Source organism: Sarcophilus harrisii, chromosome X (genome assembly GCF_902635505.1).
Source record: "Sarcophilus harrisii chromosome X, mSarHar1.11, whole genome shotgun sequence".
In the NCBI taxonomy this organism is placed as follows: Eukaryota; Metazoa; Chordata; class Mammalia; order Dasyuromorphia; family Dasyuridae; genus Sarcophilus; species Sarcophilus harrisii.
The window spans coordinates 59,506,419-59,794,776 of record NC_045432.1 but is presented as its reverse complement, the minus strand read 5'-3'; the positions used below and the strand labels follow the sequence as shown (position 1 = coordinate 59,794,776).

General features: G+C 40.6%; 4 protein-coding genes across 5 annotated transcripts; 2 read left to right on the top strand and 2 right to left on the bottom strand.

Annotated features, from left to right (window-relative positions):
* Positions 1-107,645: 107,645 nt before the first annotated feature.
* On the top strand, positions 107,646-211,540 carry RPS6KA6 (ribosomal protein S6 kinase A6). The gene is made up of 22 exons (XM_031944913.1): positions 107,646-107,704; positions 129,121-129,177; positions 147,974-148,093; positions 157,800-157,881; positions 159,276-159,356; positions 160,492-160,571; positions 162,930-163,036; positions 163,342-163,379; positions 166,259-166,401; positions 168,874-168,944; positions 169,240-169,328; positions 173,281-173,345; positions 175,270-175,372; positions 175,803-175,927; positions 176,456-176,581; positions 177,160-177,249; positions 177,844-178,002; positions 181,917-182,078; positions 184,897-184,973; positions 187,582-187,699; positions 196,746-196,886; positions 205,184-211,540. The coding sequence occupies exons 2-22, from the start codon at positions 129,136-129,138 to the stop codon at positions 205,307-205,309; spliced, it is 2,145 nt and encodes a 714-aa protein (XP_031800773.1). The 5' UTR covers positions 107,646-107,704; positions 129,121-129,135; the 3' UTR covers positions 205,310-211,540.
* Positions 211,541-213,602: 2,062 nt separating this feature from the next.
* Positions 213,603-235,931, top strand: LOC116420330. Its single transcript, XM_031944914.1, has 2 exons — positions 213,603-213,727; positions 235,051-235,931. The coding sequence occupies exons 1-2, from the start codon at positions 213,618-213,620 to the stop codon at positions 235,721-235,723; spliced, it is 783 nt and encodes a 260-aa protein (XP_031800774.1). The 5' UTR covers positions 213,603-213,617; the 3' UTR covers positions 235,724-235,931.
* A 7,934-nt stretch (positions 235,932-243,865) lies between these two features.
* CYLC1 (cylicin 1) lies at positions 243,866-258,853 on the bottom strand. The gene is made up of 5 exons (XM_031944675.1): positions 258,787-258,853; positions 252,600-252,640; positions 248,345-248,463; positions 244,910-245,992; positions 243,866-244,009 (listed from the first exon to the last, which is right to left on the bottom strand). Exons 1-5 carry the CDS (start codon positions 258,801-258,803, stop codon positions 243,977-243,979), a joined length of 1,293 nt encoding a protein of 430 aa, XP_031800535.1. The 5' UTR covers positions 258,804-258,853; the 3' UTR covers positions 243,866-243,976.
* A 3,570-nt stretch (positions 258,854-262,423) lies between these two features.
* On the bottom strand, positions 262,424-265,653 carry LOC116420314 (histone H3.v1-like). 2 transcript variants are annotated; one of them, XM_031944763.1, is made up of 4 exons: positions 265,405-265,653; positions 263,471-263,751; positions 262,752-262,876; positions 262,424-262,633 (listed from the first exon to the last, which is right to left on the bottom strand). In XM_031944763.1, exons 1-4 carry the CDS (start codon positions 265,524-265,526, stop codon positions 262,613-262,615), a joined length of 549 nt encoding a protein of 182 aa, XP_031800623.1. In that variant the 5' UTR covers positions 265,527-265,653; the 3' UTR covers positions 262,424-262,612. The 2 variants fall into 2 exon arrangements, with proteins under 2 accessions (XP_031800623.1, XP_031800622.1); XM_031944762.1 differs by lacking the exon at positions 265,405-265,653 and adding an exon at positions 264,384-264,679.
* Between the last annotated feature and the right edge of the window lie 22,705 nt (positions 265,654-288,358).

The window sequence follows — 288,358 nt, the reverse complement described above, 5'->3', positions numbered from 1 at the left end:
AATCATATTGTGATCATTACATAAACTGTTTTCTACAATATTATTATTGTTATATAAATTGTTCTCCTGGTTCTTCTTGGTTTTAGTCCTTAGCCTATTAGTATTGTTACATAACCTGTTTTCCTGTTTCTTCTCATTTTTAGTCCTTATATTATTGCTATTGTTACATAAATTGTTCTCCTCTTTCATCTCATTTTTTAGTCCTTATAATATTGTTATTATTACATAAATTGTTCTCCTCTTTCATCTCATTTTTTAGTCCTTATAATATTGTTATTATTACATAAATTGTTCTCCTCTTTCATCTCATTTTTTAGTCCTTATAATATTGTTATTATTACATAAATTGTTTTCCTGTTTCATCTCATTCTTTTCTTATCATATTATTGTTCCATAAATTGTTCTTCAGGTTCATCTCCTTTTTAGTCCTTATCATATTATTATTACATAAACTGTTTTCTATAATATTGTTATTGTTTTTATTATTATTATTTTATTACAGCTTTTTATTTACAAGACATATGCATGAGTAATTTTTCAACAATGATCCTTGCAAAACCTTGTGTTCTAATTTTTCCCTTCCTTCCCCTCCCTCCTTCCCCTAAATGGTAGGTAGTCCATGTTAAATATGTTAAAGTATATGTTAAATCCAATATATGTATATAATATTGTTATTGTTACATAAACTGTTTTCTTGTTTCTTCTCATTTTTAGTCCTTATAATATTATTATTTAGTCCTTATAATATTATTATTGTTACATAAATCATTCTCTTGTTTCATCTCAGTTTTTAATCTTTATGACATTGTTATTGTTACTAAATTGTTCTCCTGTCCTTGTTCATCTCATTTTTAAGTCCTCATATTGTTATTGTTACATAAATTGTTCTCCTGTTTCATCTCAGTTTTGAGTCCTTATCATATTATTGTTACATAAATTGTTCTCTCCAGGTTCATCTCCTTTTTAGTCCTTATCATGTTATTGTTACATAAATTGTTTTCTTGTTTCTTCTCATTTTTAATCCTTATAATATCATTGCTACATAAATCATTCTCCTGTTTCATCTGTTTTTAATCTTTATAATATTGTTATTGTTACATGCATTGTTCTCCAGGTTCATCTCCTTTTTAGTCCTTATCATGTTATTATTGTTACATAAGCTGTTTTCCTGTTTCTTCTCATTTTTAGTCTTTGTAATATTATTATTACATAAATTGTTCTCCTGTTTCATCTCATTTTTTTCATTCTTATCATATTGTTATTGTTATGTAAATTATTCTCCAGGTTCATCTCATTTTTCATCCTTATCCTATTGTTATTGTTACATAAACTGTTTTCTGTTTTTTCTCAATTTTAGTCTTTATAATATTATTATTGCATAAATTGTTCTCCTGTTTCATCTCATTTTTTTCATTTCTATCATATTGTTATTGTTATGTAAATTATTCTCCAGGTTCATCTCATTTTTCATCCTTATCCTATTGTTATCGTTATATAAACTGTTTTCCCGGTTCTTCTCATTTTTAGTCATTATTGTATTGTTATTGTTATAGAAATTGTTCTCCAGGTTTGTCTTGTTTTTAGTTCTTATCATACTGTTAACTGTTATATAAATTGTTCTCCCAGTTCTTCTCACTTCATTCTGCATCGGTTCACAAAAGATTTCCCAGGTTTTCCCGAAACTATCCCTTTCTTCACTTCTTATAGCACCGTCCCATTCCATTACATTCAGAAATACCTGTTTCTTTTGAATAAGACCTATCTATCCTGAGTAATGGATTTTTTCCCACTAACTATCAGTGATAACTATGAGGTTGAATGTTCCTCTTTGCATTTGACCCTCTAGTTCCTGTAGTTTGTTGCCTAAACTTTGGGCATTGCCTAAACATCTGGTGTGAACATTTGAGGTCACAGGCTTTATTATGATTCTTTTCTAAGATTTAATCTCCTGGGAATTTCTGGGTGAATGAAGAGCTAGTCCGATTTTAACTTCTTTTGTGACTACTTTATAGTACCTAGTTGGGGGATATCCACAGACATCCTCTCCTTGTTCATTCTATTTAGTTTCATAAGATTTATGAGATACTACGCTAACACATTCCTACCAGCCTTTGTCAGGCATACTCAATCTCTCGATTGGTATCTGTCGCCCCTCAGTTTAAGCTGTGGCCCAGAAATCCAAATCGCCTTCTCAGATACCACCTTTTTGTTCACTTCCCAAATTAATTTGTCTTTTTTACATCCCTTTCCTTCGATAGACAACTAAGGGAACCCAACCTGTGCCCCTTTGGTCTTCACGATTGTTGGTCATACTTTCTAGATTCCTTCTGGCCGTGTCATTTGTGTCCAGATGAATGGCCAGAAGTGGGGAGTTGTTGTCCGTTTTGCTAAGTCTTGGGGGAAGAGGAGGCTTCTGTTATATCTTGGATGTATGCCATCTTGGAAGAACAACCTTATTGTTATTAAGTAAACAAATAGCTTCCTCAGTCTAACCCCTGAGGAAGGAACCACTCACTATTTTCTCTCTTCCCTTCTTGTTTGTCCTTCACTAAATGACCTCTTCCCTCATAGCTTCTGTGCCTCCACTGTATTAGTTGTCTTCTTTCTCCTCAGAGCATCCAGCTCTCTTCTCTAAAGGAAGAATCTCTCACCTGTTTGGGAGTCATAATCGCACAGTTCTCCTTTTCCTTTCCTCTCAGTCTTTCATTCTCCCCCATCCTGATAAGAGTCAAGTCTCCTCTCCCTCCACCTCAGCTCTCCCCACCCCGGAAACTTTGTCCCTGCTCTTCTTTCATTCTCCCCCATTCTGATAAGAGTCAAGTCTCCCCTCTTTCCACCTCAGCTCTCCCCCCACCCAACCTTTGTCCTTGTTCCCTTTAGGGCCACTTTCTTCTTCCTTAAAATCTGGAGGGTAGAGAGGTATGTCTGCTAATCCCTTCATCTTGTCTTCCAGGAGGAGATCAGTCTCCACTTAGAACACAGATAACGATCACTTGGCTGTGGCAGAAATGTAAACATCACAGGGCAAGTCAGGCCCAGTTTCCCCAATTCTCCCCAATGTTTGATATTTTTCAGTCTGTTTCTTTTTTTTTAACTAGTGGGTGTTTATGTCTCCACACAAATTATTTTGCTAAAACTTTTACATGCAATTAGCACCTCTTAATAACTTGACAACTCCATTCAAATTCCTTTCCTTTGTCTCAAAACAGCCAGGGCCACCAACACGAGCACTTCAGCCTTTCACAGGTCTGCCCCACCCACCAATTCACTCCATCAATTTTCTTTTGCCTTTAATGGGTCCACTTACCCTTTCTTACTTTGCTTGTTTTGTGTTGCCAACTACCTTTCTCTTCTCCTTCTTAAGTCTGTCCCTTCAGGTTCTATTTCCTAGTCTTCCCTGAACCTCTTCAGATCTTTAAAGCCTTCTTAAGAGTCCTTGATCCTATTTCTTTCAACCAGGAAGTAGCATCTGAGTCAGTATCTGGGCCTAGAAATTTTCCTTAAGTTTTCCTCAATTTCTTCCCAATGTTGCCAAGTCTCTCCTCCCTCCCTTCAATCTCTGACGGGCTTCACTAGTCTCAAATTCTTGGTCATTTTCCCAATTTCTTTCTCCAACTTCGCTCTTGTCTGGTTCCTTCTCCCACCACATTCTTTTATGGAAGTTGGAAGAAATCTTTCTGAGTTTAAGGATTCGCACACAACAAATGCTAGAGATGGATTTGGCCCTAGGTCCCCTGACATGAAATTCAACCCTTATCATTTAGAATGTTTTGCTTTTCTGATAAGAAAGATAGGGACTAGACCTGGGATTTCATTCATATACAAAATTTCTGGAGCACCCGAACATTTTCTTTGCAACTTCTAGTCCTAGAGATTTGCTTGGGGCACTGAAACCTTAAGGGGACTTGCCTAGGGTCACACAGCCATTTTGTGTGGAGCTTGAACCCAGGTCTTCCTGGCTCTAGACTTGGCTTTCCATCCACTATGCTTCACTGATTCTATTTCCCTAGTAATATCCTGTTGCTTGTGTTACCTTTCTTGTTTTCTAAATAGGAAAGCTTAGAAAGTCACCAAGAGAGGGGACCTGACTGCCTTTTAAACGATAGATAAAAGTTCTGTCCCCAAGCTTTCCATCTAGAAGTCTTCTGGAACTCCCTTGTTCATCATTTCAGGTTGCTTTCCCCTTGGGTCAACTTAGAAACCTGGACTAGGTGGTGGGCCCCATGGCAGGCCGGAGCTGCGTGGGAGAGTGTAGATCTGCCGCTTTTCCAGTGGGAGCGTCCGTCCCCTTGCTGTAAATGAGAGGACGGCCGGGAGGATTTCTGAGACCCCTTTCTGGCCTACCATCCTGTTTCTTCCCTCTTTTCTAATAAGGAAAAAAAAAGGGAGCCTCTTGAATTCGGGTCAACGGGTACGACTCCAGAGATGTATATCTGCGTCATGTTTCCATGACAGTGCCTCTGCATCAGTTGTGGAAAGCAAAGAAGGAGGGGTACGGGAACAACATTTGTCTGCTGCCCACTGATTTCTCCCTGCTTCCCCTGTCCCCCACCCCCACCCCACTCTATTCTCTTGGGACTGTGGGCTGCCTCCAGGTGGCAATAGTGAGGCTCGAACGGCAAAGCCGGCCCTGCCGATGATAACTCAGAGCCCTCTCCACATGCTCTGCCATCCCCTTGTACCCTAGCCCTTTGGGAAAAGTGCTCGTGGGACTGGACTTGCCACCCAGGAAGGGCATCAGGACCCTGCGAAGAGCAGAGTGAGAAGAAGCACTGGTTGATAAATCAGAAATATAGGTTCCTAGCTCTGTGGTCCCAAGCCAGTTACCTCCCCTCTCAGCCACCTATTTCCCCCCTATGAAATAGAAAAAAAATTAATATTTCACCTACCTTCTCCTTGGGGTTGCAGGAGAAAAGAAGTTTGTAAACCTGGAAGTACCATGAAGACAGGAACTCCTGATAAAGAGTGCCTCACCTGAGGTCCTGAAGCAGTCAAAGGCCAAGTTATGCTAAGCAACTAGGTTAGTCATTCTACCGCCATAGACAGCATCCCTTAATTCAATCCAGAAAGCTCATATTCCAGATTAATGAAAACATTTCTCTACGAGGTACTTCTAAGAATATGTTCATTGAATCCCAGACTTAAAAGTTGGAACCCTCTCGTTTCACAGATGAGGAAACTGAGGCATAGAGTTTAGTGACTTGCCCAGAAGCCTCTATCTAGTAGGTGGGGAAATTTTGAACCCAGTTTTTCCTAACTCCTGAGTCATCTCTTATCTACTCTAGAGACAGGGATGTTGTTTCTGCATAAAGCTAAAATAACCAATCAACTCCGGGGAGGAGATGCCCTATTCCTCCGAACCAAACCCCAAATTGTGTTTTTGGCAAAATGACTCAGTGGTACAGTGTGTTCAGGCAGAGTAGCCTTGAATCTCAGCTACCTTTACAAAGGGAGCGATTGGCTGGCTTCTATTTCTAGAAAATACGGCTTTCCAAGATGTGTGCACTGAGGCTGGGACAGATCAGAGGGCTGGGCTGGAGTGGGGGCTGGGGGTAATGCTATCTCCCAGCTGACACTTCTTTCGTTCCCTTCTCGACATTCACTACAAGGGGGCAGCACAGGAATGCACATGCCTTCCCATCCCTGCTCAGGAAGAGCCAAGCACCCGTCATATATTCTAAGGCCTTTTCTGGGCTCCCACATCATGGTGTAACACTCAGGCTCACTAGTGAGATGGGCAGGGTAGGAAAATCTGTCTAGCTGCTGTTACAGGGTGGCTTGCCACCCAACCTTTACCAGAGGCCTGACGTTCTGAAAACAAATTCAGATGTTGCCGTTTTCTCTGAAAAGGAGTTTGAGTTAGAGGTGAGATGAAAGGCTTCTGGGAAGGTCAAGGCAAAGGAAGCTCCTTGAGTGCCAACTCCAGATGCCGCCATTTTGGTTAATGATCTGAAAAGACAAAGGGGAAAAACCGACTAACTACTAATACGGGGCTAGGGCCTCTCATTGCTAGACCTGGTTGTCTCCATCTTGAGAGGTTTCCTGTTGAACTGTTGTAACGGTAGCATTCCATCTGGGCTTAGTCTCCCAACCCCTGCCCTCCCATTATATAGCTTTTATCTTGGACCGCTTAAACACCCAATTGACCATTGCCCAGACTATGCCACGGAACTGGATGGGTAGTCCGTAAAGTTCATCCATAAGAACCTATCTTTTGGGCAGGAGTTGCAGAGAATCAATTAGTTGAACACAAAATTGAAGCGAATAGGAGGAAAATAGCAGGCTGGATTTTATCGGGGAAATCACAAAGCATTTTCAGTGCTTCCAGGCTGCCCTCTGACCCTAAAATTCATCTCTTTAGTAGCAGCAGTCTCCTGGTACCGCTATATTGTTGTGAGTAATGGACTACAATGATCTCTGGAGAATCCAAATTGCAGGTGACTCAAAGGACAAGGGCAAGACGTATGGCAGGTGATGGCAGAAAGCGGCGCATTACCAATGAGGCTTTGTAAGCAACCAAAGAATCTATAAAGGGAGAAGGAGGTAAGCTATTCATAGAGCAAATGAGAAGAAGCACAGCCGGGCAGTTCAGTTGCTCCAGTGGCACTCGGGGAAGGCAATGACCTAAAAGGAGACCCCTGACATGTTAGGGAAAACTTCATATGCTAGTTTAGGAAAGCATATGAATAAGTCATCTAAAATAAAAGTGCACGATGGGGTTGACATCTCTATTGATGGAAGGGGCGCTTGCATTGATGAATTCATTTGTCTGTTGTCAATGATGTCACTGGGCTTGGTGATCCCCTCCATTTGGACAGCCTAATCTATATCATCCAAGGGCTCGTCATCTACTTTGTAAACCTTTCTAAGACGAGTTTCTTCTGGGCCTCCTATTGGCTTTCTGGGGCAGGGGTCTTTGGCAACTCCATCCAAAAGCATTAGAGGGGGACAGGATATGAAATCCACATCAACTCTCCTGAGTAACGCCAACCAAGGGGGAGCCCTGGCAAGTTGTACCGATTTAGAACACTTTGGGAATGGGTCCTGTTCAAGGACCAGCCTGGCCAAGTGCAGAAAGGTTCGTCCTGAGATGGCTGATCACCAGATAACAAAGGTGACTTCCGCTGTAGCAACTGAGACACAAAGGGGTCAATATCTGCATCAGGAGAGGGAATCCCCACATCAATCAAACAAGAAATTCATAGTTTTTAGATTCGGAAGGGACTACAGTGCTCATCTAGTCCAACTTGTAACTAAAAGGAATTGCGATCAGATTCTTTCCAAAAAACCCAAGGGGGGGAACCCACTACCTCTCCTGGAAGCTCCTCCCACTTCTGGACAGCGCCAATCATTATTTCTAGCATAAATTTGCATCTTGGCAATTTCTTTCTGTTTGTTCTAGTTATAGCCTGTGGAGCCAAGCAGAAAAAAATTTAATCCATCTTCCCTGTGATGAGCCTTAAATGTTCTTTAAAACAGTTCTCATCTCCCTCCCCCCTTGAATTTTGCATTCTCCAAACTAAACAACCCCAATTCATTCAACAAAACCTCTCATGGCATGAATTTAAGGCCCCGCTCCCCTTTTGGCTCCCCTCCTGGGGATACTCTCTCAATTACCAATGTCCTTTGTCAAATATGGTGTCCACAAGTAAACATGATGCTCCAGATGAGGTCTGATCAGGGCAAGGGAGAGAGGGCAGATCACCTTGCTAGTCCTTGAAAGCCCGCTCCTTTAAAGTTTTTGAGTCTTGAAATATGAGCTCTGTGGACATTCAGTAGAGGCTGAGACTCATAACTAAGTGGAATTTGGGGGTTCCTAGTGGCTGTCAGGAATTTCTTTAATCCCTGGTCCTCCTCCCACCAACCTCACCTCCCATTTCTCTACACATCAGCCACCATCCATCAGGCGTCACCACCAGGAAGACGCTTTTCTCCAGTGAATTCTGGAGATTTACCTATTTGCCTAGATCTCTCCACACCACTTGCTGTGTCTGTACCTTGGGTGGTGTTCACCTACTAGAGCCCTAAGGATATGCGACAGTACTCTCATAAAAATACAGCTCTGCCTAAGAGTGGTTACTCATAAGCCCATAGTTATTGATTAACAGCTCGGCCGAAATGGAAGTGGGAAAAGTCTGGAGCCGGAGGAGGAAAGGGAACTGATGGAGAAGGCAAGAGACCATCAAAGGTCAGCTTCGCTGACTTCACCATTTTGCCAGATCTGGTCCTGATGCTCATCAGTGGCTCTCTTCATATTCTTAACTATCCTGCTGTGAAAAATAACAAACCACATTCACTTTTTGAATCAATGGCACAGGTTTCCCAAACCCTAACCCAGAGTGGAATTCACATTGGAAAACTTTATATTTGGCTGATTTAAATGGGGAGGAAGTGTGATATAGTAGCTAGAGTCAACCGTGAAGTCTGGAGCTTGCATTCAAGTCCCCACAACATCTGAAATTGGCTCTCTTCAGAAGAATCACAGAATATCAATGTTCAGAACAAATCTTTAAGATTATCCTCACCAGTTGGGTCAAACTTAAATTGGAGGGGAGGAGAGAGCCCACGGACCCCTAATCTATCCATAAGGACCCCTGTGGACTGAATATTGATTTCATTTTAAAATATAATATGATCTATGATTTATTGCATTTTTATTTATTTTGTTAAATGTTTCCCAATTACATTTTAATCTGATTAAGCTAAATTCACAAATGTAATTGGCCACATGCTGCCCGCGATCAAGTTTGACTCCTTTCATCTACAGCAGAGATTCATAAAAATCCATGAACTTAAAAAATTTCTTTGATAGCTGTATTTCTATGTACTCGGTTTCCTTGATAGTTTATTTTACTTTAGGCATTTGATAATATTATTCTGAAAAGGGGTCCGGAGCTTTTACCAGATGGCCACAAAGGTTAAGGGCATAGGAAAAAAAAAAAGCCCTCATCTATACCAACCCCTTCGTTTATCAGATGAGGCAGATGAGGCACAGAGGGATTAGCAGGCTTGCCCAACCCGGAGCCAGGACCGGGATCATGTCCACATAAGGACCCACACAGTCCTGGCTTCTTATTACAGTCTCATATGTGGAATTCTTAAATCTCCTTCATGGTCACACTGGAAACATCCGAGCTGGTTTGGGGTTTGCCGTTGGGTTTGGGAGGTTTGGTTGTTTTGTGTTTTCTTTTCTTTTTTTTTTTTGACTGGCAAGTACAAACCCTTGAACTCCACCGTCCTGTCTCTTGCTTTAAGTTTCAGTGTAGGACTCCTGAGGCAAATCTGAGAAAGTGCCCCTCCTCTGCTGCCCTCTGTGTGCACTGTGGACAGAAGAGCTCCCCAATCAACTTGGACCTCTCCTTTCTTGGACCCCCTGCAACGCACACAGCCCCTCGGTGGGTATTTCTGCCCATGCCGTCACCCAAAGCGTATACCTGCCATTCAGGTTCCCAAAATGCACAGCTGTGCCTTGAAGCCAAAATAGCTCATCTGTCTTTGGAATTCCCTACCTCATAAGGTCTCCGAGCCTGGGGTTTTGACCTTCAGGGAACTGTGTAAGACACGTATTTTTAGCCCAGCTTTTGCTCGAGCATTGTGGGGGCAGAGCCCATTGGCTGGAAGGCCTCTCCTCTTGGCTTCTTCACCACCCAAATGCTTTAGTGTCTACAGCACCAATTCCTGACTTTGGGGGAGCTCAGACACTCGATCATGTCTAGGACACTCATTCCCCACCCCACCCCCCTGTCTGCCTCCTGTTCTCTCCTAAAAAGGCTGTCTGCTATATACTGTATGTTCTATTTTCAATTCGAGAGAATTAAAATTCACTTGGGGGCTGGGGAGGTCAGGAAGGGTGGGGAATTTCGAGATTGTCCCGGAGATCATTTGCCACCCCAGGGTGGGGAAGCTCCACGCCAGAGGAGCATGTCCATCTCAGCAACTGGCAAGGAAGAAGTAAATGACTGCCATGAGGGTAAACTGGAGGGATGTGCCTCCCACTTTCTGGTTTGCCACCCTTGCTACTCTTTTATAAACAATCTGGGCGACAGAAAATAGTGGCGGAGGGTACAGCGGCAAGAGCCCGGGACTTGGGAGGACTCGAGTCATAGTCCGAGCCATTGAGATTTCAGCTCCGCCACTTAGTTCCCCGGGCGACCTTAAGTAAATCGCTTCTTGCCTGGACCTCGGTTTCCTTGTTTGTTAAAGCGAGAGGGCTATCCTCCATGCTTTCCGAGGCTCCTTTTAGCTCTGGATCTGTAATTCTCTGATCCTTTCCTTAAGATTCCCTCGGAATGTTGAAGACTTCCCCCTTGGCCCAGAGTGGCTGACGGAGTCTATGGAGCAGCTACATGAGATAAAGATGAAAAGGCCCCTGCCCTGGGCTTGTTCTGACAGTACAAGGCTCTGACAGTCTCCAGCCACTGTGGCAGCTCATTAGCTGCATCCAAAGCCAGCACATATACCGATTGATGCCATGCTCTAGCAGGGTGCTCTCTGCAATCCTAGGGGAGGTGGGTCTGGGGGCCAGGGGAGGGGAGGGATAGGAGAATGCAGGAGAAACTCAAATCAGCCATTCTTTTTAGGAGAGGGAATGTCAAGCTGAACCCCTGACTTCATCCTTCTGCATAGCTACTGCTGAGAGCAATACCCGGACTGCTGGGTCCAGGTTAGAAAGTGGCACCTAGAGAGCATGTACAGTATAGCCCAGTAAAAAGGGAGTCGGGGTTCGGTGGCTTCAATGGACCTAGCCTGAAATCCTTCACAACCAGCACAACCTGCGGGAAGTCCTTCCTGATTCTGGGTTTCCTTTTCTTCCTTTGTCCAACTAAAAGGTCGAACTGGTGTCTCTCAGCTCGAAATCCTACAATTCCACCCACTTTGCTGTTATCCACACGATTCTCTCTCATCCAAAGCTACTCCTTTTACCGTGGTGCCCGAGTAGATAAACTTGGAATCAGGAAGAATGGGAAAAGGATGGAGAAAGACTGGGTTCGAGTCCCACCTGAGATATTTTTGAGCCATCTGACCCAGGCAAGTCAGTCCATCAAGATTTGTTCAGCACTTACTAGGTGCCAAACATATACTGGAAGCGGGTGGCTTGGTGGATAGAATGCTGGACCTGGAGTTGGGAAGTTCCGATCCAACCTCAGACATTTACTAGCTGTGTGATCCTGGGCATGTCGTTTAAGCTCTGTCTGCCCTAATCCACCGGAAAGAGAAATGGCAAACCACTTAGCATCTTTGCCAAGAAAATCCTCTAACACGGTCGCAAAGAGTCAGACGCAAGTGAACAGTGACAAGGTACCAAGCACTGCGCTGAGCCCTGGAGATGCAAAGAAAGGCAACAGACAATCCCTGCGGGCTCTTGAGGAGTTCACGGCCTAATGGTAGAGTCACAGACAACTCTGTACAAAAAAATTATATTTGGAATAAAGGGGAGAAAATCAGCAGAGGGAAGGCACTGGGATTAAGAGATGGGAAAAGACTTCCTGTAGAAGCTAAGATTTTAGCAGCCCCAGCACCTCCCGCATGCGCTTGTTATGAGACAACCTATCTGAAGTGCTTTGGAACTCTTAGACGACAAGATGAATGCTAGTAATGGGACATATTGTCAAAAAAGAAATATATTAGAATTCATGTGCTACCTCTCTGTCTTTGAGAAGCTACCTTTATAGGTCAGTATGTTGAATGGGTACAGCCCTCTCTGGGCTGCTGTGAAAAGTGCTAAGGTTCCCTATCCAAAGATATCTTCTCCACCCCCATCTGCCAGGAGTGCTAAAATTCCCATGTTATTTACTTTACTTCTTTGGGAAAACCACTGATGGCCCCAGTTCCCATCCGATCTCAGAAACATTTATTAAATATTTGCTTGTGAGGTCTGCAACCTCGGTGTCATCTGTGACTCCTCACTCCCACTCACTGAACAGAGCTGATCAGTTGCCAGATTTTCTCCACAATATCTCTCCTTTAAGTTCTCTTGTTTCCCCTCACGTGACCATCTTCCTAGGTCAGTGTAGGCCTCCTAATTGGTTTTCCGGTCTCAAGTTCTCCCCACTCTGATCCATCCTCCACAATGATTTTCCTAAGGCTAAGATCTGACCACATCAGTCCCCTACTTGGTGAACTCTACCGTCTTCCTATTCCTTAAAGGATCAGCTACTTCTAGCTCTTCACAATCTGGCCTTTGTCACCTTCCCAACCATCTTTCTTATTCTGCCCCTCCAATTACTTTTCCTCGTGCAAATTGCTCCATTTGCCTCTTCTGTCTTTGCCCATGTTCCCCATGCCTGAAATGCTTTTCTCCTCACCTCTGCCTCCTGGAATCCCTCATTTCCTCCCACATTCAGCTCCATGGCTACCTGATCCACAATACCTTCCATGTTTCTCTTCCTCTCCTTCCCCCACCCTAGATGCTAGTATCCTCCCCCCACAAGATCCATTTTATCATATATTCTGTATATGCTCACATATGTTCATGTTGCTTCCTCCCTTAGTAGTATGTAAACTTCTTGAGGACAAGGACTTTTGTGTTTGCTTCCTGGGCTCTTGGTGTAGTGGCTGGTACGTAGTAGGTGCTTGATGATTACTTGTTGATTGGTTGATTGCTATTGCAAGACACTTTCCTAGGCATTTGGGACATAAAAGTGGCAAAGCCTCAGCTGACTACATTCTATGGTTCAAATGCAAGTGTTACTCCGAGAAGAAGGAAACACAGCAGGCCACAATCCAATTTATTTATCCCAGTTAGCTCCCTGAGAAGGAACCAAGGGGATTGAGAACACAGCATGAGGAAGTTTGGATGGAGGGTGGTAGGAAGGAAAGCCCCAAGTCTGGAGAGTGAGAGGCATTCCTTTAAGTCTTTTAACATTTTGTGAATCCCATTGTTGAGGACAGTGCTCTGCATGCAGGTGGTAATTAATATTTGCTGAATGAATGAGTGGAAGCCTCTTCTGCCTCATTTGACTTCCCTCCTCCTCGTTCTGTTCTCCCTCGATCTCTCTCTACATTTCTTATTTGCCTCCTTTCTGGGCTTACTTTCCTGTACTGCTATCTTTTATGCTCCTTTCGTGCCCATTAACCTCGGCCACTAACTACTTTCTCTCAACATCTATCATTTATCATTTCATTGTCTTTTGGGTCACCTGCAATTCTGATTCTTTAGAAATTGTGATAGTATGGAGCTCGAGTGCCAAGCAAAGGAGTGCGTTTTACCTGGGGAATAGTAGGGAGCCATGGATAGTTTTTGAGCAAACAAGTGACACGACCAGAAGTATGCCTGAGCAAGCTCAGTCTGTACTAATTCAATTGGTTGCCATTCAATTTATTGACTACCCCCTGATTGAAGCTGGGTGGTGCTGGGAATACCAGTAACAACATTCAGTGTTCCCACCCCAAGAGCTTACATTCTGTGAGAAGGAGAAGAGCTGGGTAAGTGAGTGAAGGTGACAAGAACACTTAGGAAGCTGCTGCAGCAGTCTAAGTAACTGATAATCAAGGTCCGATCTAGAGTGCTAGCTGAGAAGAGTGAGGAGGGGGTGGATGAGAGAGATGACACAGGGAGAGAACTGAGTAGGCTTGGGAACCAATTGAGTATGAGAGCTGACGGAGGGGATAGGGTCAATGGTAAGGCCAAGGCAGGAGCCCAACTTGATGGTGAGGTCACAGACAAGAGGAAACAAGAGGGAGAGGCAAGTTTACAGTATTTAGCAGACATCTGGGGGGGGGGGCGGTGAAAAAGTGCAGAATCAATCAGTAAACATTAAGTGCTTGCCATGTGCCAATCACTTAACAGTGGACTCATTTAGCACTCGGTTTTCACCTTAGATCAGGCTGGTCCAGATAAGTTTGGGAGAATGTGTGTACTGCCCCAAGTCACAGAAATTCTCCCAAAATGTCCTTCGAAAGGGGAAAGGGTCCGTGTTGTCTTCCTCCTTCACAGCTCACCAAGCAGACAAACATTTGTGTCCTCTTCCTGAAAGCCCTCCAGCAAGGTCTCACTCCCCAAGTGGTCTCGTGGTCTCCCTGTAGGGTGTGGTTGCTCCAGACATTTGTCTTTATGCCTTTGGTGTTGTTGTTTGTGACCGGGTTGGTTACTTGGGATCAAATTTAAGCAGATTCCTCCGGGGCGGTGGGCATGACAGAAACTATTCCTGCCACGATGTGAATGCTGAGATTTACAGGCAAGCTACTTAGAATTCCTTATGGGGCTTGGGGTCTTATTTTAACTCAGCAGGTATGGGAAGCAATGAGGTAAGAAGATCTCTCAGTACCCGCTCCCCCCGCTCCCTCTACTCCCCCCCCTCACTTCTTTTCTCCCCTTGGCCTGCCAGAGCCGTATTCACAGACTTTCCCTGGTCTCATAAGACAACTGTAAGGATTCAAGTAATTTATTTCCTAACAAACAACTATCTCTTCGGTCCCCACTGTGTGCCAGAAACAATGCGAGGTGCCGGCTCTACCACAACGAAAATCAAACCATTTTGGTGCTCAAGGAATTTATATGCTCCCAGAAACAACATCAACATAGATAAGTTGATGCAAAATATATACTTCAGAAATCCAAAGCGATTTCAGGGATGGACCCTCTAGATGAGGGAATCCGGAAACCTCTCCTGTAGGAACCAGAAAGAAGGCTTAGCATTATTACTTAGAGCTGGGCATTAGAAGAGTATATAGAGTAATCTGGGCATTAGGGCCAGCCTCTGCAAAAGCTCGGAGGTGGGAGATGGAGAATCACATACATGGAACAGCAAAATAGCCCCGTCTGGCTGGAGTGCGCAGTGTGAGAGGAGGAGGAGGAATGTGAAAGCGGTCTGGGAAGATAGGTCGAAAGCAGATTGTGACTGATGCGTTGGGGATGACAGAAGAGAGCAGGGCAGTTCCACAATCTCACCTCAACAAAGAGGGAGGCCGACAGATCCTAAGCATAGGCTGTGGCAGCCAAGGGGTTCAGTCAAGAGATGGCCCCAAGCTAGAGCTGAAGGGACAGACTTTTTCAATGCCTTCCCCCCCACACACACACACTCCTGCCTGGTGATGTTATACTTCCAGATATTTTCCCTTAAGCAAATGTGTTTTTAGAATTCATAAGTCATATCTTAAAAAAGGGAATCACATGGTTCTGGAGGAGGGGGGTGTGTAGGATGCAGTGGGGAGATTTTTACCTGAAAAGATACAAATGACAGGATAATTTGTCTCTTCTGTTGATTGTTTTGTTTCAGCCGAAAGAATGATTCATGGGCCAATTACAGCCAGAAGAAATGAAGGCAGATGAGTGTGCTTTTATGAGAATAAGCCTTAAGCCCCCCACACTGTGGGCTACTTGCTGGCTCCCTGCCTCCTGTCCGGCTCACTGCATGCTGGGACCCTCTGCTGCTGATAAGCAATGTAAAATGTCAGCATTGAAGGCCAGGGCACGAAATGGAGAAGGTGTGTGTGGCGGGGGTGGGTGGGTATTTTTGTGTGTCTCTGTGTATGCTCATCTGCGTATTTGTGTGTGTGTTTGTGTGTTCATATATATATGAGATTGTGGTTGTGTATGTGTGTTTGTAGGTATTTGTGTTTCTATATACCAGACTGGATGTGTTTGTGTCTGTCTGTGTATTTGGATGTGACTATGTGTGCCTGTGTGTACTTCTGTCTGTGTATCTGTATGAATTTGTGTGTGTGTGTGTGTGTGTGTGTGTGTGTGTAGAACTGAAATAGCTAGGGCCTTAGCATGACTAAGTTGGTAGGGCCGTGGAAGCCCAGGAGACACAAAAATGATACCAACTGCCACTGAGAGAAGACGAGGGTGAGCAGAAAGCTTTCTTATATATCTTGAGCTTCCCAAGCCAGTAAAGTCAAATGTGAACTGATTTCATCAGTATGGAAACTCCCCGGACAGGAATCTCAACTCCCTTCCCTAAGACAAAACAGCAACTCATCTATAACTTCAAGTCTTAGGGAGTTGCCCGGGGGGGATGACAGGTCAAATGACTTGGACAGCTAGTGTGTTTTGGGAGAAGAAACTGAACAACGGTTTTCCATACTCCAAGGTTGGCCCTCCACCCACTGTGCCACACTTCCTTTCTACTTCTACTTAGGTGAAAAAAAGCCTATTACTGATAGTGTTGAGCATTCTGAAACCCAGGCCCTGTCTGGAAAAACTCATTTTCAACTCATTCATGCATTTCATAAAGTTACTGAGTTTTTACAATGTACCATTTTTCCCCATGAGCCTTCTGCTATAGCTGACCAGGTATGCCAGTGGAACCCAAGGTTGGGCTCTGTAAATCCCACTGAGCTAGATGAGCCTCGAGTACAGTCCCAGTGTCTCTGTGTGAAATGGTCTAGCCCACCCAAGCTTAGGGAGCCCATGACCAGAGTTATTCTGGGAGGTTTTTCATGCTTTTTTGGCCACAGCAACACAGGCAAGTGGCTCCAGAGGTGCAGAGGAGGAGAGATCTTCAGCAGCATCAGGAGTGTCAGATTCCAGCAAAACCATTATCGTCTGAAAGAAAGTAGCGGGGCCGTGAGCGTGGCGCTGGCTACCAACACGGAGGGAGTCAGTCTCCCAGATGACACATGGTCTCTTCTCTGGCAGAATTCTCCATCTACTGCTGGAGAGCAGAGCAGTTCACAAGTAAATAGAATGCAAATTCAAATCCAGACTTCCTGGGGATTCAAGCTTGTTGTATATGCATGAGACTATTCTCATAGGTAGAAAGAAGGACTACTTAAACCTACATTTCTGTATTAGAGATGCAAGTACAAAGTGCTATGGGATCAGATAAAGGAGGCTTCACTGTCACAGACCTGGCCAGACAAAATGGCAGGAAGTTTCTCTTCCCTAGGCTGCCAACCACTCATCTCTCTACTTTCTCAGTCATCCCCCTCCACACACATACACACACGCACACACACACACACACACACACACACACACACACCTCAGCACACCATACTAAGCCAATAACGAGCCTTAATGAGTGTTTGTTGGTGGCCTAGGATCCCCAGCAGATGTACCTTCCTACCAACCCTTTTTCCAAGGGGCATTCTATTGGCCTTCTACAGATACAGGATGCTGAGACAAGTTTTTTATGTGTAAGTGTTGGTTAAAGGAACAGTCTTCCCCAACCAGGCAGCAAATCACGGTAATTTGAGTTTGGTTTGGTAAGAAAAACCAGTGCGTGGACAGCTCTTTAATATTATAACGCACTCCACATGCAATGTATGTGTAGTCAGCATGGCAGTGTAAGCTCCTGAAAGATGGAGTCTATTTTTCTTTTATTTTTGTATTTCCAGAACCCAGTCCAGTGACCGGGACATAATCAGCAGTTGTTGTTCATCCTTCATTTTCTTTTCTTTTCTTTTTTTTTTTATTTAATAGCCTTTTATTTACAGGATTTATACATGGGTAACTTTACAGCATTAACAATTGCCAAACCTCTTGTTCCAATTTTTCACCTCTTACCCCCCCCACCCCCTCCCCTAGATGGCAGGATGACCAGTAGATGTTAAATATATTAAAATATAACTTAGATACACAATAAGTATACATGACCAAAACATTATTTTGCTGTACAAAAAGAATCAGACTCTGAATTATTGTACAATTAGCTTGTGAAGGAAATCAAAAATGCATGTGTGCATAAATATAGGGATTGGGGATTTAATGTAATTCATCCTTCATTTTCAAAGAGAACCAATGACATCACAGGGTGATGTTTAGACTTGTTCTTAAATTGAGGCAGAGTTGTTTGGTTTTCAGCCTCGTTCTCTCTTCCAGTCACCGAAGTCCAGGAGCAGGCCAAAAGTTAGGATGATCGGCATTGGCCCAGAATGCAGTGAAACTTGATGTCTTTGATGTCACACCGAACTCCGAGTACTTTTGCTCACCTTTGTGGCCGTCAGAACAAATGGTTATCTGCCCATTCTACTGAGGAAGTCCTCAACTGGTTAGGGTAGATGTCCCCTAATTCAATGATGAATTTAAGGCCTGTCGGTTACCCTCGACCCAATTGAGTCTGTCTGCTGACGTGGTGTTCCCGGGCTGTGAATACAACAGCTGCTTGGAGCCACAGATGAGAGTTGAGTGAAGGTATATACAACCTGAAAACAGCTCGGTGGAGCCCTCACACTGAAGGTGCTGGTCTTCCTCGAATGCCCCCCACACCAAGAGGCAGTTAGTGAATGTTCGTTCCATTTTCTTAAATTAACTTGTAACAACAGAAATGCCAACTGAATAGTAGTGAGCAGAGATATAGGCGATAAGGCGTAGTTCATGGTGGCAAACCCCTGTGGTGCTAGTGAGAATGCATGAAAACCAATAATATGGGGATGAGTAGCACTGAAATTCCTGGGGAATCGATTTTTCCTTCCTGGCTTGGAGAGGTACCGTAGGTCCCCTCCCCCAGCCAACCTTCACTGTGGAAGGACAGGGGAAAGAAGCCCTCCCAGAACACTTCCTTCTGACTGGTGGCAGCCTATCCTCCAATCAATCAACCGCAGAAGCCCAGAATGAGAAAAGACCTCAAAGGTCATCGTGTCCATCCTTGATGTGTGTATGATTACCCTCTACAACCTCCCCCAATAAGCAATCACCTAGGCTCTGGTAATAACTTCCAGAGATGGAAAGCTCCTCTTCTCAAACTACTCCCATTGCCCTATTTTAGGAGAGCCCCCAAATCTCCCTCCCTTCAATTTCTTCCCATTGTTTTAGTCCTGGCCTCTGAGGCAACTCCAGTCTTCTCTTTCCCAAGATGAATCCTGGGTTCCTACAGCTGATCTCCGTATGGCATCTTGTTCACCACCTTGGTTTTCCATCTTGTTCACCACCTTGGTTTTCCTCCTCTGGATCCACACCATTTCATTCACATCGAGCTACATGTGAGCAATTCTCTTTATTTGAATGGCATTCACTTGAGAGCAGACTTCAGCAAGGACTCATCCAAAGGACCTCGGTGAGACCCCAAAGGCCCTTAGAATGAGGCCACCACATAGCATAGAGCTTGGGGAACAGCACGATGGAGAGGTTCCCATAGAGATTTGGCCTGTTGATCGTCCAGTGGCATTACTATAGACCTAATTCCCCTATCCTTTGTCTCATTTTGGAAAATGCAGGAAAGAGTTTTTGTTTTTAAGCTCTCTTGGGAAGTTGGCACAGAGTAGGTGGCTGATTTTTCCAAGATCCCATTTCTTGTCCATTCCCCAGACCCGCTTACCTTTATCATGGCACTGTAGAGGTCCTGGGCAAACCCTCTTCAGTGGGGCAGAAGGGCAAGAGTCCAGAGATATTCCAGGCAGCAGATGGCATTCTTATCAATTTGAAGAGTTGAGTGGAAATCATATTCAGAAGTACTAAATGCTGGTTCTATTTCCAGCACTCATGACCTGTAACACTTTGTTTGAATCCCTTGTCTCCATCCCCCAACCCTTGGCCTCCCTTTTCCTTCTCTATAAAGTAAAGGGGCTGGAAAGGCCAGTTTCAAAGGTCACTTTAGGGTCTAACATTCTATATAGTCTACCTATCCTACCAACTGGTCTTTGCTCAAGTTAGCTCTTTCTCGTGATCATTTCAATATTTTTCCACCTCCACCCTAATCATCTCCCATCATAAATATGATCTAGCTTTGGAAGCAGACATTGAAATGTGTCTCCATGAAGTCCCCTGTCAGCCACAGCTAATGGGGGGCACTGGGCTGTCATTCTCATTTGGAGTTAGAAAATAGGAGTGGTTTTGATTTTTGTGAATCTGTCTGGCTTTGTGTCGGCAGGACACGCAGAGCTTTTTGGAAAGAGTGAGTAGACAGGCTTCCAGAGAGCCAGATTCTCTTCCTGCCTGGGCCATAAACTGGCAGAGTCGTGCATCCGATAACACGGTCGTCAAGCTGGAAGGTACTGTAAAAAGTCCAAAAGGGCCCGGTTAACCCGGGAAACCCTTCTATGTCTACGCTGAAAAGAGAGATGTCCTTTCTTGGCTTGAATACTTCCAGTGACGCAGGGCTCCCGATTTTGTCAGGTAGTCCATTCCACTGTCGGAGTCCTAGCCTATCAGAACCTTCTTCCTTATAATGAGTCAAGCTGGACTTCTCATACCCACTGGTCCTAGTTTTGCCTTCTGGATCAGTCTAGAACAAAATCACTCCCTATTCTATGTAAGTCCTTCAAGCATTTGAAGATAGCAAATATGCCTTCCTTAAACTTTTCTCTTTTCCAGGGAAGATACCCTCAATTTCTTCAACTGTTCTTCAGATGAATGGCTCCCAGCTCTCTTCCCATCCCCTATTATTCAGGGACCTTGAAGGTTGAGCAACTTAGTGAGTTTTAGCACAACCTACCAATACCTAACCCCCTCTATCTCTTGGGATATCTGGGTAGCTATAAGCTGTTCAACCTTTGGTATCGCTTTCCTGGAGAAAGGAAGACATATTGAAAGTAAGAAGAACTGTGGCCTGGGACTCAAAGCCTGAGCTCTGCCCCTGACCAGCTGGGTTGTCTTTGCACAAATCATTACATGTGTCTGGCCTCAGCTTCCTCATCTGGAATATGAAAGGGTAAGACCAGGTGATCTTTAAGGTTTTTCCATTTCCCAGTCACTATGGCCAGATTTGTACTTTCAGCATAATTTAGGGAATTGACCCTGACCCCTGCCCTTTGGAACGGACCACACTTACATCACCAAAACCAGAAAGATGTGAAAGGTGAGTTGGACGTAGCTCTGTGGAAGATGGAAGAAGCTCCAGCCACCTTTGTGGATGGTAAGTTGTACAACTTACTATATACTATATACATCTCAGAGCCATACTACCAGAGATGAATGGGTTCTTCCCCTGTCCAGACCAGCCTCGTGTGCTCCAGGATGGGGGGGAGAGGGGCGGAGTAGGCTACAAGAAAGGACAGATCTCATTTCTTTCTGAACCCAGGGACACCTTCAGCTGGGACCAGCTATAAAATGCTTCTCAGGGCCAGGAAGTATTGTCATATGTGTCTTTATATTCCTAGGGTTCACCACAGTTTCTGGTACATAGTAGATATTTAGTAAGTATTTATTGAAATGATTTCACTCTATTTGCCTAGAGATAAAGAAAAGAGTGGAGGTCCTTCATTCATCCAACCAACATTTCTTAAGTATTTACCATGGGCAGCACTGTACTAGGCACTGAAGGGAGATCCAAAATGTAGTTACTGAAGACAGCGCCTATTTCCCTACCACTTTCTGTGCACTCCCTCACCTCCCACTTGTTAATGCCTTCCTCTTTCAGCTTGCTATCCTCTGTCTCCATATAACTTCCATATACCTAGTTGTTTACAAGTGGTCTCCATTAGAAGGGGAACTCACCAGGGGCAGGAACTGTTTTTGCCTTTCTCTGGATCCCCAGAGCTTAGCATAATGCCTGGGCATGCAGGAAGTACTTAATAAATGCTCCTTGATGGACTGAGAATTGATCACAAGTCTGAAAGCAATGAGTGCAATTCAATTCAACTTCATTCCTTGACTAAGCCTGTATTTTATTAGCTGTGTGAATCTGGGTAAGTGACAATTTCTTTGAGCCTCAGTTCCCTTGTCCGAGTATGATAATCACTGTAGGATGTCACGGTCCTCCAACAAAAGGATTCCACCGCAACATTTGCAAGCCTTAAAGGACCTTCGTGGTGCCAGGTGAGGAGGTTACAGTAACAAGAAAATCAAACGGTCCCTGTCCTTGAGGAGCTGACATTCTTGTCCTCGTTTCACAGAAAAGGAAAAGACATGGTGCCTGCCCTTGACTTGGACACTCGAATCCTTGGGAATACAAGATAGGAGGAGAGGGTGACAAATCGGTACATTTATGTGAGGCCTGAAGGAAAACAAGGAAGGTTTCCTGGAGGAGGTGGCACTTTAAAGTCAGGATTCGACAGACAAAGAGTGGGCAGGAAGTCATTTTCGGCTAGGCCCAGGGAACAGTGCAGCATGGCGGAGTGCGGAGGGTCCTCCAGATGGAGTCAGAGAATCTGGCTCACAATCCCAGCTCTGCTACCTCCCTACCAGCTGTGGGCAAGATCCGGGCAAGAAGTTACTTCGCCTGTCTAGGCCTCAGTTTACTTCTCTGTAAAAGTGGAGTGGGGATGAGAAAAATAGTCTGCCGGCTCTCCATTTATGATCCCATCATGTCACGTAAACATCTGGGGATCACGTGGCCGGTGATTTCATCCAGACCATTCAGTGTCACTGCCTGGGCAGCGGCTCTGACCTCTCCAGACTTTAGAAGGGAGCGGACGGAGCCAGCCTCTCCCCCCCAGCCACTCTCTCGGCCCCGCGCCACCCTCTCGGCTGCCATGCTCTCTAGACCATTTCTTGCCCCGCGCTGTAAATTGGACCTTTAAAAATAGTCTAGACATTACTAATGACCGTCAATTGACTTTAATTATTACATGGCAGTGTCAAGAGAGGTTTCTGAAAGTACAATCAATTTCAGGCCCCTACGCCATCCTGGTTAGTGGAATAAATGGAAGGAAGAGTGCCGTTCTCATCAGGGCAGAAACCTATTACAAGTTCCTTCTCAAAGTGGGCAACTCTCCCTCGTCCGTCTTGCCACAAAATGGCATCTCCTAATGTATTATTTATGCACGCTCCCTGGAAATGGGACGCTGTTGGTTAATAGAATTTCCCCCCCTCCAATGTAGGTTCAAATGGAAGCAGGAGCTGTGTTCTCCATTTCCTCTGCGAGTGGCTCCATGTAAAGTTCCGTAATTGACAACGCATTTCTCCCTTCACATGAGAAAACCATTTTCAAAAACTGATGAATTCAAAGGAAAATTAATTTGAAAGACTGCTGGATGAAAACTCTCAAGGGGATAAAACAATCCCGTAAATTGATCTCGCCCTAATACTATTTTTTTGAGGTCTCATCTCTATCAGCAATCGACAATTTCTCTAGCGCTAGGAATTCACACCGTCCAACAGCGACAGTAAATGGTACGTGGGTCATGACAGTCATTCATAATCTAAGCAGATGTTTTGGTTGGGATTATAGGAATGTTTTTACATTGACTTCCCTAGCTATTTCACTAAGGAAAAACTTATGAGGTCTCAATGGAAAAAAATCACTTGACTGTCTATTTAAAATACAAAACATTCGGCAGAGGAAACAGAATGTTTGGAGGGCAGATTTTCATGGGAGCTTGAGGATGCTTCTGAAAGATCTCACTGATTGAGCAAATGGTTTTACTTTCAAGACAGTGAGCCTCCCAATTGTTCCATGGAGCACTGGGCGATGCTTCTCGGTACTGCGTGACATCCATTTACTAAGAGTCCTAGATTGAGGGAGAATCAGAGGGAGGGGAAGATTTATTCGAGATCAGATGGGTAGGCAGCAACAGAGCTAGAATTTGAAACCAGCTCTTTTGACTTCAAATTCAGAGTTCTCTTTGTACCGAAAGAACAACTATCTACCGGTAGTCATTCGGCAAATAATGTGCTATTACTGATCCCTTTTTTTACAGATGGGGAAACCGAGGCTCAGGGAATATCTGGTGACCTGTTCAGGGTCATACATCTGTGTGTCTGATGTGTCTGTGGCAGGCTTCCCACCTCCAAGGCTCTATGTATCGCACCGCAATGCCTTTCTATCCATTGTGGAAAGCCCTACCAAGTAGAAGAGCAACTATCAACAGAATAAAGCCAGCTGTGGTCAAAGAGGTATGGGTGGCCATGGCATGGAGAAGATGCTTCTGGGAATTCTTTTTCTCAAGCATCACATCCCCACGACCCCCAGGTCATACCACCTGCTTTACTGCCATCATCCTCACTGCCTCGTCATGGGAGACTTGGCCTCTACCTGTGGAATGGGCTTTTGCTTTCTCTTGCGCGGATCCGGGCCTTCACCTTCCACCACTCTGCTCAGAACCCACTTTCCAGCACCCTTTAGAATTAGATGGTAAGCTTCTGGAGGCAGCGGCACTTGCTCGTCTGTATTTCGATCCCCAAAACTTAGCTCATCTTAAACATGTAATAAATGATCTCTCTGAGTCTCTAATAATACTTTATGTCCAAGGAAGGACCCTAATAGTAGCATTTCGGTTGCAATGGCAGGCTGAGGTGGGGGTGGGGTGGAGGGAAGGGGATTTTTCAGGAGTGCCCTTCCTATAGCATCCATTTCTTCCCCTCATCCACCATCCTCGCTTAGATACAGCCCCATATTTCTACCACCGCTTAATTAAGATCCTTGGCCTTTAGTGCTGGAACATAATTTAAAGATCATTTCTTACCCTGGGGAGTCCACAGATTTCAGAAGGTCTGTCTGCAATTCCCACTCCGGTGGGAAAACAATGAACTCTATTTTCACTAACCTCTTCTGACTAAAATTTAGCATTTCCTTCAATTATTTACCAACATGTTGTTAAAAGAAAGAGGTCCCCGGGCTAAAGCAGGGCTTCAGAACACAAAAAGGTGAAGAATTCTTGATCTAGGCCATGGAAACTAGCCTTGGAAACTGAGGCCGTGACAGATGAAGGACCTTGCCCGGGGCCTGTAAATCAAAGGCAGCACAGGGACCCCGATCTCCCACCTCCCCTGTGGGGCTCGCGGTCCTGGCTCATACTGTAAGGTACTTTGAAGGACATCTCTTCCCCCAACCCCACCCCCCCCTCCTCATTCCTTTCCCCACCCCCACCTCATGCCCTGGCAGGGACACAGAAGGTTAGACAGTCTATACTTATTCGTCCCGCTGGCCGGGTGGAACATTCTCTTTGGGTGCCAATAAATGTGAAGGCATCATTTTCCAGCTGAGTAACTTGAGGAGCAGGGCTGGTTTTAGTGCACATTACAAGTTATAGATATATATAGTTTGGAGCAAGTGAGAGAGAGGATACCTTCCTCATGATATCTCCTCCATATCCATATAATGTTCTGAGTATGTCTTGGAGCCCATTAATGGCTCCCGTGATTCATCAGGACACCCGAAATTTGCGAACCTTTATTTTCCCAGTCTGTCTGCCCAGGGAGAGACGTTATTGCTCATCAGTCCAATTCTCAGAGAAAAAGCAGCAACCTGGGGAGACTCTCTGGGCCCCCATCATCGTCATTCAGGTCTCCACCTGGGTAGCTAACTCTGCCCGTAACGCACTCCATCCTCAAGCTCCCCAGCAAACACCACACAATTAGAATGGGGCCTGGCCTGCAGGCCAAGGGGCCGGCCAATTTTCAGCAAAAGCTACAGCGGTCTAATGCTTTACATATATCGTCTCACTGGAAAATGTCTCCGTATTTTCCCATCAGCCCGCTGGGAAGCGGCTATTATGCTAGAGGCTCACTGTGTAGCTCTTGCATTAGAAGGTAAAGAGGGCTGGGTTACAAGGCACAGACCCACCTTGAAATCTCAGCTCTGCCATGTCCCCTCTGTGGCATTCTTTGTTTTTCTGGGCATCTCCATTTTCTTCTGCTCTCTTAAATGAAGGGATTGGGTGAGATGCTCCCCTCTAGCTCTAAATGGAGGATCCTTCCTGTGTCGTTAAGTCACTGGCCTTAGTTTTCTCCTCTCTAAAAATGATTTGAGGTGTGTGTGTGTGTGGGGGGGAAAGATGGCTGGCTTCTCAGGCCCTTCCAGCTGGGAGCTTGTCTTTCAGAATGGCTTTGAATCCAGTATTTAGCTTATTAGAGCCACTGAAACTTCCTAGGATCTCAAAGAGAAGACAATCTGGAGCCAGAAGAGCCGAGTTTGAAACTTCATTCTCTCATACGCTATCAGGGGAACCCCGGGCAGTTCATTTCCCTTCTCCCAGATCATCTCAAAGATCCCTTCCAGATCGAAATCTACATCTTCATAACTGTATGGAGTGTTAAGAGGAAAGAGCACTGGGCAGGAAGAGCCAAGTTCCCATCCTTCCTCAGACACCAGCTGTGTTGTACCTGGAGCAAGTCACTTAATCTGTTGGCCTCAGTTTCCTCAAATGGAAAATAGGAATGAGAATAGCACCTATCTCCCGGGACTATTGCTAGGATCAAATGATCATATCTGGGAAGAGATTAACCAAGTACTTGGAACATAGTAGGTGCTTAAGTAAATGCTTATTTCTTCCCTTCCTCCTTCCCTCTCTCCCTCCCTCCCTTCTTTTCTTCCTTCCCTTGCTCCCTCCTTCCCTTACTCCTTCCTTCCTTCCTTCCTTCCTTCCTTCCTTCCTTCCTTCTTTCCTTTCTTCCTTCCCTCTCTCCCTTCTTCCCTTCTTTTCTTTCTTCCCTCCCTCCCTCCTTCCTTCCCTTTTTCCTTCCTTTCTTCTTCCCTCCCTCCCTCCTTTCCAAGACCCTTCAAAACCCCTTTCCCTTATCCTCAGAAGGCACCTGGCATACTGGCAAGACAGCACTGGTTTTGGAGTCAGAAAACCAGTGTTCAAATCCTGATTACATGTATGACCTTAGGGAAGTCAATTCCTTTCTCTGGGCTTCAGTAAAATGAGCGGATTAGAGTCACTGGGCTCTCACTTCCCTTTCAGCTCTGCTGGTCTGTGAATTGCATTTACCTGGCTTCTTTCTCTTCTCTGGCTTTGTTCAGTCTCTGTGACTCTATTCAATATTCTACGTGGGCTTGGATGGGGCTTATTTTTCCCTGCATCCTCTTCTTTCCTTTTTTGACTAGTTCCTTAGCCTGACTCATCTGTCATTTTCGAGCTTCTTTCCCACAGGTTTCCCCCTCCCTCCCCCTTCTGGCTCCCTTTCCATTCCTTCTTCATTCATTACCGGCCCTGGCCTATCCAAGCATAGAGCCGTCCTTGGTGGCAGAGCTGTGTGAAGTCGGAGGGGCAGGGGAGAGAGCTGGGGAAGGAGGGGATCCTCCTGGCAAGTGGAAAAATTCCACCCCCTGCTCCAAGACAAAGCCACAGGCCTGAATTCCCTCAACTCCGAGCAGTATGGCCACGATGAGAGAAACCAAGGGGCCCTGAGCCTCTGATTTCCAGGATCCTCTGGCCCAGAAGAATGGGGTTGCTCGGAAAGCCTCTACAAATCCAATTCAATCATGAGAACACAAAATAAGCAAGATCTGGATTCGAATTCCGGTGTTTACATTTTACATATATGACCTTGGGTAAGTGCTTTAACCTCTCCGGGCCTTGGTTTCCCCATCTGTAAAAATGAGAAAATACGATCAAATGGGTCTCTATGGTCTCTTTCAGCTCCAAATCTATGCTTCCATGATTTATGTTTTTACATGCAGTTCATTTTCTGGTCAGTTGACCTATCGGAGCCTCAGTTTATTCATCGGTGGTGTGGGAACAAGGGTATTTCCTGTAGGTATCCACCTCCCTCAGTGGGTTGCCACGAGGCTCAAATGAGACGTGGTACTTGAGGCATCATGGAATCATGGGCTTCGAGACCTTTGTCTCATTCACTCCCTTTTGATTTGTCAACGTGGGGTTGGAAGCGGTGGGGCCGAGCACACGTGGCCCATGTGTCCTGAGATTGCCGAGCTGAAAGCATGAGCAGCCCGGTTCTCCCCAGACTGAACTCCCTTTAGTATCTGAGCAGGTGAAAAAGTGCCATACTCCCAAGTAGATCACAGCAAAATCACCCACATCAAGCCAGAAGGGGCTTTGAAGGCCATCCAGTCTAGCTCCTTGTTTTAGAGATGAGGAAAATGAGTTAAATTCACTTGCCCCAAATCCCGGCAAGCGGAAGAAATGGGATTTGAAGCCAGGAACTCAGCTGTCAAATTCAATGCCTTTTCAGTCATGCCCCGTTACACGGAGAAGTAAAACAACATCTACGTGGAACTTTTGTCAAAGGCCTCCTTGAAGGTAATGAAACAATTAAGAGGGTAACCTGTGTGTGCGCGTACCCTCCAACACGAGAGGATCCACGATGGAGGCTCGTCTCATCTGGCCCAGCCCCCTGCCATATTGTTTGCTGTTATTTGCTCCTGCTTAAATGGATCAGGCCATCTGCTCTCAGTCATCTAGAAATACACAATGTCAGAGCTGGGAAGGGCTAATAGGACAGACTTTCCAAGCCAAGAGGAGCACTGGTAGAACACGAAAGGGGACTGCTGATTTGTTTAATCCACCCGTCCTCCTCATTTGGCAGAGCACAGGTTAAAGCCTGGGATGGCCATCCATTCTTTCAACTATGGCAAAAACGATCAAAATAGCCACTCCCCTGTAGGCAGGGCTTCATATACTTTAATTGATCTGAGCCCCACGACAACCCTCTGAAGAAGTTTTTGGTTTCCTTATTTTTTTTTAAAAAGAAGCTTAGTGACTTGTCCAACATCATACAGCTCATAAAATGTCAGATCGGGGATTGGAACTCAGGCCTTCTAACCTGAATGCTTTGGTTCCTGCTCTGAAGAGGAAATTTCTATGTGCCACATCCAGAGCCGCATGTGTTTTTCTGCTACTCGAGGCCCACCTCAAGGGGATGTGGTCTTCAAATACTGCATCGAGGGTCCCGTCCTTGACAAATCCACGTTCGCCCCTAAAGTCTTGTCATGGTTGGCTGACACAGAACCAGCACAAGGGGCACTGAGGAAGCAGGAGTAGGATTGTCAAAAGAACAAGTGTATACAGGCGAAAGATCTGGGTTCAAGTTGTAGCCGCGTTACTTCCCCAGCTGGGCGACTCTGGCCAAATCATTCCCTCTCTATGGTTCCCCTCCTCTCAGGAACTGAAGCAGCCGGGTGGCTTGGTGGATGGCGTTCTAAGCCTCAAGTTGGAAAGACCTGACTGAGTTCACATCCAGTCTCCAATTCGTACTAGCTGCATGACCTTGGGTAAGTCACTTAAGCCTGTTTTCCTCAGTTTCCTCAAATGTAAAATAAGAATAACAACAGCATCTACTTGCAGGGTTTTTAAATCCAGTCTCTACCATTCATCATCTGGTCAGTTGACCTATCAGAGCCTCAGTTTACTCATTGGTGGTATGGGACCAAGGCCTTCAGAAAGTCAGAGTCCCTCCAAGTGCCCCCCGGGTCCCACTGTGCAGGGTGAGGATGGTATGTGAATTCAAAGACGAAGGCCGTTTTAACTGCTAGAAAATCTCTTTCTTTTGAGTATCTGACACGTCAGTAAACTCCCAGGCACTTTTCCCCTCGAGTTTAAGCAAACTTTGTAATGATGGAATAGCTTCAATAAAGACACAACTGGAGAGGATGAAGCTGGGAATAATTATTGACATTTAATAAGAGTGTTAAGCAATGAAGAACAATTAGCCACTTTCTCTGGTTAAAAATTGAACACTGTTTCATTGAACAAATTGTACCGGGTCATGGCTCTCCAGCTAAATGCTACACGGCAGCACTCACTTGGAAAAGATTAAATTGGGAAGCAGAAATAGAGGCCGGTGGCAGGAGAATGGACATTTTACCACCCGGCCCTCCCCCCACCCTCATTTCTCTGCTCCACAGCACTAGGGAAGTTCTAGCTCCATTTTCTGAGTGCTTAAAATGTGCCCCTTGTCCTAGGGCCCTATGGGTGAAACAAGAGAAAGTGCACATGGATGGGGCCTGACACTCAGCAAAGCTCTTTCACCACCATCTGCACAAATAAGTTCGTGCGGGGCAGATAGGGCTTCTTTTGTTTTACCAATTTTACAGATGAAGAAACTAAGGCTCCGGGAGATCACGACATTATAGGAGGCAGTGTTAGAAAGAGGCTTCAAGAGGTGGTCTGACCCTTCCCCTCAAGAGCTGAGGAAACAGAGAGAGGAGTTGATTTGTCCCAGACCACATAGCTAAGATGTAGGGGAAGCAAGGTGTCAACATGAGCAAGACATCAAAGGTTTCTGTGACTTGGTTTCCCCATCTGTAAAATGGGGATAACCATAATAGCACTACCTCCTTCTCAGGGCTGGAATAAAGCTCACCCAAGTTGATGAAGTGGAAACCTCAGCATTGTGAGGGATTTGAGCAATAACCCACCAAGAAAGCCTAAGCTATGCTCACTCTCTGTTGTTTAGGCTGGCCCCCCAGTTCCCAGACCCCAAACGATTCGCCTTCTTTGTGCTCGAGCTGATGGCATCACATTTAACTTCCTTCCATCCCTCGGCCGAGTAAGGCCAAATGCTTTCGGGGGCCACACCGGGCCGACCTACGTTTGATAATATATGATACATCCTGAACGGCATTTTCTAATTGCTTACCGGGTAGAGAGTTGAGTCCTGAATCCTGGGAGAAAAATCCAATTTAGGATGAGAAAGCTTCCCTTTCCTCATTGATGTGAGAGTCCAGGGGGGAATATGAGGACCCACCGTGGACAGCTCAGATGCCCGGTATTCCATGAGAAGTAGCAATGGATGAGGCTGTAGGGGACTGGAGAGAACCAGCCCCACTAAATGGCATCCAAATCCCTCCAAAGGCCCGGGCACACGGAGGACGCTCGGTAACTACGTGTTGATAGATTGACGGGCCGAAAAGGAGCGAGGCCTTCTTTGCAGAGCCTAGAAGTGAGGCCCAGGCTGGGGATGTGCCACGAGGAAGCCGGGGTTGTACCCTAGCCACTACTGGGAAGCCCTCGCATCGGCACCAGCCAAGAATGCTCATTCTTAGTGTCGGGCAGAGGCTGCCATCAACTTTTGATCTCCAGGGAACACAATGGCAAGGGAAACGAAACCAAATGTGGGAAGCCTGGCAGGTCTGCCAACTGTCAGACTGTCAGAGGAGATGGAGTGCCACCGTGGCATCAAGCTTCAGGGCAGGCTGTCAAGTCTAAAACACGAGGATGGGGCTGCCTCTGTTGCAGGGAGACAGGGCCCACCTCGTGCAAAATGAAGCCCCGTCAACCTATTTGGCATCCGCTAGGTGCCGGGCGACGTCCCGGGCCCCGTGGCGATACTCAGTCTGGACGGGACCCAGGCCCTACCCCCGAGGATCTTAAAGCCTCGAGAAGGACAACAAGTTCACAAACCGCAGAGAAAAGCAAGGACCGCTCGAAGAGAAGTACCAAAGGGGATGGGAAATTAGAGAGGGGACATCCGGAAAAGTTTCACAGAGGAGGTGCCATTTAATCTGGGTCTTGAAGGGTGGTCAAAGATAGGAAAAGGAAACTTTTTGAGGGGGTCATAGGGGAAGAAGTAAAGGCAGGGGTATATCAGAGAGAGAACTGAAGATCTATTCCGTTCTAATGTAAGCTCATTGAGGGGAGGGTCTATTTCATTTTTTTATCTTTTAATCCTCAGGACCCAGCAGAGGGTCTGGGCCTGACATGCAGTAGGCACAATTGAGTCAATATTTGGTGACTGGCTGAGCATCTGTTAATGCCGTTTGGGTATGTAAAGGCGAGCCCCGGAAAATAAGGTGAAAAAGGAACGAGTGTGGGCTAAGAGCCGGAAGGGGCTGTCGGAGGCCCTCATCAGATGGAAAAGGCCTCTGAGGCGAGGAGAATGGAAGGGACCTGCTCAGGACCCCGTAGCCAGCAAGTGCTAAAGTTTCAAGGTCACTGGTGACCCTGGAGAGACCAGCTGCAGTCAGGTGTTTTGGACTGAAGCCAGATCCCAAGGATTTGGGGGAGAATGAGCAGCAAGGAACTGGAATCAGCAAGTTGGATGTTGCTTTTGTTGTTTTGTGAGGTTTGGCCCCAAAGGAGAGAAAAACAACATTGGCAGTAGCTAGGGGAGGTTACGGGACCCAGCGAAGGGGTCCTCAGGATATGGAAGAACTGAGCAATCGGGGCCTGGGGCTGGGGGATAGAGGGTGTGTAGGAGGACAGGCAAGGGAAGGAAACGAAGGGGAGAAGAACAGAGACAGAAAGAGAGACAAGAAAGACAAAGAGCCCGGAGAGAGGGGAGGGGAGAGGCAAAAATGAGAGAGAGAGCGAGGGAGAGAGACAGAGAGGAGAAGAGAGGGGAGGGGAGGGGAGGAAAGTGAGAGGGCAAGAAGACCAGAAACAGACAAGAGAAAGAATCCGATTCTTGGAACATGTCCTAAAAGGAGCCAGGAAGGCAGAGTCAGAGAGCCAGGTGTCAAGGCAAGCATTACTAAGTAAGAGGACCATTTCACTCTCTGGGCCGAGAGAAGTAGGTGAGTCGAGAAGAAAAGAGTTCCATTTTGCTGGGAGGAAAGTTGAGGTTGTACATGTTGAATCTCCAAAGGGCTCACAAAGATTCCAGATGGGACTGAAAACCACAAAAAGCAACAACAGCAACGCCGTCGCCTAGGGAGGACACGTTGAGGGCTTTGGCCAATAGGCTTCCTTGAGCTGCGTTACCTCTTCATCATACGTGTTAAGTCTTAGCCCTCTTTCCCCTGGACTTGTGGGAGATTACATCACAGACCTTTAGGGGAATGTTTTGTGATACCTTTTCGATATTCACCTTAGTAGCTAAAAAACTAACTGAGATCAACTAACAACCAAGGTGCGAAACACACAGGTGGAGGCACGTGAGCTAGCACTGGAAAGGACTCCTCCAAACCCTCTGGGATACCTCTCAAATGCCCAAAGAAGATATAGTAACCATGTTCCAGGGACCCTGTCTGACAGTGGGCATGGGGGTTGGGATAGTAGCTAGAGATAATGAGCGATACTTATTTGGGAACACAGAGTTTCCCTCCCCTAACCTACCTCAGTAGAACCATAGTTCTCGTTCTAGTAGGCCTCGAGACAAGGCCCTATTTCATTTTTGTCTTTGTACTTCCAGCAAATAGCTGGATAGCCATCATACTGTAAGTCCTCCAAAAATGCTTTTTTAATTGAAATGAATTCATTCTTTATATAACTGAAAGCACGTTTTTATGATATTAACACACCAGTAACCATTCATGGGTTAAATAGAATGAAGTCCATCTACCACAATTTCTCACACACACACACACACACACACACACACACACACACAGAGCTACACTGGCTTCTATGTAGGGTTATCCCTGCCTGGACTCCTCTCTCCCTCAGTGCACTTTCAGAGGCTGTGAAACTTTGGTCTAAGGTCCCCTCCACCCCTACCCCTTTCTTCTTAGCTTTCCTTGCTGGCCTCTCCCCTCCCTGTGGAAACAGCAGCTCTCGGTGTCCCCTTGCCCATGTAACCCAAAGCCGTTCTCCTGCTGCTCACTCTTCCTGCTCTTCAGAGTCACTAAAAAAAGAAATGGCATGTCCCACTGCACACGTGATGAAATGGGAAGGATTGCCGTCTGTTCTCAGCTCTCTCATTTCCTCTCACTTCAGCTGGCTCTGGGGGTTCTCGTTATCTTCACTACTTCAGAAAACCCTTCTGTCTGCCCACCCCCCACACACTCAGCCTAAAAAGTGCCACAAATTGTAGGGCTTCAAAGCATTACTATTCCACGTCTCAGACTCATAGTGGTTCACAACTAGCAGGGACCTCAAAAGTCACTGGGAACCAACCCTTCCTTTTCCACAGGGGGCGGAGGGGGGGGGGGAACTGAGAGTCCGGGAAGGGAAGACAACATTCCATCTCCTGTGCCCATGCCTTTGCACCAGCTGTCCCTCATGCCTGGAATATTCCCCTTCCCTACCTCCATCTCTCGCAATCTCTAGCATCTCTTTAAGACTCAGCTCAAGTTCCACCTCTTAGAAGAGGCCTTTCCTAATTCCCCCTAGCAGTCGGGGCTCCCCCTAAGCCCCTCAAACTACACAGTATTTCTTTTTTATCTATTCTGCATTCACTCATCTGCCTCCCCCCAGTAGAATATAGGCTCCTTGAAGGTTATTGGGTCCAAATGACGGAGCCAAGCTCCAAAGCTTTATCATTTTACCACATTCACTTTCAGTCATTCTGTGGTCCTTTCCGCTCGGGTTATTGTTGCGTTTACGTTGTCCGACGTAGCCATCGTAGAGATTGTTTCTTGCCACTGCTTACTTGACTGCATCAACTTTTAAAGTCTTTCCAGGCTTTTCTGTAGTCATTTCTTCTACAATCCCTTCACGATGGGCATGGCCTTTGTTTCCAGTGCTTTACTACCACACAAAGCGCCTCTAGAAAGACTTGGATGTATATGGAGTCTTTCTCAGTGACCACCCTGGCATATAGGACCAGTGTGGAATGTGGAACGCTGAAAAGGTGTGCTAGAATCAAGGCCAGCACAGTGCTTATAGTTAAGCACCTACTCAGTGTGAGATAATGGTTCTCTAAACATATCCTCAATGTGATGGTGATGTCACGGGCAGTTGGCACAGGCTCAGTGTGCTGTAGTGACGTGATCGGACTGAGGTATTTAAGGGAATTTCAGACACGGACACAGAGAAGAGTCGGAACTCCATCCTTGACCATCCTCGTGGTGGCTCTCCTGCCTTCATCACTTCTCCTCCTAAGGACCGAGGCCCATCCTGAAACCCTTCAGAGAGCGAGCCCAGACATTCCAGACCAGCAGGAAAACCTCGGGGTTAAAGGGTTGGGATCTTTTAATGGCTTTATTTTCATAATTCCCAATTGCTTTTCAGAATGATTATCCAGTTCATAGCTCCAACAAGTCTTTCTCTAGGCCCCCTAACGCTGACTACTCCGAGCTTCTTTTGTTGTCTTTGCCAACTAGCCACGTGTGAGGCAGGACCCAAGGACTCTTCTGATCTGTGGATCTCATATTATTTGTGACCTGAAGCCTTCTTGCATACGGTTGTTAATAATTACCAGCGGCCTCTTGGTATACAAATCGCCCCTTGCTACGACACTATCTCGAGGGACAATCGGGAACAGTCTGATCACATTCTTCTCAGGGGGTATCTTCAACCACGAAGTCCCTTCTCAACGATTAGCATTGCTTTATATTCCTTGCTTTATATTCATCACAAGTGATCCATGGGCCCCAGATATCAAAAGAAAAGCCCTGTTCTCTTAACTCTAACCTTTCTCTTAAGATATCCCCTTCTTGTTGCTCCCTCCTGCTTATTTTCTTATTTTTTTTTCTGAGGCCATTGGGGTTAAGTGACTTGCCCGGGGTCACCCAGCTCGGAAGGGTTAAGTGTTTGAGGCCAGATCTGAACTCAGGTCCTCCTGACTTCAGGGCTGGTGCTCTATCCACTGCCCCACCTAGCTGCCCCACCTAGCTGCCCCGCTCCCTCCCATTTATCTACCTCCACAGTACCCCCCAAATCCCACCCCAGATCTGGCTGTTGTTTCTATTACACTTTCTGGAATCCCTGCTTCATAATGAACATGTTTCTTTGTATCTGAAAGCCACCTGGCTTCTGCCAACTTCTGGCTCTCCCCGATGGTGGTTCCCTCCTGGTGACTCCACTTCATTATGTAACCTCTCCTCCTTTGAAGTTCATACTGTTTGAAATGGGCATTTATTTCAGAACCCGGTGGCTATCATCTATTGACCCCTGTGTCATTTGCCATTCTTCCCTCAGTGACTTCAGTATCTGGCTCACGATCTTTCTCCCTCATCTGCAGCTTTCACAGTAGGGGACTTCAGCCTTCATATGGATGGTTCCTCAAACACTCTGCCCAGTTTCTCAATCTCCTCAATCAGGGTCACTGTATTCCTCCATTCTACCTCAGGCTGCAGTTGATCTTGCCATGGGGTCCACTTCCTTATCCATTAATTCCCCAGTTCCTCTGATTGATTACTCTATTTCATCCTTCTACCTTTTTCTTCTCTTTATGGCCCCTAACCCTGTTCTTCATCCTCACTATTCTCTCCTTTCCCCCATTCCTCCTTTCTTCCCTGGGCCATCACCAGCCGCAGTAGAGACGCTCTCCTTCCTTCCCTAACTTAACCCCTCATTGAACCAATTTCCCTGTAGATAATCCTTTATTCTTGGCTGCCTTGCTCCTTTCTCCTCTCACCAGTCATGTTTTGTGGATCTCCAACCCTATTTTACTCCCACCATCTACCTTCTTTACTCCCATTCAAATTGTGCCACAGGAAGACGCAAAACCATGCTGCCTGGGTCCACTAAAATTTAGGCTGTGTGATGTCAACGGAGGGGCAGCTCGGGGGTGTGGTGGATGGAATGCTGGGCCTGGAGTTAGGAATACTCCTCTTCCTGAGTTCAGATCTGTCCTCAGCCACTTGCTAGCTGGGTGACCCTGGGCGAATCCCTTCACCCTGTCTGCCTCAGTTTTCTCCTCTATAAAATGAGCTGGAGAAGGATATGGCCAACCGCTCTGGGATCTTTGCCACATCAGCCCCAAATGGGCTCACTCTGAAATCTCAATTGAACCTTCATGGCAGCGTGTCAAGCATTCTCTTCTTTCTAATTGATTTGCTATCACACTACAGGGTAGCTCTTCCCAGCCTTCTAATCTCCCTTCAAGCTGATCACAATATCCCCTCCCCCAGTCTCTCAGCTAAAAACCCCACCTTAGACTTCAATGTAAATGAGTTCATTGAGTCTCTTTGCAGAGAGCCTCCTCCTTCTTCCCTCCTCTTTATCTCACATCATGTGGCTATCTCCCCCCATTATCTCCTTCACTCTGGTCTCTGATATAGAAGTGGCCCTTTTCTTTACAAGGCTAATTCCTCTTGATCCTATCATTTCCTGACTTCTCCCACAGACTGCCCCCAGTACCATCCCCATTCTCTCATCTTAAATCTCTTCCAAACTCCAGGCTCCTTCCTTACGGCCTGCAAAAATGCCCCCGTTTTCCCCTTCCTTAAAAGGACCCTTCCCCTGATTCTGGTATCCCTACTAGCTTTAGTCCCGTATCTTCCCTCCCTTCCTAGCTAAGCTCCTTGAGAAAGCTGTCTCTGCTCTCCACTTCCTCTCCTTTCACTTTATTCTCACCTGTCAGAAAATCCGGACCGCTGGACTCACCGCCCCACCAACACATGGTCTCCAAATCCCCCACTCGATTTCCCAAGGCCATTGGATCCTCCTCCTTTTTGACCTCTCTGGCACCTGTGACGATGTTGATTATCTCTTCTGGTTCTTCTCTTGTCTGTCCTTTGCTGGTCCTTCATTCGTGGCATGTTCTGTAGCCATGAAAGAAACCTCAACATTCTCTCCTAGGACCTCTCTCTAACACCTCAAGTAAGGATCTCATTAGCTCCCATGAATTTAATTATGAGCCGTATGCAAATGATTCCCAGGTCTGTATATCCAGGCCTAATTTCTCTCCTGACCTCCAGTCCCACATCGTTGTTCAGCTGTGTCTGACTTTGTTACTCCATGTGGAGTTTCCTTGGCAAAGGCAAACCCAAGTTAAGTGGCTTGCCCAGGGTCACACAGCTAGTGAGCATTTGGGATGGGATTTGTACTCAGGTCTCCCTAACTTCTGGCCCAGGGCTCTATCCACTGATCTACCTAGCTACCATTTTTTCCCCTGAGGCAATTGGGGTTAAGTGACTTGCCCAGGGTCACACAGCCAGTAAGTGTTAAATGTCTGAGGCCAGATTTGAACTTATGTCCTCCTGACTTCAGGGCTGGTGCTCTACTCACTGTGCCACCCAGCTGCCCTACTTAGCTACCTCGTTCAGTTTACCAACTACAGAAAATCTCATCAATTTGAGAAGTTTTGATGTAGACTATTGCTTCTCTTTCCTTACTCCAGTCCAATCTCTATTCCAGTGCCAAAGTGATTTTTCTAAAAGGCTGATCTGACCACATCCTTCTCCTCCCTTATTCAACGAGCTCCAGTGGCTCTAGGGTTCTAGGGTCAATTATACACTCCTCTGTTTGACATTCCCATACACTCTACCCTTTGGTGGTGCCGGCCTGTTCACTGTTGCTCACATAGGAGGACACTGGGACCCCCATCTTAGTATTTTTACAATAGCTTACCCCGATTCCTCTGCCCCTCACTTCTGCCTCTTAGCTTCCCTAGCTTCCTTGAAAAGTCAGTTCAAATTCTGCCTTCTGTGGGAAAGCGTTTCCATCCCACTCCCAGCCCACGATGGTGCCTTCAGCTCCAAGATCACCTTCCATTTGGACCATACCATTTTGTGCGTGCGTGTTTACATGATGTCTCTTACATTAAAGCGTAAGCTCCTTGAGGCCTGGGACTTTTTTTTGTCTTGCACTGTATCTCCAAAGCTCAGCACAGAGCTTGACACATAGTAAATGCTCGTTTCCCAACTCACTGACTAAAGCGGTGCGCATCCTTCTTGGCACGATGTCTGGCACATAGAAAGCACCATATAAATGCTTATTCTCTTTCCCTCCCCTTCCCATAGTGACTGCTCTACAGGTGAACTCTTCCTCCAGTCACGGCCTCCCCAGCACTGGGGTCCATAGGGGTCTTGCTCACAGAGCCAATATTTTAAAAAGGTGATTCAGGGTGTCTTTTGTATTGCCCACTTTGGGGACATTTTGTGGGGCTTGGCCCAAGGATCAGAATCGTTGGCAACAGCTCCGGTTTAGTCAGAAAGCCTGGATTTGAAAGCTGGCTGTGTGATCTTACCAAATCTCTGCACTCCCTTGGGACTCGGTTTCCTTCTCTATAAAAGAAAGCAAGAGTCCTATGATCCTATGTACTCACCCACGATCATATGGCTAGAAAGTGACAAGAGCTAAGATTTGGATCCAGATCTTCAAAGGATGTGAGTTCAAGTCCTTCCTCTGCCATGGATGATCCATATGGTCTTGAGCAAATTCCCTCCCCTTTCTGGACCTCAGTTTCCTCACCTGTAAGATGGAGGTATTGGACGCAGAGGGCACAGGCTCCGAGGGCACCTCCGGCTCCAGTTCCCCGAGCCTCCCCTGGCACTGATCGTAGCTCTTTGTTGTTTTTCAATTTCACCTCCAGAAGTGAATGCCCATCTCCAGGGCCTGGTTGCTACCCCTGAGTCATCCTCACTGCATTTCATTCTCCCTGCAGTGATGCAGCAGTAAACAGGAGTTCTAACTCCCTTTGGGAATGATGCAGGCGAGGCTCTGTGAATACAGCCAGCCCTTCCAGGCAGAAGCAGCCAAAGGGCCCCTTGGAAACAGAAAGGGACCTTGGGGAAGCCAGAGCAGCACACATCCGCCAAGGGCTGGGCCCTAGCAAAGGTCAGCATGACGGTCTTTCCCTGGTAAGCAGACGGAGTGTGTGTCCGTACTGGCTGTTGGTCAGGCTGGCACTAGGGTACAGCATATCCGGGCACCTGCCCCAGGCCCTGGACTTTGATGGGGAGGGGGGGGAGGGATGACTACTGAATGACCAAGGGTTAGATAGAGATGTGAGGAGGCAAGAGGCAACCAATAGGAGTGAGGGGGGGGAACTTCTCCAACTGGAACTCCAAGAAAGCCAAGGCTCATCTCAGTCCTTACATCCCCCACCATCAGCAGGGTAAAGCAGGGGAGGAGGCAACTCTGCCCTTCCCTTTCTCCATACCCTGCCACATGTGGATTCTCGTCCCCTTTTGGGCTGTCCATGCTGAAATCCGATTTCACAGAAGAAACACGTTGGGATATGAGGCACAAGGAGCCCATGTCCCTCTCAGGATTCTGGGTGTCTTTTGTGCCCAAGTACAAACCTCCCTCCCGCCTGCCAGCTTTGTAATGTCTCTTTGAAACTATAGGATTCAGAGCTTGAAAAGGTTTTACATTCCCGTCCGATGCCCTCAGTTTACAAAGGATGACGTGGAAAAGAGGAAATGATGTCAAATCTAAACCTGGGCTGCTGACCAAATTCAGTGTTTTTTGGTATTATTATTATCACTAGTATTTGCCAAGGTACACTCTATTTCTCAGCTGTCACCTGCCACCTCTACTGGAAGGAAGGAGATAAAGACCCCAAGTGGTTCTCCAAAGCCTAGATTACTTGATGTGCTAAATCTGACTTGGGATGACTTTCAGTGTAGCTCACATTCCCATCACTGCCCTTGATTCTCCTTCTTTCCCAGATTTCTCTGAAATCCGGCAATGAGAACCAGGTCTTTTCTCACTCTACTCCCCGGCCCGAAGACCTAAAGGAATGAGCCAGCTTCTCCCGGTAATCTAATCCTGGTTGTCTGGGGCCCCTGGGTGATTAAAGTGACTTTGTTTAAGTGACCGAGATCCCAAGTAGTCAATTACTATTCAGGTAAATCACTGAATGATAGACTAGTAAATGAGTAAGAGAAGAGTTCAAAGGTTCCTCCAATGCAACCAGAGTGTAAGTGGAGTTCTTGAAGACTTTGATTTACCAGGAGCTTTGGGTGCTGAGGTTACTTTTTACTAATGGAAGTCAAGTGAATCTGGTATTTAATGAATGCAAACCACTCTCCTAAATCGGTCCCCATTATTAGCAAGAGACTTTACGGTTTGGGCCATAAATCGGAGTGGTTTGTAGCTGACAATTGCTTGGTGTGAGACTATATTAAACAAGTCATTTTGTTTCTCAGAGTTCTACTTTCCTCCTCTGGAAAATGGGAGTAAAACTGTCTTTGGTTGTTGTAGGGAAAGCGGTTCATGAATTATTCATGCGATGGGGCATGGAAAATATTAGTGGGGCCGCAACACCTCAAGGAGGGACAAGCCAGGAAGCCTTGGGTTCGAGGTTCACCTCAGATGATGACACGCCCCCTGGTTGCCCAACTCTGGCCACGTCATTTAAACCCTCCATGCAACTAACTCTCTGAGACTGTGGGTTGTAGAATAGTTGCCAATCTTGATTAGTGGAGAGAGTCTTCATACCCAAAGTTCCTTAAGTGGATGAAATTACAGGTCTAAATAAAAAATATATATTGTATGTACAGATATACACACAAACATGAGTTAATATCATTAACTCTAGGAAAACATTGCTATGTTCATAGCCTAATAAAATCATTAAGGTGTAGCAGATATAATGTTCGGTTTTGAATCATAAGACCCGGGTTCAAATGACCGTTCTGTCCAAGTGACCTTGCCTCTGAAATGTCTTCCGCTTCTGAATCTCTGCTACAGGGAGCCAGTTGCAACCCTTGCAGAACCTCTCAGGGTCACTCCAAGTTCTGGGCTAAGGCCTCATGGTGTGACTGGCTCCACCCACTCCTAAATTCCCATTGTGTAGAGCACACCAGATTAGGTCTTGGGGGAAATCCAAAGTCCTCCTGGAGTTTACGCAACCAAGTAGGGGGATGAAACGCCAACACAGATAACTCCGATCCACAATGGCACATGACATCCATTGCAGAGAGCTGTCCGGGGAGTGGAGGGGGGGGGAGGGGGCTTGGGCTGGGGGTGGAGGGCTCTCTTGAAGGCATGGGATTTCATTTGGGCCTTATAATAGGGAATGGCCTGAGCGAAGACACAGAGATGTGAAGATTCGGGATGTGGTTTATGGGGTGGGGGTTAGGGGTTGGGGTGGAAAGCTACTCAGTTGCCTTAAACACAGGGTACTCAGAGGTGAGCAACAGGAGATCTGACCAGAAGATTATGACAGATGCAGATTTGGAAGTCCCTGAATGCCAGGTAAAGGAGGTAGAAGCTGAAGGAAGGTTTTCTCTTTCTAAATTGATCTTTAGAGAATCTTCCCATCATTCAGAGAAGAGCTCTAGAACTTTGCTGAGAACAGACACCCATTCAGGTTCCAACCTGGGCCCAAAGAGCTACAACTTCCGGGGAGTCAGAGCCACGAGCCAGCTCTGTCATTGGAAACTCCCAGCAGAGACACAGGGTGCTGGCCTCGGGGGCAGCCTTGACCTTCTTTCTCTCTGAGAGAGATGGTAATATTTGGGGAACTCTCGCTCTGGGGCCTATCACGTGACTTGAAGAGACGCTTCAATGTTGGCTAGACCTAGTGGGAATCTCACCAATACTAGCTGTGTGACCCTGGGAAAAACTCTACCTTTCTCACCCTCAGTTTCCTCATATGTAGAATGGGATCGAATCAGAGGGTCCTTAGAAGACAGAATGAGATCCCGAACACAAGGCACTTTACTGACCTTGAGGTATTATCGGCTAAAATTATTCTTCCTGAAGGGACTGAGTCCATGTGGGGGTACTCCCGCCCCTCAGGCCTCACTGTCTCGCCCAGTGGCACAGTCGAGGTTCCCTGCCCACCCTGATGCGGCACCGGAGGAAGACTGCACTGGAGTGCTACTGAAATGCAGGTTAGTCGGATGACAGGAGGGCCCCGGGAGGAGCATGGAGACGCCTCCCCTTCCAGTCTCTCCCTGCCTCCTGGCTTCCCACGCATCATTACCCAGGGTCAGCTAGAGATCGGCTACAGGGAAGCCGACCCTGTTAACCTTGTTATGTCATTTAAAAAGGGCAACTTTCGGCTTGAAGATGGCGGGTACTCCCCCCCCTCCCCAATACCACCATTTGCCTATTACTCAGAAGCCTCGGGCTTCCTGGAATTTCTCTTAAGACTTCTAAATCTCTGAGCAATAATTTTCAAAGCCCACAATCTGTTTCCCAGACACAGGCTGCACCTTTTGCTTCAACCAGGCAGCTCAGAAATGTGTGCTATTGGGCACCAGGGAAATCAGGGGAGAGAGGGCGGCCGGGGCAGAGCCGAGCCGGCTTCACTCTGGGAAACACAACTCAAAGCATCTTTGGACAGTGGGTCGGGCCTGCCACTGCCCGCGTGAAGTACGGCCCGTTGTGCTCAGCCCTGGAGAGAGGGGGGTGGGAGGTGGGAGGAAGGAAGGTTCTAGAATTCAGTCCCCGTTGCTGGGCTACCAATGGGGCGCCAGCAGCTCCTCGGATGGAGATTTCACCTGCAAGATAGGCTTTGAATTCGGGAAAGAAGCAATCCCGGAAGGACACACTGGGTTTAGCTAGCCAGATCAGCAGAAGTCTGGCCTGTTTCTCCCCACTCTCTCAATTGCCTCACTTGCCCTCTCTCTCCCCCTCTCCATTTTCTCCCTGAATCCTTCTTCTTCCATCTACATCTTCCCCCTCATCTTCCCTTATTCTCTCCTCTTCTTCTTTCATCTCTTTTTTTATGGAGTTCCAGATGGAGAACTACAAGTGACCCTTAGAGGTCATTCATCCCATCTTCCTCACCTGACAGAGGAGGAACGGAGGCCTAGACAGAGGAAATAATTCACCGAAGGTCTCCCGGACACTTAGAGCCAAAGCTGGGATTGAAAGCCAGCTCCCTTGCCTCCGAATCCTGTGCTGATTCCAATAACCGCCCTGCCTACATCCTCTCCCTCTCTCTCCTCTCCCTTTTCCCCTTCCGCCTCTTTTTTTTCTCTTTCACCATCTATCATCCTTTTGCTCTCCCACTCCCCTCTCTTCTTTCTCCTCCATCCTTTCATTTCCTCTCCTTTCTCCTTCTTCCCCCTCCCATCCCTCTCCACCTCCATCCATGTCTCTCTCTCCCGTCTCTGCCCCAGCCTCTTTCCTTTCTTTCTCCCTCTCCCCTTCCTCCCCCGCCATGCCTCTCCGTCTGGCCGGGAGGCAGAACATTTCCATTCCGGTCCCCATGTCCCCCCGAGTACCAGGGTGACTGTTCCCAAGCCCATCAGTTTGCTGTGGTCCTAGGGCCAAGCGGAGTTGACCCCCGGATATCTCCCCGAGATGAGAAGACAGCACCAATGCATCCGGCGAGCCTCCGGGTTCTTTCCAGAAAGGAGCTAGATGGATTCAGAGAATGGTACTGGTAGTACGATGACAGCTACATTCCCGTGTAATTATGGGAGCCCTGCAGAAACGGTCCGTTTCTCTCCATCTCTATGCAGAGGATGGGCTGAATGAATAGCTAGTAATACCCATGTTCCCATTTACATTACAAGCACATGGTGAATTCTGCCAAATACTTTATATAAAAATAATTTTCTCCTTCTGCCCCCTTTTCCAAGCTCCAAGCTGCAATCACCCACATAAGCCTCCCTTAAATTCATAATTCTGCCAAATATCAATTACAACTGTTTGCTTCTCTTTCCACTCACCGCCCCTCCCCCGCCCAATTACACCACTTCCCCTGGGGTCCCTTGGGAGAAAAAAAAGGCAATTCACTTCCATACAGTTCTCTATATCAAAACCACGGTCTCCCGATACATTCCCCCCCCCCCCCCCCCCCCGGTTTCATTTTAAGCCCCGATTGGCTAACATATCTGCTGTGGAAATCGTTCGTTTTTTTTTTTTTTTTTTTTTTTTTTTTTTTTTTTACTGGGCTTCCTTCAGACCCTCTGGCTTCTTCCTGATGTTTTGATCAGATTGTTTTAGCACTAAAGAAAGCAGGGGCTTCCTGGGAAGTCGGCCCCGGGTGGCCACCGAGGCCAAGCCGCCCGCCTCAGACCCATCAGGTCTGCGTGCCGAGGGCCTGCTGACATCATCATTGATTGCTCTGCTTCTCCCCCACCGAAGCAATCTGTTAAATCAGTGTGCCATTGATTTTTGCAACTTGAAGCTAGCTACAAAGATACAATTGGTTTCTAAGCTACGGCATCAATCAGATATTTAAAAATCGTCAGCAAGCCTGGGTGTAATGCCTACGTGTGTGTGATTAGATCATAGGATGCTCTCTCCATCTACGTACATTCTCTGACACAGAGACTGTGTGCGAAATGAAAAATGAGCTGGGGGGACGGGAGAGGGGGAGAAGGGAGAGGGGGAGAAAGGAGGAAGGAGAGAAACAGCCGGCCACTTGCTGTGGGCCATCCGGCCGCTTCCTTGACCGTCCCCTCTCCAAGACACCTTGGGCCTCTGGACGGGGCTGAGACTTTTGGTCACTTTCGACCAGTAGAGATCCAAAAGTATCTTCTCGATCCGCTCCAAACGCAAGCGATTGAGTTTTGCCTCTCATCCAGTTCCATCTGCCCGGCGCTGGCTGGCCGAGGGGGGGACTTCTCTGGAGCTTAGGGGGTTCTATTCAGCTATCTGACTCCCTGGCTTCCTGCTCCAGCTTGGTATATACCAAGTTGCCGGAGCTTTTACACTATTGATCTGCTGAGCTTCTTCTGGGTTCATTTTAGAGACATGTGAACAGATCTCTCCCCACTCCGTGCCTGTCAAAAGAGCCCCTATCTTGGGGAATACAAAGGGCTCCACTCTGCCAAGGAGAATGATAGGCTTAAAACTGGCCTTAACTGAGACCAGAGAAGATACAGAAGAGGGAGAACCAGGGACTTGGGTGGGACTGTCTTCTCTTCAGGGTAACAGTACAAAGAAGGGGATGGGGCTTATTCACAAGATGGCCAAAATGAAGATTGGAAGGCGAGTACATTTAGCTCATTCCAAAATTCTTAGGAGACATTCTGAGGAAAACAAAGACAGGAACAAAGATGTTTTACATTTATGTGTTCGTCTGTCTGTATACATATAAAATATACACACATATACATATATGTGTGCATATAAAATATACATGTGTGTATACATATAAAATATACCTACCTACATACACATATATCTCAAAATATCAATATCAATAGTAGCTTTCTCTGTGCTAATAAAAGACTGGAATTGTCATGGATGCCATTACTAAAGAAATGGCTAAAAACCTCCTCAAAACTACAGTATATGAATGGGATGGAATTCTATCGTGCCACGAAAAATCATGAAGGCGAGGCATTCCGAGAAGCCTGGGATGATTTGTATGAACTGGTACAGAACCGAGAGAACGATATACAGCAATATAAATGACGAGAAAGTCAAACTCTATGTTAATGGAAAACCAAGGCTAGTCCTAGAGAACAGGTAATAAAGCACAGAGAGGGGGGACCACTCGGGCGGGATGTTGTAGACATTGTCACATGTGGTTACTCTATTGGGTGATTTTGTTTCTTTTCTTTATTAAAATGAAGGATTCAATCTGGGAAGGATTCTTTTTTTTTTTTTCAGAAATGACTCTAAAGACAAAAAGCATCAATAAAAAGATTTACATATATATATAAAGATAATCTTATGAAGAAATACTAAATGGATAGGGAAAAGCCTTGATTTTAGAGTCAGAGGTCTGAGTTCAGATTTCAACTCTGCCTGATGGATGAGCTTGAGCAAATTTTTTCTAGTTTCTGAACCTCAGTTTTCTCCTTTGTAAACTGAAGGCATCAGATGAGATGACCTCTAAATTCCCTTCCTCATCTAAATCTATGACAGCTTGGGGTTCCACAACACTGCAAGAGCCTTAACAACAATTCTGTGCATTTTCTTCATGATAGGAGCCCAAATCCAGGGAATCCATGGAAGCAGCTGCAATTCATGGAGCCACTTTCCTCCTAAGTTCTCATCTGCCCCCTCCTGCCTTATATATGAGAGAGCAGGAACCGCCTTACTTTGCTATTGGTATCTCCAGCACTCAGCCCAGTTCCCCATCCAGAGAATGCACTTAATAAATGTCTTTCTGGTCATTATCCCACAGAGCTTAGCACCTAATTCAGAAGGACAAATAGTTAAAATAGAAACCTGTGAGATGGCTTTGTGGGGTGAGCTCCTCCCCCGTGTATTAAAGTTCCTGTCTTTTCCCAACTCCCCTATGCCATCCCTTTCATGTTGCTTGCTCCATCTGCAACTGTGGGTGCTTCTGTGGGTTCAAGAATGCCTAGTTATGGCTCTGATAATCTTCCCCGTTCTCCAACTAGATTTTGGAACCGCACTTGAATTCACCCCTGTCCACAGCCGAATGTGAGAAGACAATGGAGAACCTGGGCCTCAAAGAATGCATCAGTGTATACAATGGATCAGGATGGATAAAGATGCTGATTTTTGTTTGTTTTTCAAAATGCAGGTGAGCCTGGAAGCAATACTTTAAAACAACATGGTGCCTGTTGCTTAACAACACACAGTGACCTGTTGTTGGGCTAGACGGCTCCTGGTGAGAGGTCAAGCAGAACCTTTGATGTGAATTGTCACTAAGACATGATAGATCCCCAAACCCACCAGATGTCTAATTGACACTAATGAAAACACTCCAGTTGTTGAGGTGATAACTGATTCTCCCTTTAGCTCTTCTTCCAGGCCTACATAAGTCACTGTATAGTTTTTTGTTAGGTTTTTATAGATGGTCTACAGCTTCTAAAGAACTGAGCGCGAGTATCATTCACAGGGCGACGGAAAGATGCATGGTGGGGCACAGGAAGGTTACAACACAAGACAAATAAGCAGAGTAAAGGATGATATAAAAAATACAGGAGTGAAAAAGAAGACAGATGGGTCATATTGCCGGGGCAGGGCAGTGGACAGGTCTCGTGTTCTATCGGTACCCTGGGGATATTTGGAGAACTTGAGAAAGATTGAGTCATTTGGCCAGGTTTTGCTATACTGTTCTTATCACTCTCTTCCAAAAGTTCTTGTAATGGTTATATCTAGAAATGGTTTTAAATTTCTCTTATCAGCTCATGTTTGAGGGTCTGTTGCTTGGTGACTGAATGAATGAAATCTATCTTACAACTCGGCGCTACACATTTCTCTTTTCCCTGATAATTTTTAGAGTCAGTAAGATGATAAACATTAAGTGCCTATTATGTGTCGGGCACTGTGCTAAGTACTAGGATACAAAAAAAGGGCAAAATTGAATCCCTCCCCTCAAGGAGCTCCAGATTAGAGAGAGAGAGAGAGAGGCAATTTTGCATAGTGGATAAACAGTTGCTTCAGAGCTGGATTCAAGTCCTGTCTCTGACATGAGCTGACTACAGGACCCTGGGCAAGCCTTTTATTTCTCTAGGTGAAACCCTGAGAATATAATTTCAAAATAGTTGCCGATTTTCACTAGTGGGGACGATTTCCTTACAAGGAAATCTTTCCAAGACCGAATTTTCTATCCTCTTTTAAGAGGATATCCTCTTAAAAGATACTTTGTTGTTTGTTGTTGAATTGTGCCTGACTCTGTCACCTCATTTGAGGTTTTCTTGGCAGAGATACTGGAATAATTAGCTGAAATGTCCTTCTCCGGCTCATTTGACAGATAAGGAAACTGAGGCAAGCAGAGTGAAATGACTTGCCCCGGGTCACACAACTAGTAAGTGTCTGAGGCCAGATTTGAACTCAGGAAGATAATCTTCCAGACTCCAAGCCTGGCACTACTCCACTTAGCTGCCCCAGAGGATACCTAAATGGGCATTAAGTTCAACAGTACAGTTGAGTCTACCATAATGGAAAAATTTGTGGCTAATAAAAGGTTCAAATGGACAGATTTTTCTCTCACTGCTAATAGATTTCACTAAAAAGTGGTCCATAGGCAGAAGTCACAGGGATATTTAGTTGCAATCTGTTTCTCGGTGAAAAATTAAGTATCCTTAAACATGGTTTTTGATTAAATTAAGCATTTGATGGGCTGTGTGCTTTTCATTCACAATCACTGGGTTTTTTTCTGTTACTCAACCACACAATGTGCTAGAGCAGAAAAGAATCTTAATTATCTTCTCTATTCCAAACTCCTCCATTTACAGATGAGAAAACTGAGGCCCATAGGAAGAAGGAACAAGTGTAGAACTCAGGTCTTCTGAAAGCAAGCTCAGTGCTTTCCTCCTCCCCCAAACTCCCTTTCTTCCCCACACCACATTCCCTCCCCATTCTCTTGGTTCTTTATTTCATGGAATAGTCCCATCTCCGGAGATTTCTTTAGCTATTAGACCCCTCTTCCTTCTGTGACCATTTATTTGAGGGCATTCACAGGTGTAGCTAGGGACTCTTTTTTTTTTTTTTTTCTGAAATGGCCAAACACTAAGCAGCCCCGACTTGTTTGTTTCAACTACTTATCTGAACTGGATTGTGGAGACTACATTGCTAATACATTCCCTGCCTAGCCTCTCATTTTCTAGTTGAGTGACTTCATACGAGTAGTATAATTACATTCCTGTTCATTCTTATTGTCCATTTCACACGCCTTTGGCGATACACTTGTATCTGCCAAAACACTGTGAACAGAAATATTACAACTGTCTCGGGGGCTCCTGAAATGTCTTATGTCTGCTTAGCGGTAAGCAGATCCCTTTCCGCCATGGGCCACAATGTGAAACTGACCTCTGGTGAAAATAATTGTTCTCATGTGTTGGTTTACCTCCTTGTCTCATTGAGGTTCGCGCACATACATGTTTACTGGAAAGAGCTTCCATCATATCAGTGGGTCTATCAGTGCCCTGGTAGCAGGCCGTGATCAAGTTACTGCCTCGGACAAGGTTTTCCAATGTTCTGAAAAGGAGCTGTTTTGGTTGGTGAGCAGATGCAACTGAGAACGGGATGAAAGCCCCGTGCCACTTCCCACCCCTGACTCTCAGGGCTTGGAGTTCCAGTAGGTAAGGCTTAAAGATCGAACAACAGGGTCTAACTATCCAGGGATAATAGGATATTCAATTGGAATTTAAGAACGTTAATCAATGATGAAGGCTGTAATGCTTCCGACTGGATCTGTGGTCATGTCAGTGTGGATCCTCCCTCCAGTGATGCAGATTGTGAACCATTCCAACTCACCCATTCCATTCCACTCTCGTCCATGCCCTTCTGCACTGGGGACCTTCTTTTAGATGTCTTGGTATTACACGAACACCGGTAGAAGAGTCAGGCTATCGGTCATTTTTTGCTCCCTCTGTATGACCACTCCATCTTCCTTTCCGCTCTTACCTTTCACCAATGACATCTTTTGCTTCTCACATCTAATCCCTCATATTGATCGTTCCTCAGTCATTCAACAAAGAGTGATTAATATACACAGAAACAAGGGGAAGTGTGTGTGTGGGGGGGGAAGGGGTATGGACTATGAAATAGAGCCCAGTAACTCTGGGTTCTTTCCCAGCTGTTGGTCTCCCAAGGAATTCTGATTGATGATGCGGGGTAAAGTGTGGATTATGTCTCTAAAATAGAAGACTAATGCAGTATCTCCAAACGTGTTTGTCACTCTGTCCCTGACAAAAGGCTCATCCAAATCCCATCCTGAAATTTCAAAGAATAAATGCAATGTAGAAGATTGCCCCTGCTCTCTCCTTTTAAACAACAAAAATGACAGTGAACGTTTATGTTCACTTTAAAGCTTACAGATGAATTCTCATTTCAACCAGACGGGCTTTGTCTAGCTTTAGCGTGCCAGCAAAAGGGGTCCAGAGGAACCCAAGAGCATAAAATGACAGATAACAAAATGGAGTAAACTGATGGGAGGATTTCGAGAACAGCAAAGCAATAATAAAAAAAAAAAGAAGGGATGGTTGCATAAAGTAGAAAGATAAATAACAAAAGATTTTCCAAGAACATAAGGAAGCAGAAAGGAGCAGTGGAGAAAGAAAATGAAAACGGTCACCTCTTAGGAAAATCACAGTTTCTTTGCCTTGATGTCCACAGAGGATAGATAGGAGAAGGAACCACACCCAAGCGATAGACGCCTCCTCCAAAGAGATGGATTTTCCTAAAAGACTGAAGGGGCCATCATGTCATTCCCTAGAGACTAAAAAAAAAAAAAAAAGATAATGAAGTGTCAAGATAATGAGTCATCAGAACTCAAGGATTAGAGACCTGTTAGAAATGGGTGTGATTGAAAAGAAGCAGTGAAAGAAGGGAGGAAGAGAGAAGGAGGAGGAAGAATAGGACAATGGGGTCGATGCTTCCCCTCTCCTCCACACTGTGACTGGGTGATGGAATCTTCACTGGACAAAAATGAAGAAAGAGGGAGAGAGCAGGACAAGAAGACTTCAGTAAGGTGAGGAGTGCAAAGATCACTAGCCCTATCTGATAGACACAAAAGGCTGCTAGTGTGATGAGTCATCCAGAGTTACAAGGCTAGTCAATGGCAGAGCCAGGGTCAAAGTCACGGGCTGTAGCCTCCATGGCCAGTATGCTCTCCATTCCATCCCGTGTACCATGTCTCCCTCTCATGTCCCCCGTTGGCTCATCTCCCGGTGTCGGCCTAGTTCAGCTGCCTCTGAGGTAGTCAGAAAATAGGAAGTCACGAGGGTGTTCCATTTACCTCTTATACTATTTCCAAAGCATGTAATCTCTGACTTACCTCCCAACTCTCTGAGCTTAATGGCCATTTAGAAATAATTTGGGAAGGACCTTTTGACAATCAGGAGATCGGCAGCAGGCATCTGGAGAGCACATGGCAGTAAGAGAGAGGCATTGGGATATAGTAGACTTGGTATCAAAAAACTCCAGGCCAGTGGTGTCAAAGTCAAATAGAAATGGGAGAGGGACATGCTAAACCATATATCGGGATCCCCGTGGACACAGATGGATTCAGAAAACCATATGTTAGCATTGCCTATGTCTTACAGAATTTGACAGAGATCTATTTGGATTTTATTAACTATTTCCCGGTTACATTTTAATCAGGTTCTAGCTTTTCTCAGAGTGTTACAGGCTGCCTGTTTCATCCCTCTATTCCAGGTAACTCTTGGACAACTACAAATTACCAGCAAGTTCCCAATCTGCATCTGTGGTCTGAGTTACTGCATTCCCTATACTGATGAACTGGGAATCTGTACACCTTTCCCAGATCCCACTCCAAGTGTAAGCAGCTAGATCTTTTAAAATCCTGTCATTATGTCCTAGGGGCGATTTTATACCACAACAAGGCAGAGAAGGCCCAGAGTTCTTTGCTGAAATAACCTATTCTGCTCTTCATGTCATCCACACCCCTTTTAGCTAGGCCAGAAACATCTGGTTTTAGAATAGCCCCTCAGCCTTCAGGGAGACCCTGGAAGGCAGTTTGCTAGCATTCTTCTCATTTTATAGATGAGGAAACTGAGGCTCAGAGAGGATAAGAGATTTCCCGGAGATCTGACACCGGATTTGAAACCAGGGTGTTCCTGACTTGATTTAGGCCAGGAGCTTTATCCAGTGAGCCTCTGGACAAACGCTCCTTATAAAATCCAGTCCTACAGCCAGCCTGGATCCGGGTCTTCACCACGTGACCGTCCCTAGCCCTCATTCCCCATCCCCGCAGGAACAGAGGGATCTCATTGCTTGCCTCAGAAGAGAGGCTGGGGATTGCAGGTTTGTCAACGCACCCAGTTTATTGAGATGAAAGGCCGCAGCTAGACAGACATTCTGTGTCTTGTAAAGTATTTGTCGTATCAAGGTCTGAATCCAATTCTAATTTTGACCGCAAATCTCCAAGATTTCCCCAGCTGGGGGACCCTTTCTCCAAGTGAGCGAGTGCCGTTCACCTTCATGGCCGCGTTCCGCCACGGGAATGCTGAATAGGTTATTAATTTTAAAAGACATTTGGACTTAAATCAGTTCGAGGCCCAGTGAGTGATTCCGCATAGCTTGAGTTAGTATATACCATTCAGAGCAGAAAACCATTACTCATGGGCTCATTAGCATTTCCATTCTTCCTGAGGCTATACATCATAGTTTGTGCTGGATGTTCCCAGTCCCTCCCCATCTCAATTGAAAGCACCAGCTCTGGCCTAGAGTTGGAAGAAGCTTCTCATTGAACTCTAAGGAGGGAGCTGAACACTGCCGAGGGGGACACTCTCGCTAATCACCCTGTCGTTGGCACCCTGCCTCTAGAGGGCTATGGACCCACTATCACATCCGGGACACTGGAAGGGACCCGGCCAGGCCCATAATTAGAAGCAAGAGGCTGGGAAGGCCTCCCGTATGATGGGGCTATGACTCAGAGAAAACTGGCGGGGTAGGCCAGCAGAGAAAAAGAATGATTCTTTCAACTCAGACAATGCGTTATGTGAATGAAAGTGGAGGTGTAGAGGAGAGAGGGAGGAGAGAACCCAAGAGATGTCAGCAGAGATGGAGAGCTAGGAGTGATTCATGGACAGTCTGCAAAGCAGATGCAGTTTGAAAGTAAGTAGGGGAATTTGACTATGTGCCCCTTGAACTCTTTTTTTTTTTTTTTTTTTTTTTTTGCAGAGAGGTACTTGGAATATTCAATGTTCTGGAACATTCTGTCTTTAAAAAAAAAAAAAACCCAGCAACAACAAAATCCTGTTTGGAGCATCTGCCAGGTTTTTCCAATTTACAGCCATACTCCAATTCGTGGGATAGAAAATTTAGAGCTGGGGTTCAGCTAATTTGGCCCTCTTGCTGTAGAGAATGAAGAAGCTGGGGCCCAGCTCAGTGAGAGAGACATTCTCCTGAAAGGTTTGGTAATAGGACAGTCCACTATGGTCAGGCGTGAAGAAAGAGAAGTGTCAGAGGAAAAGGAAAGTCCAGCCCCTAGAGAATATGATCTGGGCTCCCATGGCACAGCCTAAGATGACTCTGAGCTTCCAATTCTAGGAGGGGATTTTGGGGAGAAGGTGGCAAACAGGGCTACAGTGACGGTATAGGGGAAAGCAGACCCTGGAGAGGGTCCCGGCCATGACAATGGCTCCATGGGAGTAGGGCCAACAAAGAATTAAGCGTGCAGGCCATCTCCTTTTTGATGATGGCCTCCCGGGGGGCTGATCTGGAGAGAGGCAATATGGAGTAATGCATAGTGTTAGATTCAGAATCAGAAAGAACTGGGTTCAAATACTGGTTCTGCCACTTAGTCAGCTAGGGTCCATTCCAAAAGTGGTCATTAATTAGCTCTGTGATCTTAGTCAAAATCACTTTCTTTTTACTCTTTAGGCACTTGTTGCAGTTTTCCTTTCTTCCTCTTTCCCTTCCTCTTTCTTTCTTCCTTCCTCCTTCTCTTCTTCCCTTTATCTCTGTTTCATCCTTCTTTTCTTTCTTTTTTCCTCTTTCTTTCTCTCTTCCTCTCTTTCTTCATCTCTTCATTTCTTTCTCTCTTTCTTTCTTCTTTCCCTTTCCTTTCCTCTGTCTACATAGGGTCCTATCACTGCTCTGACTAAAGGGATGTATATTTTGATCACTGAAATCTCCAAAGATGTCTTGGGGTTTAAAGGTTAGAGTTCTTTCTTAAGAACCATGCTTTAAACCCAAATCACTCAGAGTCCCAATGACTGGCCAATAGGTCCCAGATCAGACCCCATCTGGTCATGGTTCGGGCCCAGATTCACTCAGAGTGAATATAAATAGCAAGTATTTATGCTTTGGTTAGAAACCCTGAGGATCACCCCTTCCCAGATTGATTTTTATTTTTCACTAGGTAAAAGAGGCCATTCTCTGCCTCCTTCTTTACTTAACTTTAATCACTGATTGGGTGTTGCCTTAGCCAAACTGAGACCTGTTAAAGGTACACAGAGAAAAAATCGGGGGTAGGTCTCCGAGGGAAGGCACGATGACGAATGAAGATGGAGATGATGGGATTTTACTAATTAGCTATGTGACACTTGACAAGTCACTTCCCAACTTCCTTTCAGTCCCAACTAAAATCCTATCTCCTATAGAAAGCCTTCCCCAACCACTCTTAATTCCAGTGTCTTCTCTCTGTTAATTGTCACCTATTTGTTCCCTAGAGAGCTTGCTTTATATACATTTGTCTGTGTGTCCTTCTGCCTCTTTTTGTCTCCCTGAGCTTAGAACTCTGCCTGGCGCATAGTGGAGGCTTCATTAAAATTTATTGAATTGAATTGAAATGCACTTACCTTCTCTGAGCCTCAGTTTCTTCATATGTAATATGAGGGCATTGGAATAAATGGCCCGTAAGGTCCCTTCCAGTTCGACATTTATGAATGTCCAGGCTCAGTAGGAAAACCTCCCTTCTACCATTCATGTTATTAGAGGCAGACAGTCATGAATGCTTAAAGTAACGAGTCATGAATCAAACCCATCCTTTCAGATATAAGAAAACTGAGGTTCAGAGAGGGTCATCCAGCTTAGTCACTGGCAGAGCCAAGACTTGAAACCCAACCTGTCAGGGGCCCATGATTTGGGGGATGTGGAATCCAGCTCCTTCTCCCAGACAGATTGCACCCCCTTTATTTCTTGCAATCTTAGAATGGCAGGTAGGTTGAGTGAGTTGCCCACGGTGACTTGGGGATTTGCTCCCCAACTTGTAACAGCAAGTCAATGGTCCCTCTTCTCTGGAAAACAAAAGGAAGGCTTTAAGTGGTGTTTTCAATGTCCGGTAGGGTTTGGTTTTTGTGTTTGTTTTGTTTTTTAATATTTTTAAGAGGAAGAGAAAGCTTTCCATTGGAGACTTGGGAAGTTCTCTAGTGGGTGGGGCCTCATCCACAGCCAGCACTTTCCAAGGCCATCCCTCCAACAGGCCTCTCTGAGCCCCAGAGTGCAGCTGGATGATTCAATTAGCCGGGTGGGGAATGCATCTGGAGAAGGCCCTGCTGCCTGCAGAGATCCAGTTAAGTGTCTCCATTTGTCTTGAGCAGCGGGGACACCGGCAAACTTGTCACTGCCAGTAGTGGGGAGCAGGGAGGGGCACTGGAAGCCCAGTGTCCATTTGTCCCAAAGTGCTAGTCAGCGACTTCCTTTTACCGGTTTCCTTAACCTTCAGTTTATCCAAGAGAATCCAGGGCCTAGGGAGGCCTCGGAGGATACCTGCATAATTAATCACCTGGCCCTTTCTGTCCAAGCACTTAAGCACTTGCCAGTCAGGGAGAATCACATTATAGGAGAAGGGAGGGGAAGGAAAGAGGCAGCAGCCCCAAGGGGGCTGCAGATGAGCTGGAGTGCTCTGGGAGGAGTTGGAGGAAGGGGTTCTGAGGTAAGGTGGGGATGAGAGCAGGAGGTACTGAGCCTGGACTTTCAGGAGACTGCCCAGGAACGAAAGTCCCTCTCTCAATGTGAGTGGCACCTTCTCTCTGACTATGGCCTCAGCAAGTTCCCTGTGGTACCGGGGCCACAGGAGGCCAAAAAGGCCAAAAGGAAACACGGGCCGGAGAAGAAGAGAGGACTTCCTCTGGCTGTCGGCCAGCCTTGGGCATCAGTGGATAGATATGGTGTGAGGAGTACCGGGAAAGGTCCCTGAGGGGAAACATTGTCCCCACCAGGCCTCGGACTCCCACCTCATTCAATTCTTGAAGTTAAATCGTTGAAGACCCTTACTGGCATGATCATAATTGTGGACATTTACAGACTCGGAGACCTCACAAACCCTTGCTTGCCTCTGGTCACCCAGCTAGTGCACGATCGAGCTGGGATTTGAACCCAATTCTTCCTGACTGAGGTCAGAAACTCTATCCAGTGCCAGACTACATCTTCCAGTGCACATGTGTTACCAGGGAGAGGTAACATTGATATATTTGAGTTGTTGAGCTCACGTTGCTAAAAATAACTTTACAAGTATAAAGGACTCAGCAGAAATACTATCGTCTGACCCTCCCGACCGTTGTCCGAGATTGAGATGGGCCAAGCAGGCAGAATGATCCCCACTTTGCAGATGACAGTACTGAGGCTCAGAGAGAGGACCCACTCGTCCAAGGACACAGAGACAAATTAGTACATAGCCAACATGGGTTCCAAGTCTAGTAGGTCTTCTACTGGGTCACACTCTTTTATGTTAAGCTGTTATCTTCTGTTAACATCTTCTTATTGGTTACTTTCACAGACTGGCTTCAGGTTCTTAGCAAGGCCCAGAGATAATGGCATCAGTTTGGATTCTGAAAGAGAAAAGAAAGGAGGGAAGGAAGTTATAGCCCCAGGAGAGGTGGCCAGAAAGAGGCACTGTATTCCATGACAATTCCATGGGATACTCCAGACAGTTGGAGATAACGTAACTACATGGACAGCTGGGAAAATGGGTATGCCCAATAAGGGGGCCCAGTAGGCATCTGTGTCTGCTCACTTAACTTCCTGACAAAACAGGGGGTATCAGAGCACCAAAGCAGGGGCTGAGATAGTATAGGACACCGTCTTAATTCTCTGGTGCTTGATTCCCCAGAACGGTGCCTGCCGCATAGTAGGCACTTAATATGGGTTTGCCGAATAACTGATTTAATGATGGGCCATAGCTGGTAGGTACAATGTAGGCTCAGTCTACTATGGGCAAGTTGATAGCCCCATGATATCTGCAGGTGATTCCACCCTTAGGCCCTGAAGGTCACTTTCAGGGTAAATAATGGGGAAGCTTAGGCTGCTGACTGAGACTACCCCCCTCCACACACACACACACATTACCCAGTCATTCTAGAAAAGCTGAGCATAGCGTTAGAAAACTCCCTTCCTTCATCTCCTGAGTTTCAGTCCTCACTGGGCCTAACAGGTATGTCCTTGGGAGCGACGTGGCTAGTGGGTGACTATATAAGGAAAGTTTGATGGTGCCCAACCCCGAGCATCTTCAAGAACTAAACTACGTTGCTACCTTTGCTCATAGCTCCCGCAATTCTTTCTAGCTCCTCCGTTCAAAGAGCTACTGCTTTTGACCAGTGGCAACCTGGGCGTTCCCCCTGGATGTCTGCTAGAGATGTTTGCTTCCTAACATCTGCCCCTCAGCCAGTCCAGTGAACTCCTCCGTCTCCTGCTGTCTTTAGGCAGCAGAAGGGAGCCATGGAAGGGAAGACAACAGGCTGCTCACCTCTTCCTCCCGGCATCTGGCACTCTCCTTTCAGATGGGCTGGGTTAGGCCCCGCGGGAGACGTAGCCTGTGGCCTTGGCTGAAAAAAGCATCCTGCGGGTGGGTGCCATGCCAGTGAACTGCCCCGTTTCTTTGTGCAGTCTTGGGATTTCTTTTACAAGTTATCTTGTGATGGGCTAAGTTAGAGGGCGAAGAGAATTGACTTGAAATGCCTTTGTTTCCATGGTGTAGGTGGCAGTGGAAGTTGGAAGAAATCCGTCCGAGGCCGGCTGAGTGATTCAGCAGGAAGCCAGCAGCCTGCCGAAATCCTTTATTAGTAATCTGTAAAATGGTGCCTTTGCATGGCATCTGGCTGTGAAGAGGAGTGGAGTTGATAAGGAGCTGGAAATCGTATACCATGAGTAATTCATTACTGGGCTTTAGTCCCCTGCACTCCAAGGCACACCGCCATTTGGATGCCGGGAATTAAGCGCAAACAGGCGGCCTTGCTGCTGCCCTGGACTCAGGATTGGCCCGAGAGGGCAAAGACACCCTCCCTGGCTTGGTGAAACTATGGCTTTTTCAGCATTTAAGCTTTGGGGCTTTTCAAAAAAGTATCATTGTGATTATGATTATGATTATGATTAAAAAGTCAAAGGGCTTCCTTTCTTTGGGGAAATTAACTCACTGTATGGTAGAAGACTAGGGAGGATGGAGAAGATCCAGAAAAGAATGATCCAAACAATCAAAGCCCAGGAACTGAAGGGATGGCAAAAAAAAAAAAAAAAAAAAAAAAAAAAAAAGAAAGAAAAAAAAGAAAGGTCAAAGTCATGAGACTTGTAAGACTTAGAGAACAGGAGGCCCGAGGGGAAGGCAGCATTCAATGCTACCTTCCAGGAAGTGGTGGGGAGGAAGAGGAGCAGGAAGAGCCTTGGGAGTGTCAAAGTACTGGCAATGGGTGAGTACATAAGGAAGGTCTGGGGGCCTCCTGCCCCGGACATCTTCAAGAACTCAACTAGCATTTATTAAGCACCAATTGCATGCGAGACATCAAGCTGAGCGGCTCAGGCAGTTGTCTGGTTGAAGACAGGGTCTGGAGTATCCCGGGGGGAATCTCTGCAGTTTGGGAGGTTAACAGTCAAAGGAGATACTTCAAAGTTTTAAGCAAATGTCCAAGAAGTCAGGCCTCGAAGGCAGTGAGAAGCAGGTGTGCACTCAGGAAACAGATGTTTCCATTTTCCCCCCAAAGGGCCCCTATGTTTGGCCACATCTTTCCTAGCTTTGTTTTTGCCCTGCTCACCTCTTGCCCTCAGCCCCACTTCCCCCTCCCAACTTCCCCTGCACCCGGGCCAGGCTCAGGAGCTGTTGAGATCCATTCAAGGTCTGGGGGAAGGGATGGGGGAGGGGAGAACCAGATGTTCTTTGGCAAGAACCTTCTGGAAGCCTTAGCCCTTGGCCCCTGCCTTAATGAGAAGCAACCAGTGCCGGGGTGGCTCCTTCTTCCTGGCAGCAGGTGGCCCAGAATCCCTCACACACATCCCCAAGCACATACTTCTCGCCGCCGGTTGGTCCATGCCAGGGCCATGGCTTCTCCCCGAGAACATTCATTTCTGCACCGATTAGATGGTCACATCTGCTAGACTTTGGTCCAAATGGCTTCCGAAAACGCTCAGCTCCTTCCATGGGAATCGGCACTGGGACCCGAGGCTCCCAATCCATGAAGTAGGGAGCACGGCATTGTTATGCCCATCTTACAGATATAGAAACTGAGGCTCGGAGGTTAAATGGCTTCCCCAGGGACACATAGGTGTCTGAGGAGAGATTTGAGCTGGAACTCGCCATAACTAAGTCCAGTTTTTTGACCACTATGGCACACTGCTTGTTCTTCCTACGTGGCACAGTATTTGCCTTACAGTCAGAAAGGCCCGAGTTCAAATTCTGTCTGAGATGCCTACTGGCAGTGTGATTTTCAGCAAGTCACTTATCTGAACCTTCGTTTGCTCATCTGGAAAACAGAGATAATACTACTTACTTTACAGGGTTGTTTTGAGTGCCGAAAGGGCCAATGCATGTAAAGAATTTTGCAGATCTTAAAGCACTAAATAATAGCTGGCTATTATTCTGAAGGTTCATAAAACACTCTCCATACATTCTCATCGGAATCTCGTGACAGCCCAGTGAAGTAAACGGCAAGGGATGGCATTGAGCTGAGTGCAGTGGGAAGCATTGGGTTCGGATCCCAGTTTGGCTTCTTGAAGCTTGTTTCTTCACTCATGAAATAAAGTAATGGACGAGATCAGGGCAGAGAAAGTCCGAGCCGAGGGCAGCCCGGAGCTCTGGAAGTCATTCGGTCTGTCTCTGCCAAGGCACCGCAGGTGACGACAACCTCCCACCGCTTGAGTTTTTAAGTTGATAATTTTGTATGGCCCACGAATGATTTTATAAACATGCCAATGGCTCTTGGCAGAAAAAAGGTTCCCCACTCCTGGACTAGATGAACTCTGAAGTCCCTTCTTCTTCTAAATAAATCTAAGAATTCCCATTTTATAAACCAGTAAACTGAGGTATCTACAGGTTGAATGACTTTCTCAAAATCGCATAGCTAGGGAGTAGCAGAATTTGAACACTGTCCCGGTTCAGTAATGTCCCACTCTTCCTCACCCCATGGACCATATCACGTCAATACTTTCTCGCCAAAGACATCGGAGAGGTCGGCCATTCCCTTCTCCAGTGGATTAAGGCCAACAGAAGTTATGTGGTTTGCCTAGGGCCTCGTGTTCAGTAAGTGTCGGAGGCTTAAATTCAGGCCTTCCTGACTCCAGGCCCAGAGCTCTATCGACGGCGTCACTTAGTTTCCTACAATTTCAACCTAAAGCCTCTCCTTAGTACGAGCCCAGCACTCTTTCAACTCCAGTGCCCTGCCTCTCCCTGCCCCCTGCTTCACAGAATAAGCTTGTGGGGCAGGTCGTGGGGACACCAGGCCTTCCCCACACTCTCTGAACTCAGAATCAGCTTTGAAGGTGCAGACTTAGACACCTAGCTCTTCTCACTCGCTTCCTCCCCAGCATTTAACACCTGCTCCCCACTCACTCAACCAAGAGTCATCATTCATTCTCTTTCTATAGCCCCCACTCCATTTCCTTTCCCAAGGCTCTCTCATGATCTTTTATAAATCCATTGAGGGAGCTTGCGCCCCTGGGCCCATGCTACTCACCAGTGTCGAGACAAGAGCTTGCTGGTCCGTTACAGTCTCAGGTGATGATGCTTCTTGAAAGTATCTCTCTAGCCCTCACAGAGAGCTTTCTTCACAACAAGCTAGTGAGGCATGTAGTAGAAGTATTTGTCCCCATTTGACAAATTAGGAAACTGAGGTTTGTAGAATATTTGTGACTTTCCCTAGGTTGTCCAGGTAAATAATGGTCCAGCTGGGATACAGACCCAGGTCTCTGGCCTATTCTGTGGTGCTCAGCTTTCCTTTATCATCCAGGTTCCTAGTAAACCACCCTGCCCCTAACTTTGATGAACTCTTTCAGAAATACTATCTCCTTTTTCCTAAAAGAAGCCATGTATTTCTCACAATAGTAAAGTTACTCCCTGGCCAAAAAGTGGTCAAGGGATTGAAAAGCAGCTCCTTTGGGTATCAGGTTTATGCAATTTCACCCCATGTGTGGCAACTGCTCTTCTGTAAGGCTTTCATCAATCAGACAATAAGGCTTTTGTGAGAACCTACTGTGAACCCATCCCATCCCTGCACTGAGGGCTGTGGGAGATCCTGATGTATGCAGCAAGGAGATTGTTGACGAGTTGAAGATTTAGACACGTGCTCGTGAAACAAGATCACGTCAAATTAGTTTAATCAGAGTGCTAGAGACACTAGCATTAGTGTTCATTATTCCAGGAACTTGAGCAGGAAAAGGAAGCAAAGAAAGCCAGGAGCAGCCAGACTCCCCATGATTTTTTTTTTACAAGTGCTTTCCCATTTTGACCCTCGGGAACCAACCCCTCCCTCCCAGCCTGTGAAGAGGAAGGCATGGCAGGTATCACTCCCTCCATTTTTCCAAGCGACGATCTGGAACAGAGAGGAAGGGAAGGGACTTTGGTACCCAAGGTCGCACAGCTGGTAGGATAAGGGCAAGGACTCAAACCTTGCCTTTCCGTGCCAGGCCAAGGCCTCCAAGAACTAAGTCACGGTTGTTGGAGTAGTATTATGTGCATGCCCTGGTTGGGAGAAATGCTAGGTCTTCACCATCCATCAAGCTGTCAGCCAATATATGTAGCCAATAAAAAACCCGGAGTCCATTGTGCATTGTACTCAGATATTAATGGGCCAGCCATGTCCTCTCACACCTGATAATTATGTTTAATCATTATCATTTACCGGATAGTGTATTTTTTTAATTTAATTTTTAAAATCTAATCTCAAGAGTTCGTGTGGCAATGTAAACGATTAGATTACAAACAGATGGACGAAACGGGGAGAGTTTGATTCCAGTCATATTTAGTGGTTACTTCTGACAGATTTAAGCCTTTTACCCTGGGATTCATTGGCCGATTCTTCAATCCCCAATCCAGGGATGCCAAAAATTCCCAGCAACATGGAAAACCGTTATCTATTTACAGGCATGTCAGCTCTATGGATCTCTTCTGGGGCTGTTTACAGACCTCACTTTGTGGATTCTTAAGAGTTGAGACTCAAGAAGGAGGGTAGAGGGAAGGAGAAATGACCCTATTATCAACCTAGTGTTCCCCACTAAACTAACTTTGGGTCACTGAGGCAGCGAAGCAACTAGACAGTGTATTGTGGGTGTGGAACCAGGAAACTCTGAGTTCAAATCCGATCCCTGATACATCCTAGCTGTGTGAACCTGAGCCAGTCACTCCATTCTGTTTGCCTCAATTTCCTCATCTGTAAAATGATCTGGAGAAGGAAATGGCAAACCACTGTAGTATCTCTGTCAAGAAAACTCCCAGTGGGGTCATGAAGAGTCAAACACTACTGAAAAGACAATTGAACGACAACGATCTTTCTTTGGCACGGGGCCCTTCGAACCCTTGAAGATGATCATCATGTTCTTATCGAGTCTTCTGTTCTCCAGCCTAAACATCACACTGCCATCAACTAGTCCTCATATGGCATTCAATTATGGCCCTCCACTCTCTCAGCTGCCCCCCTGCCCCAGATGCTCTCCAGCTTACCAACATCCCTCCTGAAATGAGGCACCCAGGAATTAACACAATAGTCCGACTACGGTCTGACCGGAGTACAGTACAAGGGGACAATCACTTCCCTAGTTCTGGACCCTCTTTTAATGTCATATATCTTAACTCTCACTTTCTCGGATGGCACATCTTACTGTTGCGGGTCACTAACCCCCTCCCTCGCCCCCAGATCTTTTGTCAGTGAATTATTGTTGAACCCTGTTTCTCACATCTTGGACTTACAAATTTGACTTTCTGAAGGTCAGTCTGGGACTTTAGCCCTGTTGTTTTGTATTTTTTTCAACATTCAGCCTAATGGTCTTAATCATGGCCTTTTTGGATTCTGACCTTGAGTGCGTTAATGATCCTTCCTAGCTTTGCGTCATCTTATTTAATAGCTTAAAATTAGGAATTGGTGACACTGGAACGCAGATCTCTCCTGATAACAAACCCAGCATTCTTTCCACTATACTATATATCCCCTCTCCTCGCCTCCTCAATACAGAATAAGCTTGTGGGGCAAGCCCTGGAAGCCATGCCTTTTCTCTTGCTACACTTCACTAACCCTTTTGGGTCACCCTATAGAATTCTTTTATGTTTTGCACTTTACAAATACTGAGCCTCATAACAACCTTATTATTGTCCCATCCAGGAAAAGAAGATAAAACCAATTCTTCACTTTGACTGCTGGCTGGGTCACGTGGCGCAAAATGGGAACAGCCAAAAGGTTCCCGATTGTCCTTTATCAATATTTGGATGAGAAACGCCAACCTGGCCATAGTTTTACCAAACACTCACTTCAAAGATGGCCGTTCCTGTTTCCTAATGTTGGAAAGACTTTCTTCCTACCCAGGTTTCCCCAAACTCATATTACACAGCCAGCCTACTATTTCACCTCCTAAAATCCTTGATACTTCAATATAACCAATTTGAACTTCTCCCACAATTTCACATGATAATATGAATTTCTAATGACTTAACATGCTACTGAATGTTAAGGGCACATGCCTTAGCTGAGATTCAAGGTAATTTCTTATAGTGCTATCTGTGGCATCTAACTTCTGCAGAATCAGGGACAGTCGAATCTATTGACAGAAAGAACATGGCCGATTGGCTCGGGGCCCAGGAGGTCTGGCCTAAGGTGGAGGGCGTTTTTTTGGTGCCAGGAATTGCTCAGGAAGAGAAAGACTGGAGATGGGCATGCCAGGAAGATGAGTAAGAATCAGAAAGGGAACATCCTAGGAGAAAAGAGAAGGAAAACATATTATCTCCCTCCTTGTATCTGGGGGGAAAGCGTCTCCTGTACTTGGGAAGGAGTAGGACATCCTTTGTTCTTCCTCCTGCAATCTCTTTGCGGATGAGGTCACTCCTACACCAAAGGTGGGCCGAAGTGACCCTGACAACTTTTTTCTTCACTCTGGGAGACAATGGTACAAAGGTCTGCTCCTGCACCTTGCAGAGGTTTGGGGTTAAACTAGGAATGCTGGGGACTCACCCACCACCAGTCGGACCTTCTTTTCGATCTGAATAATAGAGAAAACCCAGAGTTGTTCCTGCTTTTAGACACAAGGTATTCCTAGAGATTTCATCTTTTTAAAATAATTATTGATGCATTTTATTTTGACACAACAGATGCTATCCAACAAATAACCAAAGGCTCCTTAGAAAGTACATTCTCCTTCCTTCCCCCAACAGTTAGTTGATTATGGGTTAACCCCAAAGGAAGACTATTTCTTTTAATGAAGACAGTATGACATTAACAAAGGGCAGCTAGGTAGCACAGTGAATAGAGTGCTGGGCATGGAGCCAGGAAGACCTGAGTTCAAATCCAACCTCAGACACTTCCTAGCCCTGTGTGACCCTGTGGGCAAGTTACTTCAAAACTGTGTGCCTCAGTTTCCTCATCTGAAAATGAGCCGGGGAAGGAAATGGCAAACCACTCTGGTATCTTTGTCAAGAAAACCCCAAATGGGGTCACAGAGAGCTGGATGCACCTTACAAAACACTGAATGGCAACAACAGAGACCTTGTAAAAAACCTAAGTTTTGGTGCTTGTTCCTGGTTGATTTTATTTCCATGTTGGAGTCATTTTTTTCGAGTTTTGCCTTCCCTACTCTGCATCGTGCTGTATAAAGCTCCCCATGTTTCTCTGAATTCTTCATGTTTGTTATTCCTTCTGGCTCAGTACTGTTCCATTACATACATACAACACCAAATGTTCATTCCCTCCCCAATTGTTGGGCATAGACTTGGGTTGTGATATTTGTTGTAAAAAATAAAACTGCTATATGTTTTCCCCCATACAGATTTTCCTACTGTCAACCTTCTTGGGGAGAGTCACAAGCAGGGAATCAATCTCTGAGTCAGTAGGAATTGAGTAATTCTCTTTTATAACTACAAAATGTTTTCTAGAACAGTTGGACTAGTTCAGCGTTCAAGATATAGCAAATTAGTGCTAATGCCTGTCTTCTACCAGCCGCTCCAACAAATGTGATCCTCCCCGCCCCCATCTTTTATTAACTTCACTAACTTGATTAGTGTGAAGTGATACCTCCAGTATTTTGTTGATGTAGACCTTCCTGATTTTTAGTGGCTTTGAACAATTTTTCAGGTGGCTATTGGTAATGTGCATTTATTCTTTCAAAAATATTTATATTACTTGATCATTTGTGTGTTGGAATATGATTCTTCATTTTGTAGATCTGTGTCAATTCCCTATAGATTTGGGAGCTCAGACCTTTATCAACTTAATACAGAAAATGTTTCCCAGATCACGTCTTTTCTTCTGATTCTGGATGCCCTGGTTTTATTCACAACAAAAGCTTTTAATTTTTAGAGTGTGTATTTGTTGATTTTAGAAAGCATATTTTCTCTTTTATGATCTTCTCTATCCCCTGTCTGGTTATTAATTTTTCCCCTATCCATAATTGTGAAAGGTTTAATCTCCCATTCTACTCCAATGTTTTTCATGGTGCTGTATTTACATTTATATAGTTTATTCATTTCAAAGTACTGTGGTACAAGGTATTTAGAGTTTATCTAAATCTATTTTTTATACTCTTCCACTCGTCTCAGATCCTTACTGGCTATATGAACTTGGGCAAGTCAAAACATCTGTCTCTCTCTCAAGTTTCCTCAACTGTAAAATGCAAAATATAAAATAATAGCTCTTTTTTCCCAGAATTGTGAGAATTAAAAGAAATAATATTTGTAAAGCACTTAAACACAGTACATTGCCCACAGTAGGCACTTTACAAAGGTTCATTTCTGTCCTTCCTTCCTTCCACCAGACTTTCTAATTTAGCTAGCAGTTCTTTTGGAATAAAGAGTTCCTTCCAAATTAATTGACATTCTTGAGTTAAAAAACAAAACAAACAAATCTAGAGTGCCATAGTATTTTTTTAGATATTGCCTATTTCACAAATATAGTTTTCCATCCTCTCCCCCCCTCCACCATGTCATTTTTGTCAATTTGTAGCGTCATTTGAGATCTGATAAGCTCTAAGCTCCACACCTTCCAATTTTTACCGTTATACTCCTTCATAAATCCTGCTTCATCTTTTATTCCTCCAAATGAATGATGTCATTATTTTCTCTAATTCTATAAAGTGTCCTTTGGTAATTTGGTTATAACAGCTGTAAATCAATGGAATAACTGAGGCAGTATTTTCAGAATGATTTTGGCATTGCCCATCATAACCATTGAATATCTCTCTGATTTAGGTCTTTTTTTTCTGTTAAAATTGTTTTGTGAGGTTGTTGGTTGTTAGAGACTTTCCTTCTGAGAATTGCCATGTACGCCATGTCAGCTGGTAGGGTAGACCCAGGAGATAGAAGGGGGCTCGGCCTCTGAGGCAGGAGATTGTGTCTTACAGGTGTTAGATCTTTTCTTAGGACCGCAGCACTGACTCCAGGTGTCTCCCTTCTGTGGATCCACCTACGCAGTGCTGAGGGGGCTAGACACAGGGTAATTCCAGAAGAGAGTAAATATAAATGGCCAGTTTTGCCATAGGCGGAAGAAGAAGAAGGAGGTGCTGAGAGATTCAGAGATGCTGAGACATACATACACTTGCTCTTGCTTCCGGCTAACCCCTGCTGAGATTACCAATAAAGAAAGGCTGTTTGGCCCTTTAACATCGGTGTCCTCTCCATGTCTGTCGGGGAAGATTGGTATGTATGGCTCTGGCAATCGGTAGCCTCGGAGTGGGAGAGGTTACAGTTGGTTTCAGCCATTTAATGCATTCTGTTGTTGTCTTAAATGGAATTTCTCTTTCTATCTCTTTCTTCTGGAGTTTGTTAGAAATAAAGGCTAACGACTTGGAGGTTTATTGTTTATGTTGATATTTCACTGAAGCTATAAATTATTTTGATTAATTTTCAGTGATCCTCTAGGGTTCCCTAAATAAACCGTCAGATATTGCCTAAAAATGGAAAAAATTTCCTCCTCTTTGCTCCTGCTTATTTCCTCAATTTCATATTTTTGTTGCAATAATTAGCAGTTTTCTAGAAAATATTTAATATCCAATAAAAGTGCAGCTAGTGAGCATTGTTACTTCACCACTCAACTTATTGAGAAAATTGTCAGTATTGATTTCTCCTTATAATTATTGCTAATTCCTGGTTTTAAATAAATATATTTGTTCTCATTAAATAAAGGCTTTTTACGTCTTTGCCTCTTAGTATTTAGTGAATTCTCTTGTTAATAGACTTTACTGCATGTGTTGGGATAATTTTATGATTATTTTTGTTATTAATGACATTTATTATGGTTTTTGTTGTTATGATTTTGCATTGTATCTGCATTCTTATTTGACTATAGTGTGATTGTCTCTTTGCTAACAATATCGAATTCAGTATTTTGGTATAAATATTTATTAGTGACAACCATCCGTATATCTTACTCCCATTTTTCTCTCTCCTGAGTTTGAGAGTGGGGACCATTTAGTTTCATAAAAGACCTTTGGCAAGGTACTATCTTTCTCTGTTATTCTGTTGCAACATGAAGTGATTTGTCCTTTCGATGTTTGATGGAATTTATTTGTAAATCCACCTAGACCAGGAGTCTTTTCTTTGGTCTTCATTTATGGTTTGGTTTGTTTTTTTTCCTTCTTTCTGAAGTACCATTGTTTAGATTCTTTATTTCCTGTTTTGTTAGTTTGGATGTTTTATTTTAAGAATATTCATATGTTTAATTAAAGTTTGGGTTCTTTTTTTGTGTGAACATATATATAGTAGTTTTGGATAATTTCATTTTTTCCATATACTTCGTGTGTGTGTGTTTGCAGGGGTGTGGGGGAGGGGAAGGCAGAGGCCTGTAATTTCATTAGTATGGAGAACTCCCTGATGAGATAATTACTTCTACCAATGCAGATTAGTACCTTCCCAGCAATTTATAGTCTTAGAGAGCTGCCTGGGTCAGTGAGAGGTTAAGAGACTTACACAGGGTCATAAACCGGTCTGTGTAAGAGGAAAAACTTGAACCCAAGTTTTCTGGACTCCAAGGTCAATTCTAGATCTACTACAGCTGTCTTTCTCCTGGAAGTTGCTAATTACACCTTTTCATTTTTTATTTTAACAATTTAGCTATTTTTCTTTCTGTGTTTTATCTCCTAGGTCAATAGTCTTTGTGCAATTTTTTAATGTCTTCTCTGATTTTCTAAACGTCCACTTTTGTGCTTGTTTTGGTTTTTAGTCTCTTGTTTTCTAGGTATTTTTTAGCTACATGAATAAGTTACTGGTTGTCATTTTCTCCCTTTTGTTAATATGGGTATTCGTATACATAAATTTTCCTTGAGGACTGTCTTAGGTTTTGTCCCTCACGATTTGGTATATTGTTTCAATGCTATTATTTTCTCAAATGCAATTTTTATTATTTCTATAATGTGTTCCTTGACCGACTCATTATTCAGGATAACTCTGAATGGGATTGATTGGATAAAGTATTGTCACATGATCCCTGTTTCTAGAACTGGGACCTTGGGGAGGTCATTTGATCTCTGGAGGGATGAACTTTGAACTTGGAGATACAGGAAGTTGCAGGAAGTGACATGACCTGTGGGAGGCAGCCAGCACTAGTGATCATTGGTCAAGGATGGTTACGTCTTCTTAGTCTATCCAATGGGAAGGCTCAAGTCTTTTGCTTTTAAACCCTGGACAAGTAGGAAGCTGGTCAGGTTCCAGGAGCACATGGTGGGAGTGGGATGGCTCCCAGGTGTGTCTGGGCCTCTCCCTGCAGGGATTAAATAAATACTTTCTCTTTGTACCTGATGATGTCTCTGATTAATTAATTGGAAAGGGGGTCTTGCACCCGACCTGTCCCACGCAACATTATTTGGTCTCTCTGTGTCCTATGTTCATATTTCCTTTATTCATTTCAATTTTTATTGCTTTAGTTTCAACTCTATCCTATTATAGACTATGACATACATGATGTACTTCTGGCTTTTACATGTATTTGAGATCTTTATGCTATAGCACATGATCAATTTTTTGTGAAGTGCCACGCAATGCAGAAAAACACATATTAATCCTTAAATTTCCCATTCTCTGACTGCCAAAGATCTCTCATATCCAGGGTTTTTTTTTGTTTTTTTTTTTTAACATTCAGTTGAGATCTTTAACTTCTTTCCTGTTTATGTTTCTATATTTGTCCAAATCTAAAAGAGGCAAATTGAAGTCACCAACAATTAGAGTCTGAGACTTCTTATAATCATTTAGTTTTCCTTTAAGTACTTAAATGCTATGCCATCCAGCACATAATGTTTAATCTTGATATTGATTTATTATCTATAATGTCTTTAAGTATAATGCAACTTCCCTGTTGATCTCTCTTGACCAAATCTATTTTTATCCTGCCTTTTATGAGATCTGCTTTTTTGGATTCAGCTGAAGCATAATATATTTTAGTACAACTACTCATTTTAACCCTCTGTAAATTTTTACTCGTTATTTTCCCCTACAAACATAGCTCCCTCCCCTTCGAACTCCCCTATCTCTGTCAAGGGCACTTTCTAGTATTCCAGGTTACAGTTTACACATTATTCTTAACTTCTTGCTCTCCCTTATTCCACAAATCCAATCAATTGCCAAGTCAATTCATTTGTAGCTACATAACATCGCCCCTTCTCGCCACTCATACAGCCAAGACCTCAATTTGCCTTTTCTACTGCTTGCCTGGACTACCACAATAGCCTCATAATTGATCTCCCTGCTCCAAGTCTCTCTCTACTCCAATTCATCCTCCATGCAACTGCCGAAGTGATTGTCCTTAAGTCCAAGTCCAGTCATGCTATTTCCCTACTTCATGTATTCCGGTGGCTCCGTATCGCCTCCAGGACCAGACAAACTCTAGCATTTAAAACCATTCACAATGCAGCTACAACCTACCTTTTCCAGACTCATTATACATTCCCCCACTTCCTGTACTCTACAGACCAGCTAAATTTTAGCTTTTTTTTTTTTTTTTTTTTTTTTTTTTTTTTTTTTTTTTTTTTTTTTTTTTTTTTTTTTTTTTTTTTTTTTTTAGCTTTTGTGGTTCCTTGACTCCATCCTCCATCTTCCCTCTGCCTTTGCATTGGCCACCATCGTATCTGAAAGGCTCTCCTTCCTCACCTTTATCTCTTAGAAATCCCTATTTCCTTCAAGACTCAGCTCAAGCACAACCTTTTACATGAAACCTTTCCTGACTAATGTCCTCCCTTTCTCTTTCCCTAAACTCCCTGGTATTGATTTTATATTATTTTTACACTTATTTATATGTGTGTATATATGTATATCATCTACCTGAATAGAGCAGAAGTTTCTTAAGTGCAGGAATCATTTTTGTATTTTGCTTTTTGATCTGATTTCCTTTCTGACTGTGATGGAGGGATCAGCACTGGGTAGTCTACACGTGCCATTGGTATCCACACAAAATGCTAAAATCTAGGAGAAGCTTCTTAGCACATTAGGTGGACCCTCGTGGCAGATTCATGGGAGAATGTGGACAAGAATCGCAGAGGATAGACGTGGGTGGGTTGTGAGCTGCGTCGCTGGAGGGAGATCCTACCCTTATTGATAATGGCAGAGATGCTTAGAAACATGAAAGCATGAATCTTTATGTTGAAATTATCTTTTTTGCATATAGCAAAATTGTTGAGTCTTGCTTTCTGACTCATTCTTTGACCCTTCTAACACATTATGAGCAAGTTCCTCCTATTCCCATTCCCATTAATGAGGATGAAGTTTGTGTTTCTATCAAATCTTCCTTTCCCCCTACCCCGTTAGCCCCGAGTCACATGTTATACCCTGATCTCCACCATAACCTACCCACTTACTTTTTTTCTTATCATCTCTGTGTTTTACTTTTAAGTATTGGGTTGGTTTTTCTTGTGGCAAATCCCTCCCTGAACCTCTGCTGCAGATACTCTTCCTCTTTCTCTCTACTTACTTGTGACCCCATATAGGATTTTCTTGGCAAAGATACCAGAGTAGTTTGCCATTTCCTTCTCCGGTGGATTGAGGCAAAGGCTAAATGACTTGCCCAAGACTCCATAGCTGGAAGTGTCTTAGGCCACATTTGAACTCCGGTCTTCCTGACTCCAGGTCCAATGCTCTATCCACTGTGCCACGTAGGCAATATTAAATGCGCAAAGTGGTGAAAAGTAGAGGAGCAGCCTAATTGTTCCCCAACTAAGCTACATGTGGCACCCTAGCAATGGTGCTAGAAATCTTTGCTTGTGGTTTTATTCAAGGCCAGTCTTGGGGAAGCCTGACTGGGGGAAAAATAGAATGGAGTTACCAGTTTTGACAAGCTTGACATATGGCACTGTCCTGGCCCGATTTTGGATCCTGGCTCTCTTCACTCTTACTTCTGTGACTATGGAAAAGTCACTTAACTCCTCAGCCTCAGTTTTCTTTTCTGTAAAATGAGACGATTTTATTTGATGAGAAAAATGTATTTAATATATTTGATGACTCGAAGGTCTATTGTGTGGGCAGCTAGGTGGCGCTGTAGTGGATAGAGTGCTGGGCCTAGAGTCGGGAAGACTCTTGTTTCCTGAATTCAAGTCTGGCCTCTGACAAGTCCCAGCTGTGTGACCCTGACCAAGTCCCTTCATCCTGTTTACCTCAGTTTCCTCCTCTGTAAAGAGCTGGAGAAGGAAATGGCAAACCGCTCCAGTAAAACCCCGAATGAGGTGACCATTCCAGTTCTAAATCTGTAATCCTACTAGTCCGGACTCCTGAATTCTAATCTTAGTTCTGCCACTCACTGCAAGCGTGACCTCGGGCAGAAGATCCTCTCTGAGTGTCAGTTTGCTCAGTTGTCAAATCAGGTCAAGGTCATCTACAAGATTCTTTCCAGTTCTAAAAGTCTACGATAGTCACAAGTTGAAATAGGTAAAAATAAATCGGATTCTGTTTATCCAAGACAAGTCCATTTAGGGAAGAAAATCAAACTGTACACATAAATAAAAGAGGAATGGTTATGTGAAAGCATAGCTGAAAAATATCTTGGGGTCATAGAGGGCCACAAGTTGAACATGCCAATAATGGAATGCTGCATGGGCAAAATAGTGAACATGATCCTAGCATTTATTAATAGCACCAAGGGACCTAGAGATAATCCTCTTTACTATACTAAGCATTGATTAGGCCTCCTTCAGAGTACTGTTTTGAATAAAATATCCAGTTTTTGCATCTATGGCTTAAGGAAGAAGATAAAGATAATCGAAAGGAAGAGCAGAGAAAAATAGCCCAAATTATTCATTTGAAAGTCATTGTGTCTATGAAAGAAGGCTCGGAGACTTGGGAACATTTATTCTGGAGTGTTTGCTTACCAACAGGCTTCAAATAGTTGAAGAGATATCATATTAGGTGGGCGTAGGGGGAGTGGGGGCAGGGTGGCCAGCTGTTCACCGAAGTCAAATGGAGAGAAAATAAATGGGCTTTAATTACAGCAGGAGAAAAGAGAGAGAAACTTCCCAACTCTCTGAGATGCTGAGGTACTCAAATATGCTATGAGTAAAGATGTTATTTTCTTCCCTAGAGTTCTCTAAGAATAGGGCAGACAAATATCTCTAGGAAATAATTTCAGTGTCGGTGGGCCAACATGGCAGGCGTGCTGGAAAGAGCACGGGCCGGGGAGTCGGAAGGTTGCAGTGGGAGTCCTGCTTCTGCCACTTACTAGATGTGTGACTTCAGGAAATCTCTGAGGCTCAGTTTCTCCTCTCTGTCAAAAGAAAAGGTTTTACTTGCACTCTGCTTCCCAGGGCTGTTGTGGGGCTTTGTGGCAATGGGAGTGGCAGTATGTGAGGCACTCCTCTGGAGCTCCCTGGCAGCTCTGGGCTTCTGGGAAAGCAACTGCTTTATCCTCGAGGTATTCAAAGTTTGAAAGCTAGGATTTTGCTACAAATCATCAATTTTGCTTCCAATTATAATTTTGATAGTGTTCGCCCTCTGGGGGTGCACATTCCACAATCGGTTTTGAAGACTTTGTTAAGATTTCCCAGATGTCTTCTAGGTTTGCAAATATTTGACACCTATGTTTTTCAAGTTTTCATCGAGCTTCCACATTTGTCATTTGTTTACCCAACCCTTCTAGACATATTTCCAGTCAAGGAAAATGGAGTGTTTGTGCGAGTATTCTCTAGCCAATTGTCCAATATGGTTAGTCTTATTTGGTTTAGCTTCTGCTCTTTGCTGCCTCGTGAACGATGCAGATGTTTCTGATAATTGACTAAAATTAAGAGTAGTCTGGAAAACTGTCAGAAACAGCCAGTTCTTCTTGATCAACAGGAACTTATTTCAAGTGATTAAATTGGGGGGGGGGAGAGGAAAAATTTGTGGGAGCTCTTACAAGTGGGCAGCAGAGGGTGATGGCAGGCACACTGGGCTGGGAGTTAGGAGATGTGGTTTCTGTCATTGACTTGGTCAATGTGACTTTGTAACTGTCTGTGTGACTTGAGCCAAGTTTTTTTTTTACCCTGCTGGACCTTGGTTTGCTACTCAGTTAAATAAGAGAGATTAGTGAGATGATCACAATGTACTACAGATACAAAGAAGAAATGTTCAATTTTTGTTGGGCTTTTGTTCTCTCTGCAAAGGAAAATGACCTTCGAGATTAGAAAATAACAAATATGGGGACAAGGAGTTGCTATTCAAGATTGGAAAAGGAGCTGTCCTTGATAAGGTCACCAGGCCCCACTGAAGTGGATCCCAGGGTTCTCACAGAACAAGCAGATGGAATTGCTGAGACATTACTAATGATATCTGAAATATTATAGAGAATGGCAAAGGCAGTACAAAAGAGGGAGAAATTGTATCCTGGTATTTTTTAAGATGAGAGTTTGCAAATGGCAGGTCAGCTTGACTTCGATTCCTTGCAAATTTGTAAAATGTATTCTTACGAGGATGGTTTAGGATTTGACTTGAGCAACTTTGTTATCCCTTTTGCCTGAAAATCTATGCACTGAGAAAGGCACAAAGAGCCAGTCTGGCTTCACGCACAAGTAAGCTCTTTGGCAGAATAAAAGGATAGTCATAAAGTAATAGAAGTCCCACTGGAAATTCAAATACATAAATTCAGTGTGGCCCTAGTCAGTATGGTTTCGTGACTTCCTTCATTAGCATGTAAAGCAACATATGAGTAGGAAAAGATCTGTTTGGGTCAATCCAGGGATGTCCACGACAGGACAAGGGGGCGAGGGGTTCTAAGGCAGAGGACGACATAACTGGTTAATGGAAGAGTCTAGATTATCAAGAGAGGCATTCATATATATGGGTTGGTCTAAATGTCCTCTAGAATGCCTTCCTACTCCGAGATTCTAAAATTCTGTGATAAAATAGAGGCATGGGGGGAATGACTTTTTCTTTCACTGTTGTTATTCTGCCACATCCAACTCTTTGTGACCACGTGGGCCATAGCATACCAATGCTGTCCATCGGGTTTGCCATTTCCTTCTTCGGAGGATTAAGGCCAATAGACCTTATCGTGACTGACCTAGGCTGACTCAGCTAATAAGTGTCTGAGGCCACATTTGAATTTGGATCTTCCCGAGTCCAGGCCCAACATTCTATCCACTGAGCCATCTAGCTGCATATAAAAAAGCACACTAAGGCAATGTCTTTAAACATCCAAATAACTGGCAATTTTAGTCAGTTCTGGGGGTGAAAAGTTGATCAAAATTGTGTTGTATGTTTTGCCACATGGACCAGCTGATTGACTGAATGCTTAAGTCAGGAAAAAAATGGAGAACTGAAACAATTATCCAGAGGGAGGAAGAAGGAAGAGAAGAAGAGGGAAAGGAAGGGAAGGAGGATCTATTTTGGCCTCAATTATCATACCTAGATGCGTCAAACAAAAATGTTTTAAGGCCTCGTTTATCCGGAAAACGGTACAGTACGTTACAATTGAGAAAGTACTGGAATGTGCTGTAAATCGTCTCCTGTTATGAAAAGCACTGGTCAAAGGTAAACAGGGACGTGAGATTGTCCTTCTGAGGTCAAACTTGAGACGGAGCAGAAAAAAATAGAGATTCTGGTCATGACCTTGAAAGCTGCTGGTGGTATTGTCCCATTATCTAGCAACATGGAGAAAGGAGGCATGAAGCTTAAAAGGTGGCAAATCAACTCCTATGGAGCATAGTAAAAAGCAATTTTAAAAGATGATGGTTGAATGATTAGAGGATATTTTCTGCACTACCAAAGTGTGCATTACTCCCACAGTCATTATTTGAAACTACAAGTAGAAATGAGGCAACAAAAGTGTCTTTATTGCTCAACAATGTTATAGAGCAATAGAAAGTGTATCATAATTAATTTATCTACATTAATTAGCAATGTCAGGGAAGCAAATTGACTAAGAGAATGTGGCAGCAGAATAATACTGTAGATTTAATGAATCTAGAGTTCTTAAACCAAGGCTGCTGATAGATCTAAAGTAGCTGATTAGAAGGTAGTTTTTTGACGCTGTTTGATCTCTTCTTGAAGGGCAATTCAGTCAATGATAGTCAATGGAATTATTGGGCAGTTAGCCTCGAACGGGGCTTCCCCTCCTCTCAGCCAGCATCAAAATTATAAAATAGAGTGAATGGCTCTGGGTTTAACTATAAAATTAACAATATCTAGCTATATTATATATATAATATATATATATATATATAATATATACACGTACATATGTCATTAGTATATGTTAATGCTAATTATTATATATAATATATAGATAAATCTTATATGATGACTATATAAAAAATTAACTATAAAATTAAGGAATAGGTCTGAATGTTTTCTAAGGTCCCTTCTAGCTCTACTATTCAATCTGAGCCAGTCTGAAGCTGTGTTTCTACAAAAGTAAGCATGTTTGGAGACAAACTGAGTAGTTCACACTCTGATATTCCAATGGCTCTGTGACCTCAGCAGTGTGGCACTACCTCCAAAGGTATAGAGCCAAAGCCAGGCCCCGCCTCTCTTTTCCTGGGCCACTCTAGTCCATTTCTGCCCAGAATTCCTTCACATAAGCTTCACCCACCGCACTGGGGCCTTTCACCAGATCTCTCACTAACGCTGTTATTCTCCATCCTTCGTCCTTGCTCTATCTGGCTTACCTTGTTTCCCAGTCACTCATATTGGTGATGACATTCTTTAAATTTTTCCTTCTCTTAGGCAATTCTTAATTAATAATGGATTACGACCCACTCCCAACCACTGTGCACTTTCATATTGCCCTTTGAGTGGCGGCCTAGCTGCAATCCTTCAGACTAGGACATCCCATCAGTCTAAGCCATACAAAATCACTAGAAAAATTTGGATACGACTTAGGATTTCATTGGCATAGAGAACTCACAGTAAGGATATGCCCTTTACTAACACAGATTGATAACAAATTCGGACATAAAATCTTAGAGTGTTTATAAATGGGGTCCTTTGTTTTAGATAGAAGCTTATAGTCATTAAAAGCACCCTAAGACTTTCAGACAATCCAGCCTGATCTTATTTAGTTCTGGGAAGTAACTATTTCCTGTATGTAAGACAATTTATTGTGCCTTCCCAAGACATATGTACTCGTGAACCAGTTCTATCGGTTATCTATCCAGCTGGATAATGTGGACAATATGCATTATTCATTCACTTGCTTTTCCTATGTGGATAGTCAGACTACTGTCACAGATTTCCAGAGTAGGATCCAAATGGAAGAGAGATGCCTATAGATGACGAGTTCTTCCTGTTTGCATATCATATTGTGCTGGATGCGTAGGTCCTGGAATATTGTAGAGATCCATAATCGCTCAAATGAATTTAACCTTGATGATCTTTGTGGGGAAAAAATCAAGTCCATAAAGAATTCTTATTGTTTAGATTATGATATACAAGTGAAAAATCAGCCCATAGAGCAGTTTTTAGCATACAACTCTATCTATTTAGAATATCTAGGATAGACTGTTCTATTGTTCATTACAGATAGACAGTAAATGGGTTTCAGAACTGAAACGAAGGAAGAAAAACGCCTAGATAGTATTTGGTAAATTGCAAAGTGCTTTTAAGGACTTCTACTCTAAGCTTTGTGTGTGTGTGTGTGTGTGTGTGTGTGTGTGTGTGTACGGTTCTCTTTTTTTAATTAAAGCTTTTTATTTTCAAAACATATGAATGGATAATTTTTCAACATTGACCTTTGCATAGCCTTGTGTTCCAAATTTCCCCCACCTTCCCCCCACTCCCTCCCCTCGATGGCAAGCAAGTGAATATGTTATAATATTAAAATATATGTTAAATCCAATATATATAAACATATTTATATAATTATCTTGCTGCATAAGAAAAATCAGATCAAAAAGAAAAGAAAATGAGTAAGAAAACAAAATGCGAGCAAACAATAACAGAGTGAGAATGCTATGTTGTGATGCACACTCGGTTCCCACGGTCCCTTCTCTGGGTGTAGATGGCTCTCTTCATCATGAGATCATTAGAACTGACATCGGCCATCTCATTGTTGGAAAGCTATCCTAAGCTTCTTCAAAGAAAGGCCTATCTTTTTCACAACATTCTTCAGCTATGCTAAATGATTATTGTTCATGGAATATGTAGTGCCTGAAGAAGTTGTCCACTAGAAAATCAAGAGATTTTTTGGTGAGGATAAATGGGCTGCAGCATATTTCCATTCTATATTTCTAATCCAAAGAAGTACTGCGTACCCTAAAGGTATGAAATTCATTAAAGTCATCACAAGAGAAGTTGGGCCAGTCTCTTACTGAGAACGAGAGAGAATAGGTATCCCATGTCTTTCATTGGTGCCCACATAATATCAAGAGATCTGGAGGAATGCTTATAGAACAATGGGTAGAGATCTCCCCCTTCCTCCATGGAGGATTTAGAAACCATAGGAAAGAATAACAGAAAATGAGAAAGCAAAAATAGATTCCCTCCTGTACCACTGGAAAGAATATGCCCATTAATCAGATTGACCAAAGAATTATACTATACACACTGATGAAGTGTTCCCTAAGTATTCTTTTTCCAGGCTAAAGATTCATAGTCCCTTCAATAATTCTCATATAACATGGGTTTTAAATCCCTTCACTATCCTACTCACCATCCTTTGTAATGTTTCTGTTTGTCTATGTCTTTCATAAAATGTGAATGCACTAATCCAGATATGGTCTGATCTTCTGTTTCAATGTTCCAGACTATATTAGAAATAGTTTTATAGTTTCTCAAAACGTTTGCTTTGTTACTACCAACCAACTCAGCTTTGCAAATATGAAAGAAAAAAATGATCCACCTACCCATCTCTCTGCCTATCACCCTAGTGGGTGGCAGATGGAAGTAGTGTAGGTGTGAAGGGAAAATTTAGAGTCAGAGACCTAGGAATTCGAGATGGCTAAGGAACAAGATGTACTGAGTTGGAGCTGTATAGCTTCTGAAGGGAAGCAAAGACTTCAGAGAAGGAGATGCTCTGAAAAGAGAAAGGTGCCTTTGACCAAAAAGAATCCTAGAACATAGGTCTGTAAACTAAGTCTGCAGCATCGACTCGGGCAATGAAGCAATAATGGCCAGTAATCTATCCCAGGATCGAAGCCAAGAGTTCTACTTGAGTAGAGGACAGGACCAAGTTATGGACTGAGAAGCAATGTGGTCAGAAAGGTCCTAAAGGCTATCAGGAAAATTTCCATGGTCACAAGACTGAGCAATCAGGATAGGGTCACAGAAATTGGGTACCTGGATTTTAATAAAGTCTTTTCCAATTTTCTTGTGGCCAAAATGGAGCAAACCCTAATACCATGGGGAGACTCAGAATTGGTTGAATGACAACATGCAAAGAATAGTGATTTGATAAATACATTTCATCTAGGAGGGAGGCAATTCGATCCAATTTAATTCAACAGACATTTATTAAATGTTTCCTACGTGCAAGGCCAACTTCAAAAATACATATATATATGTATATATTTTTCTGATATGTATATACACACACACTCATATACACACACAAACATACCTACATATATATACATACATACATATATGTGAAGGTGTAGTAAAGTACACACACATGTATATACATACATATACATATATATGTGTTTGTATAATACAAATGTGGGTTCTAAAATATGAACAAGTTTAGAGGCTATGTAATAGTTCATGTGAAAAAAGACCCGAGTCTTTTAATGGACTGCAAGTTCAATCTAAGTCAGCAGTGTGTCACTTAAGCCCAAAAAGCTGAAGGGATATGAAGCTGCACTAAGATAGGCCTAGTGCTCAGAGGAGGAGGAGGAAGTAGTTATTTTTCTGTCCTCTGCCCTGATCACATCACACATGGAGGATTGTATTCAATTCTGGGCACCACATTTTAGGAAGGATTTTGACACACTGGAAAACTATGGAGAGAAGGATGTTCAGGATGTGTAGTAGGCTTCAAATTATATCCCACAAAGATCAGTTGAAGTAACTGGGACTATTTCCTGGAAGAGAGAAGATTTACAGGGGACTTGCTAATTGTCTTCAAATATTTGTCTTCAAAGAGTTATTTGGAACATGGATTTGATTTGTTCCTCTTAGCCCAAAGGAAACTTTAGGATTAGTAGATAGAAGCTTCAGATGTGAGCTCTGTAACCTTGTACAGGCTGTTCTAACCGTTTCAGCTGCACCAAAGGAAATGGACTGCCTTGGGACATAATGGGTTCCACTCACAAAAGGACTTCTAGTTTAGACTGGGTATCCATTTGATATGTCTCTTATAGAAGGGATGACTGATTAGAAATAGGTTGAGCTAGATGGCCTCTGAACTCTCTTCTGGCTTTAGGATTCAATGAAACAATGCTATTCTATTCCCTGCCTCTTCTTGACTGAAATCTTTTCATTGAGGTCAATCTAGGAAGTAGATAAAAAGTTTTTAAGGACTTCAGCCTGCCACTGGGATAGGTATATAGCAGGAAAGAAAGAGCCTTGGTTGGAGGAATCACAATAAAGAAGCTTAATGCCTGGATAGCTCTCTGTTCCAACTCTTGCCCTTATCCTCAGGATCTTCAGCATACATAGTAATATTCTGTCAAATACCCTACCCTTCATATTCCTCAATCCACTCAACTCCTATGACCATAACTGAGTGAATGCTCATGAGCTGGGAAATGGCTGAATAAGGTATGGCATATAAAGGGAATGGAATATTGTTCTATAAATAATGATGAGCAGGCTGATTTCAAAAGAGCCTAGAAAGACTTACATGTACTCATGTAGAGTGAAGTGAATGGAACCAAGCGAATAGTGTACACGGCAACAACAAGATTATGGGATGATCATCTCTGTAACAGATTTGGCACTTTTCAACAGTGCGGTGATTTGAGACAATTCCAATAAACTTGGGATGGAAAATGCCAATCACATTCAGAAAGAGAACTGTGGTGTGGAGACTTTGTGGATCGAAGCATAGTATTTTCACCTTTCTGTCTGGTTTTTCTTTCTCATGTTTTTTTTTCCCCATTTGGTCTAATTTTTCTTGCACTGCACGAAAAATATGGAAATATGTTTAAAAGAATTGCACATATTTAACCTTGTTGTCTTGGAGAGGAAGGAGATGAGGGAGATAGGAAGAAAAAATTGGAACACAAAGTCTTACAAAAATGAATGTTGAAAACTACGTATTTGGAAAAATAAAATACTATGGAGAAAAAAATAAAACCTCTTCTCACCTCAAATTTCTTACCATGCCTCCTTTAATCTCTCAATGGAAGACTTTCACCAAAATAATTGAGGCCATTCTTCAAGAGCTTCTTCTTCTCCTCAACTTCCATTCCTCTAACATCATCCCCTGTTCTCTCTTCTTGCCCCTTTGCAGTCAAATGAAGGGGTAGACTTACCCCTTAGGAAGACCCACTCCCTTATATGTATCCTTCATCTCACACTCTGCTATCTTTTCCAACAGACTGCCCCAACTGTCATTTCCACACTCTCTGATCTCTAATCTCTCCCTATCACTCTTTCCCTGATGCCTGCAAACATGCCCATGTCTCCCCCATCCCCGTAAAACTCACGATTTTATCATCCTCACTATCAACCTATACCTTCTCTTCTCATTCTCGGCTAAACTCTTTTAAAAAGTCATTCACACTATGTTCTTCCATTTCATTTTCTTTTAATCCCTCTCCTTTTTGGGTTATGAACTCATTGTCAAAAGGAAACTTGCTCCAAAATTACCAAAGATCTGATTATCCATCTGGCCATTTGGTGTTTTATTGGCAGAGATACAAGAGTGGTTTGCCATTTTCCTTCTCCAGCTCATTTTCCAAGTGAAGAAACTAGGGCAAACAAGATTGCCTTATTGACTTGCCCAGGGTCACACAGCTAGTAAGTGTCTGAGGCCAGACTTGAACTCAGGAAGATGACGTCTTCCTGCCTCCAGATCCAGCACACTATCTACTGCATCACCTTTTCCTACTGCTCTCTCGTGGTTCTTCTATCTATGTGACAGCTTCTTCTTAGTCTCCTTTGTGAGATCTTTTTCCATGATATGCTCATCAATTATGGGCATCTCTCAAAGGTCTCTCTTGGGTTCTCTTTTATTTTTTGGTACATTCTCATTTGGTGATCTTATCAACTTCCAAGGATTCAATGATCAATTCTATGCCAATGACTCTCATATTTCTATGTCTAGTCCCATTCTTTCCTGTTTTTTTTAACACTATGTAAACAATAGCTAATAATAGCAAGCATTTTTAAATTTTTATTTTCAATTCCAAATTTTCTCCCTTCCTCTACCATTCTCCCATCCATTGAGGAGGGAAGAAATGTGATATCCATTATACATTTGAAGTCATATAAAACATTTTTACATTAGGAGCTCTAGTCTTATGTCACCAACTGTCTACTGGACATTTTGAAAAGGATGACCCATAAACACCTTAAACTCGCCACCTCAAACTGAATTCATTATCTCTTTCTCCAAACTCACTCCTATTGTGAACTTTTTATCACTTTGAAAGTACCACTAGTCATCCAAGTTCTCAATCATAATATTATCCTTGACTTCTCACTTTCTGTCATTTCACATATCCAATTATTGCCAAATCTTCTAGTATCCACCTTCACATCCCTCATTTCCACCTCTTTCTCCCCATTCACACAGCTAACACTCTAATTCACTCCCTCATCACTACTTACTGAGATTAATTAAATAGCCTCTAAATGTTGGCTCTGCCTCAATTCTCTCTCCACTCTAGTCCATCCTTGATCCAAGCATCAAAATGATTTTCTAAAGTGTAGATTTGACCATGTGACCTACCTACTCGATAAGTTCCCCTCGCTTCCTTTTACCACCAGAATCAATTTTAAAGTCTTCTATTTGGAAGTTAAAGCTCTTCACATTCTTGTCCCTTCTTAGTCTTCTTGTCCATACTTTATTCCTCTTTGTCTACTCTATAGTGTGGCTACACCGACCCACTTGCCATCCCCCTTACAGGGTGTTCCAGCTTCCATATCTGTGAGTTTTTCACTGACTTTCCCCAATATGTAGAATGCTCTCTCTTTTTGCTTTTGTGTCTTAGAATTTCTAACTTCCTTCAAGACAGCTTAAATTCTCCTTCTACAGAAGACCTTTCATGGTCCCTCTAGCTACTAGTATCTTCCTTCCTAAAGTTATCTTCCATCTACCCTATCTGTCTCTTGTATGCACCAAGTTATTTACATATGTCTCTTTCAATAAAATGTAAGCTACTTGAGGGCAGGGATTACGGCACTTTTTCTTTGTTTCCTCCTACCTAGTACCTTCCTTCAAGAGCTAGCTCAGTGTTTGGGAGGCTCTGAAGGAAAATGTGGGAGAGGAGAGAGGTATTACACTGACTACCAAACTGAGACTCTACAGAGCCGTTGTGCTGACTTCATTGTATGCCTGTGAAACCTGGACAGTCAGCAACGCCATGTCGGAACACTGAATCGCTTCCATCTGAATCGTCTTAGGAAGATTCTGAAGATTCCCTGGCAGAATGAGGTAGACACTGAGCTCCTCTCTTGAGCTAAACTACCATGTATTCCAACTCTACTGCAGAAAGCACAAATCTGTTGTTTGAATGCCAAATGTACACTTGTCAAAAAGATTATTTTATTTTATGGAGAACTCGCATATGGCAAGCATTCACAGGTGGTCAGTAAAAGTGATGCAAGGACATCTCCAAGCTCTCAAGAACTTTAGAACTGATTATATGACATGGGAGACACCGGGACAGTGTCCACACCCAGCATGGTGTGTGTGCCCTCATCAAAGAACGTGCTGTGCTCTGTGAGCAAAACAGAATTGAATTAGCTCGGAAGAAATGCGAGATGTGCGAAGTTAGACCCACAACCCACCCTCCCATGTTCATAGGGACCATTTCTGTTTGACCAGTGGTAGAGCATTCTGAGCTTGTATTGATGTGACATACAGTCAGACATACTGTAACACAATTCTGAAAACAATCCACTCTTCCTTCCTAAGGTTATCTTCCCTCTATATTTTATATGTACTAAGTTATTTATATTAAAATGTTGAGGGCAGGGATTATTTTACTTTGTTTCCCCCCAGTGCCTGGCACACAGCAAATGCTTAATAAATGTTTATTTGTTAATTGATAATATGTTTTAGTTCTCTAAACAGAGGCTTTCCTCATCTTGATTTTCTGCACAATGCCTGTTCCATTGCTTCTACTCAATTCTTCTTACTTATTAATCTGTGATTTCATTGGTGTGGGTACTCTTTGATAAAGATTGTAATCTATCTATACATTAGGAGAAGGTCTTGAAGAGTTACTATAGTCAGAAAAATTCAACACCCCACCACCAACCTGGTAAGTCTTTTTTTTTTTAATTATAGCTTTTTATTTACAAGATATATGCATGGGTAATTTTTCAGCATTGACAAATGTAAAACCTTTTGTTACAATTTTTCCCCTTCTTTCCCCTACCCCTTCCCCCAGATGGCAGGTTGATCAATACATGTTAAATATGTTAAAGTATAAGGTAAAGACAATATATGTATACATGTCCATACAGTTATTTTGTTGCACAAGAAGAATCAGACTTTGAAATAGTGTACAATTAACCCGTAAAGGAAATCAAAAATGCAGGCGGGCAAAAATAGAGGGATTGGGGATTCTATGTAGTGGTTCATAGTCATCTCCCAGAGTTCTTTCCCTGGGTGTATGTAGCTGGTTCAGTTCATTACTGCTCTATTGGAACTGATTTGGTTCATCTTGTTGTTGAAGAGGTTCCACGTCCATCAGAATTGATCATCATATAGTCTTGTTGTTGAAGTATATAATGATCTCCTGGTCCTGCTCATTTCACTCAGCATCAGTTCCTGTAAGTCTCTCTAGGCCTTTCTGAAATCATCTTGTTGGTCATTTCTTACAGAACAATAATACTCCATAACATTCATATACCACAGTTTATTCAGCCATTCTCCAGTTGATGGGCATCCATTCAGTTTCCAGTTTCTGGCCACTACAAACAGGACTGCCACAAACATTTTGGCACAAATAGGTCCCTTTCCTTTCTTTAAGATCTCTTTGGGATATAAGCCCAGTAGTAGCACTGCTGGATCAAAGGGTATGCACAGTTTGATAACTTTTTGAGCATAGTTCCAAATTGCTCTCCAGAATGGTTGGATGTGTTCACAGCTCCACCAACAAGGCATCAGTGTCCCAGTTTTCCCGCATCCTCTCCAACATTCATCATTATTTTTCCCTGTCATCCTAGCCAGTCTGACAGGTGTGTAGTGGTATCTCAGAGTTGTCTTAATTTGCATTTCTCTGATTAATAATGACTTGGACCATCTTTTCATATGGCTAGAAATAGTTTCAATTTCTTCATCTGAAAATTGTCTGTTCATATCCTTTGATCATTTATCAATTGGAGAATGGCTTGATTTCTTATAAATTAGAGTCAATTCTCTATCAATATGCATTCTTTATAAAACTCTTTGACATAGAGATCAAGGAATTAAATCCTATCTAACCTATAGACATATGAAAAATAAGAAGTTGGTATAGTACAAATAGCCTTTGTTAGAGTCAAGTTGGCAGCATCAAAGAATCATAGACTCTCCGAGTTGGAAAGAAATTCGGAGACCATCCAGTCCAACCCAGATCCAGAATCCCCGATAAGACCTGACAATTAATTACTACTTTTCCTATGAAGGGGAAGGTTTCCAGGGAAGCCCATTCTACTTTGGGATAGTACAGATTATTTGTAAATTATTCATTATATAGAACCTAAATCAAGCTCTCTGCAATTTTTACCCATCACTCATAATCCTACCTTTTGGGACAAAGGAGAATAAGTCCCAAGGCAATCCTTTAAATATCGAAGACAACAAACATGTTTCCCTTGAATGAAGGAGTAAATTACTGAAAAACCATTTATTAAGCAGTTACTATATGCCTAGCACTGCTCTAACACCTAGGGATACAAATAGAAAAAACTCAACAGAGTTCCTATTCTTAAGAAACCTATGCTCTAATTTGGGGATATATAATACATTAAAAAAAATCAAACTGCAGGGCCAATAGAAAGGCCCAGAAGGCTTAAGGGTGGAGTAGTGGGATGGATGGTAAGGTCCAGAGATCTTTAGGTTACATAAATAAGTCATGAAATGGTCAGGGGATTGCAGGGTATATAGACGGCCAGGACAGAAGAACCTTAGAAGGCAGTAGTAGGACAAATCCTGGTAGGCAAGTGATAAGTTCATTCCTGGTGGTCCTCAACCTCATCAGAAGGAATGGGATTGGTAATTACTACCTCCTCTAAGTCCTGAGAGTGTAATGTTGCGATTAGCTTTCTGGAGGTCTTGGGACCAGCCTTCATTTCAGCAGAGTAATAGCCAGGGATAAAGGGATAAAGTCCAAATTCTTTATTGTCTCCTCCACAGTCTGTCTCCTTGCCTGGGGCCCGGGCTAACTTTCTGGAGGCCCTTCAGACGGGCCTTGGTCTCAATAGAGAAGTGAAGGAAGACAGGCCAGCCACCACGGGAGTGGGAGGTGGAGTGAATGTCTCTCGGTCAGTCCTCGTTGGCTCTTATATACTCTATTATAATTACGTCATAGTAGGTGTGAATCTTGTACAACTATATTAAGTACTAGGTACATGTGCTGAATGAGAGAACTATTAATCCCCAGGCTAAACTAGATGACCATTGTCTTATCAATTCCACTGACTTAGCACCTTTGTCAAGTATGCTTCTCCAGAGTTCTGGCCCTCTACATGCGAGCAGGCTAAATCTCCCCATTTTGGCAGGTGCTCTAGTATCCTCTCCATCCTGACCAACCGTTTTTTGGTATGTACTGCAGCCTATCTTTCTTAAACTTAGAACCTAGGACTAAACACAGTACTCCAGATGTAGTCTGAATCAGGTATAATATGTGTTAAAGCCCATTGGATTTAGAGTCAGAATGTTTACAGGATACGAATCCTAGCCCTGCTACTTATTAGCTGTGTGAGCTTGAACAAGACACTTCAACTTATTGGACCTCAGTTTCTTTATCTGTAAAAGCAAGGACTTGGGCTGATATCGAAGGTCTCTTCTAGCTCTTTATCTTATTAAGCTAGAGCTCTGAATTTTGCTTATTTAACAGATAGAAACTGAAGCACAGAGATAAAGGCATCACATAGCTAATAAGAAGTAGGACTAGAATCCAATCTTCTCGAGAACTGTCATCTCTCTCTTTCTGTACATTGTCTCTCAATGAAGCCTAAGGTTATGATAGCTTTTGGGGCACTTAATAAATGAATTGAATTGAATTGGCTGCCATCTCTAATAATGATTCCTGATTCACATTGAGCTTGGAGTTCACTAAAACTCTCATATCTTTCTCAGACAAACTATTCTCAAGCCATGCCTCCTCCATCTTGTCCATGTGAAATTGATGTTTTTGAACCAAAGTGCCAAACTTAACATTTATCCCCATTATATAATGTGTCAAAAAGCAGCATGGTATAGTAGTTAGAGGGCCAGTCTCGAAGCCAGAAAGATCTGAGTTCAAGTCCTGTCTCTGGCACATACTAGTTATGACAAATCATCTAACCCTTTAGTTCTGTTCCCTCCTCGTCACCCCCATCCCCAGGCATGTCTTTCAAACCCTAAGTTGTGGCAGAGTCGCTTGTCTGTGATCTGCATCAGTTTCCACAGTAGAAGTTTCCCATACTGATGGAATCCTAAATCTAGACTTCCCTCTGCATCTTGTCCCCCAAATCATCCTATTGATTCAGCGACACAGTTCTAGCCTCTTCACGACGATTTGGCTCTCATCATCCGATATTTGGAAACCCCTCCAAATTTTGAGACACGTGCAAATTCAGTAAACACACTTTTTTTTAATGCTAGAGAAAATTAAAATATATCGATCCTTTTGTTAAGTGTGGATTCTAGCATGTGGTCAGTTACCTGGGTGTGGCTCATTCATGCAGCAGAATTGTATAGTTAAGAAGCAAAAGGGAATGAAATTGAACTGTGGCAAATCCAACCATGTTTTATAGTCATAAAGACACAGTCTGAAATGCATTATCTGCTGGGTGTTTTATATGAGCAATCTGGCATAAACATTTATAGCGCCTTTTTTCCTATGATGAAATCTCTAATCTCTGGGTGTCTGGAGTCTTTAAATTGCGAATCTAGTTCCAAATTCACCTTTTACATGTTCTATGCTAGGAAATGGGCATTTACCCTGAGCAAGTAACAATTTATACTAGGAGGGTACCAAATATCGCCCGTTCCATTTAACTACCTGCGTAACTGAATGGAGTATGGGAATGACAGGGGAGAACTGCAAGGGGAAGGAATAAGTGGACTGCTTTAAAAAATTGCCAGCTGGCTCTAATGACTTAACGTTCACTCCTAATAGCATTTTTCCTTGCCAGAATAAATTCAGTGTCCATCAACAAAAGCAAAGGCATTGCAAATGCCTGCATTTGCATAGTATTGTGATAATGACTTTGAATATATCATCTGGTATATCAACTCTTCTTCAGATTGATGGCATTTTCCATTTTAATTGCTGATTACATGCTATTTTTTAAAAATCCCTGTACAGGATTGCTACTGTTCTGTAGTCTCCTTCAGGGACGAGTTTTACCTCTCGATAGCAAAACAATACTTCATTAATACTTAAATACCTGCGATCTCATCAATATAGGTACTCCCTCTTCTGCTGGTGCAGATTACAATCCACTCGTGCCTTTTTATCCTGTGTAGTTTCTGTTCATGTTCTCCCAGTAGATTAGGGGTCCTTCTCCACATCTGGTTACATCTCTTAGGTGCCAATGGAATACTCAGGTTGTAAATTTGTCACTAAAAAGCTGTTAGCTAAACAATAACAGTATAAAACCAACCAGATTGACATTTTACCCCATTGCACGTCATTATCGAGCATATTCCATATTTGGTTCTTGATCAGTGAGACAAATCCTCGTTCACATGATCAATTCTACAGCATCTCTGAACTAGAAGGAATCTCTGAGATCTGTTAGTTTGACCCTGTACCTTTGATAAGATTTTGGCCAATTTATAATAGTCCTCAGAATTAACTTAATGCACAGAGGAGCGATACAGTGAAGTGAGTGCATTTGCTGTATTCTTCCTATATCACAATTTCTTTTCCCCACATACAATACCTAGGAATACTTTACAGAGTGCTGAGACTCAGTGGAGTGTTATTTGAAAAACATTGGACTAGATGATTTCACGGGCCTGATTTGCCACGATTTCTGTCAGCAGAAGTGGGACTAAATTGTTCAGAGCATGGAAGCCCCTCAGGGAACACGGGCGAGAAGGACAGAATCAGAGTTTAAGTGGTAGACATACCCATACCTATGCTTTCTCATAGTGTGGTAGAAGGTCCCTTTATTTCACAATCAAAGCAGTGCTAGTTGGTGGCAGCTATTTTCTGCTTGAGTGTGGTGTAAGTCTGGGAAGAGAGAGCCAAGGGAATACAGAAATGGATGGAGGTTGCGCCTCTTCAATCCGTTCCCAGGAGGAACTGTTGCTAGCTAGCACTGTCTTGGACTTGAGGGGGAAATTGCATCGACTAGTTCAAATAAATTTTGCATTACATTCTTTTAACCAGGATGCTCTGTTTTTTAAATGAATTTTATTTTTAGTTCTAGGGGAGAATGATTCAGGAAGGGAAAAAAAATTAGAGCTCCAGACAAGGAGTTCTTCCAATGATTGAAAAAGAAGACCTGCCAGACCATGTAGCAGGGATGATACACAGTTCATTTCTATAATGGTTATAAAGTCAAGTTGATTAAATATTTTCCAACAGCTTCATTTCTATCTGGGAAAACAACATCATTTTATTTACCTTGATGAATACTTCTAAACCGGGATCTACGGACAAATAAGACACATTGTACTTAATGGATTGAGTTTTATTTTATGCATCAGGCATAGAAATCTAAATGCAGATTATAATAAAGAAGGATAAAAGTAAACTTAAAAAAACCGCAAACATTCAATACCCTCTTGAATAGGGATTAGCAAAGCCAGGTAGCCATATCTGGTTATAATAATGGTTTGAATATTGGTTTGAATCAGTTTGAAACCAATAGCGACAATATTTCTTTCTAAGACCTATGTGAAATAAATTAGTCTGAACTCACACCTTGGGGGATGAAAAGCTGTATCAAAATCACCCACCATTCCAGTGAGTACTAATAAATATCAATTTCCTTTTGGGTTTAATCAAAAAGCAAGAATCTGATAAGTTGAGTGACATCTTTTTAATATATTTAGTCATTTGATAAGAACCACTTAAACAGAAGAGCTTGTAAATCTTCAGAATGCCAAGAAGAAAAAAGCGCTTCTTGTAGATGAATGAAATGAGCCTACTGCCCAATGGTAGATGAGTTTGGTTCACAGGACCTTACGTGGGCATGAGACTTGGAGCGGCGATATAGCACAGAGGATCCTGAGACAGGTCTCAGCAGCAGGAAGACCTAGATTCGAATCAAAACATTGCCCCCCTAAACACACAGACTGAGTGGTTTTCTAGGCCTGGCTAAGTAACTTAATCTTGTAGTGACTCCAGGCAACTCTGTGTTATATAGAGGCTGCCCATCTGTAGTCAACGTAGAGCGTTTCCACACTGACGAAATCATCCACAAAGAGGTTCTGACCTATCTGCTCACTGATGGTAGAATTTTAAATGGTACTAGATAGCTGTTCTGGTTAACCAGATTCTGTCAGTAAATACAAAAATGCTGACAAATGCATCAATTCTTTGAGGTTATTCTTGGCATAGAGAAATGATTTATTAAGTGACACATTAGTCACTGATGTTGAAGGGGGTTTAGGTAGGGATGGCTTTAAGCATCTCCTCTTTTGACAAACAGTTACTAATGATCTTTTCACCTCTTATGGAAGTTTAGCTTCCATAAATCTACATATCAGGGCAGGAGGTGAATCTCTTTTTAAGGTTGCATAGCCCTGTCTTGTTGAAGAAGTGTAGTTCTTTATCATGAGCTATGTGTGTTGAATAGAGAAGATTATGTATTGAAGCAGCCTACTATAGCATTTCTTTAGTGTGAAAAAATAGAATAGTGGCCAAGGAAACTAGAGGGGCCAGCTTTGATTTGTTCGACACCTTTTTACTTAATGCTTTATTTTAAAAACCCCTCTTTCGTGATGTTAAGGAAATATTCCTTTAACCTCTTCTAGAAACTGAGCTCATCACCTTCTTCACATGAACCTGTTCCTCATTCCTCTTGTCTTTCCTGCATGTTCTCAGCAATGCTTTTCTTTCAGTCTCTCAGGATCAAGGTCCCCTTTATACTCATAGTACTTTGTCTCTCTACTGTTCTTATTCATTGTTGTTCTTGTTTGTTGTTTGTTCTTAAAGACAATCGTGACTTCGGTGATGCAAGTGAATCGGATTAGTGAGGGGGGGCTGGGCAAGGTCACCTGCCTGGCTTTCTCCTCCAGAGCCATCTGGGTCCAGTGGCCAGGTATAGATCAGGACGACTGGAGATGGTCCTGGATGCAGGGGAAGACCTAGACCTTTTTAAGCTGAGGTCTTCAGCAGGTCTCAGTTTGACTGAGGTAACACCTAATCAGTGATTAAGACTGGGTAGCAATGGAGACAAAGAATTTCCTCTTTCACTTAGTCCAAAGAAATCTAAATAACCTTCCCAATATATCTGGGGGATTAAAGGCGAAATTTCTTTCTTTAGGACCATGCTTTAAACTAAAACCAATCTGATTCTAATTGGCCACCAAGAGGTCCTGGGTCAAGCCCCATTTTGGTCATTGTTGGGGTCCTGATCGACTCAGATTGAATGTAAATAGAAACAAGCTAGTTAAGAAGCTATAGAGTCCAAGCCTCCTCATCTTTCTAATGAGGAAATTGAGGCATTTGGGCTTTGCCCAGAAACCCTGAGCATTTTCCCCTTCCAGACTGCTCTTATTCACTTAATATATAGTTGCTACAGTTGTTTGTATGCATGTCATCCCCGACTGTAAGCTTCTTGAGGGCTCACACTGTATCTTTTTTTCCCTTCTCCCTCCAGTATGCAGTCCAGTGTCTTATACAGAGCAAGAAGTCAAAGAAAGTTCCACAGCTCATTGAAGGAATCAATACTGAAATCGAGGGACTTAACATGTAATATATTATTTGAAATAATTTTCCTTCCATTTTCTTAAGTGTGCTAAGGTGTCCCATGGTTTTAGTTTTAGTATTTAGTTGTAAGGAGTGTGGTAATCAGAAAACAGATGGTTACTAATTTTTGATGGATTTTAAGTAAAGGGGGTGTATGGTAATTGTGGATAATTTAACTCCTATTAATTTAACTCCTATTTTGTGTCTGTCCCAGTGGATATAAACAATGCAATGATAAGTCATTTTAAACTTCTCCTCCACTAATTTACCACTTACCTTACATGGAGGAGGTATAATTAAGATTAAGTAATGGAAGAATTAGCAATGACATGCAGCCAGCTGGTGGGAGGGAAAAGGGGGGCACTGAACAAACTAGAATTTTAACTGTTCTTTCACCTCTAAAAAAGTTTAAAAGCATTTCCTTTCTTCCTGAAGTAACAGCTAATATTTACACTTCACGAGGGTGAAGCACTTTGACATCCACAATCTCATTTGCTCTTACAACTCCATGAAGTAGGGAGGATGAGGAAACTGAGGATCAGAAAAAGTAAGAGACTTGTTGAAGGTCACACAGCTAGTAACTGAGAACAGGGAATTCCCCTGAGGAATTCAGATTCCAAGAGCTGGTACTCTTTCTATATGCCATAATGCTTCTCTGAATCTATGGCATATTAGCATAAATTCAGGGCAACTGCATGAAGAGATCAGAGGATCATCGATTGCTTTCAAGCTGGAAACGAGCTAGCCTAGAAGCTGTAGAGTACAATCTCCCTCATCTTTCTAATGAGGAAATTGAGGCACACATGGAGTTAAGTGACTTTGTGACTAGGGTCACACAGTGAGTAATTGCCTAAGTCAGAATTTGAACTCGGATCTCTTTGACTCCAAGGCCAGTGCTTCATCCTCTCCATTCAGCATGCTTCCTTGATAGACCCAGCCTACAGTATTATTGCATTGCAAGCACCTAGAGGGGGAAGACTGTCTCGTTTATCATTTTTCTCTTCCCCATCACCGAATACAATTTCTTGACATACTGGCTAGTAATAAATGTTTGTTGACTTACTGGCGAATGGATATACAGTTATAAGGGGAAAACACCACACTACAAACAATGTGTGTTGGCTAATAAAAAAAATTAAACATCTGCATTCATACTTACATATATACTATTTAGTTCTAAGTATGAAGGACTATGTATTAAAGAAATTTAATTTTTCAAACACAAATCTAATGTGCATCCACATATATATGCACAAAGAACAGAAGAGCAGAGCAATACAACTTAAAATTTACCTTCTAACACATTTCAACAAAAACTCCATGAAGAACAAATTTTATTTTCCATTCCTTTTGTAGAAAAATGAAATTATAACTTCCCCCCAATGTTCTCCAGATATCTCTCTATTTTAATAAAAATGCCAAGGAAAAGAATAATAATAATTCATTTTTATATAGCACCTTAAGGTTTGCAAAATATTTTATATGTACTATTTTATTGGAGTGCCAGGTTAATATTGCAATTATTCCCATTTTACAGATGAAAAAAAAACTGAAGCTCAGAAAGATTGTTAGTTAATCAACTAATAATAAGCACTTATTAATACTTGCTATATGCCAGGTATTGGGCTAAACGCTGGGAATACAGATACAGGCAAAGAGAAGGACAGTTCCAGCCCTCAAGGAACATAAAGAAAGATAACAATAGAAGGGACACTGCAGAACCGGGAAGAGGGAGGTACCCACTTGGTGGGGTATGGAGGTTAGATCCAGAGAAGGAGGGGTAGCTGGTCCAGACCATTGCCAAAATGGAGTTTCAGGAAGAACTTACCCATGGGAGAAGGGACCCAGGAGCAGTCGGGAAGCAGCTGAGACATGGTAGTATGGTTTGAAGAATGACTTAAGTGACTTGCCCAAGGTGATAAAAGGTGACTGAAATTTCCGGTACTTGAACTCAGGCCTTCCTGACTTCAAGTTCATAGAAGACTGTGTACGTAAAATTCCCAAATACAAGTGTATTAAATTTTCGAAAACATCTAACTTACTCTTTGTAGTGAGGGAGGAACAGTCTCTAGGATATAGCAAATTGGGGCAGGTGCTCTGAGCCTTATGCTTTGCAGGACCCTGTGTTGCTGCAGAGACCAGGAAGCCAGAGTTACACAGTGACTCAGGATAGCAGTAGGTGGGAGGAGGAGAAGGAAATGGTGCCACCAGCCAGTATTCAAAAATGGCTGGGAAGTTCTTATACAACCAGCACTTAAATGATTCTACCTGTCACCAAGGCAACTGGGGTGGGGGGAAGAACTTGCAATAGCATCCTTCTCTCTGTTTCTTCCTCATCCCTCCAGCTGCATGTTGTAGTTCTGGGATATTTCTGCATCTTTGGCCAATCCTTCTGGCAATACTTCTCTTGATTGTTTTTCCTAACATTCACACTCTTGGTTCCATTGAGCAAAGTTCCCTTTGGTGTTCCTTCGCACAAGATTTTGATCTGTATAAAAAAGGTTAAGTAGGAGAGAAATCAAGAGTGTGATTTCTTATGGGGTCCTATACCTTACTATGGCATTCAAGGCCTGTGAAAGATGCTTGAATTCGAATGTTTAGTACAAAAGACTCTGTGTTAAGGTACAACATTTATGCTTATAATCAGATTATTTTTCTCAATCCAATGGCACTGTGCTAGATTCGGTTGTAATAAACATAGATTTAAGAAAAGATTACACATTTGGCTTAAGTTCCATTCTTCAAAGTGATTAAAATTCATTAGAAAGGAAATTGTGTTGCTGGACTTCTGATTCACAGTATACTGCAATGTGACTTTAATTAAATTTCCATTCAAATCTACCAGATCATACTCAGGGCAGTAACTAGCAGAGAAGTGAGACGGTTGCTTTGACACTTCTGAAAGACTTTTCTCCGGTTACATGGGATATGTTTTCTAAAATAATTCAAATGAATTATGAGATTCTTTCATAGAAAATTCATTTTAAAAGCTGTCTAAATCATACTTTAGGTCAATTCAGTGAAATGTTTCGGAAGGTCCCTTCTAGCTCTAAATTTTTGATCTTCTGATCCTTTGAGCTAAATGCATTCTGAATGCCTATTACTTAAGGTTTAGAGTTTTAAATTGAATGTTAAAAAGAATAATAATCAAAATAATTCTTAAACCTCTTCAGGATAGAAGAACCATTTTTGATAGTTGCTGATTTATTAGTCTTACTTTTTTTTTCTAGTTTGTCAGGTCTTCTGTCTTGACGCCTGGACCACAAAAGATAGGGATCTGTGAAGACAAATCATTTAATAATCAGGAAGTTGTCTTTCCCCACTCCTTTCTTCCCTTCACATTCTGCCTCCCCCTCCCCTGCCAAATACAGAGTCCCAAGTTAGACAAGAAGGTGCCTGCTAGTATTCCCTTTGGTTAAATAGCTGATACAGGAATACCAGAAAAGATTGGTTGATATAGGTATAGAAGACAAGACAAGATACACCTGGAGTCTTGTGCTCACTTCTAGGCACCATGTTTTAGAAAGGACAAAGACAAGCTGGAGAACATCAAGAGAAAGATGATCAGAATGGTGAGGGGGCCTTAATATTCTACCATAAGAGGATTAGCTGACGAAACTGAACATCATTTTTAGTCTGGAGGAAAGAAAACTTGTTTGGGGGCGGAGGAGGAATAAAAGCCATAGTCAATTATTTGAAGGTCCGTCATATGGAAGAGGGATTGACTTTGTTCTGTTTGCCTCCATAGGCCACAAGGAAGAATGAAGATGGTGAAAGTTGCAGAGAGGCAGATTTAGCTCTGATGGAAGGGAAAACTTCCTCATAATGGGGAGGGAGTGGGTACCTACTCACTGGAGGTCTTGAAGAGGCTGGATGACCCCTTATTCATGATGTTGTATATAGATATGGGCTAGATTAATGAGGACTCTAGCCAGAATCTTGTTGGCAAAGACTGAGGATCTTGTGATTTTGTCACAGACCAATCTTTTTCCTTTTCCTTTATACAGATGAACAGTAGATGCATCCTTGATCCCCTGGGGGAATAACCTCCTCTTGACATATAATTGAGAAGATTTCAGTCAACTTTAGTGGGCCCCCTGCCTTGGAGATCTCTGCTGCCTCTGATGGGATCGGCACCAGGTGCTTTGCCACATGGGAGGAGCCTAAAGGTATAAAAACCCTCTTCTTCAGTCAGAATTTCAGCTAGAGAGGGATTGACTTCAACCTGAGGAAGATAGTCATTGGTTTCAGGATTGGTTGATGATGATCCGTTGAACACTATGGAAGCGTTTGGCTCATCTCTTTAGCTCGTTTCCTTTTCACTGATCCTTGTAGCTCCATCAGCACTGAGTAGTTGAGATGCAACAAAAGTCTTTGACCCATGAAAAGCCTTCAGGGCATGGTAGAAACATTTTAGATAGTTACTATCAGCATAAAACTGAATCTCATCTGCCTAACATTGCCATCTTGCCTACTGAGCCAAGAATACGGCATCTCTTTAAAAGTAAAGCCTGTGCTTTACTTTTCATGGAATTAAATTCTGCCTTCTTAGAGACAGATAAACTATTCTGCTGGTAAACCCTGTGGAGGTCTCGTTTTTTTTTTTTTTTTTTTTTTTTTTTTTTTGAGCAGCTTCTGAATTTCCCCATTATTTCCACCAAGTCAATCCTGATGTTTGTAAGAGCTCTGGCCCATTTGAGCAAATGCCGTACTGTACATCAAGTCTCTGAAAGCTGACCACATAGCCTGACCACATGAACAAAAATGTATGTTTACTTAAAAGACTATTTTTTTGGGATCTTGCACGAGTAAGCACCCACATAGAGGTCAGAGGAGGAGGCACTCTCAAGGTCTCTCTGAAGAACTTCAGTACTGATTGTGAGACATAAGAGACTCTGGTAAATATCCAACATGGCATGCCCATCTCAAAAAAGACATTATACTCCATGAACAAAAAAATCACAGCAGCACAAAAGAAACATGAGATGAGCAAATCTAGAGTCATTTCTATGCCAAATGTTCAAATGAACTATTTGTGCCTGACCTGTGCTAAAGCCTTCGGAACTCTTATGAGTAGAAAAGACAAACAACAAGGTTAGACTAAATGGTCTATGATGATCCTTCTAACACTATGATTTCTTATTTTCTACAAAAATCAGAAACTCTTGGGGAAGGATGGGGACTTATGGTTGATACTCCATTGTTCACTAAGTAATTCTTCCAAGGGATGACTACAACTAAGTTAGACTTTCAGCTCTTAGGTTTAAAAGGCCTCAATAGGGTCTCAAAACTCTCTGAAGGAGCTATCCAGGGTACTTAGAGAGCTTCATCCTAAAGTTCTATCTGACCAATCTTCGGTGTCAGACTTACTATCTCTGCTTGTCTTCAACAATGATTTCCTTATTTTGATTATCCAAATACCAACTGCCTTCCTGTTCTTTGTCTGTTCTTTGGTCTCCCTGACCTGATGATAATCAAAAAAAAAATAATTAAGTGTCCACTATATACAATTTAGCCAGTCAATAAGCATTTACATGTCTACTGTGTGCAAGACAGTGTGTTAAGGCCGGGCAATACAAAGATAGATAAATGAGAGTACTTCCCCCCCACCATTTTCTGACAGTCATTTTTTTCCCCTAGAAACTCACAGGAGAAGACGACACAGAAACACAAAAGTACAAACAAGATCTAGACAAGATAAATTTGATATAATCAACAGATGGAAGGCATTAAAGAGGAACCAGGAAAGGCTTCTCATAGAAGAGAGAATTTTAGCTGAGACTTGAAGGGAGCCAAAGAAGCTAGGAAGATAGAAGGATAACAGTATAGACATGGGGAATTGTCTGAAAAAATTTCCAGAGTCTGGAGATGGAGTATGTTACTAAAAAAAAAAAAAAAAAAAAAAACAGGAAGGGCCCCCCCCCCCCATGTCACTGGATCACAGAGTACAGGTGCAGGGTAGGGTGGGGAAGGGGGGAGAAATCGGGTATAAGACTAGAAATGTAGGAAGAGACTAGGTCATGAAGGTCTTTAAATGACAAACAGAAGGTTTTATATATTCTTGTAGGTGATAAGGGACACTGGAATCTATTGACTTGAGATGTTCAAGGAGGACTAACACCTCTGACATAAGGGATTGCTGAGCCCCTCTCAAGTATGCTCATACTCCTTTCCTATCCATCTGCCACACGACTTTCACCAGTGGCTCAAAGAAACTGTAGCTTGTTCAGTGGCCACAACCCAGTAAAACCGACTCGGCAGACAGGCTAAACCAGGTTAGGGTAACTGACAGGCCTCAAATCTGTGGGTGAGGTAGGGGGATGTCTACTCCAAGCACATCAAGACTTCTCCCAGTAGAACGGGTAGGTGAAATAATTTGTTTCAAAGATCATGAAGCCCAATGGATCACTTAAAGCTTGGTCAGACGTCAAAGACACCAAAGTCCTCCACTGCATTCTGGGTCATCACCAGTGGTCCTAACTTTTGTCTTGCCACTGGACTTGGATGACTTAGGAAGGGAGAATGAAGCTGATGACTGTACAACTCAGCCTCACTTACATCCCATTCATGAGCAAGAGCCATGATGTCATTGGTCTTCTTTGAAAATAAATAATGAACAACAATTGAATTCGAGGGGGGGGTGTGTGACATGATCACATCTGCATTAGATGAAGATTAATTTCACAGCTGAGTGGAGGATGGTTTAGAACTGGGAGACACTCAAGCCAGGGAGAACAACTATTGGGCTACTGCAATAGTCAAGGAGTGGTGTGATGAGGCTGTACCAGGATGATGGCAATGTAAGAAGAAGGGGGCAAGAATAAGAGATATTATAAAGATAAAATCAATGGGACTTGGAAATGGATCATATAAGAAGAATGAAACAGAACAAAGAGTCAAGGATGACACCTGGGTTGTGAAACTGGTGAACTGGGAAGGTGGTATCCTCAACAATAACAGGGAACTTAGGAAGAGGGGAGAGTTGGATAGGTAGAGTAGAGATAGGTGCTGACAAGTCAAGGGTAAAGATGAGAGAGCCTCTACCCTCAGTTTCAATTCATTAGAAAAGCCACAACAAAGCAGAATAAAAACTATTCCTTAATAGATAGATGCCCAAATGATACGAACAGGCAGTTTTCAAAGTAAGAAATCCAAGCTATCAACAGTCATCTCAAAAAAGGTTCCAAATCACTGGAGAAATGCAAATTAAAACAACTCTGAGATTCTCTCTCATAGCAATTATACTGGCAAAAATGACGAAAATGGAAAATGACAATTGTTGTGAGAAAACCAGAACACAGGCTTTGTTGATCAAGCTGTGAATTTATCCTATAATTTTAGAAACAAATTTAGAACTATACCTTTCAAATCACCAAATTGTACATGGCCTTTGACTCAGTAATACTGTTAAGCTTATACCCTTAAAGAGATCAAAGAGAAAGGCATCTATATGTACAATAATATTTATAGCAGCTCTGTTTATTATAGCAAAGAACTGGAACCCCAGAGAGTGGCATTCCATTGGGAAATGGCTGGACAAATTATGGTATATGAATATAATGGTGTACTGATATGCTGTAAGAAATGAAGGGGGAAGGGAATAAGCATTTATATAGCACTTATATGCCAGGTACTGTGCTAAGCACTTTACAAATATTATTTCATTTGATCTTCACAGCTACCTAGTGAGATAGATGCCGTTATTATCTCCATTTTACAACTAAAAAACTGAGGCAAACAAAGGTCAAGTTTCTTGCTCAAAGTTCACATAGCTAATTAACTGAGGCTAAATTTGAACTCGGGTCTTCTGGACTCCAGGCTGCTAAATGCCATGTAAATGATGAAAAGAAAAAATTGGGAAGACTTGTATGAACTGATTCAGACTGGGAGCAGAATTCAGAGAACGATTTTATACAATAACAGTATTGTGAAGAAAAACAATTTTGAATGACTTCATTATTGTGTTCAAGACAATGACCAACCATGATTCCAGGGGAACGAGGATGAGTCATGGCACCCACTTCCTGAAAAAGAAGTGGAAAGACTTAAGGAACAGGATGAAACGTTCATTTTTGGACACATTAAATGAAGGAGTTTAATTTGCTTGATTATGCACAAATGCTACAAGGGTTTTCTTTTTCTTTTCTTTTTCTTTTTGTGGGGGAGGCAGTCAGGAAGATGAGGGAACTAGCAGTAGGGTTGCCAAAAAAGGAAAAGAAAAAAAGGTCACTGAAACATTTTTACACAGAGGAGGTCCAAAAGGAAATACAAATAAGCAGGACAGCTTTGAAAGTTACAAGTATAATTTATTATATATTTTAAAGGAAAAGAAAGCTATACAGAATATTTGTGGCTTCATATACAACCTTCCTTTGCTCTTCTACTTTGTATATGAAATTATTCACTTTATTTAATTTCCATTAAGTCCAGAATAAACAAAATAAAAAGATGAACTTTTGCAGTGAATTTTTAATTAAAATATTAAACACCCACTGTGTACCAGGCATTATACTTTCTATAAGGAGTTATACAAAATGTGGACAATTGTTAAGAATGTACACGGTACTTAAGGTTTGCCAAGTGTTTTATTATATATATCATTTTATGAGACCCATATAACAGTCCAGTGTGCTAGGTACTACAGGTATTGTTATCTCCATTTTACAGAAGAGAAAACTGAGGCAGAGATTGTGACTTGTCTGGAGTCACATAGCTAGTGTCAGATATAGGATTTGAATCAAAATCTCTCCTGACTCCAAGTCTGACTTCCTTTTTACCATATCACCCTCATGGAGCTTTTAAGGGATAAGACATATATATGAATAATTATAATATACCATATCACCTAACAAGTCTATTAGAAAAAGAGAAAGTAAAAATTTAATTGAGGCCTGAGTGAAAAGGTGAGAGTAAGGAAAGTTTTTATGGAAGAATTGGCATTTAGGGTGGGCTTCAGAGGAGGGTTAAGAATCCCACAGATGAAGAGGGAGAAGGAAGACCTTTAAGCACAGGTCAGAAGATGAGCAAAGGCACTAATATGGGAAATATGTTTGAAGGGCTGAGAATTATCCGGTAGTTCAGTTTGCTTGAAGTGCAGAACATATGGGAAGGAGTAATACGAGAGAAGGCTAGAAAGGTAGATTGGTGCCATTTTGTAGAAAGCCTTAAATAACAATCTGAGCTTTATTCAAAAGATAAAACAATGTCATTGAAACTTTTTGAGCACAGGAGTCAACCTGTTGGAAGGACAGATTTGAGGGAAGTGAGATTGGGGTCTGGAAAATCTATTAGAAGACTGTTATAATCTCCTACTTGGATACTAAAGGGCTCCACTAACATAGTGGTGAGAAAAGAGGAATCAGAGGAATGATATTATAGAGATAGATTCAGCAGGACTTGATTTTCTTCTCATATCTAATAACAGACTTGGTATGAAAAGTGAGGGAGAAAGAAGAGTCAAAGATAAGTAACCTCAAAGTAAAGAACATGGGAGAGTGGGTGAATGGTGGCGCTATTGACAGAAATAACAATCTTGAGGAAGAACAGATTTAGGCAGAAAGAAAAGCTGTTTGTGGTGTGATGAATTTGAGTTACTGGTGGCACACCCAGGTGAAGGTTTTCATAGTTTCATAGATGGAGATGGCAGGCTAGTAGTCACCTAGTGCGACCCTCATCTTTTACAAAATAGGAAACTGAAGCCAGCACAGTTAAGTGACTTGCTTAAAGTTCCAGCCATTCCCTAGACCAGAGTCACCATCATTCCCCACCTCTACTCATGATATAATGTGCCTGTGGTTCACAGTCAAACCTAACAAGAGAGAAAGATGTTTTGACCTAAAGGTCTGAATGAAATCTTTATAAAAGTATAGGTTTACTTTTCCCAAAAAACATATTGTAACTCAAAGAATTCTCGAAACCAAACTGTTCTCTTCTTGTATGTGAGCAACTATTTCCCTTACAACTCTAATACATTTAAATTTTCTCAGCCCCTTCTCCTCAGGGATAGTACAAAGGGAAGCCCTATTCATACCATGGCCAATTTGGGATAGGTGTAACGTGGTTTAATGAGGCCTTGTTATATAAGGGGCTGTTTGAAATCTAGCTCAATGTTAATAAGGCTGTGGTTTTAAGTGTGTCATTGTCTGGCTCACCTTTGCACGGGAAAACAAAACCTAAACTGTTCTAAACCATAAATAGAGCTCATAACTTCAACTAAAAATGCTTGGGCCAATCAAAAGAGGCAGCTAGTGAGCAAGTGTGGACAGCTTGATGCCATCTAGAGCCAATACAGATCAATACAGTGTGATTGCTATCTATCTGTGTGATCTTCTGCAAGTGATTTCATTGGTCTTCAGTTTACTCATCTGCAAAAAGAAGGGTTTGGATGATCTTGATGGTCTTTTTCAGGTCCAACAGTCTGAGTTTATGAGTTCTACCAGCATATACATCTTTGTAGTAACATATTCAAATGACAGTACAGAATTAGACAAACTACTAGACACATGAACAAATACTTTATTATTTTAGTTGCCAAATCATAGCTCAGTATTTCTGATAACTGCATTTTTCAGCATCCTTGGAATTTACTGCCTTTTTAGTTACTTGATTACTGTATCATTTTGGCAAGTCTAACAATAAGACCGATTGCATTTTGTTAGTTTTTCAAGAAAGTGACATTATTACAAAAGAAAGACCTTGACCAGATTTCAGGAGCTACTTGAGCATCAAAAATTGTCTATTTTTGTTAATGTTAATATTTGGTTAAATATATTAATATATTTTGCTCACATCAAATTTTGTAACAAGGCTCATAATTAAGTGGATTTAGTTATTATGGTGGTTACCCTATATGGTCAATGTTAATAAAATCCCCTAGACCAAACATTAAGAATAAATCATAGCTCTAACTTGAAAGGAAGCTCAGGGGTAATCTAGTTCCACTCCCCTCATTTTATAGATGAAACCAAAGGCTTATAGAGAAGTTAAATGCCTGGTCAAGGTCACATGGGCAGCATGTGACAGAGTGAGTATATCCCACTATATATATTACATACTTGGGCTAAGGTCCATATAGGGGAAATGGCTAGTAGAAAATTAATTAGGGCCACATTACCTTATTCTACTGGCAAATAAAAGCATCGCCTTATCTCAATTGGCAAGAAATCCTGGTTGTAATGATACGACTCAGGATTGAATCAAATGAGATAATCATTGTAAAGTACTTAGCATAGTGCCTGGAACATAATAAGTGCAATATAAATGGTTGCTATTAAGTATGTGTGAGTTGAGTCACTTCTGTATAGCACTTTGTGGTTATAAATCACTTCACATGTATCACAACCATATCAATGGGTAGTATGAGTTTTACAGGTTATGGAACCAAGGCTCACAAGTCACACAACTCATAAGCAGCCAAGCTAAGAACTGAAACCAGACCGAAAAGAATTTAATCCTGATATAAAAGAATCATAGAATCTCAGAGTTGGAAGGGACCTCAGAAATCATCCATTCCCACCTCTTTGAAAGCATGAATCTCCCCCATAAAAATCCTTAGAAAATAATCATCTGGGTTCGCTGGTAAAACCTCTAGTATTTCGGGGGGAAGAAGAGGGAAATACCACTTGGAAACATTTCTAATTATTAGTTAGCTTTCCCATACAAGTGAAGCAAACTGCCTTATGTAAGCCCTTCAGATATTTAAAAATCACTTATATTCCCTTAAGTTTTCTCCTGGCTGAATAAAAACAGAGCATCCTACTCAGAAGAGACTTCCGAGATCAACTCATCATACCCATTTCTGAATAAGAATCTCTTCTACAAGTTACAAGTGTTCATTCAATCTTTGCTTCAAAACCTCAGTGTGGTGGAGCTCACTATGTCCCATAGAAATCGATCTAATTTTTATATAACTCAAATTGGGAGGAAGTTTTCCCCTAAACTGGCCTCTGAAGTGGCCATTCACTGCTCCAGGCTCTGCCCTCTGGGCCCAAGCGGAACAAGGCTCAGATTTTATCTAAATCATGGCCTTTCAGATACTTGAAGACTACTACCACAATCCTTCTAAATGTTGCTATTTCCCTCAATTAAATCTAAGACATGGTTTTCACTCCCCTTAGCACCCTAGTTCATCTCTTTAGGGCATGCCCCTGTTTGTCAATTTCCCTTCTGAAAGGTGGTGCCCAGAACGAAACACAGTATTCGGCATGTAGTCCAAGAAGGGAGAACATTGAGACTATTACCTCCCTTGTCTGGACACTACTTCTATTAATATAAGGTTTTCTGACTCCGAGTCCAGTGTCTTTCCATTACACTATGCTTGGTATTACTTAAGCTAATAAATCACTATCCTTCACAATAGAACCTTAACAAGACCGTAAGTAATGAATTTGCTATTACCATCTCTGTTTCTGGACATTAGCCCAAACTTGGTGATGTAATCAAAATAGTTCCAAAATAACAGCTTCTGTATAGTGCATTTATGTGTGTAGTTGAAGCACCATTTTAAAATGAGTTAGGTTAAAAACCCTTGGCAAGTATTTACAATGGATATATGCTCAAGCTAGGTGGCTCTTTCTGTAATATTTCTGGTTATACATTTTTCTCTGTGCTCATCAGCATCAGAAATCAGAACCACAGTGTAGGAACTGTATGTGATATCTGATCTGCTGATCAAAGTTCCAGCTTATTTATATTCAGCAATCTTTTACTGAGACCAAAGTGGGTTGTGTATTTCCAATAAGGTTTTGTTAAATTAGATAGCTGCCTGCTTCACCCTTAACCAAAGCTGGCTGATGTGTGTTATTTGCTATGGTAGGGAAAAGAGTTCAAAAAGTGTGGAGCATTAATGTAACCCATCCTAACTACTGGAAAAACTCCAACTCCATGAGTTAGTTTCTCCTCCTCCTCCTCCTCCTCCTCCTTATTCTTTACCACTACTACCACCACCATCATCATCCTATACAAAGGACAACAACTCATTTATATCCTAAGGTTAATGTACCTCAGCCCTTGAATTGCCCATATTCTACAGGGATTTACACAACTTGATGCTACATAGCATCATTGACTTCGAGCTGGAATACACTATATAGCCCAACCCCTTCGTTTTAAATAGAAGAAAATTGAGCCCTAGAGAAGTAAAGTGACTCATTTAAAGTCACACAGGTAGTTAAATGGAAGAGCTTAGATTCAAACTTGGCTGCTCTGCTTCTAAAGCCAGTTCTCTTCCCACTGTATCACACTGCTGCACTGAAGTTACTTTGCTGTCCCAGAGTCTGCTATATGTTACGTAGATTAGCTCAGGCAGAACTCTTTCCCAAACCTAGGGGAAAAAAACCAGATTGCTATCTGTCCCTGCAGAGTGGCATAAGCAGAACAAGGAGAAAAATGTATACAATGACAACATTCTTGTAAAGACAAACAACAGTGAAAGACTTTAAAACTCTCTTCAATGCAATGACCAGCCACGATCCCAAAGGACTCATGATGAAACACGATACCTACCTCCTGACAGAGAGGAATTCAGTATGCAGACTGAGACTTTTTTTGGACAAGGCCAATGGGGGAATTTGTTTTGCTGGACCATACATACTTATAACAGTGGTTTTATTTATCTTTCTCAATGGGGAGGAAGGTTAGAGGGAGAGGTGGTTTTTTTTATTTTAAAAAATAAAATAAAACCTTAAAAAAGGGAGCTGCCTATATTGCCTTTACTCTATGAAGGATCTGAATAACTTGAAAACCAGTTATCATGAATAAGAAGCTTTGGGCTAACATGAATGGAATAAGAATTTATTAAGCACTTATGTGCCAGGCACTGTGTTAAGTAAGCACTTTACAACTATCGTCTCTTAATACTTTGAAGATACTTCTCATTCTCCCCAGCAATAGCTGTCCCAGACCTGAGATTCAAACAAAACAACTTAGAGATGCCCTGCCTCCCCCGGGGACTTTGGACCTATCGCCAATAAAATGACTTTGGCACAGATATATGGTACATATATCTATCTGATGAACTCTTTTAAGGCAAACCCTACTCTTAGGCATTGTTTTATCCCGAACGAAGCTTAGCAATATGCCTTGCAAATAGAATAACACTCTCTAAATGTGTCAGTGAGTAAATAACTAAGTCGGTTTTAAAAGCATGAGGTATAAGCATATAATAAATACATCTGGAACGGAATCACTATTCTTTTAATTACACAGAATGTAAAAAAATTAACTTTTCAAAATGCAAGTCGGGATTCTCAACATAAAAGTAGCACGCCCTCACACACAAGCACCTTTTTCACGGTGCACGCCTGAGTTTTCTAGATGCAGTTCTACCATTTACTGTGGTTTTCTTTCCAACGAACTTTACCTCTGGTAGGAAATTACATCAGTTAAGCTCACTTCATTCACGGGACTGTGGTGGAGCCGACTGAGTGTATCTATGCTTTCCCCTGGCATCACTGATGGGACTCCTTATTTTCCAATTCATCGCCACACACGCTCCGTTTCTTTTCATTTGCCCGCTACTTGAGATAAGACAACGAAAAGGATACAGGGAGGAATTTAGCCACGATGGCGGGAACCAGGTTAAAGTTTTAGGGGGAAAAAAAGACTTTTAGTTAAGTGTGTTCGCCAAAACCTGTCCAAGGTACTGAGCGTCTGTTTTAAATATGCAGAATTTCAAGGAGAACTTGCCTGCTCTAAGCTCAGAGGTGTTTGAAAAGTGGAGTAGAGGGGAGAGAACTGAAGTTACGAGACCACTACCGATTAAAATCTTCCAACAGAAGAGCTTCTGTTGTAGACCGTTAGCCCACTCCGGGCACAAAAAGCAATCAGCGAAGTTGTTTCTGTGGGTAGAAATGATCTGATGCAATCGTGTGCGTGCGTGTGCGTGTGTGTGTTTGGGGAGCGATAGTGAAGGGCAGCCTCTGGCAGTACACGGAACGGGACTTTTTTCACGGAGGAAGAGAAATGAGCCGGGACTTTATGGGGAAGGGCGCTCTCCTCGTGCCTGCAGGCACATGGCTGATGGGGAGAATGAACGTCCAAGTCCGTACCTTTTGGTAGATCTGTCAGAAAGTCAGAGGCTGAGTGTTAGTGAGTTCAACGCTAAGTTGCTTTGGAGGGTCCGCCAAAGGGAATATTCCGCCGCCCTCTCACGGGCCCACACTGGGCCTCTCTCCCTCTCCTCCGCGAAAGGGCTACTCCTGCTACCCTTTCGGGAATCCTCCCTCTGGCTACTCTACTCTGAAGTCCCGAGAGGGCCTGCTGAGCATGTGTGAACGGTGCCGCGCATGCTCGGTGCGTAGAACAGGTTTACTGAAGCGGTTAGCCGCGGCTTCTAGTACAAGTGGCTTCCTCCGCCTTCTCGGCCCGTCCCCAGCCCCCTCCCCTTTCCCTCCCCTCCCCTCCCCTTTCCCTTCCCTCCCCTCCCTTTTCCTCCCTTCCCCTCCCCTTCCCTCTCCTCTTCTCCTTCTCCTACCCTCTTCTCCCCACTTTTTTCCTCTTCTCCCCTCTCTTCTCCTCCCTTCCCTTCCCTTTCCTCTCCTCTCCTCTCTTCCCCTGCCCTCCCCTCCCCTCCCCTCCCCATTCCTCCCTCAGCATCCTCCTCCTCCCATAGCTTCACCCCAGGCTGGGGAATCTCCGTTGACGTCCGGGTGACGCCGCTGTGCTGCCGCCGTAGGGGGTTCCAGGCGCCGGCCGCACAGGTAACGCTGCCGCCGCCGCCGCCGCCGCCGCCGCCGCCGCCATATTGGCTGAGCCGCGAGCGGGGGAGGGCGCGAGGGAGGGGGTTGGGACTCCGACTCGCGGGGGGGGGGGGGGGGGGGGGGGGGGGGGTGTGTGAGTCGCGGCTGAGCAGCAGTCGCAGTAGCGGCGGGAGCGGGCACCGCGCGGCAGCAGCCTCAGCCTCAGCCCCACTTAGCGGTGGTGGCAGCGGCGGCGGCAGCAGCACTTCCACCCCCGTGCGCCCCCTCTATGGGAAGCGGCAGCGGGCGGTAGAGGGCAGCCCTTGCTCCGCGCGCGTGAGGTAGCCCGGCGGGTCCGCGCGCCCGCGGAGCGGAGCGGAGCAGAGCGCGGGGAGGAGGGAGCGCGGGAGGAGGGAGCGCGAGCTCGGGGAGGAGGGAGAGAGCGAGCGAGCGAGCCGGTTGCTGGGCTCGCGGCGGCGGCGGCGGCAGCGACAGCAGCGACGACGGGATGTGTGGCCGCGACGGCGGCCGCCGGCTCCTCCTCGGCGGCTGGTGAAGGGGCGATGCTGCCGTTTGCTCCGCTGGAGGATCCCTGGCACCACAAAATGGAGGTGTGCGGCGGCGGCGGAGCAGGAGGAGGCGGCGGCGGCGGAGCAGGAGGAGGAGGAGGAGGCGGCGGTGGCGGTGGCAGTGGTGGCGGCGGCGGCGGTGGCGGTGGAAGCGGCGGTGGCGGTGGCAGCGGCGGTGGCGGTGGAAGCAGCGACGAGGTGAGTGAAGAACCCGGGCCGGCGCGAGCCGCCCGCTCTCTTTCCCCTGTCCGGTGGGGAGTGGGATCCCAAGGCGAGCCCACTCGTGGCCCCGGGTCCCTTCCCCCTCTTTAGAAGGCGCCCCGGGGCGGAGGTAGGGGAACCGGGGCGCGGGACGGCTGGAGATTGGAGCCCGAGAGCGCCGGGCTGGCGCGCGGATCCTGCTGCTCACGCTGCTGCTGCTGCTCGCTTTAACTTTGCCCCCCCCCGCCCCTTCTCCCCCGACTCCCCGGGAGTGGGGAGACCCGGGCCCCGAGCTCGGGCACTTTGGGGGAGCAGCGGCCGGGGAGCCGCAGCAGCCGCGGCAGACAGCGGCGTAGAAAATGGACCAGCAAGCCGGCTCAGGCGAGGAGCCCCGGGCGCTTAGGGACGCGCGCGCCTCTCCAACTTCCTTACCGAGCTCTGAGCTCTGCCCGGCGCGGGGCTGCTAAGAGCTCGGGGCAGTGGCGCCCCGGGGCGCGCGGCGCAGCCGAGCCGCCGAGCCCTCCTGCTTTCCCTTTCTCCACCCTCCCCGGAGCGTTGCTCTGCCGAGCCGGCCGATGCGCCCGGTCCTTCTCCTCCGTACTCGATCCCCCAAAGTCAGTCTCGGATTTTGCCAAAGTACTTTTCAGAAAATAGAGGCGGCTTTCCAGCCAGCTCTTCTATGTCGCTGACTACCCGAGACGGAAAGCTGGGGTGCTCTCGCTGTGCCTGGGCTCACTAGACGATGATGGGCAAGGAGCGGGTGATGGATGTGGTGTGCAAAGAAATGTGTGTGTCTCGGAAGGTGGGAGATGCCTCTGCTCTCTCATCTTACTTTCCTAATTGCTATTTTTTCGTGTGAACGAACAGCAGAGGCCACCTCGTTACTCCTTAAAAAGTCACTTCCCACCGAGGTGCCTTCCAAAAGGGGATTTTGAGGTTCCGTGGAGCCCGGGTGCCCGGCAACCACCTTTACTTTAAAGAACTAGTTCCGTTTTCCCCCCCAAAAAAAACCAAATCGGCCAACCCCGAATGCCTGACTAGAGTACGTTCGTTCCTTTTTCCTTTTATTCCAGTTGAACTGGAGGTCAGACGATGTTTGCCACGTTCATTTTTAATGAACGTCTGTATATTAGAAATGAAGACAGAGGTAGAGGAAAGTTGGCGCTTCACTGTTCCTGGGAAATATTTTGCTAGATGGCGTTTCTTCGTAGTGTAGGCAGTTCAGAAATAATCATTTTATCTTTTACATCTGAAAACGTGGTAGAGGTTAATTTGTTCCCGGGGTAATGCTCTGCTTTCTATTCAAAGTTTTTCGCTCTCAGCGATGACTAAAGGGTTTATAGTAGCAGCTTTTTTATGTAAAAGAAATTTATACAGAGAATTTAACGTTTAAAGATATTTTGAGAATATGTCAAAGTGAGAACCTTTAAAATACCAAGTAGGTTTAAAACTGATCATTTTAATGACAACATTTGTCTTTTGGTTGTTGTGATTTAGCACTTAATCATGGTCTTGTTGCCTCAGTGTTTTGAACACACATTCAAATAGAAATTGTTAAACCACTCAACTATAACGTTAAAAAGCCAATAATGGGAAGATGAATTTTTGTTTAAAATAATATATTGTTGGCCAGATTTTACACGGAAGTCAGTCTAATCAGCTAAGTGAAAAACAAATGGATAGGTAGTTTGTGTTTTGATGTGATTGTCTCTTAGAGTTTTTTTTTTTAATTACAAAAAGATGGATTTCCTGCTTCTTTATTTTGTTCTACTTATTTATAATTTATGTCCTATTGTGCTGTTTTTGGTATAGGAAGTTTGTTTCTTTCAAATAATTCTCTAACGAATGAGTGTTGGGATTTTTTTTTTTTTAAAACTCTGGATCATGTATCAAAAAAAATTTTTTTTTTTTTTACTGACTTTAGAGAAAATATAAGGATCCCTTTACTTTTTAAACCCCAGGAAATAGAACTGAAATACATGTGATGAATCCTGGAAAGAATATAGTGGGACTAGATTTACATTTTTTTATAGCCTTTGTCAGTTCTTTGTGATTCTGTGGTTTGAGTACATGCAGTTCCCCAAATCCTAACAGGTTGCTTTCCAGAAGCTTAATTGTAAGTTTATTGAAATTTGAAAAGGATTTTTAGCATCGAAACTGTTATGGTAGGGAGATAAGTTTCCATATTATTTCCTAGTTAGCTTATTACGCTTCAAGGAGATAATCTTTGTAAATCCAGTGAGCTATTTTAAAGTATTTAGCATAGAGCCTATCACACAGTAGGAACTTGATAAATGTTTGTTTCCTTCCTTTCATCCAGTGAGCTTCCCTTCTATTGCTTGTAAAATTCTAGAAACGTTATCAAAAGAAAAACAATGATCAAAATACTAGCATGTTTTCATCCATAACCAGTCATACCAGATTTCCTTAATTTCCCCTTAGGATAGAGTAACTACCAGAGTGATAGATTTAGGGAATATTGTGGAGAGATTAGGTATACTTACATTTCAGGAAAGCAGTTGACAGTCATCGAAATTCTGGAAGACAAGTTAGAGATGGGGTGGGATGCAATTACATAAATTCACAATTGTTTGACCATCCTCCAAAAATAGTGTCCATTGGGAGTAAGTCTCTGGTGGAATACCCCAGGGATCTACCCTTTGGCTTTTTGCTGGTTTACACTTGTTGGGGTTCCCCCCCGCCCCCCCCACTGATGGTCTGATGAATGAATGCATTCAGCAAATTGATCTCAACATTCATTAATATCGCCTACTATGTGCCACACTTGACCACTGCTACATGTTATACCCATAGGCAGCATGAGAGGATCTGCCTGGATGCAGCAAGCCGCTTGGCCTTAAATGTTTCCTATTACAACACTGCTCTATTCCTTAGTCATTTCAGCAGTAATGGAAGCAGTGCAAAGGTGGGAGAAAAACGAAATGAGTTTTCTTGGAAAAAAATCTCCAAAGGAGACAGTGGTTACACTAACTATGGTTTCGGTGTCAAGTCCTGATAATATGCTATTCTGACAATAGACACTTCTTAATTGGAGGCCGGCTGAAAGAATTCATGAATCAATAGCTTGCAGAAAACAAAAAGTGAAAAAAGCAACATCTTCTTTAAAGAAGAATGAACGTGAAACAACAAAGCCACCTTAGCAAGACAAATAAAAGTAGCTTCGAGCAAGTCTAGAAGATGAACTCAGGAGCATAGAATAAAGAATCAGAGAATTATACAAATTAATTGCCATTCTCTGAATAATTGCATTGCACAAATATATGCCTTAAAGTGGTGTGATGGTAAAAATTTTAGGTTTTATAGTATGATAGAAACAATATGGAGTAAGGGAAGAAGGCAGGTGTTTTTTTCCTTCCCCTTTTCTCATAGCTGATAGCTTTTCCTCAATTCCTTCAACCAGTCATTAAATGGCATAGGCTCCAGTCCCCTCACTGTCTTATTCACTCATTTTGCACCCACTTAAAATTGGTGCTCCAGTTTAGCAGAATCCTTTCTAAATCATGGTGTTGTTCAGAACTTACATATCTAGAGTTCCCAGATAAAGTTTTCACCATGGTACATATTTCAATACATATCACTTTCCACCCTCCCCAATATAACATTTGATGAAATGTGAAATCCATTGCTCAAATAGATTGATACAGTAAGACCGTTTGTGAAAAATAGATAATCCATATGCAAGTGGGTGTATCCTTCACTAGTGACAGGTATATCTTAAGATGCAAGTTGTAGCAGGCCTTTCTTGGGAAGTTCTTTGCAGCCCTTGAGAACCATTCAAGTCATTAGTACTAACTTGAGCTAAGCAGAATAAACCTACCCCTGCCTAGTAGGAAATAGTTTAGCTGCCTTTCTCAAGTCATTAAACTAAATTTCTGAATGTCTAAAGGTTCCACAAGGACTTTCTCATGGTATATTATGTTGATCTACTTAGATCAGCTCAAAAGTAACTTGGCATTTGCATTACTAAGATCTCCCTTAAAGTTTGCTGACATTTGCTTCATTTTCTGTGACTTTAAATCTTAGAGATTTAAGACTAGAAGGAACTCTAGAGGCCTTCTAATAAAATACAACCCTTTACAATCTATTTTAATTAATTCATCAAGTAATTTGAGGCCCTACTAGGTGAAGAAAAAAAAGTTACTGTGGCAACTAGTAATAGGTCCATATGACTTTTGCATGGGCACCTTCCTAACATACACAAATAACATAATGAAATGCCCAGAAGCAATTATCTTTTCATCTGTCACTCTGTGCCTGTCACAAACATAAAGCAAATGTCTGATGAACGGAAGAATTTTATATCATTATGCTACGTAGATCAATAAATTTAAATTGACAAGAAAATTTCTCCTTTTCTCTTCTCTGTGGTAGTAAGACTATATAGTATAGTGGATAGTAGGTTGTCGTTCAAGAAAGACCTGAGATCAAGCCATGCCTGATGTACAATAGCTTATAACCTGGGCACATTACTTAATACCTCCTGGCCCAGGCAAACACTCTGAGACTGGTTTCCACATCAGGAGTTCCCCCATGCCGAACACCACTTTCTTACCTTTCCCTTTATTTTTCTAATTCAATGATCTTAGGTTCATTGATTATTTGCATTCTTTTATCTTTCCTCTCAGCAGCTTATTTGTCTCTTATTCAGATAGCTATTTTGTAAGAAGAGCAGTGATGTGCATAGCAATTCAGTTTGACTTTAAGTCAATCTGGATCAAACCATTGATCATGGGGGTCAGAGCTAATTGATGATCGGGCATATGTAGTCCTTGTATTTATCTCTTTTTTTTAAGTGACTAAAAACCACTTTCATAATCATCCTTGTATTTAGGCTTGCAAGTGCTGGGGACCTAGGATTGTTTCCTACCTGTCAGAATGAGGAGCAATCACATTCTGGGAGTTGAATTTCTGGGTCATCAAGTCTAACTCTCCAAGTTGCTAGTACTATTTCTCAATTCAGTAGATTTAGGCTCTACTACCTCCTAATTGCTGAGGTGTGAACAGGGAGTATGCCAGGGAACATAATGTTCATTCTCCAAACTGCTTTGTTGTAGCAACTGCATAGAATTTGGTATTTCGATCTTTTCTCGTCCTTTTCTAGGTATAGCATAATGTCAGTGTTGAGTACCTAGACAGTAAGATGAGTAACAGCTGCCTCTCCCCAGCTTATGTGACCACTTGTCTGTCAACTGTGTATATCCTGTATATCAGTGCCCCCTCAGGAGCATGGAGGAAGTTAGCTTTGAGAGGGCTGACTTCATGTGGGCGTCTGGAGAGTTGCATGAGACTGCTTTGGAAGCCACGATATGACCATTTTCTTGAAACAATAGCATATCCAAAGGGGCAGTGGGATGTTTGAAACGGGGTGGATCTTGGTGAGAATATTTGAATCGGGTTCAGTTGCTTAACTTGAGGCTGATTACTTTGGCTGACTTGAAAGAAAATGGTTTTATTCTCAGTGTTACAGTTTAGTGAATTCTAAAATTAGAAAGTCTTTGTGATCATAAAGCTTGATTTCTTTACTTTCCTGATAGACTTAGTATATGGTCCGTGTGCTCAGAAACACTGAAGGTGATTCAGAGATTTTTTCCCTTCCCAAATATCCCTGCCTCCTACCCCCACCTCTTACCAGTCACTTATTTTTAGGACTCAAACCTTCTAAGATCTCAATGTAGGCATCCTCCTACCCATGGGGAGGTGTTTTTGCATATCTCTGCCAATAAGGGTGCTGGTGCTTCCTCATTGGTTTTCCCCAGTAGGAAAGATAAAGTGCTCTTCTTCCAGTGCCTTCATTCATGAAGATCTTAGAGACACTGAGATAAGAGGTAAGTAGGACAATGCTCTTCCTGTTTTGGGGTGTTTGTGAATATGTGCTGTGTATCGCAATGTCCTATGCATACTGTGTGGCTTACAACCATATATTCATAGAGTATCTATTTTTAGATTGCTCTTCTGTTGCTGAGGCAACTCAGTATACTTTCTTGTGCATATTTTTAATTTATACTTGTATTAATTACCAAAAAAAGTGGACTCTCTTCTTACAGTAGACAATTGTCTAAGCATGCTTTTGAAAAGTTAAGACTTGGTACTTCTCTGGTGCAGAATTAGGCATCAGAGGGGGTTAGGGGGAGAGCTTTGTGGGGCAGAGAACCTTTTAAGGAAGGAAAAGAGGAAACATAAAATTCAGGGAGAGATGTATTTTGATGAATATGCCCTTGTGAATACAGGGAACTCTTAGGTATGAGGACCTTTTGGTTTTTTGGGTTTTTTTTTAATTCCTATATGCCTGGGATTAAAACTGCAAAATATTATTGGAAAATTCACCCTTACGTGAAATTTTATTTTATGAAAGACTTTCAGATTTTAGTTCCCAATACCCTGGATAGGCAAATTACCTATCTAATAAAGTCATAAATTTAATAGAATTGATTCTCAAATTTTGCAGTGATGGAGAGGTAGCAGAAGCATAGGTTACCAAGAATGTCTAACTCCAAAGATCAACGTGTTTTATAACTTGAGTGTGTTTTGTGCAGTTTAGTTCATTCTCCTTCCCTGCCAAAAAGCCAAATGATCATAACCTCCCAATTGCCCTAGACTTGGAAACACCGATCTAAAGAGAGAACTTTTTTTTCCCTCAGCCCTCTTTGGAACAGGATAAGTATTACATGTTTGGAGTTAAAAAGGCTCCTCCGCTGTGGAGAGTCTAGGCTACTTACTGGTTAACTATAAACTGAAAGCCTGAGGCAAAAAGGAAGCCCCTGAACAAGTCATTTGAAAAAAAAATTAATGTACGTACTGTTGAATTTAAAAGCAAGATTTGTCCAATAAGTCAACAAATCATACACTTCAGTTGAAACAAGGTGAAGGAAAGTCTAATTAAGTTAATTTCCCCAAGAACTTTTCAAAGACCAAAAACAAATTGTTTGCTCTGAGAATGTAGAAGAAATTGATATAATAGCCACTACAAGAAAATATGTTTTAAGACTTTTTCATTGGGTTTGTAAAGATAAGTGTGTATGTGTTGTGTACATGCACACATAGTTTAGAAAATATTCTTTTAAAATTCCTTCCCCAAATGAAGCAGGTGTCACTGTCTTAAAAGTAATTTGTTTAGCCTTCCCAGAATAGTATGACAGATTGAAGTTAAATCAGGATTTTAGATTGTTAATGGTGTAGCAACAAGTTTTGATCCTTGAGAGAGTTGTTTTAGTTATATACAGTAAAACCATGATTAACTAGAACCTTCAGTTCCTTCCCTTCACCTAACATGCCCGTTGTAGAAAACATTTTCCTCCATCGCTTTCTGGATTCTCCTTTGCCCTTATGTTGTTTTATGCTTAGCTGTGCCAATGCCATATCTCTAACCCCTCCCCCTCCTTGAAGGCAGTTACTGTCATGTTTTATATTTATATCCCCAATGCCTAGCACAGTCTTTCACATAATAGACATTTTATAAATTGTTAGCTTGAAAAATGACAAAATAAACTGAAACTACTTATAACCCATGTGTTAGACTCAATGTAGATTTTGCCCAATGCTGCATACTTTCCGTAGTCTTATTTAACAAATTGTATTTATTATGTATTGGAAGATGATAAAGTAATTGCAGTATCCAGAATCCTCCTCCAAAATAGACATGTCCAGGATTCACTACTTGTGAATTAGGAAAGTAGATTATTAGGCTTAAGGAAGTTTAAGTTAAATTTTACTGTATCTAGTCTTCCTTAGTTGTTCTTCATCACATGGCTTTATGCCCATCCAAGCAAGCAAAGATGGTTTTATGAGAAGCTAAAATGATAAAATTAGTTGGTTGTTGGGAAATGTAAAATTATAGGAAGTTTTGTCCCCACACTATTAAATCAGGGATATTTGTTTTGGCTTGCTCAGAGCTTCTTTTTCAGAGCTTAATTAATAAGGATGCATATAAACTCCCATGTGCTAATAAGCTCATATGGAATATACTTTTTGATTTAGTTCTCAGTAGTTATTTAGACTGGAAAAATACCGAGTTAGTCGAGTCTGATATATTACAATTGGAAAGTTATTTATTTAAGATCAGTAGGTTTTTTTAAGAACTTCAACTTTTTACACAAAATTATTTTTTTTAAACAACAATATGACAATTAAAAACAATAATGAAAATGAAGATAGCTAACATTTATAGAACTTATTGTGTGCCAGACTCTGTGTTACGCACTTTACACTTATTTCATTTTATCCTCACAACAATCATGGGAAGTAGGTGTTATTATCACCCCCATTTTACAGATGAGGAAACTGAGACAGACAATGGTTATGTGACTTGCCCAGGGTCTCACAGCTAGTAAGTGTCTTGAAGCTGGTTTTGAATTCAGGGTTTCCTAACTCTAGGCCTGGCACTCTGTCTACTTCAATACTCCATATATTTAAATATAACTTACCATATGTCTTTCCTGGAACAGAGGGGGTCCAGAACTGTGACTTCATAGATTTGGGGAGTTCATGTTTTGGAAACTCAATTTGGCAACTTGTTGGTAATTGATGGTCTTATGGAGTTCTCTGAGGCACTGGTTAGAGTGACTTCTCTGGGGTCATTCAACTGTTAGCTGTCTGGTCAGGACTTAAGCCCACCTTTCCTTGGTTTCTTAGCCCACCTTCTTTTCTTCTAGGCCATGTTCCCTTTCACATGAGTCAGAGAAATGTATATATTTTTACTTGATAAAGTTTAGGGTACGTGGGAATTTTTCAATAATTTCTTATGAAAGGTTTGTGATAAAGAATGGTTTTCTTCTATTGTTCTGGTCTGTTGACCCTGATTATGTTTTCTTCTTATCTTTTTACACTCCCCCCCTTTCTGGACTAGTTCTCTCCCACATTCTCCCATATTATCTGTTTATCTGTTCTCTCCTCTACCCCCACCTCTTCCCATGACCTTCCCACTAAGAATTTTGCACATACTCTTTGTTTAGCTAATATTATGAAATAGGGTATGTAAATTTCCTGTAGTACTCCTCTATCAGAAAACCACAAATTAGAAACCATATTTGTGCATTTTCTCTTTTTAAATATTTTCTCTTTTTTTTTTTCAAGTTTTCCTCTTTTCAGTTTCAAGAAAATAAAGATTCCACACACACCCAATATGATTTTCCCTTGATGATTGCCATTAGCAGCAGTAACAGCCCAAGCCAGTGCTATAATATCTAAATATAGGTGACATCCATAAAATGGAATCACTTTGAAAAGGAAAGAAGTATGTGCTGTACAAGAGCACTCATCACTGGTCATTATATAAAACTGTGTGTGTGTGTGTTTATACGTGTATGTACATTCACAACCATATATACATACATATCTATACACACATATATACAGATTTAAGGGAAAAACTTGTGAGCTCTATTCAGAACAATATATAGTAATAGTAAATTTGAAGTAACCCCTGTGCTTTTCTGAGACTAAACCAGTATAGCAATTGAATGTATAGTATAGCTAGATGAATACTTGATAATTTATTTTTCCTGGTTCTTTTGAAATGACAATTTTCAAAAATCTTACAGGAGACTGATGCACGTGAGTGTGACACACACAATATTCTTTGTTCTATCATCTATTGGCTCTACTTTGGAAATGCTTTTGAGTTCTTTAGGAATTTTCTTCTCTTGAAAGTTTATTTTCATATGATTTCAACATCAGTTTGACAACAGCGCGTTACTTTATTTTCCACCTTAAAAGTTTATTTTTGAAATAAGGGTTATTCTCCATTTTGGACTCCGTCTGGAATCTTGTGTTCACTTCTTGGCACCATGTTTTAAAAAGGTCAGTGACAAGTTGGAGAATATCAAGAGAAAAGTGACTAGGATGGATCAAAGAATAATTGAAATTTATTAAATGTATTTTGTTGGATTTTTTAATGTGTTTTGTATGTATGTATTTGTTGTCTTTTTTTCTCAAAAGTATTTTATTTTTCCAAATACATCTATAGATAGTTTTCAACATTCATTTTTATAAAACTTTGTGTTCCAAATTTTTCTCCCTCACTTCCCTCCTTCTCCAGGACTGCAAGCAATCTGATATAGGTTAAATATGTGCTATCCTTTTAAACATATTCCCATATTCCTCATATTGTGCAAGAAAAATTAGACCAAAAGGAAAAAAAAAAACACGAGAAGGGCAAAAACAAAGGTAAAAATACTGTGTTTCGATCCACATTCAGTTTCCATAAGTTCTCTAAATATGATAGACATTTTCCATCCCAAGCCTATTGGAATTGTCTTGAATCACCTCATTGTTGAAAACAAGTCCATCACAGTTAATCATCATATGATCTTGTTAATTGTTCCTTGCCACTACAAACAGCTGCTAGAAACATTTTTGCATATGTGGGTCCCTTTCCCTCCTTTATGATCTCTTTGGGTTATAGACCCAGCAGAGATACTGCTGGATCAAAGGGTATGCACAGTACAGTAGCTCTTTGGGCATAGTTCCAAATTACTTTCCAGAATGGTTGGATCATTTCATAACTCCACCAACAATGTTTTAGTGTCCCAGTTTTCCTACATTCCCTCCAACATTTTTCATTATATTTTCCTGTCATCCTAGCCAATCCAAGAGGTGTAAGATGGTACTTCAGATTTGTCTTAATTTGCATTTCTCTACTCAACAGTGATTTAGAACATTTTTTTATTTGACTTGCAATGGCTTTAAATAAAATGTACTTTGGAAGTGACTGAATTTATATGATTATGTTCTGAATATTGTTTTGACATTCAAAAACAATCTATGAGAAATGAACTGTTTACATTATACAGTCTTTGTTGTTTGAAATGATCATTTGTGCAGAGTATTTTGAAATTTTTCCATAAATGGAATTTTATGTGTTTCAGTTATTACCTTACTACTTAAATGGATTCATGAGTTTTTCAAAATACATATTTCCTCCATTAGTATAGATCACAAGTTACCTGTGTCTTTTCTTTGGGTTATTCTTGCCTATTCCCTTGCATAAATTCTCCATTGAGAATCCACCTCATGTTGCTGGAGACATTCCCCTAGGTCTTTTAATATTTTGTGGATACCTGTGCTACACTTCTGCTGTCCATCTCATATCCTTCATTCTCATTATGTGACTGACCCATCTTCTTTTCTAATTATGCATATTATAATTATTCTATTCTACTTCTTAAGATAATTATTGCTTTTTTTTTATAATAGCTTTTTATTTTTCAAAATACATGCAAAGACAGTTTTCAATATTCACCCCTGCAAAACCTTGTGTGATATACTTTCTTCCCTCTCTCCCCCCTCCTTCCCCCCTCCCCTAGACAGCAAGTAATGCAATATAGGTGGAACATGTGCTATTCTTCTAAACCTATTTCCACATTTATCGTGCTGCACAAGAAAAATCAGAAGATCATTATTGGTAATGTGCTTCAGCTTGCATATATACCTATTATGGATCATTCTATCGGTCTCAAGTCATCCACAATTTTTAATGCTTTGGAAATTATAATGCCCTATGATTCAGAGCCATATGGCATCATCACAAGGTTGGCCACTAGGTAATGAATTCTTCAGCTATGATGACCCACAAAATGGTTTAACACTGGGGAGAATGAAACATAGTGGGGAAGTAACCACAAAATACTCAGTAAAGACAGTTTTGGAATAAATGGGTTCACCACTAATCACACATCTTTAGCTGAGGTGATGGGTAACCTTGGCAGTGTCAGAGGGAACTTTTTATGGTTGTGGGATATAACTTTGCCAGGTTTTCACAGAAAAATATTTGAGGAGAAGTCAGGTAAATAAATGTGGTAGCCGAATAGTGGGCCTATATATCATCTAGCTATTCCCAGGTCATTTTGGATATTAAAACACTTGTGAAGTATTTTGGAATAATAGAAAGAGTACTGGTCTTGAAAGTCAGAAACTCTGGATTGTGTGGTGTTATTTTTTTGGGGGGGAAGGGGCATTGCTTTTACTGGTTTTGTGGTCCTGGGCAAATCACTTAGCCTCAGTTTCCTCATCTTTTTAATGAGAATAAACCTACTTAGAACATCCACCATACAGATTGTTTTTAATAATCAGGTGTGAAATGTATATTAATTACTTTGTGTACTTTGTATAAATGTAGGCTGTTATCTTGTTGAGATATTTAAATTACTATTTGTTACCTTTTAATGCAGATTAAAATTTCATGGATAAATGTTACAAATTTATTATCCATCCAGGGTAACTTGGGTTTCAATCAGTAGATCTGATCACTGAAACCTATATGCTCAATGCAAAATAATGATGATGATGATAATAATAAGAATAACTAACATTTATGTAGTGCCTACTGTAGCAGGCACTCTGCTAAGTGCTTTTTTACAAATAGTATCTCATTTGATGCTCACAATAATCCTGGGAGGTAGGTGCTCCTCAGCCCCATTTTGCATTTTGAGGAGACTAAAGCTGACAGAGGTTATTTAATAGGCCTTGCGCAGATGTTGATTTTTCACAATATTTCTTGGTTTGTATTTGTCTTTTTATTCTTAATAGATATTCTTAATTTTTGGTTAGACTATCATTTCCCCCCCGAGGTTCTGTTTCATTTTCCTCCTAGCCCTTATATTACATTTGTGTATAAAATGCAAATTCTAATTAAATAGTATTTCAGAAGTGTGTTTTAAAATACTACTTAAGTCTAAGAAATAACACATTGTTTTTGTCCACTTTATTTTTGGTTGAAGCAGTGATCTCATCTGTGTAGGGAATGCTGGGTGTAGAAACTCCCTCTACTGATAAAAATATGTAATTTACAATCTTAGAGAGTTGCCAGGAACACTGACAGTGAAATGATTTGTCCTTGATGACTTGGCTCTTGTGTGCCAAAAGGGAACTTAAACAACCAAGTCTTTCTAACTTCAAGGCCTGGCTCTCTCTCTTCTATGTCAGTTGCAACATAAGGGTTAAATTATCAGAAATATTGCCATAGAGCACAATACACTGAAGAATAGAGGCTAATGGGTGAATTAATCAATATTTTGGATGTATTTATGATAATTTCTTGATAAATAATTAATTTCACTAAGAATTATTGTTGATATGGATAACTTCATTAAATATGCTGATGTAATAATGCTGTCAGAAGTGAAGACATAGCTACTGACATCAGAATATGTGCCTTATTTCACAGTCTGCTTTGTGTCCAATTTTCAGGAAACTCAGGGTAGTTTTCAGCTATGTAATAATGAGCCAAACTAGCCCATGTAGGAACCATGAATATATGTGTGTGTGTGTGTGTGTGTGTGTATATGATCGCATGCAATTTAAAATATTGTGAGGCATGACTAGAAAGTAATGGAATTGATGTTCTTATTTGCCTTATAGAAAGTAGTCTCATTACTTTATAGTCACATTGTATATATGACTTTGAAATGATGTTATATTGATTGCATTAAGCCCCGAGACGTTGCAGAGCCTCCTCAAAGAGATCTGCAATCATTCAAAGGTGGTTGATTAGCTTATTGGTCCACAGAGGAAAGGCAAAAACAATGAAGGCTGTCAGTTGCCCAGATTTCCGCATGACTCTCTAGGGCTTTTCTAACAATGTATATATTTGGGACAAATGATACAGATGGTCAATGAGCTGGGCCCATGGTTGAAAAGGAGTGTAAATTGACTTGCCTTCAGGAAACTGCAGGGTACCTGTACTGACACTAAGCTTCTTATAAGAGTAGATGCCTGTTTTTTTCAGTACATTTTACTAGTGTTGTAACACCTTGCCTCCAAAGAACTAAAAATGAGCGTCACACAGAGGGCAGTGGAAGGGGACATTGTAACTACAAGGAGGTACCATCTAAATCTGCAAAGTTGTTATAAAGAAATTATAGGTTAGGAAAAGAAGATGGGCTAGTCACTTAATGAGAAGAAGGGGTTTATCATTACTCTTGTTAACATTGAGAAAAAGTGAAGGTCATCAGCACTTTGGGTAGGCCTTTTGTGGTAAATTTCTGGGAGCACATGGACAAAAGTCACACAGGATGATCAGGCATGGATGTTCTGTGATCTTCATTGTTTGAGGGAACTTTCAAATTGATCACAGATACATTTGAGTAGTTGAGAGGGTTATTTTTATTAAGGCTGTAGTTGAATGATATAGGCATTTATGAACAAGTAAAAGTTGGATTATTTGGTGTCTTCAAAAAACATTGACTGTTAGCACTCAGAACTTGTTCTGCTTCTGAGATCTCAGGTTTTCCATCTTCACTATGTCCTATATTTTCAAATACTGATTAGGCATCTATATCTAGATTTTTCTGTGCTCAATGTGGTCAAGACTTAATTCACTATTTGGCTTCCCTCAAAACTTTCTCTTTTGTTCAGCACACATTTATTTATTAAACATCTCTGTACTTATTCTGATTTTCCTATTTCTGTTAAAGCCTTCTAGTCACCCACCTGTGAATCAAATACTTTTTTAAAGTCTACAACACTTTTTACTTTTTACTTTTTGTCTTTTAACTACTCATGGAATGAAAAAGATGTACTCTCCCCTTTAATATCATTTGGAAGAAGCTCCTTATTCTCTTTGGATATCCTCAGCAAAGGATGCCTTGGATACATGTGTGGATCATTTTCTTCAAAATATTGTGTAAGTGGGAAAGTAGGCCTTAGAGCTCATAGTTATATTTTTCCTTCCTTTTTAAAAATATCATCAAGTCCAAGATTTTTTTTCCATGCCTTGACTTTCTCCCTCTTTGAGGTACCTTGAATGCATCTTTCTTCTTTGTCCTCAAATTAGCACCTCCAAATAAGTACCTTTTGGATAACTTTACTCAAGGACAGCTGGTTTTCACATCTTTGCTTGCTTGAGTGCCATTTATACTTCCTTAGTAAACATAACTGAGGCACCGAGAGTCGATTCTCCAAGGAACTCCATTGACTTTTAGAGTGAAAAAAGTTGGTTCTAGAAACTTTGCACGTCTTACCTTTTATCTGTCTATTCCCTTTATTCCCAGTTCATTTTAAGTGTCCGTTCATTCTCCTCTCTGCACCCACTCGCTCCCCTCCTGATAAATTTCCTTAGTTGAGTCTCTTACCATGTTTTCCTTAAACTGGATCATACAGTCATAGAGCTAGAGTTCTTAGGAGCCTTAGAAGTCACCTAGTCCAAACCCTTCCTTTTATGGATGAGGAACCTGGTCTGGAGAAAATATGTGTATTTTATCCCAGGATTAGGATAAACCTGTGAAAGCCAAGGAAACTCTCTATACCAGTCTAAGTTGGGCTCTTCTCTCCAACTTTAGTTTTAGAAATGGGGCCTTTGAACTGTCCACATTCCTCTGGGAAGCATTTTGACTTCGAAAAACCACACATGAAGCTTATCCATTTTCCATTGTGTTTTTTGCATATCTTAAAAATATTTCCCATTGCATTTGAATCTGGTTCATCAGGGTCCTGAGTATAACACTCCTCTGGTCTAGATTACTGAGGATTTGTCCAGGCTCACAAAGCCAAGTTGTGTTCGAGATCTGAACTGAGGTTCTTCCGAACTTCAAAGCCTTTTCTCCATTCACTATACCACCCTCCCTATACCTATAATGCATGTTGTACATAATGATCATATTATTTTGGGTATGTTTAACTGTTATCGTTCTTGTTTGTATTGTGTTTACATTACCCATGTCATCTGTGACACATTACTGGGAATTTTCTCGTCACAATATATGACTACTTTTATCTTTACTTAATGGCAATGTTTCAGGAAACCAACAATCCGTTGGCTAAGCTTTATTCTTCTCAGTTTGAGCCCATTTGTTGTGGGGGTGTCTCAACTTGCTTTTTCTTGGCATCTGCTTCTTGAAGAACATTCCACCTAACTCGCCTGTTCTTTCCTCTTATATAAACCATGCTAGAGGATTCATGACCGATCAATCCATTATTCTATATAGAGTCATAGGACCATGGATTGAGAGATGAAACCTCATAGATCACAAAGAACAGACCTCTTATTTTTCAGATGAGGAAACTAAGATCCAGAAAGCTCAAATAGGGTGATTGAGATCCTACATCAGTAGTAATAAGTGGTTGAGATGAGACTACCAACGAAGTCCTTTCGTTCCAAATCCAACACTCTTTCCACTCTATTGTAAGAACAGGAACAGTTTCCAGCCCTGAGAAAGTAATAGTACGATTAAATGATAGTCCTTTTGTGCTCTGCTTTGTTTGGTCTATATCTGGTGACTCATGTTTAGCTCTGGATGTCACAGTCTAGAAAGTGTAGGTGTAGAATGTCCAAAGGAAGTTAGCCAGAATGGTGAACCTTGACTCCAAATCACATCACAATTGATTGAAGGAATCTGGGATAGTGGAGAAAAGAGAAGACTCGGAGTCATAATAATTGTCTTCAAGTATTTGAAGGACTGTCATATGGAGGAGGCATTACATTTTGTTTTGTCTGGCCTTAGGCAGCAGAAACAGAAATGACAGGTTACAAAGAGGTAAATTTGGGCCTGGTGATAGGTTAAAAAGAATCTCCACTATAACATATGTAGTACCTACCAAGTCCTTGTTAGGTACTACATATGTTATAGTGGAGATTCTTTTTTGCACATGGGTTGTTGGTCTGGATGGTCATTGAGATCCCTTTCCACTCTGAAATTCTGTGACTCCTTCCTCTCCTTTATCTCCATAAACTCGCTAATTCTATACTGTACTCTGTGTCACATCTTCATTCATTCCCTTCATTTCATTCTTAGAATCACTGCCCTAGTTCAGGCCCTCATTATTTCTTGCCTCCACTGTTGCATAGCTTTCTAATTGGTATTCTTGACTCTAATCTTTCTTCACTCCAATTTGTCCTACATATCTACTGTCAGCATCAATCCCTCAATGACCATGCCATTCTCTTGCTTAAAAAAGAGCAAGTAGCTCCCCATTGTCTAAAGGATAAAATCATTCCTCAATTTGACCCCAATCTACTTTTGCATGCTTATTTCCTATTATTCTTCTATTTGTAATCCGTGCTCTAACTAAACTGGACTATTTCTGGTTTATTAAATGCAACCTACCTTTTTTATGTCCATCTGTTTATTCTTCCCTCCATCAACATATGTTGAAATTTTGCCTTTGTCATCCTAAGCCTAGTTCAAATATCATATTTTCAAAGAAGCCTTTCCTGATATCTTATTCTTTCTTGTCTTCATTCTTTTCCCTTCCATCCCTAAATGCGAAGAGCTCTCTCTTCTGATTCCTGTTACTACTTGGTATGCCACCTTTCTTTTTTTCCTATAATAATAGCTTTTTTATTTTTCAAAATACATGAAAAGATAGTCTTAACATTCACCTTGTAAAAACCTTGTGTTCCAAATTTTTCTCTCTCCTTTCCCCCACCTCCTTCCCTAGACAGCAGGTAATCCAATATAGGTTAAACATATGCAATTCTTCTGAATATATTTCTACATTTATTGTACTATGCAAGAAAAATCAGATCAAAAGGGGGGGGGGGACGGGAAATGAGAAAGGAAAAAAAATAAGCAAACAAACAACAGCAGCAGCAACAACAAAAAGGTGAAAATGCTATGGTGTGCTCCACACTCAGTCCCCACAGCCCTCTCTCTGGGTGCAGATGGGCTCTCTTCATCACAAGCCTATTGGAATTAACCTGTATCACCTCATTGTTGAAAAGAGCCAAATCCTTCACAGTTGATCATCACATAATTTTGTTGTTGAAGTATACAGTGTTCTCTTGATTCTGATTACTTCACTTAGCATCAATTCATTTCTCTCCAGACTTTTCTGAAATCATTGTGCCGATCATTTCTTATAGAACAAAAATATTCCATTACCTTCATATACCATAACTTAGTCTGCCATTCCCCAACTGATGGGCATCCACTCAGTTTCCAGTTCCTTGCCACAACAAAAAGGGCCAGTACATATATTTTTGCACATTTTTTGCACTTCTCTTTTTATGATCTCTTTGGGATACAGATCCAGTCGAGACACTGATGGATCAAAGGGTATGCACAGTTGGACAGCCCTTTAGGCATAATTTCAAATTGCTTTCCAGAATTGTTGGATCAGTTCACAACTCCACCAACAATTATACCACCTTTCTTAAGGCAGTCATCACTTACAAATAATTATCATGTTATATAAAATGTGTTTTCTTCTTTACTAGATGATAAGTTCCCTGAAAAGCAGAGGCTGTTATTCATTTATATATTTTCATTTATACCTTGAACAGTATCTTATGTATAGTGGCCTATTAATCAATATTATGTGAATGAAAGTATGGTTTAAGTGTTTTTGATTATATATACATAATGTGGGTAATCATGCCCCTACTATGTGCCAAGTACTGTGATAGATACTAGAAATACAGAAAGTCCCTTCCCACAAGGAGTTTGTATTCTATTAAAATTTTTTGTTGTTTAGACATTTTTTAAATCACGTCTGAATCTTTGTGACCTTCTTTGTAGTTTTCTTGGCAAAGATACTCGAGTGGTTTGCCAGTTCTTTCTGCGGCTCATTTTACAGATGAGGAAACTGAGGCAAACAGGGTAAAGTTACTTGATCAGGATCACACAGCTAATGAGTGCCTGAGTCCAGATTTGAACACAGGAAGATGAATCTTTCTGACTCAAAGCCTGGCACTCTATCTACTATACCACCCAGCTTCCCTCTATCCCTCCAAATATAATTATGTATTAAATAAATACAACGTTATTTACAATGGATGGGGGCAAACAGCCGCAACTAGGAGGATCAAGAAAGGGCTTATGTTAAAGATGGACCTTGAGTTGATATTTGAAAGGAATGAGGTATTCTTAGAGGGAGAGATGGAGGGAGGATGTTATGGTCATATGTAAAACACAGTAGGAAGGCCCTTTATTTTGAACCATAGAATTTGTGAAGGGGATCATGTAGGTCAGTATTCTATTGGTAATAATACATGTATAACCTGTAGAGGAATTCATTTGGCCAGAATATTTAATAAGAACATGCCATTTAATGATAACTTCCCTTGTAGTGAAAAAAGAAAGCCTCATTTTCACATAGTGACACAGTAGTAGCCTGAAAACTATTCAATTTCTTTCTACTTTCCAGCTGAATAATTTCCTTCTTTCCACTCAATTCTAGCATTTCCTAAAATAAGACAATGGAAAGTCCTAGATTGGGCTGAGTTGCCCTGACATGTTCATGTTCTCTCTTGCTCTTCCCTCCTTGTCTTAGTTTAGAAACTATGTTATCCCCTGCCTCATTCTGTCTCTTTAACATTGTTCATACTATTATAATTCAGTCTGGGTCTTCTTTGCCAATTCACATATCTTCACTTCCTACAAAAAACAAAAACAAAAACAAAAACCCTTTCCTCTACAGCTCAGGAGTTTTGTGGTCAATTGTATTTATTTATGTTTTGCTATGTAGGGTTAATGTGTGATGGGGAGAAGGTAAAGGAGGGTTCCATCACCTAGATTTAAACTCTCCATCAATAGATGTTATCTTCTCCCTTTACAAAAATCTCCATCTCCCCCATATCCAGTGTAGTGTTCTCTACAGTTTTTACAGTTTTTAGTGTTGTACATGGTCCTAGAATCTAGTGACCACCCCAAATCTCTGATTCATTTTGCTCCTGTTTTTTAGAACTGCAGCTTCATTTTGAGTACAAGTCAGCACTGGGTTTGAAGAACAGGACAGTAGGAGTTCTGTCAACAACAACAAAAAAGAAAGCACTATTTATTGCACCTCCTAGTGGGTAGTGAAGAGAGTTGATGACATCATACAATTTCAGTTATCTGGACCTTCTATTACAGTTTTCACAGAAATCAAAATTTCAGAATTGGAAGAGACCTCACTTGACTATCTTAGTCTAAGCCGTGTCTAAAAAAAGAATTTCATTGTACAGCAAAGCTGACAAGATCAAGTTGTGGAGTAATTCCCCTTTCTGCTAAGATTTGTGGATAAAATTGGAACTTGTCACCTTCCTTTGTATCCCTCCTAGTCAGGTATAATGTGTTAACTGTTTATAGACCCTTTAGAAATGCTTACTGAAGTAACTATTCCGGGAATCTTCCTACTAATGATGGTGTTTTTCCTTCATTTACATGTGTTTTGTATTAGCTTCTGTAGGGTGGGTAAAGAACTTTGAAGTGAATACAATATTAGTTTGTGTATCTTTAGGTTGCCTTTTTACTAAAACTTGAAATCTTTTTTTTCGGAAAAGCTTATTTGAAATTATATTTTGGGGGCCAAAACATTTCTTCTTCCATTTGGAAGGTGGGATAAGGAAGAATTGGGGCAGTATCTTGGGTAGTATTTTATCGTTTGACTGAAGAAAGTATATAAAAATGCATAGAGGTAGCAGTGTTGTGAGAATTGTTTTTAAATTTTTGCTCTAATTAATATAGTGAATTGAATACATTATCTGCTTTGACTTTGGTTTCCCATAGTATTCTAAAAGGAGGTATGCTAGTTAAAAAACTGGAAGTCTCTAGTCCCCTTGTATTGTGGGAGTTCCTATAGCACAAATCACACTTCAAATTTGGTTTCATTTTTAAATTAACAGCTAGAATAAAATATTTAACAGTAAGTAATTAAATCTTTCTTGGTATATATTGGACCTTGGATCCTTTAGAACAAAGATGTTTAGTAAATATAGAAAGTAATTTTTTTCTAAAAAATAGCCAAATAACTCCCCTTTCGGTCAGAGCCACTATGACTTCTCATTTTTCAGAGTTTATCCTACTGATATCGTTTTCTTTTGTTTTTCAAATATAAAGATCTTTGTGTCTATTAAGCCTTAGGTAAAGTGTTGTTCACCTAAACAATTATTTCTATTTCCCATGCTTTTTTTTTTTTTAACATTTTTATAACATTTATATTTTATAACATTTTTAATGTTATAAATTGAGTATAGTGAAAAGGGAGGAATCCAGACTAGTTTAAGTGTATACAACTTTCTAACCTAATTTCTCTTGAATCCACTTTGGAATAGGTACCTTCTGTGGTAAATTTTCCATTTTCACTTTCTAATCAGGTATTTGACTATTGGCACTCTTGAATAGAACTCAGCAAGTAATTAGTTGTTTGAAAAAACTACATCTTGCTCTAATTCTTACAACATAGGTCATATATTTCTATATGCTTATTAAATATTGTTGGCTTTTATAGGAAAGATCTACGCAGTATGATTTAAAATGAATTAGAATGCCATTGAAATCAGTTCTCCTGTAAAACTTCTCAGCATCTTTGATTAGTGTTGCTTTCATAAATTTTTTATGCTCCATGGTCTTTTGTTGGTGCTTTAATAGGTATTAATCTCATTAAGTTGTAAAATTTAATGCCTCAGAGAATTATTATCTTTGTGTTTTATTTTTAAATTAATACTGCAAAACTTCAATTTTTAAAAATATGTTTTTCAGCTGAATGGTCTTAAAATGGTTGAACCAATGGAAGAAGGGGAACCATATTCCTACCATGTAAGTATTCTTCATGACTCAAGTTTTTTCTTATCTCAAAAGCTTTTGCACAGATTTTTTTTAAAGTTGGGAATTAATATAGGCCCAATATTAGTCTGCTTAGGTTCTCTTATGTCAGAGTGTCTTGTGGCTTTCTGTTCAAGTGTAGAAACAAAACTATGTACCATAAATACTTTGATATTTGACTGAAAGTAAGGCTCTGCTGATGTGGGCATTCCTGCCAGTGGTGCATCCCATCTTGTCCTCCTGGTTCATTTTGGAGATAGAGGAGTTCATTTTGAGCCATGGCTCTGTTACTTCCTGGCTCTCTGATCTCAGGCAAGTTAGCTTGACTCTGTGAGACCCCACTTCATCAGTAAAACAAGAGGGTTAGACCAGCTGGCTTCTAAAGTCCTTGTCCGTTCTGGAGTTGTCATGCTATGATCTCGATCATATCCTCCTCCTAGAAATTCTCCTCAGAAGATCTAGCCAGAATGTGTTAGGTCTTTCACTAAGTTTTAATATTTCACGAATGGAGGACTTTAAAAAGTTTTTTAAAATCCAGTCCCAGCCTCTCAGACTGAAGGTTGTATTCTAGAACTGTTACTGTGAAAGCAAAATGCTTATTCTGTGGTAAAACTGAATTGTAGTAATAGTTTAGACATTAAAATCTTTTAGATTCTAATCCAGTATTATCCTGAGATCTAGTTTTTAAAAGAGTAGTATTTTAATTTTGACTTCATATTGCTATTGTTAAGTTCCATAACTTCTGTCTTTTCTCACCTAACTTGCTTTTTTTTTTGTTGTTGTTGTTGTTGTTGTTTTAAATCAACATTAATCTAAGTAGAGAACTGTATTTCTTGTCTTATATCTTGTCTGGGTGATATAAGGTTGTGTGTATGTCTGTCTCTTTGCATCTATGTTTACTAGAGAGAGCAGTACCTCCATTGGTAATTGATGTTCCATTATCTGTGTTTCTTTGGAACAACAACTGGTCATTCCTAGAATTGAATAGATTGAGAAATACAAATAAATGCTGGTACTTAATTTGTCTTTTTTTCTAGAATCTCATTATTAGAAGAACCCTCATAGGCTATCCAATCCAACCTTATACCCGATGAAAAATGTTCTCTTAACACATTTCGTATTCTGCTTTTGCTGGAAGATCTATAGTGAGGGAGTATATACCACATATCTGGTACTAGAGCACTGATGTATCTATGGACCCCCAGTGGCTTTTTGCTAAGACTTTCTTCTTCTCTTGTCCTTCTCTTAGACAAAAGGTAGAGAGCATTATGAAGTTACCTAAGCTGGGAGGTCTATGTGTTAAGTCTATACAGATTCTTTCTTTCAAGACTTAGTTGTAAATATGATTCTGTATTTAAGTTCCATAGCACAGTCCTAATGTGGTAAGAGTCTGCATGCAGAATATTAGCTTAAATGAGATTATATATTTAGAATACTTAGCAAACTTCAGAACACTGTATAATTGTCAGTGATCATTCCTGTGAAGTTTTCGTTTCTGTATGTGACATATTCATAAGATTATAGATTATAGATTTAGAATTGGAATGAACATTGGAATGAATCTAGTATAATACCCACATGTTATATAGATGAGGAAACAGGGGTCCAGAGAAGAGGGACTTGCTTAGATAGTAAGATGAAGCCCAGGGTTTCTGACTCCAGATCTCCTAACCATTCCTTCTGTTGTACCAGACTCTTTCCCTAAGTTGTCTCTCTTCAGATGCTTTTAGTTATCGTTCAGAAAGAAGGACTAGAGAAGTACCTCTGTTTTCTAGATTAAATGAGGACAAAATCAACCTTGATGCTAGAATTCTTATTTTTCTTTTTCATGGAGTCAGTTTGCAAATATGTTTCTCTGATGGAGCCAGTAGAGAGATTCATATTAGGTTGTTGCCAAGGCTTCAATATTTATTCATGGCATGAAGGTAAAACTGGATTCTTGAAAAATGTTCCAGCAGAGTGTATTGTGTGGATCCTACCACGCTTAAAAAATTCAAAGCATGGACTATATTATCTGTCATCTGAAGAGCAACTACCTCATTTGGGCAAGGCTTATCACTAGAAGATTGGTCACCAAGTCAATTCTTTGCTTTGTCCATAACAAGTCATGAAGACCATCTACTCAGTTCAGTGGTTCTGATCTATTAATGACAAAAATACCTAATGCAATTCGATCATGGGTCCTTAAAATCCTAAAGTAAATAACCAAAACTATTCTTTGAAATAAACATTTGTAAAAATTTGCCAACTGACAATCTTGTGACAGTTCACTCAGTTCTAGTAAAATAAAAGTAAAAACATTGACATTTTAGCTTTGTATAGTTTGTGCTTTTACAAATAACATATTTATAACTATTCTTACCCTTGCTTTGATTTCATTAAGTGTGAGTAAAATGAAAACTAAGGTTGTCTAAGATGTATTACATAACGTGAGCTAATAAGAATATTAATTTGCTTCATTATTTATCTGCTTCTGGGAAGCATGAAGAAATAAACAGGGCAAACTCGAAGATTGTCTTAGTTATCCTTAGTAAAGTATAATGTGCTAGTAAGCAAATGGAATGTTACTGATGTTTATAATCTATAAGGGTGGAGGATAGTTTATGTATTTGGAACTTAGATTTCAACAAAGAGATTGGGTAAACAAAAACTGTAATGAACCACATTATGGTAATAACTCATACTATGCCACCCTAGCCCAAACCCTTATTACCTTTCCCCTGGAGTATTGTAAGAGCTTCCCAACTGGATTGACTGCTTCTTCTCCTCAGTCCATCCTTTACATGACTGCCAAAGTAATTTTAATTAACATATCGGACCACATCACTCTTTTGTTCCTATTTTCCTCACTCCTGTTTCTTTGCATGTGGTGTTTCCTGGTCCTTGAATGGTCCACTAACATACCTGCCCATCTTTTTCCTTTGGGTCCAGCTTGGGTGCCATCACTTCAATAAAACTGCTACATGTACTTGATTGCGTCCTTCTTGAATCTGTCATCCCACTCCTACTTTCTGTGTGTTTATAACATGATTTATTCATGTCTGTGTCTTATCTATTCTACTGGAATATAAACTCTTTCAGGGAAAATACGATGTCTTTTTTCAGTTGCACAGTACAGTGAATATAACAGGCAATTACTAAATGTTGGGTTGATTTAAATTCTGATGTACATTGAGAGATGCTCTGAACCTTAACAAAATCATAGAAATGACATCGTGCCAAAGCTCAAAGACATATTTTAGTAGTCAACTCACTCAGCCTCTACTTCCATAGATTTAGAAACTGAAGTCCAAAGAGGTGAAGGTACTTATTCCAAGTCATACCAGGAAATCAACGATAGAAGATCCCTAGCTGGATGTCTAAGAAGTTGTAATTTTCTCTTGTCAGCAGGGAACATGAGAGAGGAGTGTGTGGTCATTTAACCTTTCAATTTGAGGTCTCAGTTTAAAATATTAATTTGCTTTATCAAAATTCTAAACTAATAGGATAGCCTAATAAACATGATTTTTCACCTTTTTATTTAATAATTTCCACTGTACATTTATTCTATTCTGTGGTGATGCTGCTGATTGCTATGTGAAATCCTAATGATAATAATCCACTGCTATGTCACGTAAGGCTTTGAACAATATTCCATACTGTTCTGGGAATGTGAACTTTGGTACTTCTGCAATCTAATACTGCTTTGTAGTCTTTTCAGCCTTGTGATTGATTATTTTAGTTAAATTGTTCACTCCACCTTCAGTTGTTAATTTTCTAGATTAACATGGTTGCTTAGAAAAGATGTTTTAACACTTTGTTCTCTTTCTGAGCACATGGATAATTAGGTTGAAATGTAGCATAAAGTTATCTTGATATCTCTAAATTAGGGCTTTGGACCATTTTTTGTGTGCCATAGATCCCTTTGGAAGTCTTGTAAAGAGTGTGGATGCTCCTTTTGAAAATAATGATTTCAAATGCGCAAACTAAAATACAGAGCATTAAAAAGAAACCAATGCTATTGGAATACTGTTATCAAAACATTTTTTTTTAAAAAGTTCACAGACTTCAGGTTAAGAATGCCTGTGTTATACATACCACTGACAAATACTCAAACATGTCTTCCCATTTTGGTAAGTGATGAGTTAAAAGTCATTGCTAATTATCTAAAAGCTGCTTTATCATAAAGAAATGCCATATTTCACATCATTCACCTTTTGCTTCTCCCATTTAATGATTGAATAGTAGCATAAATGTTAGGGGAGAAAATGCCATATTGCTTTTCTATCATAGTTGATGAAATAGGGATACCATCTAATAACAAATGAGATGTTTTGGTAGTTAATTCTACTCAGCTGCTATTTGATATGCTGCTTTTGTGGGAATAGTAGCTGACATGAGTAGATTTTTTTTTAATTTAGTTGCCAGGATAAGCATGTTAGTTGTCTTTCATTGATAATACCTAATGATCTGGTGATTTATGTGGCTTTTATGTTATTTGTCAAAGGCTTTATGCCTTAACGGAAGACTGTTTTCAAAATGCCAAAATCATAATAATTTCTGAAGAAGATCGAGTTATCAATTAAATTGTTGTGTTCCATTCATACCAGGTGAGTGTTATATTTGTTTCTGAATCAATTTCCCAAGTGTGAGCCTGTGAAGCTAACTGCAAAGTTTTACCATCAAAGGTCCTTACTTTATAAAACCTACCCCTGCATACCAAATATACACTTGTGCATACTGTAAGCAGGAGTGGGATGACAGATTCAAGAAGGAAGCAATCAGGTGCATGTAGCAAAGTTTTATTGAGGAGATAGAGTTCAAGCTGGACCCAAAGGAAAAAGATGGGCAGGTATGTAAGTGGACCATACAAACATATACTCGTGCATACGTGTGCATCCTGGTCCTTGCAGGACCTCTGATTCCTTACCCCTTGAGCCATAGAGAATTGAACACTAATGCTCTGGAGAGCAGAGCAGCCAAAGATAGATATTCTCTGCAGGTCTGCAGCACAGTTCGTGCTGACAAACAATGTTCTACATAGATTTATAGCTTTAATAATTATAAACTTAGATTTCTCTCCAGAAATTTGAATGCTAAATGGAATCCAGAACTGTATGTTTCTAAAAAGGCAAATCTACCTGAATTCAACAATGAGGGATGTAGTGAAATGAGCAACTTACCTTGAGAATGTGAAAGGCTAAGTTCAGGTCTTCCCTTTGCCATATAGTGGCTTTAGGGGATTCTGGGCAAGTTGCTTCTCAGCCCAAGGCCTCAGAGAGCTCCTTCACATTCAGAGTTGCAGATGTGCATCAGTGAGGACTGGGAACTCCCTAGGCTAAAATTTTAGGTCCAGGTACTTTAGGCACTTTAAAGAAGCTTAAAATGTGGGGCCCTTGTTAAAGATCATGCTTTTATCCTCTAAGAAACAACTTTTTCACTATGCCATTTTCAGTGTGGTCAGTTATTGACTATATGCCAGACACTGTGGCCTCCCTTTTTGATCGGCTCATTCTTCCTGGAACCTCAGATTTAAGGAAGGAGGGCCAGGGCAAAGATGCCCATCCGCAGGCTGTACTGCTGACTCATCTTTCCAGGACTTTTCCGTACGATGCCATAGAAAGTTTTTCACCTTGGAGGTCTGCTCTGAGTCTGTACTCCTTACTTTGGAAGTACTCTCTGCTCTTGAGGTCTTATCTTCTGATTGACTAGTGCCTCTCAGGACTCCCATTTTAAGGAGTCCCAGGCCCAGGCCAAAAATGTCTCCTTCCCTTTCCAGATACACTATTGTCTCACTCACCTCCATGGGACTTACTCTGCCATGTTGTGGGCCAGGTATCTCCTCAGCAACTCCCACCTTCAAGCCATGCTTCCCACCATCTTTTTAGTTCCTTTTTATATCTTGCCTTCTTTCATAGAATTTAAACACCTTCAAGGCAGGAACTGTCTTTCTGCTCCCTTTGTACTCCCAGTACTTAGCAGAGTGCTTGGCACATAGCAAACGGTAAATAAATGCTTGTTGACCGATTTATTGCTAGTTTTGTTTAAAATGCTACATGGTGTAATTGAATGTTTGGAACTTCAATTCCTTTGCTATTCTTATTTCCTTGCTCTTATTTGGATTTTTGATAAGCCCACCTTCTCTATGCCTTTTTTGGCACTAGACCTGTGCTTTTAACTGAACTGTAGTGTTGCCTGAAGGCACCGAGAGATTCAGTAACTTGACTAGGGTCACACAGCCAGTATGTGTCAGAGGCTTCTGCTAGTAAAATGGGCTTACATCTCTTATTCCATATGTCGTATCTTTGATGTTGAAAGTGTAGGGACAGCAAAACGTGACGAATCCCTTCTGAAGGACCCTTTGTTGCTTTCGAGTGGGAGGGCTTGTTACCCCCTGTGCATTTTTTTGTGATGATTTCACTCTGCTGAGCAGTAACTATATTGTTCTGCTTCTTTTTCTCCTTTCCTGATCTGTTAGTCTCTCATATCTAGTGTTTTAGTCTATTTACTTTATATTTTTCTGTTTCCTGCTTAAAATACCACTTATATTCCTTAGCTTAGGACAGATACTATGCTAGTACTAGTTTATGGAGTTTGAAATTTGTATATTCTAACCTCAAAGATCTTTATTTCTTAATTGAGTGTAGAAAATTTTCTTGTTCCTGAATAAGCTTGTCCTGAAGTTTGTAAATCTTCAGGGAGGGGACTGGGGAGAGGAGGTAACAAATTGACTATGATAGAGGAGCTAAATATAACCTCAGTGTATTCCTTGAAAGCAGTTTGGGTTACCGCTTGACCATTGTATTTCTTTGGTACCTAATGCCATAGTGCATATCAGAGCATGAAATTATATGGTTGTTTTAGGATGTATTTGGTATCTTGGTTTAAAAGAAATAAACTGAACTGAAAAAGAACAATGAAATATATTGAGTTTTATGAGTCAGTACCACACGTCATACCACAAATACTGCTTTCGGACACATACTTGGCTAACTTGACCAAATGAAATTTCTTGTAGTTTTAGTATGAATTATGTTCATTACTTTAAAAATTTACTGTTTTCAAATTTAGTAATACATTGTTTTCACATTAAGATAAATTGCATTAGGCCTTTATTTGCATTACTGCAAGTACACCAAAATATTCAGTTTATAAGCAGTTTTATTCTATATTATGAAAACAAGTGTGTATATTATAACATAAAATAGTTATTGAAAGATTAATAATTGTAAGTTCTGGTTTCTTCCTACTTTTATTTTAGTCAAACTGTCTCTATCCAATATTCCATGGCATCATTATTAGACATTTGATCAAAAAATGGTCTCTTGCTTATTTCATGCAACATCCTGAATGTTTCTGTATAGTCAGTCTTATTGCCAAAAATGAAGGACTAAATATCATAGTAGATGGACTCATAATTTCATTTTTTTTCTGAAGTGAATTGGGATCAAAAATATTAGGCACATTTAACTTACTAAAAATTATAGGACTATCCATTGATATATGAAATTGAATACAATAGGACATTGGACTAGGCGTCACTTTCTGCCTGGGCCATTATCTATGTGTGTAACATTGGACAATTAAAGGCACTAAGTTTTTACTAAGGACATTGGGGCTGGGAGTACAGATAGAAAATCCCTACTCTCAAGGTGGCTATACTCTAAATAGCAAGACAGAGAAGTATCTAAGTGCATGCAGAATAAATAGAAAGAACATATAAGATACTTTGGGAGGGAAGGAACTTATTATTGTTGAGGAATCAGGAAAGGCTTTATATAGTGGTCCTTGAACTGCAACTTGAAGGAAAATAGGGAGAAGGAGTGATGCATTCCAGGCTTGAACAATAGACAGTGCAAACATATAGAGCTGGCCTATCATGTCCCAAGAACAGACAGAAGGCTGGTTGGACTATATCGCAGAATGGAAGTAATATCTAAATTATTTCTAAGATATTCAAAGATATTCCTAAGAATCTGAAAAATCTGTAACACCATATCTTTGGGTAACATCTACCAACCAAATTAGGTTGGCAAAATGACTGGGAGCCAGGTTGTGAAGGACTTTTTGGTAAATGGAAGAGTTTATGTTTTATTTTAGAGGTAGTAGGGAGTCACTAAAGTTGATTGAGTAGAATAAGTAACATAGTCAGATCTACACTTACGAAAAATCACGATGGCATCTGAGTGGAGGATGGACTGGTGATGGAAGACTAGAGATGGAGAGAACACTTAAGAGGCTGTTCCAAGTCATTTGCCTCTTATGAGATTTAGTGTCTGCATATGTACAGTGATAGTTGAGTAGCAGAAAGCCCCATCCTTCCCTGCCTCCTCAAAAAAAAAAGACAAATTCCTCTCACTGCCTAAAAAGTTCACTGGATTGAATCCTGAGGGGGGAAATCCAGAAAAAGTCATAGTGAATAACTTTTTCCAGTCAAGAGCTGCATGAGGAGATAAAGAAGTCTGCAGACACTAGAGAGAGGGTCAGGCCAAGGGCTCATTGTCCCAACAGCATGCTAGAGGCAAAGGAGAGAGGCTATGGACCAGAGCCAGAGCCAGAGAAGGCCTCAGAGCCATACTGTGCACTGGAATTGGGACACATGTCAGTGAACAGATCTGTCACCCACTACCCGGTTTTAGGTCTTAGTTCCAAGGCAGATTGAGAAGAGGACACACCTGCAGTGATGTTGCACTGATGCAGTGGTAAGAAGGCCTTGGGGAGAGAGTCCAGAGGTCAGCAGTTTAGCTGTCATGAGCAGAATGGGGGTCTCAGTATCAGCATCTAGTTTGGTCTGCAGAGAGCTTACGGTTCTGTCTCTCTGAACCAGCAGAGCTTCCCAGGTAGCTGATAGAGGTTGAGTTTTAGTAGCATTCTACTATTGCTCAGACCACAGAGGAGGCAAGCAAAGTCTGTTCTGGATCAGAAAATATAGAAAGCTTGCAGGGTCTGTGTGAATGATGAGGTCCTGAAAAGTTGATTCTCACATTTTTGCATACTGAATAATATTTTCTAGGTAGCTGCTAGATTAATTAGATGTCTTCATCTAGAAATTCAGTTGGAATTATCAGTTTCAGGCATATAGCTAACTTCCACCAAGTTTTCTTGGGTCAGAACTTTTTGGGAGGTGGTGTGGAGCTGGCAGTGTTGGAGAAAGTTGTCTTGTGATAGTGATGCAGGTAGTTTTATTACCTTTGAGATGCCATCATGTAGAAAGTGAATATAGTATCTGTTACCCTGAGATACCCTAAGAACCTGAAAAATCTCTAACACCCTATCTTTGGGTAACATCTACCAAATCCATTAAATGTGGAAGTTTTCAGCATATTATATGGATATATGCCTGCAAAGCACAGTCTAGCAGACTTGACCCTGCTGAAATGACTCTGGGTACAGTCCCAACAAACAGACTAGTTTTTGAGGACCAGCTTAGCTAAGTACAGAGAAGCTCTTACCAGTAGGCTGACTGCTTGGTGATGAATTTTTGATGGCGACCCATGAGCGAAAAATACAAAATGGCCCTGTTTTCTGTTTAGCCCCCTTCCATTTCTGTAATACCAGGTGCAGGTCAGTAGAATAGGAGTAATGTGTCTTAAGAATCATACTATTTTAAACTATATATAAAGATTTATTGAGCTCTTAGTACTCTAAATATGAGCTACTTATCCAGTGACTGAATAGATATATTAGTGGAGAAACAAAATCATATCAGTATTGCCATTCTCTCTGAAATCCAAAGACTAGATAAAGGAAGTTAGAACTAAATAGAACAGTTGTTCAGAGGGCCTCTTTAGAGAGGGAAATAAAAGTTAATGGAGTTGGTTTTATCTTGTCCAAAGGCATTAAGAAACTTGGTTGTATTGCAGTGCTCTTGGTTGCATTTTTGCAAATGCTTATCATGAAAGAGATTGGAACTTTTGTGCCAGCGTACATTACAGAGAATAAAGAAGTTAGGGAAATTCTACACAGGACTTGGGAAGATCCTCTAAATTAAATCAACATGTACTTTAACGCTTGGTGATTTCAGTGCAAAGGTGGGCTTAGAGAAAAATGGCAAAAATGTGTTAGAAAACATGGGTCAGGAGAAAGTAATGAGAGACACAAAAGATGGCTAGAATATCCAGATGCTTCCTGCCTATGCATGAGTACTTTTCTTCAAGAGGAGACTGCAGGTGTTCGATATGGTGAACACCAAATAGATCCCAAATGAAAGTGTATATATCTAACATATCTAACAAAATAACTGATTACTGATGTGGAAATAAATAGGAGGAAAGTAGGTTAGAGTGCATTTGGGAAATTGTGTTCTTAATGACTCCAAGCTTCTCCTTGAAAGGGAAGTTCATCTTTTTAACATTAATAATCTTCTAGTGATATTTTTTGGCTGAAAGTCATAGACTATTATAAGTCTTCAAAGAATTAAGACTGAATCACCTAAAGGGCAATGGAAAAGCACACAGTGGTTGTGAGGAGGCTGTGCCCTGTTAGGAGAAGAACATGAGAGATGATTTATGTTTGGAAAAGGTTGTGAGCCAGTCACATAGCCAGAACAAGAGATCATGGAAAACCCATATGTTTCATTGGTATCCATGTCCTATTATGTGATATATAGGAAAGTCCTAAGCTTATTGACCCTTTCTTCCCCACCCCCAATCAATACTATACATGTATAAACCAAACAACATGGGATGTAAATTCATAAAAGAAAAGTAAATTAAATTACAGAAACTTTAATGCTCTCTAAGAATTGGAATCTAGCGGAAAGATAAAAAAGAATTTTATATATATATATATATATATATATATATATATATATATATGTACATATTATATATCTTTGTATATGTATATACATGCACACACATACATACAAACAAACTGACCTACCAAAACATACCCATATTTAGAGAACATAAAATAAAGAGAATTTAACTCGTTTTTGTATTTTCTTAAACATTTTCCATTTCCGTTTTAATCTCATTCGGGATGTTCTTTGGATGTTTTATGGCTCTAAGCTTGGCACCTCTGATGAGATGATTACTTATAAAGAAAGGATTCCTCTCTACCCTAAATAATATCCCCATCCCATAGACTTTTTGAATATTATTATGAAAGACTTCAACAGCCATATTGCAGTTTTGCCACTTAGTTAACTGATATTTTGGCAGCTTTTTAGTTGGAAATAATTTTTTGAATATTTTCATTTATATATATATGTACACACACACACACACACACACACACATATATATATATATATACACATACACACACATACTTATGGAGATTGAGGTACAAAGCCCCTTTTAAAATGTGTCCTTTTTCTGTTATTTGCATTTTGGACCATAAATTTCTTGAGAGCAGACACTGTTTTTCATTTCAGGTTCTTGGCAGAATGCTTTGCACATATTAGCTGCTTAATAAAGGTCGTCAAGTTCATCTAACCTATCCCTTATTTATAAATGTGAAAAAGAACTTCCTTGGAATATTTTCATTTATTGATACTATACCACTTTTGGGTTTGGGTGCATTATTATGTCAATAGGATGAAATGGTAAAAATGGCAATTTTTCTGTAGGTTATTTTTTAAAACAACTGTCATGTTAGAAATGAATTCTGTGAAATTTAGAATTTAAAAAATTTCTTCTAGTGAGAAACTTGTATCGTAATGCAGTATGGTACACTGAAAAGAGAACTGGACTTCGAACACTTTCTAGATTCAAATATACAATTACTATTCCTCACATATGGGGCTGTAAGCAATTAACTGCATTAAAATTTCTGGTTTTCAACTTCTCTGAAGTGAGGGGTTTTGACTAAATGACTAGAGATCTCCCTTTATCCTTAGAGAACCTGTTATTCTGTTGTGAATCACAGGTTAAGAGACAACATTTTCTAGTCCTAAATGGGCATTTATTTTTATGTCTCTAAGTTATATTATCTCCATTATTATGCTTCAAGTCTTTTTAGTGCCTGTATACTGTGTATGTACATGTATATATAAATCATGGTAGCTAATTTAAGAGAAAACTTACCTTGAACTCAAGGACATGTTACTGATTGATTTTAGCTTTATGAATTCCGAATTTTGTTAGTATGTCTAATATACCTATTCCCTTTTTTGTCCGCTATTAACAAAGAACTTGTTTTAAAATAAAAATTTGTGGATTTTTTTATATTACCCAATTTTTCTCCAATATCCTCCCTCTTTCTCCTCTAGAAAATTATTCCATATAACAAAGAATATTTATTTTAAAGAAAAAGAAGAGAAAAAATTTGCAAAACTGATCAGTAATTTGAAAAGGTATGAAAATATATGCATTGTTTCAAACCAGTAGGCTTCCCATCTTTACAAAGGAAGTTCATGGGAATTTATTCTCATGTCTATTTGGGGCCACACTTACTGTTTGTATTTTTGCAACATATACTTTTGATTTATGTGTGTGTGTTTTCTATTTACATTGTTTTAATTGTTATGAATGCTATTTTCTTGGCTCTGGCTACTTCACTATACATTTAGTCATGTAAACCATTCTATGTTTCTCTGTATTTATAATATTCATAATTTTTATGACAGTAATAGTCTTATATTCTCATACCACAGTTTGTATAGCCATTCCCCAATTGATGAGAATCTACTTTGTTTCCAATTCTTTGCTATCACAAAAAGTGATGTTATAAATTTTTTGGTGTATATTTTCTTCATAACAATGATCGTTTTAGGGTAAAAGCTTACTAATGAAATTTGAACCAAAGTATATGGACAGCTTATTCACTTTATTTGCATAATTTCATTTTGCTTTCCAAACTTGTATGGATTCACAGCCTTACCAGCAATGGATTAATGTGTCTGTCTTGCCACAACTCTACTAACATTGACTCTTTCCATCTTTTTATCAACCTTACTTGTTTATGTGTAAGGTGACACCTTAGAATTTTTTTTATTTGCATTTCTCTTATTAGTAATTTGGAGCATTCTTTCATATGGTTATTAATAATGTGAAATTTTTTTGAGACCCATTTGCTCATATCCTTTGATTATTTATTAGAGAATGGCTTTTGGTTTTATATGTACATACACACACACACACACGCACACACACACAGATATCTTGGATACCAAGTCCTTAACAGAAATTTGATAGAAAGATTTTCTTCTTTTGCATTTGATTGCTTCCCTTCTTATCTTAGGCACATTAATTTTTCCCCCAATAGTATTTTGTTTTTCCAAACAAATGTACAGATAGTTTTCAACATTCTTTTCTGTTTTTGTGTTCCAATTTTTCTCTCCCTCCCTTCCCCAGTTGCCCCCTTCCCAAGACAGCAAGTAATCTGATATAGGATAGAGATGGACAATCTTTTTAAACATATTTCTATATTTGTCGTGTTGTATAAGAAAAATCAGACCAGAAAGGAAAAAAAACACAAGAAAATAAAAAGAAACAAACAGAAAAAGGTGAAAATATTATGCTTCGATCCACATTGAGTCTCCATAGTTCTCTCTCTGGGTATAAATGGCATTTTCTATCCCAAAGTCATTAGAATTGTCTTGTATCACTGTATTGATGAAAAGAGCTAAGTCACAAAATCTTGCTGTTATTGTGCATAATGTTCTCCCGGTTCAGTGCACTAAATTTGTAAGAACTTATTTTTAAATTTTAAATTCAGAAAACATTTATTAAATATATCCTGTGTACAGAGTACTGTGCTAGACATTTGGTGGGGAACACTATTTACCCTGAGGGAACTTATATTCTACTGAAGGAAAGCAACACATACACAAATAGGTGACAAAAACGATATACAAAGTAATTTTGTTGTCAGGGAAAGGTACTCACTTAACAGTTGGGGGAAATAAGGGATGTTTATTCCTTTTGAGTAGGAAGCCTTTGAGCATAGTCTTGATTATAAAAGATGGAGACAAAATGAGGAGAGAGAAAATTCTAGGCATGGGAGACAGCCTGGGCATAGACAGAGAAGTGTAAATTCCATTTACAGGGAACAAGTAGACCAATTTGGTAGAAAAATAAAGTGTACGAGGAGGAGTGATGTGAAGTTAGCTTGGAAAGAGGTTTGTATAATGTTGTGCAAAGCTTTGAATATCAGTCTAAGTTGGAAAAAGATGTACAAAAATTCACCGAAAACAAGAACTGCTTAAAAAGTAGAATTGGCCAAATGAAAGACGAGGTGGAAAAGCTCACTGAAGAAAATAATTACTTAAAAATTAAAAGTGGAAGAGAATTATATGGTTCTGCACACATATATTATATCTAGGACAGGGGTCCTCAAACTTTTTAAATAGAGGGCCAGTTCACTGTCCCTCAGACTGTTGGAGGGCCGGACTATAGTAAAAACAAAAAGTTTGTTTTGTGGGCCTTTAGAAACTTCATAGCCCTGGAGAGGGGGATAATCATCCCTCAGCTGCCGCATCTGGCCTGCAGGCCATAGTTTGAGGACCCCTGAATATACTGTAACATATTTAACATGTATAAGACTGCCTGCCATCTAGGGGAGGGGGTGGAGGGAGGAACAGAAGTGAGTGCAAAGGATAATGTTGTAAAAAAATTACCCATGCATATGTTCTGTCAATAAAAAGTTATTTAAAAAAGAAAATTTGAACTTAAAAAACCCTTAATAAAAACTATAATCACAGTTATCAATACATCAAAAAAAATTAGAGTTGGGCAAGTGGAAGCTAATGACTCCATGAAACATCAAGAACAAATAAAATCAAAAGGATGAAAAAATAGAAGAAAAGCTGAAATATCTCATTGGAAAAATAGCTGACATGGAAAATAGATCATAAAGGGATAATTTAAGAATTATTGAACTTTTTAAAAACAAGACTAAATATAATCTTTGAAGAAATTAAGAAAAATTGATATTCTAGAATCTGGGAGTAAAATAGAAATCAAAAGAATCTTACCAATCACTTCCTGAAAGAGATCCCCCAATGACAACTCTTAGGAATATTACAGTCAAATTCTAAAGCTCCTGGGTCAGGAAGAAAATATTTCAAGGAGCCCGAAAGAAACAATTCAAGTATAGTAGAGCCATAGTCAGGATAATACAAGGTTTAGCATCTTCTACATTAAAGGACCATAGAGCTTGGAATATGATATTCTAGAGAGCAAAGGAACTAGAATTACAAACAATCAAAGCTTCAGGGGGAAAATGGGTATTGTGACAAAGGATTTTCAGACATTTTCTATGAAAAGACCAGAGCTGAATAAAAAATTTGACTTTCAAATAGAAGATTCAAGAGGAGCATAAAAAAGATAAAGAAAAAAATGCAGTCATAAAGGACTCTGTAATGTTTACATTCCTACCTGGGAAGATGATACTTGTAAGAGTTTTATCATTATTAAGGCACTTAGGAGTGTACATAGACAGAGGACATAACTCAGATTACTATGATTTGATAGTATATATAAAAACAAAAGTAAGGGACTAGAAAGAGGAATGCACTGGGAGAAAGGGGAAGGGAGATGTAGAATGGAATACATTATCTCACATGAAAGAGGTGTGAAAGTGCCTTTACATTAGAGGGGAAAGTGAGGGAAGTGGGGGGGGGGTTGCTTCAATATTACTTTCATTGGAATTGGCTTAAAGAGGGAATTATATATACATTCAATAGGATATAGATATCTATCTTACCCTACAGTAAAGTAGGAGGGGAAAGGGATAAGAGAAAGGGGGAAATAAAAGGGAGGACAGATTTGGAGAGAAAGTATAGACAAAACACTTTTGAAGATGGACAGGGTGAAAGGAGAAAGAATAGGATTAATGAGGGGAGAATAGAATGGAAAGAAATAAACAGTAATTATAACAGTGGGAGGAAAATTACAGCAAGTTTCTCTGATAAAGAACTCATTTCTTAAACATAAGATATTTGAGTCTTTTTTTTTTTTAACATGTAAGTCATTCCCCAATTTATAAATGATCAAAAGATATAAACAGGTAGTTTTCAGAAAAAGTAACTAAACCTATCTGCAATCTTATTTTTTAAAAATGCTCCAAATTACTGTTGATTAAAGAAATGTAAATTAAAATACCTCTGAGGTACCATCCTACACATATCAGATTGGCTCATATGACAGAAAAGGAAAATGACAAATGTTGGAAGGGATGTGGGAAAATTAAGACACTAATGCACTGTTGGGGAAGTTGTAAAGTGATCCAACTATTTTGGAGGGTAATTTGGAACTATGCCCAAAAGGCTATAAAACACTGCATACCTTTTGACCCAGAAATAACACTGCTGGGTCTGTATCCCCCAAAGGAAAAAAAAGGGAGGGGAACCTCTTTATGTGGTGGCAAAGAATTATAAATTGAGGGGATGCCTATCGACTGAGGAATGGCTGAATAAGTTCATAGTATATGAATGTAATAGAATATTTTTTGGTAAAGAAATGATAAGCAGAATGCCCTCAGAAAAACCTGGAAAGACTTATGTGAGTGGTTACAAAATGAAATGAGCAGAACCAAGAGAACATTGTATATATGAATGGCAATATTGTATGAGGATCTACTTAGCTATTCTAGCAGTGTTGTGATACAAGACAATTCTGAAGAACTTATGAAAAATGCTATCTACCTTCAGAGAAAGAACTGATCGGGTCTGAATGTAGATCAAAGCATTTTTTTTATTCTATTTTTCTTGGGGTGTTTTTTGAGGAATCTGTTTTCTTTCATAACATGGGTAATATGGAAATAATGTTTTGCATGCCTGCACATGTATAACATATCGAATTTCTTGCATTTTCTTTGAGGGGGTAGGGAGGGAAAGAATTTAGAACTCAAAATTTTAAAAAATGAATGTTAAAATTGTTTTTATATGTAATTGGGAAAAAATAATATATAAAAAAGACTGAAGTTCCTCATCTGGATGATGGGAAGGACAGTCTATTTTCCATATATAGAATTTCTTTCTAGAAACTGGGTATGTAAACTCTTTGCCTTTTTACTTTCTGTCTATTTATAATAATAGGATCATGGATTTATATTAAGTAACTAGACCATAGCCCTACAGATAGTAAATTTTAGGGCCAGTTAATCTAAACTTTTCCAGACACGTTTTAGGAAGTCCTAGAAGAGTTGGTTGGGCTTCAAAGTTCAAGCTGTGATATTTTACTCTGCGCTCTATTTTTACATGGAAAATCTCTGACCAAATTCTTATTGGTCCTTATAATATTGTATGAACCAAATAACTTTCTTTAACCAAATTTAGTATATAAGAACAGAGAATCAGAATATTGTAGTGTTGAATATGGAAGGGACAGTTAAAATTCTTTTCAGTATCTTTTTATGTATTTCTCTATACCATGCATTCTATAGTTCAGTTATAGTAGCCTGTTATTTTTCATATACAATATTCCTTGGAGAGCCATCTGCTATACCTTGACCCAGCTAAAAGGAACTGGAATATTTATCTACTCAATTTCATGAGAGATAAAGGTCTTAACTTGGAACTAGATGGTCATATACAGATTTTTGTTCCTCATGTCTGTGGTGTCAAACTTAAATAAAGGAGGGCAGTACTGAATTTTGTGAAACACATTTTTACTTAGAAAATCACATATTAACAGTATCTATATCCTGTTGTATTATTTATTTTGTTCAATATTTCCCAATTATCGTAACGTGTTTGGGCCACGTTGGGGAGTGGCGTGGGCCACAGGCAACAAGTTTGACATCTCTCCTCTATTCCATTGTTTTTCCTTCTCTCACCAGTTGAGTCGATTGTTTTAGGTTTATGTTTTGTTTTGTTTAAGTTTGAGGTTTACGATATGCATCAGTTCTCCTAATATGCAGCTATTTCCATTCTCTAAGTATAGTTACAGGCTCACTTCCTTTTAGTATTTTAGATAGTTTTCGACATTCATTTTTGTAAGATTTTTGAGTTCCAATTTTTTTCCCTCCTATCTTTCCCAGAGAGCAAGCAATCCAATACGGGCTAGATATGTACAATCATATTAAACATATTTCCATATTAGTTATGTTGTGAAAGAAGAATCAGAACAAAAGGAAAAAACCACAGAAAAGAAAAAAAACAAATTTAAAAAATGAAAATAATATGCTTCAATCTGCATTCAGTCTCCATAGTGGATAGGATTTTCCATCATAAGTCTTTTGGAATTGTCTTGGATTACTATGCTGCTAAGAAAAACTAAGTCTGGCATAGTTGATCATCACATAATGTTGTTACTGTGTATACAATATTTTCCTGGTTTTGCTCACTTCACTCAGCATCAGTTCATGTAAGTCTTCCCAAGCTTTTTTGAAATCTTCCTGTGCATCATTTCTTATAGAACAGTAGTATTCCATTACATTCATACACCACAACTTATTCAGCTATTCCCCAACTAATGGGTATGCCCTCAATTTCCAATTCTTTGCCACTTCAAAAAGAGTACAGGCTCATTTCTAACCTAGTCAACATCACACTTCTTATAAACTCTATGGGAAGACTCAATTGCTGCTTCTGTATGCCATATCAATAAAAAGACATACTGAAACATGAATCCATGCTGCACTTGCGTGAGACCATTCAGTAGGAAAAGATGTGAGGCATGAAGGAGGGAGTCTAGGGGGACAACATAGATCGGGATCATATCTGTACATCGGGCAATTATGTTTGGCTCCTGAATCTTGTTATATTTTGATTCCTATGATCTCATGGAAATTTGGACAAATTAGTAATAGGACAGAAATGAACTTGATATTTGTGTGGAGGATGGGGCGTAATCTTTCTCATCATGTAGGAAACTAATTAGAGTATTCTAATTGAAGTTGTCTTTTAAATTTCCTTTAGCAGGATGAAGAAAATATTAAAGAAATTCCTATTACCCATCATGTAAAAGAAGGATGTGAGAAGGCAGATCCTGCTCAGTTTGAGTTACTCAAAGTTCTTGGTCAGGGATCATTTGGAAAGGTAAGGACATCATTGTGTCGTTCATTTGTACTTTAGACATTTAAGCAAAGTCTATATATTTATGCAGAGAATACAGAGGAACAGCCTACTTCCAAGTTTCATAAAAGACACACCTATAAGGACAACACTGTAATTTTTCCTCTTCTTTCTTTTCTTATATCTTCACTTACTTTTTATACTTATTTGTATTAATCTATGTATGATCTCTTACCATCTTTGCTAATTTCTCTTTCTAACATACAAAACATTCTGTGTGCTTCTGGTTTAGGTCATTTAATTTTTTAATGGTCCTTTGTGTCTCTCCCTATACTTATTAACGTGCATTCTTTGTTCTGTTTCTTTTGTTCCCTTAATTATATCACAGAAGTTAACCCACAAATAATTTGTTGATTTTTCCCATTCCACAAATAAATATCAAATTCCACTCTGAGCCAATCACACCACTAGGGGATACAGAGACAAATATTTAAAAAACTTTGCCTTCAAGTGTCTGTGTTCTATACGGAGAAAACCTTTTGAATATGAATAAGAAAATGCCATATATACAGAAATCAGTTTTATTTGGTTTGGGGGCACAATGGAAATAGGGTGGAAGAGATCTGAATAGGTGTCCTCTAGGTGGCAGCAATTCCCCCGAGCCCTGGAGGAAGCTATGATTTTGTCAAGTTAGAGCTAAGATAGACCGTTTAGACTTGAGGACAGCCTGTACAAAGTCACAGAGGTGGGAGATGGAATATGACATATGAAAAATAGCAGTCAGGCCAGTTTGTCTAGATTGTATGGCCTGGAAATATAGGCTGGAGCCAGATTGTGAAAGGCAGAAATGATTCACATATTATTTGCTAATCAGAATGTATGAAGAACACTGTCAAAGGTGCTAGGTAATAAACTAAATGAATTTTGCATTCAAAGAGTTCAGACTTGAAAGGGAACAGGTGTGTGTGTGTGTGTGTGTGTGTGTGTGTGTATGTGTATTATATATATACATTATATATATAATATATATATGTTATATATGAAAAATTATTCCACTTTGTCATTTAAAGGTTTGTTTAGTGCACAATTACTTGTGTGCTATATAAAGACAACTTTATAGACTTGAGTTCTTATTTCAGGAAGTATACTTTTAAAGACCTGAAAATGCCAGTCTTAAGAAACAACCTTCAGACCTGTCTATTAAGATGCCAAACTAGACAATTTCTCTGGTCTTTCTTCACTCTCAGAAATTCTCCCAAAAGAGGATCCATACTCCAGAGCAAGAACAATTAGTGCTGAATTGATAGACTAGCAAACAAAAATCCTAGTAAGGCTTTTGAGTTAAAACTGGAGAACGCTGATCCTTCGGGTACTCTCTGTGTACCCCTCTCCCACCAGCTTCCATGCTCCATCAGAGAAGTATACCAACCCACAAGTTTGTACTTGGGGGTACAACAGAGGTGCCCTGTTGCATAGACTTTGGAGGCATATCCCACCTTTTACTTGTCCACTATCTAATTGTAACAAGCAATAAATAGTGATTCAGCCCAGTCACATGAGGCCATAAAAGGGGGAAGAATCAGCTTCCCTTCTGCCTGAAATGATACTTTGCCCAGGGTATCCAAGTGCTATAGGGACCTGCTCACAATATCCACTCTGGCCTTCTCTAACCCTGAAAAAAATATCTGATTTAGCCCAACTAGAGTCGAAACTAGAGCAGGGGGGCGGCAAGTAGGAGTGCTTACACTGAACTTGAATGAAAGATGACTGAAATTCAGCTAGGATCAATCCTGTCCTTCCTTGTACAGGAAATAAAAAGTGAATCTCCTAACAAGGGAGGAAACAAATAATTTCACAACCTGTTCCCCCAAAATTATACTGACCATCAAAGGGGGAGACTCAAAAAGTCAGTGACAGAGAAATATAAAGGAAAAAAAAGGCTGGAAAATCATATTTCAAGAGAAAGAAAATTCAATATTAAAAGTAAGATCCAAGCAGACAAGAAGTATGGAAGTTAAGTTGTTTTTCTGTACTTCTTTTTCAAAGAGGACTTGTGGTGTCTAGCCTTTCATGTGAATTGGATTTAAGTGAGGCAGAGTTGCACAAAGCCATCAACTTCACTCTTTCTTCCTGAGTCATCAAAGTCCAGTGACAGGACAAAAGTTGGGACTAGTGTTGATAGCCCGAGCTGCAGTGGAGGACCTTGGTGTCTTTTATGTCTGCCAAACTCTAAGAGCTCCATAATACTTGCTTCACTCAGAGCAATTGAAACAAATTTTTCTTATGCACTCATTTAGAGAGAGATGTTTTCACACCCAAGGTAGATATCCCCCTAACTCACTCACAGATTGAAGGCCTTTGGGTTACCCTCAGCTTGGTTTAACCTGTCTGTTGAGATCATTCTACTGGGATGTGGCCACTGGGCATGCTATAGCTGCTTGGAACCATAGGTGAGAGTTTTGTGAAGGTGGACACCAAAGATGGGTGAGCAGCCCTGAAAAGTTCCTAGTCCTCCCTAAACATTCCCCATACCCCAGTATTAAGTTAAACACTAAATCCTTTAAAAAATTAGTATGTTCTTAACAAATATTGCAAGTAAAAGGAAATTGAACTAATGTCTGATTAAGCACACAACCCTGTAGAATCCCAAGAGAGGATATAATAGCAACATGATATTCCAGAATGCCTTGTACCAAATTTCTCAGACAAGAGTATATTATCTAAGATGTACTGGGTGTTCCAAAAGTCTTAGTTTCCTTTTAGTGAAATGATGTCAAACCCAAATAGAAATTAATTCCTGCTGGTTATGTATTGATTTAGAAAACCACAAATTAACGTTCCTTGTGTTTTATTTTATTTTTGTTTATTTTGTTAAACTTTTCCCAATTACATTTTAATATGGTTCTGCAAATTTGACTCCTATATTCTAAAGTATCAAAAAACTCTAAATTGCTAAAATTTTGGAAATATCCTATGTGGACAGCTAGCATCCACACACTTTCAGTCTGTCTCTCTCTCTCTCTCTCTCTCTCTCTCTCTCTCTCACAAATACACACATATTTTCCTTTTCTGTCATATTAGTTTGACCTGTGTGAGGTAGTAGCTCAGAGTTGTTCATATCCTTTGACCATTTATCAATTGAGAAAGAGCTCTTATTTCTACAAATTTGACTCAGTTTTCTATGTGTTTGAGAAATTGATTCTAACAGAGAAACTCACTATACAATTTTATTTTCACAGTAATGATTATCAACTATGTATTTTCCTCCATCCTATTTTCTCTGTTTATCATACTCTATCCTTGTATATTGTCCATTTTCAAAAGTGTTTTGCTTTTGACTTTTACTTATCCAAACTGCCCTCCTTTCTGTCAGCTCCCCTCCTTTTCTTCCTACTTTCCTATATGGTGAGGTAGATTTCTACACCCAGCTGAGTATGTGTATTCTCTTTTTGTGCCCATTCCAGTGAGACTAAGGTTCATGTGTTCCCTTCTCTATTGTCAACAAAAGATAGTCATTAACACACTACAACAATAGAGACACAAAAATGGTAAATAAATACAATGATCTGTGAATAAGTAAAGAAATAAATCATCTCATTTCTAGAATTGTTATTTTTTTAATTTAAAAATTTTTTAAGCTTTTTATTTTTTAAAACATATGCACAGTCTTCAACATTCACCCTTGCAAAACCCAGTATTTCAAAATTTTTTCTCTCTCCCTTCCCCCGTCCCCTTCCCCCAGAAAGCAAGTGATCCAATATATGTCAAATATGTGCAAGGATTGTTATTTTTATAAGAGAAAGAACATGACTAATTTATAGGGTTAAAAAGTGCACAAGCGCAAAAAAAGAAAGCAGAATTTAGAGAAATGGAAGTGATGGTGAAGGGACAGAAAAGAAGCATTGTTAACTTAATTCCACCCTCCCTATCGGAGAAGGGAGTATTTTCTGGGATAGTGCTAAATAGGAGGGCATATACATGGGGAGAAAGATAGATGAAGTACAAAAGGGAATGTGCTATGCCCTTATAAAATCCTTGGGTGAAAAATAAAGGAAAGATAACATCTGTAGTTTTAGCAAGAAGAGAGACTGCAAGAGAATGAGCGAGGTAGTGGAGAAAGAGGAATGGAAATTGAGGAAACAGAGGCAGAGACTTCTAGTCTGTAAGGAACAAGGGATCCCACTGAAAAGTGCTCCCTTGGGGTAAAATGTTCTATCTTGTGGCCTTTGTTAGCTTTAATCTAGGAGGGGTTGGTACACAGAGAGCACTACTTGTGGGCATGCTGTGCTGCCTTGGACAGTGCCTTGCCTCAAGACAGGGAAAATTAAAAGCTTCTTAGGGTAAGCAATATTCAGAAGACAGGGAGTTGTGGACCCAGAGATGAAATCACATGGCAAATAGAAAGGAGACTGATCGTGGAGAAAGTAGGGTCGGAGGATTCAAATTAAATTACACCTTTTGTAACACATGGAAATTTCTGTTTCAGGGTATTGATTTTATTCCATGAATTGATGCTTCTAAGAGTGAATCATAAGAGAAAAAAGGGACAAAGGTCTACAGAGGCAATAACTTGGAAATTGGTTAGAAGAGAAAGCTCAGGAATAAAAATAAGAGGCTAGAACAGAATTTCCTATGCATCAGATGAATCAAAAAAGCAGAGAAGTAGATTAGATAAAGGTCACACAAATAATGAAATTTGGTCACCCTGTATTCAAAGTAACCAAAAACATAATTTCTATGGGAAGTTTTTGTTAAGAACTATTGGGAAAACTCAGTTCTCCCCCTACTCCGTTCCATTCTCCACTCAGCTCTTATTGATCTTCATAAAGGGCAAGTCTGACCATGTCACCACCCCTGTTCAATAAACTCCAGTGATTCTCTATTACTTGAATAAGTGCTGGGAATACAAAGAAAAATAAAAACAGTTTTCACCTTTCAGTAGCTCAGAATGTTATGGGAGAGGTGATATATAGAGAACTCTGAGCAAATGATATATATAGGATAAATTGGAGATAATCTCAGAGGGAAGGCACTAGTATTAAAGTTTCTTAAAGAAGGTGGGATTTTTTTTTTCTGTGATTTGAAGCCAAGGAAGTCAGGAGGATTTTATATTTGATCCGTGAGATAGACGGTGGGGAGCCACTTGAGTTTGTTAAATAGGTGGTGATATGGACAGATGTGCATCTTAGGAAGTTCAGTTTGAAAGTGGAATCTAGGACGGACCACAGTGGGAAGAGAGAGATACCAACCAGCAGGCTATTGCATTAGCCCAGTCATGAGGTGATGTTGTCCGCATCTGATACTGCATTTGGCATTGTCAGAGGAGAAAGGGGATCGTTTATGAAAGATATTACAAAGATAAAATTAACAGGGCTTTTCATTAGATTGGATATAGGAGGTGAGAGGGAATAGGGAATCTAGGATGATACCTGGCTTATGAATGTAGGTGACTGGGAGGATGGTTATACTCTGAAAAATAATAGGGAATTTTTAGGAAGAGGAGAAGGTTTGAGGAGAAAGGAGATTAGTTCAGTTTTGTACAAGTCTGTTTAAATATGGCTAATAGGCAGTTAGATGTTCAAAACGAGAGGTGAGGAAAGTGGTTAGGGTTAGAAAAGTAGATGTGAGACATATCTGCATAGAGATAAATATTGAAAATCACGTAGTAAACTATAAAATAGCATAGAGAGAGAATTCTAGGGAGAAGAGAGTGAGCAACACTATTAGAGGCTAAAGTTAGGTCAAGAAGGATAATGACTGAGAAAACGTCAGAGGATAGATGTGGCAAGTAAAAGATCATTAGTTACTTTGGAGAAGAGGCATTTTGTTTAAAGCCATTTTGGTGTAGGATTTATCAGTGAAGCCTTTTAAAATCTTAATTCAAGACCAAAATATGGAATTGTGATTCCAATCCAGTTTATCAACATACTAGTCAAAAAGGAGAGCGGGTTCTTTGTGTTTCAATAGAAGTAATGTGTAGAGTACACTTCTTGGCCTGAATTATAGGTGTTAATATGCCGCTTTTGTAAATCTAAAGCTTTTAACTTTAATTTAAAAATGAACTTTCAAAAAGATTAAAACCTCATGCTTTATAAGCACTTTGGTTCACAAATGATTGTTATAAAAAACATCATTTAAATGTGTCCTGCAGTTGGCCCTTTCTTAAACTGCACTTATGATGGACAGACTTTGACAGTTTCAGCTGCTCTAAAAAAAAGTATTCATTATTCTTATTCACCCACATGATTTAATTCTAACTTTTACTTCTTAATATTCTCACCTCTTCCTTCCTTCCCCCACTGCTGGTATTAAAAACATTGCCACTCCTACCCTCAAGAGTCTTACTTGGAACTTTAGAATTTCATAGGAACAATTATCGTTTTAAGTATTTGAAGGTTTTTGTATCAATAATGGACCAGTACTTCTTTCATGATACACGAAGAATCCTCTTTTAAATTCTTAGAAAAGGAAATTTAATTTAGCATTGCGTTATACAGAACTAAACTTGTGAATTGCTACCTTTCAAGATTTGGAATTGTCTTCAGGCAAGAACAGGTTTTGTAACTGTCTTAAAGACAACTGCTGTATGCAAGGGAGGCGGAACATAGACGCATACAGAAGAGAGCAGATTGAACAGGATAGGCCCTAGGAATAATTGTTAAGTCCATCTGATGCCTGCTTCATTTCTGTTGCTGTCTTGGAAGTTGAACTATTATGGGGGTGGTTTCATTTTTGCCTCCTGTATATGTCATGTGTATATGTCAGTATGAGAATATGCTTGGTTATCAGTATTTCATCATTTGTGTAGGCATTGTGTAGGTGTGACTTGTTAGATACTGAACCTAAGCAGAAATCTGGCCAAAGCTATGAATCAGATCGGTGTAGGAGCGATTCCAAGAAACTTTGGGTTGCTGAGTCTTGATTTAGGTTTTGCTTGGAACGCTCCATTGTGAAAATGCTACAAATGGGATTGGAGAGCACATAACAAAGTCTTGAGGTAGTAACCCTTTATACAGCCGCTTTAATCAAAAGCAACTGAGGTGAGTCACAGAGGCTTTGATTCTTCCCTTCAGTGTTAGATTTGACTTTAGGGATTTGTACTAAGCATGACTTTAATACTGTTGATAGGACTCATTGGATTAGTAAGGATTGGAATCCAACAACCTAAGTCATCCATGCCCCTTGTTAAAAATGCTCTTTGATCTCTCTGTCTTCTTAACTTTTTAGACATATATTTACCCAAAACACCAATTCTCTTTAAATCAGATCCTACGTCCTTCATTCTATTTAAATTGTGTTCCCTTTTTGGTGAAAATTGTAAAAAATGTCCAATTCCATGTAATAACAATTTTTAACATTCATTAAAAATTTTTTTTGAATTTCATATTTTCTCCCTGCCTCCTTCCCCTGTCTTCTTCTTGAGAGAAGGTAAGCAATTTTATATGGACCCTATGTGTTAAGTCATGTAAAATATCTCCATATTATCCATGTTATAAAAGAAAACAGATCAAAAAATACCCTAAGAAAAATAAAGAATTTTTTAAAAGTATGCTTTGATCTGCATTCAGACTCCATCAGTTTTTTCTCTGAAGGGTAAATAACATTTTTACTTCATAAGTCCTCCAGAATTGCCTTGGATCATTGAATGCCAAGAACGGCTAAGTCACTCACAGTTGATCATCGTACAATATTACTGTGTGCACAGTTCTCCTGATTCTTCTCACTTAACTTTGCATCAGTTCGTGTGAATCTTTCCAAGTTTTTCTGAAACTACTCTCCTCATTTCTTGTACCACAGTAGTATTCCCTCATTATCATATGCCACAATCTACTCAACTATTCCCCAATTGACAAGCATCCTCTCAATTTCCAGTTCTTTCCCACCACAAAAAAAGAGCTGCTAGAAAAATTTTTGTACATATAGGTGCTTTTTATTTTTCCTTGATCCCTTTGGGGTACAGACCTAGTAGTGGCTTTACTGGGTCAAAGGAGATGTACAGTTTGATAGTCCTTTGTCATAGTTTCACATCGTTCTCCAAGATGGTTGTATCAATCCATAAGTACTCCAACAGTGCGTTAGTGTCTTGATTTTTCTGTCTTCCCTTCAGTATTTGTCATTTTCTTTTTCTTTTGTATCAGCCAATCTGATATGTGCAGGTATTACCTCAAATTTGTTTTTATTTGCATTTCTCTAATCACATTTTTATGTGACTATAAATAGTTTAAATTTCTTCTTCTATATCCTTTGAGCATTTACCAATTAGAGAGTGACTTGGTTTCCTATACATTTGACTCAGTTTGCTATATAGTTGAGAAAAGAAGCCTTTATCAGAGCAACTTGCTGTAAAATTTTTTCCCCAGTTTTCTGGTTTCCTTTTAATCTTGACTGCTAAACTGGGTCCCTAATGAACAAGTGCAAGAACTTATAGGATACATAGGCTCATCTTTAAGGATGAGGATTTGAAACCATGCAGTTTCTTCTTCCTCCTGTAGCTGATCTTGGGGAATGGGATGATAATATTCATAGGATCATCGATATAGAGTTGGAAGGGATCTCAAAGAACATGTGTTCCAGTTCCCTCATTTTCCATTTGGGGAAAGTGGGGCCCAAGGAGCTTAAGTGATTTGTCCAAGGTCAATACAGGTAGCAATTGTCGATTTCTCCAATGCCTAGTATGTGGCAGGCACTGGAACTCCAGAGTCAGTGTTCTTTCCAGTGAACTATCATGAGCCCCTATCTAAGACCTGAATTAATAATGCTAGGTCTTAAAAATAACAAATAATTACTTCAGGCCATGAATAAGCTCTGTTAATAATAACACCTCACCTGTAATTATAAGCAAATAGTGACAGCATGCTTTAAGGTATACATACTTTATGTGGGCATTTCAGCCTCTTAACAACCCTTTGAGGTAGATACTCCAGGAATTATCATCCTCCTCCAGAGATGAGTAAACCAGAGTCACAGAGGTATCATCCTCGATTCCACTCATCCAGTCTTCCTTCCCCAGTGGAATAAGTGCCACCAGCTTTCTGTTACCTGCGGGATCAAACACAACATCCTATGTCTGGCATTGCGAGTTCCTCACAGCCTGGCTCCCCCCTGCCTCCAGTCTTAGATCCTCCTTCCTTCAGGTATTCTGTGATCCAGTGATCCTGCCTCCCGGATTTTTGCACAAGACCTCTGTCCAGTTTCCAGGCATTTTCAGTGGTTGGCCCTGGTAACCTGCCTTTCTCTGGCTGCTGGCTGTCCTGGCTTCCTTCAAGGGCCAGCTCAAATCTGCCCTTCTGCACTGCCAACTTTCCTGATCTCCTTTAAGGCACTCCTTCCCTCTGCTGATGATTGCCAATTTATCCTGTCCAGAGTTTGTTTGGACATAGATGTTTGCATATTGTCTCCCCATTAGAATGCGAGTATCTTGACAGCAGGGTCCATTCTGTCCTTTGCCTTTCTCTACATCCCCAGGTGGTAACACAGTAAAGAACCATGCCTGGCACATAGTCAGCCCTTTGAAAATGCTTACTGTGGAACTGACCACAATACAGTCCATGCAGGTCCTTTAGAATTAATGAAGAATCTGAAATACTCATATAGCTAAAGACATTAATGCAACTTATGAGAGGAGCAGATAACTTTAAAATTGGAAATCTGTAAATGTGTGTGTGTGTGTTTTTAGTAACACTAACTTGAATGAAATGTTCTTTTTCTCCTCTCTCACCTCCCTGTCCAGGTTTTTCTTGTAAAGAAGATCATCGGTCCTGATGCTGGGCAGCTTTATGCAATGAAAGTATTGAAAAAAGCATCTTTAAAAGGTACAACATTTATCAAACTGTGACTTGAAAAAGATCCTTTTCAAACTTCTTTTCTAGGGCTTATATTGCATATAGTTGCATCTTTTAGCCACTATCATGATTTTCCAGCAAGTCATATAAAATGCATACTTGCTAATATTTATCTGAAGCATTCTGTTAGGATGTATGTTTTTCCTGTTGGGAATTTTCAGCAGGCAAAATCATGTAATTACCATTTAATGATTTGGAATTTGAGGAGCCATGTAGCGTGAGACAGTATTGGATTGGGTAGTCAGAGAACCAGGGTTCACGTGTGGACTTTTGGGAATAAAGAGCTGTGGGATCTTGGGCAGATTACTTTATTTGTTCAGGTCTCAGTTTCCTCATATCTAAAATTGTTTAATGATGTCTATGCTACCTAATGCAGGTTTGTTGTGAGAATCAGATGAACTGGTGAATGCAAAGTGCTTTGTGTTCTAAAATGCTATATAAGTGTGACTTATGCATATAGTAACATAATTATTTCTCTTCCCACCCCCCAGTTATTCTTTCATTGTTCTTGTTTTTACTCTTCCATCTTCTTGGATAAATTTTTTAGAAGTCATGAATACAAAAGCATTTGCAAACAGTAGTATTCATCTCTTTTGGTCCACACTCAAATATACTCATTTGTCTGTTCCCAGTTCTCAAGGGGAAAGATTTTACCCACTTACTTGGTGTTTCTTTCACCAACTTATTTAAACATTCATTGGTGTATATTGCTAAAAACTTGTTAATTGATCACTTGTTTGTACTGTATTAGTCCATTCTGTGAGATGGATTAAAGCTAATATGTTATGGTTTTCAACGAGATTTCTCCCATTTCACCAAATTTTATAACTTTTTGAGGGCTAAATATGCCATTACCCTACACAGTAAAAATTGGGAAATGTTTCACTAATCACATAAAATATAGATTTTTTTGTAGGCTATTTTGCTGGTAGCTTTTTCAATTTTAATCGGACTATATATTGGTAACTGTAAATTCTAGCTGTATATGGATGTGAAAAATTTATAGGGATGTGGACTGAGCCTGTGATTTCATCTGTACAGAGAAATCCTTTGTGAGAGGATTCCTTCTACCTCTATTAGCAGGTCAGCACCTTCACTGGATCTCATAAGCCTAGAGAGTTGTGAGATCATTTCACAGGTCATTGATGTGCCCAAGGTCACATAGTCAGCATGTGTAAAAGATAGGAATTGAATGCACATTGTCTTTTCTTTAAGGCCAGCTCTTTATATATACTTCTCTACACAAATATATCCTGAATGTTTAAGTAAAAGAAATTCTTTACTTTTAAATTTTATTAGTATTTGATGTTTTTTTTTTTTGTAAACTTACGTCAAGTAATGCTGTTACTATCTTTTCTTTTCAGTTCGAGATAGAGTTCGTACAAAGATGGAGAGGGATATACTTGTAGAAGTAAATCATCCATTTATTGTCAAATTGCACTATGGTAAAGATTGCCTTTTTTCTTTTCTTTTCTTTCTTTCTTTCTTTCTTTCTTTCTTTCTTTCACCATTTTCTCATCTGCATTGTTCTTCTTATCTTCTCTAGTTAGTGAATATAATTCTAACTCATTGAAATATGCTACTTGTCAATTATGATTGGTTAGTGTATCACCTTTTTCTTGAGAATAAAGGAAAACATTATGTTTCTAGCATTGTCATTTTGTGAGGTGAGCTACTGGCTTAGTAGACAAAAATTCTAAAATAGAGAACAAATATGTTAAGGCATTGTGCCTGGGTGCTAGAGACACAAAGATGAAAAATCACTGTCCCTGCCCTCAAGGAACCTATATTCTCCATTCTATTTGCCATGCTCACAGCTAAATATAGTACAGGGGAATGTGTGGTGAGAGCAAAATAAAAAAGGAAAGCTTGGCAAGATTTCTCCATTAGCTTCAAAGCAGACTAAAAATATTTATTCTTGCTTCAGCTGCTATGGTACTTCAAAAGGTTGTTCCAATTTCATATGGCAGTAGTACATAAAGTCAGTAATAGCCCAGTCATGGACATAACCGGTGCTTAAGAAGTTGTTAAGTTGAATTTCTAATGAAACAGATGTGCGTAATGTATAATGCCTTGACATAACCCCTCTGCTCTCCACTTCATCCTCAACTTGATTTGATTTTTATCAGTGTTCTTTTGAGAAATTATATATTTATGTTAGTATTCATTTATGAATTAAATAGCTATATGCTATTAAGTCAGCCTTAAGAAAAGACACTAGATTTAGGATCTCTCACTATAGGAGTCCCTGGTGGAAAAGTGTGTACAAGGGGAGTTACGTATTTGCCCAGCTCTTTGCCTCTTAGTCTCAGGGCTGATATTGGATAGTAATGTTTGCCCCTCTGTATAATGAGAGTGATGTGGGCACTTATACGTTAGGGCCTGATTTTCTGGGAGGTGGAAGGTAGCTCTTGTCAATATTGAACCTAGCTCCGAATTTGAAATATTAGTTGATGGTATTCCTTTAAAGTGGATCTTGTCATTGAACTCCTATACTTGAGTACTTTCCCTTATAAACAGTAGTAAGATATTTCATCTTTTAAGATTTTCTTCTTTACTAAGTTTCTAATTTTTGATTAGCCTTTCAGACTGAAGGGAAGCTGTATTTAATACTGGATTTTCTCAGGGGAGGAGATGTATTTACAAGATTATCCAAAGAGGTAAGCACCCACCTGTAACCTTAATGTAGAAAGTGGAAAGACATCCAGTTCTTCTGCTGACAACATTCTTATTGGAGATTTTACTTTAAATGATTTTGCAAGTCTCCGTGTATTTAACTCGTGACACCAGCTTGTTAATGGGGTCTTGCCTTTGACTTTCTTAGAAAATATTTTAGTGATTTATGTGAGATGATTTTCATATAGGCTGTCAGACAACATAAATATCTGGCCAGAGTAGGTTGGGATGAGGTTAGGAGTATGGATATGTACAAGCTACTCAAGTGCCCTCTAGGAACTACTCTGAGTAGCCTCAGTCTTACCTCCACATTTCCAAGGGGGTGAATGTGAATGGACCATTGCTGTTTGTTTGACTTTTGGCACTTCTGAGGTGTTAAGAGGAAGCAAATATGCAGCCAGGATTAAGGGCATTTATTAGGTGGCCTTGGTCTCCTCTTTATACCTTCCTACCTCAGGTGTAAGTCTGTGACTATGCTTAGCATATTGAGTAGCATCCATTAGGTAACACAGTCTGTCAAGGATGCCATGTTTTTAAACCATATTACATTTGGTAAGTGTTAGCAATTAAAATAATAATAATGAGGAAGAGGAGGCCCCTCTTTATATATCTATCGAAAGGCCCTGGTAAAATGCGGTCTTTAAGAAATTCTTTCTGACAGTCAGTCTCAGTTTTTTTCTAAACCAGAGGTTCTTAACTTGGGGTACATGTGTTGAAAACATTTTGGTAAATGTAGTTCATTAGCATGTTCTAAGAATCTTAGTGCAGTTTTAAGCTGTTAAAGCCTGAAACTGTAGTAAGCCTTTGAGAGCATCCCGTATAATGGTTTTCTTTGTGAGCCTCTGTATGCATTGAAACATATGACTCTGAGAAAGCATCTCTAGCCTTCATCAGCCTGACTGCCAAGAGTGGATCAGCAACACACAAAAAGTGGAGAAGCCCTGCTCTAAACTCTTGAGGTAGAGATTGCCAAAGTATAGGGTCTAACATGATTATGTCAGTAAAATTTGAACGATTCTCACCTTAGAGTATTAGATAATTAATAGTTAATATTTTTAATATTATTCTCATGAAAACCAGTAGCCAGGCCATTCATCTATCTGGCAAGAGGAAAATGGGATCTGTAGCCTCAGGGTTTGTTTGGTTTCTAAATTATAGAAATCTTAGATCTATGGTATAAACAGGACCCGTTTGTGATTAGTCCTTTCAGTAGCAATGCCACATTTATTTTTATAAAAAGCACAATTTTTTAAGGCTATAAAGATGGCTAATTGTTTATATCTTGTAGGAAAGATAAGTTTCAGGATATTCTTGGTTGCCATGTTTTCTTACAGATGATATTATGTAACATTATGAGATGTATTTCTATATGGATCAATTTTTAAATGGCCATTGATACCCTTATCCCCCTCACAAAAAAAAATCAAAGAAAAAAAAAAAAACAAAAACAGTAAACAAACCTGGTCTCTTCTTAGCTAAGAAACTCTCCCAGAAAGGGGGCTGGCAAGTGATATTGGTGAAATGAGAGCAATAGAGGCAGATCTAAGAGTACAGGAGCAGTGCTGTGATTAGTTTGTAACAGATTAAGTGTTCTCTAAGTAAGGTAAAAGGATATGCAAATAGGCAGCTTCTTTAAACTCTAAATTGTGCTTTTTAGTTGCCATGAAAGTTTGTAATCTTTAACAAACTTTCAAATTCTTGAAACTGTCCCTCAAATGAAATAAGTAACTTACATACTCTTTAATATATTCAGGCAACATTGCCCGAATAACTAAGAAGTGACTGTGATGTCCTTAGGATTGCACAGAGAGCCAGTACAGTACAGGTAAACTTGGGCAAATCACTTCACTCGAGCATCCCCAGGCAGCTTTTGTAAGTTGCAGAGCAGTTGTTGATCTACATTGATAGGACTTTCTTTACTAGGAGCTCTCAACTCCAGTGAAACTCTGAGTTCAGTAAAAACAATGGTCTTATCTTCAGATGATTAAAGTTAGAAGAGAAAGACAACACAGCAGCATCACATCTGCAGCAAAGCCCCTGAGGGTTTCTCATAACTATTCCATACTATATTAATTCAGCTTCACGATAGTAACTAAGATAGAAAGAGAAAGTTCAATTCGGAAAGCACCGAGACATTTTTCAAACATCTTCATAAAAAAAAGCTCCTAGGAAACAAGATTTAGTGTATAAAAGAGTGGACTTTAGTTTCCCCAGCAATTTTTTCTCTGAGATAAATCCTCCCTAATGTTTGTAACTGTTTGATTTTGAAGAATAAAATTGTAAAATGTGATTTTAGCCATCAAAGCCGAGATCAGAAAGTAAACCTTTCCAATTTTTATTAGGTTATGTTTACAGAGGAAGATGTGAAATTCTACCTCGCAGAACTTGCCCTTGCTTTGGATCATCTGCACAGTCTGGGGATTGTGTACCGGGACCTGAAGCCAGAAAAGTAAAGTAGCCTGGGGGCTCTGGGAATAGTCTGTGCTATCTAAATGTCCTTCTATATTCTCTAGTATATATTTGACTTAACTTTATGAAAAAAGAGGTAAAAAAATATAAACTAGAAATAGTATTTCATAAGTAATCAAATAATCCCTTGATTCTGATTGTGCTAGTCATTTTTATAAATTGCCAATTTATCAGCATAACTATTAAAGATTGGTTTTTCTTAAATTTGTGATCATTTTAATAAATGTCTTATGCATAAGGATTTTGCTATTATATACATTGGTGAATGTGCATTTTAATTTTCAGCATTTTGCTTGACGAAGCAGGACATATCAAGTTAACAGGTGTGTAAATTCTCAATACAGTTAATCTTTCTATACTGTATATTGCACTTATCTCAGTAACTGATTTATCTAGGTTTATTTTCTCTTTCTCCATTTCTTGATTTTAATTTATATCTTACCTATTTAATTAATTCATTTAAATGTTAGGGTAAGCTACCTCTCGATTTGTCCTCATTATGGTATTTGGTGGGGGTGGGGGGATGAGATGTACAGAGCTGATATTGTCTTATTGAGACCTACTTGTATATTTCTCCTGGGAAGGATTGCTAGTGTTTTGAAATCAGTTTGACCCTAAGTCATATTTTAAGTAGCATATAGATATAGAGATATGTTTCTCCTTTACTTAGGAAGATTATTTTTAAAAGATTAAGTCTTGATGGTCTTTGCAGAAATTTTTGAGATCTGTGCAGTTTAAAGGTAAGTTTCCACAGAATCATCAGTGTGATAATACACTACTCTGAGATTAACAGTCCAGACTAATATCATCAATGCTGAGGTTCAGAGTCACTTTAGTGAGTCCTTTTGATTTGTAACCTTGGTCTCTCTTTTGTGTGTGTCTCTAGAAAGAGCATATAGGGAATGGGATATTTGGGAGAGGATTAAAAAGGAAACAGTACAAGGTGAGGACTGTGCAGAGATATAGGATAGATGCAATTTGTGTTTGAAATGAACAACTCCATGTGCAAAGTTAATACTTTTTATTTGGGGATGGGGGTTTGTGGGGGACAGGTTTCATTAAAATCCCTCTATACTGCATTAAGGTTATTTGAGTAAATAAATGGTATCAAGTAGCTTCTTCCTATAGTCTTACGATATATTAATTGACCCCCTACCTGGATGAAATTTCTGGTTTTTTCCAACCTATCCACAATACAATTGCCTAAGGGATTTTATTAAAGTGGAGACCTGACCACATCACCAGCACCACCACTCAGATATATTCAATAATACTTCCAGGATCAAATGGAAACTCCTCTGTTTGACTTTTAAAGTTCTTCATGATCTGCCCCCTTCTACCTTTCCAGCCTTACTGACCAATCTCTTCTCTTGGAGGTCCAGCCAAACCAAAATCATATGAGCCTCTCATATGACGCTCTAGCTCTGGTTTCTGGAACACTCTTTTTTAACCTGTGTATCCTGGAGTCCCAGACTTTCTATAAAGATTTCGGATAAAAAAATGTATATAGACACATAAGAAATTTTTTAATTGTATTTTTTATTAAAGCTTTTGATAAACAAAACATATGCTTGGGTAATTTTTCAACATTGACCCTTGCAAAACCTTCCATTCCAGCTTTTCCCCTTCTTCCCCCCACTCCCTCCCCTAGAGGGCAGGTGTAGTCCCTTACATGTTAAATATGTTAAAGTATATGTTAAACACAATATATGTATACATATTTATAAAGTTATCTTGTCACACAGGAAAGATTGGATTTAGAAAGAAGGTAAAAATAACCCGAGAAGAAAAAAAAAACAAAAATGCAAGCAAACATTAACAGAAAGAATGGAAATGTTATGTTGTGGGCCATACTCATTTCCCAGTGTTCTTTCTGTGGGACACATAATAAATTAATTGTATCTTTAAACCTTTTCCTAAGGTTCTTGCCAGTCTTACATTATGGTAAACATTAAGAAGCATAAAATTACATTTTGAATATATGTGTGAAAAAAAAAGCATTTTAGAAGAAACTAGTAAAAGTGCTATAGTCAACTACAGTTTTTTATTTTTGTTTGTTTTTACAAGGCATTTGGGGTTAAGTGACTTGACCAGAAACACACATATATACATGAGGCGCTGGGAAAATAAGAGTTGAGAAAACTCTCCCATGAGCACTTTAGAAAAGACACATGAACTTAATAGTTTATAAGCTTCTGTAGCTTATTTTTCATATTGTCTTTATTGTTTCTGTGTTGTTGTGTGTGATTGTTGCTTTAAAAAATCAGTATCAGACACCTTAGTTTTGTCAGGATTAGACCATTTGACCAGAGACCTTCCCGGTCATGAGAATCTGAGAGTGAGGCTCTGTGGACAAACCTTTTAAAGATTAACAGGAAGTAAAAGCATTCTCTTCTCTTTACTTCCACACCTCTTTCCCTTTGGCTCTGCCTCCTTCCCCCCAAGAAAAAAGAAGAGCTCAAGTGGATAATGGGAGAATTAGCCTGAATATATATACATTTTGTAAATAGATGCTATGACAATTAAAACTTCTCAAAAAAAAACCAAACAAACTTCTTAGAACAAAACAAAAACAATTCACTGTAAAGACAAATATGCAAAATGATATTGAGAATATGATCACTAATTGTTTAATGAAAGTGGAGTCAGTAAATCCTTATGAAGTGTCCTAAGACATTGAATTCTTCTGTAGAGCCAGGCAAGGTAAAGCTAATCTTGTTTGTTCCTTTCTTCCCTCTAACTGCCCCCTTAGCCCCCACCCCAAAAGGAAACATTGATGTGGGCTACTTCCATTTTGGTTTGAGTAAACAAAACTTGGCTCAGTATGATAGACTTTGAAATGTGTAGTTTCTCATTTTTTACAAATGTATAGCTGTGAGTGGAGGATTAAGAGGCATATATTTTGAGTATTTCAGGATTTAAATGTATGCTTTTTCCAAACAATTTTAAATGTATGTAGTTTATGTAGAAACTGATCAGATTGCTTTTTGTAGTGTTAGTTTTCCAAATAAACTTTTTTCCTGTAATGTCCAGATAGTGCCTTGCTTTTAACAGCAATTCTGTATGTGACCATAGAGGCACAACTTTAACCCCATACCATATTGTACTTGTACAGGACTTTTCTGTATTCTAGATTTAATATTCTATCAATACAGAATGGATTCTATATTCAAATAAAATTTTTATAATACTATTATTTTAGATTTTGGACTCAGTAAAGAATCTGTAGACCAAGAAAAGAAGGCATACTCATTTTGTGGTACAGTTGAATACATGGCTCCTGAAGTAGTAAACAGGCGAGGCCATTCCCAGAGTGCTGATTGGTGGTCATTTGGCGTGTTAATGGTAAGCTGTATGTTTAGTCCTTCAACAAATACTTACTCAGTATCTATTTTATGACATTACTTTTGTGAGTTAAGGTAATAGAAAATGTAAAGCTGTATTTTTTTAACATTTGCTATTTAAATGCTTTGTTATCTTGTGGAGAGTGGGGATGGAGGAAAGTTTTGACATTTTATGATTATCAAAAATCTGGTGTTGTGTTAACTTATGTCAAAAAGAAAATTGGGTTCTTTTTTCTTCTAATCTTGTGTTTATCTTGCTAGTTAAAATTGTAAATGGTGAAACTATTGTGTAGACTTTAAGTTCCTAGTCTATAAAGAATCTGTCAGATTCTATACTAGAAACTAAAGTATTTAACAATTGTATAGTAAATTGTTGTACTTCTAGTTGCTATCACAAATTTTAGCGTGTGCACACACACATGCACATGTACACACACACACACACACATACACAGAAATATTTGTTACCTGTGAATATCTTACCTCCCTAATATGTTTATAATTTCCTATAGAAGATACTGTCTTCCTTTCACTTACTATTCTTCATAATATTTAGCATAGCCCCAGTCACACATATTATAACAAATACATAGTAATTAATTGGATATATAATTCTACATAAAATTTTGTGAGAGTAAAGGTTTTTTTAATGAAAACACTTTATATCAGAGGTATTTTGCTGTTAAACTTCTAATTATCCATTTAGCAGCACATCATAATTTCTGTGTTCCTAGAAATAAATTTTAAACACCTACTGTACAGCTAGTATTGATGGGCATGCATGACATAACCAAGTTCTCTTTACCCATAGTGTAGTTGGAAAGATATGACATACATATACATACACATATGTATACATATATGTGTATGAACACACATATGTACACGAGGCACTGGGAACAACGAAATGCAAAACTGTTTGGAATTCACCATAGACACAACAAGATTTAGAGAAGTCTCAGATCAGCATGACTTAAAGTAGTAGGAAAAAGCTTCAAGAGGAGATCAAGAGAAATGAGCAGACCATTTTGAAACTGGAATAGAATTTGGAAAAGTAGAGAATGTTATTATGAAGAAGAATAGCATTAGGAAATATCAGAATGGGAATGACCGCAGGTTGGGGGTGAGGAGTAGGGAGGAAGATCACACAGAAGCTGTGTGTTGGGGCTTGGGGGAAGTGGGAAGTAGGATCAAGTTCTAGAGGACTTTGAAAGCCAAGTCAGAAGAATTATAGGTAGTAGGAGTTATTAAATATTGTTAAGCAGGTGACACATGTAATAAAATCTTTTGTTTTTTGAAAGGTTGATCTTATACCATTATGTAAATTGGATTAATTGGTGAGAAGACTGGAGTCAAAGCAACCATCTATGAGACTTTTAGAATAATCTGGGAATAAATTTATGGCTGTAGTAACCAGAAAAGGGATCTAACACAAAACAGGAACATAATGAGAGAGGTACCTAGGTTTGAGATTGAGAATTAGGAATCCTCTTTAGAGAAGGCCCAACAACAGGAGTATAAAGGAGTTTACCAAATCTAGAGAGAGAAAAAAACATAGGATTGAGGCCAAAGCCATTATTAAAATGACTTCTATTGAGAGTTAGATAAGAGTAAATGAAATTTAAAGATATTTGCATATAAGCATGACAAATATGGAAATAATGTTTAGAAGAACTGTACATGTTTAACCTATGTTGGATTGCTTGCTGTCTGTGGGAGGGGAGTGAAGGGAGGGAGGGAGAAGAATTTGGAAGACAAAAGAGTTTGCAAACATGAATGTTGAAAACTATCTTTGCATTTATTCATAAAAATAAATAGTTATTAAAATTAAAAAAGAAAAATATTTGCATATGCATTAAAAAAGAAAAGCCTCTTTAATGAATTATAGTGCTACATAATGTTGGGTCTACTCCATTTAGACTGTTTATCTTCATTCTCAAAATATCATTTTAGAAAACTTATATCCTTAATATCCTGAAATATTATTCCCTTACATCTTTTATCTTAATATTTTATTGTATTCTAAAATTTTACTCAATTGTAATTTTTTAACTTTTTTTTTTTACTGAACAGGATTAAAATACTCTTTTATCTAGTATCTTTGGATAGGGAGGACACAAGTTCTCTTAACCTTTTGGAAATGTCTATAAATTTTGTATTTAACTCATCATTTTCCCTTAGTCATTAAATTCTTTGAAGTAATTCAATTTTATTTTAGAGGAAAAATAATATATCTCTGAGGCTTTACAGATTTCTTTGGACCTTCCAAAAGTAAGATTGGGATATTTAGTAGATTTAATTTGCCACAGTTGAGTTATACCATAAGAAGCTAAAAACACCATCATTAAGTGGTTTCTAGAAAGTCAGACATGTATGCTTTCTTGGTCCTAGTTTGGCCCATGATTATACTTTGAAAAAAACTGTTATCCATCCTAAATCATACTTAATGTAATTCTGGTATTTTTTGTTTTAGTTTGAAATGCTTACTGGTACTCTGCCTTTTCAAGGGAAAGACAGAAATGAGACCATGAATATGATATTAAAGTAAGTGTAACTTTTAAATTTATCTTTTATACACTATTCTCCCAACACACAAACATACACGCACACACACACACACACACACACACACACCAAAAAGCCCTTGCTTTGAGAAATTTATAATAGTTTAGATGGAAATAAAATAATAATTTAAAAGTATAAACAGTTTTGTTGCTGGTACTATAAATGGAGCATTCTACCTGCCATTTTAAAAAGTGCCCCGGAAAAAAAAATCTTTTGTATGTAAGTTTTAAAGTACAGATTGTTAAGTTAAATTTCCTAAAATTTTATTTTCCAGAGCAAAACTTGGAATGCCTCAGTTTCTTAGCCCTGAAGCACAAAGTCTTCTAAGGATGCTATTCAAAAGAAATCCTTCAAATAGATTAGGTATTCTTATGTTTCATGGTTTTTGTAGTAAAGTATACTGAATATTATTTCTAGGTGAATAATATTTTTTCAGTTTTCTGATTTATTAGAATTTAATGGTATTCATTAGCACTTTGAATTCTAGATTTTACTATTAAGAAAATAGTTGTTGGAATTTTGAAATGTTGAAGAATGGATATTCTGGTTTAATCAAAATGTCTTGGCTAGTAAGAAATTACTGTATATACAATAATACATCAATCATCAGTTTTTTTTAAAGAAGTCATAAGAGAGACCTTATAAATCATCTAGAAATTCATTTCCTTCACAATATAAGAATCTTCTCTGTAATGTCCTTGACAAATGATGATCCAGCCATTCTTTAAACACTTTCGGTGCCCTCAAATGCTATTGTTAGAAAGCTCTGTTGGACAGCTGTTCAGTCAAAAGAACTTATCCTTCATCCTGTAATTTCTACCTATTGGATCTCAGAATAACAAAGAACAGTTATATTCTCTTTTCCATATGGCAACCCTTTGGACATTTGAAGACAACAATCATATATCCTTTTTACTTCTCCATGCTTAATGTCTTTTATTCCTTCAAATATTCCTCAGATGACAGTTTCCACACTGGTTCTTCTCTATACACATCGTTATTTATTTATTTATTTTTTAAGAATTACCTGTACCAAACACATTCTTATAAATGTGTCCTAACACATACTCTAGCGTAAAATGATTTCTCTTGATCTCTGGGGCTAAGATGACATTAGTTTACAGCTAGTTGGGAAGAGCTTATTGAATTTGCCTTTCACTGAAATTCTCGGTTCTCTTTCACATATCTTCTCTGATTTCTGTATCATTGCCAGGGATGATGGGGGGGGGGGGGGGGGGGGAGAGACTATAGTACTGGAAAAGGACAAATGTTGGCCCCTATTTTCAAAAAATCAAAGAGTCTAGAAACTTTAGTTGGGTAAATTTGACTTTGATTCCCAAGAAAAGTCTATGTTATCAAAGAGATAATGAACATCTTGAAAAGACATTAGCGATCACAAAAAGCCCACGTGGCTACATTAAGACTGAGTAAGGATAGACTTGCTTCATTTCCTTTTTTGACAAGGTCCTTTGGTAAATCTAAAATATGCTATACATACCATTGATCTAGATTTTAGAAAGGTCTGTGACCAAATCTCTCATGTACTTTTTGCATTTGTATATCTGCTGCCTAGCACAGTGCTAGCAATGTGCCAGTTGACCAATTCAATTCTTGTGGGCAAGATTAAGAGATATGAGCTAGTCAATATTGTAGGTAGATGATATTTAGAAAGCAAAGAGTAGTCATCAGTAGATGGATATCTGGTTGGAAAAAGAAAGTCACCAGTAGAATGCTCCAGTGATCTATCCTTGACTCTGTGCTGGGGTTAACATCTTCATCAGTGATGATTGAAACTGTATCAGATTTGCAAATGACATAAATCCTACAGGGACAGCTGAAAATTTAAATACTTGAATCCAAAACAATCTCAACAGGCCAGAAAATTCCTTTGACTAAGTTAGCTTGAATTAGGGATAAATGTAAGATCTTAAACAAAATTCAGTTGTATGTCCAAAGGAAACCTAAACATTTCATAGGATTTTCCATCATCTAGTATTAATGAAAAGTATCTACACAAATGCCACCAGGAAAATAATTGCAGCCTTTGCATCAAGATGGTTGCTAAGAATGAAATGGAAAAATGGCTTGAAATGAATAACTTGAAAAAACACTCCAAAATAAATCAGCATGTACTCTGATAGTTAATGATTTCCTTACTAAGGAGGGAAAAAGGTGAGGGGGGAATAAAAAGGGAAATATGACTCAGGAAGAAAGAATGTGGGAGGTCAAAGACTTATAGATTATATTCTTCAGGAGAAAAATTGATAGGTGCTAGACAGGCTGAGAACAGATTAACACCATAAGAGATTGAAATTGATTTTGTTTTTACAGAAAGGAAAATACGTGTTACTGAAAAGACATTATCCTGGAGCCAAGGATTTGTATCAGTCAGACTACTGACTTGTCAGAAGATCAGGTCCAGTTTAAAAAATAACAAAAATAATGATTAAAGAATATAGTGAGCAACTGAAACTAATGATAAGTACTTGGAAAATCAGAAACAGGATTGAAATCATTGCTGACTGTAAAAACTATAGCCAATATGTTTAAATTACAGAATTATGGTAGGTTTATTTGGAAGTTGGTGATAAAGGACTGCAGCTCAGAAAGGAGCCTCTGTCTGGATATGTAAATCTGGGAATCATCAGTATAGAAATGCGAATTGACTCTTGGGGAGCTTATTTAGTCACTAAGTGAGTGTCAAGAGAAGACAGAAGAGGGCTCCAGACAATCTTATAGAACACTCGAGGTCAGTGGGTAGAGCATGGATAATTAGCAAAGGAGTCTAAAAAATGATAAGATGAATAGGATGAGAAATGAAAAAGAACAAACTTTCAGAAACCTAGAGAAAAGAGAATATCTTGCAGGAGGGCATAATCAAGAACATGAGGTGCTTCAGAGAGGTCTTGAAGAGAAGAGGCCATTGCATTTGACAGTTCAGAGGTCACTGGGTAACTAGAGTCAATTTAAGTCAAAGTATAGGTCCTTGTAGCAGTTCACTTAAGAGTTTTTTAGATTCTGATTGATCCATTAAACAGCCTTTTTGGGGTGCTCCTTTTCAAGCTGATAGAAAATCATATAATTAAATGCTCCACATTTTTCTATCGTGTCTTTGAAGATTGAGATTTTTCATATATCTTGCTGAAATCATCATATACTAGTCTTTGTCATTTCTCTGTTCTATCAGTTTTAAGAACTTTATCTTTCAGAAAAAGGAATATAAACTAGTATGACAAGATTTATTCGTAGCTCATGAATGACTACTGGTGACCTTTTTTTTAAGTGCTCACAAACACTTCCTCTCTAGCTTTTTCCTTTTTATAGCTCCTCTGGACAGAAGTCATCTTTTCTCTGAATTTTTATGTTTCTGATTTCCTGAAGCCCAAGGTACATTGCCCTGTATTCCCTTCTTTCTCTCATTGTGAACTTCAAAATGGCACGAGCATTTTCTTTTAAGATTCCTATCACTTCTACCTTTCCAGATAGTTTGTCTTTGTGGGTTAGACTTAAATCCAGAATAGTTGTTGACTTTCCATCCTTTTGCATGGCGAAATTGTCGAAAACAAGTAGAAAAAAATCTTAACTCTATTTTTAGTAGAATCAGCTTTCCAAGACCTGTCTATATTATACTTTGCCTTTTTGCCAGGATTCATATTAAGGAAATGTTCTTAGGTATCACCCCCACAAAAAACCAGCATCATTTTTTTAATCTTTCTTTCGCTCAAATGCTACCCACTAATTTATACATAAATATAAAGTTGATCTCTTTCCATAGAGGAGTCTTCCTTTTTCCTTCTGCTAGATGTTTCTTTTGAACAAGAGATATTTCATTTCTACATTCTAGTCATCATTTTTATATCCATTGGATCAACAAGTATTTATTATATACCTGTTATATGCTAAGTGCTAGTAATGCAAGCACAAAGAATAAAATATTCTCTGTTCTTTACATTCTCATGTAATATGTATGAAATTATATTTAAGTTGATTTTTAAATTTTTCCTTATTCTGTACATTGACCATGAGTATTCATTTAGAACAAATAAAATTTAATGACAAATCTATACTAAGGATAATTTGGTCCTCCTATTGATATAGAAGGTACTTTGGGATCTTCAGCAGTGCCACTGGAAAATGATTGTGAATATCCATTATCATTGTAACCTAGACATGCAGGAATTCTAGGTGGTAGACTGACAGATAAAAGTATGCACATCATAGCTGCCTACAAGTGAGGGATTTAGGAATAGATGCTCAAAGTGGAATAATAAGAACCACAAAGTTATACCAATAAAAAATATTTCTACTTTTAAAGGAGCTGGTACAGATGGTGTTGAAGAAATCAAAAGACATCTTTTCTTTTCAACTGTTGACTGGAATGTAAGTACAGTATAATGTAGTTGAATTAATAAGGTTTTGTTAGAGAATAGTTTTATAATAGAAGAGATTGAAAGAAAATTATTGTGTGTGGGCATTGCCAAGTAATAAATTCAAACTCTGTTTAAATTCCAGTGTGACATTTTAACTTAGAGGTACATTATAAAATGACTATTAGCTTTAATATTTACCATTTCAGCTTTATTCAGCTTGTAGGTCAGTAGATCCATGGTTAATAGACTTTGAGCAAATCTTTTGTGTTAAATTTTATTTTCCATCTGTAGCAATATCTAATGTGGTATGTAGAGAGAATGGAAGTTAGATTTAGGATGGGGGTGATGGGGGAACTCGGCTCAAATCCCAGCCCTGATCTTTACTAACTGGGTGACTTTGAGTAAGTGGTTTAAGCTCTCTGTGTCTCAGTTCTTTTAGATGTGGAACAACTTGTATTAAAATGATATCTTCCGTTTTGTGAATTTCTGCCCTGCTCTAAATCTCTTAAAGATTTTGACCCTCTTTCTGTAAATAGTCACTGGGGAAAAGAGATGAAAACCATCGTAGCTACCATCGTAGCTAAGTTTAGAAAGGCATATTCTGAGAGTATCAGCCACCAGTTGATGGCCCTTGGCAGCAGCAGCTCAAAGACTGCCACAGGAGTTGTGGTCTGTGTATATGGAGGGAGTTGTCCTTCCAGTGAAAACACAGTCCCTTGAACTGAAATGTGTTTGTAATATTTATCACTGCAGCATTTAGGCATTTTATATAATTTTGTGCTGGAATGGCCTGTTTGTCAAACTCTGAAGAAATTTTTGGTGAATTCTTTAGGATGAGAATGGAAATGAGGAAAAATACTTACCCTTTTAGTTTAATTACATCTGCCTTGCAGGTCAAGTACCAAAATGCAGCACCTCTAGTTATAACTGTAGGGGGCCAAAAAAAAAGTATATAGTTCCAAAGTCTTTAGTATAATATATTAAAGGACTTCAGGATATTATTTTAATAGTATTGCATGAAAATTTCCCTCTTGGTTTTTGTCTGTCTGTATTTCTCTGTCTCCTTTCCTATTTTGTTCTTCCTTTAGACAACAAAAAGTATTTTATTATTTATGCATTTAAAAGATTGATATACTATCTGATTTTACAAGAAAATGAATACAGTGTTATTTGTTTCTCCCTAAATAAAATTAAAGTTGCTTTATTCTTACTGACCTGTGAGTTTATTCTACAAGTCAGTGGTTCTTCAATAGAAAAAAATGTTTCCTACCTTGCCCTCAGGCAATTTTATGTGTGTCTTACACTGAAAAATAAACTTTATTTAGTTGTACTGATAGACAAGGTTAAATTTGAGATTTCTTTAATGTGCCTCACCTAAAAACAAAACAGCCTGTTTTCATTTCTATTTCTTAGGTCATAAAAAATCCCAGAAAATATTTGAGATTCTAAGTGTATTTTAAGTTTTTAAAGGCATCACAAAGCATAGAAAAATTTCATATTCTAGAAATGCTACTTGTATAATAGCCTCTGTTGTCAGAATTCTTGATTTTTGCTAATTATTCCTGCATGACCCACACAGATATGTGTTGTCATCACTAGGGAGTTAAACCAATTTTTAATAAAGTTTGAAATTGAATATTCTCATCTCTTGAAAATGTAACCTTTAGCAGTTCATTGTGTTCCTTGGCTTACTCACTGAATTCATTATATCATCTGCCAAGCTTAATGAACTTATTTGATTAGCAGATATTTGAAGTCTTTTGAAATTTGTCTGGTAAATCTAACCTGCAGTGTTCCATTTGTACTTCTTACTATATTGCCATTTTTGTGTAGCTTGTTAAGTTTAAGCTATGACTATTATCTCTTTTAACTTGGAAAATTCTGTTCTGTACATGTTAACACATTTTGGCATTACCCAATACTGTTTCTTTTAGAAATTATATAGAAGAGAAATTCAACCTCCATTCAAACCTGCTTCTGGAAAACCAGAAGATACTTTTTGTTTTGATCCTGAATTTACTGCAAAAACACCCAAAGGTAATACACATTTATATGGATTGTTAGGTCTAATTAATAAACCAGTTTTTTGCTCCTCAGATAAAAGATAAAAGGATTTTGTTAAACATTTGAGTTTACCTGTGAAATAATTATGCTTATTGAATTGTTTTATGTTAAGTCATATGTAAGCATAGCTGGTTTTTCTCTACAACATGTACAAGTTTCTTGAAAGAATCTGAGGATTGTAACAGTAGAAGTCAATTTCCAGTTATTTAGAACCAGACCAATGACTGTTGCTTCACCATTGCTATGGGACAGTATAAATCATTTATATTTTTAATGGAATACATTTTATTTTAAGAGTTGCATTTTTTAAATCAGGATTTGCCTTCAGCCAAAAATAAAAGAGTTAAATTGCATGCTGTGAAGTTGTTTTAACTTTTATAAAATTTTTGTGTTTGAAAACTAGATTCTCCTGGAGTTCCACCCAGTGCTAACGCGCATCAGCTTTTTAAAGGATTTAGCTTTGTTGCAACTTCTACCATAGAAGATCAGAAAATTTCTCCCCTCACAAATATATTGCCAATTGTACAGGTAAATCACATCTAATTGTTTTTTTCCAGTTAAAGGATTGATTATTTTGATGCAGAAAGAATTGAGTTTAAGTTTTAAAACATGTGTGTGACCAATCTATATTATAGGCACTATTTGTAGTAGTGGTTTATTTTGCTTTGTTTTTTTCAATTTCACATTGGAAAGAATAGCAAAAAATGGTCGTACTTGAAAAACGGACAAATTATTCTTTTAAAAAATGGCAATATGACCCACGTGATGGTTGTGACTTGTTTATTTTTGGCCTTGAAGCAAAGTTAGGGCTTTATAAGTTTGTTGAATGGTCTTGTTTGTCTGTAATTTAAACTTGGTTCATCATTTATTTAAGTTGTTATGTTGTGTTACATAGGTTTTCCTCAAACTCGAGGGTTTTTGCGTGATTTTTAAAAAGTTTCTGTTAAACACAAAATTTGGAAATAAATGCAGAAAATCGTGGGAGGTCAGATTTCTATTCTCTTTGATGGACAAATATGTTAATACATTACAATTTTTTCCCTTATTTTTTCAAAGCAACTACATGGAAACAGTGCACAATTTAATGATGTGTATGAACCAAAGGAGGATATTGGTGTTGGCTCCTATTCTGTTTGTAAACGATGTATACACACAGCTACCAACATGGAATTTGCAGTGAAGGTATTTTGTCTCTATATTTCTTACATGTTTTAAGTTGGAGTGATCTGCTTTAATTATGTTCTCACTAGAACAGGGCAGTTGGAAGGGAAGAAAAAATAGAGAGGAATCTGAGTCCACATTCTCATTTTGGAATAATAGGTTGTACCAAAAATTTCTTTTGAACAATAATGAATTTCATATTTTTCATTTTTTGAGGAGAGGAAGCTATATGGTTCTTTTAATGACCTCTAGCTTTTCCTTTTCAGGCCCATTTTTTTTTTCTTATATTTTTCATTCTTGCTTTAAAAATATGCAGTATTTAAAAAAAAAATAACATGTTGTGATTAAAAAGTAATCCTTACAATTACTCAGTAATTGTTGGATCAGCATTTAAATAAGTAGGAAATTATGTGTCAAAATATATCTTCTAATTTACTGTTTGCATCTACACTGTTACACCCTTATTTCTTTGTTCAAATGTAGACAAATATTTTATAATTAATCTTAGTTTGATCTATTTCTGGAATACAGAATATGCTTGCATCTTAATTACATTACATTTTAATTTACTTGAGATTCTCCCTCATGTTATTACTCAGATAATTGACAAAAGTAAAAGAGATCCCTCCGAAGAAATTGAGATTTTGATGCGTTATGGACAGCACCCCAACATCATCACTTTAAAGGATGTAGGTATTACTTTTTTAATAATCTGATGAATGTTAGGTGAATCTGATGACTGCATAATGAATTATTTTGCATTAGATCATGTATAAATATACTTGATTTTTGTAAACAGCATATGCAAACTTCTTGGAAGAATCTGAGTATTATAGTGATAAAAGCCGATCCTGACCAGTACCCTTCCCCAACATATCATTGATATAGACTAGTATTGAGTTTTCTAAAGCAGGGCTCACAAGCCTTTGGATGAATCATTTTTGTTTAGATGGTAGTCTTTTAGAACTAAGGTCAAGAAATCTTTAAACAGAGTATGTCAAAGAGTAGCTGACGAAGTTATATGAATGTGAAAGAATAATAATAACTCACAATGAAACATGGCCTTTGCCTCCTGATAGAAAGGCGATGGCTTCAGGTTGCAAACTAAGACATTTTTAGTGGATATTGCCATTGCCGTAATTTGTTTTGCTTGATCATGAATGTAACAAAAGTTTTATTTTTCTCAGTAGAATGGAGAGAAGCAGATTGTCATTAATGGAAAAACATTTAGAGAAAAAATTATTGATAAAAGTATAAAAATCTAAATCACTTTTTTTTGACAGGTCTATGATGATGGCAGATACGTTTACCTTGTTACTGAACTGATGAAGGGAGGAGAACTACTTGATCGTATTCTCAGACAAAAATTTTTTTCAGAACGGGAGGCTAGTGATGTCCTGTATATAATAACTAAGACGGTTGACTACCTTCACTGTCAAGGAGTAAGTCATAAAGTTGTTTTATTCAATTTAATTCTGGGAGCTGTATTTATACAAATAAACTCATAAACAAATAAACTGTATTTATACAATAAACTCAAGGGGATGGAAGAGCTCTGTGGCAAAATGGTCTGTAAAACCTTCCCAGGAAGGTGGCTGTATCCAATAAATAGTAATAATAGTCATGCTAATAATAGCTAACATTTACACAACGCTAAGTACCAAGCATTTGTGCTGGGCACTTTGAAGTAAGGGCTATTATCTTCCTCATTTCACAGATGAGGAAAGTGAGGCAAACAGGTGACATGACTTGTCTAGGGTGACACACAGTATGTGAGGCCTTGCTTGAACTCGGATCTCTCTGACTTTAGGCACAATGAGTGCTCTATCCACTGGACCACCTAGTCACCCCCCAAAATTAATGTTACAACTTGCTTGGTTACCATTGCAGTGTCAAGTATCAATAAGTTATTTATGTCCAGCTTGCATCTCTTCTATATTTAGCCCATTTCTACTTCTTACACTTTTAGAGATGGATATTTTCCTTCTGCACATTGGACCACTCCTCAATTTCTTTTGCTAGACCCTCATTCAGGTCACACCCTGTCCTGAAATTGTCCCTCAGAGTCCTGTTCTCAGCCCTTTTCTCTTCTTCCTTTATACTCATTCACTCAGCGATCACATCATGGATTGATTTACCATCTCTGTGCTGATGATTCTCAAATCTACCTCTCTTGCCTCAAGCTCTCTTGACTGCTGATCTCCCATCTCCAACTGCCTTTCAGAAATCTTGAACTGGATGTCCAGTAGATATATTTAACTTAACAGGTCCAAAACAGAACTCATTATCTTTCTTTATAAACACTGCCCCCTTTCCCTCTTGCTGCAGAGGACAATATAATCCTCCCAGTCCCTCCCTCAAGGTCACAACTAAGTGTCATCCTTGAGTCCTCATTATCTCTCTTCCCTCTCCCTACTTCCATCCTTGGCCTTTTGCCAAAATCTATTGATTTTCCTCCTTCTAATATATCTCAAATACTCCCCTTTCTCTCTTCTGCCACTGCCACTGCTCCAGTACAAAATCTCATCACACCTGGACTATTGTAACAGGCGACAGTGGGGGTCCACCTGCCTGGATCATCTTCTCACCTCGGTCTATCCTCTATTTGATCACCAAAGTCAATTTTTTTTTAAAGCTCAGATCTTGACTGTATCATCTCCCTGCTTAAAAAACTCCAGTGTCTCCCTATCCCCCTCTAGGACCAAAACCACCATTCTCTGTTTGCTCTTCAAAGCCCTTACAATCTAGTTCCCTTGCCCTAGCACACTTTCCCAGTCTTCCCCAAACCTTTCAGTTCCATGAAGGCCTCCTTCCTATTCTACTGCTGAGATACTCCATCCCTCACATTTTTTCTGTCTGTCTTCCATGCCTAGAGTTCTTTCTTCAATTGTAAGCTCCCTAAAGACAGTGGGCTGTCTTTTGCCCCTTTTCTATATGTAGTGCTTAGCACAGTGTCGGGTACCTGATAGGCACTTAAAAAATACCTATTGAATCGGATGTAGAGCCGAATAGGACACAAAGCTCTCAAAGAGCTTTTGGTCTCCTAAGGGAGATGGAATGTGTTTATAAATATTCTATGACATGCTGTTTAGTAAGTGTTCTAAGAGAAGTGCAAATAATAATCTATACATGCTCTAAAGAGAAAGATTTCTCACTCCAGCTTCCTAAGAGGTCGCATTGAAACTGCATATTGAACAATGGCACTATAGCAAGCAGAGATGAAGATGGTAGGAAAGACATTGCTGGTGGAGGGAACTAACTGCAGGAGGCACAGAGATGACCCAGTGGGGAGAGTTAGTTTGAATGATAAGTGGTCCATTTGACTGGAGAATAAGATCTAGAAGAAAGTGGTAGGGGATGTGACTAGGAAAAGCAGGTAGAGTCAGATAAGGAAGTGCCCTAAATACCAGACTGAAAAATTTGCACTTTATTTGGTAGATAAAGAGCCAAAAGAAGCTTTCTGAGCCAAGGGAGTGACATGGCTGGATTGAGTTAGTATAAATAGGATCAGAAGATTTTAGAATTGGAAGAGACTTGAGAGATGATTTAGTCCCATGTCCCATTTCCTGCCCCCTCCACCCCATTTTACGGGTGAGGCAACTGAAGCTTAGCACTGTTAAGTGACTTGCCTGAGATCATTCAGGTGGTAAATGGCAAAGCAGAGCTTTAGGACTTCAGCTTTTTTTCCTTGTTTGTTTTTTTTTTTTTTTGAGGGGGGTCAGTGTTGAAGGAGTGCAGTTCTGAATCAAATTTATATTTTTCCCTAGTTGTATAGAATATGATATAACTTCAAATTTCAATCACATTTCATGTCACTTAGATACTTTATGAGCATCATATTCGCAGAGCTCGTGATATTGGAAAGGTTAAGGAATTAGTAAAACCATATATGCCTTATTAATTCTCAGCTTTGTGCCTGAGGGCCCTAATTTAACTCCTTTTTAATCAGTTAAATAACGCTTTTACCTAATTATTATTTAAATTCCTTCCTAAATCTCTTCTGAATTCAGCAGTGAAACACAAAAGAATTGTGCAAGCACGTATGTGGCACATTTCCATCTTGTGTAGTAATATTGGGACTGAAGTCACATGGCTTGTTGGTGGGGAAGCTGTATTATTTCATTCTTTACACTTCTCTCTTCCTGGTGTCTGTAGTAATGACAGCAGGAGGTTGGAATCCTGTCCCTATCCTCCCATTGTGCAGTCAGTTAAAGGAATTTGGCTTGTGAAGGATTTTATTAAAAGTCTGCCATCAAGAAAGGAGTAGGTATATAGGGAACATCCTGAAATAAATGAAGAAGAAATCATAGCTTAGTTGTTACAAGGAAGACAGGTGATGAAATGCTTTAAATTGGACAAAATTTGATTGATTAATACAAAGTGATGTATGAAAGTAGTGTGGGAAATAATACTGAACAGAAGCAGCATTCTACAGTGGAGGGCATTTAGATTAAAAAATCAGGAGACCCGAATTATAGTCATGGCTTTGTCACTAATTGGCTATGTCATGTTAAACTCTCTTATTTCCATCTGTAACATGAGGGGAATTGAACTAGAAGACATCCAAGGCCTCTTCTAGCTCTAAAATTGTCTGATACAGATGGCTAATTTTTTTAAAAACCTAACTTAGAAATAGTCAGAAGAACCATACCTACAGAAATACATAGTCATCCTTTCTATTGCCAGACCTTACTCCCTCCTGAGCCTAGGACTATATTAATTTGATAGCAGACAAGAATTTCTGAGTTTCTATGAATAATTCACTTGTGAGTAACCTAGAGTTGATTCTTGTAAGCAGAAATCTGCCTTTTCTTGGATGAGGTTCTTTTTTTTTTAATCTATAATGGATGTCAAATTAGGTTTTTTCTCATAAACTACACACACACACACACACACACACACACACACATATCTGCACAAAATACAGTTCAATAGTTTTTTTTACTCTTTTAAATATTGCATATCACTAAAGAAGTGGTTTTTCAAACATTTTCATTTCATAAGCCATCACCTAAATTGTGATTTAAGGTGTGAGTTGTTGTAGTAGAATGGTTAAGCAGTAGCCCAAACAAAGAAGACAAAGGATGATATTCTAAGAACAGAGCTAGCCAGAAGAGGCCAGGAATTGATGTATATAGCATGGTATAAAGAGTTTAGAGCTCTTAGTAAATTGTGGTACCTTATAGATAATTCAGTTTTGATGAGACAGCTAGGAGAAAGAGTCACACATAATCAAAAGAAATTCAGAAGTTTTTTAAATGGGGAAATTCTAAATTTTCAAAGCACTTAAAATGAATTTTTTTGCATGCATTTATTAGAAGCTAATATTTAAAGTGTCTTTTGTTATCTTTTCAAGGTGGTTCATCGGGACCTTAAGCCTAGTAATATTTTATATATGGATGACTCGACTAATGCTGATTCTATTAGGATCTGTGATTTTGGGTTTGCTAAACAACTTCGAGGAGAAAATGGACTTCTCTTAACTCCATGCTATACTGCCAACTTCGTAGCACCTGAGGTAGCCTTCAAATCATATTTTATTTTATAATTCCAAATTTGCCATGTGATAAAATGGTGTTTGGTGGTGAGATGCATTTTGTTCACTTTCTGCTTTTTGTTCTTTTCTATTAATTGAACATATGTGATCAATTTATAGTAGATAACATGCAGTAAGAATTGTTTTTAATCTTATTTTATCAATCTGAAAAGATACTGTTATCTTCTAGTACAAATCTCCAGTCTTCTAAACCAACTATACTATGGATGTATTATGAGTTCTTCAATTTTCTAGAATCACAGAATGTTAGAATGTTAGCAGTTTCATCTTCCCTTTTTTTTTAACAGAAGAGGAAATTGAGGACCCGAAAGTTTAAATGAATTGCCCTCCTAGTCTTACAGTAGCAGACTTGGAATTGGAACCCAGATGTCCAAACCCCCAGTTTAACTTTTGATTTAAAAAAGTAAACGCAAAAGTTAGCACTCTGTCACAAAGGAATTTTACCTCCCAAATAAAGATTTTCACATATGAATGACTGTCTTCATTTCCTCTCACACCTTAGGAAGGAGAATGGGAAAAGAAGTAGCGGGGTAGTTTGTTGAGTATATCCATATGCATCTATTGCAGGTTACCTAGAATTAAACCCTAACCACTGTTTGCCTCACCGGGCCATGCCCTGAAACTTTTTCCTTGTCTGGTGGATAGGGACAGCAGGAATGAGAGGTGCTAGAGCAGAGGGGTGGCAGCAGCAGTGCTACTAGAGCCTGGTTTCCGCATCCTCAATCTCTCACCTTGTCCATTTAGCTTGTTCCCTGATGAATGGGAGCACAGACAGAGCAGAGGGTGCTGCTTTCCAAGCTCCTTTTCTGTTCCACATTGTCCAAGAGGTCCTCCGTAAATAATTGTTGAGCTAAATTTCATAGCCCTTCTTTCTTAATGTCCAACAAAGTTTGAACTTCTTGACCCTAACAAAGAGATGATGTAAACCTCTCTTCTGTATGTGAGTGAGATGAAGGAAATGCTGGGGGTTACAGAACCCACTGGTGACCTTCTGATTCCCCTCCTTCTGTCCAGCAAGCTAGGAAAGGGTCGAGGGAAAACATGACGGCAGTGAGGAAACAGCATGGCAGGATGCAGAACTGAATGCCCCGAGGTTGGGCTTCACTTCTGAACAAGTCATTTGGCCTTTCTGTGCCTCACTTCTCCCTTAAGCTATAAAATAGTAAGAATTCACCAGGTTGCTGTGAAGAAAACACTTTGTAAATCTGAAAATACTACGTCAAGGAAAGAACTTGATTGGAAAGACTTAATAGGGGATAGAGTTCTGTGCTCAGAGGAGGAAAACTTGAATTCATATCCTACCTGAGATACTTTATAACCAGACAGGTCCCTAAATCTCTTTGAACCTCAGTTTCCTCATCTATAAAGTGGGGTTAATAATGACCCTTGTTTCACAGGGTTATTGTTGTAAGGACCAAATGAGAAGATGTATGTTGAAACACTTGGCAAAACCTTAAGCAAATGAGAGCTTTTATTATTCATATTTCTCCATTGCCTCCATTATAGACCAGATCCTCTTCTAACCTTTTAACAGTCCTAATATGATTACAGTGTACTCTGTGTGCCTTAATCTGTATCATTCTTAATTTCTTTCTTCAGATAAGTGAGGGGTGATAGGACTGATAGGAAGGGTATTTACCAGAGCTTCCTTATCTGGATCTTGAGAGCCCCATTTATATAATTTGTGGGAGTCGATTATGCAAGTTGAAAGCCTCTTCAGCTACTCATTTTTGCTTTTTGTTTTTGAATTCTCTGGCTGAAAAAAAACTCTTTCTTCTTGGATTACTTATTAGCTATATACTTACTCATGTCTGGCAACTGTCAAAGCCAAATATGATTTTTTAGTCTTTTTATGAAAACTTTATGCCGTTATGCAATTCTGGTTTAATGCATTAATAATGTTTCTATTTTGTCCATGTGCCTAGAGGCTTTAACAGTGGACTAATTTTTCTTAATGAAAAGAATATGACTATTTCATTTCCTCGGTTTGTTTGTTTTTTTCTCACACACTTTTAAATTTATATTCATTTCATAGGAGCCATGCAATTTAATATGCTATTTGGTTATTATTTGATTGAATTAACATTGTCTCCAATTTCAAAAAATTGTGACAGATTATCTAAGACATTCACAGTTAACCCACTCTATTTTTGTGACCTAAATAGACTTTTTTTTTTCAAGAAATTGTTGCAAAATGTAAACCAAATTCCTTCACGCTTTTATACTGATCTTATGCAGTCTTGTGACATTTCTTGCATTGCCTTCCCTTATTTTTTGACTCTTTATATTGTTTAACCTTGCATAAGTAGGTCTACCTCAGCTCCCTCAGGCAGGGTCATGTCTTATACCCCCTTTTTTGGTTTTACATCCTCCCCCTTTAGCCCTTAAGGAAGTATAGACACACACAGTGAGTGTACACACACACACACACACACACACACAGTCCTGAAACAACATTCAGTGAATACCCAAAATTGAAAAGGCCTTAACTCTTTAAAGACTGTCATCACAGAGTTTTTATACCTTACCTGGGATGAGAGATCACTTAAGCGAGGAGGAGGCTAAGGCTTTCAGAAATTGAGGAACTTGCCTAGACCAGTCTAACCAAGCAACTCTGCATCCTCCTCAGGCTCTTCTGGATCGTTAATATCTTTGAGAATCTGATTTAGGAAGCCATTCAACTTAATTTGGGGGTAGAATAATACTCGAATGTATTGAATTTCAAATCCACAGCTAATAGTGATGTTGTTTCTCTGTGCCTCAAATTTGTGTTTCTTAGGTTCTCATGAGGCAAGGTTATGATGCTGCTTGTGATATTTGGAGTTTGGGTGTCCTGTTTTACACGATGCTGGCCGGGTAAGAAACATTCAGGCCTTAGTCACTATTATTTTGAGGGATGAAAATAGTCCTGAGGAAAAGTATGGTTTTCATTTGTCAAAGATTATGCTCTTTGTCTTTCAACATTGAAATGAATACCGCGTCCTAATAGAACTTATTGATTAGAGAGCTATATTGAGGTAACTTGTCCATTTATAGTCATTTCCTGATACTTTCATCAAGCCAAAAATTTCAACCTTTGAACAAAAAGACATTTTCAAATTAGCATTCTTATTAGGATTTAATTTTAATTTGATGTAGTAGTCTTTTTAAAACTTTGTAAAATAATATTGGATAAGAAATTAAGTGGCGTGTGTAAGCACGAAGTTAACCAGTTTACTGCTACTGAGTCATCATTAAGGGCTAGAAATGAAATATGACTCTTAATAATACAGAAGGAATACTTGATAAGATCAGCAAATAACTTCTATCAGTTTCAACTGAGACCTGTGCCTGCCTCAAAAGAGCTTAATAAAATGCCTGAAATATTTGAAGTATGATAACAATTGCTGATGTTAACATCGGCAATATGCACCTGATAACACAGTTGTCTTGTGGCCCTTAACAATGAATCTTCTTTTGAGTAGATGTGTTTAGAAGGGAAAACACTATTGCTTGCTGTCAAGTTTGTTCTGAGCAATCTTTGCTGGGGAAATAACCACTAATTTAGTCAGTCAACAAGCATTTATTAAACTGTACTATGTGCCAGATGCTGGATAAAAAGAAAGGCAAGACAGCCCCTGCCCTGGAGGACCTCTGAGTCTAATGGAGGAACTCACAAGATTTGTAATGTATAAAGAGAGGTGAATAGCAAAATGATATATTGAAAGGTGGCTTGTGTGAAAAAGTATATTTGGAATATAATGCTAAAGATATAGTAGATGTCCCATAAGATCATTGTATATTTGTATAAAAATCTTTATACAAACATCAGTAAAATGCTAATCAATAAATTTAATAGTCACGTTAGTTAAAGACTGCATATTAGACTCCGTGCCAAGACAAACTATTCAGAATGAGGAATCAGCATTCAAGTTTTCCATCCCTAGAATACTATTTCTAGCTTGTTAGATTTAAACATATTATCTACTCCATGATTGGGCAAAAATTCTAGGTTTAAACTTATTTGTCTATAATTGACTGATATTAGATGGAACATCAGTTAATTAGATCTTTTAACACTAATTACAGAAAATCTTCTCCCCCATCTTTTTTTTTTTAACATAAATCAGCTTTATCAAATGCCAACAGTGGATGGATTACCATCTGCTCACACAGTATTATACTCATTTGTTGTTCCTTTTCCCTATGAAATACAACTTCCAAAGAATTGAATGGATGGAGGGGAGGGATTGAGAAGATTGGGGATTTCATTGATGTAGCAATTTTTTGCTCAGTTTTCCAATGTAGATAAGCCTCTTCTCTGCAATTTACCTCCTTAGAGAGCTGCCTGAGGCACCAAGAGGGTAAGTGACCTGCCTAGGGTCACACAACCAGGATGGGACAGAGTTGAACCTTAAATCCAGATCTTCTTAACACTAGGGTCAACTGTCTATTCATTCTACCTCTCCAAAAAAATGAAAGTACTAATTTATGAGATCTTAAAATTCAAGTAATCCCAAATCTGTGTGCAATTTTCTGTTCCTCTGGGTATGTATCATATCTTTTTTTCCCCTGAGGCAATTGGGGTTAAATGACTTGCTCAGGGTCACACAGCTAAGATGTGTTAAATGTCTGAGGCCAGATTTAAATTCAGGTCCTCCTGACTTCAGGGATGGAGCTCTACCCACTGTACCACCTAGCTGCCCTGTGTATTATGCCTTCAATTCATACGTAAAAAATAGCTTCCACCTTGAGGCGTGCAATCTCTTATAATGTTTCCTTTGAAAGGCGTGGGCAAAAAGCTACTGAATTGAGAGAGCTTGTTTTTCAGTTTCTAATACAGTTTAATTCTAAATTTAAATAGTGACTGTCACAAATTATCATTAAAATGTTTTACTTGGATGAGAATCCATTTATCAAATCTTACACATCACTGAATATATGCAAAATGCACCTTTTATTCTGGTCAGCAATATGTGACTTGGTAGTAAGTTCCTGGGGAAAAATTACAATATTAGCATTGTCTTCTGGTTTGGTTTTAAGCTAAGAGTTCTATACTGAAAGTTAGATTGGTGAGTACAAAATGAGTTAGCTCTCCTAGGTACAGGTTAAATATTCTTATTAACTTGACAGTACAGCAGGCATTTAGTAAGGAGAGGGAAATGGCAAACCACTCTTATATCTCGGCGAAGAAAACCTCAAATGGAGTCATGGAGAGGTAGACATGACTGAAATGACTGAGCAACAACAAGTACCACAAAAACGGTGTGCAGAATATTTTAGTAATGGATCTGATGTTGGGTTTGGTTAATTGTGATAGAAAAAGAGATGTGGATAGTACCAAATTGAGTATTAGGAAGATAATCTGAAGATTTTCCTGAAGTCATCTAGTCATCTTAGATTTATTATGTATGTAATCTTTTATTGGCTTCTAAAAAATGTGTTCTTTGTGTGTGTGTGTGTGTGTGTGTGTGTGTTTTAATAGATATACTCCTTTTGCTAATGGTCCCAATGATACTCCTGAAGAAATATTGTTACGGATAGGTAGTGGAAAATTCTCTCTAAGCGGTGGCAACTGGGACACTGTTTCAGACACGGCAAAGGTAAAAATATGTTTTTTTTTATAATATTCTTAAGGCCTGCAAATGTATTGTGTGGACTGTTTAAATGAATGGATATCCGAATGAGCATTCATTAAGTGCTGTGTCCAGCACTGTACCACTGTACTAAGCATTGAGGATACAAATACAAATGAAAAATAGTCCCTTTCCCTTTCCCGGGTCCCTTCCTACTTCTTTGACCACTCCTTCCCAGTCCCCTTTGAGGGCTCTTCCACCCTCTAAACATCCTCAATTTCCATGGACTTTAGTTCATTTCCATCTTTATGCTCACATTCTGAATTCTACCTTATAATGCCCCAAGCTCTGTGTTGATCACCAATCTCCCATTTCCAATTGCCTTTCAAATATCTCAAACTAGGTGTTTAATAAATAACTCAAATTCATCAAACATCTCATTGTCTTTCTTCTAAATCCTCTCCTCACCTTCTACCTTCCCAATTATTACAGAAGGCAACAGTAGCCTCCTGTTCCCTGAAGCTTGCAGTCTAAGAGCCTTCCAGGACTTCTTGCTATCTCTCACCCTTCCATGTCCCAGCTTTGGCCAAGGCATACAACACCTCCCAGATATTCTCCCTTCTCTCTTCTGAGGCTGTCTTCATTTCCTTTCACCTGGATTGTTTTGGGAACCTCCTACTTCTTTCTAATTCTAGGCTCTTAACCTCTCTATATAGACTTCCCATACCTGCCAAATTAATATTTCCAAGACAGATGTTGCCATATCATTTCCCTGCTCAGAAATCTTTAGTGGCTCCTTGTTTGCCTCCAGGATAAAATATAAATGTCTCACACTGAAACTTGAGTGCCTCCAAAATCTGTCTCCTACCTCCATTGAAGCCAAACTGGCCTATAGCCTTTCCCTAAACTAGGTATCCCATCTGTCACTTCTGGACCTTTGGACAGACATGCTCGCTATCTCTTGCAAATACCCCTTGTTGACCCTGCTTCTTTGTAGTTAACTTTCTCCATGAGCCTGCTCACATGTGTTCTTTCTCCATGTAGCCTTTACTAATCCCTATTAGCACTAACCCTCTATTAGCAGGCAACTGTCATGTTGTAGGAGTTGGAGCCCTCTGGTTGAAGCTAAGCTCCCGGGACATTTCGTTGTCTTTGCATAACCAAGGCCTTGCCCCTAGTAGGTACCAAATAAATGTTTGTGGAATCAAATGTTTATAGAAAACTAACTCAGTTTGTTAAATTAGATTAGCAGAGTAGGGATTTCCAGAGCATCTGATGTTTTCTCTGCCTGTATTTCAGTATTGAATGCATATAATTCAATTAACCATGTGGGGATTATCAATAATTACACTTAATTCCAAGCTGACTTTGCCCTGCCATAGTTCTGGGTTATGTCCTCCATTAACCAAATCCTATCTATTCCTGGAATGTAACCAGATTTCAATACTAACTAAGCCAAGTGTAATTAGCAAGATAGATCAACTTGGGGAAAAACTCATTTGGAAATAGGATTGATATTTTCCCACATCCTGGCTCCTTCTATTAGCCTCAGTGGTCATTGTTGAGTCAAATCTGACTCTTCATAACTCCATGGATCATAGCACGCCAGGCCCTTTTCCTCTGCTGTCTCTGGAAGTCTGTCTAAGCTCATATTTGTTGCTCCCATGGCACACTCTATCCATCTCATCCTCTGCTATCCCTTTTTCCTCTTGTTTTCAGTCTTTCTCTACCTAAGTGAGTCTTGTTTTCTCATTATGTGGCCAAAGCATTTAAGCTTCAGATTCAGTATTTGACTTTCCAGTGAGCATAAATTAATTTCTGTAAGTATTGAGTGATTTGATCTCCTTACTGTGCAAGGGACTCTCAAAAGTCTTCTCCAGCACCATCATTTGAAAGGATCGGTTCACTCAGCTTTCCTTGTAGTCCAATTCTCACAGCCAAACATTGCAACTGGCAGAACCATAGCTTTGACTTTATAGACCTTTGTTGGCAGGGTGATGTCTCTGCTTTTTAGTCTGTTGTCCAGATTGGTCAGAGCTTTCCTCCCAAGATGCAGATGTCTTTAATTTCATGGCTGCGGGCACCATCCCATCTTTGAGCAGCAGAATATAAAATCTAACACTGCTTCCTTCTCTTCTCCCAGAAGTAATAGAACCAGTTGCCAAGGTCTTAATTGTTTTAGTGTTGAGCTTCAGGCCATTGTTTACTCTACCCTCTTTCACCCTTGTCAAGAGGCTTCTTAATTCCTCTTCTCTTTCTGCCAGCAGAATTGCATCACCTGCATATCTGAGATATTTCTCTCAGCAACCCTGATTCTCGCTTTTGATTTATCCAGCCTGGTATTTTGTGTGATGGATTCTGCATATAAGTTAAATAATGGGACAATATAAATCCTTGTCTTACTCCCTTTCCAATCTTAAACCAATCAGTTGTTCTTTATTCAGTTCTTACTGTTCCTACTTAGTTGTTTTTTCTAGTGTTGATTTATTTTTTAAAAATATACATGCCCATTTATCAGTAGAATCTAGATTTATTATATTACTGGTTTGAGTGGGAAGTAACTAGTCAGATACCATTTTTTTTCTTTTTTAAAAAATCTAAGTTTCATCACTATTTCCTTTTAGATTTTTTTGTTGATGTTATGGCAAGGAAGTGAGGAAGGCTATAAATGATGAACTTGAAAGATAGTATGTAGATACTTTAGCTTAGAAAATTATTGCTGGGACTTCTCTGTTATGAAAGATGCTTCCAGATCTTTTCTCTAAGCAACATTTCCCCTCCCTTCCTGAAAGAAGCAGGGGAGGGAGGGAACACTGTAAAAGGCCCACCACTCTCACCCATCCCAAGACGACTAGGGTTTCTCCAAACAGAATAAAGAAAATCTCTTTTTAAAGAAATGATTGTTTCATAAATGCTAGATATTCACCAAGTTTTTATTGGGTGAATAAAAAAAGATACAGCTCTCCAGCCTTCAACTTTTTATCTCCAAGCAGATTTAAGTGATTTTACATAGAGTAACATAGAATAGTATTTCTTTTCACCATGCTCTTGTAGTCACTTAAGCAGCTTTTATCATCTACCTCTGAGAAGAGAATTCTTCATGAATTTTTCCAAATGATCTAGAATGCTTTATACAACATACTTGAGCACAGATGGAAACTGATTTTCTGACAAGATGACATGTTTTGGGGAGAGTAAAGGAATAGTGACCATTTAGAGTAGACTATAAGAGCTGTAACAATTGACAGGTTTTCTGACTTAAGAAATTGAGAGAAGTTCTGGACCGGAACTGCCATAACCACAAAGTAATGTGGAGTGGATGACGCATGCAGGAATGACCAGAGCACCACTTGGACCTGCATGATTAATTGCTGTTGATTTCTTCTCCCCAGTCCCAGAGCAGCTTACTACTTAAAGTCAGGGAGGGAAAACATGAAATCAGAAGAATGGATGAAAATAACAGTATTAATCCAGAAGAAATGCAAGTCAATACAGTCGGCCTAATTGACAGTATCGTCGATTCTTGGATAAAATACGAACTCCCTTTAACCTTTAAAGTTTCATACTATCTGTCTCTGACCTAGCATTTTAGCCTCATTGAACATTATTATCCTTGCCACATTCTACCATCCAGACAAAATAGCCTCTCTTTTCCTTCCAGAGGAACCCCTCTCAGTTACTTCTTGTTTTCCCTCTTATTATTTCCCCTCTTTTTCCTGGAATGCTCTTCTTCCATACTTCTATCTCATAGAATGTGGCTCTTTAAGTGTCTCCTCTTCTTTAAACTCAGAAGAAGAATTTGGTATCCAGTATAATCTGTTGAATTCAGGAGTGCAGGAGTGGTCAGCCCAGTTGGGAAGCTAGCTTAGAAACTTTATTTAAGTGTATTATTCATGAAGAATGATCGTGTATTTTTACCTGAAATCAAGGCATAGTGTCTTGCTTAAATGGTCAGTCTGTGTGAAAATATTTCCTCCTTGTTCCCAAATGCCAAAACCTGGAATTGTACAGCCCTAGGGAAAATTCAAATATAGTGTCCTCATGTTGATCGGATTGGATTAATTGGATTAATTCAGGCACCACCTTCTGCATGGTCTTTTCTCATTCCCCTCACCTGCTAGAATTGTTAGTCCCAGTAACTTTGTTTAAGTTTGCATTCATCTTATATTTATGCTGTATATATTTTATGTGCACTTATTTTCTCCCCCATTAGAAGATAGGGACATTGAAAGTAGAAACTGTTTAATTTTTTGTATTTGTAGCACCTCCCGGGCACCAAGCGCTATGCTTGACATACAGACACCAAGAAGGAAATGGTCCCTATTCTGAAGGAGTTTTACAAGATTAAAAAAAAAAAAAACATACTTATTATTTCAATTACATACATAATAAAATATCGTCTACCAATAGTCATCATGGGAGTATAGTTTACAATGAGTCCATCAACTGTATGAAAATGATACTTCAAAAGTGTTGGGACATATTTTTCCTAAGCACTTTAATCCTTTCCTGAAGTCTGGTTTATATTTTCATTTGTACCTGGTGCTCTTTTTCACAGATGAGAAGAAAGGTAAATGTCAGTCCATTTCCTTGTCTGAATGACTAAATTAACGGAGTCAAAGTTAGTCAAGTTTTAAAAGTTTGTTCCAATTTTTTTTTTCTCATTGAGACATTTTCAACTTTGATAGCCAAGTAGTAAAAGACTGAAACAAAGCAAAGCTTTTTACATTGTCCTAGTTAGTTTCTATAGTGTGCAATTTGAATATATTAGAGACTTTCACAAGCCTTATTCTGGCATTGTCCCTGTTGCTTGACCATTTATAGATTGCTATGAAGAACTCCTAGAGTTTACAAAAACCCTAGCATTCAACAGGTTCTACTGAATACTGTATTCTTCTTCTGAATTTGATTCTCAGTAAGCCCAGTTGGGAAGCTAGCTTAGAAAATTTATTAATTAGAGTTTTAATGTTAGATTTCTATTTATGAAGAATGATCATGTACTTTTATCTGCAATCAAGGCATAGTGTCTTGCTTAAATGGTCAATCTGTGAAAATATTTCCACCTAGTTCCCAAGTGCCAAAATCTAGAATTGTATGGCCCTTGTGAAAATTAAAAAATACTGTCCTCATATGAATCGTCACTAATTGGAATAATGATAAATAAGTCAAAGAATTATTAGCATTAGGCAGTAGAAGTGTTAGGACCCTAATTGATTAAATTCCCAGTTGATCGTACCTGTTTGCAAATAAGATTATACTTCTTTCAGTACTTTGAGCAGTGTAGCCAAGGTGATGCTAATTTACATTCAGCCTAAATACTTGGGGTTTACTTGACTTTTATTGAATATAAGAATAACAAAGTTCTGAGAATCATGTTGAATTAAGTTTAATGACCGAGTTAGTAATGTTTTTTTTTCCCTTAATGGATCTTCCAAATGGCTTCCCCATTGATTATCTTCTTATAGTGGCACAATTTTATGTCCTTTCTTTTTCTTAATCAGATCTGCCAAGATCCCTCTGTAAAACTTAAAAATATTCATATGGAGGTCACAGATTTTGTTTTGTGACCCTTGAATGAGCTCATTTCCCTCTAATCTCAGCTATTATGAAAATTCAGTGAATATTAAGCTCATGACACTTTTATTTGTTATCTGTCTTCATCTTGCCACTGTCAAGGAAAACTTACCTCTTATTTGAAAGAAATGCTGAAGAATTATAAGATTATTGAGGTTCCATATAAAATACTGTGAATTCTGAGAAGAAAGTTATAAAACTTTATATTAAATTTCTCCTGTGAAGCCATTTATCACAAAGTAAAGAGCATTCTATTCAAACCTTTCCAAGTGAACAAATATTGACCATAGAATCATGTAAGAGTTACCAGGATGGCACTATTTATTAGTTATTTTTTGTTCCACATCTCAGGAGAAACCTTTGCTGTTGAAAAATCAATCCTTATTTCCAGATATTAATTGACTAGGTTTTATGACTGTTCATTGTCTCCCACCCAAGGCTCCTGTGGGACACTGATAAAAGTACATTAATCCTAGACACCTAGACATTTTGATTTGAAAGTAATTATTTCCTTCCTTCATTAATTGTTAGTTTCTTCTCTCAGTAACACCAAGTACTGTTTCCTGTGCAAAACCCTAGGGCCCATGGTAGTACTTTCTGATTAAGTACAAAATGATCAGTGCCTTTAAACAGAGAACAATGAGTGTTTACCATTGCTTATCGAGTTTAATGAGTATTATGTCAGTGACAGACATTTGAATGAAAATATCTTGTATGCCAATGGTTAGAACCATAAGACTACTTTTAGGGTAGTAAGGAAAATTCTGCAATTTGACTGCACGTGCAACTGCTCTTCCCTGAGGCATTGGTTTGTTCCTGACTGGTTCTTCTTAGATTTGGGACTTTTTATTTTCATTCTGACCTACAAAAATTTCGGTCTCCAATTTGTAGTTAGGCTCAGGGATCTGTTACTGTTACAGATACATTGAAACCATCGAGATCTATCTTGACGTATAGTGGTATAATGAATAGACTATGTTTAAGTCACTTAACATCAGGCAGTCCACAAATATTTTCTGACATCATTCCTTGGTAATGAATAAGACTACCTCATTATGGGAAGTGAGTGAAGGAGAAGAGACTGGCAGAAAACTTCTGTTTCTTCATCTAAAGAATGGTTTAAATGACTGACAGGGTCCTTTCTAACCCTTTCTTGATAATCTTGCCCTCAAACTTACAGTCAGAAGCTTAAGAGCAGCTGGATTTTGTCACCTTGGGGTCCTTTAGGATCCAGGTGACTCAGGGCTAATGTGAACCAGAATAGATTTCCCATTTCTGTAAACCAATATATAATGAAAAAAGGACAGGACTAGGAGTTGAGACTTGAGATATATGATCATGATTTTTACCATCTAAATATATCATCTTGTAAAGTTTCTCTCCTTCTCTGGACTTGAGTTTTCCCATTTGTCAAATGAGGGTGTAAGATTAAATTGTCCCTAAATTTTCTTTTAGCTCTAACTTTCTAAAATATTAGTATGCCATCTTCAGGACTGTGCTGAAACCAAACTGTTAATCTTTGCCACATTTTCTTTCTTCACTTTTTGTGACTGTAAATACTTTTTTTATCTAACTGGCCCTAATGGATATTTTCTGAAAGAAAGAGTAAAGGTCATAGTCAAGCACTATGGTCTCAATTTTTCAAAAATCTGCCTGCCTTCTGGGTTCTCTCTTGAACCTTTTTCCTTCTCCTTTGCCTTTGTCTCCCACAAATATAGAGAAAAAAGCAACTGGTCAAGTGTAAATAGCAGCAAGCTTGAGGTGTGGAATTTGTTTTTTTATTTTATATATGCTTGATTTAAAGGTTTAAGTAGTCCATGATCAGAGGGAATTTTTCTAATGATAGTGATTCAGTGAAAATCAATTTTGATAATTTGCATTTGATTCCATTATATGTCATATTCTACATTCATTTCTGTTATATGTCATATTCTGTTTTCATTTTTTCTTTTGCATTGCTGCTTTTGCCTGGGTGTCTTGGTGTCTTTCCACAATTATTCTGTTCTTCCTACATTTTACATTTTGTTATTATCACAGTTTTCTGTTAAATCTAATTGATACCGGATACCCCACCACCAAGAAAAAAGCAATGGGGAAGAGAGGGAATATACCATAACTTGAAAAGCTAATTCATTTTTAATCTGAGAAGAGTTTATGGGGTTTTAAAAATTGTATTGAATTGGATCAGGTGAAGATCTCTCAAAAAGACTTTAAGATGGAATGGGTCAGGTATTAGGCCCAAATTGCAGGACTGTCACATGATTCCCAGGGATCTGTAGGGCAATTAAGGTCAGAACCTAGGTTCCAGCTTCAAGAAGTGCCAGGAAGTGACGGGACCCACAGGAAGCAGACAACATTGCTGATCATTGGTCAGTAATGGTTACTTCCTTTTTAGTCCATCCAGTGAAAAGACTTGGGTCTTTTGCTATTTAACTATTACTTTTTCTGGCTTTACTATTTCTGGCTGGCAAAGGTCAGGCACATGCTGGGAGATGGGAGCTGATGTCTGACCGGGTATGTTTGGGCCTCTCCTTCCAATGACCAAAGAAATGCTTTCTTTTTGTATCTGAAGATATCTCTGATTAGTTAATTTGGGTAAAAGGGTGTCTAGCACCCTTGCCACACGTTATGAAAGTCCACATGGCTTAGTGTTGATATAGGCTTTGCCTGGAATCGGGAACATCTGGATAAAATCTTGTAAACCACACATAAATTGTTGATGAATTGGAGGATTCCACACTGGGAGTTTCCCAAGTTTATGGAATCACAGTTTATGGACTATACATTGGGTGTATGTATAACATATGTATACATACTCATATACATTTTACTGTCACATCGAAATTATAGGTAATCATAGTTGATGTGATGTCCATGTAATATACATATGAAAGATTATAGACTAACATGTCTAATCCATTAATGTGAGTTCAAGAGCATTCACAATAGTTATAAGAGAAGAACTTAGCACTGCAGTAGTTCAAACATTATAACAGGGTGATAAGGAGAATAGATATTAGATTGAGATATTTGCTTTTATTGCTTTCTTAAGTGTTTCATACTGTAATATCCACTTGTAATCTAAATTAGCCACATGGAACACTTCTTCTCCCTTATCCCCAAATGGTTTAGGCATTTACTTTTAGAGTCATAGTAATCGTATAGTTCTATAGTTCCTTTCTTCTTGACTACTTTCTATGTTTCAGGGTAGGTAATTGCTGCTTTATTGCCATTTTCTGAAAACTTATTTCCATGCTTCTTCCTTACTACATTGCAACTTCACACATATGGATTTTCCTAGTTAATGGGAATAGTCAAAATTGGTATATTTTTGGAAATTGTCTCTTTTACCATTTTACTATTTTCAATATGTGATATTCTACTGAGCTGATGTCCAAAGAGAAATTATAAAATTACAGATATTTCTATCTAAGCAAAATATGAAATATCTTTTATTTCATATTTGATTTAACTAAATTTTTTTTTCACTTTTATTTAGGATTTGCTATCCCACATGCTTCACGTCGACCCACATCAACGGTATACTGCTGAACAAGTATTAAAACACTCCTGGATAGCCTGTAGGGACCAGCTACCGCATTATCAGCTCAACAGGCAAGATGCACCACATCTAGTAAAGGTAAAATAACTCTTTTAAAACTCTTTTAATATTTGATATTTGTACTGTCAACACACTGACTATACAGTAAGGTAATTATCTTAAATTGATATTTTAATAGCTTAAAATAGCTAAACAAAATTGAGGAATTTTTTTAAATTTTACACTGTTATTTTCAAACCATAAACCTTAGATAGTTCCTAACATTCTTTAGTTTTGCTTTTCCATATGATGAAAGTAAAGTTTCCTATCTTCCTTTGCCTCACCTAAAAAAATATGCTTTTGTTTTATTTTAAATATTTCATTGGCGGTAGTGGACAGAATGGTAACACTGTTATTGACACAACTGACATCTAATACTTTTTCCTTCTAGTATAATTGTAGACTATCTTCCATTGAATACAGTATTAGAATAAAGGATGTTATGGCAAAAATCTACAGTGTTAATGACACAAAAGTAGTGGAGTGACCTGGATAAAAACAGAAAAATCTTCCCTATGATTTTTTTATGTATTTGTTCCAAAATTGAACTTTATTTTTAACTTGTTGTGTTTTGTTCAAAAATCACTCTTCATTTTGACTCTCTGTTTTTGTGTCTTGTCATGCCTTTTGAAGTATACTGCTCAGCCTAGGTATCACTTGGGAAGGAACAAAAAAGGAACAGAGAGCTTTGGGATACGATATTGATGGTATTCTAGTGGCAGAATAAAGAGTTGTGGGAATCCCCTTTTGGTCAGAGGCACAGGTCCTTCGTGAAAGAATTCATGAACCCGAAATCTGTTTGTTGCAAAGGGAAGTTTATTGGCATTGCAGAAGTCAGCTTTGCTAGGAGACTGACTTTCTCAGTGGCAAGGTCCTGGCAGAGAAATAACAAGGTTATTCCCTGAGAAGAGGGTCTCTTCACAATGGGCAGGAGTCCTGACAGGCAGCTATGCCAAGGCAAGGCATAGTCCAGCTTTAGACATTCTGCAAAGAAATGAGTTTAAAATTGCCCTTTAATAGGAAATCTGAGACTGAAGTTCCCAGTTGAAAAGAAAGCCAATGTCCCCAGGCCTAGATATTTATCAATATCAGGCCCAGATCTTGCAATTGAATGAAAATCACTTTGAAGGTTTTAAGGTTTCCTAAATGAGGATGCGACTCCCCAAAAGATCAGTGGGGAAGTGTTTTGCCCAAGATTTCCAATTGAATGATACTGGTCTGGAAATTATGCCTCTTCCTAAACTCTCTGGAGCCTGCAAGACCCCAATCGCTCTTCTTTTGCAGATCAAAGGGGACATAGTTTCAGTGATTATTTTACACAATTTTTACAGAGTTCACTCCCATCAGTATTTCAGAAGACAAAAAGATCTAGGCTCAAAATCAACAGTTATTTATCTAGAAAAACTATTGATAATTCTACAGGGGAAAAAATGGGCCTTTAACAATGAAAGGACTTCCAAGCATTCTTGATGCAAAGACAAGAGTTGAGTAGAAAATTTACATGCAAACCCAGGAGTCAGTAGAAGAATAAAAAGGAATTAAAGAACTGCAGAAATACACAGAGGAAGCAGATTTTTAAAATCTGATTCTCCCAAAGACTAGGTGTCTCATCATATAAACGTGAAACTGCTCTTAAGACCACTAGAATGTATTTATTGAAGTCAGACTGTAATAAAGACATAGAATCAATCCTCTGTAAACCCAGTGGAAATAAATGCTGCACTTGATTAATCTTGACCACAAATTATTGGATTTAGGTAGCTACAAAAATCAAAACTTTCTTGAAATGCTGGGGAAATTATTTTTACAAGTTTTTGGATTCATTTAATCAAAGAATACATTTAAGGATTGTGGGGAAAAACAAACCTTAGGAGTCATTCAATCTCACTCCCACTAAACATTTGCATCCCTCTACAAAGCTTGACCATCTCATCTCTCCTTGAAAAAGTGCAAAAAAGGTTCACTCATCTTAAGAGATAACCTTAAATATTGGTAAGTTCTTCTTTATATTAAAAGTGAAATGTACCTCCTTCTATTATGTTCAGTCTAGTTTTGTTCTGTTGAGCCACAAAGAAGCCCACTAAGTTCTTTCCCACATAATAGGTCTTCAAATGTTTGATGAAGTTATGAAGGCCATCTAAATTCTCTTTTTCAGGATGATGTAATGGAAACAATTGTAGACTGAGAATCAGAAAACCTCCATTCTAGTGTTAAGTGTTTGTGGAAACTTGAATAAATTATTTAATTTCTCTGTACCTCAGTTATCTCATCTGTAAAATTAAGGGCTCGTGTTATATTGTCTCTAAGGTCATAAAATCTTATAATCTCAAAATTTGATAGGAACCCAAGTCTACTGAGTTCAACTGTAACCTGCCTCCTTCCTCCTACCCAGTGAATAAATCTTTTCTAAAAAATCCCTAGGAGTAGATCAGTCTCTATTTGAAGATCTCCAGTAATGGGGAGCTTAATACCTTCTTGCGTATCATGTTACATTTTTAGATAATTCCATGATTAGGAATTGCTTCTATATACTCCATCAACAAGCATTTATTAAGTGCTTACTATGTGCCAGTTACTCTGCTAAGTTCCAGAGATCCAAAGAAAGGCAAAACATTTCCTACCCTTGAACTAACAGTCTAATGGGTAGACAACATGTGTACAACTATATAGAAACATGATATGCACAGGATAAATTGAATATAATCAATGAAGAAAAGACAAAAGTATTAAGGGGAATCAGGAAAGGTGTCTTCCAGGAGGGGAGATTTTTAGCTGGGACTTGAATCTAGGAGGTGGAGATGAAGAGGGAGAAAATTCAGGCATGAAGGACAGCCAGTGAAAATACTCAGCCAGGAGATACAGGTATCTTGGGCCAGGAGTCATAAGGAGGCCCATATCACTGGATCACTGAATACATGAGGGGAGTAAGGTATAAAAAGACTGGAAAGGTAGAAGGGACCCAGATTATGAAATGCTTTGAATGCCAAACAGAAGATAGATTTGATGCTGGAGATGAAAGGGAGCCTCTTTTACATGTAATTGGGGAAAATAAAAATATTGAATATTTTTAAAAATAAATTAAATTTTAAAAAATATTAGGCAGGGCTGTCCACTGACAGGGTAGGAGGGAACCAAAGTTTGGAAGAGCCTCTGTAATGGATTCAAAGCAATATTGTTTGTGATTTTTTTTTTGCCAGCTTTATCCAACAGTACATGAGAAGGAATGTATGCAGAGGACAGTGGTGATGATCTAAGGCCGAAACTTTGGCAAGATCTGTAGTAGGATAAGGGGACACAGAACTTAAGAGAAGAGGACAGGGTAGAGTTGAGTGGGTCATCAATAGGCCATAATGAGAAAGAGACTAAGAATGATGGCCTGGAAAAGAATTAAGGACTGAAAGGATTGGAGGTCACAGTGAGGACGAATAACCGAATTCGTGGTTGCAAGGCAGAGAGAGAAGTAGGATGACAATATATTGTGTTCAGAAAGGAGAATTTCAGAGTTTATGAAGTACAGTTTTTTTAATTGAAGCTTTTTATTTTCAAAACATATGCAGGGATAATTTTTCACTATTGACTCTTGCAAAACCTTGTGTTCCAATCCCCCCCCACTTCCCTCTACCCCTTCCCCCAGATGGAAAGTAATCCAATATATGTTAAGCATGATAAAAATATATGTAAATACACTATATGCATACATATTTATACAGTTATCTTGCTGCACAAGAAGAATCAGATCAAAAAGGAAAAAAAATGAGAAAGAAAATAAAATTCAAGCAAACCACAACAAAAAGAGTGAAAATGCTGTGTTGTGACTCATACTCAGTTCCCACAGTTCTCTCTCTGGGTGTAGATGGCTCTCATTATCACAAGATCATTGGAACAGGCCTGAATCACCTCATTGTTGAAGAGGGCCACGTCCATCAGAACTGATCATCATATAATCTTGTTGCTGTGTACAATGATTTCCTGGTCCTGCTCATTTCACTCAGCATCAGTTCCTGTAAGTCTCTCCAGGCTTCTCTGAAATCCTCCTGCTGGTCATTTCTTACAGAACAACAATATTCTATAACCTTCATATACCATAACTTATTCAGCCATTCTCCAACTGATGGGCATCCACTCAGTTTCCAGTTTCTGGCCACTACAAACAGGGCTGCCACAAACATTCTTGCACATGTGGGTCCCTTTCCCTCCTTTAAGATCTCTTTGGGATACAAGGATACACTGCTGGGTCAAAGGGTATGCACAGTTTGATAACCTTTTGAGCATAGTTCCAAACTTCTCCAGCATGGTTGGATCCATTCACATTTCCACCAGCAATGTATCAGTGTCTCAGTTTTCCTATATCCCCGCCAACATTCATCATTATCTTTTCCTGTCATCTTACCAATCTGATAGGTGTGGAGCAGTATCTCATGAGTTGTCTTAATTTGCATTTCTCTGATCAAGAGTGATTTAGAAGAGCACCTTTTCATATGACTAGAAATGGTTTCAAGTTCTTCGTCTGAAAATTGTTCATATCCTTTGACCATTTACATGAGTTTTAAATAAACCTTCCAGTTAACACTAACTGTTCCTAATTTTTTGCTGTGTAGCAGCAAAGAAAATATCTAATTCCTCTTCCGAAAAGCAATCTTTCAAAGTTTAAAACAATGTTCATGTTCCCAGGGTTCTTTTCACCAGATTAAATCATCCTTTCCATCATTCCAATTCTTTATATAGTTTTTCTTCCACCATCTTTTGCTTCTTTATATGCAGTAGGTGCTTAAATTGAATTGAATTCTTTTGGATATTATATTTCTGTTCATGTACACTAAGGTTAGATTCCATTCCAAGGGTTCAAATACAGGCTTGATAATAGACAGTGTTAGCACCATCCTAATTCAATTTATAAGGTCATCACCAGGGCTTGGGTTCCTTACCTGGAAACTGATTTTAAAAAGTTTGATAACTATATTTCTTTCTTTTGGGGAAAAAAGATGGCAGTAGTCCTATACAAGAGTTGAAGGCCTATCCTAGAGTCAAAAAGTGGGAATGGATAAGAGGGAATTAATATGAGAAACATTGTAAAGGTGGATTTGACAGGACTTGACAAATTTATTGGATGTTAGAATAAGGGGAAAGAAGGAACCTAAGATGACTAGAGTTTTGATGAATTAACAGAAATAGAGATGTCGAAGGAGGATATGGTTTACTTTTCATATAATAGGCTACTGCTTGTTGAATTAAATTGAATTATTTTAGTTTTTCGCAGAACAATAAATTGGGTATGCAATTAGGAAAATTGGAAAAAGAACAAATTAAAAGCCTCCAATTATACACCAAATTGGAAATCTGAAAAATTAAAGAAAAGATTAATAAAACTGAATGTAAGCAAACTATTGAATAATAAATACAACTAGAAGTTGGCTTTATGGGGAAAAAAAAGAATAAAATAGATAAACCATTGGTTAATATAATTTAAAAAGCTAAGGAGGGAACCAAATTACTAGTATCAAAAATAAAAAGGATAAATATAGCAGTAAGGGAGGATGAAATCAAAGCAATTCGTAGGCATTATTTTACCTAAATATATGCCAACAAATTTAGCAAACCAAGTGGAATGGAACAATACTTTAAAAAATATAAACTGCCTATATTAATAAAAGAGAAAATAGAATCTCTAAATAGACTTATTTTAGAAAAAAGAAATTGAAAAAGCCACAAATGAGCTACCTAAGAAAAAAGTATCAAGACCAGATAGATTTACAAGTAAATTCTGCCAAAAATTTAAAGATCGACTAATTCCAGTATTAAATTATTTGGAATAATAGGCAAAGACTGAGTTCTTCCAAAGTCCTGTTATAAAATAAATATGATACTGGTGCCTGATTCAGAAAGAAAAAAAAAACAGAGAAAAAAATTATAAACCAATTTCATTAATGTACATGTATGCAAAATTCCTAAATAAAAAGTGCTAGCTAGGGAACTACAGTAATATATCACAAAGATTATACATGGTAATCAAGTGGGATTTATATCAGGAATTCAGGGGTGGTTTTACATAAGAAAAGTTATATAAGCATAATTGACCATGCAACAAAAATCATAGGATTATATCAATAGATGCACAAAAAGCTTTTGACAAAGTACATCACTCCTGAAAACACTTGAAAGCATAGGTATAAATGGATCTTTCCTTAAGATGATAGTCTACTCAAAACCATCAGAAAACATTATTTGTAAGCTAGTAGTCTTCCCAAACAGGAGGGAAACCCTTAGGATGTCCATTATCACCAGTATTATTCAGTATTGTATTAGAAATGCAAACAATAACAATATAAGAAAAGATAAATGGAAGGAATCAGAATGGACAAATGACATAATAAAACTGTCTTTTTTATAGTAATAGCTTTCACTCTTCGCCTTTGCAAAATTTTGTTTTCCAAATTTTTCTTCCTCCTTCCTTCACCCCTCCTCCAGACCACAAGCAATCCAATATAGTTTGAACATGAGCAGTTCTTTTAAACATATTTCCCTATTCATCATGCTATGTAAGAAAAAGGAGGAAAAAACACAAGAAAGGGAAAAAAAAAACAATTTTGGAGGGGATGTAGAACTGTAAATTTATCCAACTATTTTGGAGAAAAATCTGAAATTATAGTTATAATTACAGTTATAAAACTGTGTATATCCCCTTTGACTCAGCAATACCACTATTAGTTGTGTTTCCCAAAAAATTAAAACAAAAAAGAAAAGAAACTCTATATTCTAAAATATTTTTTAGCAGTTCCCTTTGTGTTGGCAAAGAACTGGGAATTGAGAGGCCCATCATTTGAGGAATGACTAAACAAGTTATGATATATTATTGTGCCGTAGAATACTACTGTGCTATAAGGAATCATGAACTGGTTGATTTTAGAAAGCCGGAGACAGTCTTGCATTGAATAATGAAAAGTGAAATAAGCAGAACCAAGAGAATGTTGTATACAGTAACAAAAGTATTCAAAGAACAATTGTGAATGACTGAGTACATCTGAATATTATAAATGCTCACTTTTTTGAGTATTATAAATACTTGAGTACCTATGAAAGAAGATGCTGTCCACTTCCCAAGGTAAAACTGATAAGTAGAAGTATATATGATATGGTTTTATATATAGTTATAAATCTGTGTCTCAAATGGTGGTCTTCTCTAGAGCAATGTGGGGAAGAAAGGAAAAATTTAAAAATTAAAAAAAAGAATTATTTCAGCTTTGGACATGTTGAGTTTGCAAGAGTGACAAGACATCTAGAGGATGACGTTCAGCAAGCAGAAGGAAATTCAAGACTTAGGAGAAAGCCCAATTCACAAGATCAGTATTTGGGGTAGTCATACAGATGGAAATGATCACTGAAGTCGTAAGAATGAAGTTGCCTTTGAGGTTAGAGTGATGAAAGAGAAATCGACTTGACAAGGTAATAGGAAATGTGATCAAGAGCTCTGGTAGAAAGAGGGAGTAGCCTTGACAATGAAGGAAACATTTTCAGAGATATGTTCAAAAGAGGAGGGAGTTAGTAAATACATGGAAAAATTGTGAGACAGAGAGAAGTTGAGGGAGGTCGGTCTCCTCAGAACCAGTGAGGTTATTACCAGAGCGAGAGGAGCATGATGAGGTTCTTAAAGAAAAATAGAGAACAGGCTTGGAATAATTGCTGTGTAGGAGATAGGACTAAAACAAATGTTCGACATCTGAAGTTATTAGCATGAATTTGTAATGGTCCCAGCAAAGTATGTGAACTTTGTACAACTCTTGGGAGAATGAGTGGAGAAAGAGCAAAGTTGTGGATTGGCAAGTTGAGGATGACTGTAGATCAAGGTGTCACAGGATTCTGAGGTGATAGGGTGCGTTGAAATTATTTAACTGTGGGGTTGCTGTTAAATAGGAATCTAAGTGAAGCTAGAACGGTGGTAATTAAGATAACAGGGAAATGTAGAGGGACTGAACAGTCATGGAGGAGATGGAAGAGCAAGTTCAGCAGAATAAAGGGAAATGATGTGGTCAGAGAGATTTTCGACAACCCAGGATGTTGGAGATGAAGAAGTGATGAGACCAAAGGTACCTAAGTGCTGGTTGGTGGGCGACTGAAGTCGAATAGGGACGTTAGCCAAAACATTGTGGAATTCATGTGGGACGGGTGACCAATGTGCAAGTGTCAGACTTAGTGAGGATAATAGCAGGAGATAGAGGGAAAGAGCAGATCAGGGTTATGGGAAGGTACCTGTTGTTCTCCCTCAAATATCACAAATGATACAAAAGTTACTTCTTTGTCTCATCATTCTTTCAGACTGTGATGTTTTTCTGTTATTTCAGGGAGCGATGGCTGCTACATACTCCGCACTGAATCACAAGACGTTTCAGCCAGTCTTAGAGCCTGTCGCTGCTTCGAGTTTAGCTCAACGGAGGAGCATGAAAAAGCTAACATCCACAGACTTGTAAGATTGCCAAACTGGAGGAAGGGAAAATCTGAGGAATGGCTCTCTCTTCTCTCTACCTAATCAGTGATCAAAAGCATATATATAGTTTTCTTCTACACTACTTGAAAATTCTGTATGAGTCCTTTTTTTAGAAAAAAAATTTTAAAAATCACCACAGGTCCACAAAATTCATACGATGTTGTTTTGCAGCAGTGTCTGTGTGTTTAACTTAAACACTAGGGTATGATGAGACCCTAAAGAATCCCTGCAAACTGACCGCTTAAAAATTTGTTTCAGCTGTGGATATATTATTAATGACTTCTCTGGTTTGGGGGCAACCATTTCCAGTGACCAGGTTGCACTGAAAGATGTATAATGCCAGGCAGTATACATTGATTACATTGATACAGTATGATTCATTGAACCCTGCTAGAAAACTTTTTGGTTTGTGTCATTTTAAACAAGTATAGAAACTTGTCATTTTCCATAATCAATGGGCTCCATTTAACTCTCTGTAGCTGCCAAAGTATAGACTTGGCAATTTGGTGCCTGCTCAAACCACATTAGTGCTAGTGTGAGAATCTCCCAGTAGACCCGGTGCGAAGACTCAACACGAGGATCGGCTAAGACAGGACATGCAGTTTAGATCTCTGCATGCTATCTGGTCAAGTCAAGTCGGTGAGTGATTTCATCTAGATGTAAGGGTGTCCCATCAGATTTTTGTAAAATTTAAATCTAATCGGGGGCTTTCTAGGAAAACCAGAGACTCCTTTTCCTTCCCTCTCCTTCTCTTCCACTCCCCCTACCCAGAGTCTGTCATCCATGGTGTAATATATTAAATACGATTCACACTTTGAGAATATGAGTCTCATATTGCCATTGACTTGGTTATATGTCACTCCTACTTAACCAGTCAGATTCAATCATCACCTGCCCCCTTTACACATGAATCACACTGCTGTTCTTCTGACGGCCCTGTGCTTTGGATTGCTGTACTCCATGGTGATCTCCCCTGAAATGTATGGTAATTGAACTGACATTTTAGTGTAGTACTTGTGCACTTAGCACATGTGATATAGTGTGCATTTCAGTAAACTTTAGAAAATATTATGTAATAGTTTAAATTTATTAGGGTGAATAGATATTAAATAAGAAATAACATTAATGGTCAACATCTAAATTTGAGCATATTTTAAAGTCAGATTTCATCAAAAAGCCAAACTAGTCTGAGATCCTTGAATCGGTGATTCAGAACCACTTCTATAGTAGGTATTGTTTTTTCTAAGTGACGGACTCTATAAATAATGGAAAAAAATAATTAAAAGAACCATTTTAAGGTAATGCCATAATTACTAATTACTATAAACTACTGGCAGAAGGAACTCATGAATGTAAACTGGGGGATATTCAGATTTTGCTTTGTGAATATCTGTGAACTACTTGTGTGTGCTAGGAGTACTGTTTGCTGTGTGTGTTAATTTTATTCAGTTGAGAGGAGGAAATCTATTTCTGCGTGCAGAAATATGCCATTTAGGTTGGGAGACTCGGAGGTTTGGTATTTAATAAAAGAAAACATATTCTTTTCATTATATAATTGATATATACCCAGTGCACCAAGATCTGTTTCTTGAGTGTGATGTGTGAACGTTTGTATCTCTTATATTGAATTGTCTATTTGAAATACTTGAAAGACATTAAAGAGCATCTAATGCCACATGGAATACATCATTTAGAAATAGTTATACTGGTGTCTTATCTGGTGGCTTTTCCTGTCCCACTTTGGCTTTTTCTTCTCTCATTTTGTTTCGTTACTGGAAGTGCTTGCATGTGACAACTGTCTGTTCATATCTTCCAACTTATTATCTACCTTGTCATCATCTTATTTGTCCTGTTAGGTCATCGTCCTGTCAAGATTGATAACAAAAATTCAGAAGTACAGTTTTGGTGTTGGATTTTCCAAACTTTTAAAGATCGGTTGTCATACATATTTCTCTAGTAATAAAATCTGGGGAAGTGAGATTGGGAAAGGAATGGAAATTGTGTTCAAAACTTGTCAGTTTTCCATAGGCGATCTTTTCTTTCAAAAGGAAAAGGGGAAAAAATGTGATTTTATGAAATTTTATTTCATATCCAGAAGGACCATGTCATACAATCCTTCTGTTTTTTAAGGTACACAATCCCTGTTGACACTTTGTAAAGGACAGAAAGATAACCTGATGGATGTGCCATTTTCTACTGGTTAGATTGCCAAAAGTTTCCTTGTCAGTTCAGACAGGCTAGCCTCACAGTATGAAGTCTGAACGAAGATTTCACTTAAAACAGAACTGAGAGCCAGGCAGGGATATCATATATTTTACTTCCACAAATAGGAATTGAAAGATGGCATTTGAGTGGTAAGGGCTTGACAGGATATGGTTTTTGTTGTTGTTGTTGAACTAATCTTCTACAAAATTCACTGTGATCCTCTTGCGATATCTTTTGCGATATCTTTGATGGATTCACTTTTTGTGAGATTTTCCTTCAAGTCAACAAAAAGACAAGTTCTTGACAGTATTTAATGACAGCTTTGTTACTGGAGTAGGTGAGGTGATATATAGAGTAAACATTTAATTCATCTTTCTCAAACCAAGAAGATCAGGTTTGCTCCAAACAACTATCTTTAAGTCCTAAAGCACATCTTCCCATGAAAATCTCAGGAAAACATTTACAAGTTAAATTGTATGTAAGTCTAGTGCTGGTGGTAGTCAGTTTGTAAGGGGGGAGAAATGACAATTTCTGTCCTTCTGTGAAAATTAAGCTTCAGCCTATTTTGTTAGACCCAGGAATGCTTATGCATTGAATTCCTATACTTTCTTATGGTCGATATCAAAACAGTAAAACATTTTCCACAGTCCACATGTAGATTTGATAGCAGCTTTCTTTTAGTGAGATCAAAGAGCTTTCACGTGTACAAGTATTCCCCAGCTTAAAAACCAGGTTGTGCTCCTAGAGTTCATTTATAAGATAAAGATTCAAATACATTTTCCATCCACACAGTATTCTGTAGCTGGTAGTTAGATCCCCAGACTAGCTCTCAAAAGTCTCTTTAACTTCTAATGTAGTTGAATTACAGTACTAGTCTTGAGTTTTACATTCTAGGAGCAGAAGGCCATGTGACACGGTGAGATGGCAAAAGAATAGAGTCGTCCTCCTTCCTGTCCCTCCTCTCTGCCTCCTTTTCTGGACACAGGCTAAGGTGTAGGCAAAAAAAAAAAATTAAATCGACAAAGGTTACCTTTGTCATCCATTTCACTGTCTGTACTTCTCAACCACCTCTGAGTGCTTTTCTGCTGGTGTTCTCATGTGGTCCAACATATTCCCTTAGGGATGCCCCTATCTCGGTTTACCTTACCCCCCAAAAGGGTTCCACGATGCAAAATTTTCTACCTCCCATCCCCTCAGTCAAAATTACCATTCTAGCAATGCAGCCAATAGTGGGAGGCAGGCAATCTTTTTGAACAAATTCACATTAGTGTGTGAGTGACTAACCGTCACAAAGAATTTACATTTTTAAATGATAAAAAAACTTATTAGATCATTTAACTCTCGAGTGAAAATCAAAAAATATTGATTGAGAAGAGCGAGATGTTTTTTCAGTATAAAGGCTTGCCCCACAGAGAAGGCCAGCCCTACATGGGAGTATGTCCCTGGTCAGCTTGCCCTAAGGTTCTTTTCCTTTTGTCAGCTTCATCCCTTCTTCTGTTTTTGAACCTACAGATTATTTGAGAGCTTTTCTGTGATTAGAGAAAGATTGGTTGAAGATTGCTCGTGTTCTGATTCCTTACAATGCTTCCTATTTTACAAATAGGCCGGAGAGGTTACACCACCGTGAATTGGCACTGAAGGCTTAAGTTTCCAGAAGTGCTTCTTAAACTTTAGTGTAGGCTCTCCTCTTCTTAATTTCTTGAGTGCAATGCTCTGTCCTCTTAAGTGATTCTGTGGGCCATAGAGGGCCTATTATGATGATAGTACTTTTTCAGTGAGGTTGCAAGCAATATTAAACCTAGATGGACCAACTACCATTTTAAAAATGCATTCTAAATTTCAGTTGATTCATGTATTTGTGGAATAACTATATATATATGCATATATTTTTGATTATATATATATATATTATAATTAAATGCCACATTTAATTATCTATTATACACATTACATACGTGCGTACGTGTAGTGGTACTTGCCAGCCCATGCAGGAGAACGTTAGCAGCCCACAACATACTTTTGAGGATGCACTTTTTTCTGGTTTTAGTGTTAATATAGTTTATAAAAGTGCATTATGTAATTAAAAATAAAGTGATGATGCTTAACACCATCCTGTGACTTTGATCCCCCAAATTCCATGGGGTGACTGATTACCATGGATATTAAAGAAACAGTGTTTCCTCAACATAGATCCTGACACTTCAACTTAATGTCATAGGATTTCCTAGAGTTGAAACAAAACACAATTAAGACAAAACCAAAATCCTCTGAAAGTTAAGTTTGCTTTCATCATATATGCAAGATGTCCCCTCCAAGTTTACTTGAGAGCAAGCAGGTTTTTAGCTAAATGCTTATAAATATTTATGTAATGTCCTAGTTAGGATTATGCACTAAGCTCACTAACCCCAAGAGGCAGATACACATGCAAACACACACACAAGGCTTATTTTGGTGACTATGGTTCTTTCCTTCTAGTTGTCTAATTACATGAACTAATTCAGTATTCGAAGACATTTATTAAGTAGCTAATTGTGTGATGCCATACTAGTAAGCATTGTACTAACTGCTAATGGATATTAACATCTTAAAATCAAGTATCTGTCATGTCCGATGGCCTTTTAGATGTAATTGCCTCTTTCTTCCCTCTATGTTAGTATTATTTAGATAGTGTTCTGAGTATTTGAGTCTTTTCTCCAATCATCCTTCCAAAGTTGAAAAAAAAAGTTGAACAGAAGTGTGAGTTTCTTGCATCGTGTGACATCTTGTTGTTTTTAAACCTCAGGAATTCACCTAATTTAGCAAATCTTTATTGGGCATCTGAAATTGATGAAAAGAATTCTCCACAGAAACAAGTTTTAAGGATGTCACTCGATTATTTTACCCTTCAAGTAAATGTTTTCCACGCTGACCTTTCCAAAACAAAAATGATTTTTCAGCTAAACCACAGAGTACAAAAGTTTAAGGAGAATGTGTTCTTTGCCAGAGGAAGCGTTCTCTTATTCAGTAGGCTCTCTAACCACATTAGTATCTTTATGTTGCTTTGTTGACAAGCACTTTGGCATTTTTGCACCGATCCTCTGATTCGACTAAGTATTGTACTAGCATGTTCTTACTGCAATTCTCAATACAGTAAAGGGCATTAAGTGGAAGTTGTATGCAATTTAATGTACATGCTATGGTACTTAAAAACTGCTATGGAATAAAAGGTCCCCAGTGTTTAGATATTGTAGTACTTATTTCCTTTGATAAATATATGGTGGCGTTAAATATCCTATTTATTTTGCTTAATTTTTAAATGTTTTCTTTAAAGCACTGTACATGTTGACATTCAAGTTTGCATTGTACTGCCTTCTTCTCCTTGTAAGGCTGACTCCAGTAGTGCGTTCTACAGTTTGTGTTTCCTTGTGCAGTGCTGCTGATAAACAGCTCTCACTTTGAATCTACAACATGCCAAAGACAACATAGAAATTGTATTTATTTTTGTTCTTGTTGAAACTCTGTGATCAACAGTTGTGGAGATACCATGTTCAATAACTGGCATTCTCTGGGTACTAGAATAAAAAGGCTGTAACTTTATAATACCTTATAATTGACCACACTTGATCATTTATGGGGTGTATGGGTATAAAACTTTGAGATGGCTGTTTTTATATTAACCTTGTACTGCTTATTGTATGATTCATCTACTTTTCACTGTATTCAAAATTTACTTGTGAAAGTGTTTCAGAATATATCTGTTTACTCTCATTCTTAAAGCTCTTTCTGCTGTAAGATCGTTCCACTGATTTCCTTTTTTTTTTTTTTTTTTTTTTTTTTTTGTAAAGCAAGAAAACTCAAATTACTGAGTTTTGAGTGCAAGACCATATAAAAATGTTTAAGACTTAGGTGGGGGGCATCAATGGGCCTTTGTGTTGGAGGATTGGTCTTTTCTGCAGTAAATACTAATTAAGTTAATGTTGAGGTATCTGTTTGTGTTCTTTAAAGCTTTGAATCAAGTATCCTCCTAGAAACTGAGCATTCCTTAAGGGTTCTGTTAATAGTGAAGAATTCGCATTGCATTCATTCGAATCTTGGAATTCTCTACAATACTGGATCTGCTATCTCAGTGAGTACTCTCTACAGTAGGGCCGAGCACGTCTACTTTGGCCTTATCCATAAATTCTCTATGACAGATGTGTCCAATGTGCTGCAGGCCTTCTTCTGCATCCTTTAATAGTCTATGGGCATCGGTGCAATAATCAGACTGTTCATAACTTATTCCTGATTTGACACCTTTTTTGATTGTGCATTTTCTGGATGATGGATTTTATGCCCCTCCTGTGTGTGAGTCATTGTTGGGAATGTGCTGTAGCCTACTCACAGCTACCGTATCTTCTCCACTGACCTTTAGATGACCCATAGTTTTAATTCTTTGGATACTGTGGTACCCTGTGATTTGCAGTTGTATATAAAGAATCCCTAGAGAACAAATAAGGCTCTCCATATTAAAACAGTCATCATTCCTTCCCCTCCACATCCAACCTTTCAAAAAAAAAAAAATTAAGACACCAAAAAATTGAGTAACCGATGTTCGACCACTTAAGTTCCTTTTAACTCAGTTCGAGGTAGTCAGCTGCCCCTGGAAAAAATAATCTCTGCCATGTTTATTTGTTTCTCCCCCTGTCATGGAGAGAGGCTGGCTTTCTCCTTCACCCTTTCCTTGCTGTCAAAAGAGGACTAAAAGCACTCAGTTACGAGATGGGGACAATTTAAATGAGATGTCCAGTCACATCATGTTTAGCTAAAAACTTTCCCCATTTTTGTTCCAAAATGGATATGGGAAAATTAAATACCTAACGTTTTGGCCTTCTGTTTGATTTGGACCACAGTCATTCACACATCTCTGTCCCCGTCCATCACTTTTTGGGTCCTCGGCCTCCACCTCCAGCGCTGCTCCCCTCCCCTTCTCTCCCCTCCCCTTCTCTCCCCTCCCCTTCTCCTCCCCTCCCCTCCCCTTCTCTTCTCTCTTCTCCCTTCTCCCTTCTCCCAAAGTACTCACCTTCCCTCATTAGTGACACTTAGGGCTTCTCTCCCAATGACCTACCTTAGTTCCACCCCTCCACCCACACTCCATCAGATGCAAAGTGGGCCAATTTTTTTTCATTCTCCTTACAAATTCTCCTGGTCCCAAGGCAGGTGGGCTCTTAGCTAAGGTACTTAGGGGCCATAGAAGCTGCTGCTAATAAAGAGAATAAGGGCGAGGCTAGGGAGTAATTCTATTGGGAATTTTTATTCCTTTTCCCTCACAAAAGAAGGGTGGAAAGGGAATAAGTGAAAATTTGCCCATCTACCCCCCCCCCCATTCAGATTCGAGGGAGTTAAAACTAAGGTGGGGACATTCTTGTTCTGGTTTCCTGGTCGGGGAAGAATTTCGAACCCCGGTGCATTGATTGATCTGCAGGGAGATCCCCTGCAGACATCTTTATGTTATAAAGTTCTGAAAATTCTTCTCCCCTGAATTCTTAAGCGACAACCTTTGCAAAGCAGAAGAGATGCCCAGTTGGCAGACCGCTGAAGTAGCTTGCACTGCTGCTGGGACAAAAGGAGCCTCAGAGGCTTCAGGAGTTCCAGGAAATTGGGTTTTTTTCCTGCACAATGAATTGACACTCTCCCCCCTCGCACACACCGCCCCCAACCATGGGTGGCCGCTGTGTTCCTTCAGCTTGAAGATCATTTTAATTAGCAACAGCAGCAGGTTTGACTCATTTCCCATTCTATTAGGAAATCAATCCTGGCAGGGGGGAGGGAAAGGCTGTGAGGGCAGTTGTTCGGCGCGGCTTTAACCACCGCAGCTTCCTCAGGAGGAATAATGAGGATGATACCTTCTGAACCCTAGAGAGATGGATGGTTTGGCCAAAGGACGTGATGGTGGAGGGGGCCCGTCTCCTCTGATTTGACAGAGGAGGGAGTCGAGGCCCAGGGAGGTACCGGCTTGGCCCGAGGTCTCCCTGCCAATTAGTTCCAGGAGCGGAGCCTGTGCTTCCAGACTCTCCCTGATGAAGACCAATCAGAGCCAAGGCCTTCCTTCAAAGGATGGGTTACCACAAATGCCTGTGGTCTTCGAGAGGGTAGGAAGTCGCAGCCAGAATATTCCCTGGGCGGGCCAGCCCCCACCCCGTGGCCGGCAGCAGGTGCCCACCAAGCAGTGCTGTGCTTTGTAAGTGTACCCCAACCATGCCCGAGCTGGTGGAGCGATTTTTTTCCCCCTTCCTTTCTGGATAGCTCCCCCGTGGCTCACGGGCAGACTTCAGCCATAGGCCATTACATGTCAACTGCCTTCTTAGCTGGAAGTTGGCTGGAAATACAGAAGCAAAAACAAGAGCCAGGTCATTTTTCATCCCCGTAGCTCTTCAGGGCCTCACGTTAGTAAATTTGTCCCTAAGTGAATTGAATTAAAGCGGCTCTAAAACGGGTCTCAGTTATCCCCAGTCCCAGATACATATGCCTGAGGCAACAATTTAAAAGGAAAGATAATGAGGCTTTCAGAGCCTTCCAGACGAGTGTGTCTGGTAGCCTTTCTCGGCCCTCCTTTCCCCTATACCAATCCCGTCCTGCTGCTGCCACGGGGGCACAGAGCAGTGTGTCAGCAGAGACTGAACAGAACCAAAGTTCTGCAGGGCCGGCCATGCCTTGGGCAACACAGGGTGTGGTGTGAGGCAGGATCCCGCTAGCAAGGATTGATGGGTGAGAGGCAGGGCTACTCATGCTGGCAGACAGCTGGGTGAGATTTAGGCTCTGGGAGGCTTGGATCAGCAAGCTTCTGCTGGGTCAAGTATGCCACCTGGCAGCCATCTGAAGGAACTGTTGCTTTTCCTGGCTGATTTTATTTGAGCAAACTCGGGCTAGTCTAGTGACCAAGGCACTGGGTTTGTATTAAGAGGCCAGGTGGGATTCACATCCCCCTCTGGCCCTTACTAACCATAGGATCTTGAGCAAATTACCTAACCTTTTGAGGCCTCCATTTTCTCTTCTGTAAAATAGGAATGCCAGCGATACCAACTCGAAGTGCTTGTCGTGATGATAAAACAACAGCTTATTTGTAGGAGATGTGTGCTCCTGCGGCGAGATACGTAGCCTCTTATGTAATCGGCTTCTTAGTTTTTAGAGGGGTGGTTAGGGCTGAGTTTGGTTCCCAGCTCTGACACTCGTTCTCTGATTCATGGTGAGCAGGTTTCCTAGCCTAACAAAGACATGTCCCATCTGAGAGGAGAGTGCCTAAGTGATTTAGTCCCTGTACCCGAAGGAGGACCTTCTCTAACGGAATCCTCTCTAGACAGCAGTCCTCTGGTTCTTGCTTGAAGATCTCTGGGGAGGTCATCTCTTCCAGAGCAGGCCCTTCTACTTGTGGATAGCTCAGAGTTCAGGTTTTCTCAGAATCGTGCTGAAAGCTGCCTCTTGGAAGCTTCCTTCTACTGCTTCCTGGAGTCAAACAATCATTTAAATCCTTCTTTCCAGTGATAGTCCTTTGTATATGTGGACGCAGCTCTCACATCCCTCCTATTCTTCTCTTCTCCATATGAAACAGGTCCAGTTCTTCCAGTCAATCTTCCTGTGACAGGATAATGTCTATCATCGTCTCGATTACTGCTGGCTATTGATGTGCTTACCTAATATTTGGTATCCCTTACCGGAAATCCCTACTTGAGTACTCCATATGTTGTCCGACCAGGGCAGAGCAAAAAGAAACTCCCCATCTTGTTTCTGGAAAGGATGTCTCTCAGCGTGGCCCGAGGTCACTTTAGGATTTTGGCTGCCTAACTTCTCTCAAGAGGCAGTGTAGCGTAAGGAATACAGAGGTAGTTCCAGAGGAAGCCCGACACATTTGGTACTAGGATGTGACTCTGGGCAAGTCCTTTAACCCCAGGGACTCTCTAAAAAAGTTGCAAATTAAGTGCAAAGGGAGTTTCCTTACTGTGTTCCCTGTGCTAATGAGATCCAAAAACAAAACAAAAAATAGACAGTAAGCTTTCAGCTCCCTCAGGTTCAAGGCAGTGAAATGCCACAATGGATCAGGCGCTGGACCTGAGTTCAAATCCAACCTCAGGCACTTAACGGGTGATACAACCTGGGCAAATGACTTTAGCCATCTGTTTGTCTCAGTTTTTTCATCTATAAAAATAAGAATAATAGTAGGACTTTCTTCTCAGACTCATGAGGATAAAATGAGATTTGTAATGTGTTGAAAACTAAATGCTAATTATTATTATGTTATGAAGATTTTATTCAGACTTTCTTTAGATGAACTAATTGCCGAGCATGCTTTCCTCATCTTGTACTTCTGAAGGTGATTTTTTCTGAACTCAAGTGTAAACCTTTACATTGGTCCAGATTAGATTTAAGTGTATTAGATTCAGTCTATTTGTCAATCTTGTCAGTCTTTTGGATCCTGACAGATGTCAGTTAGTTATCCTGTCTGTCTTTGTGTCATCTTCCTATATGATAAGAATGCTATCGATTCTTTTACCTAGATCATTGATCAAAATGATAAACACCACTCAGACAAGTATAGATCCCTGAGGCACTCTATCAGAGACTGCCATCCAAGTTAAAAGCTAGTTCCAAATCTGCCAGATTATCTGAGAGAACATCATGAGAAATGGCAAATCCTGTGTAAAATTAAAAACCGTATCTGTAGCATCCTCTAATCTATTAATGCACTAAAACTGTCAAAAAAAAAAAGAAAATGAGATCCTATCATGATATGTCCCGTTTCTCCCCCCCCCCCCCCCCTCCCTTCCAGAGGCAATTGGGGTTAAGTGACTTGCCCAGGGTCACACAGGCAGGAAGTGTTAAGCATCTAAGGCTGGATTCAAACTCAGGTCCTCTTGACTTCAGGGCTGGTGCTCTATCCACTGCGCCATCTAGCTGCCCCTCTAATATATTATGAAAGGGATGATTAATAAACATCTAGAAAAGGAAGCAGTGACCACAAAGTGCCAAGATGACTTCCTTAAGAACAGATCACGTAGGCAGTTAGGTAGTGCAGTGGGTAGAGCACTTAACCCCAACTGCTTTGCCAAAATAAATAATGTGTTAGGGGATTTTGCCAAGAATTCTTCATGCTTTTTGGCCTATAATTTGTACACTCCTCTACCTTTCCTTTTTTTGACAATGGAGACACTCCTTTGATCTTTCCACTTCAATGGAACCTCTCTCTCCATGTTCTCTCAGACACCACTGACAGGGGCTCAACTTTCTTCTCTGCCAGTTTCCTTACTACCTTAGGATATGGTTTATCTGGGCCTGGGGCCTTGAAATTACCAAGGGAAACTTAGTTCTCTCTTATTCTTTCCCTTTTTACCTTGGGTTTCATGTCCCTCAGCCATTCTTGTTAGATCCTTTCCATCCCAAGGCATATCCATGCCATTTATGTCTGTAAATTGGCATAGGAAACAACAGCTCATGATGGATTAAAAACCACTTTACCTTCTCTCTGTCATCAAATGCCATGGAACTTGAGGACCCTGCACAGTGAGTGATCTCTTTTCTTGGATCCTCCTGTTTTCCCCAGATACTTCTGAAAGCCCCTTTCCATTATCTTCCTCACTAAACTTATTCCAAGCTTTAGCACTCTTTGGCACTCCTAATGCTCCTTTTTCTCAGCTGTTGTGCTTTTAGGTCAATGCTTGCTTCCATCTTCTGAACACCTCCTTTCACATTTATCTTGTTGAATTTCCTGTGTATCCATAACAATCCTTTTTAGAAACTAGGTTTTCCTCACCTGGGATCACCAACCCTTTACAAAAATATTCTGTTAATTGTATTTCCATAGCATCATGTTCCTTTGTAATCCCCCATGTTATTTTGTACATTTAAAAACATTTTTCAGAAAAAGTAGTGAGAGCTCTATAGGATTTTATTTTAAGGGTCCAGGATATAAAAGAAGTATAGACTCCCTACTTCAAGCAATTCATGTCCCCCCCCAAAAAAAAAAAAAAAACTTTTCCCCTCTCATATTTCCATTCTGGAGAATACATCCCTTCTGGGCTGACTTAAGCAATGGCTTTTTATTGCATGGGATTCTCCTTAGCCTTTCTCTGAACCCTTTGGAATCTGCTTTCCCCAAACCCAGAGTGCTTTGCGGAGGATGCCCACTTCCCCCCACTCTCAGACTCAAAAAGAGAACTGTTGCTTGTTGCTTCGCTGCAAGGTTCCCAACATTTCTATCCCAATAACAAATTCTATCATTTTTATTTCGGCAGACTCAATTTCCAAATTTGTAAAATGACGTTTAATAACATTGGCCCTGCCTACCTCACATACTGTGAGCTTTGAAAACTGTAAAGTGTTTTCCAAAAGTAAAATGCTGCTTATCTGAAAGGAACCACATATCCGATGACTAGAAGTAGGGTCTGTGTTCTCTAGAAACTAAGAAACTGAGTCAGGCCTTGGGCAAGGGCTCCTGATTCTTTGAAAGTGATGTCAGACTCATCATCATCTGCATTTTGCTCCCTTCAGGACTGGAGCAGGAGTCCTGGCTGGGAGTCTCCTCCCTCTCATCTGATTTCAAACCCATTTCTTCCCTCGTTACCAGACCGTTCAAGCCAGAGTCCCTGGGCTGGGTTGCCATAGGGATGTATCATCTGCATCTTGCCTTCCTTCCAGACAGTGACGAAGGCAGAGCCAGCTTACCCTCCAGAGTTGCAGTGTCCGAGGACAGAATTACCCTTGTGCCCTAGGAAAATAAGGTACTTTATTCCCCGTCACATTATTCATTTGCCAAGGACGTCTCCCCTGCCTTCTAGTTATTAGTCGGCCCCATTTCTCTCTCATGCTTGGTGCTTGGCACCGAAAGTGATGTCACGGGGAGTCAGTCGCTGCCCTTAGCACTAAACCACTAACAGAGATACCAGGGCAGAACTAGCTTTCTTCAGAAGAAGGCTGATTTGAGGAGCTGGGATTTTCTATGATGCTTTAGGGTTGTTGTTGGTTTTTTTTAATTCACCCTTTATCTTGAGGCTGATGAATTGTGGCTCCAGCTATGATACTGCTGGGCCAACTGTAAGTCTATAGTCGATGGGAATAGTGAGGGCACAGCCATCATATGAGAGGCCTCTGTCATGCAGTGCAGCTCTCTCCATACTCCACAGTAAATACCTCAGTGCCTTTGCCAGAGACAAAACGAGTAGCTCAATGAGGCTTTGAAACCTGTGTCTTACATAGAGTAAAGCCAGTAGAACATAACCTTTGTGCAGGCAGGAATGGTTCCAATTTTTTGTCATTGTATCGTATTGCCAGCACCTAGCACAGTGTCTGATAGAGTGGTTGGTTGATAGGTATTGAGCTCAATAACTGTTGGCAGCGTTAGCACAGCAGGAAGAGAACTAGATTGACGTCTGTGGGATCTGGGTTCAAATACTTCCTTGAGCCCTTTAACTACCCGAGTGGTCTTAGACGGGTGACTTCACTTCTCTGGCCCTCAGTTTCCTTATCTATCAAATGAGAAGGTCAGATGGGATGATGTCCGAGGCCCCATTTCAGCTCAAAATCTTTGATCCTACTAATTAAATTAATTGGACGATGAGCCCACTGTGGCATTTCTGATGTTCTTAGCTGTTTCTTTTGTCTACAGACTGTCTACTAATTAATTGCTGCTTGTCATTCTCTGAAAGTTTCTTTTGTTTGTAAGTTATATTTTTTTATGGTTCCGAGTATGCTTTGATGAACACCTCCACTGAGATTTTCTATTTTAGACACCTTTTCCTTCATTATTCATTACTAATATTCCACACAACCTGGTCTTTTTCCCATCCTCTCACTGTGAACATCACAAGACAAAGACTCCCAAGTCTCAGAGCGTTATTCTGATCTTTCTCCTCCCTCCAGTCACACTGAAAAGAGGGGAACTTCGATGTGGTTGTTGGGAACTAGATGCCCCCATTTCAAGGCCTTGTGCTAGGTACCATTAGAGATAGATAAATAAAACTTAGTCCCTGCCCTCAGTGAGCTTACAGTCTAGTAAGAGACTCCAGATGCACAAAGATCTCCTGAAAGATAAGATGCTATCAAGGCTAATTGAAGTACTAAAGGAGGGAGCCATGACTTTTGGCTAGAAAGATCAGTAAAGGCATCTGGACCTGGCTTGGAAGGAGGGGTAGTATTTCAACAAATAAAAATAGGAAGGAGAATGTTGCGGTGGTATTGGTAGGGAGTATGGGCAGAGGGGGAAGGTTGAGGGGCAGCATTAAGAGAAAGGTGAGCCTTCCCATTTGGTGGCCAAGAGGACAAGGTATAGCTACTGGGACTGGTACTCAGAGCCATAGCCCTGCATTCTGGTTCTGGCTGTGTGGTCTTAGGCAAATCACATAACATCCCTGGCAAAATGGGTCCAATGATAGCAACATCCTCACAAGGCTGTTGTAAAAATCAGAGGAGAAATGTCCTTAAAGGGATTTGCCAGTCTGCCAGGGCTATTCACATGCATGGTTTGTGGTGAGGAGAATAGTGCCAGCTCCTGATGGGAAGGAGTATGGGAACGGCCACTTTATGCCTTTTGAGAAGAGGCTCAACCAGGTGATCGAACAGTAATGTGGATAGAATCCAGGCTAGAGCTGTTGTCTAGCTTCTGTATAAAATATCTTGGTTCTAATGCAGCCCTCGAGAGTCAGCTGACCTCTATACTGGACAACCTGATGCCATGGGTTATAAATGATCACCTGATGCTCGCTTAACTGGTTCCCAGTATATCTTAGATCCCAGTTGAGTGCAACTCCCTTATTAGACAGGTGAGGAAACTGAGGCAGAGAGTTTAGATGACTTACCCAGGGTCACACAGGCAGAGTATGGCAGAGGTGGGCTTGGATTTATATTGTTTCTACTGACTGGAATATTCCTGGGAAATAGAGCAAATTTAGAAATTCAGGGGCCCCAACCATGACTTTGTTCTTTGTCCTGCTATTCCTCTTCCCGTGACCCATCCCCAACTTCCTTCCTTTGGGCCCCTTTCTTCTACCTCGAATGCACAAACACATTTCTTTCCTTCCTATATATCCCTTCATCCCTTTCCCTGTATGTGCCTTCCCCTCATTGGCCATAAGATGGTAGCATTTCCTCACAGATTCCCGGGGCAAGCTTGGGATGCCAAGGACAATTCTTGTACAAAAGTTTGTATGGTTTGCCTTTTCCCATAGCTGACCCCTCCTGAGACTTTTCCAGATTGGCTTAGGAACTTAGAAGGGCTGGCGTTTGGAGGGCCTGTCTAAACTAGGAAAGCTTTACAAATGGACTTTTGGGAAAGCTTGGACCTCTTTTCCTCCAGTTCTAAAGTTGGACAGAGACTTCCCTGCTGTGGCTCTGGGTCTGGGCAAAGTCTCCAGGGCAGTGCAGAGGCTCCCTTGAGACAATGTCCAGATTTAGATGCTATTCCTGAGATTTGCTCTCCTGTACCTCCAAATTCCTGGAGTGTTTGGGAAATGCACCAAGGGCCAGCAAGGCATATGGGGTCCCAACAGATCCTTTCCCAGCTAAATTAACCCATTGTCTCTGAATGTTTCCTTAAGGAAGGGGGACATAGAGCCCCTGGGGAATGGGGCTGGAGCAAATGCCGGATTCTAAAGCTAACTGTAATTGGAATGAGATTACATAGGAATAAGTGATTTGAAAACATTGCCATTTGCTCCGTCCCTGCTTATCACTGTGGCCCTGGAAGGGGGCTGTCCCACCTCCAGGGCCTCAGAGTGGGGCAGTGTCTTCCCCATAGTCTTTCTGGGGTGGCAGGAGGAAACGAGATCTTCTTCAGACCTTACCCACTGGCACAGATTGGCTCGGTGACCCTAGGCAAGGCATTTCCCTCTTCTAAGCTTCTGTTTCCTCATCTGTTAACATGGGGATACTAATCCTTGTTCCACCAGGTGACTTGGGTCTTCTCTGTTCTCTGTTGACTAGTTTCCATCCCTTTGACACCCACATATTTCTGACATCTTTCCTTATGGAGCCTCAGGGATATTAATTTCCCAAGCCACATGTAATTGGAACAAGCTTTGCCACACTCTTAGAAGCCATTAGGCAAAATTGAAAATGAGTACATTTCCATTCATTCACCGAACATTGACTAGTCTCTGGGTGGTACCCAATGCTAACCAACCCCTCACCTCCCAAGAGCCAGGATTCCTGGGGACTGTTTTAGTAGCATGGGACTGTCTGGGCTGAAAGTTTTCCCTCGTTTTACAGAGAATGAAATATATCCATCAACCCCCACTCACTTTGGGCTGGGAAGATCCCAGGGAACAGATAATGAAACAAGATTCCTTCCTATCACCAAAGAGATGGGATTCTGCTGGGGGGGGGGAGGTGTCAACCTCGGTCACTGCTTGGCTTGTCTCTGCTTTTCTTTGTAATCAGAGCAGGATCAATTGGAAGGAGAGGAGGGGCACAAGGAAAGGAGTAGTTTCGGAAATGATTGATATAAAAATGAAAGACATTAATAAAACCTTTTTTAAAATGGAAGCCAGCTGGCAGAACTGGTAGAAACGCCATCTGCCTCTTAGCTCCTTATCAGAAAACAACCAAGAGACTGAGCAAGTTTTTCAACCTGCCTTGGTCCCCAGGAAGTCTCTCTGTCTCTCTCTGTGTCTGACTCTGTATCTCTTTGTCTCTGCCCTTCCTCCTCCTCTTTTTTCTTCTTCTACTCTCTCTTTCCTCCTTCCTCCTCATCCTCCTCTCTTCTTTTCTTTCTCTTTGTCTTTTTGTCTCTATCTCCCCTTCCTCTTCTTCCTCTTCCTCCTCTTTCCCCTTTTTCTTCTTCTATTCTGTCTCTGCCCATCCTCCTTGTCCTCTTTCTTCTCCTTTTCTCCCTTCCTCTCTTTGTCTATCTCTGTCTCTCTTCATCCTCCTCCTTTCTTCTTCTTCTCCTCCTTCTTCTCTTTCTGCCTGTCTTTGTCTTTGTCTCTGTCTTTCTCCCTTCCTCCTTCTTTCTTCTCCCTCTACTCCTTTTTCTCTCTCTGCCTCTCTTCTTCTTCTTCCTGCTGCTGCTGCTACTGCTGTTTTCTGTCTCTCTCCCTTCCTCCTCCTCTTCTCTTCTTCTGTCTGTCTTTCCTCCCTCCCCCCCTCTCTCTTCCCCACTTCTTTCCTCCCCCCTCCCTTTCCCTCTTTCTCTCTTCATCTGTCTCAGACACAAAGTAAAAAATTGATGCTCCTTTATGAATTGAGCAACAAACAGATCTTGAGCATCTCTCAAAATTTCCAACTCCGTGCTAGGCCACGTGGAGGCTAGAGAGGAAGAAGACAATGCAGGCCCCATCTCCACCGAGCCTCCACTTGGAGAGAGAAGACACATGAAACAATTAAGTGTCTTTGCTATTTACAAGCAAGGTAATAGAAGTTTAGAGGAAGATGGGCAGTGAAGAAGAAAATTGCAGGAATTCAGGTGAGCCATGAGAAGGTGCCCAATTAGGAGATGACCTTGTCAGGAGAAAAAAGGGATGAGCATGAGAAAGTGGTAAAAATGACAAGATTTGGCAACAGATTAGAAATAGGGTGGAAATAAGGGTCAGTCGAGTCCAAGATAACTTTGAGGATATGAACCTGGTTCACTAGAAGGATTTTGTTGCCTTTAAGAGAAATTGGGAAGTTAAGAAGAGCAGCGGGCTTAGAAAAGATGAGTTTTATTCTAAACATATTGAGGTACCCTTGAGGCCCCCCGTGGAGATTCTAGCAGGGAGTTGGAGATTTGGGATGGGAGCTCAAGAGAAAGATCCAGATTCTCTTGTGCTGTGGAGATTTGGGAGTCCTTTAAGCAGAGTTAGTAAGTGAACCCATGAAAGATGCTGAGACTTCCAAAAGAGAGAGAAGGCAGGCCAGGGTATCTTAGCCTGGAAAGCAATTGGATGAAATAACAGAGTATGTCGAGATCACTTATAGCTTAGAAACTCTGACACTCTCACATACCCATCTCTGCCCCCAGGCCTTCCAAAGAGCACCCCATGTTTTTGTCTCCAAGCGCAGCGTCAGGTCCATGGTAAACAATAAATATTTACTGATCCATAGCTATCCTCACTTTTATATTTGCTGTCACCTCAAACCAAGAGGGCCCCAAACTCAATTCAATTTGAAAACCTGCTCTATTTTGAATTTCCCTGTCTGTGTCAAGAGCACCAGCATCTTTCCGGTTATCCAAGCTCATCTTTACTTCTTCTTCCTCTTCCTCACTCTACATCCAATCGTTGCTAAGTTTTGTCAATGCTGTTTACACATTATATCTTACATCCATTCCCTCCTTTCCTCTCATCAATCCCTCCTTTTTCTCCAATCCACCCTCAATATAGATCTTCTTAAGGCAAAGATCCAACCATGGAACTCCTTTGCTCAAAAATTGTCAATGCTTCTCCACTGCCAATAAGATAAAATTGCAATTTCTTAGCCTGGCATTTCAGGTACAACCTGTTTTCCATCTATGTTTATTCCTTATTTCATACTACTCCTAAATTATAATTGGACATAATACTGTATTTCCTGCCTCTGTACATTTGCAGAAACTCTTTTCCATGCTTGGAAAGTACTTCCTTCTCATCTGTGATTCGGAAAACATCTTCATCTCAGACTCAGCTCCTCCATGAAGCCTCCCTTGATTTTACCCACCATCACCTCCATGTTACTGTTCTTTGCCACTTCAAGTTTTTGTAGAATATTTAATTTGTTCTTCTCCTTGCACTTGTCCCTCTCTGCCTTGCATCTACTTGTCTAAACATATACTGTATCTCCCTAATAGAATGTGATCAGGGACTGTTTCTTTTTGCATCTCTAGATTCTAGCACAGTGACTAATATATATAGGAACTTAATAAATGTTCATTGAGTTGGATTACATTGAGTTGAGCATCAGATGCAAATCTAGGGCTCTTTCTTCACCACCACACCCTATAAAAGGTAGAATCAGAGAGTAGGAAGAAAGGAGGGAAGCCTGGAACCAGCTAGATTTCCTGGTGAAAAGCTGTAGTGCTCAAACCTTGCTCTCTCTCACATGTATTTATTTATCTGGCCTCCCCTCCCACCACTTCCCCCAACCCTCCCTATCCAGAGTCAAAGAAGTTTTCTCCAAAGTAACAGGAGACTTGAGAGCAAAGAGACTTCATGATAGAAAGACCCGAGGTAATCCCCCAGGAATAACAAGGCATGAAGTTTCTTAGTATTCTTAGGTCAAAATGACCCCAGCTTGTTCACTTTTCTAAGTCAGAAAAAGACTGAATTCGTCATAATCTTAGTTCCTTAGGACATTGATTAGTAGGAAATGAGCTGGAAGTGAGTCAGCATTCTGTTTTCTTTCAAAGGTTAAGTGAATGAAGCAGAAATAAGGTAGAATTTTAAAAAAAAATGACTCAGCCTTTTCCTTTTGCATCAGAAATCATTCATGATGTTTCAACTTTAGGACTAAATGATGAATGTAATTTGGAAAGAAATCAGGACTTGAAGTTTCCATCAAACTCTGAAATTCATACAAATGAATGATTGTAACCATTTCAGCAACTTCCCATTACCTCTCATAGCAAATATAAATAAATTCTTCTACTTGGCAGCTAGGTGCAATAGTGGATAGAGCACCAGACCTGGAGTCAGGAAAACTCGTCCCGAGTTCAAATCCAGCCTCAGCGACTTCCTAACTGTGTGACCCTGGGCAAGTCTTTAAACCCCATCTTCTGTCAAATGAGCTGGAGAAATGGCTAACCTCTCAAGTATCTGCTAAGAAAACCTCAAGAACAGTACATGATTAATCACTAAATAACAACCACAGTTGGCATTTGATCTCAACCTACCTTTCCAGCCTTGTTACACGTTATTCCCTTTGTACACACAGGGGTTTAGCCAATCTGACCTTCCTGTTCTTTCTCACGTGTAGCCTCCCATCTTCCATTTGCAGGCCCTTGTGCTAGTTGTCTCCGGTCCTTGAATCTACTCTTTCCTCACTTGAGCCACTTAGATTCCCTGGTTCCTTTTAAAGGTCAGCCTGAGCACAATCTTTTTCACGGAGATTTTCCTGATCTCTCCCACGGAGATTTTCCTGATCTCTCCCACGGAGATTTTCCTGATCTCTCCCCACGGAGATTTTCCTGATCTCTCCCACGGAGATTTTCCTGATCTCTCCCACGGAGATTTTCCTGATCTCTCCCACGGAGATTTTCCTGATCTCTCCCACGGAGATTTTCCTGATCTCTCCCACGGAGATTTTCCTGATCTCTCCCACGGAGATTTTCCTGATCTCTCCCACGGAGATTTTCCTGATCTCTCCCACGGAGATTTTCCTGATCTCTCCCACGGAGATTTTCCTGATCTCTCCCACGGAGATTTTCCTGATCTCTCCCACGGAGATTTTCCTGATCTCTCCCGGTGCTGGGGTCTTTCCTCCATCATCATCTTGTTTCAACTCTAGGTCTCGAGTAGATCCATAGATGATAACTAGATGGAGATAACTATAGGTAGATATGTAGCTATGTATGTATATATGGAGGTAGGTTCATGTTGTCTCTCTCCCCTAGCTACATTAAAAAAGGCAGGGAGTACCTTCAGCACCTGTCAGGGTCCCCGGCACAGAGCAGTCATTTACTAACTGATTAATCGGTTGAATAAACGGAACCAGGAAAAGGATAGCTGTTATGAGTGAAGGCCACTGGCTTTTGTCACTAACATCTGCTAAGTTTGTATACAAAACTAATAAGGCACCAAGACTCTGTAGTAGAGCTGAAACCTGGTAGAACAAACAGCTGAACTCCATTCTGACACTTTGGATGCGAACATGGGGACATAGTGACAGAGGAAATGGAATCCTAGCCTGCTGTGGATTTCGAGTTTGGGAACGGTCCAGCATAGTAAAGTTGGTTGGAGCCCGACCAAGGAGATGGCAAGAAATTAGCAGAGACGTGTAGGACCAGTTAGAAGTGTCATGGAACAGTGAAATTTGAGAAATGAGAGTAAATCTTAATGGTTTTGCAAAGCGTACGATAACTTTGAAACTATAGGGAAAAGGTAATTCTTCATTTTTCCCCATAATGCCCCTGTAATGTAGGTGGTACAAGTATTATTTTCTTTATCATAGAGATGATGCTGTAAATCATTTCCTCAAAATCACACAGCTGGAACTAGGATTTAAAGGTCTGTCTCCTGATGCCAAATACAGTGCTCTTTGCGCATCTCCCTTTCTTTGGAATTTTCCATCAGAAAGAGACCTTAGAGATTATTTAGTCTAATCTCTTCATTTGACAGAGAAGAAAATGAAGGACCAATGGGGAGGAACTGACCTAGAAGGAGCACAAGTAAGGGAGTGGTAGAACTGGAGCCAAGCCCAAGGCCTCCTCCTTTTTCCCTAATGGCACAGATGCTTCTGCTAACGTTGGGCTCCATGAATTCCACTCTGTCCCCAATTAACCCCCAAACAACAGGAGGCTGTTTAGTAAGTAATATAACTCAGAAAGACTAAGAGAGAAGCAGGAAAGAAGCAAGAAGAAAGGGTGTGCAATCCAGTTATGGAAAATTGGAACTGATGACAACCGAAAGGTAAATGAAAAAGATTGTTAAAGGGGAACTGAACTGTGAGTAATTAAAAAACCAATAATGGGTCTGGTTAAGGGATTGTGACAATGGAGGGAGCTAGGAGTCTCCTAGGGAAGGGAGAAAGCATTTTTAAGTGCCTACCATATGCCAGGTATTTCACATGTTATCTCACATAGGACAGAATCACTGTCAGATTCAGTGATGGTGTTGTTTTGCTTGATTTTGTTGTAATTGCTAGGGAGTTGAGGAACTTCCAGAAATGCCAGCACTGTAAAAACAAAAGGCATTACTAGTACTTAGGGCACACTGATTGGTCTCGAGATATCTTGAAGAGAAGATTCTAAAAAGTATCAAGAAAAAAAATCACAAATAAAAAGTATGACCCAGGAAAACTGAGCACCTACTGACCCATAAGCTATGCCTACTTTTTCATTTCTCTGAAATCCTTGCAGTGGTCTATGTACACATTTAAGGGGTCCCTGATAGAAATCTGAGAAGGAAACAGGTAGCCTTTCCCAGACGCTGCTCAATAGCAGGCCTTGTCTTCCCTACCACGCAGCTTGCCAAAACTCCTAGAGAATGCAGTCTCCTATTCTATAGACTGTATATTGTAATATTGTATACATTGTAAAGATGTATTTGTCTCTTAGAGAAAACTGCAGTTTTTAGTTAGACAGTCAAGAAACATTTATTATGTATTCACTATCTACATTCCAGACACTGTTAAGCTTTGGGGGATACAAAAAAAGGCAAAAATTATCCTTGTTCCCAAGGAGCTCACGGTCTAATGAGAGACAAGCAACTGTGTGTAGACAAGACACACACAGGTTAAACCAGAGGCGATCAGCAGAGGGGGAGGCACTAGAGATAAGGGATAACAAGAACCTACTCTAGGAGGTTGAATTTTAGCTGAGACTTGAAGAAAATCAGGGGAACTAGGAAGCAGAGATTGGGAGGGAGAGAATTTCAGACATGGCAGCCACCGGTCAAAATGTCTCCAGTAGAAAGGTGGAGTACTCTGGATGAGGAACCGGAAGGAGGTCAGTATAACTGGAACCCAGAATAAGGGTGGAGAGGAAAAGCAAGTGTAAGAAAATTAGAAAGGGGAATGGGGAATGTGTATATACAAATCGTGAAGGGCTTTGAATGTTAGAGGAACTTATATTTGATTCTGGACATGTTAGGGAGTCCCTGAGGTTTTTATTGGGTAAAGGAGTGACATAGTCAGACCTGTACTTGTAATATAAAAGTTATATTATAAAAATTCCTGCTGTAGAGAGATTGGGTGTATAATGGAAAGAACAATAAAGGAGACCAGACTTGCTGAGGAGCGTGATATGTCGGAAGAGTGCAAAGGTAAGGGGCGGCCAGTCATGAATGGTTTTGAATGCCAAATAGAAGGGCTTGCGTTTGATACCAGAGGTGATGGGAAGTCAATGTACTTTCCTGAATGAGGGAAAGGGGGTGGGGTTCATGGTCACAATCACATGCTTTAGAAAGATTACTTGGTGGCTTAGAGGAGGATGGATGGGAACAGGGGAAGAGTTGAGTTAAGGAGACCAACCAGCGGAATATTGCGTTGTCCATATATGAGGGGATGAAGCCTTGTGACATGGTGGTGACGGAGGACAGAAGGGCACACAGACGAGAGATGTGACGAAGGTAAGTGCAACAAGTCTTGGCAGGACACTGGATATAGTGAACCAGGGCAAGTGAGGCGCAGAGGACGATACCTTACAGTGTCTTGGACGAATGGGAGATGTCTCTCGTGCTTCTCCTGCAACTAGTTGGCCTCCATGAGTGTGTTCAAAATACACCAGACTCTTTCAGAGGTCTAAAGTCAAACATAACTTTGTTCGGTTCTATTCTAACATGATTGAGTAAGGAATAAAACAGGCCAAAGGTGTTTGTCCCATCACGAGAGATGGTGTGAGCAAAGAGCATCTGAACAGATGAAAGAGGGATTCCTGTAGATGGTGGAGGTCCTTCAGTAGTCCCTGTTTGTGGATAACATCGTGCAGATTACATCAAGCTCTGGGACCACTTTGATGGGGTAGTCCGTGGCCACTCCAAAGAAATCGGCCTGGGAATGCACATGTAGAAAAGCAAGCGCATTAAAACACTCACATTGTCCAATTATGACATTCACTTAGCCAATTCAGAGAGTTAATTTATCTGTGTGTGGTACAGTAGATAAGTATATTTCCATGTGTCTGTTTTTATTTATATATACATATATAAATAAAGTATGTATGCTTCATATATGTGTGTATATATGTGCTTATATATACTGAGTTCAAATTCAGCCTCGGACACTTACTAGCTGTGTGATTGGGCAAGTTACTTAACTTCTGCCTCAATTTCAACATCTATAAAATGGAGATAATCACGGTAGCTGGCTCACAGGATTGTTGTGAAATCAAAGGAGATAATATTTGTAAAGTGATTCACAAGCCTTAAAGCTCCACATCAGTGCTAGTTACTGTTGTTATCATCATCATCATGTTAATCATTTTATCAACACTGCAGGGGCACAATGAGCTGGGCCCAGATTCCAATAGGCAGAAAAGAAGTTAGGCCAAATCTTACTTGGAAACTTGCCTGGTATTTTATTTTCACTGATCTTCAGTTACTTGTTGTGCACCAAAGCCCATCATTTTAACGCTGATCTTCTTCTAGTGATGCTACACTTGTGCAAATCATAGTAATTACCATAATCTGCCAAGAATCAAAAATTGCAAGGAACACAAAAGTCAATATTGAGCTGTGCGGGAGTGGCAGCAGGCGGCAGCCGGTGACCAGTGACGACTTAAGGGTAAGAAGTAGCATCAAGGTTCTCTTCCATGATGGGTATGACCAGGAAAAGAAATGGATTTATCATCAGTGAAGATCCAAGTAAGTCATGTTATTCTCGTCAAACATGTTGCGTGATTGATTTCTCACCAACCAGATCCAGAATGTATCCAGCTAAAAGCTTTTTTCTTCCATGAAAAGGGGCCTCAGAAGACCTGGGAATAGCCAGGATAGAAAAGCAGGAAAGCGCTTTGGAAACCGTCCAAGTCAGTCCCCCTTTGATTTATACAAGAAGAAATTGAGGCACCAAGAGGGATGAAAGTAGTGGCTGCAGAGGAGGGAATCAGATTCAGGCCCACTGACTAAATCTGAAGTTCTTTCCACTTCACCCAGCAGCTGTCTCCAAAAACAAATACAAGGAAGATTGGGAGTAATTTGAGTAATGATTGACAGTTTCCTCCAGGTGACCAAGACAAGATCACTTCTCATTCCTTACTGAATATACCTCCATGCTGTAGTGGTACTGTAAACCAACATTTAGTGAGGGGTAACTGGGCCCAGGATTCTTTGACAAGGACTTAAGGAATTTACATGATATACAATCCTTGCTGTCACAGAGCTTATACTCTATTAGGCAGATAAAACTCAGTCCAAAACAACACATACATATACACATACATGAGTGTATATAGTACCAGACATAACAGTATGTGTGTAGATAAACATTCACAGCTAGGTGGCACGGTAGAATATCAGGCCTAGAGTCAGGAAGACCCAAGTTCTGGCCTGAGACATCTGTTAACTGTGACGTTGACCATGTCGCTTCACCCTGTTTGCCTCAGTTTCCTCATTTGTAAAATGAGCTGGAGAAGGAAATGGCAAACCACTGCCGTATTTCTGCCAAGAAAACCCCAGTGACCACATAAATATTTCCTAATACGTCAGCATTTCATAGGGAGCGTAATTTTCTTACCCAAACACATTATAAGCTTTAGAGAGGGGAAAAAAAACAATGCATTTTTTTTGAAAGTTTCATGAATTATAAAATGTGTCTTAAAAAGAAATGCCAATAAATGTTAGGATATGATTTATTTTCTAAAATATATAGTTGCATTTGCTGCGTTTTGTTCAAAATGTGGCCCTAAATCATTTGAAAGTATAACGAAATGATTCAACCAAAGATTTGATTAACTCTTATTAAATCATTAATGGATTTATGATTCTAGTGAAATCTAAAGACTAGCAGCAGGCTCTCAGTGAGCTTTTCTTTGAGTAACAGGACTTCAGAAAGATGTTTTCATGAATCTGGGGGCACAATATACTCAGAGCTTCGTTTTTCAAGGGTACACCTTGACCTAAATGAGGTTTATTTCTGAGGACAAAGGAAAAAAATAACTTATCTCCATTCATTTCTGAGTACAAAGAAAAAAACTTATCTCCCATAATACAGAATTGGCTGCTGCAGAGAGAGGAAAATGGCTTATCTTGTTCATTTTTCACAAGTACTAAGAAAGACAGGGAAGCTTCTTCCATGGTGCTTCCCTCCCCCTGTTCCCCTTACTAAACAGAGTTCACCATCTCCTTTCTCCTCTTTTCTTTGGTCCTCATAATGCATTGTATATAATTAAGAGAGAAACAAAACATCTTCTGTGGTTGATTCTGAATGTGCTTGTTAATTTGTCATTTAGCATCTGCGTTTTAGTGCCACAGAGATGCTAAGAACACTGCCTTTGGAAAATGCATCCCTCTGGTCTATTTCAGTAGACCTGTAACTGGTTCAATTCTATTCATTCATTTAGTAAATATTTCTCTTGTACCTATATCTAATCCTATGTAAAGGAGCTGTCAGAGATACAAAAAGTCTTAAACAGTCTCTTACAATCAAAGTGGAGAGTTTATACACACATAAAAAGGTGCAAAATAATTTATAGATTCATAGATTCACAGAAGAGGAGAGATGAAATGGACCTGAGCTGTTCTTCTAGACCAGGAGTTCATAAATTTAGTGGAGAGGGGATTGTAGGTTGGTTTTTTTTTTATTTTAATTATTCATGATATATCAATATTATTTGCTTCCTTTGTATACCTATCCACTTTATTGCCTGCATTTGAAAAACTATTATTTTTGAGAATGGGTCCATAGGCTTTATCAGACTGTCAGATTAAACATTCCCCGTGACTTGGCTCAAGTCTCTGACCACAGGTACAAAAATCACTCCTGTGACCTTGGGAAAAGACTCAACTGTAAAATGGGGAGGGGAGTTGATAATGCTTTTTAAGTATTCCCATATACAAAAGGCCTTATAAGCTTTCTAAGTGTTATAGACATGTGAACAGGTACCCAAAGAAGCAGCCTCTAGGCACCCCATCCTCCCTTGCCTGTTAAAATTTTGCATATGGATCCAATAGTATATGCAGAAGAGGAAAAAATTTACCCCCCTTCATTTTGTCTCTGGTGTCTCTTCTAGGAAAAATGATCTTCTGGGACAGAACAGAACAGTAATGACCAATAGGAAGCAGGAATCCAAGATAATTAGGGAACTGGTAAAAGAGCCCCTGGCTAGCTGTTCCTGATCAACTTAGGTCACCAAGACCCAGCCAGTCACTTTCTGGTAGATGACAGCCGTGTCTCTCTTATGAATATCTGAAAGGCCCAGAAGAATAAAAGAGGTGTTCCAGGTCTAGGGAGTGTCCAGTGTTCCAGCATCCAAAAAGGGAAGAGAAGGCCGTGTCCAAGACAGTAAAGAAATAGCCTTCCTACAATCCGTCCTGGCTTAGACATTAGTCATCTTGGGCTATAGCTTTGCAGATTCCATATGGAAATCCAGATGGCTTTTTGGCCATATCCAATGTAGGATTTGAATCCAGCATTAGTAGAACCTTTAGGGGATATGATATAATAAGTTTATGAACTCCTGATCTAGAGGGACACCTCAGGTCCATTTCATCGCTCCAATTCTGTGAGTCAATTATTATGTATCTTTTCATGGGTATATAATAATCTCTTTACTTTGATTGTAAGAGACTGTCTTAGATTTCCTGTATCTTTGATGACTCCTTTGCACAGAGTTAGATACTTATAGATACAAAAGAAATATTTATTGGAATATGTCAAGGAATATAGGATGAATAAGCTTAGAAAGAGAAGGTGGAGCCAGATCATGAGGGGTTTCAGAAGTCATGGTGAATACCTTGGCTAGGGGTAAAGCTGCTTGATCAAGGGGATAGCGTAATCAGATCCATGCTTTAGGAAAATTACTTTGGCAGTTCAATATAGACATATCATTGGAAATACCTCTAGAACTGGAAGGGACCTCCGAACTCATCTGGTTCAAGGATTGACAAACTACGGCCTACAGGCACCAGTTTTTGTATAGCCCGTGAGTTAAGAATAGCTTTTTTATTTTTAAGCAAAATTTTATTGGAATACAACATACTTATTCTTTGAGTGTTTGTCTATGACTGCTTTCCCACTACCGTGGCAGAAATAAGAAGTTGCAGCAGAGACTTTGTTTTCATTGCTTTCCACCGATGATATAATCATAACTTGACATCATTTTACCATACCGTGATTTTTTTTTTTTATTCCTGGTGTGTACCTATCATGTCTAAACAAGAAGGGGAGGGAAGTTTTATTATGATTATTTTTTGAGCTCAGGGCTGTTTGAAACTTTTGTAAATGAGAACTGCCCTAAACCACAGTTATTGAACATTACATGGTTTTTACTGCGGACTTGATAATATTTTCTAATGAATTCACTGTTCCTTCTGGAATTTTCTATAGCAGGTTGAAGCAGTAGCCCCCAAATTCTTGGGGGTGGTAATGGATTATACTTTCAAACTGGAGGTTGGAATGGTACAACAAGGAGGGGAAAGAGCCTCCCTCTCAGTCAGGAGGGCAGAGAGAGAATGCTAGAATCTTGTTCAAATGGAGTTGGGCACAGCTCCTTAGTAGGTCTGGTCAGGAGCCTTGATTTTAGCTGGGCCCAAAAGATTGAGGTAGAAGATGGGGGAGGGATGGGAGTCCTACTTTCAGTCAAGCAGGCCGAATGCAAAGAAGTAAGGGAGGGCACAGGGAGCCTTACTTCAGTCAGGAAATAGCTTAGCTTAGCTGGGGGCAAGGCTTCGGGTAGCCTTTTCAAGGTTAGCTGTCATTCCCTCTCAAGTTGCTTGCTGGCGAACGTGCCTGCCTGACCTTCCTGCATGGCCGGGCCTGACCTGGCCTGCTAAGGGGAAGTTCCAGCCCTTTGTTACTTACTGCCCAGACAACTGGGTTAGTCCCTAGCATGCTGGGAGTTCCACTGAGGGTTTGGGAAGCTCAGAGGCAGAGAACAATATGGGGGGGTGGCATGGAGGATTGACTTGCAGTAAAGTGATCTCAAAAGTTCCTTCTGACCATAGACCTCTATATTTATTTATTTGTTCATTTACCTGCGTGTTTCTTTAGTTAACTCTTTGTGTGCTTGTTTCTGATGAACTGTGCTGTGATTTCTTGGTTGTAGGTTACACAGTAGAGTGTGCAAAGTCCCTTCTTTGATATAACTCTGCAATTTTTAGATAATTCTCTGGGATCCCAAGCAGTCCAGAGACTCAAAGTCAGATTAGTCAGACTCCTCCTTCTCCCCCATGGTTCTATCACTACTCCTAGAGTTATAGTGATTCTTTGCACAATGCTAGGCTGACTCTTTCTGTCTACCTTTTGTTTCTTCCCCACAAGCTCTTGGCTTAAGGGACCTGATAGAACTGTGCAGCCATTTTGAGACTGTGGCCATTTTGAAGATGTTGGGAAGGGGAAGATTAGGAGGAAGGGACCCGTTTTTCTCCCAGGGGAAAAAAAAAAAAAAAAACTACTTCAACTCTGCCAAACTCCTAGTCCATTCCCCTTCCCTTTCTTGTGGTCTTCAGTAAAGACTGAAGTCTTGTACATTACAGTCCTTATAAAATCCGGATGGAAACCCTCCATGCTCTGAAGGAAGTAGGGAAGGCAGGGGGGAGAAACGGGCATGGTAGAAGATACGTTCTCTATGGCTGATTTTTCAGTAGCACATTGAAGGATACTTATCATCCAGGAGTATTGTTTACAGCCGGGATGATTAGCGTTGTTTTATTCTTCATGCCTTTTGTGTATCAAAATCTGTTGTTTTCCATTCCGCCTTCTCCGGGTTATCAAAGGTTAATATTTACTTATGTTGTGCATATTGTTTTGCAGACTGGGTGAAGTAGCCAGTTGTTCCAAGGGAGAGGAGAGCCTAGTCTGCCACCCAAGAAAAACAAGAGAAGAACCAAAAAGAAGAAACCCCGAAACTATACAACATATTTCAAAGCAGCAAAAACAGAACATGAGCGGAACAATCCAGCCGAGTGAATTTGTGACCAGCGTCATTGAAGAGCCACAGAATCGTCCTCAAGAGGCCGAAGCAGCTGCTGACATGCAGGCAGTAGCTCATGTGGAAGAAGAAATGAGACCCGAGGTCTCAAAAGATGGCATCACCTGGATAAAGGATTCAGTGAAGGAATTTGAGCAAGAATTGAAATTAGTGAGAAAATGCCACGTGCAAATTAAAGAAGAGCTGGCAGAAATGAAAGATTCCCGGGAAGAACTGGTGCTTGAATTTGAAGATGCCAAGAAAGGTCATCAAGAACTTCTTTCAAAGATGACGGATATGGAATGCAGAATCGAAACTGTGAAAGAACTAATTGACGTAGCCAATGAAAGACTTGGTGCCATGGAAACCAAGATTACTGAAAACATATTAGAAGTAGAGAAAGAATCTGAAAAAACGAGTGAGCTGCTGAAAGAGTTAGAGAAGATTCAGCAACAAGTGAAAGACCTGGAAGCTAAATCCAAATACAGTATCGGTGACGTCTTGGGAAACTTTTAAGCGATTTCTGTTTGGCAGTAGCATTTCTTGAGATTAGTATATTCTCATCAGTAACACAGCCTCTCGAGCATCAAGCTTAGTTATCTTAGCATCAGTTCATTTTACAGTAAATGATCCAGTCGCTTCAGTTCTCTGATTGATAAAGTTAAATGACTCTTGATGTCATGTTTTTTCTTTCAATGTTTAAGAAATAAAAAAAATTATAAAATTAAAAGTATGACCGATTTTATTTTAGTCTCCTGTGGAGATAGGAGGGTGGGCTAGTAGGAGGTACTGTGGTTACAATGAGATAGATTTGAGTGTTAGGACTTGGAAGGGAAATGAAATCAGGGGTACATGTCAGTAAAGTTTCTATGTAGTGGGACGTTTCAATCGACATGGGGGAAGGTTGGGGGAAATGAAGCGGAAAAAGCTCCCATCAGTGGTATGGTGATCATACAGGACTGGCTTTGGGGAGTAGATGGGACCTGGGTTGGGACTTGAAGGTAAGTAGCATGAGGAGGAACCATTTCAGGCATCTGGGATAGTAAAAACAAAGAACTGGCAATGGAAATAATCTATACCTTAGGATAGAAAAGTAAGTTTATAAAATACAGAATAGAAATTTTATGATCAACAACATAGAGAGAAAAAATCTAGTTTCCACTCTGCCACTTAACCAGATGTTTATTCCCTAGCTAAGCATTTCACTTCTCTGGGTCGTCTTTTTATCCTGGAAAATGAAGGTGCTTTAAAGTCACTAATAGCTCTAACTCCTTTCATCTAAAGATCAGTTAGAAAGCTACCTAAGTGAAATGAGATGAGTCCCCGACCTAGTCCGATGGCAGAACTGGTCAGAGGAAATAGAATTAGAGAAGTAAAAATGCCAGACCCAGGCAGTCAATTATTTCCTCTTGTAGCTACCTTTCCGATAACTCGGTGCTGAGCTCGGTTTATATTCAGTGTAAGTACCGGCTGCCCTCTAAATTCTTATGCCTTGGTCAAAAGCCCAGGTTCTCTAACCAGGTGCTGCTGCCATCCACAGGAATCCTCAAAAGAGGAAGAAAGGAAGCTTGAGCCCTCTTTAATGTGGACCTTCACAGGAATATAGATTAGTAAAGCACGCCTCCTGACAGATGCCTACACTCAAGTCTGGAACTAGCGTTGGGGCTGGAGGACAGGGAGGTCACTTGCCCGCAGATGTGCTCGGGCCTCTGATGTGAAATTACCCCTACCATTGAAGTTGCATTCATTACAGAACATTGCATTCTCTTACCTTTTCATTTTCTTCCTGTCACACAAACAACGGGCCACTTCACATCCTTGCTCTCAATTCAAATAACTAAGTATGGCATAGAGCTCCAGTCTTGATGTATAGGCGGGCAGACAGACATTGAACAATCTGCAGGCATTTAGCCAAAATCATCGTGTCAGGTCTATGTGAATGGAAGACTTGTTCTATAATGAGTGCACACATACTCATTCAACATGGAAAAGTGAGCCATTTAAACAAAGTGAAGGGCTAACAGCTTATTTTGTTTAGCTTTAGTTTAATTAGAGCTGGAAAAAAAATCTCCCAAGCTTTCTTTACTCTGCTCCCCATATTGCAACTATTTCCCAGTGAGGCCAGTTCATTGTGGTGGGCTCACTCGAGGAAGATTCAAGGATGGCAGAGGTAACCTGGGAAATCAAGCTCTTCATTTTTCTCCAGAGACCCCCTATCTAACTCAAAAGCTACCATTGTATGTACAGACCCACCTACGTTCCACCTTGAAAACTGGGTGCAAACTCTAACTGTAATAAAATTGAATTTGGCCTCTAGACCACATGTTTGTAGTACCCGTGAAACAGCTTATTATAGTGTAAAAAGAGTCAGGAAGTCTAGGTTGGAGTTCTTGAAATGACGCTAGCCATGTGACCATCCGTAAGGCACAACTCCTCTGAATCTCACTTTGTTTTTCTGTAAAAACAGAAATGGTCATCTTTGTTTTTGTATAGTGTTAATGTTATAAAGAAACCATTTAGAAAACCACAGAGTTATAGAAATGTGAATTATGACTATTCCTCTGACTTCCTCCCTTGAACCATTCCCTTTTCTCAGTCTTCACTTATCTTTCCTCTTTTTCTTTGCCATCTTCCCTTCCCCAACACTGACTTGCCTTTCCGTGGCTCCTGGTCAGCCACCATTGTTTCCCTCTCCTTAACGCTCCTCACTTCTTCCAGTTTTCCTTCTCACTAAGTGACATCAGCCAGTGTCTGCACCATATATATGCGTGGGTGTGTGTGTATTCTCTGCATCCCAAGAAAAGGAGTTCTTGAAAAATCAAATTAGCGGAGTCAGTGTCCTTGGAATGTCACATGGCAGCAGTAATGGACTCACTGGGTAGCCCAAGAACAGGCTTCAGGAATCCAGAACCATGTGAAACCATAGAGAACTAGAAGGGACCTTCGATGTTGTCTAGTAGGAGAGTAGGGCTGAATGGAAGGAAGTGATTTGCCCGGTTTTGCAGCTAGAATCTGCAACTCCAAAATTCCAGTTCAGTGATTTTTTTTTCCATTAAATAATTCTATATTCCATCCTCTGCCTCCACCTCCACCTCAAAAAGAAAGAAAAAGGATAGCTGGAAAGGGATCTTTATAACCAGCAGGTGGAAGGAGCCTGGGATCTTGGTGGTGAGAACTTCTAGCTCGGGGGTCCAGATATTCCCAAAGGCCCCACTTTGCTTCTCATCCTGAACCACCTTCTCCTTGGCACAGTTTCTCCCAAGTTTCTTTCTCATTCTTGAATTGAGGCTACTTGCACACAATATCCTGAGTAGATAATTTCCTGTCTTTTGAAAGTAACCTTCATTACATTGCCCCTGGAGAAGTTGGAGTATTTGAGAAGGGAGAAAGAGCGAGCCAGGCAGAGCTTCACAGAAACAGAACAACACATGTTCCTGGAGTTCTGGCATGAAGATCAACAAAGGGACTCAACTATGATAAATTAGTATCACCAGGTCAGTGGAACTTTGGGTGTATCTATATTAGAGATCTGGGACCCTGCTACCCAACATCAACACCTTCTCTCAGAAAAGGATCTAAAAATCACTCACACCGAGGTATAAGTCTATGATAAGATTAAATATGTTAACTCTGCATTTTTACAGACCCCGACAAAGTAATGATTCTCTAGTAGTTAGATTTTGTGAACCAAGACCTGGGCCGGGGGAATTTGGGGACATAGATCTAGAGCCTTAGGGCAACCTTGTTTGTATTTGATTTTTAGAGAGGGCCAGTGACATCGTGGGGGGCCGACTTCCACATGAATTAGATTTAAGTGAGGTAGAATTGCAAAGTCATCACCCTCACACTCTCTTCCTGACTCATTCAAGTTCAGCGTCAGGACAGAAGTCAAGGGGACCAGCAATGGCATCTCTGGAGTCAGGAGGAGTCGAGTTCAAATCTGGCTTCAGACACTTAACACTTACTAGCTGACCCTGGGCAAGTCACTTAACCCCAATTGCCTCAGAAAAAAAAAAAAGCTCAATGTCTGACCAAGCTTTAAAAACTCCACAGAACCTGCTTCACCTGCCTTGATGAGCATCAGAACAAACTTTTCATCCACCCATTCCTCTGGAGTATTTGGGAGGGGGTTAGACATTCCCTTACTGAGATGGTCTTACTTGGGTGTGGCCAATGAACATGCTACAACTTCTGGAACCAGAGGTGAAAGTTGGGCAAAAGTGCACACCAGAGGTGAATGAATAGTTCCAAAAAGGCTCAGTGATCCTCAGCCAGAGGTGCTTGTCCTGAGCACCCGTGCATCCCGGGGGCATTAGAGACCCTCTAGTCAAACCCTGACGAAGAAATTGTCACTAGAAAGGTTGACTTGCCTAGAGTCACCCAGACAGACCTAAAACCTGCCACGTGGTTCTAAGGCTTCTTCCTAGGCTATTTATGTGTCAGGCCCCCTGCTGGTGCCACCAGTATTAGGAGGAACAGCCATCATAGAGGAGTTTCTGGCCTTTTAAGTGTTTTACGTGCATTATCTTCTTTGAGCCTTGTATGGGGAAGGGCTGTTCTTGCCAGCCTCATTTTAGAGCTGAAGAAATGAAGGTTGTGACTTGCTTAAAATCACATCTCTAGGGAGTTTCTGAGGCTTCCTCACTCCACAGTCAGCAGTATCCATAAGTGCAAGGTTGGCATCTGACTAATTTGTCCTAACTCTCGCCCACTCCCAAAGCCTAGCCACACAGTGACAAGATGACCTTGTCATTGTCACTTGCCTCCCTAGGGGGGAGCTGGAGGCTGAGATCCTTCTCCTTGCCTCCTCCTCTTTAGTTTTTAATGGGACAAAGTAGGTCTCCCATTGCAGTGGGAGAGCAAATTCAACAGATAAGAATTAGGTGGAGGCCAGACTGCTTTCTCAAAGGAAAAGGCTTTATTGCTGTATAATGCAGGATGGATGGGACCAAGCAGCGTCGGGGGACCGGTTGGTCTAAGGTGGTTCTCAAGGCTGGGCATTTTTATTTTTTTTAATAATAGCTTTAAAAATAAGGTAAAAATAAAATGTAAAAAATAGTTTTCAAAATATATGTAAAGAAAAAAATTTTTAAAAAGAATAAATTTAAAAAGTTACAAGCAAAGGTAGCTTTCAACATCCACCCCTGCAAAACCCCGAGCTCCATATCTTTCTCCCCCTTACCCCAGAAAGCAAGTGATCCAATATAGGCTAAACATGTGCGGCTCGTCCAAACATACCTCCATGTCAAGCGTGCTGCGCAAGAAAAACCCGATCAAAAAGGGAAAAAAGGAGAAAAAGAAAAACTGAGCACACAATTACCATGAAAAAGGTGAAAATGCTGCATTGTGGGCCACACTCAGTCCCCACGGTCCTCTCTCTGGAGACAGATGGCTCTCTCCGGCAGGAGTCCTCTGGAGTTGGCCTGAATCACCTCCTTGCTGCAAAGAGCCCCAGCCACCAGAATTGAGCTGCACGTGATCTTGTTGCTCCATACAGCAGTTCTCTTGGTTCCGGTGGGTATTTTCTTTTTCTTTTTTTTCCCTTTTTTTAATTATTATAATTTTTTATTGACAGAACCCATGCCTGGGTAATTTTTTACATTATCCCTTGCACTCACTTCTGTTCCGATTTTTCCCCTCCCTCCCTCCATGGGGAGCAGTGCTATACATGTTAAATATTTATGGTATATCCCAGATACAATCTCTGTGTGCAGAACCGAACAGTTTTCTTGTTGCACAGGAAGAATTGGATTCAGAAGGTAAAAATAACTCAGGAAGAAAAACAAAAATGCAAGCAGTTTACACTCACTTCCCAGTGTTCTTTCTTTGGGTGTAGCTGCTTCTGTCCATCCTTGATCAATTGAAACCTAGTTAGATCTTCTCTTTGTCAGAGAAATGCACTTCCATCAGAATACATCCTCATACAGTATCATTGTTGAGGTATATAATGATCCTGGTTCTGCTCATTTCACTCAGCATCAAATCATGTAAGTCTCGCCAATCCTCTCTGTATTCATCCTGCTGGTCATTTCTTACGGAACAATAATATTCCATAACATTCATATACCACAGTTGACCCAACCATTCTCCAACTGATGGGCAGCAGATGGGTATTTTCAAAGGAAAGATGGGGGAGGGGGGAAGATCCTCTTTGTTCATTGGTTAAACCCTCTCAAGGGAGATATTTACTTCTTAACCACTGGCCAAATTTTGAGAAAAACAAGGCATAGAAACATGTAGCAAGGCCCAAGCTTCCTGGCATGCTGTCTCCTAGGACCCAAGCTCCTTGTGCCTGCTTCCCATTTCCCACAACCCAAGTCCCCTGTGGCCCCCCCCCAACCCCGTGGGCTATGATGACTTGTTTTTCTGCCCCCGGCCCTCACAAACGGAGGCCCCACTGGGCCCCATTCTGCCAAGATAAGCTAGCTTGACGGACCACTCTGTGAGGCAGATCTCGTTGGATTGTCCCCAGGCCTCAAGCGAGCCAGCCTTCGTATGGCTCGGGCCCATTCTCTCGAGGGAATGTCTAGCCTGCTGGTCAGGCAGGGTCACTGGCTGAGGAAGCTCACTCTCAGTAGCAGCCTCAGAGGATCAGGGATTTCCTTCTGGAAGGGACCCCAAAGGTCATCTAGTCACAGCCCCTCGTTTTTCAGATGGGTAAAGCGAGGTTTCCAGTGGTTAAGGGACTCGCCTCCAGTCCGACAGCCAGCAGTTGTCAGAGGTGGGAATCTTAGTGAAAGCCAGCAGGCATTCCACCTGTCCCTGTCCCTCCCTCCTGCTGGAGACTTTCCCCTAAGACCACGGCCCATTTCTGCCACAGAAAGCTTGGGCATCCGCGGGCGTCTGTGTGTCCTATCTCCCATTAGAACAGAAGGCCCTCGGGAACAGGGATGGTACTTTTGCTTTTCTTTATATTGCCAGCCTTCAGCACAGTGCCTGGCAGATGGGACAGCATACAGCACAGCACAGGACAGGATAGAGCACAGCACACAGTACAGCACAGCACAGGACTGGACAACACCGAGCACAGCACAGGACAGGATAGGACAGGAGCTTTTGCCTCTGTAATGTGGAGTCTTTCCATCTTCCAGGCAATGCTGACTGGCTCAGTGGTCAGATCTCCTTCGTCTGTGCCTTCCCAGTCTCTCTTGTGCCCCCCCCCTTCCCCACACAGCCATGGAATGAGTCTCTCCTCATTCCATTCTATTGTCTACCCCAATGCTTAAAGTCTAGATCTGCCCACGTCCACCCTCTACTCAATAAACTCCTGTGGCTCCCTATTACTCTCAGATTAAACATTTCACCTTTATCACAACCTGTTTTGATTTCTATTTTTGCTTTATTACATAAGTAATTTATTTCCAAGTAAATATATCTATATTTGCCAGTGGAGCTCACGCCGAGAAGGGCACACAATCCCAACAAACAAACTGGAATTGGCTAGGAGATGGAAGGTAAGGAGCAGGGGTGAGCAGGCGTCGATGGTATGGACCCAAGAGGCCCTTGTGGCTTTGTTGAGCGTGCTCCAGAGACGGCTCTAGGCTGGGAGAAGATGTTAGCCGAGCAGAGCACTCTGAAACCTTAATGACGCCTAGACCCGAGCTCAGTCTGCTGGTGCTTGGCTGTCAGGACACCTGACCAAGCCTAAATGTGCATGCCGGGAATAATGATGCTCAAGTAATTCACTGTGCTCTTTTTACTCTCTATAGCCTCTATGTGAGGTTAAGGGAGGCTGGGGGGGAGAGGACATGGGTCTGGTCATCTCAGAGCCAGAAGGGACCTTGGAGATTGTCCAGTATATCCATCTAAGTTTCCAGGTGGGAAAACTGAAGCCCACATAGATCAGGAATCTTGGCAAAGGTCCTACAAGTAGTAAGGAGCTGAACATGGGATTAAAACGTAAGTCTTTTGGGTCCCTATCCAATGTCCTTTTTACCACTCTTTCGTTTTTTTTTCTGGTTATATATATATATATATATATATATATATATATATATATATATACTTTTTAATACATATTTCTTTATGTTGAGAGGGAAAAATCAGAACATAAGGAAAAAAATCACCAGGGAGAAAAACAACAAAAAAGTGAATGTAGCACATGTTGATTTACGTTCAAGCTCCAGGGTTCTCTTTCTGGATGCAGATGGCGTTTTCTATCCAAAGTCCATAGGGATTACCTCGGAAACTTTTTATTTTCCACTCTCCTACATGGTCCTTTTGTCCTAGATGGAAACTAGAAATATTTAGCTTTAGAGAACAGGTCTCACTCACTTATTTCTCCATCATCCTCCATGGTGGAATGCCTGGGACATATGCATGTCAATGGATCCTCCATTTCTGACCTTCCTGGAGCCTTCTAGCAAGGACCAAATAATAATTGCTTTAAGGCTGGCAAAGGGATTTATAATTATCTTGTTTCTATCCTCACAACCCTTGTATGTAGATACTATTATGGTCTCTATTTTACAGAGAGAAAAACGGAGGCAAAAAGAAACAAAATGACTTGCCCAGAGTCATCCGGCTAATGTCTGAAGCAGGAACCGAACTCAGATTTTCCTGACTCCAAGGGCAGGGCGCTATTGCCCCTGCCACCTAAACAATCTTGAATCAACTAGGCCCCCCTGCCCGTCATGAAATAAAGTCACTGGGATTCAATGAGGACAAAAGGTTTTCTTTATTACAATTAGAAACATTTTTTGAAAGTAGCTACCTACTGGTTGTCCTATCTGGGCTAAAGCTATCCAGTAGGACCAAACTCACAGTTCTTCAGATCAGTTTTTGGATCCATTGGGCTTCCGGCTGCAGGAAAAAGAAAAAGGAAAAGATCACAAGGCATGAGATCTCTAAGGTTCCCCCCCCACACACACACACACCCATTAACCAGAAGGATTCCTGATTGTTTGAGAGTGAGCCTGGGTTTTTATGAATGAATGAACTTCAACCTAAGTTTGACCCAAGTCTGAATAGAAAGGAGGGGAAGGGTAGGAAAGGGTTAGGGTTAGGGTTAGGGTTAAAAAGGGATAAAAATGATGTTTTGTCCTTTTTGTTAATTAGGAGCAGAACACTGTGGGTCTGATGAAGAATCCTGGTGGCCTGACTCTTGGCTCCTCCGGCTTCCTTTAAGACTGTTCAAATTCTAACTTTTACTCTCCTCATTGCTAGTGACTTTCCTCTGAAATTAGTTCCCTTTCACCCTCCAGATAATATATACGTGGGTATCCGTATGCTATCTCCCCCACTGAGAGCAGGGATAGTGTTTTTGCCTTTCTCATGCTTAGCACGGTGCCTGGCATATAATAGTTGCTTAATAAATGCTCCTTGATGCCGATTATGATTATAGAATGAATATAGAATATGATTATAGAAATAATTTGTAATTGTAGAATTTTAGGCTTGTAAAGCACTAGAGAAATCATCTCATCGAACCCTCACCATAATACCCTGTACACCTCCATTTTACATGGAAATGTAAGAAGGAAATGGTCTTTGAGAGCTTCAACAGCTTGCTCATGCTCACCTGGCTAGGACGTGGCAAAGAGACAGAGACAGAGTTCAAATCCCTTGCTCCTGACTCAGTCCAGCTGTCTTTCTATCACACCAAGTTATAGGACCCTTGGGAAAGGGAAAGTCTGACTTTGACCTTATTGCTTGTAATTCCATCTTAGCTAGGTTGAACTAGGAACAGGGAAATGAACTTACCAGGGGGGCCTTTCTTATCTCAGACTTTATAAGCTGAGGCAGCGCCTGTGGAGCCATAGGGGACCTTGCGGAGGCCGCGCCACATGAAATTTTAGATGTTTCCAAATCCAATTCTGATTCTCTCTTGGTGGGTTCGGTGTCGGATCCTTTGAAAGTTATCTTCCCATCCTTGGACTTCTTTGAATCTTTGGGTACATTTGCCTTTTGGGATTTCATCTTGGAATCATATGAATACTCAGACTCGACATCCCCTTCATTAGGTTTCTTGTCTTCTGTTTTTAGATTCTGGGACTTATTGTTCAAGTCCTTGGATTTCTTCTTTGAACTTTCATCTTTCTTCTTTGTGTCCTTGAATTCGACAACAGAATCCTTGAATTTCTTCTTTATGGTCTTGTCTTTCTTTTCATTCTTGTAGTCAATACTGAAATCCTTGCATTTTTTCCTTAAATCTTTGTCTGATTTCTTTAAACCTGTGGCTTCGATGACTAAATCCTTGGTTTTTTTCTTTATATCCTTGTCTTTCTTCAGACTATCCTTAAATTCAAAGTCTGAGCTCTTGGTCTTTCTCTTGAAAGTCTTGTCTAAATCCCCAGATTTTTTTCTTGAATCCTTATTGCTCTTCTTTTCATGTTTGGAATCAGTAGATTCAGCATCAGACTCCTTTGGCTTTCTCTTTTTCTCTGTGTCTTTCTCACTGACATCACTATCCTTGCTTTCAGCATCTGGCTCCTTGTCTTCATGTGAATCCTTGCCCTCCTTTGGTTTTGACTCTCCTGAACCTTTGGACTCGCTGTCAGATTCTCTGGATGAAATGTCGGCTGTATCTGGTTGTTTAGTTTTGGACCCTTTGGGTAAACCTGTCGCCTTCTTCTTTGTTGTTTTCTCCGCTTGATTTCTCTCTTTCTTGGACGTTTGATTTTTCTCTCCAGGTTCGGTGGATTCTGATGTTCTTTGTGGGCCTGTGAAAAATGGGGGCCTTCTTCTGGCAGCTAAATAAGCAGAAGGTTTCTCAGAAATTTTTAGTAAAGAACGTGTCATCCACATAGGAGTCGCTTTCTGATCATCTTTGACTACATCCCCCATCTGAGAAATTAATTCAAATAATACAAAGACTTAGAGTTGTTTAGTTTGTCATAATTCTGAAAAGTTAAGTACCTTTTATTCTGCAGCATGAAAAAGAGTTCTGTGCATTGATAAAGAGTACAGTTGTAACTGAAGCTCATTCTTAATTTTACCTTCCTCTTTCAAGGTCACCATTTTGAAATGAAATTATGCTAATTCTTCTGAGAATTCAGAAAACTACTCTAAAGCATAGGTTGGCTTTAGGTGCCTCTGATATCATTATTCTTTGGGAATCCAGATGAGACTTAGGATAGGCCATTAACCTCGCCCCGGTTGTACTGTTCTATCAGATAGCTGAGCTAGTCCTGAAAACCCGACAATGGACAATTTGGGGACTTCCGTCTGGATGATGCTTCCTATCACACGCTCCCCACAGCCCCACTCTGAGTCTGAAGAAATTCATCTCTATAGAGATACGTCTACCCAATATGTCGGCCCAAGCACAAGGCCCGTCCCTATTGAGGAATTAGAGATTTCCAAATCCATGCTATCCTATTTCTAATTCTGTCTCCAGAGCTATCTTGGAATTCACGGTAAAGGCCAAGAACCGGAGCTGCCCCAAACTGATGACTTCTGGAAGACAAAATGATTGTGCACCAAATAGGTACGGGAAATAACAACCAATAAACATAGTGGGTACACACACTGATTCATACACCTCACTGGTGCTTAAGCTCTTGAACTATTCCCTTCAATCCCCAGCATGGTCCAACTAAGGTACATCTTTGAGTAGAAATGTAACTCTGGATTTCCTCTGAAATCCTGCCCTGGTGAGTAGGTATAATCCAGAGTTCTCAAACTATACTCAGAGATTATAAATTCTGGTGGGGCCTACTGATTTGAAAAGATTTTAAGTACAGATTAAAGTGCACAGTCCAGAAACCTCAACCCTGCCTACTTGCTGAGGACCAACCAAGTCACGATAGGAACTGTACTTCACACACGAGCTGCTAGGATATGAGCCCCGAGATGGTGATTCTTTGAGTCCCCCGAGGAGCCATCAACATAGGTGGAGAGAGACTGGGAACTACTTGGGGAGTACTGAAATTCCTAAAGAGCCACACCACCAGACTGAAGTTTCACTGCCTCTCCTTTCTATTGTTCACCTCCTGGCAGAGCTGAGTTCAACACTCTGTGTAATAGGAAGGCACACTAGAAGAAGCAAGATACTTAGGGTATAACTTACACTAGATAATCAGTTCTGGAATAACAAATAGTCTTGGATCTAGAGGAAGACTTTATGGAAAACAGTAAGTAACATTTTCTGAATCCCTTGGGTCAATTTTGACAGATTCTCTCTTTACCAGAGCTAGGAAAGCCCATTAAGTGGCATATCATAATCCTGCCTTTGGAGAGCAAAAGAGGGCATGAATCTGTCACAATGTACACATCTTAAATCTCACATGAAAGGAGATGAAAGCCTGCCCTAACACTCACTCTTGCCACTCCAAGGTTACAACTTGAGCTACTTCTGCAGCTGTTGGACATTTTTCCTGAATGATCTTCTGGCAATAGGTGACCCAGTCTGCCGTCCGGTGAATTGTAAATGGAACAGATTGTCTTTCAACTGAGATCAGGCAGGAATTCCCCATGGCTGGCTTATCTAGATGTCCATCGCCTCCCATCTGGACTATCACAATAGCTGGTTGTTCCTGCTTCAGTTCTCTCACCACTCATCTCTCTTACACTCAGCTACCTAACCACTGCAGGTCTTCCCCCTCTTCAAAAAACTCTGGTGGTACTTTATTGGCTTCATGATCAAACATGAAATCCTCTGGTTCACCAAGCCCTTCACAAGCTAACTGCTTCCCACCTTTCCTGTCTTCTTACACTTTATTCCCCTCTATGATCCAATGACACCGGCCTCCTTTCTATTTTCACAAGACCCTCCCTCTCCCAACTTTCCCTTTTCCTTGGCTGCCCCTTAAGCCTGAAATGCCCTTGCTCTTCATGTCTATGTTCTACCTTCCTTGGCTTCTTGAAAGGTTCAGCTAAAATCCCACTTTCTGAAGTACTAGTGCTTTCCTTTCACAATCACTTCCAATATATGACTCTATTTCTATGCATACATACACATAGATGTACATATAGCTAACTCTCTAGCTTATATGGACATAGTTGTTTGTATGATGTCTCCCCAATTAAATTGTAAGCACCTCGAGAGCAGGGGCTGGATTTGCCTTTCTTGGTATCCCCAGTGCTTAGAACAGTGCCCAGCACATATTAGGTACCTAATAAATACTCATTTGCTCAATGTGGCCTTTTATCATTAGCTTAAAATCAATATAATTCTATGGTCTTTTCAGTACTTACAGCAGAATTTTCTCTTAACTCAGAAGGGGTTGATCTCCATTTTTTCCCTGGTCGATTTGGTTTAGAAAACATCAAAGAAAAGTGTTGTTGATTCCAGGATTTTTTGCTAACATCCTCAACTGAAAAAAAAAAATCACATACTTTGGAATCAAAATTTAAATCTGAATCAAAGTGAAAGTGACCCTGAGGGAGCCAGCCAGTTTCACTATGTGTAATTCCATGTGTGTGGGAGCTCTCTCTACAGATGCAGATCACCCCTCCATAGCTCAGTGGTCTTCAAGAATTCCTGTGGTCTAAAAATCAATCACTAAAAATCGGTCAAAGATTAATTGTCATTAATCTTTTTTTAGTCAGTGAATTTTAGCATGATAGCTAGATACAACAATCAGACCTCTGATTTCTCTCTCTCTCTCTCTCTCTCACACACACACACACACACACACACACACACACACACATTCTTGTTTAGCTCTTTAAGCTCCCTTTGGGGACTTCATTTGCCTTTCAATTTGACTATTAACTCTCTGAAGATAGGAATCAAGTCTGATACTTCCATATCCCTGACAGCCATAGAGCCTGACATATCATAAGTACTTAGGAAATACTGAGTTTAAGTGTTTAAGTTTCCATTTACTTTAAACTCTGGGAAACAGGAGCCAGAACTAAGCACTGGGTCAAGTTCAAATCTGTTAGATAAAGTACCTACATTGGGCAAGGTACTGGGATTCATATTTTCTTGTTGTTGTTGGGAACTGTGGGTTAACTGATCTGGGGAACTCCAGAAACGTAAAGTCTCTCTTCTGGAACAGATCTGAGTAAAGTAATGGATTGCATGTGCTTGAAAGTTGCTCTATAAATGACTGCTATTACTATTTTATACATTCAATCTTAAAGAGTTGCCTGGGACCAGAAGGCAGTGATACTACAGTTTCACTTGAATCCTGGTTTTTCTGACCAGGACAGCTCTCTATCCACAAGGGCACACTGCTTCTCAGATACTTGAGAGAGAAAGATGAGTAACAGAACGATATGATACCTGGATTAGTTCAAATTCCATTGATATCACTTACTACTATGTAATCTTGGGCAAGTCATTGCACCTCCCTGGGCTATCTTCCAGATTTTTATTTATGTATGTATGTGTGTGTGTGTGTGTGTGTGTGTGTATAATTATATATATATATATATATATATATATATATATATATATAAATGAGCATGGAATAGTCCTATAGCACCTACCATAGGCTAAAAGGACCAGAGAATCACAGATCTTGAGCTGGAAGGAACCCAAAAGGCCATTGGGGGCAAACCCTTTAATGGATGAGGTACGTGAAGTCCAGAGAAACTAATGACTTACCAAATGGTAAATATAAGAGGAACTTCTCTTTTTTTTTTACTTTTTTTTTTTTTTACATTTACTAATGTAGTTGAAATAATTTGGCCCGCATACAGGCTGCTGGTACTATCTGCTACGTGGTAGGAGATATGTTAAACAGCTAGAGCTCATGGAGAAGAAGGGGGCCCATGTGGTGCAAGGTCTCAGATGTGATCTGTGAATCTCCTGAAGTAGTGGTGTGTGTGTTTGAACTGACCCAATTTCAAGTTATAATTATGTCAGATGTAATAAGGAGTTCCAGCCCAATAAAAATCTGCAGTACAAATTCAGATAATGCAGCAACGTCAACAGGATTCATTATTCACCTTTATTGGGACCTAGGTCATATGAGGAATTTTCATACCTTAAGAAGGAAAGCATGCCTGTTGTATTTAAATATCTAAAGGGCTGTCATCTGAGAGAATGAATTAGTTCTCAATAGCTTCAGAGACTGAAATTCTGTGAGAACTAAGATCAAGATGTTACAAGTATACAGATTTGGATTTACTCAAAAGTAAGGCATTTCCCAATGGAGATGTTCAACAATGGAAGGCGTTGTCTGATATATATGAGATGGTAAAGCTATGGCCGGAAAGCTCTTTTGATTTCTTTTCTTTTTGGGGGTGGGGTGGGGTAGGCAATTAGGGTTAAGCATCTGAGGCCAGATTTGAACTTAGGTTCTCCTGATTCCAGGCCTGGTACTCTATCCAAGAATGTAAAGTGATGTGGGGGTTTTAGTGCTCCAAAGTTCAATATGCATTGATTGACATCAGTGTGACAGAGCAGACAAAGACATTAACGTTACCTTAGTCTGTATTAAGAAAGGATCAGTCCTGAAGTCAGGAGGGCTTTAGTTCATATACTTAACATTCCTAGCTGGGTAACCCCGGGCAACAAGTCACTTAACCCCAATTGCCACAGGAAAAAAAAAAAAAAAGATCAGAGATTTAGAACTAAAAGAGCCCTCAGTGGTCATCTAGTCTAATCTCCTCATTTCACAGATGGGAAAACTGAGGTCCAGAGAGGCTAAGTGACTTACTTACCAAGGACATATGGGTAATAGATAACAGAGGCAGTTTTCAAACCCAGATCCTGATTTCAAATCCACCATATTTTCCGTTATACCATATCGCCCTCCAATAGCTTCGGTAGGGAATATGACTTCCAAACTTCAGCCCAGACCTTTCTTCCAAGCTTCATCCTCTCATCTCTACTAGGAAAAGGACCTTCTCTATCTGGGTATCTCACTAGCACCTCAAATCCAGTCCTTCTGAAACTGAGCTCAGCGTCCTGCTCCCTTATCCTACTCCTCATTATGACTTAAGTATTTCTGCAAGTTACACCCCCATTCATATAGTCTGCCATGTTCCAAGCCCTGGGCTGACTTTTGTCTCTTCCCTCTCATTTCCCATCCAAATGGCTTCCATGTTCTCACTTGACAGTAGGTGGCAATTTGGCCCCTCCTCTCATTCCCACTGCTACCCATTAATACAGGCAGTTACTGCCTTGGAGTGTGGATTAGGACCCGCCCCCCCCCCCCCGGAGGTTTTTAAGAAAAATGGAGGGGACCTCCTGGACTGGTAGTTGACCTCCTGCTCAAAGGTGGCTTGGATCATATGGCCTTCACGATCCTTTACACCACAGAGAGTATCTGCAGTTACTTCTTGTGATTGAGAAACATCTAATATGTCTACTGAAAAACAAATGAATTCTTCCATTGCCTTGCTAAGAAGCATAACATCGAGAATGAGGAAGGCCCTCGCATCACTGGATTCTCCTCTAGTGAGAGCACATCTGGAAACGTTGCTTAACTCACCTGGGGCCTTGTTTTAAAGCTACTGACAAGCTAACAGACTGCTTGGAGGAGAGTGACCAAGACGACAAGGGCATTCGAAATCATGTCATGTAATTTGAGGCAATAAGATATAACTATTATTTGTATATTATATAATGTAACATTATATATATTTTATATATAACAGTTTATTTATATATGATATAATATATAACATTTATTTTTAATTAATACATTGTATATTTATAAATAATCTAATTACTATATTAATTGATTAATAGTAAAATATTAATATGTTAATAAATATATGCTATTTATGGATTATATCATAGTATATCTAAATAGTTAAATATAATAAAGGAAGGCAAGGAGGATATTTAATCTAAAGAAGAGACTTGCGGATAGGTTCAGAGGTACATGCTGGTGAATGTTTTAACAACCAGCCCTCCCCTGCAAAAAAGTACCCACAACACCCTTTTTAATTCATATTATTGACATTTTCTCCAATTTACTTTTGCTAGTAGATGGGAGATAGCTCCAGCACACCCCCTGGGTAGTTTGGGCAGCTGGAGATAATAAGAAAGGGAGGGACATGAGAGCTGTCTTCAAATATTTAAAAGACTCTCATACAGAAAAGGGGTTAGACTCCGTAGCTCCAGAGGGACAATCTAGAATCTTTTTTTTTTTTGATGGGTGGAAGTTACACTGAGACAGGTTTGAGATTGTTAAAGAGGGGCAGCTAGATGGCATAGCGAATAGAGCAGTGCCTGGAGTCAGGAGGACTTGAGTTCAAATTTGGCCTTAGAAGTATCTGACTGGCTGTGTAATCCTGGGAAGGCTCTTAACCCCAATTGCCTCAAAAAAATTAAAGTAAAAAAAAGGCAAAAAGAGATTATGATAAAGAAGGGTGCTCTTGGGAGGTAGTGAGTCTCTTACCATTGGAAGTATCCAAGTAGAGGATGGATAACCACTTGTTGAACTTACCATAGAGAATATTCAGATATTGGGGAAAAGATTTGGTTTCTGAGGACATGGCCAACTCTAGATTTGTATGATCCTATGAACTTTGTTCAAATTCTTACCTGGAACATAATTATCATAGGCTCCAAAGTTCACTCTTCGACTATAAGAGAAAAAGAAATTTTTATTTTTATTTTTTTGATGAAGGTGCTTTTATTATCCTCATTTTACAGTTGAGGAAACTGAGGCAGACCGCAGTTAAGGTAGTCACCTGCTCATGTCATAAGGATCTAAGGCAGGATTCCAACTGAAGTCTTCCTGATCTCAGATCCAGCCTCTATCCATCACTTAACTGCCTCTAGCTACCTGGACTTTTAGCAAGCTCTGTCCCTCTCCAGGGAGCCACAGTTCAGAGATTTGCTATCTCAGGGACTTGGAGAAGGTAGAGAACAGGGAGAGTGGAGGGAAGAGGGAACAGTGGAGAAAAGTCCTTGAATTCCAGACCCCCTGTGAGATTGCTTCCCCAGTCCATTTACAGGGTTCAGCTCTTGTTGTCTCCTTTCCCCTTAATTCTCCCAAATGTGCCATTTCAAGACTTAGCAGTGAACCATGAAAACGGTAGCATGGTTTTGGGTTTGTTCTCATGATGATTAATTACCCCGTGGGGCTTGGATAAGCTGGCCTCGAAGGCCCTGGATAGCTCAGACGATAACTGTCTGCCCTCCCCAGCGCCTGGACTCCAACTCAAACATTTATGAAGGTTCTACCCAGAGCCCTGGACCATCTTCTATCCCGAGATACAAAAGTACAAAAAAAAAAAATCACAGACATTGCCCTCAAATCTACAGGAGGAGATATTCTCGTGTCTAAGTCTTAATTCCCCAAGCACAGTGGGAAATCTCTGGAGCACTGGTTTCCTCTGTCTCTCATTTAGCCCACCATGTCACTGAGCACAGACCCAGGCACGAAGTGGGGGCGTAGGAAATAGCTGTTGATCGGACAGTTGGTCAGGTTGGGTCTCAGGCCCATGGCTAGTCCATAGCGGGGGGAGTAGGTAGCAGGAGGACCAGACCAAGCCTGAGCAGGGGGTGAGCAGAGCTAGTGAGAAGGAATGGACTCCCACCGTCCATGTCCAGGGTACACCCCAGCGCAGGCCTAGAGCTCCACTCCACGGAGAACCCGGAGGCCCCTGCCAGCCTTGGCTCTGGCTTTCAGGTGTCTGGCAGAGCTCTGGGGCAGGAGTTTGGGGTCTGGTCCTAGAAACAGTGGGCAGAAACTCTGAATGTAGGCAGGCTGCCACTTTGGTCCCATCCGGGGCCAGGGATCTCCGCTCCTTGGGCTGCTGAAGCCGCTGTCCCCGGTGGAGTTTAGCTCTCCGGTTCTTGAGCCACACCTGGACTCGGGCCTCGGGCAGGAGGAGAAGGCCGGCCAGCTGCCGCCGGGTGCCCTGGTCCGGGTACGGGCTCTGCTGGAAGGCCCGTTCCAAGGCTTTCAGCTGTGGCTTCTTGAAGGCGACTCGGTTCTGCGGGGCTGGCAGGTATGGGTTGGGCCCCCACGGTTCTGCCAGGTGGTCCATGCCTAGTTGGGCCTGGAAAGGTGGATGCAGCAGAGGAGGAGAAGCACAAAGCAGGGTGAGAGCCCCCCCCCCCCCGGCCCCGCAGCCCCAGACCAGTGGGAGTCTGGGCCATGCTCTCTGGAAGGATGTGAAGACTCCTGTTAATAAGACTTGGGGGGTTGTATCTGTCTTCCATGTAGCTTGCTCCTCAGCCTCTGCTTCTTACTATCTCCCTCTTCTCTCAGCTTCTCTTCCTGGGCAGCCTCGGCCAGGATGACCCCCAAGTGCCCTCCTCTTCCTTGGCTATTTAAGCTCCAATGACTGGGCCCCACCTGTTCCTTTGAGCCACTGGCCAATGGAGAGTATCCTGGTCCCAAACCCTCTGGGACTTGGAACTTGGTGTGTGTGTAGGGGGTGCAATCAGAGCCTGGGCCAGCCCCACGGCAGGGAGTCAGAGGGGGGCTATTCTTCCCCTGTCAGTCCTGGATTAGCTTATGTCACCAAAGCTACTCCCTCCCTGCTTTCTGCTCCCCCTCCATCAGGAATCACTCCAGGAGACAGATGCAGTGCCCAGGGAAAGAGGAGGTGTTCCCAGGCTACCTCCCATGTCCTTCCCCCGGACCCCATCTCTCACCTCCCTGAGCACAAGTCAGGACCCCTACTCCTGCCCCCTGCCCATGGTGTGACCCTAGCTACTTTTCTTTGTGACTGGTCTTCATCATCTGTATAAGGAGCTTGGGAGAGATGATCCTTAAAGTCCCTTCCAGCTCTAACATTCTCAGCAATCAGACCAGGGCAGGACAGGGCCAGGCTGCCGAAAAAGAAATTTTTTAAAAGTTACATCGGTACAACAGTAACTTCTTGCCGTTATGTTTTACTGTTGATGGCCAGATCTCCAGCAAACCAGCATTCTATTTCATTGAGCCTGCCTCTTCTCCATTATGACTAAGCTAGGGTTCAGTATTTGTGAGGCTTTACTAAACCCTTAATCCAAACAAATCTGTGTATACCATAAATTTACTACAAGTAGCTTAATCTGCCAAGTTCTAAACTGAACCCTAATCTTAATTATTTTAGGAAAGCTTGAGAAGAAACCAAGTACTTTTTAAAGAACCAATTTGAATTGGCGCTAACCTCAGATATTTTAAAATACCATTGAGGCAAGTTGAAAAGGATTTGAATGAAAGGTCCAGTCCTAGGACGGGCCTAGCCAAATAGATCATAGTTGGCTACCAGAATTCTGGCCCTGGAATTTTTGAGCTGAACTGTACTTTGGGAAGTAGAGGTAGGGAAGGGAGTAGACCTCACGATCCCCTGGCATGCTATTAGAGTTTTCTCCAGGTTGATACTGAAACATTGAGTCAACAACCTTTGGATACAGTTATTCAGCCACATATTAATCCCCGGAACTGCACTAACATCCAGACCGTTTCTCCAACTTCAAGTCAGTAACAGTGCCTATTTTGACAACCGTCTGTGTACAGTGGCAGTTGGAACACTAGGTAGAACCATGGGCTGGAAACTATGGTGGAACCATGGAACAGGGGCTGACAACCTGAGGGACACAGAACCTCAAAGGGGTCTGAGAAACCTGGCTGAGGCCCAGAAAGTTAGTCTAAAGTCTCAGCAACTTAGGAATAAAAAGCTGCCATTGGCTTTCCTTCCTTCCTCTTTCCTCTAATCTGATTAGTTTTTTATTTGTTTGTTTCCTCTTCTCATTCCTGGCCTCCTTTGCCCTTTTTTTTCCTTTTAGAGGAGAGATTTTCAACCTTCAGTCCCTGTACCACTTAGCTTTAAGTAAAGATTCCCATACTCTCTGTGGTTACCCTGTATATGTACAGAAGAAATAAATCCAGTTAGTTGGCAATAATCCCCTTTGCCAGGTTTCTCAGACCCCTTTGAGGTTCTGTGTCCCTCAGGTTGTCAGCCCCTGTTCCATGGTTCCACCATAGTTTCCAGCCCATGGTTCTACCTAGTGTTCCAACTGTCACTGTACACAGACGGTTGTCAAAATAGGCACTGTTACGGACTTGAAGTTGGAGAAACGGTCTGGATGTTAGTGCAGTTCCGGGGATTAATATGTGGCTGAACAACTGTATCCAAAGGTTGTTGACTCAATGTTTCAGTATCAACCTGGAGAAAGAACTCTAATAGCATGCCAGGGGATCGTGGGATCAAAGGCCTGTGGCTGGAAGAGATCCCATTTGACCAAGGAGGGAACTGAGATGCAACACAGTTAAATGGCTTTCTCCCAGATCACTCAGCTTGGAAGTGGCAGAGGTGGGCCTACCAAGGTTGTCTAGATCCAAATCCACCACTCTTTGCACTATACTCTCTCCTTAGGCTGGTCTTAGGTAACATTTTATCAACACTCTAATGAACGATTTAGATGAATACAATAGATGTCTGTCAGACAGACGTGTAGGTGATAAAAAGCTGAGAGGGATCGCTAACATATGACATGTTAGAATTAGCATCCCAAACAAATTAAGTAGACTACAATTTAATGAGCTGATATTTAAGAAAGGTAAAGGTCTGATCCTGCAATTGATTTTTTAAAAAAACCTACTACACAAGTATAGGGTAAACCCCAAAGCAGCCAACTGTGTAGATTCAGTTGAGTTGCCTTAGTGCAAAGTTCCAGGCTGCCTGGGGAGCGTTAAGTTCCAAGTTCTATATCATCCAAAGGGCCATAAGCCCATTCGGACCATTCCGAGTAGTTGGGCCTAGAAGATTCTAGTCTGGTTCTAACTCTAGCCCCTTAGGAATATGATGCTAAGGCACACTCTGGTCTTGCTGCTAAGAGTACCCCATACCTGTCTTCTGGAGCAAGCTATTTTTCCTCTTAGATATGGGCTTCACTGACATTCTTCTAACTTTCTGTTTGTACGGTATCTTCTTGTTTGGGCCTATGTCTTTGAAACTGGACAGTCTTTAAGATCTGCCCTGATTTGGGAAAGGGGAGAGAGAGAAAACCTGTCCTGAGGAACAGAGGTCTCTCTGGGGGGGGGGGAATTGAATGCTTGGTGCTAGGTAAAAGGAGGTACCATCTGCACTTCTGAAAACCCCAGGGGTTCTTTCAGGATTTAAGGCCACCTTAGAATGATTGCCTGGCCTGTTTTATCCCTCTATTTGCCAAGTTCTTTTCACCCTCAGGTCATGTTTTATCATCGGTCAAGGGTTACCTCACTAAACTGAAGTCCAACCCCATCTTCTGGCTTGCTCTCACTAGGCCTCATTTCTGACAAACCATGGTTCTATCTTCCCGGCCCCATTAGCACCCAGCTTGATCTTTCATGATCTCCGCTACCCTTTGCCCTCCCGGTGACTGGTAAAAGAAGCCCTCTTCTTTCTTATACTAGCCTCAGCTTGCTCATAATTCCTCTTAGCCTCTGTGCTACTTATATTAGGCCTTTGTGGAATCAATTCCTGAAAAGCTACTAGAAAAGCATTTTTGATAGAAAGGCTAAAGGTGCCACGTCTCTGAGGCCTTGAAGGGTTTACCCTGGGCATATGCCCAGCCTTGGTAACCTCTGTAATTTATTTCTGAGTGGCCTGGCAAGAATTTGAGGGATTTAAGGTTTAGGGGAATAGCAAGTATATTTTTATGACAACTGGGAAGTTTAGTTGGGGGCCCCCCTCAATTTGAATCCTTTCGAAAACATTTATTGATCTGCCTTTTGTTGTCACAACGTAGTTACTTCTGAAAGTTCTATTTCCTCAATCCCTCTCGGCAGCAAAAACAGCTGAACCCAACATAGCAACCGTTGCCTGTCAGCGTATGTAACATTCTATACCTACATTCCCCCTGTAACTCAAGAGAAAAAGGAAAAAAATCAATAAATTTCTTAACTTTTATGTATACCAAGATTAGTTTTTACGATCACATAACCTTTGGCTTCCTTTTTATGTCTTTTTTTGCTAAATTAAAACAATGTAAAACCATTTCTTTCCCCAGCAATAGCATCCCCACACCCAGACCAGCCATTTCTGTCCTCATGTTTTTTTCTCTTACACTTTTGGTCAGAAAAGATCACATTGGTCTGTTCTATTAAACACTTGACCCAACAGCTTATTTATTGCCTAGATTATCTATCATTTTATACAAAGGCCAAACATGCCTTAAGAAGTAGTAATAGATCGCCCAACTTTATGTCAATAAATTTGCTAATCTAAATGGAATGGAGGAATACCTACAAAAATATAGATTGCCCAGGTTAATGGAAGAGGAAATAAACTACTTAAATAGTCCTATTTTAGAAAAGGAAATAAAACAAGCTATTAATCAGCTCCCTAAGAAGTACTAATAGAGACTATGTGATCAGAACAGTTCATTTGATAATTGTTCCTCCCACCCCACCATATATATTTTCACAGGAAATTAACACTGTGACTGTTAAAAGGCCAGAAAATTATAATTCAGCCTCACATCTCCGGAACCTTTGTACACTTTGTACTTTTTCAAAACAGTTTTTGAAAACAATATATTGTTCCTCTCAAAAACTACTGAGGGTTAATGGACCTCATTTAACAGAAAGGGAAACTGGGGCCCGAAGTCCCTGATCAAGATCACCCAGCTAATTCCCCTAAATAATGAAAAGGACTCAGATTTTGTTTTCTGAACAAAACAGCCAAACGGTGCTTTGAAATCATTCCCTACCCTGGATGACCTAAGCTAAATAACCTTAAAAAGTTTCTTTGTAATAGACCCTTATCGATATGACATATATTTTCTTATTAAAAGGAAAACTTACAAGCGAGGGACCGACATTTTTCAACCTAGCTACAGCCAAGGCATTGACATCGTTAGGTCAAACAAATGATGTAAGATGTGACATCACAAAGGACCCTAGCCTGCTAAATGATCCTTAAAGGGAAAAGACCTTTTTCTACTTCCTGTCCTCCCTTCCCCCACCCCCTCAGCCCCCTGGGTGTCCTGTTGCAGTGTCGGAACAGAAGGCAAATGGGACTATGGGTGAAACAGTGGCCCGTGGGGGATTGAAAGCTAGCCTTGGGCCTCATTAGTTCTGTACCATGTGGCCAGCTTGGTGAACTGCTTACAGAATAATAGATTAGGTTCACCATTTACTACTGTGGGAAGAGTCTGTAAATATATGCAATATGAGTGTCATATTTGTTGTTTTTTCCTCTTGTTCGAATCTCATAGTTTTTCCTTCTACTTGTTTTCTCCCTGTACCTTTTCAAAAATTTTTTTTAACTTGGAAATTCATGTCTCCCCTGTCCCTGCAAATGGCAGAGTGTGATATAAAAACTCACCATATGCAATCATCTTGGCGATACCGCTGTGATGTTTTCACAGACGAATTGGGTTTTGCAGGCAAACCGCTGCAGTTTTAATTTAGAAGGTTATGTCCATTGAGACTCATTCATAATGAATCATTTTTCCAACTGATGAGAGCTTTTATGTTCGCTCTCATTTCTCATGTTAATTTAAAGGTCAAGCCTATTGCATGTGAGTCGCCCATACTTTTGGTAATGAATACTATGTGGGGTGTTGGGTTCCTTTGGCCTTTAATATTCTTGGGCCAAGTATCTGAAGGACACCTGGATGTTCACATCCAGGGCCATAGTTGGGAAGAAGGAAGATGTCTAAAAGAAAGGAACTGCTTCAATTGAGCCAGCAGGCGGGATCAGAACAAGTCCAATTGAAAGCTGAAAAGGACTTTGGAGAGTCAAACCTCCTGATTTTGCAGAAGAGGAAACTGAGGTCCAAGGAGGGAGGAGACTTGCCTGAGATCACACAGAACCTAGGTAGTAGTTCTGGGTAGTTGGAGAAGGAAGAAGGGTTAATGGGTGTGTGTGTGTGTGTGTGTGTGTGTGTGTGCCAATTCTTTATTGCTTATTCGCCAAAGAGCTCCTGGGGTGGCTAACCGATTTGAGACTTTCAGGAATCTGCCCAGTGGTTGGGTCAGGCAGACCTACTGGCCATCACTTGTCATTTAGCCTCGCCCACTGTGGGGTTCAGGAGTGGCATTTTGCCCGGGGAACCCAAAGGCCTGGGCCCAGTTTACAACGTGGTGCAGGGGGGTGGGGGGGCGGCACGGAACGTAAGCCCCAGGGGGGCAAGGGGCCGGCTCGCGAGCCGCTCCCGGGCGGGGCTGGAGGAAGCGCTCCCCCTGGGGCCGGAGCATTGGGGGGGGGGGCGGGGCCAGGGTTCTCTCGGCTTCTGCGCCTGCGCAGGGCGCCCGCTCGCGGCTAACCGCCACCTAGGAAGGGTGAGTAACGCCTCGGAACTTCCGTGGCCTCGAGCGGCCATTGACCTTCTCGAGGCCGGCCCCGTAAGTGACGTCACCACCTCCCCCTCTCCCTTCTGTCTGCTTGGCTCGCGCTCTCCGTCCCGCCTTAGCTTCTGAGGCCGCCGGGCTGGAGAGGGAGGCATTTCTGCCTCAAGTCACCCTAAATGCGCGCGTCCCCCACCCGCCCCGTGCACCTCACTGGGTCCCGTTGCTCTGCACCGCAATCTCAGGCCTCCCCGGGTGACGCTCTTGTCCGATGGATGGGCCCTTTTAAACAGCCCGTGGCATTGCTGCCCCTTCCATCGGAGCTGGATGCGGTGCCACGGGCTCGGCCGTCCCTCGGATGGACGAGATTCTCACCCGGTTCCCTTATTTGATGGAGGAAACCCAAAGTCAGAGGAAATCCGGGAAGTCATTGGGGAGCCGGAAACGTCAGCCTTGGAGCAAGCAGGGCAAGAAAACCAGCCCCATTGGCATGGATTCTTCCAGGGCATCAGCAGCTGCCCTAATTGGGCCACCTAGAGAGAACCCTCCCCTTCCCGGCTCCCCTTTAGTAAGTAACCTGAAAGCCCCAATGCTGAATCTGGAAGGTTGCCTGCCTAGCTTAGGGATAATGACCTGGGAAAATCTGGCGGCCCATTTAGAGGCCTTACAAAGCGGCCATATAGAGAGGTAGGCCCCAAATTGCAAATAGGTCAGGTTCCCAAAGTTCATTTGTAGGTTGGCACGTTTGGAACTCACTTGCATTCCCCATAGAAAAGATGCTATCTAAATTGGTGGCTCGATTCCCAGGCCAGCCCACAAAACCTCTTTAAGCCATAAGATAGTTGAAATACTTTGCATCTGCAACGAAATGTAGAAAACACTGTGTTCAGTCCTAGTAATTACACAAAACAGGAAACAATGTTGAACAAAAAATAGGCTTCAATTTATCTTGATTGCTAGTGCTCCAGGAAAGCAAGTTTAATTAGAGGAGGATGGAGAGATGGAGAGAGAGGTTTTAATGGAGATTGTGAAGGACTCTAGTCACTGGACATTTCAAGGGCTTTAGAGACTAATGGCCCTAGTTACATAGTATGTTTCATTTCACTTCAAAGCACTGTCTCGGTTCCGCCTCTTTTCCTTCAACAGGTGTATCCAGCTCCAGCTACTTATGTTCCGTAGCCATGATTAGGGTCATTGTTTTGGCTTACAAATGGAATGAAGATGGAAGGGGAGGGAGAGGTTTTCCTGAAGTAATTGGGCAAGAATTGGGAGAAAAATAATGCGACTTGCTGTTGTAAAAGAAGTGATCTGACATGGAATCAACGGAGTTTTAAGTGCGGAAAAGGGAGAAGAACAATGCGCCTGCCTCTCATAGAGTTACAGTTGGGTGTTCCAGAATTCGGGGCTCCAGACAGCCCCCTTCCCCATGCTAAAAGGGAGGGGAAACCATCAATTGAGATGGAGAAGCCTTTATCTGGGCATAGGACAAATACAAGGATCAAGCCATCCATCTCCTAGCAACCTGGAAATAAATGTTACTGCTATGCTGTTTTAAAAGTACTGTGAGAAGGAGAAAAGAAAGTCAGATCTAGCCTCAAATCTTGTCTCTTTCCATACCTAAAATGGAAATAATACTGACCCCTTCTGTGGTACCGATTCCCTCAAAGTTGTTAGGATCATATGAGAATAGTACTTCCTTGGTGAACTTTTTTTTAAAGCTATTCAGAAACAAGGTAGCTGGGATAAGAACTAGACTTGGTATACAAAGCACTTTATCTTTTGAGCCAAACTTGGTGCTATATCTAAGGGTAGGATGATTATTCCATTTTCAGTGAAGAACTTGAGAAGCCAAGTAACTTACTTGCCCCAGGTAACAAACCAGAGTAAAGTGGGATTGATCCAAGTTGCCCTTATACTTTCCCAGAAGACCTCAGAACCTCTTTTCACCCCTGTGACGCTCTTGAATCTCGGTGAAGTGTAGGATGCAGGAAGTACCCGATTCATAGAAATGGCAGAGGAGATGAAAGGAAGAAAAAGCATAGGACGGGGGATGCTAGTGGCCTTGACACCCCTTAAGACCGGAGCCAAGGGTTGATACGAGGTGGAAAAGGAGTTTTGGGTAACTGACAAATGGGTAGCAGACAGATAACACACACACAGAGCTTTGCTAGATTAGATTATATTTCAGCAAAACATTGGGTAAAATACATAAGGTCAGGATGTCAGGTTTTAATCCTCATTTTAAAGGTATGGAGGAATGTGAAACACAGTTTCACTAGCAAGTTGTCCAGAATTGTAAGGTGGATGATGTTGAATGTACAGCTGTGGCTTTCTTAAATCAGCATCTTTCTTCATTTTCCTTGAAAGAAATAAAAAGAGTATTAGAAGATGTGGCTCAGAATAATTTCCCCTGGATTTCAGAATGTTTTAGAGCTCAGCTGCGGACCATAGTGTCTTATGTGAATTCAGTTACTCACTTCAGTACATTCGAAGCACTTTTTGTTGGACTTTGCTCTTTGATTTGGATATGCAGGTTTTGCGAAGAGGAGTTTTACCTTGATTATGGATTTCGGAGGCAACTCACCAAATATGGAATCTAGAACTAAAAAGAAGGAATAGGAATATGCATGCATTAGGATTTGATAGTCTTTTTCCATCATTACAAGCGATATTTTTTTGCTTGTTGCTGGGAGGTCCAGAAACTCATCAGCCTACCAGCAAATGTTTTGTATAGAACAGTTGGTGACTGAAATTAGTGGCAATGATTACCAAAGGCCACATATAGCCATTCAGATAGGACGTTTGATAACATCTTTGGGGAAAATGAGATTAGGAGATGCACATGTTTAAAAATCAGCTAACAGCCCACCGCTTCCCTTTGGTTATCAGTTTCTCTTTATTTGTACCATCGTGGCTGCTACAATTGAGCCCCCAAAATATGGCAAGATAAGGATAATCAGATATTTGGAATTTAGCCCTTAGAAATTAATCATCACATGCAGTGACATGATGTTTGGACAGTCTCACACCATTTCATAATTACTCCCCTCTGTCTTAATGTTCAACTACTACCTTTAATAATTTATTTAATAATAGAATAATAATTCTATCATGATAAAATGGAAAAAAATATTGTACCCCCCCCAACTCTTCAAGTGTCTTTAAATACTATATTATAGAGGGGTGGTGCATATACATGCTGTGCTTTCGCTCTTTTCTGGAAGGTTGTTCTTTGTGGTCAGAAAGTCAATTGCCTCTTCACTGTCTAAGATGACTGTCCCATTGAAGTATTCCTCTTCCTCCTCCTCCTCCTTCTCCTCTTCCTCCTCCTCCTCCTCTTCCTCCTCCTCCTCTTCCTCTTCTTCCTCCTCCACCACCTCCTCCTCTTCTTCCTCCTCAAATTCCTCTGCAGGCTCAGGAACTTCTGCTTCTGAAATATAAACTTGTTCCCTCTTTTCAGACATTTTGTCTTCAGATCTAGAAAAAGGAGGTTAAAAAAAGTATGCTCCTGATGGATTCGTTTCATTACATTTCAATCTTTCCCTAAGGCTTTCTTGGTTCCTGTGTCTTTGAACCTTATGAACAGCACCCTGACTTCTCTCCCAAAGGAAGCTCTTTGTACAAGTCTATAGGGAAGTAGGATGGGTGGGCTAGTAAAATACTTCATTGAGGACTTCTTCCAATTTAGTCCTCGTACCATAGTTGGGGGGAGCAGGGAGGGTGGAAACATTACAAAGACTGTGATCTCTGTTTCAATTGAGGAAATTAACACTAGCAGCTGTAATGACATTTTTTAAGGTTAAACAGGTCCTTGAATAATAGATCCTAGAAGCTACCCTTGTATTGTACAGAGATCCAAGGAAACAGAGGCCTACATGTGAGATGACAGGTTATATACCTGGTAAATGAAACTCAATCCAGGTCCTAAGTCCTTTTCACTTTATCCCCATACCTAGGGCCAGGAACTTGGGCCATCTGATGATATGTATGCTTATTTTACATGTATATGTATAAATATACATATATATGCTTAAGTCTATATAGGTATAATACATACTGTATATTTTTATCTCTGTGTATATTTATTTCTGTCTTTAGTCTGTCCTTACCTTTCATATCCATCAGACACTTCAAATACTTCAAGCCCATCTTGTCTTTCAAATACTAGGTACCTTAGGTACCCGTGATAACTTTGAAAGCCTCTGTACCATTGGTACTCTCGGTACCCTCCGGATTCTTCATACTCTTCGGTATTATCCATGGCCTTTGAACCTACTGAGTTGGTTATCTTGGCTCTGTTACCACCAGCTGTCTGTTTGGGTGGGGTTTTATTGGTTCAGTCACCATTATTACATCACAAGGCTGTGATCTTTGGGCTTCCCCCTCCCCCAAACTCATTTGATTGGTTGATGGTTTTCTCCTTAGCACTATGGCTAGATTCATTACTCTGGTTGGAATCAAGTGAGAAAGATTCTGTCTGGCTGAGGCAGGGCCGCCAAAAACCTGTCCTCTACGGGGATTTTTTATACCTAAGGCCAAGTTCCTGAGGTCGGTCTGGTACCTGGAAATAGGGAATTTGCCCCTTTTTGGCCTCTGATGAAACTGTCCTCATTTCCAACATTAAAGATTTCCTTCCTAAAAATCTCTGATGTGGGGATGATGGGATGCCATTTAGAGTCACAAAGCCAAGGTGTTCCATCTGCGGCTACATTTTAAAGGAATTTTTCATGTCGGGGAGATAAGATGTTTACGGTTAACTCTTCTCCTCCCTGATATAGCCACACAAACCCTCGCTCCCCACTGAGTTCCCAGAGCAGTCAGTGTACAGTAATGGGTCAGGGAGCAGGCCGGACGCTAAGGGCCACAGGGATTGAGAAAAGAGAGGGCTCACTGGACCTGAGAGGGGGTAGATAAAGATTTCTCGGAACACGGACCTTGGGATAATCTTTGAAAGATAGAGAGCCCTTGAATACATAAAGAGGAAAATGGGCTGGAGTAGCATGTGAAGGGGTGAGATAAGGCTACGGGTCCGTGCCTTGAGCGTGGTGCCAGATTCCCAGACTCGGGAATGGTGTTCAGCTTAAGGGAACGGTGTAAAGAGGCAAACAAAGAATGAAAACAGCTTCCTACCTGAAGGCAGTGGTGCAGTGAGGGTGCTGTGCAGGAAGCCAGGAGGCCTGAGTCCTCATCAAGGCCGGACCAGTATTTCTGCGGAATGCCCTGTCTGGGCAGTGGGGGTCCTTCTTGAACATTCCAGAGAGTCAGGAAGCCGAGGCTGCTCTTAGCCTAAAGCCACGCAGTGGCCAAGTCAGGACTAAAAGTGCAAGAGACCAAGAAGAGATAATTTAGCTACTGTCACTATGTAATATCCGGCCTGGCCTGGCAGGTTTGGCATGCCACCTCCTTCTTCCCCCCTCCCCCACGTCAGTAGAACTGATCTCAAATTCTCCAGGGAACATCTGATTTCCGAGTGGTGCTGTTGGCCAGTCATTTTGTGTTTGTATTCACCTCTCTGTGACCCTGTTTGGGGCTCATTTTATAGAAGGAGAAACTGAGGCAGACAGGGTTAAGTGGTCACACAGCTAGTAAATGTCAGACACCGGGTTTGGCCTCAGGTCTTACCAGGTCCGGCTTAACCACTGTGCCACATGACCTTCCAAGTACAGGTAACGAAACGGATGTCTCTGAATGTCCGTGGTGCTTGGAAAATGGCTTTGAAAGTCCTTTGAGAAATGAAAGCCGCGGGGGAGGCCATTCGTCTCATCACGTGCAGGCTTCAGCTTTGCTGGCTCCTTCTCCTCTGATCAGTGAATGAGCTGGGGGTGCCACCCGGCATCCGGAACGCATGTGATGTGGCCACTTATGCAGGACACCTGGCGTGGGGCTTGAAATTCACCCATTATGCTGCCCGGAGAGGATATTTGACCTTTTCCAAGGGCAGTGGGGGACAGAGCTGGAAGAGGAACTTTCATGTTATAGGCCCAGAGAGGGGAAGGGCCTTACCCACAGCCCACGAGGCCATCAGGGGCAGAATTCTGATCAAAGGCCAACTTCCAAACCTCTGTGCCACCTCCCGTGCCTCTGTACTTTAGCTCTGGGGTCTGGGCTTCTGGAGGAAAGTGGGCAGAAATGCTCCTCTGAGGAGCCACAGACCCCTACAGGCTGAGTATCTGCCATGACCCTGGTGCTCTTCTCCCTTTGTGCTTCTGTGAGGGAAGTAGCCTCAGTTGCACGAAAAGCAATACCCGGAGAGCCTTTGAGTGTGTGCTGGGCCCTGGGCATCGAGAGGCCAGCAAAGGGCAAGCTGCCTCCTGTGTGGCTGGGTGGGTCAGTAAGTGGGCCAAGTGATAAGAAAGACATTGAGGATGGCCTTTAGACCCGGGATGGAAATCTTTCTTCTTACATTGACTGGTGGTATGACTAAGACAAAGTCAACCTCTCTGAGTCTCAGTTTCTTTATTCCTAGAATGACAGTTCCTATCAGTGTCATCCTCGTGGGCATTTATGAAACAATGTGTATAAAGGGTTCTGTTGGCCTTCGGCCAATCTGAATATCTACTCTTGTTGCCATCTAGATGAGGGGGAGTTCATCGTGACCGGAGAGAAGGAGTGAGACTTCTTGGAACAGACGTCAAGCTAGTCCTTGAAGGACGATTAGGGAAAGATCAGTGAAAAGTGGCAGATGGACAGAATGGGGTGGTGAGATTGGCATAAAAAATTTGCCTGGCAGGTTCAATCCCACAATCCTTTATGTAGCGGTTGCTCGGCTCTGGGGGCTGCTAGGCCCTACGCCTTGGGGCCTAGGTGGTGAACTCTGGGTGTTGGGCACTGGGCTCTGCATCCCGGATGGTAGGTGCTTGGGACTGAGATTCTGGGTGCTGGGTGCTGGATGCTGAGTCTAGGCACTCGATGCTGGGTACTGGGGACTGTGCAGAGCAGAGCAGAAAGAGTTGATGCCTCCTCGGGCCATGCTGCATACAACAGAGCAGTAGAAGGAGGGTAAACTTGGTGAGGTGTGTTGGAGCCAGCTAGAAGGCCAGCCTCATTAAAAGTTTGGGGCCTGTCCTTGGGGCAGTGGACAGCCATGGAAGACTTTGGGAGGAGGGCAGGCTGCTATGATGATAGCAGTGGAATCATTTGCCTTTGCTGCCCCTCTCCCCAGGAGCTTTGCCCAGAATCCTCCCTGTGGTTGTGGGGTATGATTGGGAATGGGGGCAGGAAATCTCTGCAGCTCCTTCCCATCATTCACACTGGCAAGACCGATGACATCCTCCCATATTTGCTCCATACCCCTTATCAGGAAACTGCTAACTGGCATATGTGCTTTTCACCCAGGTCCAGAGCTAGACTTCCTGCCCCTTCCCCACTGGGCTTCTGAGAAGAGTGGTGCTCATGATACCTACTGGGTGCCATGCTCCAGTGTGTCCTAGAAAGGGAACAGGGGAGACCGGTGCCCTGGGGAATGTTCCATATGGCAGATTTGGACTTGAGAACAAGGAAGATCTTTCCTGTGTTGGAGCTGGCCCCAAAAGGAAGCGGTCGCCACATGGAGCCATTTAAAGCTGACGAAATACTTTCCACACAAGTCGTGGAAGCTCCAGCTCTGGCAGATCATGCCACGTATCCGTAGTCACTTCTCTCCTAGATGGCACAGCTGGGACTGAAAGCCCAGAATCCTAACTCCAAGTCAGGTGACCCAATGGGCACAACTCCAGGTCAAGATTCGGAAAGCTCTGAGTTCGAATGTGGTCTCAGACCCTGATTGGCTAGGGGACCCTGGGCAAGGCACTTAGCCCCTGGCTTCCTCAGTTTCTTCATCTGTAATGTGGGGATAATAATAACACGCCCCACCCAGGTTGTTGGGAAGATTAAATGAAATAATATTTGTAAAGGTCTTAACAAACCTCAAAATCCTATATAAAGGCAGCCTGTTATTCTGAATATTACAATTCTACACTCTCAGTAGAGAGAGTGAAGCATATTCTGGATAGCCTACGTAAGCAACACTGGTAGCAGTGATTGAGGGGATAGTCCCAGGAACTGGGCCCGTGATTTTGTTAGTGTCGGGAGCTCCCAAGTGAACAAACACCCTCCTCCAATGCTGGTAGGCACCTTTCTTCCAACGTCTGGACCTTAGAGAGCTGCCCAGAACCCTGAGAAGTGAGGGGGCTCGCCCAGGGCTGTGTGAGGGCCTCCCTGGTCGTTGTGCAAGTCCCTCAGCATCTCTCAGCCTCTGTTTCCTCATTTATAAAATGGGTTTGTGTTGTTGGCTTTTTTCCCCCTGTCTTTTGATTTTTTGGCAAGACAGTTGGGATTAAGTGACTTGTCCAAGGTGGCACAGCTAGTAAGTGTTAAGCGTCTGTGGCTGGATTTGAATTCCCGTCTTCCTGCCTCCAGGGCTGGTGCTCTGTCGACCTCACTACCACCTAGCTCCCCCTCTTCTGTAAAATAGGAATGAACCTCCAGCCTAACAGCTTAACAGGGTTGTCATGAGGCCCTAATGAGACAATTTCTGTAAGTCCTTTGCAGCCTCCAGGCCCTTGGGGAAGGTTAGTTGTCATTATTGTTAATTGAATTAGCTGGCTCTGTGAGGCCTCAATCCACTGCTCTGTGCTAACTTTCCGGAAATAGTTCCCACAAGTTTGGCTTGATCACCCCTTGAGGCTGCATGTACGTTGATGGGATCCACACATGTCACCCCAGGGGGCTCCTTCTCCTGAAGAAAGTGGGAGGAAAGGGGGGGATATGCCACATGGATATCCCAGTTTCCTCTTACCAATACTAACTGACACCAGGTTACTAAGTGCTTTCCACACCTCGCGGTGGTCCTGTGGTGCTGGAGCTGCTACTTTTCTGAGCTCCGAGGCCCGCCGAGGGGGAATGACTTGTCCAACAATATTACTACTGACCGTCTTTCCCCTTTTCCTCATCATTAACAGCTACTTTGTATATAGCGCTTTAAGGTTGGCCAGACAGATGATCGCATTTGATCCTTATAAGCAACCCTGGGAGGTAGGTACCATAATTATCCGCACTTTACAGATGAGGAAATTGAGGATGAGAGCAGTGAAGGGACTCATCCAGGAACGTGTAGCTGGCAAATATTTCAGGTCGGAATCCAGCACTTGAGACCTTGAGCCGCCTGTGGGATGGTTGAGGGAGAATATGGAGTTCAGCACAACCTGGAGAACACGTGCCCCTCGGCCTCCAGTCTGCTTATGGTTAAGTAAGAGAACCTATCTGCCAACCCGCAAGTAGTCATTTCTGTCTAATATTTGCAAGAGTAACTGGAAAGTAATAGGGGCTATCTGTTAGTTATCATTATTAATATCTGGAAAGATTTTGTAAAATGAATGGCACATGGTATGTGGTATAATTAGAAACTGTTACTATTAATAAATGTACAATGAGTAGGACAATTACTGGGATATAGTAGGTGCCGTAAATGCCAGTTGTGATCAATATAGGTAAAGTGCTTTGCGCAGTGACTGGCTCACAGCAGGTGGTAGAAATGCTAACACTTTTGATGAATTTCTCTAAATTTAATACCACGCTGACTGGTACATAGTAGGTACGATAAATGCTAGTTATCTTTATTAATCAATATATAGCCCTTAGCGCTGTGACTTTCACACAATACGCAGTATGTAAATATCAGACAGTATTTACCTGTAACGTTCTTTGTTTCTGTTTTTTGGGGGTCTTTGAGGTAGCCTTCCTTTCAGTTCCGTAATCGCCAGAAGAGTAGCCAGGGGGTCAAGTCCAAATTCTTTATTAGCTCCTTGCTGGGGCTGGGCAGCTTTCTTGAGAGCCTTTCAGTCTGGCCTTGGTGAGATGAAGGAGGAGAACCTGAGGCCACCAAGGTGCTGTGAGAAGGGATGAATAGATTGAAGTCCAAGGGCTACTGCCTTCTCTCTGCTTGTCTTCTCTGGCTCCCTGAATCTCTCTGACTGCATCCTGGTGAAGGTTCCTAGCTTATATGCTCTACCCTGTGTATAAACCAATCATTCTAGTACTAGGGAACCATTATTTGTTGTCAGATTAAACCAGTCATACTGAACCATGCTCAACTAGATAACCATTGTTTCCTCAATTCCACTTAGTACCTTGTAAGCATCCTTGTTTCAAGTTCAGAGTTCAGGCCCCCCAAGACAGAGGTTTCCAAAGTGATCCGGAACTCCAAGATGGGGGGTCTCCAAAGCAATCTGGAAGCCCCAGACAGGTTAATATATAAAAAGATTTCGTAAAATGAATGGGACCTTGTATGTAGTATAATTGGAAACTGTTCCTACTAATAAATGTACATTGAGTAGGACAATGACTGGCACATAGTAGGGACCATAAATCCCAGTTATGATCAATAAATGGAAAGTGCTTTACACAGTGACTGGCATACAGCAGGTGTAGAAATGCTAACATGTTTCATGATTTTCTGTGAATTCCATTCTACACCGACTGGTCCATAATAGGTACCATCAATGCTGCTTATTCATATTAAGCAATATGCAGCCCATAGTACTGCAACTTTCACACAGTTGGTGTACGTAAATGTCAGCTCCTATTTACCTAGGGAAATTGCTTAGAATTAGGACGGGCGCATACTTGGCAGGATGTAAATACTAGTCATTACTAACATAGAGAGTGTTTCACATAGTAGGTGGTATAAAGTGGTAGTTATGGATTTTAATTGTGTGTATTGCTTGGATCAGTGACTGGAACATCATAGGGGCTATAACGGCCAACTCTTATTATTCAAATATGGAAAATTTTTTGCAAACTGATTGGCACATAGTAGGTGTTAGAAATGCAAAATGTTACTATTGATATATGGACATTGCCTAGAATAATGGTTGGCACATCATAGGTGCCATAAGTCCCAGCCATGATCAGTAAAAGTATAGTGTCTTGGAGAATGACCTTCACACAGCAGGTGGTTTAACTGCAGACTCTCTTTATGAATTTTGGTGAGTTCCTTTCTCCAATGACTAGCACAGAGTAGGTACAATAAATGCTCCTTATTATTATTAATAAACATGCACCCCTTAGGCCGGTGACTTTCACAAAGTAGGCAGTTTGCAAATGTCAGCTCTTATTTACCTATGGAAAGAGCTTAGAACTGTGACAGTTGCCACATATTTGACAGCATGTAAATACTAGCTATTACTAGGATAGTGTTTGTCACATGGCGAGTGGCACATGGTAGGTGCTATAAAAGGGTAATTATGATTACGAAATTGTGTATAATGCTTGGATCAATGACCGGAACGTAATAGAGATTATAACTGCTAGCCCTTACTATTAAGATCTGGAAAGCTTTTTCAAAATGACTGGCACAAAGAATATTTGTGGCAGCCCTCTTGGTAGTGCCCAGAAACTGGAAACTGAGTGGATACCCATCAATTGGAGAATGACTGAATAAATTGTAGCATATGAATAGTATGGAATATTATTGTTCTGTGAGAAATGACCAGCAGGATGATTTCAGAAAGGCCTGCAGAGACTTACATGAACTGATGCTGAGTGAAATGAGCAGGACCAGGAGATCATTATATATTTCAACAACAAGACTATATGATGATCAATACTGATGGACGGGGCCCTCTTCAACAACCAGATGAACCAAATCAGTTCCAATAGAGCAGGAATGAACTGAACCAGCTACATACACCCAGGGAAAGAACTCTGGGAGATGACTATGAACCACTACATAGAATTCCCAATTCCTCTATTTTTGTCTGCCTGCATTTTTGATTTCCTTCACGGGCTAATTGTATACTATTTCAAAGTCCGACTCTTTTTCTACAGCAAAATAACTGTTTCAACATGTATACGTAAATTGTATGTAACTTCTCCTTTAACATATTGAACGTGTATCGGTCAACCTGCCGTCTGGGGGAAGGGGTGGGGGGAAGGAGGGAAAAAGTTGGAACAAAAGGGTTTGCAACTGTCCATGCTGAAAAATTACCTATGCATATATCTTGTAAACAAAAAACCATAAAAACAAAAGAAAAAAATAAAATGACTGGCACATACTAGGTGTGATCATTGCAGACTGTTACTGTGAATGAATGTCCATAGAGTAGGACAATTACTGGCACCTAGTAGGTGCCATAAATCCCAGTTATGATCAATCAATGTAAAGAGCTTTGGGCAATGAATGGCTCACAGCAGGTTCTGTAAATGCTAACCTTTTTGATGAATTTCTGTGAATTCCCTTTTACCATGACTGGTACCGTAGGGACCATCAATGCGAGTTATTATTATTAATCAATATAAAGCCTTTAGCACAATGACTGTCACACAGTAGGCAGTATTTCAATGGAAGGCATTATTTATATATGGAAATTGCTTGGAACAGGGAAAGGCACCTATTTGGCAGTATATAAAACCTAGGTATTACAAATAGAGAGAGAGTGTTTCACGTGGTGCCTTTCCTAGAGTAGGTGGTATCAAATTCTAGTTATGATTGTCCTTTTCTGTATAATGCTCGGCACAATCACTGGAAATAATTGCTACAAATGCTAGATATTTTTATTAATATCTGGAATGTTCATTGCAAAAGGATTGGCACTTAGTAGGTGCTATAAATGTAAACCAATTGTATGAATAAATGTCCATTTCCAAGGACATTTCTTGGTACACAGTAGGTGCCATAAATCCCAGTCATGATCAACAAGTTGAAAATGTCTGAAAGAGGGAATGGCCCACAGCAGGTGGTATAAAGGCCAACTCTTTCTATGACTTTCTCTGAATTCCCTTCTAGAATGACCGAACATAGTAGGTACCCTAAATGGTAGTTATCATCATTCATAAATATCCAGCCCGCAACACAATGACTGCCACATGGTAGGCGGGATATCAATGTTAGCTATTATTTCTCTAAGGAAAGTCTTGAGAAGAGGGACAGGCACCAATGTACCAGTAGGTAAAGACTAGATCTTAGAATCTATGGATAGTGTTTCACGTGGTTACTGGCACACAGTAGGTAGGCTAGAGAGCTAGGTACGAGGAGTCATTTGTGTACAATGATTGGAAGAGTGCCTGGAAAATCAAAGAGGCTATGAATGTTATGGCGCCTACCTGGAGGAAAGGCAAGTCAGTTCCCCGAGAGCCTCAGCAGCTGTGGGGTGTGAGCCTTGAGGGGCTTGTGGGGCAGCCTTTCCTGAGGCAGTGTTGCTTGTGGCCTGGGAAGGACATGAAATGGAGGCAGAGAGAAGAGGAGAGAGGTCAGAGAACGGCAGCTGCCTCTCCATGGGGAGGTCATTGAACACAGCTGCCGCTCTGTGGAAAGGAGAGAGAAAGGCAACTGCCCCCGAGGGTGGGGGGGAGGTGGGAGAGACCTCAACTGCCGCCTTGTGGAGCGGTAGGAGAAGGGCAACTGCCCCCCGGGGTGGGGAGGTTGGAGAGGTCAGAGAGACCACACCTGCCGTCTGCTGGAGAGGTGAGAGAATGGCAACTGCCCCCGGGGTGGGGAGGACAGAGAGGGCAGAGAGACCCAAACTGCCGCTCTGTGGAGACTTCAGAGAACAGCAACTGCCTCTCAGGCTCCTTGCATTATCATCATCCTCTCAAAGCAAGAGATCCATTCTACAGGCCCGAGCTCCACCTCCAGCAGCCACTGGCCGGAGGCTCCCAGACCACAACAGCCCTATGTCAATGTTAGCTCTTATTTATCTATGAAAAGTGCTTCAAAGAGTGACAAGCACCTATTTGGCAGGATGGAACTACTAGCTCTTGAATTGGAAAGAGAACGTTTCCCATGCTTCCTGGCACACAGTAGGGGCCATCAAATGCTATGGATGAGTAGTCATTTCTACATATTACTTGCAAGAGTAACTGGAACGTAGTAGGGGCTATATGCTAGCTATTATTATTAATATCTGGAAAGATTTTGTAAAATGAATGGCCCATAGTATGTAGTAGAATTGGAATCTGTTCTAATTAATAAATGTACATTGAGTAGGATAATGACTGGCACATAGTAGGGGCCATAAATCCCAGTTATGATCGATAAATGGAAAGTGCTTTACACAGTGACTGGCATACATCAGGTGTAGAAATGCTAACATGTTTTAGGACTTTGTGTGAATTCCATTCTACACTGACTGGTCCATAATAGGTACCATCAATGCTGCTTATTCATATTAAGCAATATACAGCCCATAGTATTGCGACTTTCACACAGTAGGCAGTATGCAAATGTCAGCTCTTGTTTACCTACCGAAATTGCTTAGAATTAGGACAGGCACATCCTTGGCAGGATGTAAATACTAGTCATTACTACTATAGAGAGTGTTTCACATGGTGAGTGACACATAGTAGGTGGTATAAAGTGGTAGCTATGAATTTTAAATTGTGTATATTGCTTGCATCAGTGACTGGAACATAATAGGGGCTATAAAGGCTAACTCTTATCAAAATCTGGAAAAATTTTTGCAAAATGACTGGCACATAGTAGGTGTTAAGAAATGCAAAGTATTACTATTAATATATGGACATTGTGTAAAATAATGGTTGGCACATAGTAGGTGCCATGAATCCCAGCCATGATCAGTAAAAGTATAATGTCTTTTACAATGACCTTCACATACTCAGGTGGTGTAACTGCAGACTCTTTTTATGAATTTTAGTGAGTTCCTTTCTATAATGACTAGCACAAAGTAGGTACAATAAATGATGCTCATTTTTATTAATAAATATGCAGCCCTTAGGATAGTGACTTTTACAAAGTAGGCTGTTTGCAAATGTCAGCTCTTATTTAGCCACCCCAACGACAGGCGTGGGGGATGTACAGTGCATGCTGCACATGTCCCGGCCACTGCAGGGGGAATTCACTGCAGTAGTGAAGGTCGGAAGCAGGAGTACGAAGAGCAGGAGAGAGAGTGCGGGAAACGGAAGTATCACATCACAGAGGCAGCTTGGAGGAAGTTGGGCATTGCAGTCTGTATGTCTCTGTGTCTGCAAAGTTATTGCTGGTATATTTTTTTTGTAGCACTGTATGTATATATATATATATATATATATATATATATATATATATACACACACACACACACACACACACACATATATATATATGTATATATATGTATGTATTTTACTAATAGCAAATTTGGAATCCCTAGGTAATAATGATGTCAAGAAAAAGAAAAATTGACTCAGAGTGTAGGTTATTCAAAGAACAGTGGACTTATGATTACTTTTTCATGCAGTACAAGGAAAGAGCTGTATATCTGATATGCCAGAATATAGTTTCTGTGTTCAAAGAATATAATTTTCACCAACACTATGAAACTCAACATAAAGATAAATATGATTGTTTGGTTGGAGAAGTGAGAAAAGATAAAATATTAAAACTGAAAAATATATTGACAACTCAGCAAAGTACTTTTTGTGAAGCAGAAGTAGCTAAATATTTCATCACTGCGAGCAAGTTTCAAGTTGCCAAGCTAATAGCATGCACTGGCAGACCATTCATAGAGGGAGAATTTGTTAAAGAATGCCTTCTTTCTCTTGCCAAAGAGATGTGTCCAGAGAAGGCTGCTTTACTTAGTACAGCGAGTCTTTCAGGACCTACAATTACACGGTGGATTGAAGAAACGGGAGACAATCTGCATCAGCATTTGCAAAACTCCATTAAAAAGATTTCATATTTTTCCTTGGAACTCGACGAAAGCAATGATGTTCGTGATTCTGCACGACTTCTAATTTTTATTTGTGGGACAAATGATTATTTTGAAGTCATAGAAGAGCTTGCTGCACTGCAAAGCATCAAAGGAACAACTCCAGGAGAGGATATCTATGAAAAGTTTTGCCAAACTATGAATGGTTGGGAGCTTGCCTGGGCTAAATCAGCCAGCATGACAACTGATGGTGCTCCTAGCATGGTGGGGTCTAAGAAAGGAGTAATTGCTCACATTAACAAAGAGACGGACAAACATAACCATTCTCATCCAATGGCCATACACTGCCTCATCCACCAACAAGCGCTGTATAGCCAATCACTGAAATGATTTGTTAGGAAAATTGTGGTATCTCGTGTTAATTTCATTAGAGTTAATGCACTAAATCACAGACAATTTCAGGAATTTCTGTCTGAGCTAAATGTTGAGTATGAAGATGTTCTATATCACACAGGAGTCTGTTGGCTGAGTCGAGGGAGAGTTTTGCAACAATTCTATGACTTACTTCCACAGATGACAACTTTTCTGCTTTCAAAAAACAAAGAAGTACCAGAGCTCAGTGATGCAGAATGGAAATGTCACCTTGCCTTTCTGCCAGATGTAACAAAGCTACTCCACAATTTCAATATGCAACTTCAAGAAAAGGGGAAGCTCATCTGTGATATGCAATCACATGTCAAAGCATTTGAAGTAAAACCTCATCAAACAAGTGAAGGAGGAAAACTTCTGCCATCTCCCCACAACTCAAAATCTGTTAGCGGAAAAACCACTGATTGCATTCCCAAACAAAACATGCGTGGATTCACTGGAAAAATTGCAAAAGGAGTTCCAATTTAGATTTAAAGAGCTTCATCTCCATGAACAGGACATACAGCTTTTCCGTAACCCATTTTCTAATTGACGTTGAAAATGTGGATACAATTTACCAAATGGAACTGGCTGAACTGCAGAATTGTGACTCTGAAAGATGCATTCAAGTCAAGCAGCCTTCATAATTTCTATGCATCTCTCTCCTCTGAGACATATCCTCATCTCAGGAACCATGCACTCAAAACGGCAACCATCTTTGGCAGCACTTATGTCTGTGAACAGACTTTTTCTAGAATGAAACATTTGAAATGTCCAACCAGATCAAGACTAACGGAGGCACACTTGCATCACGTGTTATGACTAGCAGTGACAAATATGGAACCAGACATTGACCATCTCATTAGCCAAAAGCAGACCCATAGTTCCCATTGAAATACTGGTAAGTTTGTTGATTTAACTTTACTTCATTTTTAATATTGTATTTGTTCCCGTTTTGTTTCTTCACTTCAAAATAAGATATATGCAACGTGCATAGGAATTTGTTCATAGTTTTTGTTTTTATTATAGTCCAGGCCTCCAACAGTCTGAGGGACAGTGAACTGGCCCCCTATTTAAAAAGTCTGAGGACCCCTGCTTTACAGAGTATAGCAAAAGAGCATTTTGGGGCTATGTGCTCCTTCTCGGATTTCCTGTTCTCTTCTTCCTCAGGGAAACCTCTGAAAGCCCTCTTTCAGTACCTTGATTGAATATTGGAGAGCTGCTTTTGACTCTCACCTGGTATGACCCTGGACTAGAGTCACATGAGCTCTCCAAACCTGTTTTCTCAGGTGTTAAATGGAGATTATTGTTGCCTCGTAGAGTTATTGGAGATTCAGTGGGGTTTTTTTTTCCCCTAAGGCAGTTGGCGTTAAGTGACTTGCCTAGGAGATCACACAGCCAGGAAGTGTTAAGTGTCTGAGGTCTCATTTGAACTTAGGTCCTCCTGCCTTAAGGGCTGGTGCTCTATCCACTGCACCACCTAGCTGCCTCTTGTCAGGAGATTCCTTTTAAAAGATCTATGTAAAATGCTATATAAGTGACTCTCTAAGTAAATATTATTACTGTTATCCTGTAGAACTCTTGCCATCCACATTAGTAGAGGGAAGAGGACGTTAATAAAATGACAGATTCTTGAAGTTCCTGAAGATACTAGAGGAGAAGGCCATTTTCCCTGGTGTTGATCATTTGTCAGTAAAGCCATCTTCGAGTCATTGTTGCTCAGTGGGAGGCCCAGAAAGAGCAAAGGCAAGACGGGCCCCTGCTTGGGCCCTGTTCAAAAAGGTAGAGGAGCAGGGTCATTCCTGGGCTGTGACACACAAAACACCAGGCATGCCTGGATCGACTGTACCTCTCTATTCCTTGGAGGGAGGGGGTTCCCTGAACACAAAATGGCTGCTCTCCTCGTCTTAGACTTCCCCACTGATTCCAATGCTTGTTTGTTCTTAAAGTGTGAAAAAATGCTCTTGATAGAAAAATCCTTTGGATGCTTTGTATACTCAGTTACCTTTTGCACAGACCTCACTGTCCATTCTAAAAGTCAAATAAAACCACTTTTTAGATTATCTGCTCTTTTGGATCATGTGACTTTATATTTCTTCCCATCTGCATGGAGCACTGGGACATGACTAGCTATTATAACAGCATCACAGACCTGGAGCTAGAATAACCCTTACAAGTCACCTAGGTCAACACTCTTTCAGACAAGGAAACCGAGGCCCATTGAAGTAAAATAACTCGCCTAAGTCCGAAAGATAATAAGTAGTAAATTTAGGATTTGAATTTGGGTTATGTAACTTCAAGTGCGTGGGCCTGTCTATCCACAGTATAGAAATAGAATTGTCTATTTTTGCAAGGCGGTCAGGGTTAAGCTACTTGCCCAGGGTTACCGATGCTGACCATTTATCAGTGAAGCCATCTTCACATTTTGCTGGGAAGTCATTGTTGGTGGGTGCCAGGCCTGGTGTTAAGTGTCTGAAACCAGATTGGAGCTTGGGTCCTCCTGACTCCAAGTCTGGTGCTCTATCCACTGCAGCACTACCTAGCTGCCTTTTAGCTTCATTTATGAATAAGATTGTAATAGAATATTCTAGGTAAACATGCTCCTTCTGGGATTTCCTTTTTTCTTATTCTTCAGTGCCATTGCTTTATTTTCTGCCTGTCCTTTAAGTGTGACTAGATTATGATCTGTGTTGGAATGAAATGGCTTCCTTACTTATATTCTTATTCTCAGCACTTTGCACAGTAACCGATGCATAACAAATGCTTAATAAATACTTTGTCTAGCAAGAAGTCATAAATAATTCATTTTTATTCAAATTCAGTTACTTCTTTTTGATTCAGCTTAGATCCAACAAACATTAAGCACTACTATATACATCAACTTTTAATTCTAAAAATAAAAGAACTTTTTAAAATTAAATTTTGTTTTAAATGAACAAATATGGAGTTTTTCTCACACCTGTCTCTCTCTCCTCCCTTCACTATTGGGAAAAATAAAATAAAACCCATGTTCTGTCTAATGTGCCATCTAGCAGCTTTTGGGGGAGACAGTGTACATAGTCACAACAAAAGGTCATGATAGAGTAGGGAATGGCCTTTAGTCCTGCTTGATGGGAAAAGAAAAAGTATGTATAAGGTTGGAGCCAGATCTTGAAGACCTTTGAAAATGTAGCAAGAGTCAAGATTACATCCCTCACAGCTAGCCATCATGAAAGAAAACAACTCCTATGAAGAAGGGGCCAGTCATCCCCAACTACTGCCAACCAACTCTCACCCACAGGGCAGCAACGTACCCTGAGGGAGAGACGGGAGGTGACATGTGCCAAGTGAAGCCTGGGCATGACCATCACCTTGACAACTTCATCTCAGATCCTGATGGAGACCACCCAAGACCCTGAAGCCGAGAACCTTTGAAATAACAATGCCTCCAGCTTGTTGCCTTCAGCCATCCCTGTGGTGAGCAGGGTCTGTGAAAACACAGCCTGGCCACATCCCTGCATGTGTTACGGCTGCACCTTCTAAAGACCCAGAGAAAAAGTTCATAGCACCAAAGTCTGGTACTGTCTCATGCTTCAGCATCAGCAGTTGATACCATTTTATCCAAATGAGGTATTGGCCACTGCTTTGGTAGCTTTTCCATCTGACGTGTATCCGGGACCTTTCATATATGTTGTTTCTCCCATTAGCATGGGAGCTCCTTGAGAGCAAACTGTCTGACTTTTCTATTTATAAACCCAGTGCTTTACACAAAGTAGGCAGTGCAAATGTTTCATTCATTCGTGTCCCTTTGATTTTGTGCCTCTGGTCTTCTTTGGAAGACAATCCCCTTATGTATCTCCTCTCTACTGTTTTATTTCCTCCTATCTTCAATTCTTCCTAATCTTTCTTTAGTAGGCTTCTTCTCTACTGCAGACAAGCACATCTAAGTCTTCTGTATCCTTAATCCATCACTAGACCATCCTCTGTGGGAGGGCTTGCCTGGACCCCTCTCAGACTGCTCGTCTATCTTTGGATGGCCACTTGACACCCATCTCTCACCTGGGGCTCCAAGAAGCTGTAGCACGTGCAATGGCCATACCCCAGCAAAACCATCTTAGCAGATGGGCTAAATAAAGCAGGGTAAGGGTAACCAGCAGTCCTCAAAGCTGTAAGTGAGTTAGGGGGACGTCTACCCCAAGCACATGATGGGCAGATGAGAACAGTTTGTTCCAATAGCGACCAAGGTAGCTGAAGCAGGCTTGGGGGGGGAGAGGGTTGCAGCCTAGTCAGACATGGAAGATGCCACGATCATGATGCCAGTCTTCTTGACTTTTGTACTGCCATTGGACTTTGATGACTTTGGAAGAGAGAGTGAGTGAGGCTGATGACTTTGTGCACCTCCGCCTCACTTAAATCTAATTCACGGGCAAATTAAGGCATTACCCCTTGATGTCATAGATCCTCTTCCAAAGGAAAGGCAAACAACAACTAGACCCTGCCATCCCCTCAACTTATCAAATGGTACCTATCTTCCCTTTTTCGCCCAAATACCTAGGGGGGAAACTGTCCTATGAGGTGCCTCAACTTTCTTTCTTCCTATTCACTTTTCAACCTTTTATAATATGGCTTCTCACATCATCACTCAATTAAAACTATTGCCAATTACCAGTGATCTCTTAATCATGATCTTTTTCTCCATCCTTATCCTTTTTGACCATCGGCAGCATTACCTCCCTGGTTTTCGTTACATTTCTTCTCATTCTCCTTTGATGGATTATCTTCCTTATTCCAGCCCCTTACTACTCAGTGGATTGTCTTATCCCCTCTCTACTCCTCTTTGCTCTCTATGAGAACCCATGGAATTTAATTATCTTTATGAAGATAATTCACTGATCTTTCTCTCTGGTCCTATTCTTTTCCCAAGCCCTGGTCCAGCATCATCAACTGCGTATTAGATATTTTATAATGGCGATCTCATGGTTATCTCAAACTCAATATGTTCAGAATGTAACACAGGCTCTTTACCTCTCTTTAAACTCACTTTCTTCTAAACCACCCTGTGTCTATCTTGGCCCCCACCATCCTTCCATTTTTCTTTGCCACATCTCCTTCAGGTCGTGCCCACTAACCGTGGGGATCCCTCAAAGGTCTATATGGCTCTTTGCTCTCATTCCTCTATCATCAGGTCCCATGGCTTCAGTGATCATTTCTCAGATAATTATTATCAGATCTTTTTATCTAGCCCTTACCTCTTACTTGACCTCCAGTCTTGAAACTGCCTCTAAGACTAGATAACCTGTAAATGTATCAAACTCACTCTATCCAAAATAGAACTCAATCATTTCTCCTCCCAAACTGTCCCCTCTTCCAAGTCTCCTGTTACTCCTGAGGACATCACCATCCTTGTAGACAGCCAGGCTTGGAACCTCAGTGTCATTTTCAAATCCTTACACTCGTACCGCATAGCTAGTCTGTTGCTAGGTGTTATTGATTCTGCCTTTATGCCATTTTTCCTATGTTTCATCCTTCACTTACACATCTCCTGCCTTATCATCTCAAGCCTAGACTACCACATGAGCCTTCTTTTGGTCTTCCTGCCTTAAGTCCCTTCCATTGCAGTCCACCCTCCACTCAGTTACCAAAGTGAACCTGTTAAACACAGGTACTACCCTGTCCCTCAACTACTCAGCAAATCCAATGGCTCCCTGTTAGTTCCAGGATCACATATGAACCCCACTGTTTGCCTTTTTAAAGCCCTTGACAATCTGCTCGCCCTCCTTTCTTCCTGGGCTTCTTATCACCCACACCCCTCCCCATCCTCTACTATATGACAACACTGGCCTTTTACTTTTCCTTACACTTGGCAGCACTCTCTCCTGACTGCCTTTTAACTACTAGAATTTGCTCCTTCTTCCCCTCTGTCTCCTGCCTCCCTTCAAAATTCAGTTCAAACCCCACTTGCTGCAGTTGGCCCTTTCTTGGGCCCCCTCTGTACCTTCCATTGACTCCTAGTGAATTCCATTTGGCATGTAGGTAACTTGCATTTACCTAGTTGGTTGCATAGTGTCTTCCTCATAATAGTGAATGCTTCTTTAGATTAGGATCTATTTTCATCTTTGTATCCCCCATACTTAGCCCAGTGCCGTTTTACAACCCTAGTGTCTACCTCCCTTCTGTGACATCTCTTTTTTCCCTCTCTGGATGTGTCTATAATTCTTGTCACTCTTGCTTGGATTATTGCAGTACTTTTGGAAATTGCCCTAAATGGTCTCCCTGCCCTAATCCCTGCCCTTTTACACTCCATTCTCCACAGAATTTCCAGAGGGCTTTTCTCTCCCTGCCAATAATATTTTATTTTTTCAGTTACATGTAAAGAGAGTTTTCAACATTCACTTTTATATTATTTTGTGTTCCAAATTGTTCTCCCTTCCCCCCTCCCCAAAACAGTAAGCAGTATGATACGTTATACGTGTACAATCATATTAATCATATTTTGAAAGAAAAATCAGAACGAAAGGGACAAACTGCAAAAACAAACAGACAAAAAGCAAAAAGAGTAGGCTTCAAACTGCATTCCGACTCCATAGTTCTTTTTCTAGATGAGGATAGCATTATCCATCATGAGACTTTTGGAATTGTCTTTTTTTTATTTTTTATTTTTATTTAATAGTCTTTTATTTACAGGATATATGCATGGGTAACTTTACAGCATTAACAATTGCCAAAACTCTTGTTCCAATTTTTCACCTCTTACCCCCCCACCCCCTCCCCTACATGGCAGGATGACCAGTAGATGTTAAATATATTTAAATATAAATTAGATACACAATAAGTATACATGACCAAACTGTTATTTTGCTGTACAAAAAGAATCAGACTCTGAAATAGTGTACAATTAGCTTTTGAAGGAAATCAAAAATGCAGGTGGGCATAAATATAGGGATTGGGAATTCAATGTAATGGTTTTTAGTCATCACCCAGAGTTCTTTCTCTGGGCGTAGCTGGTTCAGTTCATTACTGCTCCATTGGAAATGATTTGGTTGATCTCGTTGCTAAGGATGGCCAGGTCCATCAGAGCTGGTCATCATATAGTATTGTTGTTGAAGTATATAATGATCTCCTGGTCCTGCTCATTTCACTCAGCATCAGTTCGTGTAAGTCTCCAGGCCTTTCTGAAATCATCCTGTTGGTCATTTCTTACAGAACAGTAATATTCCATAATATTCATATACCACAATTTATTCAGCCATTCTCCAACTGATGGACATCCATTCATTTCCAGTTTTAGCCACTACAAAAGGGCTGCCACAAACATTCGTGCACATACAGGTCCCTTTCCCTTCTTTATAATCTCTTTGGGATATAATCCCAGTAGTAACACTGTTGATCAAAGGGTATGACAGTTTGATAACTTTTGAGCATAGTTCCAAACTACTCTCAAAATGGTTGGATTCGTTCACAACCACCAACAATGCATCAATGTCCCAGTTTTCCCACATCCCCTCCAACAATCATCATTATTTTTTCCTGTCATCTTAGCCAATCTGACAGGTGTGTAGTGGTATCTTAGAGTTGTCTTAATTTGCATTTCTCGATTAATAATGACTTGGAGCATCTTTTCATATGACTAGAAATAGTTTGAATTTCTTCATCTGAGAATTGTCTGTTCATATCCTTGACCATTTTTCAATTGGAGAATGGCTTGATTTTTTATAAATTAGAGTTAATTCAATATATTTTGAAATGAGGCCTTTATCAGAACCTTTGACTGTAAAAATATTTTCCCAGTTTATTGCTTCCCTTCTAATCTTGTCTGCATTAGTTTTGTTTGTACAAAAACTTTTCAGTTTGGTATAATCGAAATTTTCTATTTTGTGATCAGTAATGATCTCTAGTTGTGCTTTGGTCATAAATTAGAAGGGGAACTTCCACAGGTCTGAGAGGTAAACTATCCTGTATTCCTCTAATTTATTAATAATTTCATTCTTTATGCCTAGGTCATGAACCCATTTTGACCTTATCTTGGTGTACGGTGTTAAGTATGGATCAATGCCTAGTTTCTGCCATATTAGTTTCCAATTTTCCTAGCAATTTTTATCAAACAGTAAGTTCTTATCCCAAAAGCTGGGATCTTTGGGTTTGTCAAAGACTAGGTTGCTATATTTGTTGACTGTTTTATCCCTTGAACCTAATCTATTCCACTGATCAATTAATCTATTCCTTAGCCAATACCAAATAGTTTTGGTAACTGCTGCTCTATAATATAATTTTAGATCTGGTACAGCTAAGCCACCTTCATTTGATTTTTTTCATTAATTCCCTTGAAATTTTGACCTTTTGTTTTTCCATATGAACTTTGTTGTTATTTTTTCTAGGTCATTAAAATAGTTTTTTGGGACTCTGATTGGTATAGCGCTAAATAAATAGATTAGTTTAGGTAATATTGTCATCTTTATTATATTTGCTCACCCTATCCAAGAGCATTTAATATTTTTCCAATTGGTTAGATCAGACTTAATTTGTGTGAAAAGTGGTCTGTAATTTTGCTCATAAAGTTTCTGATTTTCCCTTGGCAGATAGATTCCTAAATATTTTATATTATCAGTAGTTGCTTTAAATGGAATTTCTCTTTGTAACTCTGACTGTTGGATTTTGTTAGTGATATATAAGAATGCTGATGACTTATGTGGGTTTATTTTATAACCAGCAACTTTGCTAAAGTTGTAGATTATTTCTAATAACTTTTAGTAGAATCTCTGGGTTCTCTAAGTATACATCATGTCATCGGCAAATAGTGATAATTTGGTTTACTCATTGCCTATTCTTATTCCTTTAATCTCTTTCTCAGCTCTTATTGCTATAGCTAGCGTTTCTAATACAATTAAATAGTAACGGTGATAGTGGGCAACCTTGTTTCACTCCAGATCTTATTGGGAATGGTTGCAGTTTGTCTCATTACATACGATGCTTACTGATGGTTTTAAATAGATGCTGCTGATTATTTTAGAAAAGTCCATTTATTCCTATACTACAAGTGTTTTTAATAGGAATGGATGTTGATTTTATCAAATGCTTTTTCTGCATCTATTGAGATGATCATATGGTTTTTGTTAATTTGGTTATTAACATGGCCAATTATATTGATAGTTTTCCTAATATTGAACCAGCCCTGCATTCCTGGTATAAATCCTACTTGATCATAGTGTATTATCTTGGAGATGATTTTCTGTAGTCTTTTGCTAATATCTTATTTAAGATTTTAGCATCAATATTCATTAGGGAGATTGGTCATAATTTTCTCTTTCTCTGTTTTCAGCCTACCTGGTTTAGGTATCAGTACCATGTCTGTGTCATAGAAGGAATTTGGTAGGACTCCTTCATTCCTATTTTATCAAATAATTTATATGCATTAGCCAATTGTTCTTTAAATGTTTGGTAAAATTCATATAAATCCATCTGGTCCTAGGGGATTTTTCTTAGGGAGTTGTTTAATTGCCTGTTCTATTTCTTTTTCTGAAATGGGACTATTCAAGCAATTTACTTCTCCTCTGTTAGTCTGGGAAGTCTATATTTTTGAGGTAGTCATCCATTTCACTTAGGTTATCAAATTTATTGACTAAAGTTGAGCAAAATAACTCCTTATTATTTCTCTAACTTCCCTTCATTGGTGGAAAGTCCTCCCTTTTCATTTTTAAGACTACTAATTTCATTTTCCTCCCTCCTTTTTCTAATCAGATTTACCAAAGGCTTATCTATTTTATTGGCTTTTTCATAGAACCAACTCTTAGTTTTATTAATTAGTTCAATAGTTTTTTTTACTTTCAATATTTTAATTTCTCCTTTTAATTTTAGAATTTCCAATTTAGTATTTGATTGGGTTTTTAATTTGGTCTTTTTTAGTTTTTTAGTTGCAAAGCCCAATTATTAATCTTTTCTTTCTCTGTTTTATTCAAGTAAGCCTTTTAAGGATATAAAATTCTCTTATTACCGCTTTTGGCTGCATCCCACAAATTTTGGTATGATGTCTCATCATTGTCATTATCTTGGGTGAAATTATTAATTGTATCTATAATTTGCTGCTTCACCCAATCATTCTTTAAGATGAGATTGTTTAGTTTCCAATTACTTTTTGGTCTATTTCCCCTAACATTTTGTTGAATGTAGTTTTTATTGCATCATGATCTGAAAAGAAAGCATTTACTATTTCTGCTTTCTTGCATTTAATTTTGAGTCTTTATGTCCTAATATATGGTCAATTTTGAATAGGTTCCATGAACTGCTGAGAAGAAAGAATATTCCTTTCTTCTCCATTCAATTTTCTCCAAAGATCCAACATACCTAATTTTTCTAATATTCTATTTACTTCTTTAATTTCTTTCTTATTTGTTTTGTGGTTTGATTTGTCTAATTCTGAGAGTGCAAGGTTGAGATCTCCCACTATTACAGTTTTGTTGTCTATTTCTTCTTGCAACTCTCTTAACTTCTCCTTTAGGAAGTTGGATGCCATACCACTTGGTGCATATATGTTTAATATTGATATTGCTTCGTTGTTTATGCTACCCTTTAGCAGGATGTAGTTTCCTTCCTTATCTCTTTTAATTAGATCAATTTTTGCTTTTGCTTGATCTGAGATAAGGATGCTACCCCTGCTTTTTGACTTCACCTGAAGCATAATAGATTTTGCTCCAGCCTTTTACCTTTACTCTATATGTATCTCCCTGCTTTAAATGTGTTTCTTGTAAACAACATATTGTAGGGTTCTGACTTTTGATCCAGTCTGCTATCTGCCTCCTCGTTATGGGGGAGTTCATCCCATTCACATTTACGATTAGAATTACTAAATCTGTATTTCCTGCCATCCTAATAACCACAGATTATGCTTTTACTTATTCTTGCCCCCCAACCCTCTTCCCTTTTAAACTTATGCTACCCCTCTTGTATCACAATGCTTACCCTCTTTATAATCTCCTCCCTTCCCTTTGAGTCTTTTCCCTTCCTTCCTTATTACTCTTTTTCTTTCCCTTTTCCCTCTCCTGTTTTTAATGAGGCGAGAGAGAATTTCTTCTAAAACAAATGTCAATTATTTTTCTTTGAGCTAACTCTGATGAGAGTAAGATTCACACAATGTTCCTCCCCCTCTAAATTCCCTCAGATATGATAAGTTTCCTTTGCCTCTTTGTGGGATGTGGTTTCCTCTTTTATCCCTCCTTCCCACCTTATTCTGCCATCATCCCTTTTCCATATCTACTTCCCTTTTTTATGTTATATCAGTACAATCAAATTATACATGTATTCTTTTTGTATATCCACAACAGAAATACAAGTCTCAAAAGTTCTTTTTACCTTTTCTGCATCTCTTGAGTTCTATGGTTGGAGATCAAATTTTTTGTTTAGTTCTGGTTTTTTCTTCAGAAACAAATGGAATTGATTTGTTTCATTAAATGTCCATCTTCTTCCCTGGAAGAAAATGCTCAGCTTAGCTGGGTAGTTTATTCTTGGCTGCATCCCAAGTTCTTGTGCCTTTCGGAATATCATATTCCAGGCCCTTTGTTCCTTTAATGTAGAGGCAGCCAGATCTTGGGTGATCCTTATTGTGGCACCTCGGTATTTAAATGGTTTTTTTTTTGGCTGCTTGTAAAATTTTTTCCTTAATCTGATAGTTCTGAAATTTGGCCACAATATTCCTTGGGGTTTTTATTTTAGGGTTTCTTTCAGAAGGTGTTCGATGAATTCTTTCAATGCCTATTTTACCTTCTGATTCTATTAATCTGGGCAGTTCTCTTTTGATGATTTCTTGTAAAATAGTATCTAGGCTCTTTTTTCATCATAGTTTTCGGAAAGTCCAATAATCCCCAGATTATCTCTCCTAGATCTATTTTCCAAGTCTGTCGTTTTTGCAAGTAGATAATTCATGGTTTTTTCCAGTTTGTCATTTTTTGTTTTTGCTTGACTGATTCTTGCTGTCTCAATGAATCATTAGTTTCTATTTGTTCAGTTCTAATTTTTAAAGAATTATTTTCTTCATTAGCTTTTTTTACTTCTTTCTGTATATGTCCAATTGAGTTTTTAAATGT

Excerpts from the sequence above, each read along its gene's own strand:
- RPS6KA6 (XM_031944913.1), top strand. The coding sequence starts at position 129,136 with ATGGTTGAACCAATGGAAGAAGGGGAACCATATTCCTACCAT. Across the intron at positions 163,037-163,341 it reads CGGGACCTGAAGCCAGAAAA|CATTTTGCTTGACGAAGCAG; the intron begins GTAAAGTAGCCT and ends TTTAATTTTCAG. Across the intron at positions 175,373-175,802 it reads TACTGCAAAAACACCCAAAG|ATTCTCCTGGAGTTCCACCC; the intron begins GTAATACACATT and ends TTTGAAAACTAG.
- LOC116420330 (XM_031944914.1), top strand. The coding sequence starts at position 213,618 with ATGCCTGTGGTCTTCGAGAGGGTAGGAAGTCGCAGCCAGAATATTCCC. Across the intron at positions 213,728-235,050 it reads ACCAAGCAGTGCTGTGCTTT|ACTGGGTGAAGTAGCCAGTT; the intron begins GTAAGTGTACCC and ends ATTGTTTTGCAG.
- CYLC1 (XM_031944675.1), bottom strand. Across the intron at positions 248,464-252,599 it reads CTATGATAATTATGTTCCAG|TTGAGGATGTTAGCAAAAAA; the intron begins GTAAGAATTTGA and ends TTTTTTTTTCAG. Across the intron at positions 245,993-248,344 it reads AGTTAAGAGAAAATTCTGCT|ATGGGGGATGTAGTCAAAGA; the intron begins GTAAGTACTGAA and ends TTAATTTCTCAG.
- LOC116420314 (XM_031944762.1), bottom strand. The coding sequence starts at position 264,535 with ATGGATAATACCGAAGAGTATGAAGAATCCGGAGGGTACCGAGAGTAC. Across the intron at positions 263,752-264,383 it reads GTGTCTGATGGATATGAAAG|ATCTGAAGACAAAATGTCTG; the intron begins GTAAGGACAGAC and ends TCCTTTTTCTAG. Across the intron at positions 262,634-262,751 it reads AGTGCTTCGAATGTACTGAA|GAAAATGAAGAAAGATGCTG; the intron begins GTGAGTAACTGA and ends ATTTCTTTCAAG.